Source organism: Haemaphysalis longicornis, unplaced genomic scaffold (assembly GCF_048455015.1).
Source record: "Haemaphysalis longicornis isolate Haplotype H1 unplaced genomic scaffold, Haemaphysalis longicornis Haplotype H1 scaffold_4, whole genome shotgun sequence".
NCBI classification, from domain to species: domain Eukaryota; kingdom Metazoa; phylum Arthropoda; class Arachnida; order Ixodida; family Ixodidae; genus Haemaphysalis; species Haemaphysalis longicornis.
Window position 1 is genome coordinate 130,819,638 of NW_027526361.1, and position 288,358 is coordinate 131,107,995.

Here is a 288,358-nt window from a genome sequence, read left to right on the forward strand (position 1 = left end):
AAACAGCATAGGTGGGGGTCGACCTAGCTTGTTTCCTTTTTGGATCCGCTGTCTGTGGGGCGGACACACTGGAACAGCGTTGTAAAATCCGGTTAAACTTGGCCTCACCCCTGAAAGCTTATCAAAGCTTAGCAAGAACATCTCAAAGCCTAAAAAACGTAGCCAAACTTAGCGACACCGGAAGAAACTAGGTGGACCCGCAGCTGCGCTGTTCTTTTTTTCGAAACTGAACATTTTTTTCAACACCCTACAGAAGGCTAAGCGTGTTGCCGTCGTTCAACACCCTTTCTGCCACACAACTATAGTTTTTTTTAATGTTCAAATTGACATTTCGCGTGCCAAAGCTGAACTTGGGGCATGGGACACACCGTATATGGAAACGAGCGATCTTTGCAGACGAACAGTCTTTTTTTTTGCTTTTGAATATTTCTCACTAGTAGAGGAGGGTATGAGGGGATGTCTTTTTCTTTACAGTGCAATAATACATGTATGAGTGGCCTGATTCAATGAACAGCTGAACACCTTTTCCACACCCTTTCAACACCCTGAGAAAAACCAAGAGTGTTTATTATGATCAACACCCTTTTTTCACTCAAAAAGGGTGTAGATCAAAGAAAAGAGTGTACCCGATTGGAAACGGATCAATTTTACTCTTTTTCTGGTAAAGCTGGTTTCTTTTGTGTCTTTGAACAACCTAGATATAGTAATAGGTGGTGACTGCAATATTGATCTGTTGCAGAGATATGCTCTTGCTACTAGATTGTTTCTCGTGCAAGAATGTGATAGCACAGCCCCCGCGTGTCACCTGCCACTCTGAAAGCATTTTGGACTTGTTTGTGACTAATAACATGTATGATAGCATAGTATCTGGGACTATTATGCCGGAATTGAACGATCATTTTCCCATCCACATATGTTTCATAAGCGCAACGAAACACTCGGAAAAGTAAAATCTGATCTTCAATCACACAGTGTGCAAGACACCAGCATCAAAAATCTATAAAAGTGCCAAAAGGAAATATAAAGAATAAATTGGAACCAAGTATTCCAGTTAAACAGTGCCGACGAGGTTTATGACACGTTTATGCATAGTCTTAAGAAAGTTTACATTAACTGCTTTAATTTAAAGACAGTGAGAATATCTAAAAAATGAGGAAAGCGTGGTTAACAAATGACTGCCTCGAAATTATTAGAAAAAAAGCTCCCTTTTTTCGAAGTTCATCAAAATAAGCCGGATGATTTCAAGACTTTTAAAAAGTATCGCAATTTTGTGTCGAAGTTTTTGTGTAAGGCGAATTAAACTTACTTCGAGAATATTTTTTCTAGCTCCCGTAATGACATCATATGGCGGGAATTAAAAAGCTCTTAAACCGTGGGTCAAGGCAGACTGAGGAACTTATATTAATCGGTGATCGAACGATACAGGGTGTCGAGCTGGCGAACAGTTTCAATACATATTTTGCAACCTTAGTGCCAAGCCTTAATAACAACAGTTCGAAACAGTTTTTGGGTGCACCAAACAGTTACTCGGCCTTTTTCGAGCAAACTACTCCCTCTGAGACTTATTCAGTCTTCACGTCCCTAAAGAATAGCACAGCGCGCGATACTGATTACCTTAAAATAAAACCGCCAAAATTTGTACTTGACCTGTTGGTGCCCGTGCTTTGCCATATTTTAACCTATCTTCATCCATGGGTGCTTCTCCGAAGAATATGCAGCACGCCTCAGTTACGGTCTTGTTTAAATCTGGAAACAAGAATGAATTTTCTAATTATCGACCTATTTCTTTATCGCCTGTAATGTCGAAAGGATTAGAAAAAAATTATTTGTAACCTCATTGTGTCCTTCTGTGAGAAACATTGCATATATGACCGAATCAGTTTGGCTTCCGAAGAGGTATGTTTACAGAACTCGCCTTGCTAACTCAAAAAGAACACATACTTACCGCATTCGAAAACAAAAAAAAATTATTTTGGGCATTTTTATCGATTTGTCGAAAGCATTGACAGGATAAACTATGGCATTCTGTTAACCAAGCTAGAACACAACGGTTTTCACGGCGTTACTCTAGAACTTCTAAAGTCTTTTTGTACGTTCAGGAAACAATATGTCAGGATCAAACAAACTAGTTCTTCGCTAAGAAACGTAACAGCGGGAGTTCCGCAAGGTAGCATTCTGGGGCCTGTTTTTTTAATGTTTTTACAAATGATATATTCAATATTAGTGAATATGCCCATTATGTTGTCTACGCTGACGATACCAGCCTCTTTTTTCAGTCTGATGACATGAATGAACTTTCGAACTCAGCCAATACGACCCTTAAAAATTTGCTGAAGTGGTGTGAGGTAAACGCCCAAGAAATAAACATAATAAAAACGAAAGCTGTAGTATTTCTGACTGCATAAAAAAAAACATTTCTCCGGATTTGAACCTATACCTTGGCTCCGAGAACGTAGAGGTTGTAAAAGAAGTCAAAACCCTGGGAGTAACCTTCAACGAACATTTATTTTGGGATACACACGTTCAACGCGTAGGAGGAAGCTTGGCTATAAGGCTTGCGGTATTCTTTCCAGACTGCGACATGCTATCCCCACCAAAACAAAACTGCTTCTATATAGCGCAATTTTTACCTCCCACCTAAATTACTGCCATCTTGTATGGGGCACCACACCTCAAGCAAACATAACTAAATTATTTTTACTGCAAAAGAAAGCGCTTCGCCATATTGCAAACGTTTCATACGACGCCCACACTGCAAAAACTTTTTTCAGAATTTAAGGTGCTGCTTCTGTCGAACTTATATAATTACAGTCTTGGGATGAAATACAAACAGGCTGTCTGTTAAAACAACAAATGTTTCCTTACTTTATCCAACCTTAAACCACCTTTGGAAGTTCTGTATATCATCAGACATAAAAATCCTTGGATGATTCCTTTCTCACGTACAAACCATGTATTTCGCAGGCTACAGTACTTATGCCAAGTCTCTTAAATAATTTAGCAAGCAAAAATATTGATATATTATCTCCACCAGAAAATGGAAAGAGCACTTCATAGAAATGGGCATTTGCTTATAACACTAATAAATTTCTGACGGGAATGCACACCGCAACTGTATTTTCTTAATGGATTTCTCCCCGAAACATTTCCTATAATGCCATTTGTTTTTTTTTTCTTTTTTCATTCACCAAAAACGTTTTCTTTTATTTTGTTACATGACCCTATTATTTCTCTGGCGGTATTTTTTACTACACAGGCTGGTTATACTTCCACCTGGTATTTTTCCTCCTTTTATGGATGTGCATTAGTACCTACCACTGCACCGGGTATACAGTGCTCAGGCAAATTAAACAAATATGCGTAATATTTTAATTGGGTGTATGTATATGTAATGTGTGTGTGTATCTACTTTCTTTTTATATATGTATATCCGAGTGTACATATGATTTGTTATGTGCATTTTTATTTGCATTCAGATGCATGCGCGTGTACATTATTCTTTTGTGTATGCTCTCTTTATTATCCAGTTTCTGTGAAAAAAACAACCATTTGTATTCATTTTTCTGCCCTTCTTTTCACTGTCAGAATACGGGGCAGAAACCCTATCAAGTTGCTTCTTAGCAGCTTTTTGTTTCTGCCCTTATTATTTCAACTTTGTACGAGATTACAATGCTGAATAAATGAACTTTGATGTTTGTCAGGGCCTGAAAAGAGGTGCAACCGTCGCGGAATGTGAAGCAGGTGTCGTACGCTTGAACGTGGATGTGTTTTATGTCTGGCTGCAATCATTTGCAAAACGAACCCACCTAATGTCCTTATTTTTTATACATCAGTATTCCAGGCACTGCACCTTGTTTCAAACTAAAGAAAAGTAAAGGGTCTTTTTTTGCAACAGCCCCATCATTTGCATGCGGTGTCCAGTTTAAACGTTTTTTGTAAACAGCACATGATTGTGCAAAACAGGTATACATTTTTTTTTCTTCTTGCAAGGCCTAAAGTCCAGCGGAATAATGGACAGCACGAAAAACTCTGCTAAATGCCGCAGAAAATTCTCCTCCTTAGCGGAGTTATGGAGAGCATAAAATACTCCGCTAAATGCCTAAAATGCTCTCTATTTTAGGAGAGTATTTAAGATACTTCATTTTAGCGGAGTAAATAATACCCCTGTCAAACGTGCCTATTTAAGTGCACTTCCGCCGAGTGCACTCGGGCTTCCCAAGTGACACTTAGGCTGCGCGCTGCTAAACAACGAAATAAAGTGCCCTTGGCCGTGATGTCAGTGACGATAGCCGGCGTAAATATTACGCAAAATTACTTGAAATTCCCGCTCTTTATCCCGTGAGAAACAATGTAAACATTTCGTTGTGTTTGCATTGTTTAAAATCGCAATCGGCGCCTCGCACAAGACCACAAAAACAGAGTCGGGATGGCGACTGAACACCGGCGCTGATATCTTCACTGTTATTCACTGCGCAGTGAATGACAGCAGCATTATTGTTTGGGGGAAACTATCTGAAAGCGCTGAATACAAGGGGAACAGGCTGAAGCAGGAACACAATCACAAGGCCACAAGAAACCATCTACGAGAACGCCGCAGAGAACGGCTGCCATGGAGCAAAACACCCACCAGGCCGCGCTGGCACGTTGTTGATAGAGAGGTTATTTTCTTATTTATCGTCGCTGCTTCAATTTTTGTAAAAGTAATAAGCAATATATCTATAATTAACTTTTAACGTTACTGATTATCATCTAAACGCTCGCGGTTTTAGGTTAATTTTTCCGATTTTCGGACTTCTCTTCGAGATTACTCACTCGGCGAGCTGGCCCCGGTAAAGTGTGTTTGGGGACCACACTCAGCTTAAAGTGCGTTCCTCGTAAAGTGTCATTCGCGTTTGCCGTTTAGCTGCTCCGGAATGACATTTTAGCCGAGTGCACTCCGTGTAAGTGCACTTAAATAGGCACAGGGGTATAAAGCTTCGCATACGGAGTGCGCTAGAGGACAAGCCACTTACTCTCCATCCGGACTATTTCCGTTTATATATGGGGTACTTTAGAGAGGAAATGTGATATGACACTTGAGAAAGAACGCTGCTCATCCTTCATTCACGTAGGGATGAACCCCACGGATTCAAATGGTCATTATCTTGTTTACTGTGCATCAGCTGCAAAGAGCAGGTCATCCCCGGCAATTGAGAAGTCTGTCGAAGGCTACGTACTCAGCAATATTTCTTGGTATGGCCAGGTGCATACCATGTCTTAAAATAAAACTCTCCTTCCCAGTAACTTATAGACCAGCAACGTAAAGTCAAAGCAATCGCCGTCGAGCGCACGGGAAAATGAACAAAATAAAACACATTTCTCGTTAATGCAAGTTTAAGTCACATCTTTTTTTCCCCTGAGAAGACGGTGTTTCTCGAGAAGATGGGCTCGATAAGCTGGTCTACCACCATGAACAAAAGTTATGAGTACAACACCGGATTTCCATCCATAAACACTGCATTGCGTTCCCTAACAAAAACCACCGAGCGTATATGCATCGTTGTTTTACATCGCAAAAAACTATAGGTGTCATTATTAACGCATTTTACAGTACATGGATAGCTTCCTTCTAAAACAAATCATTCGCGCTAAGCAGTGCTAACATGCGGATTAAAGTCGCATGAAAATGCCGATTCAAATCGGCTGCTTGCAGTAAAGCTTCCAGCAATCTTCAGACGGTCACCGTGCGAGTTCCTGCGCGAACAAAACATAAAACAGGCTAGCAAGTAAAAATCCTGCGCATCCTCGGAAGCTCTCGAAGCCACACGGTTGCGCGCTGTGTGCAGTGCCTTCAGTGTTATATCCAGGGCGAGAGAAAGATCGTCTTCAACCGCGACTAGTTTTTCTAAAAACTCTTTTGGCCATGGGCCTTCGGAAGATATCGTTCCCGCCACCGATAGATGTCGCAAGAAAGCGAGCAGTTGCTTCGCGGCAGGTACACCGAACACTGCGTAGTGGAACTGGGGCGCCACGTCCACCGTGTATATCAAATGGGTGGCGTGTAACAAGTCCCGTGGCAGTTGGTTTCGCCGCACCGCGTTCACTAGCACGTCCCAGTTGAAGTTCAGTCTCTCGATGCCATCGCGGTAGACGGAGTCATTGAGGAGGGATAGCCTGTTCCCCAGAAAACTTCCAGACATGTCCGGAGCCGCCATGTAAGCCATTTCAACAAGCTGCTCTCTCTCTTCGGGGTACAGCTCGTCCGCTAGCGTCCCCTGCGTAAGTGCTCGCACCACTCCGGAGGAATTTCCTAGCATTTCTGACAGGGCGTGCCGCACCTCCTTCACTACACGTTTGGCCTCCGAGTGGAACATCGGGATTTCTTCGCGCCAACGACGGCTCGCTTCGAACAATACTGGCTCTCCAAAAAGCTTCATGGTTGTTTGGAAGCAGGTTGACGTGGCACTGAAGAGGAGAAAACCTTCGCCGCTACCAGTGAATCGAGCGATGTAGCTATCAGCAGCCGCCGCCATCTTCTGTACCGCGAGCCACTCGACGTAGTAGTGGAGGTCCGCCTCACTTACATATTCGACTAACTGACACACAAAACGCAGCGCTTCTAGTTGTTCCAACTCCACTGTTGCGATGTGTTCGCGACCGGAGTCGAACACTACTTGGAGCAACGTGTTCCAGCGATGGCCAGGAAGCGCTCTGCAGACGCGGGCCAGTGCTTCGAAAGTGTGGCGGGTGCTTCCCGGAGATGTTTTCCATAACGAATCGGCAGGTGTAAGAACTTCGAACACCTGTTCCTCGGTGTGCCTCAAAGATTCTCCTTCAGACATCAGCGGCTGGCCTCCGCCGAAGCGTTTCCACAGCGTCGTAAAATATTCTTCGAAGCTCTGTTGATCGTCGACTGCGTACCGCAGTCTCTTGGCACTGTCCAACCACCCAGCGGGCAGAGCTCCAACGCTGAGGGTGGCGGCATCCGGCATCCTCAAATCCATCACGCCGTCTATGCCCAGTCGAAGACGCAGCCTCGCGGTGGTCACCAGAAGGTCCGGGTGTGCAGGCCGATGCGGCCATGCAACTCCAGCGCCCTTCAGCGCCGGGATAACCTGATCCAGTTCGCTAGCCCCCTCCAGCAAGACGTCGAGGCAGCTCTGGTAAAGACGTGCCGCCTTCTGGAAGCTCGTCTGATCCCGGTCGGGAGTTTGCTCTTTCATCAAAATCTGCTGCATGAGCCGAATTCTTTTGTCGAGTGAGTCTTCGAACGGACTCCCTACATTGGATGCATCCCAATCGGCGCAGACGTGCGCGTAGACGTCGCTGCATACGGAAACGCGTGAAAAGACGGCCTTCGCGAGCCCTTGCGTGTCACGGCGCTCACAGAATTCCTCCGCAGTGCATGCGAGGTGAGCCTGGGCTGCCCCTGAGGAGCGTCGGTTGAGGAGCCCGGCCGAACAAATCAGGACGAAGAGGAACACCATGCAGCCGATCATCAGCACGGGGCCGCAGCACATCTCGGCCGAATGGCGGCCGCTGGCGTTGGGCTCCACACCCGCGGCCGCTGCTTCCTCTGTAGAACGAAAAGGTGTTGGCCTGCACCCCTGCGCGCGAAAAGAAAAGGGTCGTGTACAGAGAGACCTTATGTATAGCTGTGCAGGAAACCTGCATTCAGGCGCAAATCGGATACGAACGATTCACGAAAATTTAAAGACAATAGTCTTTCTTGGGCTACTAAAACGCAGAAATTTTGGTCCGTCTGTCTGTCTGTGACTCGATTCAGCCACCCGGTAAAAGTGATACACCAACTGCGCAAGTATTCACAGCCAAATTAAACGTCGAAGTCCGGTGTCAGTGTTCATACTTGTCAACATTGGTGAACAAGAACAAGACATTATGCAAGTATAAGGCAGAAAATCCATATATAAGTGATATTTGTAGCGTTCCTTTATTTAAAAAAAATAGAGACGCTTGGTTTTTGCGATAGCAAATGCAATGCTACATCAACGGCGGGAAACCGTCGCCTGCTGTTGCCAGCGCAACCTCCTGGCGGCATTTAGGAGAAGCGGAAATAGCAACGAAAGGTTCCACTAGATGGGATTCACGTTCTGCTTGGAATGCTCGTGCAGTAAGGCATCGTGGTTCTATAAATGTCGTAGTAGGGTGCCTCAATTCACGCGCGTCTCCGCCGTACAGCAGCGCTGGCATCGAGACACCCGACTTGGAGCAGTAGAACGCGGTAAATTTAAATTGACTTTGAATTGAAAAAGCAAACCTCTGGCGTGTTATCTTGGGAGGACCGAGACGGGAAATGAACAGCATGAGCGGGAAAGAGAAGGGAGGCCTTTACTTTGCAGGGGCGCCAGTCGACTATCGTCTTTCGGCGACATTTGCAACGAAAGGAGCAGATACGCGTCCATTTTTTTGTCTGCTATAACTCTCCTGCTATAAATATCACGCGCGGTTATCAAGAGAAACTTGTCACGTAGGTTGTGTGCAAGAGTTATCTCGTATAGCCACTGACGAAAAAAATACACATTCCTGTTAGCAAGACATGAAGTATCAGTGAAGCTGCGCGATGCACGAGGAATTAAACGCGACGTCATAACCGGAGGCGTCAGCCCTTCCGGCCATGATATTACTGATGCCATCGCTCCATGCCCAACGAGACGTTCGTCCAGGTCCAGCCTTTGCGCAAGCCTGCTGTTCGCGCGTCACGCAGGCGGCCTTGCAGAAACCGGTCCCTAGGCCCACCGAGAGGTGGCGCAGTGGTCTAGGAGGGGCGGGTTCCCCTCCCTCGCGCTACCCCTCGCCCGCCTCCCGCCTTTGAAGATTACCGGCCGATTTCGGTCGCTCGTTCATTACAGAGTTATAGCAAAGCGGGGAACCGGTTCCGGTACGGTGCCCGGTACGTGACCGGCACTACTGCGCGTGCGCAGTGTCGGAAAAACTGGCTGTGCGCATGCGCAGATGTACCGGGTATCGTACCGGGACCGGTTCTTCGCTCTGTTATAACTCTCTAGTGTCTCTGGTGAGCTCGCCCACCAACGATCGAGTCGACAGAGAACAACAGCTCCCCTGTTTCAGCAGATATCACACTGTGGTACTTCGTTGATTGTTGGTACGTTGGTACTTCGCTGTGGTGGTACTTCGTTGATTTTTAAAGCGAAGCTTTCTACCTCAACCAGCCAACGGTTTCGTCACGTGCGCCAACAAGAAACTCCCAACCAGGCTAAATAAAACTGCTGGTACCGCCAGGGATCGAACCTGGGCCCGAAGAGAAGCGGAGTGAAAGCCCGTCGTCTTAACGACTAAGCTACGCCCACACGCGGAGACGGGGGACACAGACGCTGGATTTGATTCAGTGGCTGAAGAGGGGAAGGGCGCTTTGGAGGCGACACATGAAACAAGAGTGACGGGCGGGCAGTGAGAGATATGAAGCAGTAGCCGCGCGTGCCGCTCGCTCTCTTCCCACCCTTCGATATACGCTGCTATCAGTTGCCGACGCACGGCCGGGCTACAGCGGCGGCGTCCGCCGCTCTAGCCCGGCTGTGGCCGACGCTGCTACGTTCGGGACGCCGCCCCCGCGAATCCCAAGTAACGGCTAAAGCGGAGCCCCTCTAGCGGGGACTCAAGTTTATTGAAGGCTGCCAAGGGGGGACCACGCAAAGTGAGAACTGCAGAAGAATTAAGAGCAGAAATACAAAGCTCGACGAAAAGAACAATAGCGTCTCTCTCGAGAGCGACGTAAGCAGGATCCGACACATGCTGCTAGAGCCACGTGTGTGAATTCAAGTGACGTCGCATGGCCAATTGTTGCGAGTTTTGTTTACAGCTTTGCTTTCCAATCACCTCACAGCGTGGATATGAGCCATTTTTTTCTTGCCCGGTGACCTTGTAACAAGTATAATCGTACATCTGATGCGCAATTCAGTACACGTTTTGTTTCAGTGTGCCAGAAACGGCATCTAAATACTACCGCGTTCATTTGCACTGGCTGCGCCAGCCTACGTCTAAACATGTAGAGCTATAAACAATAAAATTCCCCGGAATTCATCGTTTGTTATCCACTCAAGAAGATGAATGATAAATGTCGACGTCCTTCGCCCACCCAAGCAGCGCGGGCTGAACGACTCAAAAGCACGAAATTAAAGTTTGGTGCACTAATTGTGCCCCGGTGCAATATCGGATCACTGGGGGTTCCCTATATTACGTGTTCTGAATTACCTGAACTAATTAAACTTCGACGGCCGGTTCACATGACCACCAAAAGATATCGCATAGTCGGAAGGGTCAGGCTGCCATCGAAAGTACCTAATCTACCAACAGAAACCAGCGCCTGTATACGAACACACACACACACACACACACACACACACACACACACATATATATATATATATATATATATTTATATAGTCTGGAAAGATAAAAACTCACACAGAGCGCGAAAAAATAAGGTTAAGTCCTCTTCCTGAAACGTCAGTAAACTTATTTTTATCTTCTACGTCTTGCTCGTGTGTCTCTGTCTCTACTAACCTTATATATATATATATATATATATATATATATATATATATATATATATATATATATATATATATATATATATATATATATATATATATATATATATATATATATATATACCCCGACCCCGACTAACGTTTCGACCCCGGTCGAAACGTTAGTTCGATCATCGTTTTCATACGTGTGTCTACCCTCTCGTGTATTTTTGGAACCGAATCCCGGAACTTATTCATCGCTATATATATATATATATAGTAAAGTATCCCACATGCAGGTTAACTTCCACTTTATATCGTGCATTCACGCTTTAGTGCTTCCATAGAAGGGACCCTGAAACACTTTTTAAAACTTTTCTCAGACGTGAAACACTCTTAGAACGCAGTCAACAAGGACATCCTGTACTTGAAGTAGGGGTTCCCAAAGTCATCAGATAACCCAAAAACTTGCCCAATAGATGTTTCTTTCTTTCCAGATTTTGGCGGTGTTTCCCACTCCAGTGACGTTGCGGCAACTGGCCAGCTCGCTGTAATAAACGCATTTGATAGCCAATTTAGAGGGTCGTTACGAGGGTAAAGTGGAAGGCTTGTCTGCTGCGGCGAGCAAATCACGCAGTGGCCGCTTCCAAGCACGAAGGAAACGGTGAAGGCGTTTATCGCAAGTGTTTGAGATTCCCTTGAAAAAAAAATTTAACGGCGGGAAGCATTACTCACTGCCATTAGCGATCGCTCTCACTCGGACATGGTTCTTGTCAGCAGCGTTCCAAAAGCAGCTTCTTCTTCTTCTTCTTCTGTACTTTCTTATTCTTCTTCGCCTCCTACTTGTCCCAACTCTGTGCATGGCTGGTGTAAATGCAGTTAATGGGTTTTCTCGTCTCAGTCATACCACATGCAAAAAAAAAAGGGGGGGGGGGGAGAGAACTCGGGAAGGGAAACAATTCCGTTGTCTCGTTATTGGTATCACACCTTCAGTTATCTTCGTGATGTTCTTTTCCCCGGGCTTCTCCTCCATGCCGCAGCAGCGCTGAGGATTTGACCCCGGGTATCCTCAACCGACAAACTCAGCCTCCGATACAGAAACTACATTTATTTACAGCCCAGCGGGCGGCTAAGAAACAGTGCTCGGGCGGAGCCCGAAGACGACGGGCCGAGCTCTCCGGCACTCCGCAGTGAAATCTTGAATTTTGCTGTTTTAAAGTATTCGACGAGTCGCAGAACATCATCCGCTGCGAATTGACACCGGATTCAACGCGGAGGAAGCCGGATTTTGGGAATTATTGGACTTTCTGTGCACCGAACGCCACGCTTACGCCCAGCTAGGTCTGACCGCCTCGGGCGGCGCCGGCCCCAGCGGGCAGCCTCCGCCGGTGCGCTATGGATCTAACAACGGAAATGGACGTGAGTACGGCCACAACAGCAAGGGGACTGCAACTCGGCAGCCATGAAGGGAGGACAAGCGTTGAAGTACCCGGCGAAGACTTCGTGCCCGGCGACACGGCGGGGTGGACGGCCCACGGCAGGCGCGCCAAGCGTGTCGGCACCGATCCGAAAGCCGGTGAGTCCGTTTCTACAGAACATCAATCCCGACCCCGGGAAAGAGCAAGCTATGCGAAGCGAGGGACAGCGGCAATAACGCGGGCAGCACGCATGCCAGCAAGGCCCAGGGAAGAAGCGAAGATTATTGTACGGCCACGTGGCGGCCTTAACATCGCTCGCACTGGAGCCGCGACCGTCATGATGGCCGTAATAACGGCAGCGGGAGTGACCAAGGAAGAAGCGCGAGCAAATACGATCTGTTCTAACGCGACTCAGAACATAATCGTCGTGAGTACCCCGCACGAGCGACGAGCGGGACTATACAACAGAATGAAGAACCTGGTCGTCGGGGGTATAACACACGAAGTGTGGACATACCGGGCCGCTACTGAAGGAACAGTGAAAGGTGTAATTAATGGGGTGGACGTCGCTGACACTTCCGAGGACATCAACGAGAACATTGTGAATCCGACCAACCCCACTGCGCTGCAGGTGCACCGCATTGGCACGTCAACAGCGGTCATCGTGCTATTCGACGGTGCCAAAGTACCAAACTACATCAAGTACGGGCCAATGCTGATGCGATGCGTCCTGTACCGCAAGCACTTCGATGTGTGCAAGCAGTGCGGGAAGGTCGGTCACAGGACAGACGTCTGCCCCTACCCGGATACGAGGGTCTGCGTCGCCTGCGGGGAGCCGAATCCCGGCGAAGATCACCAAGAACGCTGCAAACCGAAGTGTAAGCTGTGCGGCAGACAGCACGCCACCGGAAACCGAGAGTGCGGTAACAAGTTCAAGGTCCCATACGTCGTTAAGAGGCGCCAGTGGGATAGAAAGCAGAGACTACAGCAACAACCGCAAGACGACAACGAGGAGTTCCCACCGCTGCCACGAGAGCGAAGCGTCAGCCGAGGACCGCAATCCAGGGGGCAGAGCGGCGCAGGCGGTCGTCAAGGGCGCTCCTGGTCAAGGCCGGCGGCGACGGCGGGGAACCGGCGCTGAGATGCAGCTGGACGAGCGGCGTTGACTGCGCGGAGCGGTTCAAGGCGTCGAGGCGGTGCGGAGAACGTGGCGGAGCGGGAACGTACGAGATCGAGGGGCGGACCCGGAGACCAGCGACGGAACGCCGACAAAAAGGTGGGCTGGCCCAATGGGTCTCCCAAAGCTCGAACCCCTGAATTCCCCTCTCCCCCTGAATTCCCCACCCCCACCCCCATTCAAATCCCCTACCCCTTTCCAAGCTACACTGAGCGAAAACGCAACAATCTTAGAGTTAAGGAACGTTATCGAAAGACAGAACGTGCTAATTCGGGAGCTTATGAGTAGGCTAGAGAAAATTGAGAATAAATCGCACCAGAAAATCAAACAAACATGAGGAGATTATAGCGAGTGACAAAAGAGAAGGGCCACGCAAAATGCCGAGGAAAAGGTCGCCTCTCCAGGTCGCTGCGGCCCTGTGGGCAGCCGCCACCGCCCCATAAGGGGGAGCTCTTTAAATAAATGTTATTTCTCTCTCTCTCCCCCCGCTGTTCCCATCCAACACCGCCTACACAGAACGTAGGACCGCAGAAACAAGAGGAGATGGACGCCAAGGAAGTCCCACAGTGTACCAACAAGCAGACAAACACGACGCCGAGGGCAGAAGAACAGATCCAAGTGACACCTGGAGAGACCGCCTAGAAGACCGCATGACCACACTTAATTGAGGCGAAACACGATCGCCTAGCAGCCAGGGTGAACGCCATGGAGGTCCGCAACCGATACGCAACCCTCAAGAAGGAAAGGGCAGAAAGACTCAAGAAGACCATCGCGAAGAGGCGAGGTCGCTTAGGCGATAACACAAAGAATGACGCCTAACCCCAACAATAGGCGGGCGCAGAAGCGGGTGGGTGGCAGGGAAGTATCGGTAAGGAACTCATCTTGCACATGGGAGGACAAGATCGACAACGGCAACCGGTCATCATAGCGTTGCAAGAGACGAGAGGGAAGCCGCGCCTACCAGGATACATAACATACACAGACCCATCGGAAATAAGCACAGCAATCCTCGTACGCAACACCGTGACGGCAACCCAGCACATCACGGCGCAACACGGATGCGAACATACGCTTATAGAGATACACGCACGCGACATCGGAAGCGCAAGGAACATGTTCATATTGAATGTGTACTGTAGACCCGGAGCAAAGCACTACTGCAATTTTGACGTGATAGTGAGGGAAGCAAAACAGCTCGCGAAAGACAGACCACTCCTTGTATTAGGTGCCTTCAACGCACCACACCCGATGCGGGGCTACAAGATGGTGTCCAAGAGAGGCAAGGAACTCATACAAGCGATGGAAAAGCACGACCTCACACTCCTTAACGAACCGGGCGTCCCCACCAGAAGCGGAAACAGTGTTACTAACGACACCACACCCGATCTAACATGGATGGCAGGGACACTTGAAGCAGAGTGAAGGTGCGACGACGTTGATCTGGGATCCGACCACAAAATCATAAGCATCGAAGTCCACGGTCCCCAATACCGGGCCGAGCTGGGCAAGGCATGGATTACAGACTGGGACAAGATGCGGAAGTACACTCGAGAAGGCAATGACGCGGCCGAGGAGACAGGAGCAGAGGTCGAGCATAGCTTACAACAGTACGAGGAGTGGACAAAGAAACAAAAAACACTCCGGAAGTTCACCCAAAAGATCACGACAACGACGGGCACACCGTTCGTCGACGCCAGGCTATCCAACATGTGGGCAGCTAGACATTCGCTGACTCGCAGATGGAAACGCCAGCGAAGAAACAGGAAGCTAGCACGACGCATTGCTCTCCTGAACAAGCAGATTGCAGAATACGCAGCGAAGCTCTGTAGAGAGAACTGGCACAAGATGTGCGAAGGACTACAGGGACAGCTATCGGCGGGAAAGACATGGAAGCTACTACGCCACCTTATAGACCCGGCACAGAGCAAGACGGCAACCAACCGAAACCTTACCAAGGTACTCAACACGTACGACGGTAACGAAAGCGAACTCTTCAGGGCACTCAAGCAGAGATACCTGCAGACTGAAAAAGGAGTTCACCCAAAACCCGAAGAGTATGAAGGACCAGAAAACGGCTAGCTAAACAGACCCTTCACCATGGCGGAGCTCTGGTCGGCAATAGATGAAAGTAACACGAAGAGCGCACCAGGGACGGACACCATAACATACAAGCATCTTTCCAACATGTGCGGCAAGACAGCGAGCGAACTCTTTAAGTATATCAACAATGCCTGGGAGACCTCAAAGCTACCACACAAATGGAAAGAGGCGGAAATAAGATTCATACCGAAGCCAGGGAAGCCCCCGTCAGTAGACAACCTGCGCCCGATATCGCTGACCTCCTGCGTCGGAAAGGTTATGGAGCGAATGGTGCTACGGTGGTTAAAGGGATACCTGGAAGATATAGGACAAATTCCAGCTACAATGTTTGACTTGCGAAAACACCTTGGAACGCAGGACGTCATGGTGCAGCTCCACGAGTTGGTAGTCAAGCAAGCCACGAAGAACGGACCAAGAGCCATCCTAGCCTTAGACCTCAAAGGAGCGTTCGACAATGTGACGCACGCCAGCGTGTTGCGAAACCTCAACAAGACGGGGTGCGGGCGCAGAACATTCAAGTACATTCAAGACCCTCACGGACAGGACAGCGACAATAGCCATCGGCGGGACGAAATCAGACCCCATGGATAACACTCGGGGAAAGAGGCACTCCTAAAGGGTCTGTGATTTCACCCTTGCTTTTCAATCTGGCCCTCTTACCCCTGCCAGGGCTAATTAGAACAAATCGAAGGAATAGACCACGCCTTCTACCGCAAGTGGAAAGAGGCACGGACAGTACTCATCCCCAAGCCCGGCAAACCACCAAGCATCGAGAACCTTCGCCCGATTTCACTAACATCGTGTATCGGCAAGGCCCTCGAGCACGTGCTGCTCAACCGGTGGCAAGACTACCTGGAAGAGAACAACCTCTACCCGGATACCATGCTGGGATTCCGGGCAGGGCTGAGCACACAGGACGCCATGCTCCTCATCAAGCACGAGATCATTGACAAACCGTCGACGACCACAAGCCCCATGGACAACCGGGCCATACTCGGTCTCGATTTGAAGAGTGCCTTCGACACCATCCACCACTCGGCGATTCTACAGCAAGTCTCCCACCTCAACATGGGAGAACGCACATTCAACTACATCAAGGACTTCCTCACAGCCCGTACCACCACCATCGTGGCAGGGGATCTGGAGCTACCGACCAAGACGTTGGGGAGCATAGGCACACCGCAGGGAGCCGTGATCTCGCCGACGCTGTTCAACCTAGTAATGATTGGAGTGGCCGAACGCCTCCGCGCCCTCCCGAAAGTTAAACACACGATCTATGCCGATGATATCACCCTCTGGGTGACGGGTGGCAGTGACGGCGAGATCGAGGCGTCCTTGCAGCAAGCCATCGACGTCGTTGAAGACCAACTGCAAGGCACGGGCCTCCAGTGCTCCCCAGCCAAGTCAGAACTGCTCCTACTACTGCCACGCCGCAAGTTCAGATCCGACAGCGCACCTGACATACAGCTCCATGCGGGTGACGGTACTACCATCCCAAGAGTCAGCACCTTGCGTGTCCTGGGCCTCCACATCGAAGAGCTACGCTACAACGGCCACACCGTTAAGCTACTGGATTCCAAGGTCTCCAGAGCCATAAGCTTAATTAAGAAGATTTCAACCAAATACGCTGGCATGAGAGAGCACAACCTGCTCAAACTCGTACAGTCTTTCGCCATCAGCCACCTGGCCTATGTCGCGGCCTTTCATGACTGGACCGACCTCGAGCGTAGAAAACTGGAGGCGCTCATACGCAAGGCACACAAAGCTGCACTTGGTCTTTACAACCACACTAATAATGAACGGCTCCTTGAGCTAGGTGTGCATAATACACTAGGCGAGATAGTCGAGGCGCAGCAAACCGCGCAGCTTACACGTCTCGCGCAGACCCGAACGGGCAGGGCAATACTACAAAGGATAGGATATCAACCGAGGCTGCAGGAAGGTAGGGACTGGCTGCCGCTTCCGCGGGACCTACTGCGCAAGCTGCAGGTCGCCCCACTTCCCCGCCACATGAGTCCAGGGGAGAACAACGAAAGACGGCTCGCTCGAGCGCGGGCACTTACAACCACTCACTCCAACGACACCGGGGCCTTCTACGTGGACGTGGCCAGGTACCCGGACCGCAAGAACACGTACGCCGCCGCCGTCGTCGCAGCCACCACCGGTGAGCTCTACACGGCCGGCAGCATCGTGGCATCATCCACTGAACAAGCGGAAGAGCTGGCCATCGCGCTGGCTCTCTCCAACCCTAACTGCACCACCGTCCTCAGCGACTCCCGGACGGCCGTCCTGCGTTTCGCCGAGAACAAGGGGCACCCGAGTGTTGTGAGGGTGTGCGGGGCCCTACGGTCATCACAGACAACGGTGTGCATCAAGTGGTTCCCAGCCCACATGGGCACAGTGGGACCCAAAACGAACCGCAACGAGGACGCGGACCGGATGGCGAGTGCGCTCACTAGACGCAACGCCGGCTCGGTCTCCCCTGCTCCAGTGGACGATCACGACAACGAAGGTGAAGACTTCAACCCGATTACTACGTACGGGGAGGTACTGAAGTGCTTCCGGGACTCCCGGAGACGATACCCTGGGCCTCACTCGAACCTCTCTAGGCAAGAGGCAGTACTGTTCAGACAATTACAAGTGCGTGCGACGTGGACCCCTGTATGGGCGAAACACGTCCACCCCGAACTACAGCCGAGTGACGTGTGTGTGCTGTGCAGTGCTAGTCGCGCTACTATGGCGCACATGCTATGGACATGTGCTGTGACTCCGGACCCAACAGACGCGCTTCCACCCCATCTTGCTCGTGCGGTGGGCAAGGAAGACTTAGACTCTCAACGGGGAGCCGTCCAGTTCGCGATGGAGGCCCTTCAACGCCAGCAGTCATAGATGCTGCCTCCCCTACAGGAGGCTGGTATCTGCGACTAATTTAGCCGGCCAATAAAGATGTTCTCTCTCTCTCTACGCAGATTACATTACGGTATGGACGACAAGAGCCGGATCTGAAGGGTGGATGGAGGAAACACTACAACAAACAGCCATGACGGTACACGAATATGCCAAATCGTGTGGCCTGAGCTGAGCTCTTGCTCGTCCCACCGGGTGTCCAGTGGCGTAAATCATGGGGGGGGTCAGGGGGGTCCTGACCTCCCCTGTGTTGGGGCTGGGGGGGACACCCTTGCAAGTGTCTCCCCTTGAGATTCATCTTTCATTTACCTTTGAAAGCTAAAACAACTGTTGTTTTTGTCACTAACTGTTGTTTTTATCACCAGCGAGGCACGAAAACGGGAGTGCCAGTGACGCCCCAGTTGAAGCAAGGGCCTACTTTCGACGAACTAGTATTTTTTAAGTGCGAATGCACTTTATAAGCGACCCTGAATTCCGGCGACCGCCGTCCGTCCACATAGCAACAGCTGCGGGTGCGCACGCTCCTCGTCTTCCTTGGCAACGGGGGGAGATGGGCGCGCGCTGCCTGGCCGCTGACATGGCACGTACCCACGTGGGGGATTGGCCAGGCATCTCCTCGTCTTCCTTGGCAACGGGGGGAGATGGGCGCGCGCTGCCTGGCCGCTGACATGGCACATACCCACGTGGGGGATTGGCCAGGAATCGGGCGTGAGAAGGGCTAATGCACCCGCTTAAAGGAGTACTGACACGAAATTTCAAAGCTGAGATCCGCTCTAGCAATCAAGTACAACGACAACACAAATAGGTGTCTGTGCATGGCACATACCCACGTGGGGGATTGGCCAGGAATCGGGCGTGAGAAGGGCTAATGCACCCGCTTAAAGGAGTACTGACACGAAATTTCAAAGCTGAGATCCGCTCTAGCAATCAAGTACAACGACAACACAAATAGATGTCTGTGAATAAATGCATCTTTCTTTCTTTGTAGTTGTGTGTGTGTGTGTGATCTCTCTTTCGCGAACATTACCGAACCGCGCAAATTCAACTCGTGCATTCGCACTTTCACATTCTTCCCCTCGGGGAAATGCGGGGAAATTTTTTCAATAATTGATGCAGCTGTAGCGGGCATTGAGAAGAGGTTTAATCCAGATTCTGAGGGAATCGTGACGTACAGGGCACTGGAACTTGTCCTTCTGAACCGGTCATCAGAAGCAGATTTGGACGTGATCCGACGATACAAGAGCATCGATATCGGTAAAGTCGTGTCTCGCGTGCGCTTGTTGCACGAATAACACTGCAACCTCAAGTCCGTCGACGACGTGGCAGCAGTACTCCGGAACATGCACACGTCCACCCGCCAGTATTTCAAGGAAGTGGAGAGTGTTCTCAGGATTATCTTAGTGATGCCGGTCTCTTCCTGTGAAGCAGAGAGATCGTTCAGTGCCTTGAGAAGACTGAAAACATGGCTGCGTAGTACGATGGGGGAGGAACGCCTCAACTGTATGGCTTTGGCACACGTTCATCAAGACATTATAGACCTCATAACGTTGCCAGGGTTGTTGAAAAACTTTGTCAGTGCGTGCAAAAACCGCGCTCTCGTTTTTGGACCCTCTAGAAGTGTCGAAAGCTAGGAAACATGTCATAGGTGATCAGTACTCATATTGTACAGAGTATTTCTTATTGATCTTTTTTTAACGTCTGCAATAGCACAGTGCAATTACGTGAGGTATGAAAGCATGCTCGTTTTTCTTATTTTAATTCAAATCACGATAGTAATTTGTATATAAGTAAAAATAAAGCACAAAACAAAATGGCCGCCTTGGCAAGATGTGTGTCCCCCCTTGTGATCTTTCTGGATTTACGCCACTGCGGGTGTCAACAACAAGACAAGATGCAGTATCCCTGTCCAAATCGATGGAGTTGAAGTCAAGCCAACCCAACAGTGTCGTATACTGGGATTGATGCTACGGAACGACGGGAAAGCAGACGCAGCGATCGCTAAGGTCCGAACAACGACCGAGCAAGTGCTGGGTATGTTCCAGCGAGTAGCAAACCGCAACCGTGGCATCAAGGAAGACGACGCCATCCGTCTAGTACGGGCCTTCGTCATCTCGCGGATTACGTATTCAGCACCGTACCTGCAGATGACGAGGACACAGTGAGAGGTACTAAACGTACTAATACGAAAGGCAATGAAACAGGCTCTGGGACTCCCCATATACTCATCAACAAAGCGCTCGTATCAGATGGGGGTCCACAACACCGTCGACGAACTTGTGGAGGCCCACCTTTCTAGTCAGAGAGTACGGCTTAGTCAGACCGAGCACGGAAGACAGGTACTCCAGAAGTTGGGATGGACAGTCGAACCCACACTAACGACAAGTAAACTACGAAAAATGGCGGGAAGCGCTCACATCGAAGCCTCTTCCAAGAAACATGGCACCGGGAGTAGACGATGACAGACGAAAAGCCAGGACAACAGCTCTAGCGCGAAGATTGGGGGGAAACTCCCGCGTCCTCTACGCAGACGCTTCCCTCAAGAAAGGCAGCGACCGGGCGGCAGCGGTTGTGACAACGAGAGACCGACTAGTCGTCTCGGCTTCGACGAGGACCAGGGAATCCACGACTGCGGAAGAAGTGGCCATAGTCTTGGCGCTCGTTCAACCCGGCGTCGAGGTTGTGGGGACGGATAGCAAGAAGGCATATAGCAGCTACCGAAGGGGCTCCATCTCCTCCTCGGGACTAGCGATCCTAAAGAAGAAAGAGCCACCGGGACAAGCCGTCGAGCTCGTGTGGACCCCGGCTCACTCCTCACTAGTTGGCAACACCATCGCTGACTACCACGCCCGAGAGATGACACGCCGGGCATACGAGGAGTCAAGCGGAGGGGAGGACGACCCGATCCCGGTCACGAGCTACACAGACATCACACAGATGTACAGAGAGGATCGGTGTACACTACCAGAGCCTCACCGTTCACTAACACGAAAAGAGCAAACAATACTACGAAGAATACAGGCAGGGTCATTAGTACATCCAACAATGCTACATAAAATGTTTCCAAATCGATATGATGACACATGCCCATTCTGCAAACAAGAAAGAGGCACTCTGCGTCACGTCATTGCAGAGTGCACGTCCCTCAAGACCCCCATCCCACAGATTCCACTCCCATCACCCCCCACCTCCCTCACCTCACCAACCCTTCACCCAAAGAGCGATGGGAGATCTTGCGGTCCAGCCCTACCGTGCCGACCCACATAGCCCTCGTGGCTCGAGGCCTGGAGGTGCTGGAAGCATACGGGCCCCGAGAATAGGCGACCGCCCCATCGGCCGCCTTGATGGTGACCCCTCTATGGGCTCAAATTAAGTTCAACCAACCAACCTTACCGCGTCTCTCTGTCTTCATTTTCCCCTTCCTCTTGCCGCTGAGGACCAGGGGAAGAGGGGGAAGCGAGTCGTCTTCGTCGGGGTCCATCCCTATGTGGTGGCCTTTAGGACATCCGGTGCGAGCAGGCGCGGCCTTTCTCGGAATACGCGGCGTTCGAACGCGCCGCGCAACACGTTCTTTCCATTTCCGCGCTGCTCTTCCCAGGGCCCGCGCCAGTTAGTGCATCGAAGCGCCCGACAACTTCCATTGACCGTACATCACTGTTACACGACACCGCCTGCGACATTGTAAGCGGCGCAGGTGACAGTTATTAATGCAATACGCCATCGCATTAACTCCTTTCTCGTACGTGCTGCCTTGTTTGGGACTTGAGTCCCATTTCGTGCAGCGGTAACATGCTCGAGCAATCTGCGCAGGCCTTCGCCGCTGCGCGGCGATCGTGCGGCTCGTTCAGTGCGCGTTTCGTGTCCATTGTAATAAAAAGCAATTAAAATAGAGTGAATCGCGACCAGCTGTCCGATGAGCCAACGAAATCCCGGTGCCTCCGCCGCCAACGACCGGATCGTTCGTTGCTCGTGAGCGAACGTTCCGACATCCGATCGGAGCGCCGGCGAGAAACGCCGGCAGTCCGGAAGCGGCCAAAAAAAAAAAAAAAACTCGCGTCGTGTTTGAATGTTGCTTATTTACTTCACATCCAGGTAATGTCGATTGCGCGATGTCCTCCGCTGGCTGCTCGGTTGCGTTTCGCACGCTTTAAAATTGATTTTAAATATGTTCTAGGCTGCATTTGCCGCTGATATTTTGCAGATGATGTATGTGTGTTCACACCACTCTGCCTCTGCTGTCTCGCCTTCATAATTTTGTGTCAGTACCCCTTTAAAGCTGGCGACAACAACCTTTCGCTTGTTGTTTCTTGGTGCTTTCTAAGCGCATGCCGTGGCAGTGCTCTCGTGGCCACCCGCGGCGTTTCGTTACCGCTCCTTATGTCTCCTTTTCCGTGTTTCTTTGCATCGACAGTCAGGGCAATAAGATTCATTTGAGAGTCGGCGCCTGCGAGTCTTGTCCTCACACTCGTCTTTGTTCTCTGCGCTGTAAGTCGAGAATGTGAAAACCAATTCGTCCAACGGCCGACGTTCACACGGCGCGTCAACAATAGGGAGACTGGCTTTCTCATCCGGGTGAATACCGCTCGTTGAATTTTTAGGAAGAGCACGAGAGCGCGCGGCATTCGCTGTTACTTAAAGCGGAAGCTCTGACGTGCAGGCATGGCGTTTCGCTCGGCGGCATCATTGTCCGATCCATCTTGCTCCGTGGTCCGATCTACCGAAAAGGTGGGCTAGTGAAGGTAGTAAGTCTTGTGAAGTAGGTAAAGCGAATATAGCAAAGCTAGTGAACACCACCAGCTTTGCTGTTTCCTCAGTCTTCGCATCTGAATTGCGACGGTGGCCGATTTTTTTTTTTTTTTGTTGTTGTTGTTGATATTGTCACGTAGCCAAGGACGAAGCAGTTGTTTGGAAAAGAAACAAGTTTATTGGAGCGAACTTGTGCTCCCCTAACAACTGAAAAGAATACAGAGGCGGCGAAGCAGTGGTCAACAAAGTGACGTACGTGCGTCGGCGAGCGTCGCAGAATCGAATGCCCCGGCGTCCGCACTGCAGGCTTTTTATCTTTCGGCGCGCGTGGTTCTCGAAACGTCGATTCACATCGAGAACATAGTAGATCCAAGAAGATTATTCTGGGCTGTTCACGTTAGATCGGAATGCTCTCCCTATCACAACAGATAACACATGAGGAACAGAAAGAAAGAAAGAAAGAAAGAATGGAACATGCGCTTCCCTTGGCGCAGAGATAACACAGACCGGCGCAGCCGGGCAGTAAAAGCAAAACACAAATCAACAAACCCAATGTATGGTTCGCGGCATTACCCCCCCCTCTAAGAGTGCATCGACCCGATGCTAACATAAGCGACAGTCCGAACAAATGAAAATAAAAGTTCGTCATCGTCCGTAGAAAGGTTTTAAGCGAACCACGTGGACGACTTCGGGTCGCGTGCGTCGTCGTGATGTGCCGGAATCACCACTGGGGATCACTTCGTAGGTTAATTGCCCAACACGTCTTAGAATCTGGTAGGGTCCGAAGTACCGTCGCAGGAGCTTTTCACTGAGTCCGCGTCGTCGAATGGGAGTCCAAACCCACACACGATCCCCTGGTTGGTACGCGGCGTCTCGGCGTCGGAGGTTGTAGCGGCCCGCATCCACCAGCTGCTGGTCCGTTATACGAACTCGAGCGAGCTGGCGGGCCTCCTCCGCACGTTGAAGATATCCGTGGACGTCGGCGTTGAGGTCGTCGTCATCTACGTGCGGAAGCATGGCGTCGAGCATCGTAGTCGGCCTTCTACCGTAGACAAGCTCGAACGGCGTCAGCTGCGTCGTCTCCTGGATAGCCGTGTTGTACGCAAACGTGACATACGGGAGCACTTCGTCCCAAGTCTTATGTTCAACGTCAACGTACATTGACAGCATATCTGCGATTGTCTTGTTCAGACGTTCTGTTAGTCCGTTCGTTTGGGGGTGGTACGCCGTCGTTCTTCGGTGATCCGTGTTGCTGTAGCGTAATACTCCTTGCATCAGCTCCGCAGTAAATGCCGTTCCGCGGTCTGTGATTAGGACTTCCGGGGCTCCATGTCGCAGCACAACTTGACTTATAAAGAACTTCGCCACTTCTTGTGCAGTCCCCCTCGGAAGAGCGGCGGTCTCTGCGTAGCGCGTCATGTAGTCTGTCGCTACGACAATCCACTTGTTCTGTGCTCGTGACGTAGGGAACGGGCCTAAAAGGTCCATTCCAATCTGTTGAAATGGTCTCGATGGGACGGCGATCGGTTGCAGAAGTCCGGAGGGTCTTGTCGGCGGAGTTTTTCGTCGCTGGCAGTCACGGCAGCTCCGGACGTAGTGGGTGACGTCAGAGGTAAGGCCGGGCCAGTAGTACCTCGCCTTGATTTTTCCAATAGTGCGGGCTGTGCCCAGATGTCCGGAAGACGGGTCGTCGTGGCACGCTTCCAAAATTTCGTCACGAAGGTCCGCGGGGATGACGAGAAGGTAATTCGCTCTTGTTCCGGGGCTGAAATTCTTCTTCACAAGGACGGAGTTTCTCAGGCTGAATGCTGGTAAGCTGCGTTTGAAGGTCCTAGGAACGGCAACGTTGCATCCCTCGAGGTACTTGATTATGACGCGTAAGTCGGGGTCGGCACGCTGCTGGGCGGCTAGGTCGCTCTCCGTCACGATCCCGAAGAACGCGCTGTCTTCATCAGAGTTTTGTGGTGGTGGGTCGACGGGGGCGCGGGACAGGCAGTCGGCGTCGGAGTGTTTCCTGCCGGATTTATAAACGACTGTAACGTCGAACTCCTGCAGGCGCAAGCTCCACCGCCCAAGACGGCCAGAGGGGTCCTTCAAATTGGCGAGCCAACACAGCGCATGGTGGTCTGTTACAACCTTGAATGGCCTTCCATACACGTATGGGCGAAATTTTGAAATCGCCCATATAATAGCCAGGCACTCTTTCTCAGAGGCAGAATAGTTTTTCTCCTCCTTCGACAGACCACGGCTGGCATAGGCGATTACCCTTTCGCAGCCGCTTTGCTTTTGGACAAGGACGGCACCCAAGCCTATATCACTGGCGTCCGTGTGCATTTCCGTTTCGGCATTTTCGTCGAAATGAGCGAGCACGGGCGGCCTTTGCAGGCGTTTTTGCAGCTCGCAGAATGCTTTTTCTTGGTCGTTTTCCCAGCTGAAAGGGGTGCTATCTTTCGTCAAGCGCGTGAGTGGCTCCGCAATGCGTGCGAAGTTTGCGACGAAGCGCCGGTAGTATGCGCACAGCCCGAGAAATCTTCGCACGCCCTTCTTGTCTTTCGGCCTTGGGAAGTTCGCAATGGCTGAAGTTTTTGCCGGGTCAGGTAGGACTCCCGCGGCGTTGACGACGTGGCCCAAGAACTTGAGTTCCCCGTATGCGAAACGGCACTTTTCAGGCTTCAGCGTCAACCCCGACGTACGAATGGCCTCGAGTACAGACTCCAACCTTGCAAGGTGTTCGTCGAAAGTCCCGGCGAATACCACTACGTCGTCGAGGTATACGAGGCAGGTGTGCCACTTAAGGCCAGCTAGCACAGTGTCCATGACTTTGAAACGTCGCTGGTGCTGTGCACAGCCCAAACGGCATCACCTTGAACTCGTATAGGCCGTCTGGGGTTATAAATGCAGTCTTCTCTCGGTCCCTCTCGTCCACTTCAATTTGCCAGTAGCCGGTCTTCAGGTCCATCGATGAGAAGTACTTCGCGTGGCAGAGGTGGTCGAGGGCGTCGTCGATTCGGGGGAGGGGGTACACGTCCTTTTTCGTGATTTTGTTCAGTCGCCGGTAGTCAACGCAAAACCTTAATGTGCCGTCTTTTTTCTTTACGAGTACGACGGGTGCAGCCCAGGGGCTTTTCGAGGGCTGTATAATGTCGTCGCTGAGCATGTCGTCGACTTGAGTCCGGATGGCTTCCCGTTCGTGTGAAGAGACGCGGTACGGTGACTGTCGGGTAGGTCGGGCTCCATCTTCGATTATTATTCGGTGCTTCGCTAGAGGGGTCTGTCGTAGTTTTGCGCTCGACGAAAAACATTCGCTATAGCGACGCAGCAAAGCCAATAATTTGTTCCGTTGTTCTTGCTGTAGCGCCGGATTTACGTCGAAGGGCTGCGGAAGCTTGAAGGTGTCATCGGGTGTGCGTTCAAAGTCGGCGACCGCGATCACGTCACTTGCTTCTTGCGTATTTTCGAGGAACGCAATTGCAGTTCCCTTGTTTAAATGCTGGTACTCTTCGGTGAAATTAGTGACCAAAACGTGAGATTGGCGTTGCTTAAAGTGCGCAATCCCTCTTGCGACGGAGACACCGCGGTCGAGAAGCAACCTTCGATCACTCTCTACGATAGCGTCGATGTCAGAAGCAGCATCCTCACAGTAGACGGCGATAATCAAGCTTGCGCGGGGTGGCAGGGTGATGTGATCGTCGGCGATCCTGACAGCAGCACGGTGACCGGGGTTCGGCTGCGGCGTCGTGGAGTAATCGGAGGAAAAAGTTATCGACTTGGTCTGCAGATCAATTATTGCGCCGTTGTCCGTCAAAAAGTCCATTCCGAGAATTACGTCGCGGGAGCAGTTAGGCAAAATAACGAACTCAGCAGGGTACGTGGTGCCGCCTATGGTGACGCGTGATGTGCACGTTCCACTTGGCGTTACGAGATGGCCTCCTGCTGTGCGTATATGCGGACCGTCCCATGTTGTCGTAACTTTCTTCAGCTTCGACGCGAATGAGCCGCTCATTACCGAGTAGTCGGCTCCCGTGTCGATGAGGGCGACTACGTCAAATCCGTCGATGGACAGCTGGACGTCGGACGCCGCTTTCCTGGAGTTTCTGGTGCGTCGGGGCGTTTTATCTCGGCTTGTGCGTGTTGACGGGCGGGCACCATGCGTCGTCATTCTGGTCATCTTCTCAGCGGCAGGCTCTGTCGTTTCGGGTAAGCGTCGCGTCGTGTCGTTGTCGGGTTCGGGAGTCACGTCCGGGTTAGATCGAGTCGTTGGGCTGCAGGTACGGTGTTCGGTGCGGCCATGCGTCGTTGGAGGGTTTTCGTTTTTTCGCCGTTCTGCAACTTCACCTCCAGAAGTTGCTGCTTTTAGTTTCCCCCGCGTGGGCTGGGGGACCTTCCACGGGCGAAGTCAGCATTGCTACGACGGTTCGGCGATTGGTACGGGTAGGGCGATGGCGAGCGGTTGAAACGGGATGGGCCACGGCTGGTTTCAGATAGATACTCGTCGATCTCACGTGGTCGTTGGCCAGGGAGAGGGCGAGGTGCGTCGACGGAGAAACCACGCAGTCCGAGTCTCTTGTATGGGCAGCGACGGTAGATGTGGTCGGCCTCTCCGCAGTGGTAGCACAGAGGACGATTATCGGGAGTTCGCCATACGTCCGTCTTCCTCGACGTCTGGTTTTGGGCTACCGGGGGTCGGGCGGGTGACAGTGGGCGGCGGTACGGCGGGGCCTCTTGACGGCGTGTTGGGGCAGGGCGGGGTCGACGAACAGCCGCAGAGTAGGTCATAGCTTGTGGCTCTCGGGGTACCTCGGATGGCGTAGAAGTTCCCAACGCTTGTTGCACTTCTTCTCTAATCACGTCGGCGAGGGAAGCGACTTGGGGCTGCGGCGGCGTTGGGAGAAGTTTCCGCAGCTCCTCTCTCACTATTGCGCGGATAGTCTCGCGTAGGCTGTCGGCCGGGATCCGCGTGCTGCCAAAGTCGTTTGCATTGGCCGCGCCAACAAAGTTGCGGTCATACTGCTTAGCACGCATTTCGAGGGCTTTCTCAATGGTGCTGGCTTCGGTCACGAATTCGGCGACGGTTTTGGGCGGATTTCGGACAAGTCCAGCAAACAGTTCCTCCTTCACTCCGCGCATTAAGAAGCGCAACTTCTTTTCTTCCGTCATTTCGGGGTCCGCGCGGCGAAATAGCTGCTTCATCTCCTCAACGAAGATCACGACACCTTCGTTGGGGTGTTGCGTGCGCGTTTCCAACAAAAGGGCGGCTCTTTCTTTCCGCACGACGGTAGTGAAGGTCTTAGTGAACTCGCTTTTGAACTGAGCCCAGTTTGTCAAGGAGCTCTCGTGGTTCTCGAACCAAGTGCGAGCCGAATCTTCTAAGTAAAAGAAAACGTGCCGGAACGTTTCTGCGTCGTCCCACCTGTTGAATTTCCGGACGCGCTCCAGTTTCTCCAACCATTCTTCTGGGTCTTCTGCGGGGGCTCCTCGGAATGATGGCGGTTCCCGTGGCTGCTGCAGAACGACAGGAGGATTGGCTTGGTTGAGCATGGTGCTGGTTGCGACGTTTTTCTTCTTCGTCTTCTCCGGTAGTAGACCGAACTCGGGTGGTAAATCTTGCACGCGGAGGCTGGCTCTTGTTGGGCTGGCTTGGCGGCTTCCAGAGGTTGTAGTGGGCATGAAGGGTGCGTACCCAGCACCTCCACCAGATGTCACGTAGCCAAGGACGAAGCAGTTGTTTGGAAAAGAAACAAGTTTATTGGAGCGAACTTGTGCTCCCCTAACAACTGAAAAGAATACAGAGGCGGCGAAGCAGTGGTCAACAAAGTGACGTACGTGCGTCGGCGAGCGTCGCAGAATCGAATATGCCCCGGCGTCCGCACTGCAGGCTTTTTATCTTTCGGCGCGCGTGGTTCTCGAAACGTCGATTCACATCGAGAACATAGTAGATCCAAGAAGATTATTCTGGGCTGTTCACGTTAGATCGGAATGCTCTCCCTATCACAACAGATAACACATGAGGAACAGAAAGAAAGAAAGAAAGAATGGAACATGCGCTACCCTTGGCGCAGAGATAACACAGACCGGCGCAGCCGGGCAGTAAAAGCAAAACACAAATCAACAAACCCAATGTATGGTTCGCGGCAATATTCCGTCCGCGTCCGTGCGCATAGAATTTACAATCGCAGAAAATCACACAGGCACGGGCAGCATTCGAGCCTGTGTCTGGTAGACCAGACAGAGTTAGCGGCAGTCGTCTTACATTGGCTACGACCGTGAGTATACTACCCGAGAGTCAAACGGCTTACTCCCTCGCCTGTAACGGTGCCTCGCCTGTAACCTTAGGACCTCCCAGTGCCCGTCCGCGTCCATCCGTGCGCACACCACCATCAAGCGAAAATAAAGCGAATTTCGATTTGAGCATGAGTTGCAGTTTCATTTAGGGAATAATCAAGGTGCAACTCACGGCTCAAATCGAATGACGGTCGTGGCGCAAATCGGATGTCACTCGGGGCGCAACTTGGATGTCGTTTCGAGTCCCCGTACTCCGCACACTAGCCATCATCCACGGAGTGGAGATGCTGCCATTTTTTTCTGTGTGTCATTCAGTTTTGGTTATCGGGGTTTGTTACACTTTATATTTCTGTTTCTTATTGAAATCTCATTGGCTGGAAGAGCGGCATTTTCTATTCTGCGTCGTCGCCGCCTTTCTTCGCGCCTTTTCCCATTATGTTTACAGCAGTGACGAGCCGTTTTCGGTCGGCCATTCGCGGTGCTCAGACTTCGACGATTCGGTCACGTCTGACATGCACCGGGCCCGATGGGCTTCTCGTATGTCCCTTGCGTAGACGAAGGGACGCCACCCACACAGCATCATACGAACGCTGTCTGAAAGTTGGACGATACACACTAACGCGATTACATTAGCGCATGTGGGAACTGCTATCCCTATCTATAGGTGAATAGCTCTGGGTTCGTTAGCATACCCGTAGGTCCAAATTTCTTACTTTTGCTGGCTGGACAGCCAAACGGAAATGTAATGAGTGACGTATGTCCCCGGAGCTCCCCGCAACGCACACCATCAGTAGTCCGGACCATAGACCCAGCACACATCCTACGTCCCCTCGACGAGGCCCGCACAAAGTACCCCATCAGCTCCAAGTTCCAGCACGAAGTCCCACTCACGAAACAGTTCAGTACCGGTCAAGTACTAGCTGTTTCTGTGCCTGTCATCGTCTGTGTGTCCTTCGCTTTCCAAATGTTGCGCGTATTTTGCTTCGTTACTATTTGTCTTTTTTTTCTTTCTTTGTCCACTATCCTGCTGCTGTACGGATTCTTAGTTTTTTTTTTGTTTATTTTCCGACCGCAAAATTTTGTCTTCCCTTTATGGAAAATAAAGACATTTAATTTCAAATAAAATAACAGTGGGCAATATCTCTTCGACGTAGATAAACATGAATTCACGGGAAACGGCGAGCGTCGGGGCTCATTTGACCACATTGCCGCAACGTGGCAGAACGTCGTTTAATTTGCTTTTATATGTGTTTAAATAATTCTTTTTATTTAGTTACCTGATCGACAACGAGAAAGCTTTTTGAATTAGTATTTAATGGCTGGCGTGCGTTATACCAGCAAAAAAGCCAGTGACAAAGCAAAAAAATTTCCCCGCATTTCCCCGAGGGGAAGAATGTGAAAGTGCGAATGCATGAGTTGAATTTGCGCGGTTCGGTAATGTTCGCGAAAGAGAGATCACACACACACACAACTACAAAGAAAGAAAGATGCATTTATTCACAGACACCTATTTGTGTTGTCGTTGTACTTGATTGCTAGAGCGGATCTCAGCTTTGAAATTTCGTGTCAGTACTCCTTTAAGCGGGTGCATTAGCCCTTCTCACGCCCGATTCCTGGCCAATCCCCCACATGGGTATGTGCCATGCACAGACACCTATTTGTGTTGTCGTTGTACATGATTGCTAGAGCGGATCTCAGCTTTGAAATTTCGTGTCAGTACTCCTTTAAGCGGGTGCATTAGCCCTTCTCACGCCCGATTCCTGGCCAATCCCACACGTGGGTACGTGCCATGTCAGCGGCCAGGCAGCGCGCGCCCATCTCCCCCCGTTGCCAAAGAAGACGAGGAGATTCCTGGCCAATCCCCCACGTGGGTATGTGCCATCCCCCCCCGTTGCCGATGAAGACGAGGAGCGCGCGCACCCGCAGCTGTTGCTATGTGGACGGACGGCGGTCAACGGAATTCAGGGTCGCTTATAAAGTGCATTCGCACTTAAAACAGTTCGTGACGAGAGAGTAGCATAGCGGCTAGCGCACGCTGCCGCTACGGTTGCGCGTTACCGGGAGGCGACTGCGCATTCGCGCGCGGGGGTGGTGAGGGGGTCGCCCCTCACCGGAACGAATGCGCGGGCTAGGCGAGGCATGGGCGCCCGTCCTCACCGAACTAATGCGCGCCTGCCCAATCGGGTCCCTACACCCACCGCCTTAGTGTTAGCGTACGGCAGCCGTTATGCTAAAGCTATCTATTAAAACAGACGGCTAAATTGTGTCACTATAAGAGACGAAACTTTAGCTTGTGTGACATTGTACAGTGCAACACATGGTCGCCTTTGGGCCAACTTTACTAGATTGCTTCGTCCTACTAACGTTAATTTAGAACTAAAACGTGTGCTTTTTCGTTTGCGCTAAATTACCGAATTGTTTCTATAAAATACGTATAATAAATACAAAGATACTCTATAAGTACTTATTAAGGGCTTTTATATATTTTACTGACAAGATCTGACATAGCTTCGTGGAAGTGACGCACCTATATACGGTGAGGGGGTTGTAACCCCCCCCCCTTCCCCCCAGAGGTCGGTCGACCCCCCACTCCATTAACCCGGCAAGTGAAGTTGACCGAGTGTAGTTTGTAGCTTCGAAAGCTTCCATGGGGAAATTTTTAGTTCAATGTTGGAAAAGAATATTGTTTTACTGCTATTAAAAATAAAATAAGAAAACACGAGCACGGGCTTTTAAGATTATGTGAATTAACTTGCGGATAACTGGAAGTAGTTTCAAATAAAAAAAAAAGAACGAGAAAATGTCTTAGTGACAGAAAAAGTGTCCGTAGGTAGGAAATTTTTCAGTGTGTAAGAATGCCTGGGGGGTTTAAATTAATCCGTAGTCACCCCCCCCCCCCCCCCCCGATGCACAGCATAGCCTACGTTAAACCGCAATTACAATTTTTGTAGGGCGACATTATACCACTTTCTGAACTTTTGGGCGCAACTGCAGTCACGAGATTTGAATCATACGTCGACTTTTAAAAAAAGGGACGCTGAAAGAGGTTGCGACTCGATCAATATTGTCGAGCTTAATTTTCGTTCTGACCTCTAATAAAATCTAATAAGATCAAATGGCATTTCTAAACTTTTGTTTGAAAGGTAAAACAACTGTATTTTTTTTTCATACTAAGCACTGTACGATCTGAAATAACCCTCCCTCTCCCGTTACATAAAGAAGGTTCTGTTTTCCTTCCCTTTTGTTCTCTTGCAGGTAAATCGAATTTGAGCAAACTTTTAATTGCGTCCACACGTATTTCAAGTAATTTCGGCTCTATATTCGCTAGAACTGGCTTCGCCGCGCAAACTGTATTTTACAATTAGTGAAAAGCCCCCCCTTTTTTTCTGGTACAGCAGGAAAATAATGGTTAACTGTACTGCAAAGTTTTTCTCGTTTCTGCGTTTTTTGGGAAAATAAGAGTCCCGAGGAGACTGCATGAGCTTTGCGGGTCGTTTGACTTCATCAGAAAAGAACGCATTCATGAGTGCCTTTGTTGTATTTTCTGCCTATTTCCTTTCCATAGTTGAAAGTGGTTATCGCCGACCAAAGGCTCAGTTAAAAAGGTTAAAAAGACGTTTCGGCTTCCATACGGAAGCCTTATTCACTGCGCGGAAAGGCGCGAAGCTCGAAGCTTTTCGAAGCTCGAAACTATGCATCTTTCACCCGACCAGACGAGTTTTCGTCAAACCTTAGATTTTATTTCCTTTCCACCCTGATCTCCCGTGCATCATTATAATGATGCATGGGAGAATATCCCTTCCTTTCCATTCTACTTCCCCACTCGGGTCCGTAGCTCCAGGCAATGTCAGAAAGTCTTCCCTTATCTTTTTTTGTGTGTTATGGAAAGGTATGTACATTATTATTACATTCCTCCTGCAATGGAATTTTATATGTAATGGCAGCTACTTTGAAGCTTAATTTTTTCGTGTCAGAAATAAGAAAACCTCGACAACTAGTCTTTTATATCCTTTATATATTTTTATTCTTCAGATTTGTTTTTTGTACTTATTTATATCATTTATTTACATTTATGCCTGTTTTTTATATTTTTATCTATATATTATTATTTCATTTTTGTTGCCGAAATTTTGACCCCCGCCCCCCATCTTGGGTGCGTTAGTGCTTCGTGGTGATTTTTGCAAGCTAGGCGTCAAGTTACGCTGCTTTTTGTAAACCCTTGCGTGCATTTGATGCCGATCCCTTACGTAGAACAACGTAGCGACTTCACGGAAAAGTCGCGAACAAACCCAGTAACGAACTACGTATGCCGCAGAAGCGAAACCGAAAGTGTTGATAATGGGGCAAAACCCCACCCTTCCTTGCCCCTTGCGAAAAACATAAGGTTTTTAGAAGGGAAAAGGTTTGGGCGTGTTGGTTCATTGTCACACGGAAAACAAGCGCTAAACAAAAACACGGGACGAGGAGTAGACGGGACAAGCGCTTGTCCCGTCTACTCCTCGTCCCGTGTTTTTGTTTAGCGCTTGTTTTCCGTGTGATAAGGTTTTTAGTTTTTAATATTGTTATTAAAAATTTAGTTTGATTTTGTACTCATTGTTAGCAAACAAGATACAGAGAATTCTAGAGATTTCTTTTTCTAACCCAAAAGGTCGGTTTGTTCAATCCATTCCAATCCGAAGGCAGTGCCATGCAAAAATGGCAGCTGCTGCGGCATCCGTAGAACCCGCAGTAGATTTTAGTGACTGCGATTATTCCAACAAGGACCTTTTCTCTGTGATAGCACCTCCGGGCGAAGGTATGTGTGGGTGGTTTCACGATTATGTGAATCAGTATGATGGTAGCGACGTATCATTGTTGAATAAGCTCGGGAGCGTAACTGTCACTTGTGGTTTGGTACGTGGCTCTGGGTTTCGCTCCATTCTTGCGTAGCCCAAATAAAAGTAAAGAGAAGTATTTAAATAATAAATAATACTTGCTAAATGTGTGTATCACCGGGCATTTCTCATACCTGATCTGTTGGCAAGGTTTTCGGCCTGCAGTTAAGCTAGATCCAAGAACATGCACCAACGAAAAGAATACATGCATATCCTCGTCCGCGTTTCGTTTTTACGCTCTGTGCCTCTTTAGTTCGCGAACTCTTCAGTAAAGCAAGTCTTGTGTTTGTCATGCGCCCTGTTTGAGCTCTCAGTGTCGTGTACGTAGTTGATTGATTGGTAGTGGGGTTTAACGCGCCGACGCAACGCAGGCGATGAGGCGCGCCGTAGTGGAGGGCTCCGGATTAATTTTTACCACCTGGGGATCTATAACGTGCGCCGAAATCTCGTACACACGGCCGTTTTTGCTTTTCGCCTCCATCAGAAAAGCGGCCGCCGCGGCCGGGAATCGAACCCGCGACCTCGTCCTCATGTACGTAGTTGCCCAACTGTCAACGTCGGGGTAAAAGTGCCTTGTTCGGAAAATAATTTCTAAAACTGTGTCTAGCGTTGCGCATTCCGCCATGTCTTGCACCACCAGTACGCCTCCTTCGTGCTGTCGAGTATGTCTTACGGCACGGGTGTCGTTTATGGTGAACCGAAACTAATGGAGTACCTCGTTGGTCATTCCTCCCCGTCTGTTGTTTTCCGTTGTATCCAGCGGAAGCATGGAGGGAAAATGCGGACATCACTGCCTACGTGCAAGAACTGAGCTCCTACGACGTCCAGAGACTGAGTAAGAAAACTTGATTACATATAAACGCTCAGTCGTATAGTTGTATCTTATGGCCTTCTTTATTCTGGGCTGTGTGCGTAAGATAACGAAAAAAAAAAAAAGTAATCAAGGAAGTTTGTTGAAATGTAAGTGCTCAAGTACGTGTTACCGGCCATTTAAAATTGCCTAGTTGTATCTAGAACTGCACAACCTCTTACGTAGCCTCCAATTTTGGTTGGAATAGCTGTTACTGGTATTGAGAAGAACGTTAGAGCCGATCAGCTGTACACTGTCTTGGATTGGGTGTGGCATCCATCTGCTGACAGTCAAATATGGCATTTTATCGAACTGATTAGTTGCCCGATTCCCTGCAGCATTATTGATACTGTTGTAAAATCCTGAGCCGTGAAACTCTGCCTTTCTGTCATAAATAATTGGTAAAAAGAAGTAGGGTGGGTGATTTTTGGGCCAGTCCCGTCTACCTAGGAAATATACAAAAGCATGCACAAAATTGATCTTGGAACGAGTCTATTTCCTCATCGTCCCTAGTGTTACATACCATCACAAGACAACGGTTAACTGTACACCCACTGAGCAAAACATCAGTGCCTCCATCAAAAATTATTTTAGTTGCCTTGTCAGTGAAGAAGCTGTTGTCATGCTTTGAGGCCTTGACATTTCCATTGTCAGTTGATGCCATGCGGTTGTTTACTATAGTCAATCATCTTTGCGCCTGATAGCTCAAATGCAGCCTGTTAATTGCAAACCCTAATTTTAAAGACACATTTATCTTCAGGGAATGGACAGTGGTGTTGATTCCACATCACTTAAAACAATGCTGCGTGGTGCCCTTGAAGACCGTGTAATGTGCATTTCTCCGTAAGGGTGTCTACTCATGAAGAGCACAGTGCCATGACATCTGCTGGAATGAGGTTCCAGAGGGATGATGACGGGTTGTCCACACCTCCACAACAAAAAATAGAGCTGGAAATGCGAATATTAATAAGGCAATTACTAAAACTTTTATTTTGACCAGAGATATCACTTTGGCATATTTTCCTAAACCTTACAAATACATGGACGTACAAACAGAAAATGAGATTCGTAGTGCACGTATTTATAGATTTACAAACTTGGGAATAAAACTCGGACCGCCATTTTTTTCACCCTCAATTTCGTAATTTCGTCTTCGCCAGAGCTTCTTCTTTGTAGCGTCCAGCTCCAGTAAAATGAAACAGCAGTGATATCTATCGCAGTAGGCATCATTAAAGAACAATTTTGCGGAAAACCAGCACTTTTGGTTTCGTTCTCTATCTGCTAGAGGAACTTTTAGGTGATGGCGTCAATTGACACCACCAGGGCCGAAAGGGTTAGGAGGAGTGCATGTGTATGTGGGTTTGCATGCATATGAGTAGTTCTGTTACCTATGAGTACTGCTGTGACCTATTGCCATGCTGTGTCTGTTTAAAGAGGAATCAACCCTTGATTTATTCGTGTATGAAACTTGTGAACTTTTTGCTTTAGTGCTGGGCCGTTTCAAAGTCGGTGGCTGACAGTCTGAGCTATAGCTGCATGAGTGCAGAGGTGATGCTATCTATCTGAAGTGTGATCAACTTGTCAAGTTTTACACGAGAAAAAGTTGAGTAAGTGGTGAACTGCTGGCTTGTGCAGCGGCTTAAAATCCTTGAATTTTTGCGCAACTCATGAAGGCGGAAAATTTGGCAAGTTTTAGGGGAGCGGGGAACTTCGTAAAAGAAGTCCCGTTTATTACACCCTCTCTCCAGCAGTGAATTCGATCTTTGCGGCTTGTTGTGCAGGTTACTTCAAAGCGAGTTTTCACATAGCAAATAAATTGAAGTCCAACTATCTACATTACCTTTCTTTATCAGGAAGGGTGCTCTGGGTAACCTCGGGCTCTTCGCAGAGTACAGGCTCGCTGATGATACCTTCATCAAGCTCTCTTATTTTCTGTCTTCTTCTTTTTTATATATTCAATCTTTTATCTTTTTCTATCTTCTATATCTATAACCTTCTATCTTTCTCAGTGCATGGTGATGTTGTCAGCACTTTCTAGTAGGGCGCCATGTTGGGCTAGTTGATGACAAGCTACACAAGTGTGAACAGCGCACATTTCTGGCAAAGGACAAAGAGACACATGCAACGCAGCACTTGTGTTTTTTGCACCCCTTCATACTATGCCAAAGATGTGCACTGTCCACGCTTCTGCGTCATCACCCTGCAATTCTAATTTTCCCCTTCCTATGTTTGACTGCATTTCATTCCCAGAAATCCTGCTCACATGGCCTAACGGTTTTTTCAAGTTCAAAATTATGATGTCTGGAACTCTCAAAATGCAGTAGCCATAAAAAGAAATGCGCTTAACTTTGCTTAACTTTCACTTTGTTAGGTGTTGAAAATTAAAGAGACCTTATACTAACACTTCTAGTGCACCTGCCAAGGTAGTACTGTAGACTCTCGATGAATGGAACTTCAAGGGACCGAAAAAATTAATTCCGTTTAACAGGAGTTTCATTTACTGAGATAGATGTGTGGAAGTGCAAATTTATGTGCGTACACACTCTTAATGCCATTTTATGGAACCCTAAGCACCAGACGGTGAATGTAGGTGATATTTTTTCAGAAAGCAAAGAAAACTACAAGAGGTTTAGGCACAGCATTCACAAAGTTGATTTGGCAACAATAAGTCGCTGTGCACTGCAAAATGCATCAATTACTTTTGTTTGAGTCCTTGCAACTGCATTTTCACAGAGGCTAAAGGCCACAACTTCGCGAGTGCTTACGAGCCACCGGATTTAGAAGACAGAAACGCAGTAATGAAACACGAATAGCACCACGATGGCATGAGCGAGGCGGCAGGAGCTGAGCCCTGTAACCCGCGGGGTCTTGAATTGAAACCGAATGACTGGAACAAGAACTGCGATGTTGCACTCGTCACGTTAACACGGCTAACCGCTAACGGGGCAAGGCGTACGAGGCGAACGAGGCTTAAAAAAAACACGGAGGAAGAAAAAAAAAAAAACGAAACAGCCGCAACTGTAAGAAGCTGATTATCATGCCAATGGGATTCTGCCAATGTGATTCAAGTTCAATTTCTGGTTCCGTTTACACGGTTACGCGGAAATTTTAGTTCTGATTACCGAGAGTTTTTTTTACGTTGTCTGAATGCAAAACCAACCAACTTACAGGCTACTGTTCCGTTTAAGCGGCAGTCTCGTTAAGTGATCTCCGTTTATCGAGATTCTACTGTAGTTGGTTCACTGGTGGAGTGACATGCGACCATCTCTTGCCGCGGGCAGCCCAGGAGCCCGAGAGGCTCGCAGAGGAGAAAGCGCTTGTGTTGGAGCAGACGCAGAAGCTGGCCTTTGAGAACTACAAGACCTTCATCAAGACGGCGCAATGCTCCAAGGACATCTTCAAGGAGGTGGGTGCTTAATTGGAGTGCGGGGTGAGGGATATTGCAGCACTGAACGCATTTTGTTTGAAACTGATGAAGACATGCACTTTGTGATGATTGAAACATAAACCTTTTGTAGCAACCCTACAGGCTTACTCCTTTTATTGTACTTTTTTGCCCTCTTCTTTTAATTCCTCCTTTCTTTTCTCTCCTCTGCATTACTTCCTTGAGAGCCGCAACAACTTGTTTTGCAGACCTTTCCGCTTTCCTATAATCTCTCTCTCTCTCTCTCTCTCTCTCTCTCTCTCTCTCTCTCTCTCTCTCTCTCTCTCTCTCTCTCTCTCTCTCTCTCTCTCTCTCTCTCTGTGCGTGCGTGCGTGTGTGTGTGTGTGTAGATGCTTGGTATAGTATTTTCTTGGTGTTGAGTCAACGTGTTCCTGATTGATGGTCTTTCTGGCCGCGTACTTGTATTGTGCGGTGAATTAGGCAAAAAAAAAGGCCTGTGTAGTATGCAAAGACGAGGTTTATTTGTCATATTTGAATACTCCAACAGGCAGTAGGCTACTGTGGACACTGAAAATTAAATTGAAGAGCAAACACTCAGTTTTTAACCCCTCAACAGCTCCTTCACAACGGTTGCCTTTTAGGACAAATGCCTCTCAGTGGAAATGAGCGAGGCTATCTTTGATTCTTCATAAGCCAAGGAATTAGTGTGGCGTTGTTGCTCAGTTATTTTTTGTTTTTTGATGCAGCGCATGCATTGGGTATTGATTTGCGTCTCTCCCGCGCTGTTCCAGTTTGGTGTGGTCGAAGGGAAGCTGGATGCGCTTCAGGTGAAGCTGCCAGAGTTCGCCAAGAAATGCCAGCAATTTGGCCAGCAGTCGCAGCAGATCACCACAAGGTGAGGAAGCTGTTGTTATTCACACGTGGCTAAAGAAACCTGCTTAGCTGAAACGGCTCTAGACTGGTTTGGCACAACGAGGGTGTAATTCTCCTCACAAATAGTTTGTCTGCTTGCCGAGCAAAGCATGAACCCACGTTGCGTGCAGTCGGAGGTGGACCAGCAAGTAGGACCCAGTTCTGTTTGGCCGATCTTATCGTTTTGCGTGGCTTGTTTGACATTTCTAAGCGAGTATTTGCATGCGCAGTGCAACCTCGTTTTAACAGATCTGATTACAACAGATATTAGGATATAAAAACATACTTATTTATGGTGTTTAGTCCATATTCCTATCTGTGCCATTGATTACTTTTCTTTTACTGTGGATTCTAGTATTACAACATACATTTGGATATACTAGCAGGCTGGTTTCAAAAGTTTTGAAGTCCGTTGTTGCACCTTTACAGTGGACTTTTCATGCACTTGCAGTGTCTGGGCTTTGATTTGCAGTGGTGATCAGGTGAAAACAATGTGAACAATGAACAATAATTGTTAATTAGTAGAAGTGAAACAGTTTGCTTGCCAAAAACTAGCATGGTGAAGTGCATACAGTCATAAACTTGTAGTATGTGTGTGTGATTTTTAACGGGTGAGAAGTCCAAACTCTTATTTAACAGACTTAATCCTTGATTCCATCAAAGTCCGTAGCAATAGTATCTAGATAGTTCATACTTTTACAGCAGATTGAAGTCACGGTCACTATCATGGTCTGTTGTAATGAGGTTATGCTGTATTCGCTGATATATGGCCTGTCAATGTTACACACACAATTTGTTTAATTGTCAAAAGCAAGAAAAAAAACAATGTCTGACTGTTCGGTCTTGGACCCACGCCATGCTATCCTTATAGCGAGCATGCTCGCTGTTCCAAGTTGAGATGCCATCGTTAGGCACCAAACAGGATGAGATATCCGCCGCTGCCCCTGCCACAAGCGAGAGGGGAGCTTCTGATAATCTAGCACCTGTCTGCAAGTAATCAGCTCTGTACACGCACCTTCCCATAGAGCAGTGTGGTCTTCTGGCTGCATTTGCACCCCTCCCCCCCCTCCCTCCCAGTGATGTGCCTGCAACAAAAAGAAAGAAGCTTTCGATGTGCTGGTACGTTTGTCATCCGAATAAACACCCGTTAGTTACACAGTACACTTTTTTTACGAAGATTGAAAGTTGCATTGCGCGGTAAGTGCAGGGATATTTTTTCTTTGATTTTTAAATTTTTTTTCTCCAGGTGCTACATGGTGGTGCAGGTTATATGTGCAGAAATTCGGTATTGGTCGTGTCGTGTTTTTTGGGGCACCCCTGTGATGTGATTTCATCAATCTCCTCGTGCGTGCGTTGCTGTTCCCCTCTCCCGGTGCCAAACGCAGGTGGCGGCAGATGTCGCAGATGCTGTCCAAGCACCCGCAGCTGCTGGAGGTGCTGGAGCTGTCGCAGTTGATGGAGACGTGCGTGCGCAATGGCTGCTACGACGAGGCCCTCGAGCTGGCCGCCTATGTGCGCCGCCTTGAGCGCAAGCACGGCCGCGACATTCCCCTCGTCGCGGTAGGGCTTCCTCACTCCCGATGCCTCCTCCTTTGCTGCCTTGCGTTAGCTGAACAGTAGATGTCTCGGATATAGTATTTGTGGATTGGTACAAGTTAATGGGTGACCCCACTCCACTGGTGGTTGATTGGGGGGTTTCATGCACCTTTATCTGAAAAAAGGCCACCGTGAGCGGGATCGAACCCATGTGCTTGGGCTCAGCGGCACAACGCCTTAGCCACTGATCCACCAGGGTGGGTCACTCTGTGGATGGGAGGGAAGTGTGTGGCAAGGAATGCCAACAGAGACAGAACATGTTGCAAGAGCAAGTCGTTGAAGTTCCCGGAAGTAGCCGATACAATCGCATTCTGCTTGAAGACCCAAAATTATTGCCACTGCTAATGGCGCTACTAATCGTAATGGGGTGTGTTGCATCAGAAGTATGGGCGAATTGCTGGCACAGCTAGCCTTTCGCAGCAACAGTAGCAGGAGGAACCACGAGGGTCTTGTGTATCCCAGAATTGTTCCTGTGGATTTTCATTTGTGGATTGGTGAGAGTCAGTTGTGTTGTACTGAAATCCAGATGCAGCTCTGGGATGACAAAACAAAAAGTGAGAAGGTTTTTTTTTTTTTTTTTTTAGCGCAAACATTTTAGCGGCTGCCACTGCGGTTTTGCGGTAATGTTGTAACCTGGTGAACAATGGGACGAAAAAACACTGAAAGAAAACGGTGGAGGAGAGTGTCACGAATTTGTGAGGGGGATGGCTGTTTGCTGCGGTGGCGCAAGGTGCTCCTCCAATAGTGTGTGGGGGAGGGCAGTTGCTGAGCCAGCACCGTCACGTGTGCGAAAACTGCCCTCGGCATGTAGTGGCACCCAAGAAAGGAAACGCAAAACCAGGCATCCATGAAAGCTAGTGGCTTTTTCTTTAAAGGGGCCAGGCAGACAAAACACACAAGTTTGGTTCATTCACAAGGTTGCCTCAATAGAATCATACTGACAAACTTTTTAATGCACACTTCGCTCAAATAAGCTATATAATTCGGAAAAAAATGAATGGCCAAGCAACCCGCTAGCTCATTTCCTGCGACAGAACCCATGATGTCATATGCCCAGCGATGCGATTGGCTGAGACTGCCAAAAGCAAACGCAATTTAAGCAGGGCTTATTTGCTTGCCGAACGAGCTATTTGTGCTTAAATGTAATACATATTCATTTTACAGCAGTAAGAATGGTGCTGTAAACAATGAAAGTTTTGAAAATACACGTAAACATAGAAGTACCAATGCGCACTGCTGTTGGTACTGGGTGCACTATGCTTGTTTCAGCTCCACAGCAGTTGGGCGCTTTGGAGTTGTCGTACATGACACTGGCTGATTGGCGTAAGCGCTGTTGTCTTACGTGACCTTGTTTGTCGAGCACACCTCATGTTTTAAGAAACGTTTACTTTCTACCGTAACAATAACAAGCCAGGTGCAAATACGGTCAAACACAAAGCAATGGCGGACAACGGTGCGCGGCTGAGTATGGTAGCGCCATCTAGGTTGACTGATGGTAAGCAAGGCTGCAGAGCCTAATGACGCACTGGAAGTTCGTGTAAATACTTGCCCTCATGACTGACTTCATGGCAGATGTCACGAAAACACCTCATTTGGTGGGAGAATCAAAATTTTAACCGAAATTGATTAATTTCTGAGTGAATAGGGCATTGTTTGCTGCCAGACAAGCACTGGGGGCGTTATAAAACACGAAATTTTTCGAATAAAACAAATTTATATTTTGCCTGCATGATGGCCCCTTTAAAGTACTGTGTGCTGCACGTTCATCAGTCCTTTGGGTCCTTCGTCGTTGTCCTCGTGTGGTCATCTGAACCACGTGACATTTGCGCGGGAGGTGGAAACACGATTTACAAAATACCGACGTGCTGCGAGGTAACAACAGAATAGTGCACCCCACTGTGCGTTCGCTGATCAGTCAATCCTTTCCTGACCCACAGCCACAATGCGCCTTGACTGAGAAGACTGCATTTCGTGCTGCGCACAAATTTCGCATTTGGGGGTATTACAAACCAGGGACTACTGCTGTATCACTAATGAGGCAGTTGCTCCATCTACTTAGCAAACCAGTGGGGCAGTCGAAGCAATATTGAAGTGAATTAGCTCATCACTCGAAGTTAAGAGCGGGTCGTTATTTAAATACCTTTGGTGAAGTCATTAACGTGGCATAGGTTACTGAAATGGGGTTACTGGTATCCATGCACATGCACCCAACGCACGGTGGGAAGTTACAAACAGCAACAGCCGTGCAGCCGTTCGTTTTTATAAATCGGCCGACCAAGGGTTGAATAGCGAGCGCGTCGAAAGAAAAACGTTAGCCGGTGCGTTTTCTAAAACAGATTTTCCAGATAGATGCGCAGGATCGTCTGCTTTGTTATAAGCCTGGTTTTTGTTTCTGTAATCATTTATAGATGCAGTAGACTGCGTAAAATGGATTAATTTGCTCATTTGCTAAAACTTGTAATGATCATCAGTGACTGTACAGTCAGCACCTAATGCTTCTAAGGGGTTCATTTGACGCGATCAACTTGCATTGTTTTGTACAGTGTCCAGCACAAGGCCATGAACAAAAGAGGGCAGACAGCACATTTGTAGCTTGTTCGTAATTTCGGTTGTGATCATGACATAAGCACACAGCATTTATGCGCCCATTTTTGCCACTGCTTGTTTTATAGTTCTGTGCTCGTTTGCAACTGAGTGAGATTCGTGGTGCACTGCATGCAAGTGGTAGTTGTGGGAAGCGGTCGTGTCGAAGAGAAGAGGCCGCCTGAGTTGTGGAAGGAAGAATAACCATGCAAAGTTCATATTACCCAGAATAAATAGCAATGTTCGCACTTTAAAGCAAAACCAAAATAACACAGGCGAGAAACAACCAAAAAGAAGTCGGTAAGACGCCTTTTTTCTGCTTGGTTTGAATGTGGTTTTCATGATGCAACCTCCTCTACAGATTTTATTTTAATGGATGTGTAGAAATTGGCAACGATGTAAGAGTTGTCAACAAGTTGTCCCCTCTCCTATGCCTTATCACCTTGAGGGTAATGTAAATAAATAAAAAAAAGTGCGGCAGAGAATAATCGAGTATTGAAGAAGTCCTGTGAATTTAATGACTCAGTTTTATGTGGAAGTAAGTCCCAGCTTTGAGTTGTTCCATCACAGATTAACATAAACAGGCAGAGTGTTGTATGCATGACTTAGAACCATATCTAAATGCAAGACTTCCAATTTGGCCTGTCTAAAGGCGCCAGCATGGAGACTGATTACCCTTTTAACAGGATGGTCACCAAGGGACGGTAAACGAAACAGGGGAAGGACCAAAGATTCGACGGAGGGATGAGTTAAGAAAATTACACGGGAAAAAAATGGACTCGGCAAACTCGTGATAGGAGTGGCTGGACATCTTTGGGAGAGGCTTCTGTCCTGCAGTGAATACAGAAAAGATGATGGCAATGATGAGGATGATGATCAGTGACGCCTTGTTTTACAAAAAGCGCCATTTGTCATTAGTCTAGCCACCGGACATGATAAGGGACAGTGATTGTCCTGCAGTGTACAAAAGAAGGCTGGTGGTCATGATTTGATGATGATGACGATGAATGATGCCTAGCGCTACAAAAGGTGCCAGTCGTAGCTGGTCTAGCCGCGGGGCATGAATGATGATGAGGGACAATCAGCGTGGCCTGCCCGTCTGTCGTCGCTGTGCAGAGCCTGGGGGCGGAGGTGCGCGAGTGGCAGCAGCTGATGCTGAGCCAGCTGGTGGGGCAGCTGCGCTCCAACCTGCAGCTGCCGGCCTGCCTGCGGGTCATTGGATACCTGCGGCGCATGGACGTCTTCTCCGAGCCTCAGCTGCGCGTGCGCTTCCTGCAGGTACCCCATCACCTAGCCATTATCGCTCATGACAAGTTGCTCTTTAGGTAGAAACAAAGGCTCTCACTTCTGGGAGTTCTTTGCCCCTATGAAGTGCCTGGACTGAATGCTGCAGAGTCGTGTATTGTACACCTTTCAAATAGCCTTCAAAGCTTTGAGAGATGTTTCTTCAAAGAGTATACAATAGGAGGGCAAGGCCTCAGCTTGTTCTGTTCTCTTGCTTTTCCTCGTCCACTCAGGCGAGGGGCTCCTGGTTTGACAGTGTCCTCAACAACATCCCCAAGAAGGACGGTAAGTACTTTCATGCCGTGTCATTCTTACTCTAAGCACACGCCCTTGGGCATGACCCTCACTCCAGGTGGGCCTCACATTTGGTGTTGACACTGCATACACCCTCACCTTTTAAGTGCGAATGCACTTTATAAGCGACCCTGAATTCCGGCGACCGCCGTCCGTCCACATAGCAACAGCTGCGGGTGCGCGCGCTCCTCGTCTTCCTTGGCAACGGGGGGAGATGGGCGCGCGCTGCCTGGCCGCTGACATGGCACATACCCACGTGGGGGATTGGCCAGGAATCGGGCGTGAGAAGGGCTAGAGGACTGACACGAGATTTCAAAGCTGAGATCCGCTCTAGCAATCAAGTACAACGACAACACAAATAGGTGTCTGTGCATGGCACATACCCACGTGGGGGATTGGCCAGGAATCGGGCGTGAGAAGGGCTAATGCACCCGCTTAAAGGAGTACTGACACGAAATTTCAAAGCTGAGATCCGCTCTAGCAATCAAGTACAACGACAACACAAATAGGTGTCTGTGAATAAATGCATCTTTCTTTCTTTGTAGTTGTGTGTGTGTGTGTGATCTCTCTTTCGCGAACATTACCGAACCGCGCAAATTCAACTCGTGCATTCGCACTTTCACATTCTTCCCCTCGGGGAAATGCGGGGAAATTTTTAAGTGCAGAGCGCTTTAGAGGCTCGCCTTGTTGTCGTAGCTTGCTTGCTGGACCCAAGTAGAGCCACACGTAGTTCTGTCGTAGCGGCCGTCGTCACGGTGTAACCCTGAGGCTTCGAAAGCCAAGCGGTTTATATAGTCATAAGCGTTCAAAACTCGCGAACCGCTGGCGCTTGTCATACATCTCCACGTTGTTTAGAGCAAAGGAAACTGTAGGTACATTTGAGGCAAAATATACGTAATTAACCGGCAGCGCCCACGTTCATGTGGTTAGGATTGCTCATGGGGTTGGTTTTTACTAAGCGAAAAAAAGTGGCAGTGCAACGCCGGCACGTGCCGGGAGGAAAAGCAAGCACAAAAAGAACATAACTCCTGCTGGCGCAGTTGCAGGCAGGTGGCACGCGAGCACTGCAGAAGCGGGAAATTTAAAATGAGTTGGGGGGGTAGCAGTGAGCGGATAACGGCACTACAGCCCATTATGGCGAGTCACTGCTCTTCACTTCTGGTAGCTTTCATGTGGAGTGAAGCGGCTTTTTTTTTTTTCAAAGGAGCTGCCATAACATGTTTTGGACTAAGCTTTACAATCTTGGTCCAGCTGTTTAGAGCAGAAATTTTGAGTTTGTTTGAGCAAAGCTTGGTAACAGTGATGTCAAATAATGTCTCTTTCTGGGCTAGGAATGAAAAATGGGGTTTCTTCTATCTCGTTTCTGTAAATGCTGAAAACTATGAAATGAAGGTTGAATCCCTTCCTTGTCAGACATGATGGTAAGCTTCTCTTCGTGGAAAAACAAAATGATAATAAGATGAAAGGCACGTTGCACTATTTGTACAGCATTATATTAAAATTGCAGTGGCACTAGCTGGAAACTTTACTGAATACCTAATAGTGAGAAATGGTTTAGTAGCATCTTTATGTGTAGAATACTCTCCATGGGAGGTTTTGTTAGAGTAAAGGAATCTCCACTGTGTTTCTGTTTGGGTAGCCTTTCAGTGCGTTAATAGATTGAAAAAGGGTTTTGAACACTTAAGGGAAGGCGCACTGCACATGACTTCTTAATCCCCACATGATGTGTAGTGCGCAGCGTCTGGGACATGCGTGTGCCAACATTGAGCCTTGGGATAATACAGGAGCCACGTTCCCCCCCCCCCCCCCCCCCTTTCCAAATTCTCCACAGCTGAAGAACACAAGCCTGTTCCAACGCTGTATCACCACTGCCTGTTGATTCCCTAAGCAGCTAACCACTTCTGCCCTGCGTCATACGAATCTGTTCACTTGCGCCCCTCCGTCATGAATTCCCATCTTGGTACTCCGCAATGCATCTCGTAGCAGCTGTTTGGTTACTCAGGTAGTCTGCCCGCTGCTTGCGGTCACCCGCGTCATGTGTCTGGGCCCCAAAGAGCGTCTTCTAAGCGGGTTTGTTTCCTTATCTGTAGCAGTCATTCCCCATCCTCAAGTGTTGCATCCCTTTGAAGTGAAGTGTTGCACCCCTCTCAAATGGAGGCAAAAAGCGAAAACGGCCGTGTATCGACATGTTGGGCGCACATTAAAGATCCCCAGGTGGTCAGAATTTGGAGCACTGCACTACGGTGCGTGTCGTAGACCAGGCGTAGCTTTGATGCATGAAGCACCTCAATCAATCAGCACCCCTTGACAGCCTGCAACGATGGTGGGGGTCATGCATAGAGTTTCATAGTAATATATACTAGAGGGAAATCTGTTGCTGCAGTCGCAGGCCACCATGGGCGGTGCCATTGCCACTAGCGACGTTCCTCGCCTGCTTGGCTTAGATAGCTATATGGCTTCTTTTTTGTCTCGAAGTCAAATTCAACAAAAACGGGTAACATTTTTTTCTTGTTCATCGTGCATGAAGCTTCTACACAATCACTGACAAATTAATATTTCTGGAGGTTCAGTTTTATAATAACAAAGCAAATTTAATGAACCTTCTACAGTAATATTGTTAGCCAGAGCCAACTTTTCAGCCTGTTCATGAGCCATGTCAAGGACAAGTGGAACGTGCCTGCCCGGCACATGACGGCACGCTCGCTGAAGCGTGGCTCCCCTAGACAGTGGCGCCAGATTTCCCTCTAGTGTATACTAGTATGAAACTCTATGGTGTCATGATCTCCAGCTGATGATGATTGCTAGTGGTATCCCCTTTGTAGCGGGGTAATGACGAGTCATCTTACCAAAGATATACTGAACTTTCTTTTGAACTGTAGATATATTGAACGGTCATCTTACCAAAATGCACTGGCTTTCCTTCCCCTTTCCCTCTAGCATACACACACCTGACACGAGTGGTGGAGGCGTGCCGGGTCCACCTGTTCGACATAGTGACCCAGTACCGGGCCATCTTCTCCGACGACGACCCCCTGGCCGGACTGGGCGGCGGAAAGGACTCCGACCAGCCGGGGGCCACCATCTTCTACAGCTGGATCACCAGCCAGGCAAGGGAGCGGGCATTCTCTCCTAGGGAAGAGAGGCATTGTTTACACTGCCCTGGGAGGTGTTGATGTCTTACCTGAGGGCATTTTAAGTCGGTGGTGTTGACCGGCCCAAATAGCAGAATTTCAGCTTGAACCACTTTTGAATTGGATGGTGGATGAAAATTTGAATATCAGGTTGGGTATCAGCACCCACGCATTCAGCCCATTCCACATGGTGCGACTTTCCTCTGTGTGCAGCTGCAGCACCGCTCGTGCAATGAAACAATCTATTCTCATTGCTCTGGCAAATTGCCAAATGTTTGGAACAGTCGAACTTCTCTTGTGAATGCTGCTTGGCATTTGGCAATTTGCCGTAGCAATGAAAACAATAAAATAGATTTTTTTGCCATACGAGCGGCACTGCAGCTGCGGATTCGCAGGAAAAATTTCTGCGAGAGAGTCATTTGCAAGAGAGTCATTATCGGGGTTGCCAGTTCGGCTTATTAGGTATAAGCGGATTTGGGCTTCTTTTTTCACTGAGTTGCTCATAGATTTTTCCAGCTGCCCGTCACTTTTTTGGGGCTTATTGGCATTTTTGGTGAAAATATTGTTTCTTTTTAAAAATTTTTAGTGCTTGCCACATTTACGTGGGCATTTCTTGTCAAAAACTCTGAAAACATGCCTAGTAGAAGTGGTGAGGGCTCCATGGATATACCACGGATAGAAGCGGTGAGAGATCCGTCATTGTTGGTTGTGCCCACCAGCAAGTTGGCATGAAGCGCATGTTCTCACACATGAACGTTGTGAACTCACGCTGTAGAAATGGAATGAAGAATTCCACGTTGAGCAGTGTCCAACAAATACATACCGTATTTATTCGAATATAAGGCGAGGTTTCTTTCCAAGATCTGTAGTCTCAAAGTCATACCCCGCCTTATACTTGAAGCTCAGTAATATACATGGCGATTTTTTTTACTCTCCAAACTGCACCCTTGCGTTATAATCGTGACCGCCTTACAATCGAATAAATATGGTAATGGCCTAAAGTTTCAAGGTGTCTGCTGCCGAGACTTTCAAGCGGCCGCAAAACTCTTGCAGCTTTTTAACTCGAAAGCTCAGTGGAAGCTGAGGATTTTCCAGTTCAGTTGCACACAGGAAACGATAATTGTGTGTATGTAGTTGGTGTGAAACGAAACTTGTGTTGCAGAGCATTAACATAAACTGACAGATGTGCATTGAATAGGGCGGAGACTACACTGGACACTGTGGTAAAAGTTGCACCTGTGCTTTCGATCACAGTTCTGGATATTTTCGCTGTACAAACTTTTCAATGTTCCTTGTTCACTCCCTGGTCGCGTTCGAGTGAGTTTTTTTTTTTTTTCACTTCTTTCAAGAGCGTGAGCAGTCGTGATATACCCACTTGTTTTGGGCTTTTTCACAACAGTGGGGCAGTGTTGTTTTGTCTTCTTTGGGGACAAATATTTGCTTGTAAGCTCAGCGAAATCTGGCCGCATGGTCGTCCTGGCCTCTGTGCGGCACAATGGTCATGTGCTGATCAAAGGCCCCGAAACACTTTGAGCTTGCATGGAAGCTCAAAGTGGCAGCTGCTGCTTGAGTGGCAGCAGAGGCAAGTGGGAGCGCAGCACTGGTTTGCTTTCTTGCTGCTCAGCTGAAAACATGGTGGCACCTTTGCGGGCAGTTATGGCTACCAATATTTAATGCTTCAAATTATTGTGAATTTGGATACTGGGAAATTTCAAGTTGGGCTATTGGTGCAAAATTTGATTTGACTTTGAAACCTGAATGTTCAGACTGCTCTAGCTTTCACCCGTGCTGGTGTGGGAGAGGAGTGGGAGGGGTTACCCCACAAGTAAAGTAAATTTTGATGTTCCCAAGCAGCAATATCCTCACCCACACAAGAGTGATCGCTAGCTTGCATGCTAAAGTTGCACGTGTTCCATGCAAGTTGATATCTCCCGTACAGGTCAGGTGGTGCGGAAAAAAGCCAACTGAACCATCTGCGTTGTGCAGAAAAGAGAGCTTAACTGTACACGTTGTGCAGATAAGTCAACTTAACCGTACGCGGCATGCAGATAAGCCAGACAGCTGCACGTGCTTTGTGGCAAAGCCAGCTTTGGGCATTGCTGCCAGGTCCTGAGAAGTAAATGGCTGTCGAGCCTGTGTTAAACATCGAAAGCTTTGGAGGCGCTATAATAATTCCTTTGAGGGATGTGCTACCTCCCTTTGGGAATGGCTGTTTTAAGCCACTGTGGGCTGGCAATGCAGGAAGAGCTCACGCAAACTCAATCACTATCCTTTTCTTATTCACGTATACTCACTCAGACTCAAAACACTTGTGTGCATTCAAAACCTTTTGTACTCACTTATCACATACAGTATGGCCCACTTATAGCGAACCCGGTTTTAGCAAAATCTCGGCTATAAAGAACAAATCTTCCTTTCCCGGTAGCATTCGTATACATGTATTTTATGTACAGATGTAACGAAAAACGGATATAACAAAGTGATTTTCGTTTCTCGATGTGTTTGTTATAAGCGGGCTGGGCTTTACTCATTTTTAATGGCACTCACCTGTACTCAAACCTGTATGTACTACCAATACTTGTACTGAATCTTTACTCGAGAGTACTCATTTAAAGTGTACTTACTTGCACTCAACTAATCTATCTTTACTTGTACTCGTGCTCAAACAGTACTGTCTTGTACTGAAACCATCTGGGCTTGTACTTGCGCTCAATTCGTAGTCACTTGTGCTCGCCGTACTCACTTTGCTTTCATACTCAACCTGTATTCCGTATGCACTCACCATCAGTTTGTGCTCAAAAGGATCGATTTTTGGGCAAGTTGGTACTGCTTGGGTATCTTGAATGGCAGCGTAGTAGACACAGACACGAGGGAAAGACAACGACAAAACGACGCTGCACATGCAACTATTTCTATTGCAACCGCAACACAAGCATAAGTGCTATGGCCGAGCCCACATGTCCTCACATCATGACGCACATCTTGATTATCACAAACTGACCATTAACGGGTGGGAAACCAGTGAAAAAAAGATGCAACACAGAAGGAGAGATGGGACAAAACAACGCTGGACTAGCAACTGAAATTTAATAGGAGAAACCGATACACCCTGTGAACAACAAAGCCAACACATGCACCAACACGTACGTGTTGCAAAGGGACGATTCTTGGGAAAGCAAGGACTAAAAATGAGACAGAAATACTTGAAGCGTTCATCAGACAACAGCAGGAAGGCAACTGCATTAGCGCACCATCTGTTTACTTCAGCGATAAAGAAACCGGGTTTGTACAAAATTGAATGGTGATTGTGCGAAAACACAAGAAGTTAAGTGAACACTAGCATTTTCATTCGTTCACGCGTTCGTGTTGGCGCATGCGTTGGCTTGGTTGTTCACAGGGTGTATCGGTTTCTTGTATAAAATTTCGGTTGCTAGTCCAGCATTGTGTTTGTCTCGTCTCTCCTTCTGTGTTGCGTCCTTGTTTTGCTGATTTCCCATCCGTCAGTATGTACCCACTGGCCCAGCAAGCTGCACTTGGTCATTAACACACGGACCGATCCAAGAACGAAAATTCCCTTCTCGTCACCCTTTGCAGGTGAGCCGCTTCCTGGCCACGGTGGAGCAGGACCTCTCGCAGGAGCTGACGGGGCGGCTGGATGCGGTGCTGTCGCAGTGCATGTACTTTGGCCTCTCCCTGAGCCGCGTGGGCGCCGACTTCCGGCCCCTGCTGGCACGCAAGTTCCAGGAGGCCGCCTCCGCACGCTTCCGCACGGCCCTCGCTCAGGCCACCGACAGGTGGGCGGGTGGGCAGGCGTTGCCACCAATTGGGGGGGGGGGGGGGGGCGTGCATCATGGGGGCTCAATGCTGTTTTGAGCGTGCAGAACAGAGCAGTACGAGTACATTGAGGCAGTTCTGGATGAAGAAAAAAAGAAAAAGGACGTGTGTCACTCGCTTACTTATTCTTTACTTAACTACCAATCATTAATGTCAGTGGACTCTGTCACGCTACTGGTCATCTTTTTTACTTTTTCGTTAAGTAAGAAAAGAAAATTGCGGGTGCGTGTTTTTGTTTTACATTACTGAGGTAGGGGTTACAACGTTGATGTTATAACATCGACTCCACGCAGCGCTGACAGTTTGTGTTGAGCTGTACCACATCTGGCGGCAGCGACAAGCGGTCACATTGGAAAGTAAACATGCGGTAATTCTGGGCTGACGGTTTGCCAGCATGTTTATTGTCGTTCATGGGCTTGACGGCCCGCTTAATTTCCTGTAAGTCACCTTCCACCACTTGGCCATCTATATTTTTATCAACAAGCAAGAGTTGCTCCACATGCTCTAAGCATTACATCAGTGTGGCCAGAGCAAGTAGACCAAGGTTGTCTGACTACATTCCTTTACCTGAAGCTTAGGTGAATGATGCGTTAGTCGTTATAGATTGTCAAGTGCTTGTGTGCCGTCCTCTGTCTTCCCTCGTGCCAGGTTTGGGGAGATGATGCAGTCCTTCACGCTGACCACGCTTCCGTCCATGGCCCCTGCAGCCATGCTCATGTCCACACTGACGGCACAGGTCAGTGATTGCCAGGCATGCATTTACTGTATTTTCGCGCAAATAACCCACACCCAAAACGCAAAAATTTCAGTGGCAGTGTTGGGGTGCGGATAATACGTGGGGTTTTTCGTTTAGTGCAGCTTCACGGCAATGCGCGTTGTGCCAAGAAGCTACACTGCGCGTTCTGCTGGGAAGATGACCTTGTGTACAACAGTAAGAATTACGGCTCAAGTGATAGCTCTAGCGAGAGCAGTGACACTGAGGGAATTGTGAGTTTTGCCTTGCACTAAGTGTATTCCACTTGCTAAATATATGTTTTTTCTTTTGTCTATATAGTATGTGCTGTGTTGTTTGAGCAGTAGCTTTGGTGCAGCCTTTCCTGCAATACGCGATAATACGGGCAATACGCGGTAATACGAGCAATGGTGCAGCCTTTCCAGTAATATGGGCAATATGCGAGGATTTTTTTTTTCTTTTCCAGCGGGCTGAAAGTGAGGGTGCAGATTATGGGCGGGTTATATACGCAAGAATATGGTACTGTTGTCTCTTTGCTGCCCCTGAAGTACGCAGTGTTGTGGGTGGATGGGATAAAATAGGTGAACAATAGGATAAACATTAGCACATGGCCTTACACAACTAGAGGATTGTTATTACGAGTTCAGAAATACAACGTCCAGTGCAATGTATAAAGCATTGGTGAGGGTAAAAGGGACAGAACAAAGGACCACAAACGTAAAATTTTTCTCTCTTGCATCATTTTTGTTTGGAGCCACGTGTAAGGTGGGCAAAGTTTTGCGTGGAGTGTAAAATGCTTAACAGGTGTAAATTTTATTATGTAGTTCCCACTTGGTGGCACTTTTGCTATTGATCGGGGGCCGGCAGTGACGCAGTGTAAACTTCACAACTTCACTCCTTCCAAACAATTGAAAACTCAGCTGCAACAGCTCCGTGATCAGCTGCAGCTGATCATGGCAGGCATCACAAAAGGGTCATTTGCTGTTGTGATGCACATTGATTAAGCATTACCATATTTTCGCACATATAACCCACCCCTGCATATAATCTGCACCCCGACTTTCAGCCCACCAGAAAAGAAAAAAATATCCTTGCGTACTGCCCACACATTTGATACAAGAAAGGCTGCACCAAAGCTATGTAGACAGAAAAAACATATATTTAGCCAGTAGAACACACTGACTGCAAGGCAAAAGTCACAATTCACTAATAAAATTCTGCTGTTAGAGTGCGCTCGTCCTTGGTTTTTTCTATCTTGCCCTTGTATGCTTTGCGCAATCGCTGCCATGGAAGGATTATTCAGTGTTACTGTGTAGGAGCTTCTTGGCACGATGTGCATTGCCATGAAGCTGCGCTAAAGGAAAAACCTTGTGTATTATCTGCACCCCTACTTTGCCACTGAAATTTTCCCATTTTTGGCACGGGTTATACGTGCAAAAATATGGTACCTCTCTAGATGTGGCACTTGTTTTGTTGGAAACAAACAAGGGTAATCAGTATGGGGGCTTGCATTTTTTAACGAGCTGTCCCTGTTTTTCTTTCACTCCTGCCTCACTTACCGCAGATGAACACTTGTCCCCACCTCTCTGCCTCTCCTCCTCGTATGTCCCTGTTTTTCTATCACTGCTGCCTCACTTACCTCTCCGCCTCTCCTCCTCGTGTTGGCGCAGGAGAGCGTGCAGCCTCCCTTCTCCCTGCTGGAGTTTGAGCCGCTGTCGCAGTACTGCAACGCGGTGCTGGGGGCCTTCAACGAGCTCCGGCTCTGCGCCTGCCTTTCGCTGGCACGGGAGGCAACGCAGGCCCTGGACGCCTCCCTCCGAGCAGTGGTGGCCACCATTGTCGAGTACCACGTGTGAGTGCCGCGCTGCAGCTACTCCGTAACTCGTGCAACCTCTCAGTGTTGCACTCTGGTTGTTGAACGAAGCAGTGCACGAAGGGACACCTGGTCTGTCTGCGTCCTCTGTTGTGCTGTAAGACGCAGCCATGTAGTTGGATGACAAGCAGTCAAGAGACGACTGACAGTGCCTCACTTTGCCTGGCTGTAGTCTTATTGCGGCCATTGGTAGCATAAACGCACATTGCATATAAAAAGTCTTGCTAAAGGTTTACGTGGTAATTCTTGCAGCTGTAGAAAAGCCCTTCCCAGTCTGTCATGGACAGTGTTCTTTTGAGAGTCTGATCTCTCTCTCTCTTCTTCCTTATGCCTCCCTCCCAGATGTTATAAAAGTGTAGATGTGTGTGTGTGTGCATGTGTAATGTGTGTGAAAACTGGGCAGTACTAGATGTGAGCAGCGTAGCATTCCAGTAAACTTTTGTAATACTTTAATTTTAAGTGGCTAGCTGTGTGTGGTTGGCACCCTGTTGCCAATTACAAGGTGAATTCTTTGATTGAAAAAGATCGCCGTATTTTTGCGCATATAACCGGCCCCTGCATATAATCCGCACCCCCACTTTCAGCCTGCCGGGAAAGAGAAAAGAAAGCCTGGTGAATTGCCTGCACATTTGATACAGGAAAGGCTGCGCTAAAGTTACTGCCCAAGCAACACCTCACATACTGTGTAGACAGAAAAAGCGTATAGTATTTAGCAAGTATAAATACACTGACTGCGAGGCGAAAGTCACAATTCACTCAGTGTCACTGCTCTCACTATAGAGCTATCACTTGAGCCGTAGTCCTCACTGTTGTACATAAGGTCATCTTCACGGCACAATGCGCATTGCCTTGAAGCTTCAATAAAAGAAAAACCCTGTGTATTATCCGCACCCATGTTTTGCCACGGAAATTTTTGCATTTTTGGTGTGGGTTATACACGTGAAAATACAGTATCTCCCAATCCATGTTTTCTTTTCTTTTTTTAACGTGTGTGGGTCCTGGTGGAACGCAGGTCGGAGGAGCCCACACTGACCGAGAAGGAGGCGGAGACCCTGTCCCGCTTCTGTGCGTGCTTTGCCAACGAGCTGGTGCCTTTCCTCAACACTTGCCTCTCGCTCATCTTCCCGGCTGCCGAGATTGGCAAGCTCTTGGGCGTGCCCCCTTCTTACGTTGCCAAGCTGGTCAGTCACTCTGCATCTGCGTCGAGACGAAATGTGCGAGGTTCCTTGCTTTTTAGTGCAAATTGCACCTTGCAAAAAGCAAAAAAAGCTCTAGATCGGCCTGCACTACTTGTGACTCCACTGACTGAAGTACACTCATTTGTAAATGGTTAAAAACTGTCAGCGTGTATAGCAGAGCGACAAAGATTGAGCTTGTTAGAGGAGCCATGAAGACAAAGTACAAGTTTGTTTTATTCGAAAGGTTTGGTGTTTTATATTGCCCCCAGCACTTGTCCGCAGCAAACGATCATTTATTCACTAAGAAATTAATCAATTTATGTTAAAATTTTGATTCTCCTGCCAAATCCTGTGTTTCGTGAGGTCGTCTGCGATGACGTCAGAAAAGCAGGCCTTGAAGTGAACGTGAACGCGGCACTAGGTATCCAGCGAACTACAGAGCCTTGTTTCGCATGAGTCCTCCCAGATGGTGCTACCATACCGTGGCTAACATTTGCCCGCCTTTGCTTTGTTTTTGATTGTATTTGCGCGTGGCTTGTTTTTATTACGGTAGGAAGTACTCGTGTTGTGAAACATGGGGTATACTCGACAAACAGGGTCATGTATAATGTCACTTATGCTTATCTTCCTGTGCCGTGTCAGACAACCTGAAAGCGCCATACTGCTGTGAAGCTATGACAAGCCAAGTGTGCGCATGTACCAACAACAGCACGCTCTGGTACTTCAATGTTTACGTGTACTTTCGTAGCTTCCATGCTTTCCCCACCATTCTTACTTCTATAAAATGAATATATGCTTTACATTTAAGCGAAAATATCTTGTGAAGGAAGGTTATAAGCCCTGCATAACTTGCATTTGCTTTTGCCGGCCTCCGCTAATCTGTCTGGTATGACATCATAGGTTCTGTTGTGGGAAATGGGCTAGTGAGTCGCATGGCCATTGCCATTTTTCCTAATTATATAGCTTATTTGAGCGAAGTTTACGTTAAAAGTGGTGTCAGTATGATTTTAACGAGGCAATCTTTCGAATGCACCAAAGTTGTGTTTTGTCTTCGTGGCTCCTTCAAGCATGCGTTGGTGCAACGCATGTACGAACCGTAGCTTTGAAGCCAGAGTCTTTCTCTTGAAGTGCCTGTGTGTTCCCGCTCTTTTTAGCATTCAGACTTGAGTCCAGAATGCATCTCCTAGTATAGCAGCAGCTCAGATTGAGTCCAGAACGCATCTCCTAGTATAGCAGCAGCTCAGACTTGAGTCCAGAACGTATCTCCTAGTATAGCGGCAGCTGCAAACGGACGCGGCTAAAATTTCGCCCCCTTCCCACAGGAACACATGGGACACCTGCAGTGCGACGACATTGTGCAGCCCATGAGGCACCTGGTGTCGGACTTCGAGGAGGACTTCTCCGTGCCTGTGAGCACAGACCTCGATGACTTGGACGACAGCACAACGGGAGAGGCGACAGAGGCAGACGTTGCCGTCAATGCGGCAGAACCGTCACTGTCCGAGACAGCTTCCGCAGGCGAAGCAGCACCCGCAGCTGGGAAAGAGGAAGACCTGCCTGAGAGTGCTGCCAACAACATTGTGGAGGAAGCAGACGCTTTGCCTGTGGAACAGCCCGTCGTTGCGGAATCTCCCGCTGTTGATTCCTCTATGGTAGAGTCTCCCGCTGTCGACAAACCTCCCGTCGTTGCTGAACCGGCGGTTGCGGAATCATCTGTGGCTGATTCCTCAGCAGAAAGTTGAAATGCGAATGTACTTAGCGTCCTTGTTGTTTGTGTTGTACATTTTTTAAGGCTGATGTCTGAAAGATGCTTGGGTCAGATATGGTCTGTAAATAAAGTGTGTCCCCCTTTGATAAGTACCAAAACGATTCCTGTTTTGCAAAGTAAGCGGGTCAGCTTGAAATCTGGGTGTTTATTATTCCACGAGATGAGACGTTGAATATAAAGATAGACAACGGGTGTTGTGCCTTGAAGGCGGGAAAATTAGCATTTCGGGCAGCAGCACGTACATAGCTGCAAAGCATGACATGTGATAAGCCTTTGAGTTTTTCTGGCTGGAGGTGACAGCTCTAGTTGACTTCAATTCTGAATCTAGTGTCTGCACAAGTCTCTTCGAGGTCGTCTGTACAATCATAAAAATTGTGCTTCGTAATTGGCTTGGTTCAGAATTTTGTTGTGGCTGTAATACTTCGAAAGCATCGCTGATGAAGAGGGGTATGTTTGTGTTGTGAAGGAATAAAATATGCGCTGCCAAAATAGAAAAGATAAATGATCTTTTGTGTCTTTTTTGTTGGTTTTTTTTGTTTTGTTTTTTGGAAAACTAAAAATACGTGTAACTTTCTCGTATTCAGGTCTGCTGGTCAAAGAGCTGCAACTGAACTTTTAACTTTTGGGACCACAAAACTGATATCTTCTTTGCCATTTTGCCTTTGTTTTAAAAGAGTAAATTATGAGAATAGTCCATAAATGTTGCTTACATATGTGCAACAAGGCATCCGCATTTGTGGTCGGCAAGGCAAAATTCTTAAAACAGATGGCTTGTTCAAGCATAATCGTACATAAAAAATGTTTACGTAATACACAAGGAATGGAGAGGGGAGGGGAGTATAGTATGTGCCTTACGTTGTTTTCATATTTTTACAGCGTGCCTTTCTTTCTAAATGATTTAAACATCTTTTCCTGTGTTTTGGCTTCTCCTGAGGTATTTTTCCATCCACTAAAATGTTCTTATCCTAGCTGGTGATCAAGCAAATGCATATATTTACTCTTCCTATAAATCCCATGCTGGCATGTGGTTGTAGTACAAGTTTCCTCTCCTATGGCATCAAAGGCGACGTGCGGAGCTTACGGCGCTACGAAAACTCATTGCTGAAGCTTCACTGGTTTGGCACTGCCTATAACGATAATATAGGTGCCTTTTAATTTGCACCTTGTTGTAGCCAGAATGAGAACTCCGGAATTCCGAGCTGGAGTTTTTCACTGCATCAGATACCGACAGTTTAGACAAAGGAAGTGTTCAGTGCACAAACCTTTCACTGGCTATTTTCAATAATCTCGTTCCTTTATTTTAAATAACTTTTGCCCACACTAGAAATATATGAAGACATATAGATTGCACTGAGGAACTCTGGACATTGTTGCAAATATCTTCCGGTGAAAAATAGAGCACTTAATTTCCAACTCAAGGTTTCAGTCACTTCACAGCTGAGTTCTTATAAATCGGAACCTTAATATTAATCCAAAGAACTACATCGCTACGTCTGCCAGTTTTGCAGGTAATTAGCGAAGCGTGTTTCGTGAAGCCTCAATCGTGAACCCTCCCGTATTGTTCAGTTTATAACTTGCCTGTGCTAAGGTTTATGTTTAGCTGAGGGAAGGGGCCACACGGGCATGGGACAGTAGCAGGTTAGGCCTAATGTCATCAACCATGCTTGGCACGTGTGAGGTTCAACTTGAAGGTTACTGAACGTTAGGCCTGAATGTAGGACATTATATTCCAAAGGTCATGAGAACGCTACCAAGCGGTGCCCACCGCTTTATAGTTGGGCACCCATCGGAAAAGGTACTCGGTGCCAAGCTGCAGGCACCGGTTGACTTGGTAACACATCACAGCGAAACAGGCCTAGCTAGCATAGTCGCAAAAGTGGTAATACCCGTAGCAGATACGTACAGACGCTTTATGAGAGAGAGAGAGAAGGAACTTTATTTGAGCCCAAACTGGTAGAAGGAAGGGGGTGACAGGGAGGAAGTCACCTAGCCTTCCCCGTTAGATGGCGGCCATGAGCCCGTGGGCCCTAGCGGCATCTTCCGCCAGCTGGACGAGTAGTTGTTGTACGTCGGGGTGAGAGCTGAGCAAGGCGGCCTCCCATTGCTCCTGAGTCCTGATGTTTAATGCTCTATTAGGGGAACGAGGTTTCTGTGGGCATGCCCATATGATGTGTTGTAGGGTGGCTTTGTCTGCACACCACTTGCATCTGTCGGAATACGTGTCTGGGTAATATCGGTTGTAGAGAACAGGGTTGGGGAAGGTGTTCGACTGTATTCGTCTCCACGCAACCGACTGCCATCTGTTGAGGGAAGAGTGTGGTGCAGGGTACTTGAGGCGACTCAACCTGTAGTGGTGCGTAATCTCCCTGTACGTGGCCAGCCTGTCTCTGCTCCCCGTGAACGTAGGCCCGATGTCTCCGTCGAGGTCAGCCTGGTTGCCGAAATCTCGGGCTGCCTCGTGAGCCAGTTCATTCCCCGGCAGGGACGAGTGCGCTGGTGTCCATACAAGGCGAACATGCCTGCATCTGTCGCCAATAAACGTAGAAAGAATTTTGGCCGCTGGCCGGGATATTCGTCCCGCCAGGAAGTTTCTTATTGCTGTCTTGGAATCAGACACAATAATTTTGGCTTCCGTGCTAGCTATTGCGAGCGCAATAGCCGCTTCTTCTGCCACCTCAGGGTGCGTCGTCATGATTGTGCCCGAGGTCACTGAGTTTCCTTGCTGGTCTACTACGGCTACGGCCGCAGCCGGTCGGTCGTGATAATCCGCAGCATCCACATAGAGGACATGTGGGTTCCCGCACAGCTGCCGGTGAAGTGCAGTAGCTCTGGCGGTTCTTCTGTCTTGATGATGATCCGGGTGCATATTTCGTGGTATGGGAGAACAATGGATGTATGATCGAGTGCTGTCATCCAGAGAGCATTTGATACCGTGTTGAGAAGCGAAGGGGATGCGCAGGGACCTTAGAATTGCGCGGCCAGTCTCGCTGCACGAGAGCCTGTGCAGCTGTGCCATCCTTTGTGCTTCTACTAGCTCTTCCAGGGTATTGTGCACCCCCATTGCTTGGAAGCGCTCCGTGGATGCCATGACGGGTATTCCTACAGCTTGCTTGTAGGCTTTCCGGATGATGCACTGGAGCTTCTCTATTTCTGCTCTTTTGAAGTTCAGAAAAGGAGCCACGTATATGATGCGACTTATAATAAAAGCATGAACCAGGCGCAGTAAATTTGCCTCCTTGAGGCCGTCGTGTTTGTTAGCTATGCGGGCTATAAGTCGGCTGATTTGCTCCGCACTAGATTTCAACGTCGATACAGTAGCTGTGTTGGCTCCATTTGCTTGAACACGAAGGCCGAGTACGCGAATGCACTCGACGCGTGGAATCAGGCTGCCCTGTATATACACTTGAATGTTCGGGACGTCTTTCTTTCTTCTTCCCTGTTTGGGAGGTTGGTAGAAAAGGATCTCCGATTTTTGAGGTGAGCAAGCAAGACCTCTCGGGGTGATGTAGGCGTGGACTGCATCGGCAGCTTGCTGCAGCCTTTCCTCCAGGTCCCCATCACTGCCTCCAGTCGCCCAGATTGTAATATCATCTGCGTAGAGGCTATGTTGGATTCCCGGAATAGCCTCTAGGAGTGGAGGCAGCTTGATCATGGCGACGTTGAAGATGAAGGGCGACAGTACGGATCCCTGTGGTGTGCCCTGACTCCCCATTTGAATGAGCTCCGATTCAAGTCCTCCCAGGGTGAGACGTGCCGTGCGATGAGACAGAAAGTCCTTGATGTATGCATAGGCACGGCGCCCGACTCCAAGCTCGGCCAGATTGTATAGAATGGCATCGTGTCTGACGTTGTCAAATGCCTTGGTGAGGTCCAGTCCAAGTATAACTCTAGTGTCAAGGTCCGAACCTTGAATGTCCAAGATCTGGTGTTTTAGTTGCAGCATGACGTCTTGCGTGGAAAGCTTGGGCCTGAAACCCACCATCGTGTGAGGAAACAAGTGGTTTGTCTCCATGTGCTTGTACAACCTATTCAGCACCACATGCTCCAGAAGCTTGCCCAGGCAAGACGTAAGAGAAATAGGCCGTAAGTTCTCCAACTTGAGTTCCTTGCCCGGTTTCGGTATCATGGAGATCTTAGCTGTTTTCCAGGCGGGCGGGATTTGCCCTCGTTCCCAGCACTGGTTCATGTACCGTGTGAGGGCGGCTATGGAAGGATCGTCCAAGTTAGTCAGCAGTTTATTCGTGACTCCATCCGGGCCAGGCGCCGATTTGGTCCGGAGATTCGTTAGTGCAGCTCGAATTTCAGCCTCCGTTAGAGGCCTGTCGAGTTCGGAGTTTTCAGGACCAGTGTATTCTGGCAACGGCTCTGGGTCTCCCTCTTTAATGTAGAGGTCCTTAATAGTTTTCAAAAGTTGCTGCTCATCACCGCCATATGTATGTAGGAGAGCTAGCAGGTTATTTCGCTGTACCGTTTTACCTCCGTTGGGGTCCAGGAGGCTTCTTAACGTATTCCACGTGCTGATTTTCCCCATTTGGCAATCCATGCGGTCGCATACAGTATGCCATTGCTGATTCGTGAGATAGTTAGCGTGTGCTTCAATTTCCCGATTCAGTCTTGCTAATCTCCTGCGAAGGGGGCGATTCAGTTTCTGCTTGTGGAGCCGCGCCTGGATGCTGGCTTTAGCCTCCCACATGTGTAGAAGTCTGGAGTCAGCCTGCCATAAGTCTGCCTCTTCGGGTATAATGTGTGTGGCCAGGTCAACATGGCTTTGTAGCTCCGAAATCCACTCATCCAAGTCTTCGATCGCTGCCCCATCTGGTTCTACATTTGCTTCTCGTAATTTCCGGAATGTGTCCCACTTGGTAATCATATGTCGTCTGCCCATTGATTTAGCTGGTCCGGTCTGGATAATTGTTTCGACTATGTAATGATCACTTCCGAGGTTTCTACGCGTGTTGTTCCAGATGGCCTCCTTGATATTTTTTGTGAAAGTGAGGTCCGGGGTGGTGTCCCTTGTGACGCTGTTACCCACCCTTGTGGGGTATGTAGGGTCAGTGAGCAGGGTCAATCTTAATGACTGCGCATCTTCCCATAATATTCTTCCTTTCTTGACCTCTCTGGGGTATCCCCACGCCGGGTGTGGGGAATTAAAGTCACCAAGGACAACCACAGGTTGACGTCTGGCTATGTCCATAGTTTTTCTGAGAAGCTTGGAGAAGGAGTGCGTCTTACTAGGGCTACTATACACATTTAAAACAAAGAGACTACCTCCGCCTTGTTTCCGCCCAGAAATAATTTCAGTTAACACATTTTCTGGTTCCTCGATCTCCGTTGAATGCTGGATGACTGGGATGTTTCTTCGAATGAGGGTTGTAACTCCCATACGTTTTTTCCTGTGTGCCAACGAGGGGGAGGAACTGAATGGGCTAAAGCCCGTAAGCTTCGCCTGGCCATTGGTTTCTTGAAGGGCTATAACATCAGGATTGTCAGGTGTGAGCATATTGATGTATTGTTGCAAATTTCCTCGTTTGTTTTTGAAACCTCGGCAGTTCCATTGCCAAATTCGATATGTTTTATTGCGGTTCTGCTCCATGACGGTCGCCAGTAGACTCAGATTTCTTGGGTCCTTCCGCTACAACATTAAGGGGACGCATGTACATTTTTGTTGTCCTTTGTGGGCCGGCGTTGGATGTAGTCTGTTGCATACGTGTGATGGTGTCTTCTATGGCGACAAATTTGGCGCTCCAGGCTTCTTGCTGCTTAGTGAAGGTGTCGGCTAAGGCCGTAACCATGCTGCCAATTTTGTTGATTTGGCCTACAAGATTATTTTCCAGATTCAAGAGGTCTTGCTGTTGGGCGGTGCCCTGAGGAATATCCGCGGCTTTCCTTTTAATCGGAGGAGAGGTGTTTTCGGAGGCGCACACGATGTTGGCAGTTGGTGGAGAGGGAGTGAGGGAAGTTACGTTAGCTGCAGTTGTCTGGTTACGCTTCAGCATAGCAATTTCAGCTTTGAGCTGCCTGTTTTCCTTTAGAACCAATTCGAGGGTTTGTCGAATGCGAGTGATTTCCTCGCCTGCAAGGGGTGGGGTATCATTTTTCTTCGTACTTGTTACTTTGTGTGCGGTGTTACCCTGAGAGGCCGCCGTTGCCCAGCGTGGAATGCATTACGACACTAATTATTAAAGTGCAGGCAGTATGAAGGTTAACACTAGAAATTTGTGCCATACTCTGAAGCTAGCTACCCACAGCATAGCATACGGCGTTGTCCCAACCGTGCAATGGACGGGCCCCGCCTTCTGATTTGATTAACTTAAACGGAGGCAGCGTCACAACCAGCGTGAGCACCAGTCCTACAACGTAGGGAAAGTGTGGGAAAAATATGCTTATTTTGGAATTGATTAGGGATGGGGCCGGCGCGAACGCCAAACCCCACTACCAAAAATTGCATGCTCCATCTGCCCCAGTTTGGGGTAGTGGCAAGCTTCAGCCAACCGCAGTGCAATGGTTAGCCTCCACTTGGAGCCCCGGCCATCATGACCACCGGAAAGCCCAGCACTAGGTAAGTATACAGAGAAACGGCGCCGGAGGCGTGCCCTCTGCCCACGCACATCCACGTGAGGTCGGTGGTGCGTGCATGTTAGGCAAAAATACTGAAGTTTCAAAAACATAACTCAAACAAAAAACCGCGAAATACACGTTCACATAGTAGGGTGCAAGTATATTTTAGTCAGTCGTGGCAAAACAGAGTTGTGCTGCATCATGACTGAATAAAAGGAAGCTTATTGTGAGTACAGACTACCGAGTGGTCTACGTAGTCTAATTGGTCTAAACAGCACATGTGACGTCACGCACTTGTTTTTTTTTTTTTTTTTTTGCTGCGAGTTGCGTTATATTTTTGCAGTGCCGCAAAATAAAGTCATTTCCAGTCCAGTCCAGGATAATGTTCAGCTTTATTCTGTGAAACAGGCCGCAAGATAATGCTCAGCTTTATTTTGTGGACCATTTGAGGCTGGTTTAGCAGCCAATGGTTTAGCGTGTCGCGGCCAGTTTCTTGTCTGCTGTCAAGTGCCCGCTTTGTGTCGCGCTACTTTCGCTGTCCGGTGCACATGTTTTATTTTTTATTTTTGCTCCTGATGCAATGGACCGTCGTTCCCGGTCGGCCAGTGCCACCCTCAACATGGTGTCTGTTCGACGGTTCGACCGTTGGACGCTCGTCCGTAGTTCAACCCCGTACGCCTGACAACCGCCGCCGCTAAGGTCCCTGAAAGAACTTAGCCGCCGCCGCACCGCAGCTCACTCAGCTACGCCCACCGCCACCGTCCGACTTCGACAACCCCGGCTCTTGGACTGTGGCTGCTCCGGTGTAAGGATCACTCTACACAGCGACGACCTAGGTTCCGGGGCCTAGCATACTCTACTGTATGGGTCCGCCAGCACGCGTCGATCGTTGCCGCCGTCAAAAAAGCGTTTATCCGCCTAAAGAGCTGTACGAAACGGCCCGCTTTCACCGCCGTGCCCAACAGCCGGGCGTAACTGACCATACCTTCACACGGCTCTCCGGTCAATGATGAAGCCTTTCTCTATGGTGAAGCGCTGTAACCATAGAGTTATTGTATGAAACTCTATGGCTGTGACTAATCATCGCCGGAAGGTCGAGAAAAGGCTCGTCCGCGGCCGCTTTGTCGTCGGTTTGCTCAACCGTAATCTCACAGATAAACCGTGCCCAAGTGCGAAGGTCGCCGAGCAAGAGGCACTTGCGCAAGTCCGTCACCACGAAGACTCGGAAAACTAGCCCGAGGAACGCGGCTCTTGCAGGTTTTCCCGCTTACTTTAATCCATTCTCCATCTAATTTAATCCAGGCGCCAGCCAATTTAAGCCAGGTGCCAGCGAATTTAATCCAAGTGCCAACCAAATTAAATTTATCCGGCTGTCAGAAGCTTAATTTGCTCAGGGGTGTTTTGTTCAAAATTAGGCGCAGCTTTGCGGATTTTGTTGCGTGTGGTGTGGTGAAAACGTGGTGTTTCTTGATCCAATATGTGCAAAATATCTTATGCACACAGCAATTACTAACACGCACAGACCAGGAAAGCGGTCTTGTTTGATCCGCTGGTGCTGCTTGCTGTGAGCTGATCGTCTGCGAGAGCGCCGTCGATAGCTCACGTCAGAAGCATCGTCTGCCCCTCGCTTCACAATGCCTTTTGAAGTTCCTTTGATAAAACCGCGTTACTTAAATGCCCTTCCTTTGCATTCTGATTTTCAATCAATGAATGCTTTTCTGTCGTGTTAAGTATTATTTCCAAATTATAAAATCATCTGCTCGCGTCAGAAATATCGTCTGCTCGGGTCAGAAGTATCGTCTGCTCGCATAACGATACGCTGGCAAGTCTGCTGGCGTAACAATACGCAAGCAGTTGACACTTCTGACGATCAGCACACGGCACCAACGGATCAAACAAGACCGCTCTCCTGGTCTGCACGTGTTAGTAAATGTTCATTAAGCTGTGTGCATAAGATATTTTGCACATAATGGATCAAGAAACACCACGTTTTCACCACACCACGCGCAACAAAATCCGCAAAACTGTGCCTAATTTCGCACAAAACACCCCTGAACAGCCTTCCGACAGCTGGAATAATTTGGTTGGCACCCGGATTAAATTGGTTTGCACTTGGATTAAACTGAGCTACAAAACCTGTAGTCTGCATGCGCTGGCCGTCGCGCCGCCTGCGTTCGTAAGGAAAAGACCGGTTCACCGGGCAGACTCAACCATAGAAGGTGTTTTTTCTGCGGATGTTCGTCGCACGAGCATGCAAACTGTGCATCTCAGCAGGCCACCTGCTGTTTCTGCCGCAAAAAGGGTCATTTTGAAACTGTCTGCATGAAGAAAACAAAAGATGCAACTCCAAGCGCATAGGGTCTTCAGCAAGCTCCGTTGAACTTTATGCCGTGCAGAGAACTGCCCGAATGCCAAGTTTATCGAAGTACTTGTGAATGGCTCCCCACTGTCGTTCAAGGTGGAGTCAGGCGCCGAAGTTTCTGCCGTACCAAGCTCATTTTCTAGCATTCCGCCCGAACTTCAGGTTCCAGAAGTCAAGCTCAAAGGTCCTGGTAACCATACTTTGCCTGTCCTGGGTGCAACCAAGCCACGCTAACGTGGAAGGGGTAGTCTGTGGAGCAGAAACTGTACGTTATGACATCCAAAACAGCTCCCTTGCTAGGCTTTCCTGCAATTCAGGCCCTGGCGGTATGCAAGTTCCTTGACCATGTCTTGGGCTCGCAAGAACCGTCTAGAGCTTTGCTCTGAGACCTGGCCTCTTCAAGGGACTGAGAACTTTGCCTTAAGCCTACACAATTCGTTTGAAGCCCGGGGCGATGCCCTTCCCACAAAGTGCACCCAGAAATCTTCCTTTACCTCTTCATGAGCCCATCAAGAAAAAAACTAGACAAAATGAAATCAGAGGGAGTGGTTCTCTGCGTTGATGCTGCGACAGCGTGTTGGGCTAGACTGGTAGCTGTGACAAAAGGCGATTGAGATTACAGGACCTGTGTAGATCTTTTTCATCTTAAAGCCGTTCTTCGTGACCGCCACATGCTACCGATGGTGGAACAATGCCTCGGTTTGCTCGGAGATGCCAAGTTTTTTTCTAAGCTGGATGCTAAGTCAAGTGTTCATCCAGTCATGCTGTCTCCACAGTCACAGCTGTGCACAACCTTCATTACCCCGTTTGGTCGCTGTTACTTTCTGCGGCTGCCATTTGGCATTACATCGGCATCCGAGTATTGCCAGAAACATATGTCCTGGATATTAGAAGGCCAGGCTGGCGTAGTGAACGTGATTAACGATGTCCTTGTCCTTGGCAAGACTCGTAGAGAGCATGACCATTGTCTCCAGCAGTAGCATTGTCTCCAAAGGAATGCCACAAGGCTGCGTAATTTCGCCGTTTTTGTTCAACTTCCTGCCATGCTCTCTTCCATCCCCGTCTCCAACATGCCTTCTATGCTGACGACCTCACATTCTGGTTTAATACCAGTTCACCTGGCCAGCAGCAAGATTGACTACAGCAAGTTGTTGAGTGCACTACCTCCAGTAACGACTGCTTCACCTTTCACCTGCGACCCCCAAAGTCTGCACTTCTCGACCTCCACGCCTGCACCTGCGGCAGACCCCCGTATACCCAACCCCTGATCGGAATGTCACGTTAGCCCCGATCCCCGTCCCACAAGTGACCACGCTCCGCATACTTGGCATCCCCTTGCATGCAGACGGATCGGGGCTGCCCTTCTCCCCCAACTACATGTTACGGTCACCCAGATCACGCATCTTATTCGGAGACTTCGCAATCAAAGACACGGCCCTGCACACATTAAATGCTGACTGTTACAAGCCCCCCTTCTCAACCGAATCACCTATGGCACTCCTATGTCAACCTCAAGCCAAAAGAACACTCAAACCTAGATGACCTCATCGGGAGGTCGTATAAAACCGCCCTTGACCTGCCAGTTTTTACACCTACGGACCACATACTCCGGCTAACCCTCAAAACACCCTCACTGAGTTAATCGAAGCACAGCAACTTAACTGACTCAGCTGCCTCGCTCTTACCCAACTAAACTTGGCCGTTCTGCCCCGACCACCAGCAAAGCCCCCATCCGCCTTCCATCAGACATTCGTAACAAAATACTTGTCTCGCCTTTCCCGAAGCACATGCACTCCACCTACGACTAAGGAAGAGGACAAGCCTGGGTCTGCCTACTGAAGTCAAAATGTTGTAACAAGCCTGACGCTCACCACAAGGATGTCGCCCAATACCCTAATGGATTGGCACATCACTGGCAGTAACCGATGGAAACAGCGGCGTCAAAATGTCCCTTACCCTTCTCGAGACATTGCCCTTGCAACCACCGCAGACTTCATGACCATTCTTACAGGCTCTCAGTATGCATGCCGCAGCTTTCAAATGTCCCATCTCACCCCCAGCTCTCAAACTTCTCAAGGAAAACAAGAATCTCCCCTACTTAAAGCTGATATGGCCCCCCAACCACTCCTCCCTTGAATGGAATGAGTCTGCTCATGCTACTGTGTTCAGGGCTATCCTGTGGCAGATGAGCGCCAGTTACATATTTTTTTAATGTTTAGCCAGGGAGCATGCTTAGCACTCAATGGTGGCTGGATTGTAGGGCCTTGTTGCATTTTCAGCAAGTGATACGATGCTGTGTTAATAAACATACTCCAATATTCATGGTTATTTTGCTGTTTTCTTGGCTTCAGTTTCACATACTAATGTGTGTCCATCAAGATGCATACATTTACAAGTGCTAGACATTGTTATTTTTATTTACAAATAAATTTTACGATGTTTTTATGATGTTCGCTAAGCAGTACGTCTTAAAAGCAAACTTATAAAACAAACTAACACAAAATATTCAATGAGTTAATACATTTTTAAGAAACAAACTACAAAAACAATACAGTGAACAAAAACAAGAGTACAAACAAGTAGCACTGCCTGTTTGTGCTCGCTCTTCTTTCATTGTTTTTCACTTTTATTTCAAAAATAAAACAGAAGAATGCATTCAAAGTAAGCTAACTTTCACAGAGAGGCCTTGCCTTGTACATACAACAGTGGATTTCTTGGGTGAACTGCTTCCATGGTGGATACAAATTGCAACATTAGGCAAGCGCTAGATTCATAAAGGAAACAAAATTGATTTGCCTCAATTCTGATTTGTAGCTGCATTGTGCAGTTTCCCCCGTGCTTTAGATTTAATAAGATTTAATTTAATTAGATGCTTTATTTCGATTTCCAAGGCACAAAGAAGTTGTCATGTTAGTCAGGTTTCTGCCAACTCTCTTTTTGTTGGACTATTTGGGGACAGTGTCACGTAGAATATTTTATGAAGATGTCTGCGACAGTCTGTTCCCGGTATCGCAATACTGAGAACTCTACAGTGGAGGCCCAGGGCAGGATGTGCTGAAAATAGTTCAGCGTATGCCTGTAGAACTTGGGGATGAGGTCCTTGTTCTTCAAACTTCATTCGGTCACACTTACTACGCAAACTGGGTTAGATACTCTGTGGGGTAGAGATAGCGCATTTTGCACGCAACAGAGAACATACAGCATGTTTTCATACACTGTTGGATGGAAATTCACCTTGGGATGTTATGCAGCAAACTCTACACAAAGACTTCCCACTTAGCCCACATGGTGTACGGTATCTACACAAAGAGAATAACGAAGGGGTCCTCTACGATTTAATAACGCCCCTGGGCCTTCACAGCATATGGCGGCCGCGCATGGTGAGGCTTCATGACTGTGGATGCCCAACTGGCCCGGCAGTTTCTTCGGGAGAGTGTCACGCAGTTCGTTGAGGGGCAGAGGGTCCAGCAGCCAATCCCAGGTTGGTCGGATATTGTAGAGTCGTTAACTACACTAAAGCGACGATGACAAAGCCAGGCTGGAGGGGCGGCCAGGTTTATGTCGGTATGTGTCGTACCTCATGCAGTATGTGGTTATTTTTATGTTGTTTTCATGTTGTACATGCGTGTTGAAGACTGGCAATACATAAATATAGAAAAAGGGACTAAAGCATTGGTTTACGTGGTACCTGCCTTGGTGGCTTGGAGTCCAGCTGGCCTGAGGATATGGGCCTGACTCCGCCGTCACTGGCCACTTTTCTGATGCAGAAAAGGTAAAAGAAAAGCCTGTGCACCAAGATTTAAGCGCACATCTATAAGTTGCCTGAATCCACCCATAGCCCTCTACGACAGTACGCCTCGTGGCTAGCCCTAGTTTAGTTTTGCCATGTGAAACCTAAAAATTCTAATTTTGACGTTTCTAAGCCTAGTGCAGTTTACTTTTGTGACGTCTTTCGACTTAATTAAGTTATTCCGTGTTTCCTTCCTAAGTCTTATCGTTTTTTGTTCAAGCTGAAATTTCAAGTCGATATGGAAAACCAACTCGCCCAAACCCAAGCAATTCTAATTTATTCAGGTTTTGTTTATTACACCGACGCTAAAGGTTGCATTCAGTTTCCAATTGCATCAGTTGACCTATTTAGGTTGAGAGCACAAAATAATGCTCTCTAGCATAAATGGCTGTCTTCACATGGCATCAGGTAACACAGAATAGTAGAAGTGTAAAATATGTTTGACGAGTTGGCCAGGCTGTAATTTCTAAGAGCACCACTGTTTCCATACAACCTATGAAACTGGCACTTATGGTGCACTAAGATTCTGAGCCGAGACAATTTCCGTCTACTTTTGATTGTACCTGCACAATAGCTACCATGTAGTCTAGCTGTACACATCATATATGTGTACAATGACAATCCTACATTACAACGATTTAATGAAAAATTTTACCCATGAGATCAAACCGCGAATACTGTGGAGGCTGTTGACGCCAAAGTTGAGGTTTGCATTTTTATTTGCCTTCAACTCCATCTGGCTTTCTCAGCTCTGCATTCCATGCGTGTTGTGTGAAACAGTGAAACGGCCATGAGCTTCCGACTGCAGCTGCCATCGTTCTGGCCAATTCACCTGAGTGGATAATGTTGTGGCGGTGTGTCGGTTTAATGGGGGGACACATGTGGAGCCCAATGAATTGCCAAGAAATGTCAAACTCGCACATGTCAAGTCGCTTGGATTAAGTCAAACATCACGACACATTCCCTGGGTCCGCCTTCAGTGACATCAAAGATGAGGTGCTTGACTTGCATTCTAGAGCCACTACGTTCGATTCCCACATGGTCGCAGTGTTTCCCGGGGTCCTTTCCAACTAAATTACTGCACTTTTGTTCTCCTTGCACTGCCAGCCAATTCAGGAGCCGTTTTTCTGCTACAGACACCAAATGGGGGCCTTCCCACTGCCACTTTTGCTCTTCCAATGCTAGTTGCTGCGTTTACGGTGCTGAAATCCATGTGCCAAATGCAGGCCTGTTATTAATGGGTACAGGTGTTGTACTAGAATCACAAAATTGCACGTACTGTCAAGGCATGCCTTAAATATGGCGCTAGCGGTATTATCACTCACAAACCTGCGTTTACATAATTTCCCCTGCAGCATAAAAAAAGAAGTTGAGGATCGTTAGGCAATGGCGTAAAACAGGCTCACTTGTAGCTTTGCAGCTCCCAAGTAGTGCGTTACATGGGACCAGCACTGCGCCTCTTCATATGGTGCTTCGAACCTCTCCCACAGCAATGTGCTCCACACAACAGGATCAGTGTTTGGTGCAGTTGCTACATCTGTTCTCTGGAACGAATGGAAAGCTCTTGGTGAAAAATGTGATCGACGTGACACTTTCAAACAGGGCGAGACTACCTTGTCTCGGTAGCTTTACCCAGCGAGACTGTGGCTCTCAGCGTCGAAGAGAATTGCACCAGAAAACACAGCCAGGCCTCATGGCTCGAGAAGGGTGTTCCTCACAGTAGAAAGAATGGGTCAAAGTTTCAACTGCTTGCCATCATGCGGTTTCGATTGTTCAGGCATCTTCACTGGCACTGTGGTGACATTGAAGGCAGGTGACAGCAGCAAGTCCGCAGAATGTTGCATGTCAGGGATACTATTCCAGTTTACACTGCAGGACACAGACCAAAATTACTGCTTACTGAATTAGTTTTGTACACAACAAAGTGATCACTTCCTTTCTTGCTTTCTCATATATTTGTTGATAACATGTAATTAAATAATGAATTCAAGAAAACAATAATGAAAACAAGAATGCATCATAGATGAGTTTGGGTACCTCAAGTTATTTGATATATTGAATGGTTCCTCTTTCTACCATCTACCTCACTCATAATGTAAGAAACATACAATTATCTGATTCAGCATATTCATCATTTCAAACATCAATGTTGTGTGGCAATTAAAAAACAGTGGCTACTTTAGATGCTACTATTTACCGAGATAGAAAACAGATGGACGAGCACAATTCAGTGCATGGGATAGCTCTTCACTGTTTCGGTGCAAATTGAAAGACTTGTTAAGGCGTCAGACTTCCAAGGATTCGTAGATCGCTTTGGCTTTCTTTTAACGTCGGTTTTAAATATACAATTTAATTTCCATGCGCACACTGTTGACTTTGTGGCTGGCAACTTGCTTAATACTTTAAACGCTTGCTTTGAATGTACACACAGCGAGAACGCAGTGGTGGACAGGTACGTCCAGGCATGGGCGAAACCCATTAGGTTGCAACAACGGGCATGCACACATCAGTCCCCACTAGAGAAGCAGAACAAGTGATGACTGCAGGCAGTCCAGCAGCACCGCGAATGAAGTCAGGTGATGCTGCAAAAGGAAGAAATGAACATGAATAATCAAACAACGTTCACGCAGCAGTAAATAAAAAGTGAATGCCTGATGAAGTAAAGAGAAGACTACACAAGCAGTGCCTCCTGCTATGTTGATGGTTAAGTCGTTCCCACTCTGATTTCCATCAGTTATGGAACATCGATTAGCTCCACTGTTACGTATGAATATACAGCACACATTCTTAAACAGGTACACTTGGTAAGCAATTTTACTGGATACAGTAAGGGGGTGCACCAAGCTCATTGCGGCGTGTTCCAACGTCTTCACCAATCACACGCTCACAAAGAAAGGCCTTGAAAAGAGCGTTTTTTGACGCTCTAACTGCGCGCATATATAGATCGCACAGGAAACCATGTAGCCAGAAAAATTGTAGAGGATGCCAAGTGGTGTTATTAGCGCCACATTGAAAAATAAACGAAGAACTGCCACGGGCGAGAGAGATTTGCGTGCCAACGTGGGAAGTCTCGTCAGAATGCTCCGTGCAACACACATTAGTCTCTCCCCTAGCAAAAATTCTGATACAAATTCTAATACACGTATATGCTTATTGCCACTAATAGGCCTATCAGTCTGTATTAGTCTATTAGGTCTATCAGTTTGTATCAGCCTATTAGTCCTATCAGTCTGTATTAGTCTATTAGGTCTATCAGTGTGTATTAGTCTGGTAGGTCTATCAGACTGTATTAGTCTGATAGGTCTACCAGAGTGTACTAGTTGTATCAGAACCAGTGCAAGTTCGAACAAAGCAATGAAACATGGCAACACATTTTATTATCAGGGTACACAGGCAAATTCCTCTGGCTGACAGAAATCTGGCTGAATAATTTAATGTTACATCAGTTCGTAACCTGATTAAGAACGAATGAATAAATTGCAATGCGAATCCACAAAATAGCTGCAGCATGCAATCAGAAAAGCTCGTCAAACCTGTACGGTCCAGCCGTAGGTACATATCGAGCGCATTAATGGCCGATTGAACACCATTCCCATTTCGATGCAACTTCAAAACGGCATTCACCTCCCGCAAAACGCGATTCGAATGGAGTCTCTTCTTCGTGAGGCATTGCGTTGAGAATGAACAAAGGAGTCCGAAGCGGCGAGGTGACGGGTCAAAGATGGGTCGGGCGGCAGCCCGGATCACATTTGTCAATGTTCGGCGGGCGCTAGACACATCGCCAACACTTCTGGATGACGTGATGCACACGCTTTCTTCGATGTCAGGCGTTCGATGTCAGCATAGCAGACAGAGCAAAGATGTCCGGAGCCGCGAGGTGACGGGTCCATGAGGGATCGCGCTGCGGCCTGGTTCATACTTGCCAAAGTTAAACGGGCGTTAGACACATCTCCAACACTTCTAGATGACGCGATGCACACGCGTCTGATGTGAAATAACGCTAGAAGCCGCTTCCTTCTAACCGTCTTCTTCCCGAACGTACACACACGCCAGCCGCACTTTGATACCGTCGCCATCTTGGCTACCCAACGAAGACCATTGGCATGGCTTGGCTTGACTTCGTTGCAGTTTTTTCGGCTTAGTTAGATTTCTTGCTGCTCTTCTTGCAGCCTCGCAGGTACGGTCAGGTTAAAGTACCATCGATCAAGGGCCTTTAGGTCAGGTTAGCGTCACTAAATAAAGGCGTAGCTTATTTAGTTACGCTAGGTCAGGTAAGGTGGCTTATCGCTGGCGCAGCACTCCCAGCTCCCATCATTAAGTAGCGCATTTTTTAGGAGCGAAAATGAAAAAAAAAAGTTGACCTATTTTGCATAAGAATTTGGTTGGAGATTTACGGAGATTTGTTAGTGAACAAAACGCTTCATAATAACATACCAAATAAACATTATTGCTCAAGGGCGATCATTTCAACCTTTTTTGGCTTGTGATTTTCCAGAAAAAATAAAAATTCAGGAAATCGCACTTTGCGGGTCTATTTGTATTAGTTTTTATTAAAACCAATACGTCTCTATTAGTTCGTATTAGACTCAGGTCTATCAGATCTATTAGTATTTGTAAACTAATACAAACTAATAGGTGTATTTGTATTAGACTAATACAACTTGTATATGAAACTTATAAAACTGATACAAGTTTGTATAAGACTAATACATGTCTTATACACCTAATACAAAAATGTATAAGACTAATACAAGTTTCTATCAGAATTTTTGCTAGGGTCGTTCCACAGGTCCTGCAGCCCGTCTACACTACGAGGAGAGGCTCGTCGTTGCAAAGTGGCGACAATTGGCCTACCGCCGGGACATTGGCCGTGTTCGCCTCCTGTGCCGCGTCTTTGATGGCTCCCTGTCTGGAACTTTCCTGTCTTCGCAGGTGCGCGTGAGCAACCGCACTGGCCAACCCCAACTGATGCGTGCACGAACTGCTAGGCATAGCACGTCCCTCGTTCCTGCTGCTTTACGAGGGTTCCTCTCACTGCCGGCAAGCCAGCGCAAGCCTCTGCCCCGTGGCAGAGAGGAATCCTTAGAGTTGTGTCGCTCGTATGCACGCCTCCTTCTGACAAGTGCCCCCTAGTCTCCTTCACGCCCCGCCATCCTTGCGTGTTCTCTTCCTGCGTTTCATGTATGTTCCTACAATTTCTCTGCTGTCATTTTTTGTCTCTGTTGTCGTCTTTTCGTTTGTTTGTTTTCTTTCCAATCCCTGTCTATTAATTTTATTCAACGCGTTTTACGCTCCCTCTACCCACTCAGTGGCGGGCTAGCAGGCGCACCTGCGTAAGGGTCTCTACCTTTCTGCCTAGCCGTGCACGCCCCTGGGTGGGCACACTGACTTTGCAAATAAAATTATTATTATTATTATTATTATTAATACTGCTGAATGCATGGAGGCTGAATGCGTACGGTGGGCAGCATTCGACCGATTGGACCACACTGCCGCAGCATTATCAGATCGCGAACGAGCAAGCGTGTTTTTTTTGTGTGATTGAGCATTACACGCTGAAAATGAACCTGTCATACGTACTTTGAAAAAGTAGCGCATAAAAAAGTACGCACTAGTTTTGTCACACATTTAAAACACGCGCCGGATTTGCGCCCACATCGCTGACGTAGCCGGCACTACCTGTGCTTACATAATAACGTCTGGCCATTCTATAGGCCATCTTTCCTTTTACGTCGCTCAATTCTTAAGGAAAATTTTTAAAATAATAGTTAGTTGTGAGTTAAAAATATAATTATTGTTTTTATCTTTTTGCCGGATGTTACAGCACTGTCGACGTCACTCGCGCGACGTACTTCCGGTGAGCGCGCAGATCGCCCGGAGAATTTCGAATTTCGTGCACGAGCTGTTCCCTGCTCGAACCGTACCGAGGTGACGTCGAGCTGGCGTAAGTCCTCCCGAGTGCCTGTGCTGGGCCGTGCTCGTTCGGAATGGGTGAGCACAACAGCTTTCTTAACGACACAAACTTGTCTCAGCTGGCGCAAACTCTCCCGCAGGCCACTTCAACGGTGCTGCACACGCAGCCGCGGTAAGGGCGCATTTTTGTTCTAATGTCGCTTGTCAGTTCGCCCTGTCAGGTGAAAAAGTATTTTTGTGTCATCGGAAGGGCTGCCCAGTAATCCCAACTGGCCGGTGCCCCGGCTGGTAGCATGCCCTGTGATGTGCCGAAGCTGTTTTCATAATTCCTCCCTCCGATTGTCGAAGTCGGTTGTGCGTACCTAGGTCGCGCGCAACTTGTCTGAACTTTCTGTGTACTCTGTTTTAGAACTAGGTCGTATCCAGAACACGCCAAGGACGTAGTCAGAACGTTGTTCGACGACAAAGAGCGGGACTGCACTTCGCGGTCGTCCCTGGGACTTCTGAGTAGCGGCTACTTTGGTGAGTGCATGCACTTCTGTTGCTAGCTCACGGAGACAGGGTTTCATAAGATGACACGACCGAACACGCCTTTAATCGTACCGTACGCTTTGTCTGGAATGTCTAAACTCCTGGCCAGAATGCCATGTGAGTGGCCATTTAATAATCTGACACGATCACGCGGCTCTGTTCTGTTGGATGGAATGCTTGCACAGCGACACGCGCATGACGTCAGGTGCGAGGCGCGTGGCACGAGCGCTTTATTCTCTGCACTACGCTACACGCGCGGGTGCAGCATATTGTCCCACGACCTCGCCTTTCAAGGAAAGTTACGGTTCAAACCGCGACGGCGGAATTATGCACCGGCCACTCTTGCTGTGAGAATGGTCACTGATTGGGCACAGTGGGTTCCGCGGGACTGCCTCCTGTTGCTGCGGCCAGTTGACAGGCTGGGGCATCGCGACCAGATCAGTTTTGTTGCAGCAAACAGATCCATAATCCGTGTCGACCCAGTAGGACTTTGTCTCCACGGCATGCCTTTGGAATGAGCCGAATTTTCCAAGGTCCACGATCCATACGTCAGTATCGGAGTCCAAGTCCGGAAGGCCCAGTACCCTGTGCTGAATGTCGAAGTGGCACTGTTGCTTTTTCCTGCTTTCAGTCTCGTATGTCTGCAGCGTGTCTCTGTCTGGGAGGCAGGGGACTAGGCTGTCCGCAGAAACTGGCAAAGTAGTGCGGAGTCTCCTACTTATTAGGAGTTCAGTGGGAGAGTAGCCATTCTTGAGTTGGCTTATCCTGTATGCCAGCAGTGTAGGCATCGCCCGTCTTCTCGATGGAGCCCTTGATAACTTTTACGGCTGCTTCTGCGAGCTCGTTGCTTTGAGGGTACCTAGGACTCGATGTCACTCGTTTAAAGCCGCATTCTTTGGCAAAGGCTGCAAACGGTGAGTCTGGTCCCTTTGAAAATTGTCGGCTGTTGTCAGTGACTACTACTTCAGGGATAGCATGCCTTGCGAAAATTGATTTGCAGTGATTTACTACTGCCTACTCAGTCAGGCTCGCAACTGGGGTACCTCGACTAGTAGTCAGCAACGATTAGCCACCATGCTCCTATATTGAAGAAGAGGTCCATGCCGACTCGCTGCCAAGGCCGTTCGGGAAATTGTCGGCTGCAGCGGCATCTTCTGGTTCGGCTTGTGCTGGAGGCAGGTCCGGCAGGACTTTACGAGATTCTGTCAGTGTCAGTTGTAGGCCACTGGGCAGCAGTTCTTGCTCTAGCATGGCGCATGTCAATGCTGAAGTGACCTTTGGGCAGTACGATATAATTAGCAACTACAGCCTTACCTACCCACTGCAGTTAAGTGGCTAAGGCGTTATAGTAGTGAGCATGAAGTTACGAGTTCAATTCATAAATGGCAGCCATTTTTGTGGCAGAGGCAAGAGTATAATTACTGGATTATTGATATTGTTACGTGGCGGCAGGACACCGAAATGAACCATGGAAGGTGCGAGCGATGTATTTACACTATATACGCAATGTTGGCCATGAGAGAGCCGCACGTGTTAAAGATCCGCCCCCCATTGTCTAAATTAATTCATAGCCTTGCAGTGTGGTGCAATCATAAATCTGTAATTGGATTTGGATATTGGGCCTCTTTTTGGCATCACTTCCCAACACAGAAGCTGTGTGTTTGGAAGTGTTGAAGTGCAATTGATGAAGTGATGCATTCGTTAACTCCACGTAAATGTCACGATTTAGTCCCGCGTTCGTGAACCTGGGAGGGTAGGGGTACCCTCCAGCCGAGAGACGACATGCAGCGTGCTGGTGGTGACGGTGACTGACCTTCGAGCAGCCGTGCTCGGAGGTGTTTATTGCCCGGCCACACACAAGGTTGCCCACCGAGCCTGGTGGGGCCACTGAACTTAGCGGCCAACGAATATCAGGGATGGGGGGCGCCACACACTTGTCACACCCCTCACCCCCAAGTTTGCTTGTCCTACACAAACACAAAACAACACCTGTCCCCCCGGCAAGTACCAGTCCGGAGGTCTCCGCAGTCTCTCACTCCGCCGGAGCACAGGTGTCGAGGCCGTTGTGGCAGCATTAGGTGCTGCCTGTGTCACACTCGCACCAGCTGTCAGCCTTCCAGGTGTCGAAGGACTTGAGCGTGGTGCCGCAGTGGCGCGAGTAGCACCAGCCCCTGGTGCTGTGCTGGCAGCGGTCGGTGAAGCTGGCTCCCCTTGAAGGAGTCCGGGCTGAGGCAGTGCAGCGGGCCCGTGGCCAGGTAGCCCGGCTGCGCCAGCACCTGCTCGGGCGCGTACGGGCCCCCGCACAGCATGCACAGCATCAGCCGCATGTCCAGCCGGGGCCCCGCGACCGCGGGCAGCGCCTGGTAGATGTGCAGCCGCTCGATGCTCTCCACCAGCGCGCACAGCGCCTGCTCCAGCCGCACGGGGTCCAGGCCGCCGCCGTCGTCCACGAAGGGGCACTGCAGGCTCTTGGCCCGGTTGATGCCCTCCTCGCGCAGGCAGTCCCCCTGGCCCGCAAACGCCATGACCAGGGGCAGGCCGTGGAAGGGCAGCCGGTCCTCCTGCTCCAGGTTGGCTAGCAGGGTCTTCTCGAGGCTCTCGCGGATGTACTCCAGCCCCGGCTGGCTGGTGTACACGCACAGGCAGCTGTGGGGCAGGGGCTCCGTGTGGAACGAGTTGTGCGGCAGGCCCACGTCGCCGTCGATCTTGAAATCCAGCGCGTACTGGGCCTTGACGTCGAGCCGGAAACCCTGCGGGTGCACCTGCCGCATAGCCTGCGCCACCTTCTGGGCACTGACCCTGGCACCCAGAACCACCAGGTGCAGCAGGCGGCCGTTGGTGCCCAGCACCCCGACGCCGTTGGTGCCGGCCTCTCGCCGGTGCAGCAGCTGCTCGATGACGCCGTCCATGCAGTCGGGCTGGACGGGGCAGTGCTCCCTCTGGCACCTCAACGCTTGCCGCCGGGCCGGTGAATGTCCCCACCTCGGGCTGGAACAGGGCCTCGAACTTGGTCAGGAGGCTCGGGCCGTCTGCCACTGCATGCACTGCTTCCTGGTACTCCGGCAGCCTCACGCCCAACGCCAGGATCCAGTTCCGGCCCAGCAGCGTCGGTGACGGCCCCTTGGTCAGGTACAGGGGAAGGGTGGTCTCCCTGTCGCCAAGGCGGACGCTGACCTGGGCTTTACCCTCGACTTGGGCGAGCTGTCCGGAGTAGCTGCGCAGCATGACGCCCGACGCCTCGACGGCCACGCCAGGGAAGGTGCGTCTGAATACTTTCCCGGCCATGACAGACACACTGGCCCCTGTGTCCAGCTCCATGGAGATGGGGCGCCCGCAGACTTCGACGGTCAGCCAGTATGGTGGCACCGGCGGCTGCACTGTGGCCGCGTGCCACATGTCGAACATCTGCGGGTCTTCGGCCACGACGTGAAGCCTAGCCGCTGCACCCGAAACTGCTGCCGCACGCCCCTGCCGCCTACCCTTGCGCCGACTCCCTCGGCCGTGGGCTGGCGCGGAACCTGTGCTCGGCGCCGGCTGCTGCTTCCGTCCGTCCGCCGTCGTCCCCCCTTGGCACGCCCGAGCAATGTGCCCAGTTCTTCCGCACGCAAAGCACTCCGCTTGCGCGAACTGGCACTGGGAGGGGGGGTGGTCACCACCGCAGCGAACGCACCTGCCATGCCGTGCCGCCATCTTGTTCACCGCCGCCTCCGCCGACGGTGCGCCGGCCGCACGCGCTATCTCGCCCGCGTCCTTGGCCGCAGCTTCCATCGCCAGCGCTGCCTTCACGGCGTCGTCCAGCGAGGGGTCGGGAAGCTCCAGGAGTCGCGTCTGCATGGCGGGGTCGTTGATGCCGCAGACGAAACGGTCCCGGAGCAGCGAGTCGAGCTGCTCCCCGAAGGCGCAGCCGCTCGCCAACCCTCGCAGCGCTGCGACGAACTGCCCGAGCGTCTCTCCGTCTCGGCGGCTCCGGTTATTGAAGCGAAAACGCTCCATTAACGTCGACGGAGCCGGGCTGTAGTGCGAGCGTAGCGTCGCGAGCAGCTCACCCAGCGACTTGTCGTGCGGCGTGGCCGGCTTGAGCAGGTCGAGCAGGAGAGCGAAGACGCGGGTCCCGCAGCTGGCCAGGAAGATGTCGCGCTGTTTTGCCTCGGGTGTGTCGTTCGCCCGGAAAAACACGCCGACTTGCTCCTCGTAGACCGGCCAGGCGGACCCTTCACCCTCGAACGGCGCGAGCCTCCCGTACAGCGGCATGGCGTAATGGCGGCTGGCTTGAGGGGGCGGTGTCTCGGCGTTCTCGGTGGCGGCGTTCATGGTGGCTTCGGCCGCTCCGCGGGCTTCTTCCCTCGTCGCCAGTGTCACGATTTAGTCCCGCGTTCGTGAACCTGGGAGGGTAGGGGTACCCTCCAGCCGAGAGACGACATGCAGCGTGCTGGTGGTGACGGTGACTGACCTTCGAGCAGCCGTGCTCGGAGGTGTTTATTGCCCGGCCACACACAAGGTTGCCCACCGAGCCTGGTGGGGCCACTGAACTTAGCGGCCAACGAATATCAGGGATGGGGGGCGCCACACACTTGTCACAGTAAATTTCAGCTTGAATGTTTCCTACCTCACTCTTCTCTCTATAATGCACGGCACATGCATACTGTCCTTACGTCGTCTTTTTTTTTTTTTAATTTGAGCAAGTTTTTGTTGCAATAATGGTATACAGTTAACCTGGATGTAACAAATGTGTTACGCCGACGAATTATTGTTTTTTGCAATTTTTTTTTTTGAAAAAATCGGCCGGAGAAATGTGCTAATTTAGCTAATTTTTTCTCCCACCGCAAACTACCGTGCATTGCCACATGTGAGTGCGGTGTCGGTTATGTGCTAGGTTGGCCTGTTGGCGTGTGGTCGCGAGTCTCCACTGAAATCTGCGGTGTCATTTCGTCGGTGATGAGTTTCTGCTACCAGAAAATGAAAAGTTTTGTCTTTTTAAAGACAACCTCACAATTTTAAAAGCTGTCTCTGCCAGCAATAAAGTAGAACGTTGCCACGTGGTACTGTATCCCGGCTAGCACCTTCTCACCGATTTTGAGCGCGGAAGAGAGCATCAAGTTCATCAAATTATTGAAAAGGCACCCTTTCAGCATGTTCGTCCACCCGGTGCGGTGGCTCAGTGGCTAAGGCATTGCGATGCTGAGCACGAGGTCGCGGGTTCCATTCTGGCCGCGGCGGCCGCTTTTCCGATGGAGGCGAAAAGCAAAAATGCCCGTGTGTACGAGATTTCGGTGCACGTTAAAGGTCCTCAGGTGGTCAAAATTAATCCGGAGCCCTCCACTACAGCGCGCCTCATCGCCTGCGTTGCGTTGGCGCGTTAAACCCCACAATCAATCAGTCAGCATGTTCACCCCCTTTAAACGCATTAAGGCACTGAAAAGTCGGAAAATTTAGAGCAAAAGTGGTACTTCAGTTAGTTTGTGAACACGGGGGTAAGTGAACTTGGTTCTTTGGAGTGCCATGTAGCTATTAAGCTTGTGGGAAAGCAGCTGGGGCAAATCATGCACTTTTCACTGTGAAATAAATCCTTGGAGGCTGAGTTCCCCGTCACTGCAGTGCAGCATGTTGGTTTCGTTTCTGCTCCACTCACGCGAGTCTTAACTCAAAACCTGTGTGTAATGAAAAATTGCGAATTTTTGTCAACTTAGTTATATCCAGGTTTGACTGTAATCGCAAATTTTTTCCAAGATAACTTCAAGACACATTTCAGCTTGCATAACTGAATTGAAGTACTGGCTATGAAACCTGAGATGACCTGGCTGTGCATCTTTTTTTCGCCTGACCTGTTTTAGATCGGAGCATTCTGAGCGGAGTTAGTATGCCTACAGGATCACCACCCAATGAGGCTGGGGAAGCTACCGACATGAAGGTAAGGGTTTCACTAGTGGGATGGTATTGTGGAAGTCGTCCATACAACGCTGATACTCTCGCTGCAAGCTTGGTGAAAGATGGGTACACAGCGCAGCTTATCAAAGCCACTGCATAGAATCCTCAGATCAGGTTATTGCCCTTGGGATGTCTCTGTGTGGTACAACCTTATTTTGATTGAGGTTTGTGCATCCTTAGACGTCGCAAGCATCGGAGGAAACAGTGGAAGTATTTGAAGAACGTATGGCTTAAGTCGAAAGACACAGTGCAAAAAAGGAGCTGCAGCGTGTGCCTTCAAACGTGAGCCAAGTTTAGCCTAGCTTGGAAGGTAAGAAAAAAATCCCAGGCCATGTCCACTAACGGGAAACCTGCGGAGGGGCAAAGCATGCAATGTACAAGGGTATCCTTGGTGCCTAGGGGTTTTTGCCAACGGAGATGAACCCGTTGGGGGTATACAGCTTTGCTGTAGTAGTCTCTTGTCTTTGAAGCACGGAGCTCTCTAGCGCAAGGCGTAAACAAGTGTCCCAGTGTTTTTTTGAGTATGCGTTACGAAGCGCTCCAGCGCGAGGCGTAAATGGGTTTCCCAGTGTTTAATACCATGGCTACATGAGATGACAGTTACGACGACAGGAGACACCAACAGCCCCAACCCCTAAGAAGCTTTGTCCCTAAAATGAGGGTATTGTGCGACACCCCCTCACCCAAAAGGCAGTAGTCTTTCTTGGGCTACCTGAGTGCGAAAGTTTTGGTCCGTCTTTCTGCTTGTCACTCTATTCAACCTAAAAACAGTTGAAGTCTACAATAAGGCAAGACAATTCCCAACTAGTAAAACTGCTGGTGTGGCTAATACACGTCCATAATATCCAGCAGAAAAACACACTTCGGTCATATTTAAGGGAAAAAGTAAGTACGTAACTGAGAGTACCAGTGCTCTTCTAGTTACTACGGGTTGGATTGGTTTTTACAATAACAGATTGAAAGAACGATGATTAAAATGGTAGGGGAAAAGAGGTGAGATAAAAGCAAACAGTGAAGCAAGAGATATTGGCTCGACCTTTTTTGAGCGCAGCAAAAACAAGAGGTCCGAACCGATGGCATGTGAGCAGTGCTAGTGCAGGAATATTGAATTCAGCTAGCCTCAACTGTATTTAATACTGGTTGGAGGGACTGGGTATTACGTGACAGTGGCGTCTTTTGCTTTCTTCCGCTCTCCTTCGTCTGCTTGCGCTGCACCGCTTCAACGTGAACACCCACCAACACGGCCAACGATCCGTTTTTGTTTTAAATGCAGAGCATTTCAGTAACTCACGATGTCACCCGCATTGACGTCCGTAGTCGTAGTCCGCACCCCTCCCCCTACACTATATAAAAAAAAATACTATCCGGCGCCTGGTTTCGATCCCTCGACCCTGCGGGGGGAACGCAATGTACATGGTGCTCTACCCACTGCGCCACAAAGCCGACACAGAAGGGGAGGCTACGGACGCGCCTTATATCCTTGACTAATTCGAACTACGTCAAGAAGCTGCTGATACAACGCATTCACTACCACCAACTCCCCAAACACTAAACGTTAACGCAATACACCCACCCGCTATGCGACGCATTTACTCGAGTCCCCCTCGCAGGGAGATGGGCCCAATTTTTTGGAATTGGCTACCAGTTGGCCGAGAGGTGCATGCATAAAAAAACAAAAAAAACAAAAAAACCAGGGAAGTTGTGTTCAAAGTGGTACCTGCCTCGGTGCGGAGTTGTCTAAGTGGGAAGGCGAGTTCGTGAGCAGTTGCAGGTGCCATGACTCACTGCAGTTGGGCCCAGCAGATAAAATACACCATGGGCTGTGGAAACTTGGCAAGACTTGGATAGATTTCATTACTGTAAAAAATTCACTCCTCTAACATTACCACTTGTCATTCTTTCTACTCGCTTGTGTAATGATGATTATTTTCACGTCCTAATAAGGGCATAAATTGTTTATGTGGCTTTTTCATTCTTGTTAATGGGGGGAAAGGGGCGGAACTCTTGAGTTTTGTCCATTTCAAAGTGTTCCTTTGGAGTGGGTCCTGATTGGCTAAAGACAGACAACGGAACGTGACTTTGGTTGGCAATAGTGGCAAGGAACCATTTTGAATGCCCATTTCAAGCCCCAACATTTAATGAGCTGTAAAATTAGTTCCAAGTGTTGCATCCAAAAAAAAACGCTTCCTATAGTGCATTAATTTCACCAGGGTTCGTAGCTTTGGAAAATGTGAAGATTACAGTATTATGACTAGTGCTGTCTTGTCTATTGTTCCTCCAAGAATGGCTAATTAATAATCTCTTATTATCTTGGGAACTAAACGACTGGCTCAAGAAATAATGTCATACAGTAAAACCTCGAGCTTTTACTGTATATGAAATCAGTGGGGAAGAAGCAGCACGAAGTTTCGCAGATTTTACTTCATAAATTAGAAGTTCTTTTAAGAGCCGTTTCCCCCCTTAAATTGATTAATTTCACGGTGAATAAAGCATCACTTGCTGCCAGAAAAGTGCTGGGGCACTGTAAAACACCCAGCCTTTCGAATAAAACAAACTTGTATTTTGTCTGCATGATCCCTTTAAATTCCTCTTTCCAATGCCACTGGTGATTTCTTTTTAAAGGGGTCCTGAAATACCTTCCGCTGATGCATGGATGTACATGCACCCAAATAAAGCAATGTATTTGCAACCTCCTCCCGCAAGAATTTTGTTAAAGCGATGAGTATTAGCTGAGAAATCGTAAATCAAAAACCGCGCATTATCGTCGCTCCGAGTTTCCTCCTCCTTTCGACTTACTCTCCGCTGTTGACGGCGCGAGAGCCTTGCCTCCCATGATGCTGCGCTCCGCAGCGGTGACGTACTTCCGCTATTGCGCTGCTCAGACTGTCGTCTGCTACGGGCAAGCTTTGTTGACACCATGAATCCTGCACGCACTCCGCTCAAGGCTGGAAAAGCGAACGAAAAATCTGGCCGCATGTATGCGGCGGCCTGGCCTTGCCCTTTCGCGGTGTACGTTGCTGGCGGCACGACTTTTTATCGGCAGCGAACTCGCAGCCGCACGGGGAGGGTCGTGCGCTCGTTCCCTTGATGCACCGCGCACTGTTTATCAAAAAAGGCCCGTATCAGATGTGGCCCCGCTGGTGCCGGGTCTTATTTTGCGGCGGTGGTAATTCCTGCCGGCGGCATGTGAAAAAGACATTTTGAACCGATACAGAACACGTGCACAAAACGCTTCAATCATGTGACCAGTTCAGCTTGGGGCGACGCGTGGTGGAGAGCGGCAACGTTGGCAAAACATTCTCCGCCGCGGCTCTGAGCTTTCTAGCGCTGGAGCGAGCGCCATTTCTTTGACAATCTCAAACATCGGTTGCCTTGGCAACAAGGCACAAACCGCTCCAGAAGTCAGTTACGCTTCCGTGATCCCGGTTCAGCTTGGGGCCCCACCTCGCGACATGTGGGCACTGCAGGCGTACCACCCACTCCTATTGGGAAGTGCGAGATGCGTTTGGCATTACAGGAGGCGATGGTGTGTGTGTTGTGGACGCCTTTGTTTCGCGATGAAATGCGACGTTGTGCTTCTGCGGGTGGATAGTTCTTCCCATGGTCTGGATAATCTTTCTCGAGCGACGTACGACTCAACCTCGCATGGGGTATGTGCAGTGTGCGTGGCTAAAAGCCATCGGCTTGTGCGCCAGAGTTAAGTGACTTGCTGTTCGTCCCCGCAAAGCGCGCGCGAGGTGAGTACCGAATTTACGACGGGAAGGAGGCAACCCATCCTCTGTCAATCGTGGTTCAGACTTTCAACGCATGTTGTGACGTTGTATTCGTTAGAAACGCATCTCTGGATTGTTTTGAAGCTGAATAAAATGTATGCGTCAAACCCGGGCATTCGGCTCAGGGCGTTCTCTGCGATTGCACGAAAGAAGTGCCACGGGGCTTGAACGCTTTCTTTATGGAACGTACTCAGGTAAGAGAATATCCATGTCGTGTTATGGCCGTGTTGCATTCAATACAAACGGTTAAGCGTTTGTTTTACACTTGTTTCGTTTGTCGTAAAATGCCCAAGCACTCCGGCACTCCGCTGGCAGATCAGCCGGCGAGCCGACGCTGAGCAGACGACTCATCTCTTTGCCGGAAGTGCGTGAAAAAGCCGCCAAATAGCAGGATGTCTAGCTCATGACGAACATCTGGGAATCGATGATGTAGACATGTGAAGATGGCGGCGTCCAAAAACACGAAGGAAAGGGTGAGAAAAAAACGACAAACTTTGCAACAAAAGTGTGAGCTTTCCGCTGCGCGTAAAAGAGTAATACTTGGCACAGAGGACGTTGACGACCCAATCTAACGGTTGCGCTAGTTCATTTAGTGTGCTCAAAATGCCTTTCAGGGCCCCTTTAAGCTCGACCTTCTCCGATCTGTCACGGTATAAAATGATGCATGTGTTAGCGACTTTGCCGAATACTGCCTGACTGGCTGAGTCTAATTCCCAATCCCTTCGTGCTTGTGCCAGCAGGGGAACAAGAGGCCATCTCAAAAATCAGTGCACACTGATCTGATGGACATGATTGGGGCAAGCAAGGAGAGCCTCCTGAGTGCAGTCTTCAAAGACCGCAAGACTGCGCCACGCTCGGAAGGCAGCTCCAGGACAGGTAGGCGGAAAATCTATGCTTTTTCCTGCCTTGGTGTCCATCCCCCGCAATTGCCTGTTGTGTTGGCTCGGCTGAGACTTCGTGCAACTCCGCACGAAGTCATCAGTTCAATTCTCTGCTGTTGCGCCCGTTTTTCTCATAGGGAAGGGGAGGACAACTCTTGATGTCTTCGAAAACAAACTCGTGATATGTCTGAGATTTCAGCACGTTTTAAACATGTCCAGCTGCTCTAAATTATTTAGTAGCTGTTCAATACGGCAGGCGTCACAGCCAAGGCATTGCTTCAGCATGTAAAACCTCAATTCGAATACTCTCCTCCATAATTTTGCGACTGGGGAACAAGGTGAGCATCTTTGTGCCGGAATTGTTGAGCAGTGGAAAGACTTCTCTTGGCAGGGAGCCTTAGGGGTAGACACATAAGGGGTCTCGGGTAATTCTTAAATTTGTCACAAATGATGCAAGTAGTCCAGAGTTTGTTCCCTTTTATTGAACCAAATAAAAGGTTAATTTCTAGGCGTTGGCTTTGGGGAGTGGCCACTAATCACACAAGCAAGCTGCTGCTTGTGCCTGTACCCGCCGCGGTGGCTCAGTGGCTAAGGCGTTGCGCTGCTGAGCACTAGGTCGCGGGTTCGATTCCCGACCGCGGCGGCCGCTTTTCTGATGGAGGCGAAAAGCAAAAACGCCCGTGTGTACGAGATTTCGGCGCACGATAAAGATCCCCAGGTGGTCAAAACTAATCCGGAGCCCTCCACTACGGCGCGCCTCATCGCCTGCGTTGCATCCCACGGGCCTGTCTTAAGCTCATGAGTGGGTTCCCTGTTCTCCACTCAGCATCACGCAGGCACCTCGCGGGGAGTGAGGTTCGGGAGCAGAAGATGGTGGCCAGAGATCAACAGAGGCAAGTGTGATTCCTCCGGTTTTTGGGGACAACGGCGTTAAAGGAATAGTGCCATGCTCAACCCATCAGGAGTGTGGAAATGCCGCATACAGGATTTGATACAGGAGTCTGCGCCTCATGTCTTGCTGCTGCAGTATCATATTATTGCACTTTATAATCTCCAAAGAAAACATTTTCTTGATGGCTGAGTGGGTGAGAGGCCAATGTTAGTTGTAGCCACAGTGCAGCTTCACTGATGGGTTCAAGGCCCTTTAGGGATAGTGCAAAAATGTAGAGGATGGATGATCAAAGGGACTGACCCTTCGGAACCGTGTGGGTGTTAAGGTGAAAACATTGGAGGGACAGACAACCACTTTTTGTCCAGTATATTTTCTTTATTCCAAATGAAAGGGCATCACTTAACACGTTCACTGCGGCATGATTTTTTTTGGTCTGGTTTAAGGTGTGGAGTGAGCCACCAGTGGGCCATTGGGTATATCCCCCAGGTGCATTGTGACCCACCGGTGGGACGCACGACTATGCCTCTTTTTTTTTCTTTTTTTTTTTTGCACCAACGAGATGGCGCTGCTACCACTCGGTGCTGCACTTTCTTTTGTGCCCGTAAAAGTCACAAGGCTCCATTAGGTGCGCTGGAAAGTTTTGGAGCAGCAGGGAAGACTCAGACACTTAGTCCAACGGTGCGTATTTCACAAACTGCAGGAAAAGTTTGCAAGCAGGACAATGGAGGAACGTGCCGCTACTCGGCTCCTTAGAAACAATGGCGCTACCTCACGTCCAATGCAACAGACAATATATTAGTTGCAATTTCGAACTTCAGGCGGCAGCACAAGATGAAGAGCTCTTGCGCCTGGGTCACTGGTGGGTCACCTGTGGGTCATAGCCTTTAACATCAGACAAGTATTCTGGGCGTGTGTATTCTCATGCAACAAAAATCATACCTCTGTATTCAGGTGTCATAAAGTTATCACAGCCGCAAGCAGATAAATGCACGTAACTTCCGCAGCCGCATAGGTGGAGCACAGGCCGTGACCCACCGGTGACCCACAACGCAGTGAATGTGTTAAAACACCGTAAGGGGGACTTGCGTAATAACATTCCTATAGGACTTACTAATTTATGACCCACAGGGTTAAAAAGCATCGTGTACCGATAAGAAAAATTTTACCGATACATTAAAATTTTCCTAACATAGTTTGTGGCTTTCAGAAATATATCAATTCTTTGCTGGAATGAAAAGTAAACAAGAAACACGTTTGGGTTTATTTACTTGCTAGCTGTCCAGCAAGCGAGAGTTTTTTTTTTTTTAGCACAGAAGTGAGATATTTCCAAAATAAGTAAACTATGCCATTTGGAGCCTTTTCATGGATCTGCAGAACTATTTTCATTGGTGCCCGATGGTTTTTAGTAGTAAGTTCCATAGGAACCTTAGCATCTGGGTCCCCCTTAACCTGAAATGGTTTTGCTGACGGCACCCCAGAATTTCTCAAATCACAATTTCTAGAAAAAGGAATTCTGGCAACCGTGACAGCGGGCCGTGCCGCAGCATACTATTAACTGTACGTGAGATTAAAAGAGGTGTTTAAAACTTGTCCCCGGCTAAAACAATAATGGGCAACCTTTCATATTGCTTCTTGCGGTTTTTGAATCGCGTGTTGAAATCGACAAAATTGTTTGGATACCGTATTTTCGCGCGTATAACCCGCCCCTGCTCATAATCTGCACCCCCACTTTCGGCCCGTCGGAAAAGAAAAAAAAATCCTCTATTGCCCGCACATTTGATACAGGAAGGGTTGCACCAGAGGTACTGCTCAAGCAACACGTCACATACCACGTAGACAGAAAAGGCACAAAATTCATTTGTTAGAATGCGCTCGTCCTTGTATGTTTTGCGCCATCGCTGCCGTGGAAGGCTTATTGTTACTGCATGGGAGCTTCACGGCACAACGCGCATTGCCGTGAAGCTGCACTAAAAGATTAAAAAACCCGCGTATTATCAGCACCCCTACTTTGCCACTGAAATTTTCGCATTTTGGTGTGGGTTATACGCGCGAAAATACGGTACGTAAGGTAGTGTCTCATTTAGACACTGTGTCGCCGCCTTTCAGATTAAAAAAAAAATTTAGTAGAAAATCAAAATTATTTCTGCCTGTTTATTTAAAAATTCCTTGAGCTTATTAAAGTATATAGAATGGTGGTTTTCATAAGAGCTTGAGTACATGCACTTCACAACAATCGATTGTCTGTCCCTTGAAGTAGCTCCTTGAGCAAAAAAGTGGACATGACAAATGTAGCGCGAAAATTTCTGCTCTTAAATTATCATTGGCTACTGTGTGTTATGTAGCGTGTGCAGATGTCCTCCGAGTTTTTCACTCATTTATTTACACATGCTGTGGGCCCACCCAAACCCAAGCATGAATGAATGCATCGGAGCGGGGAAGGAATAATTCCCACTGTGACGAGAACTTGGAAACGTAGTGCACGGAAGTTTTAACGATCGGCCAGTCAGCCACCAAAACAACAAAATAGAAAATTTATTGGTGCGTGCGTCATGAACGTCGCTTTATTTTTCTATCGTGCAGCCGCCATCAAGAAACGCTGAAGGACCAAAACGGACATCTGTCAGAGGTACGTCATCTTCTCGTGGGACTAAGGGGCCCAAAGTTTACGTGACACACCAACACATACCTGCCAACTCTCCCGAATTGTCCGGGAGACTCCCAAATTTTGACATCTCCTGATTGTACAAATGCTATCTCAAATCTCCCGAAATGTGGCCACCCCAGCAGAGAGGTCGTTTTTCTAGTCAGGCGCGTACGTTGGTTATTTCTGCTGCGACAGTTGCAGAGCTGCGGAAGAGCACTCACCACCATACCTCTAGTTCATTGTATCTGGGCCGTAGAGCACCATTAAGCATGTTCTAGGTGCCATAGTGAGATGTGCGGGACGAAGCCCAACAAGTGAAGTTTCATAGAATGCAGAGGCGATGCTGCAGCTACTTGCCATTCCACGCAGCAATGCTGAATGTGGAAGTACTATATGTTTAGCGCAACAACGAGAACCGAATTTCGGTCCTCGCTTTCCAAGAAGAGTGTTTGCGACTTCCTTACGGTAAAGTGTCACCAAACCGGACATTCTTTTGAGCAGATTTATCCTGGCAAGTTTTTGAAGCTTGCGAAGTCTGCAACTGCCAGGTGTCTTCACAAGTATAGAAGTTTGGCGCTCTTCACTTCAAGAACCAGGAGTAGCATGCAAGAAGTTAAACGCACACCCTGAAACCTCCCCTCCCCTCAACCCCACCACGCAGTCTCCCGAATTTTCACATTGCTAGGTAGGCACGTCTGCCATGTTCCCAGGGCTGTAGAACCAACGGTGGCCAGGGGAGAGTCAGCTGAATTTCCTATTCCACCCCTGTGTGCTTGGCCATCTCCTCTCCCCTGCATCTTTCCACTTGCTATTTCCACCTTTCTTCCCACCTGAACATTTTAGTACATTGTTTCAGCTTGTTCCCCCTACTGCTTAATTTCTCAATCCATCCCATATCTCTCCCCTCCTTTGAGTGGATTGCTTTTGTATTTGTGCGATGTTGGACACCTGAGAAGTGCCTAGGATCAAGCACTTATTCATCCTAACAGGAAGGGAAAGCTGCTGATGAAAAAGGCAGCACAATTTTACCGTATTTACACGATTGTATGTCGACCTTTTTTTTTTTTTTCAAATTTTACAATCCAATGTTGGGGGGTCGACTTAGAATCGAAATCGAACTGTGTACCACTAGTAACGGCAAGCGAAACAAGAAGCCAGGGGTGCTATGAGGTGGGGGCAGCTTTGCACCCTTGTTTCCATGGTTATGGTCAAATCGTAGCGTATTAATTTACCATCGCATGCATTCTGGCGTCAATAATGGTGATGCTGACTTTGAAAGTTGGCGCGTTCCCGATCTGTGCCCTTTGTCCACTGTACTCAGAGACTGACTTCCCACCATTGTGTTCGGAAGTGAACTGAACAATGTGATGCGATGGTGGCTACGTTAGCGCCGTTTATTGAATCAAGGGATTGGGTAATACTCATTTTGTTTATTAGAGACAAACAAAACGCTTCTTGAATGCGAGTAACGTACTCACGAATAAAAGGAACTCGCGAGCGGCCACTTCTGTCAGCCGCCATGTTTGTTTTGGTATCGCACGGCAGTGGTGGCCACTGCCAGTTGCTTCGATGGTTGTCATCTCGCAGCGAATGTGTTATAATTGCGAATAAAGTTTTTCGCTTATACAATAAAGTGCTTATACAAAAGCTTTTTTTTTTTTAACATCCACTGCGCACACCATGATCGCACGGCTCTTGTGGGAGCATCGATCATTGATGGAAGAGTTTCCGAATGGGGGGTATTGGTAGTTGACAGAAGAGCTTCTCTTTGCGATATGATTTTTAGGCGGCGCTCACATTTCTTCTTCTTTTTTTTTTTTTTTTTTTGAGAGAGATGCAGTTTTGGGGGGTCCACCTACATTTGAGTCAACTTACAATCGTGCAAATACAGTATATTACATGCACATTTTGATGGAGAAGAGGAAAAGCAGTGGCTTTTAGCTTACTTGCAACATGGTGCCTCCCCCTACCATTGCTCTCTCGATTGCTAACGCCTCCTGTGCTGCGTTTTGTTACTGCTGCGATGTCTCGAATCAAGCAGAGGGAACAAAGGTGAGAAAGGAAGCGCCTTAAAAATTATTTCAAGTTGCATCTGATCTTGAAGTCAGTCTCTGTCTTTCATGCTTACTCTTTCCTACAGGCTTCGCTCCTCTCTGAATCGGCATCGGTGGCTTCTGGTCGACCTAGCAAGCACCCGTTTGATGATGCCAGCCAGCTGTCCTACAGCGAGTTCTACCGTGTGGGAGACCCCAAGGTGCACTCGAGTTTCTTAAAACTGGACGGTGGTGGTGTACACTGTTGAGGATTCGTTTAGGACTATGCGCTGCTGGATAGTGTGCATTGGAGGAAAAACTGGCTTTCATGGTCAAAAGGGTGTCAGAGTCGGTTAGAAGATAAGGGTGCAGTTTTTGGAGTGGTTGATGCGAGTGCCTGAGGAAAGTAGGAGGCATGTTTGGATGTTCTGCGACCACGTTTTGCAGCATGCATATGTGCACGTTGCTATTTCACGTAGCGGGGATGGCATCACTGGCAGGAGTTTGGGGAGGTTTTCTGTAGCGGTTTTACCATCTACTGATTCATAAATAACTAATCTCCAAAAGTTGGCAAGCATCAGTGCTTCTTGATGCGACAGTGCTGTATGTGCACAGTATTATATTTTTTTTTTCTCGTTTTTGTAACGCATGCGTTCAGTTAAATGCACTGGAATTTACGGAGGGGATACCTTGAAGCCCTTTTGTGATGCTAGAGTCTGTGCTGGGAGTCAAGTGACCACAGTGCAGTTGAGCATGCGCTGATATGCGGTTTATAAATTCATCATCATCACCAAAAATAGTGTGGTCGATTTGGAGCATCAGACCCTACCACGTTATCACATAGCTATCTTGCATGATGCTCGCGCTTCATGTAGGTTCGCGACTTCCTTCCTTGCTGGCTTATGCTTCTACATTAATTCCACCAGTGTAAAGGGCTTTGAAGGGTGCTAATGCATTGCAAATGTCATTGTTGCAACATTTCAGCCTGCTAGACCAGGCTTTGTAGTAATAGGTCACTTGCCCGCAGGATTCTTGCATTCAGGCGCAGCGTGAAGATTTGAATCTCTGTGGTCACCAGGTGGTGTTTGAAAATTGGTGTCCTTTTTTTTTATGTTTATGCTACCACCCTTGTAGGATTCGTCAGATGCAGCACTGGATGAAAAGAGCCGCTCAGCGTTCCTCAAGAAGCACTTTGATGTCTCTGAATTGGGTGAGTGACGGTGGGAAGCCAACTCCCCGGGAGCCTACAGCACCCATTACGTAGCGCATTTTTGATGCAAAAGCATTGAAGGACTTGTTAAGCTAAAAATCCGGCGTCTGGCATCTGTAGCCACCCCTAAACCTTTCATTGGCTGCGATGTTGTACTGTTCTGACACTTTTCCTTGGTGTTCCTGACATTTGACCCAACATTACACCTTGAGGTCTAAGAATGCTGACAGGTCCATGCAGCTCAATGTACAAGTTTGACATTGCTTGGTACGTTTGTTAAAGGAACACTAAAAATAGTGGAAACAAAGTTGGCTCGTTTCGATAGATTAAGGTGCCGGGAATCCAAATTCACCATTCTCGCAACTCGCAGTTGTTTAATAAAGCAGAAAAGGGGTGTCGACACCCCGCATGCTTTTCGGGTACTGCGGTTTGTGACGTCACAATAATTGTGCACGGCGAGAGCTCGTTGGAGGAGCATCTATAAATGTTTTTTTTTTTAAATAAACAGCTCCGAAGTGGTTGAACACGGGAAATAAATGTAAATCACAGGTTTCCGTGAGGTGACGTAATTTCAAGAATGCAGACAACAGATTATATACGCTATGAGACAGGCTGCTTCACTCACCCTCGTCGGCCATCGTGCTTTCAGTTTTGTTTTAAACAAGCATTGGTGCACATTTAGCGAAGTCAGTAACCTACCACGGTGAACGCCCGAGCTTCTGCTTCGGCAGGAAGCGGCAAAAGGACGAGATGCATTGCAGGTGTTTAAACGACCTGACCCACCTGAGATTCTAACTCGTTCTCTGCACACGAATGTTGCTATCGGTAAGGCGTGCCCACGCCTGTGCACATGCCATTACCTGTGAAAGGTTAGGGTACTTACTGCAGGGGGTTATCCGACCAATCCGACCTTATGTACTGTCACTCACTGCGAGCTGTTGCTGATAAATAATCCGTACATTGTGCGCGCATAGCTCTACCCTTATGTTTGGGCCGAGCGGAGCCACTCCGAAGTTCGCCCATTCGGCGATGAAGATATACTCGAGACCAGTCTTGGGCAGTAACTAGTTACTAGTAACGCGTTACCGGTAACTAGTTACTTTTTTCAGTAACTTGTAACTGTAACTAGTTACTTTTAAGTTAGAGGAACTTGTAACTGTAACACTGTTACTTTTTTGTGGAGTAACTGTAACGATAAATATCGTTACAGTTACTTTATTTCTATAAAAAAATTATCCAACAGCAACACTAATTAACGAACGTTGTACAGTTTGCGCGTTTCACTTTTTAGGCCTTTTCTCCACAGAACCTTAGTCTACTTCATCTATGCCAGCTCACTCCCTTTGCATGGGTGAAAAAGATCTGGACTTGAAATGTTTAGGCGTGCACGTGTGCGTGGTGTCTCACGCGGTCTACTAAGGGCTCGAAGTTTCTAAGCTGCAGTATTTTCCTCAGCAGCGCGACATCCACGTGCGCCTAAGCGCACGTGGATGCATGTTGACGCGCCAGAACCTATAGTCCGATGCGCGGCTGCACCATTTTCGTCACATCTGGAGTGCAGTGAACAGGAAAACAAAGGGGAACAGGAATACAAAGGCGAGCAGGAAAACAAACACCCACAAACGCCGCACAACGCCCTGAAACCTCGGCACTGTCGCGGAAGCCTCGAAAACTCCGGTCAGGGCGTCTCTTTCTCATTAGCGACGTGCAGCCCCGTTTGCAGGGTCATAAAACGCCGCGGAGAGTCTCTCGGCGGCGTCGCGCTCGTCCAGCCTTAAGCGCACTCTAGAGTGTTCGATTCACAAGTCGCAGTTGCTTGCGACCATTGTGTGCGAGACCCTTGGCCGTATTTGGGACCACGCGTTTGGGACCCCTGGTCTAGAGGCTTCATAGAACTGTCAACAGTGCTCGAACGAGGTCGAGGAAGTAATAAATTTCATGCCCCTCCATACATACGACGACCCCAACAATGGTGGCCCCCTGCTGCCCTCACACTTGCCAGCATCTTGGCCGGCAGACGTCTGACCACACTGCCACTGCACGAAGAAATGTTCTTGGAAAGCCTCGCGACTTCGTTTAGAGGGCTGTGGCCGAAACGAAAACAGTAGCTACATCTGCTCCTGAAGGTTGGGTGCAAGGAATACTTGGGCGAGCTACGTTCGGCCTACGCCTCAAAGCAAACGAAGGGAGGGGTTCCTGGGATCGGCGACGTGATTGCTGTGGAAGGCTGGGATTGTGAAAGCAGTGTTTTCCGGTCGAGACGGCAAAATCTGCCTTTGTGAGGATGGGGGGAGGTGGAGGAGAGGGAAAACAGTAAAGCGTTCATTTCAGCTTCCTTTGAAAATATCTTGTCTCATTCCGGGGATGGGGGTGGCTGGGGGTTGGGGCGGGAGAACAACTCCGAGGGCCCACGGACAAACGTCGCATCGGCAATGGCTCAAATTGGTCCCCGTCTCCAATTTTAATATACACCGTGTATGTTACGGTGTATATTAACATACAACATAACATGGGGTTACTTGCGCCTTAGAAAGCGCTTCAGCCGCGGGCGTGTCGTTGGGCCACTTGTCGCTACTCCTCAATACTGGCTTGCTGAAATATTTGCGTCACAGTGAGGGCAAAGTTAGGCGACTTCTGGGAAATCGGTACTCGCACGTTAGGCCATGCGTGCTTGGAAGAGGCTCGAGGAGAACTAGATATATCCAGCCTGCCAGCCTGCGCGAGTTCTGTGGACTAGTTCGTGGAACAATGAACGTTGCGGCCCAAAAATACCTAGCGCCTCAGAGCACTCGGCCACGGAACGGGCTCTTCTGACCTTGGTAATATAAGGTATATATTGTACAACAAGTTTACACTTTTATTTAGTTTTGGCATTTCAAGCAGCTTAGGTGACTATTTGTTGTATTGCGCTCGTGCAGTAAGCGTCCCCCGAGTTTCCACAATAGCTCAGGTCTAGCAATTGCATTTTGTAGACGGAAAAGCGTTCGCAGATGCGTAGTCTTGCTGCTGACCGCTGTGCTTGTTCGCCCAGCGCAAAAAAGTGCTTCCCGCACCCTAGTTTTATGCTGTACGGTAAAAATATCAGTTGATTTTATTTCCTTAGTACCTATATTGACTTCGCTGACTCTTCTCCTGCCTTCAAGAGGCCTTATATTTTCCTACTGGCGTACCAGTCAGCGAAGCGTCGCATGTGCGCTTGTGCAGCGCTTGTGTGAAGCGACCTTGACTTGGAGCTAGATACAGTGTACAAACTAACCAAGTAAAGAAAGGCCCATTCTTCCATTCACAAACGTGTCCTGGCTTCGTTTCAACTGAGCGAACGAATTGCGACGGCCCGTCGGCGGACGAAACGCTGGGCCGACTGACTCTGTCTGAAGGCCGGGGAGCCGTGCAGTAGCGCAGCCAATTGCGAGCTTGGCTCCTCTCGACGTCACACGAAAACGCCGCAGAAAATGGGTGAGCGTAAAGAGAGGAGGACAGCCTTTTCGAATTAATTTTTCTACTAAATAAAATCGCGTAAACGCGTCCAGAGTGGTAGTAACATGGCCTGGGGACTCCGGACTACAATTTGCGCAAGTAATCCCGCAATGTTTACATATCTTTTCAGTGTCCCTTTAATATGAGAGAAAGCAGTGCTTATTAAATGAGGACCAACAAAGGAGTACACAGAAACACGAGCACTTGTGTATGTGTATTCCTTTCTTGGTCTTCATTTGAGCGTTATTTTTTCTCATTTGTCATGCATGTACCGTAAAGGCATGAAGTATGAGGTATCTACATTGTTAGTGGCCGCAACCTCTGTTGCAGAAAAAAGGGGCCGTCCACGCCAATACACCAATTATAGCATCCTACAGCAAAACCCAAAAACGACACTTTCAATGCAACACTATTCGGATGTTAATGCTTTCTCATTTGATTTAACTGATATAGTTCACCTGCCTACCTACCTGCCTACCCACCTACCTACCCACCTACCTGCACTACCAAATGCTTAGCATCCATGTGTGCACCGCTTATTTTAAGATGTCAGCATATATGCTTCCGCTTCGAAAGCTCGTGTCTGGGTGTATAAAGCTTGTCAATCAAGGCACGTGCCATCGGAAAATGAATGCGCTGTGTTTCAAGCACTAATAGCAGGGGTGAGACAGCTGCGCATATTGCGCCTTTCTGATACAGTTCCATTTTCCTGCGCCAAGCTGCTCCAAAAGCACGAAAATGGCGAAAATTGCGCCAAACTGCTCCAGAAGAGCCTCAATGGCACGGATTTTGATGCTCATGTCAGTTTCGGCGGGGACAAAAGCCTCCCGCATCCCGGTCACCGCTTTTATCGTCGGTCAATCGCAAACACAGAAATGACACAAATAGAAAGACTGAAATGAAGCAAGCGATAGCTTCTAAAACTCGATTCGCTTTCCCTCCGGGTTCGCTGAAACGGCCTTCTCGATTAGGCATCGCTGCGGCAACAAACAAGGCCGCCACCTGATCTGGCTGCTACCAACGCGCTCAGTGCGTATCGCCGATATTTTCCCTGGTCTATTTTACGCTATCAGCTGAGTTCCAGTCTATTCATTCTATCTGTTGTGGCTCTGAACAGTGACGTTAACGCGGGGTTATGGTTTGAGATTGGTGCCAGATTACGGGAAGTTGGGTGGCTCGAAAAAAAGTTCATTGAAATGTGGGGCCTACGACTTCGGCATGGTTTGTCCTTCAGTGCGAAACGCGGTGCGCGCGTCTATAATCGGGTTCATGAAGTGAATTTTTTGGCTTGTTGTGCTGTTGTAAATGCTGAGATGTTGCTGTGCTTCGAAGCGCGATCGCGAGCCTCGGGGATGGAACGGTCGACACGAAAGTTGCGAGCTGTGCTGCGGCGCCGCGACCTGTTCAGGCAGCGCCCAATAGCTGCAGGACTACACGGTTGCCATAGAACGCGACTATAACACTTGATGTATGCAAAGTGAAACTTAATGCCAAAATTTAGGTGGGTAAACATTAACGCTACTCAAATGACCATAGGGTGAACCTGCGCCCCGGGGACTGAAACGAGTAGGCTGGTTGGGCTATGCGACCGTTAGCTCGAAGCTGCTCAACTGTTGCCGTGACTACAGTCGTTCGTACAACGAAGCCTGGGATTACAAAAATAATAATGTTAGCATTAAAACAGCAAAAAAACGCCACAATTGCGGAGCCCTTAAATTTGATAAGAGTTTTAGCATTCCGTCTGTTCCGTCGTGTACGTAGTTACCGTGCTCACCGGGACTCGTCTGAGCACTTGGGCAGTCGTAGCCGTAGGGGGATTAGTTCCGCGAACCGTAGCATTTTATTGTTCGTAACATTTTATTGTTCGTAACATTTTATTGTTGCGGAATAAATTTCAATTTCAACCTGCCTTGTCCGCGCCTCCTCGCCCTTCCGCGCGCGCAGGCGCAGACCGGTCCGGCAAACCGGTAACAAAGTAATCAACAGAACAGACGGACTGCTAAAACTCTCTAATGTTAACGGCAGTTTTGTTGTCAGTGTTGCGTGCAGGCGCAACACAATATCACGAGTTAGGAAAAAGGTAGTGCAGTTAGTACTTTGCGTTACTCTTAAAAACTCTTTCAGGTAAGGCTGTTTGAGTGTTGTGTGCATTCAAAACTGATTGAAATGTGCACTTGACCCTGCAAATTGCTGAAATAATGATTTTTTAAGCTCACAAGGCGATTTAATTAATGTCCCTAACTGCTCCAAATCAAGATTCTTCTGCTCCAAAATCGAAATTTTGCTGCTCCGAAAACTGCTCCCAAATCTGTTTGGGCTGTCTCACCCCTGTAATAGCCAAAAAGCGTTGAATGCGCTGTTTCAAGTACTAATAGCCAAAAAGCGTTACTCGATTTCTTAAATTACATGTAATCTCCTGCTCCTAGCTGATTTTAGTGGTTAATGTTACGTGCAACGTCATAGTGTCATAGCAGTGCATTGCCTTCCTGCTTTACGGTGCATTCTGCTATGCGCAGCTTGTTTATTGTTGGTGTATATATTTCATATTTCCTTCAATAAAAAGTAGTAGTGAGTCAGGGCTCATCCTGTCACCTTTTTTTTTTTCCTTTCTATTGCCTTTGCGTGCTATCAGTAAGCTATGAATCATTACCAACTTTCAGTTGTCCATTCTTTAAAAAAAAAAACATTGTTGTACCTGTGTACATTATAATTGGGTTTGGTTTTATAGCACTAGTTGCTTTCCCTAAAATAGCTGTAAATTTCGGAGAGGAATAAGAATGCGTGCGTAATAAATGTTTTCTTATTATCTAAAGTAGTTCTAAAAGTGACATCATCCCCTGGAATGGTGTGTGTACAATGGCTGTTCTACAAAGCTTCCTACAGATTGTTTTCCACAAAGTTCCTGTAACCAAGAGTTAGCGCGAAGTGAAGAACCTGAAGTTTTTCTTGCTGTGGGAGAAAATTTGGCACTGCTACCAGACTTGGCCTCTGTGCTTACAGACTCTTTGCTTTCATTTCAGATTTCAGTATCCAGGAGGTCTTCGGAGTCAACAACGAACAGTTTGTGAGTGCAGGTGAGTAGTGTGCTCATGGTTGGAGTGACATAGCTTTGCTGGTTTAGATTTTTGAGACATGCCAGATTGATTTTTTTGTTTGTTTCTGGTGGTTCACATCGTTTTACACAGAAGATACGCCACTCAAAAGCCTCTGCGTTATGCTGAACGAAAGTGGGTCACATCTAGTGAGATAATAAATACGTCCCATTTTGGTAACATCGTAACATCGTATATGTTCTCACTGTGGAACACTTCGGGATAGCCGCATGGCACTACGCTGTTTAAGGTTTTTGGGCTTGCACGCGTGAACAGGTGTCCCAAATTACCTTTTTTGTTTTTCTTATAAAGTGCAAGAAGCATAAAAATTTGGTTCAGTGATACTAGGTATTTGCATAGGTTAAACAAAGCTGCCCTGTCTCTGTCTTGCTTGTGAGTTTTACGAGGGAAGTTGTCGGGCGTCTGCGTTGTCAGTAAGCTCAAAATCTACGTTGTGTGCTGTTTACGTCATCTTTGACAGTGTTTAAACGCGTGACAGATTTACGAAGTTTTGTGTATAGAACCATCTTTGTTGTCGCCGTCAATGGTCCAAAAAAGCCACAAATTCGGGGCTAACACTTTTTTTTTATAAAAGCATTTCCTGTACACACAGCGCTTACTTGCACGTATCATAAAACCAGGAAGGGGAGATGCCTGGAGGAAAGTGACAAGAGTGTGTGCTGGATTTGGGATACATGTCAGTCATAACCTACGTGATTGCAGAATCCTGGCCAGTTATGGAGTGTGCTAACTGTGTATGTACGGGAGTGTGTACAGAACATGTATGGGATGCGTACGGAGTTTGTACGGGAGTGTGTATGGGACGTGTACAGAATGCATACGGAGTTTGTATGGGAGTGTGTGAGAGCATAGTATGGCTGCCAACAGCAGAGCGTTGGTAAGTCAGATGTTGGCTCGCTGTTCTTAAAGGGACACTAAAGGGTGGAAGGAAGTTGGCCTGTATTGATGGATTACTCTGCTGAGAATCTAAATACACCATTCTCGCAATAAGGCAGAAAACGCCAGAAACATGAAAGCAGGGTACGACACATCACACGCATTTGGGTACTGCGGTTTGCGACATCACAAAATTGGTGAATGGTGAGAGCTCATTGGAGGAGCTTCTGTAGATCTTTTCCTGAAAAAAAAAAAAGTTTACATGGTTGAGCACGAGATATAAATGCAAATAAATGCTTTCCATGACCTCATAGTACCGGAAAAACACACTACAGGTTTTATACACTGCGAGGCAGGCTGCTTTCCTCACTATTCAGTCAGCCATCGTGCTTTCAATTTTGTTTTTGAAAAACATTGTTGCGCAATTAGCAAAGTCAATAACCTACGACGGTGAGCACCCGAGCTTCTACAAGCGATATACCTGGCACGAAGCAGCTAAAGTCCCTTCATTAGAAGTAGCAAAGGGAGCAACCGGTCTCCACCCTGGCTGCCCTCCTTACCTACAGCGCTGGGTGCATGGACCGTTTCACTGAGAACTCCTGAACTTAGACACGAAAGTAACTTGTTTGTGTTTCTGTAAATGAATCCATCTATTATGCCGCAGGGCAAACTTTCGAATTAAAAAAAAAACAAAACAGGATGCACCGCAGGTGGTTAAGCGAGCCGCCCGAGCTTCCAAACTCACGTTCTCCGCTTGCGGAGGATTAGGAGGAGGCGTAACACTTTAATTGTTGGTATCGGTAAAGTGTTCCCTGTTCTAATATAATCGCCCAGAAAATAAACTTACTGTGAGTGGTTAGCTGACCAATCTGCCCGTTCGCCTCGAGCCGCTGTTGATAATTCGTAAAAGCGTGCGTCACTCTGCGCAGGCAATGATGGCTGCCATGATTTGTGAAGAGGGTTTATTTCACGCTAGCTTCGCATTGTGCGAGAGAAGATAACGAGATGGTCGCGATCGCCGGAAAAGGTTTTGTAAAGGCACCTGCCAGGAGCCCAGAACGCTGCGCTTGATATTCAAAATAGCACTTGTTGCTTCAAAAGCCCTCCATGCTTGCAGCCGGCTTGATGGTGTCTGGGATGCCGGAGTGTACGGGCAGACCGGCAGCTCGAGCATCCAAATGCGTTTCTCATTCCGTCGGTGAAAAAAATCTAAAGTCCAAGCCAGCCTCCTTCGCCAGAGAAACGTTGCTGTAGGAGACGTGTGCGCCGCCGCGCTGCGCTGCCACTGCAAGCTGTTTTGCTCACGCCACTCTGCGCCACTGTCCATGTCCCCAGAGTGAACACACCCCCGGGGATCCGCTCCTATTTTGTGACGCAATGCCTAAGTCACACACACACACACACAAAAAAAAAAAAAAAAAAAAAAAAGAAAGGGAAGCGCGTGAGAAAAATGCCAGCTTTATTTACTTATTTCTGAGCAATTAACTCGCCGTTGCTCGTCGAACAAAAGCTGAGGTAGCTACGAAATGTGTAATCTTTCAGCTAAACCAAAATTTTATTCAGCCTTTGGCATCCCTTTAACTTCACCGTGAAAGTCCTCAGTGCCGTTTTGGTGTCCTTTTTCTTTCTCGGGTCTCGAAATAAGTTTTTAAAGCAGCAGGTGTCGAGTACCTGAGAAAAAAAGGTATTTAACTCTTTCGCTACCGCAGAAAATTGACCAATTTTTAGGGGTCCAAGAAAACATTTTTTTCCTGCTAAAAAATTGGTTAGGCACTAATTGCAGGAGCACAAAATGCAGATTATTTAACGGCCTTTCCAATAACACCAGTTTTTTAAAGGTTTTCATATATCATAGTTGTGAAAAAAAATATCAAAATCAAAATTTTTGTCAAGTAGTCGAAAAAAATGATGAAAAAGGAGTTGTGTATATCAAACCACCGGTAGTAGAAAAAAATTAGAATATACATTTCGTAGGGAAACATTTCAAAAACACACCCTAAAAAAAATGTCGACTTGCGCGGAACAGTTTTTCAGATAAAAAAAAAAAAATGTTAGCACGCACGGTGCTCGGGTCATGCGGTGAAGCCCAACCTCTTATTCAAAATGTGCAATTTCGGGTGGTTCCCTAGAATAAATCTGGCGGTTTGACGTTATCAGAGGCACCAATTTGCCCCCACATAACGTAAAAGCATCTTGTCAATGGCTGACTTTGCATTTACAGCGAGCACAATATTTGGGACAAGCACGCGATGCGGAAAAAAACATGCATGACGTTGAAAACGGAACGCCGTGGTTGATGCTTGTTGTCGTTCACGGTCAATTATCTCTCAAAACATAAAGCTGAGCTTTATTATCATCTTCTTACTCGCAATTGTAGCTTTGCTCGCAAAAATGAGGTACGATGAGCCAGAATCGTGCCCTGCGATCTTTGGCCGAGTAGCAGGTGCGCGCTGAAAAAGATCAGCACGACGAGCCTCCTCTTTTGCAGCGCCACCTAACATTTTTCAAATGAAACAGTACAAAAACTTATCAGAGACTCCGTCCGAATAGACAGTTACACTAAGCAGCAACATTAGACACCCGGATATACCCTCGCATGGAAATGAAACTGGAAGGCGAACAGCTGGCAGTGTAAGGCCGGTTTGAAGTGGTGTACTCGGCGGAACAGATATCTGGCGACTGGGTGTGACCTTTTGACTTGCATCTGAAGTTATCGCAGAAATCGGGTTAGGGTGGGGGGAAATCAGGAGCGCCGTGCTTTGTTCGACGATCAGTCGCGGACGCTTCAGGCGCCATGGCAGGTAGCCTTGAAGTTGGGTAACTGCGTAGTAGCGCTAAATGTGAATCTCGCGATAAAGAAACGAAACCGAAACTGTTGTAAACTGTTTACGAATGGTCCTGGGATAAGTAGAACTACCACAGTACTTAGAACAACTTGCGCAAAGGCAATAAAACTGCCTAAAATCATAAAGTAGCTTTGCAACCAGGCACTGCTTGACATTTTCAGCCGATTTCTGGGATTATTACTGTCAGAGCGCGAACCTGACGATTGAAAATCGTTTGCTAGTTCCCCATTCACGCCCTGATAGCAAAAAACAAGCGCTGGTGCAGAGTAATTACGAGTTGCACGCATTGTTCGTTGGTAGCCGTGACGCGCGATGACCACGCCCCTTTTCCACACCCAGGTGATTCAAAAGCGTGTCAAAAATCACGTTTCCGTTGCAAAAATGAAAACAAAACTGATTTTTAAAGGCCATTTTCTGATCTAACTCCGAACAGCTTTACTTGTTCGAGAAACGCCTGGAACGCTATGAAAAGGCGCTCCCAAAAGTATCGATCAAATTGATCGATTTTGATAGGCGCGGTAGCGAAAGACTTAAATAGCCATTGTTTTAAATAATTGTTTAATTGAAATTCGGTGTTATTTCTTTTGTCAACGGATTGTTCGGGCCCTTGCTTGTCCAGCTGATGCAGAAAGCCAACTCGCTGAAGCTGAACGGGAGTTTGAAGAGGAGCACAGGTTTGAAGTGAGTGTGTTTTTGCAGTCGTGTTAGGCTTGGAATCTTTTACCCTAATATTTAACATTCCATCTCCATTGCGGTGTCATTCTCAGGGAAAACAGTTGCTGCATTGAAACTTTTTCAATGTGAAACTAGCTCTGACATTCAAAACCTTGTTAAGAAAGACTTCTACATATTCAAAACTGTGTGGAAGCCAAACTAGCTCATGTGCCACTTCTTTTTTTTTTTTAGCTCTAACAAACTTCTTAGCTCTGTTGTTTTGCCTGACTGTTTTAATCAACAGTAATAGAATTGCAGAGAAGTTTGTGCTTTATTGTCGTTGACAGTAATATACAATTGAGCTGTACTGAGCGATCTCGCATTGGTCATTCGTTTAAGCTTTATTTGACAAAGCAAATGATTTCCAGCATCTTGAAAGCCGTCAGTATTGCTTCACACTGTAACGTGTGGGTAACATGTTTCTGAGAAAAAAATCTAGTCAGATGTAGCACTGACGGCTGGAGCGGTGAAAGTGCTTTGCTGTTTACAAATGCAACACCTGACATCTTGTGGTCGTGTGCAGTCCTCACTGCCAATAATTTCATTCAACCTCAGCTGATGCTAAAATATGCAGAACCATTTTGTTGCTTTTTCGTTTTTTTTTGTAATGGGCATGCTGGGGTTAAAACAGGTGTACGCAACTATGCAGTGCTGTCAACACTGTTTCCAGAAGGTGTGACAGCCTGGGCAATTCTCAAGTTCAAACAGCAAAGTTGCGCACGTGTATTCCCGTTTCCTTGGGTTGTGTGAGGGCCTGGCCAAAAAAAGAAAAGAAAAGGGAGGCTCCATAATGGCTGCATGTAAGGCATATTATTTTGCAGTACTGTTATGTGCACTAAAGCCTTTTTCGTCGTATTCTAACAATAGGGGAAACTTGAGTAACTTTCGTGGGGCTGCGAAATGAAACACACTTAGGTTAAATGGCTTTAAAAAAGTAGAGTCGACAGTTGGGCTAGTTAGTGTTGATACATCGTGAAGTAGCGCTTAAAACAGGACGAAATCGGAGAAGACACACCGTTGCAGCGGCGCCGATTTATAGTACCTTTAGCACTTGTGCTGCCTGCAGCAAACAATGCTTTTTTCACTGAGAAATCAAATAATTCAAGTCAAGATTTCAATTGTCCCACCGCGTCGTGGTTTCGTGATATCAGCGATGAGATATTCAGCATAGGTACCTAAAACAAAAGCAGTGTGCTGAACCGAAAAAAATACCAGTTTGGTTTGGGGGAATTTATTTTGTTTTGGTTCAGTTCCGGTTTGGCTAAATCACAATCCGAACTGGTTTGCGAACGTTCGGAGAGCAGTTTGTGAACCGGTTCCCTAATAAATTATTAGCGAAGTGCTAAAAAGTGTAGCCTGATAGTTTAATGCTACCATAAAAACTAAATACAGTTCTGGCACATTGAAAACGCTGCTTTTTTCTGTAAAAGTTATGGAATTTAGTAAGCAATTAGGCCAGGTTATTAGGGAAGGAGATGGAGTAGTCACGATTTACAAGCTGGTTTCCCGCCCAGCCGCAATGTTGTCCTTCCTTGGAACTACTTAAAGGAACCACCAAGGGTCACCACTGTCTGTGGGATATACTTTCTCCCGCTTCCTTTGTTTTGTTGTTGAAATCTCAGTGCTCTCTCTGCCTATTACTCCGAACATAAAACCCCCGGAGTTAGGCCTGCGTTAGGCCTAGTCATAGTGAGTCGTGCTTGCTGGGGCCGAAGGTAGATAACTCTGCGTGTTGTAAACCTCCAGATATAGTACAAGAACTGCGTTCCCTGGTCGGAGTAGGTTCTAGTGCATGGTAGAACACCTGAATAGTAGATAGATAAAGCATAACTCGGATGGGGCTGGCACAGCGGCCAGCAAGGAGGTTAGCGAGGCGCCATAATGCTGCGAAATGGTGTAACATCTGCTCCAAATTGCATTTCCCGCTGCTCCAAACCTGCTCCAAAAGGCCTTTCTGTCTGCTCCAAGCCGGCTACAAAGAGCACTTTTGCCTGCTCCCACACCCACGTACCCTATTACAGAAATAAGATTTAGCACAGTACAAGACACGGACGGTGAAAAGGACGGGACGGGCGCTACCCGTCCTTTTCACCCGTCCCGTCCTCCTTTTCACCGTCCGTGTCTTTTGCTGCAATATGAACCAACTCGCCCAGCAACACGTCTTACCATGTACCCTGTTCTACTTGTGCAGCCATGTAAATGCTACCTATGAATTCGGTTGTTTGGCCACATGGGATACTTTTTTAGCAGTCACCTTGGGGAGAATGTGAGCCAGAACTTTGTAGAAAGTGAGCTTTAGTAACGCTCAGTCACTGTTTACTGCTGTGATCACTGGTATGCATTTTCAGATAGCTATTATCGATGTGTGTGTCAACATGAATATGTCTCCGTTCAGGCTAACCATCGCCCCCTTTCTGTTTGCGATGTTGTGGAATCGTGTAAGAGGTTATACGGTTACAAACTGAAAGGGTGATTGGACGTGTGAAGCACGAGATGGAACGCTTTTGGGAAGACGCTTGTTAATTTTTCGGTATCACTACTTCCCCTCCAGAAGCAGCTGCAGCAGAGCAGCGAGTTATACCAGTAAGGGAGTGAATCTCCGAAAACAAAGTGGCCCTGAATGAGACACAACAGCAGAACAAGCGCAAAGTATGAACGCTGGGCGAATATCGTAGTGCATGGCCAAATGTGATAGTGCAGGACTGGCTTGCTTTATGCTTGTGTCATCTTAGTGCCGTTTTTTTTATCCAAGACATAACATGTAGCCCCTGCAAGGTTGGGGGATACTATTTCTAGCAAAAGGAGAGATTGCATGTCATACGCTAACAGTTTTCTTTGCTTTATTCTATTATCATTATTTGAATATGCCAAAAAACGCCAAGTTCTGCTCTACGCGTCCTAAAAAATTGGCCCCGTATCTGCTCCTTTGCTGCAGATTTCATCCAAAGATGATAGTCTCCTGCCTCTCCTGCTGCGTAACTGCCTCCCCTCTCTCTCCCGCCTCCTTTGCACACTGTTCTCTTCGTGTCTCGGTCGCTCCGTAATAAACACAGTGATGGTTTGCTGAACTCGATTCAAATTTCTCATGTTCGCACTACCGTCAGGCCATTTTTTGGGACATCTTGTTACTGTTGCGAGCGGCGAGTGCTTTTTGTATTTTGTAGTTAAAATATGTTTTTTTTTTTTATATTAAAGGAACACTGCAGGTATCAGTTATGTATTATTGTATTGCCTCAAATATCCCTAATGTTTCCTTTTTGCTGCACAGTGTTTGCAAGTATGAGTTATTGTTCCAGCTTTAATAGTTTGAAAATTTCTTTGCCTCGTTCAAGAGTCCTAACTTTAGCCGGACGGCTGAATCAAGGAACGCTTAGACATATACAGTTAAACCTCGATGTAACGAACTTCAATGTAACGAAACCCTCGATTTAACGAACCACGGAATTTTTCGTCACTTCAAGTGTATGCACACCATGTATTTTCACCCTCTGTGTAACGAAGTCCCGTTCGCCGGAATTTCAATGTAACGAAGTTTCATGGAGAACTAGGCACGAAATTTAAGTTGTAGAGGTATATTTTGGGAGACGCAAGCGCCGAAATGGGGTCTCAATAAAACTCGGAACAGCAACACGGGCCGCCCAATGCCGCGGATGCAGCGAGCCCCTTGACTACACCACGTGGTTGGTCTTTTCTGTTGTGTTTTCCTGTGGAAACACACTTCTGCGCAATAGTCTCATATACCCACAGCCAAATCTAAATGTCCAAGTCCGGTGTTAATGTTCATACTTGTCAACATTGTTTAACAAGAACAAAACATTAGGCAAATATGAGGCAGAAAATCAATACATAAGGGGTATTTGCAGTGTTCCTTTATTAAAAAATTCACGGGTGCTTGGTTTTTGTGATAGCAAATGAAATGATGTAGTACTGCAGGAAACTGTCGCCAGCTGTTACTCGTGCTGCTATAGCTCCTGGCGGCATTTAAAAAATCAAACGACTGGCAACAGCAACGGAAGGTTCCACTAGATAGGCTCCACGTTCCACTTGGAACGCTCGTGGAGCAGGGCAACAGGGCTCTATAAACGTTGTAGTGGGGTGCCTCGATTCACGCGAGTCTCTGCCGTATGGCAGCACTGGCATCGAGGCACCCGACCTGGAGTGGTGGAACGCGGTAAATTTCGATTGACTTGAGCAAACATCTAGCGTGTTCATCTTGGGAGGAGCGAGACGGGAGAGGAACAGCATGGGAGGTGAGTGGGAAAGAGAAGGGAGGCGCCAGTCAACTATTGTCTTTTGGTGACATTTGCAACGAAAGGAGCAGATACGCGGCAATTTTTATGTTTTCATTATACAGCCTACCTGAGCGAAGTTTATGTTAAAGGTGGTGTCAGTGTTATTCTGATGAGTAATTCTTTCGAATGAACCAAACTTGCATTTTGCCTTAATGGCCCCTTTAAACATGGCATTGTGCTGTCAATGTGTGTGGTCTGGAAGCTATCTGGAAGGTTTTTTCGTACTAGTGGCGGCAAATTTTTGTTTCTTACAGTTTGAAATTGGTCTTTGATGACTGATTGTAGGCGTGCTGTAGTGGAGGGCTCCGGATTAATTTTAACCACCTTGGGATCTCTAACGTGCGCCGAAATCTCGTACACACTGGCGTTTTTGCTTTTCACATCCATTAGAAAAGCGGCCGCCGCGGCCGGGAATCGAACCTGTGTCCACATGCTCAGTAGCACAACGCCTTAGCCACTGGGTCACCACGGCGGGTTGGAGCACTTTGAGGCTGGAACATCTTTTAGGCTCTGTCGCTAAGGGATAGAGTGTGACTTTCGGTATCAAACCTTGTGTGCAGATTCCGGAGGTTCCACCAGCAACTGGCCCATTGGGGGAGGTGGAAATAGATGAGAACGATGTCTCCTACCCGTCTTTTGTGTCTGTCGATGGAAATGAGCGGATCACCATCAGTGCCTACCTGAAGAGTCGTTCTGCGCCCATTGACCGCATCCTTGTGAGTGGTTGAAAAAGAATGCATATTTTCTGTGTGCGTTTGTCGGGTGCCTGCATGCGTTTTCACTGGATTTATGTATTCTTTGTAAGGTTTTGTGAAAATTTGAAAATTTCAAATATCAAAGGAAATAATGCAGTACAGTTGAGTCCCGCTTCAATGAAATTGACGGGATGCGCGAAAAATGTCGAAGCGAAAATTCGTTGCGGCGAAATCTGCCCCAGCACACCACGGAAGGGCAAGAAAAATAGCCCCGGATATTTCCGAATCATTGGCAGCATAATACAATGCTTAGAAAAACGAGTGACGTGCAATGTCGTGTTTATTCGGATAACAAACATACCAATGGTTATCTGTTTTTTACCTGCATGCAAAAAGCGTGTTACGGAGGGGGGGTCGAAGCAATGCAGGCGCAAAACGTATTGCTGTACAATAAAACATATCCATGGAACTGATTACTTGCAAATGGCTGGTGGCGGGGGTGATTTATTAACAAAGGAGGGAAGAGAAAAGAAGTGGGGATATTTTTGAACTCAACGGGGAGTTCACTCTGCTAGGCCATCGGAAGCCCTCCTCTCGCTTGTGGCAGGAGCGGTGCCGTTATATTGTCCTCTGACTGGGCAGGGCAGCAACTGGCCTTGGCAGGCAAGCTGCGCGCGCTTGCATTTAACGTGACCGCGCGCTTGCAAGTAAAACAGGATGACGCGGATTCAAGACTAAACACGAAAACATTATTTTTGCTTTTGACTCTGAAGAATTGCCGAAGGAAAACTGCAAGGACAGCTGCTCACAACACACACATCATGGTGCCGGTGCGCCCCATCAGCAGAGCACATTCACGCGATTTCAACTGGACGCATATTGGCTGGAACGCTGGCTTGGCGAAGTGGGCCTACGCCTCATGTAAAGACAGCTAGCCACATTGTTATTGCCAGCAAAGAAGGGTGTCCACCCACGAATTTTTTTGTTTTGGGTGGCGGTGTGGGCGCACTGTGCACATTTTCTGTGAAACTAAACGACCTGAATGTATAAAAAGTTAGATAGCTGTCGTTATGCTTATTTTATTGTAAAACAAATGTTCAAGCCCAGCCCCAATCAGTGAAAATTTCGTTGAAGCGAAAGCAAGCCAGACAAATGGTTCGCTGTGGCGAGGACTTTGTTGCATTGACTTCTATGGCTAAGTTATAGGGAATTGGAAATATTTTGTTGAAGTGGAGTTCGTTGTAGTGGGCTTTGACTGTATTCTATTTGGCTTCGAATTGGATTGCAGTATAGTGGAACCCTGATAATACGACTTTCAAGGGACCGTGCAAAAGCGTCGTATGACCGGGGGTGTTCATGATGCGGGTAAATGCCGCCCAAGTAGACGGTCTCGCACAACAGGTGGGCTAAGAACCTATTTAAACTACTATATTTAGTACGTTCTCGCAAAATTTGCAAACATTTAGCTAGAATCCCAAATTAAAAAAAAAAAAAAAAAAAAACATTTGTGCACCGTCTTTTACAGAGCGTCTGCACTAGCCCGCCAGCCCTGCGCCTTGCGCAGGGCTGGTTTGAGAGGGGAAAAGGCGAGAGTGTGAAACTGCCAAGGCCGAGCGAAAAGAGTGATAGTACGACGCGGTGATGGATCGATGAGAGGCGGCAATGCGGCTTTGAAAGGCAGTCAGAGAGCAGAGATAAGGGGGGGGAGAGAGCGTCGTGAAAGGAAGAAACTTGGATTGAGCAGGCAAGGAAAGGAGGGGTTCGGTGACCGGCACGGGGTCGCGTCGGATGCATTTTCACGTTAGTCGGCTCAGTGGGAGCCTCAAAGTCACCGTCTATGTCGGCCACCTGGACTTCGACTTCTCTTGGTTGGCGCGTTGGCATTCTGCTACTGCGTGGGGTGTCGAAGGTTAACTCCCACCTGCCAGTACCTGCCTGCTTGCTTGCGTCTGTTCAGCAGGTAGTCTGGCCCGCCTGTGGACCTTTGCACATCAGGCAGCGTCAAATGGGGGGTTAAGAATAAAGAAAGGATGGGACAAGGCGGGGAAGTGGTGTAAAAGATTGGGAAAAAATGCACTGACGATTACTATACTCCCTAATGCGAAATTTGTGCGTAGCGCAAACTGCAGTTTTCTTGGTCCCGGTGCATATCTGCTGTGTCTCAGGAAGTGATCGCATTATCAGTGAACGCACGGCAGTGCATGCTACTCTGTTATTATCTCGCAGCGCGTCACCGCCGCCGGCCAGCGTGTTGTTGCAAATCGTGTTTGAACCACCTGCGCAAATGTCACGTGGTTCGGATTAGTGGCGAATGGAACAGCTTCTGGGAAAAGTGTCAGGGGGAGGGCGCTCCTTGGTGGCGACGCATGGAGAAAGTGTGAGGGGGATGCAGTGAGAGGTGGCTTAAAGGGGCATATGACAACGTAAACAGAGAGCGGCTGTGGAGAACGCTGAAACTCCAGGGATTAGATGACGAGTTAGTACAGTTCCTTGTAGCGATCTATAAAGACAATAGAGTGCACCTTACTTGGGAAGGACAGAAATGCGCCCAGCAGGTTTGCGAATGCTGTACTCTGCTTAAAATCAGACGTTCTATCAGGCCTTGAAGTAAACCAGAGAACGGTAGGACGTTTGGCCTTAGGCGTGCATGGAAAAACAACTTACGAAGCAGTTCAGGGAGATATGGGCTGGGCGTCGTTTGAAGTTAGAGAAGCTCAGAGTAAAATATGCTTTGAGATGAGGTTGAGGGCAATGGATCAACGAAGGTGGGCAGCTAAGGTTTTTAGGTACCTATACTTGAAAAGCGGGGACACGCAGTGGTTATGAAAGACTAGAAGGTTAACGATGAAATACGGAAAGAACAGTGGAGGATCCAAAACAGCAAAGGTAACCAAAAAAGAGGCAAGGCAGATTGAAACGAATAAATGGAGGGAAAAAATGGAAGCTAAAACGTCGTTAGAGGTACAGGGCTGATAAATTGAACATCAGAAAGGAAAATTTCTACGATAATTCCCAGGAGGTTGCCTGCGAACTAGGAGTTTTGTGGGGAAGTATTCACAAAATGATGGGGTATGCGTGGTCTGCGGAAAAGAAACAGAAACTATGCAGCACATAGTGTTAGAATGTGAGGGTATCCATCCAAATCTACATGAAGGGAATATGGGGCTTCCAGAATTCCCAGGATTTAAGGGTATCACAGAGGAAGTTAACTATAAGGCTGTGGAGGGGACGAAAAGAAGATTAGAATGCCGGTGGATGAAAAGCAGAGAGGGGAATATTGCCTAGGACAATTACCACCTGTAACAGGGGAAAAAAAGTATTTCGGGCCTAATAAGCTTTAGTGCCTCCCCTAAGCAGCGCTAGTATTAAACCAAGAGTGTAAAACATGGTTATATAGTCCTTTTTGGTAAGATGACATGTCATCACCCCGCTTCAAAGGGGAGACCAATAGCAATCATCATAATCATCATCATCATCGGCTCCATAGCTGCGCATGCCGCCCTCATCCTCGCCCTTCGCCAAATTCTCCTCTCCGTTTTCTTTCTGCCTTGGCGGCTTCGTTCGCTCACTCCGTTACGTGGTAGACGCCGCCACTGAGAAACCCAGGTACCGGCTGCCAAAGGGCTGTGCCCTAGAACACCCAATTTATCCCCGCCAGGGTCTATTGTATGAAGCGGACAGCGTGCGCCCGAGCGTGCATCGCGGTTTTAAGGGAGCCATGAGGACAAAATACAAGTTGGGTTTATTAGAAAGACTGCTTAATCCCGATAACAATGATACCAATATCATCGCAATCTTCGAACAAATAACGGAGATATGGAAGAAAACGTGTGAAGCAGTCGCGACTCCCTAGCCAATTTCCCGCAACTTTTCTATGACGTCACGGAAGCTTGTTTGTGTGATTGGCGGCCGCCTAACTGACCTGTCGCGACGACACATGACTGGACGTCTGTAATGGGGCCTCTAGTTCCATTTGACTGCATCACTCGAATGCTAACGTGCAGTTAACGCACTGAAAATTATGCTTTATTGTTGTATGACGTCATTCTTGCTCATAACACGTCACTGTGGCGCAAAATTTGAAAGTTTTTGAATACTTAATGCTTTTTTTTTTTTTTCTTAAAAAAAACGTCATTTGTGGCTGTAATGGAGCTGAGGGAGATACTGAATCCTAGTTCTTTCAAATTACACGAAGTTGTATTTTCTCTTCATGGCTCCTTTAACACATTGTTTCTAGAGGAGTTTGCCGGGACCGCGGTGATTTGTCGTAAGAAGTGGGTCGTAAGACTGGAGGACGTTACTTCAGGGTTTCACTGTAATTGGAAATGTGAAATGGGTGGAAATCTTTTGAGGTTAGAAAATGCAAAGGGACGGCTGTTTCAGTGAGCTTGGATAAATAAAACTTTTCTTTTTGAAAATAATGATCTCCGTGCTTGAAACAAACACATGCGGAATATATTCTTGCAGTGAGTTAGCATTAGTTGAGCGCTGGAATTTTATTGCACTTTGAGCACCTGTGATCGACCATCGCAAACCTGCACTGCTTCGTACAGTGGCAGTGACATGCTTACCCTCAGTGCACCGGTGACTCGTGGCTAAGGGGTAAGAAGAACGGGCCTGTGGAGCGCCTCTTATCTCTGTGGCATTTGGTCCACTCCACACACGTGCTTCCGTTTTCTTATTGTGGTAAAATGGTCATGCTCATTGTGCCGGGGTCAACGTTCTTTAGATAAGCCTAGCTGTGTACTGTCATTATCCTCAATTCCCATATAGCCTGCAGAAAACCACCTGCCGGCATTGGTCAGAAGACTGGGATGTGAAACATATAATTAATCAGTGGCATAGAGACACCTGCCATGAGAGGTTTAAAATGTCGTTTGATAAAAGAAATCTGTACGGTATAACTCATACTTTCATGCACATCACATCGCTTTAAAGCATCCTTGGCGCAAGCGAATGAGGATCCATATGCAAGTAGGAAATTGTGAGGGTGGTCAATGGAATTGCTGCTGCAGTAATGAGTTCCGTTCCTTTTGCATGGTCTCCTTTTGAGCGGAATGATGAAAGTAGATGCTGATCGGAGGTTTGAAACAGATTCTTGGGCTAGGACATTTCCTCGTCTGTTTTGGCTGCCTGCGTTCGTCGCGTAGCCTTGGCATTTTCCTGCCCATGCTCTTGTTCAAGAACATTTGTGCCGCACATAGGAGGCCTTGGCGGCCGCTTTTCTGATGGAGGCAAAAAGCGAGAATGCCCGTGTGTTCAAGATTTGGGTGCACGTTAATTAAAGGGACGGGCAACCGATTTTTGTCGAGTATATGTTCTCTATCCCAAATGAAAGGGCATCACTTTAAGGCACCGTAACGAGAAACGGTTTTGCTGATAACGCCGCAGAACTTTTTTAAAATCGAGATTTTTAGATCTACGAGCCGTATGCGTCCTCCCTAAAATAATGCTGGCAACCATGACATACAGTAGGGCGGAAACATACTTTTGTCTGCAAAATGAAAAGTGATATTCAAAAACTTGTCCCCAGCTAAGAAAAGTGTGAATCGCAGGCTTTCTTGTTCCTTTGTGTGTGTTTTTTTTAATCTGGCTTCACGTTGTGGAGGTCGGAAGTTCGATTCTCCCCAAGCACGTCCCTATTTTGTTTTAAGCTGCCGTTGGCACATTTGGAAACTGAAATCGAATATTTTGGCAGAACAAATGACCCTGACTCAGGCAGAATCGTCAAAGCTCCTTCAGTGGGTCTGTATACTGAACGCTGCCGTTGATTCTGGGCATGGAGGCTCAGTTAGCCACACTGAGAGCAACCCAGCGGTGGCGGGCGGTGTGTCTTAAAAATTTTCAATATAATATTTAAAAATACATATACAATTTAAACTTATACAAATACTTCTGTTAAAAGGTTTTCAGTGAGTGAATAAACATTTCAGCAGTTCCAGTAGCTGCTAGGTTTGCAGGTCACGTGACTGGGACACATATTGTAGTGTCAAGTTTTGACACTACACACCGCCACCCTACCGATTTCACAAAGTTTGCTGCCAAATTAAAATTATTTCCACCAATTTGTTTAGAAATTGCTTGTGGTTACCTAGCTATATAAAACGCTGGCTTTCGTATGAGCTAGAGAACATATACGCGACAAAAATCGGTTGTCCGTCCCTTTAAAGATGCCCAGGTGGTCAAAATTAATCCAGAGCCCTCCACTACGGCGTGCCTCATTGCGTGTGTAGCGTTGGCATGTTAAACCCCCATAATCAATCAAGCACACATAGGAGGCACAGAATTGGTCATTATTTTCAGCTGTGCAGCACACAGAAAGCAAATGCAGCCAGTAAGGTGACCAGTGGAACTCGCGAGCTCAATCCTACAGTGCTAGCCAGGATCTTTATCTTTGGTTTTAATGTGCGAGTCTCACTTGTGCATTACTTGGTTCATTTGGCGAAAAAGGTGCCCCCTTGCAGATCCCGGTAGCCGGGTTCTGTCAGCGAAATTCCCAGTAGCTGCATGTAGCCAAAAACTGCTTATCTGAATTCCCCTTGGATGCAGTGACCTCAAACGTACTTAGCCGTCAGGTGGATTGGCCAGTGACGAAGGCAGCAGCCCTCACAAGCTAGTAGCCGATGCCACACTACCCAAGTGTCATGAAGGAGGAGTCTTGATACGAGCAGACAAGTCGACGGTGGTTGGTCTTAGTTGTTGTCAGCTCTATTGTTTACTTCATCTTGTGCATCACTTGTCTCCAAGCCCCATATATACTTAGTACTCAAGTGAATTGGCCAGTGGCCTGGCAGCTGTCGTCAGGAGCTCACACCTGCCCGATTCACCAATTTCTATTTGGCTGTGTTGTCAACGTGCGTACTGACTCAGTATTGCCACCAGGAGTTGCAGCATTGGTGTTAAAGGGAATAATCGAGCGAAGCTTAGGTCACACTCGGCACTGCATATGGTGCTTATTTTTATGTGTGTTAACTATGCTTGTGGCTGCTGTACCATCTGGTTGCACAAGGGTAGAGGTAGAACAACGTTGCATGATAGCAGGTGTGCAGACGTACCGATAAAGGTAGCAAAAGTATGCGCAGGAAAACGTTGGAAAATTTGCGGCATGCCGGTCGAGGTAATGAACTCCATGCATGCATCCATTTCCATGCTGATCATTGTCTTGGCTGTGACTTTGAATACCAACGTATTTAGGCAGCAAGGTGCCAAGCACAGTAATCTCCATCAGCAAGTGGTGTAGCGGATGGTGGTTTATTCCATATAGCATTTTTCTTTTTCCTGGGGTCTTCCCATGTACTGTTGCCATTGATCTAATTTGGTTGTCAGGGCCCTGCTATTACACGTGTTGGGTGATTTGCATTTTTTAATGCAAAAGCTTTGAGTTACCATTGTGTGAAAATGCAGTACAGAAAATGACCTGAAGGAACTTTTTAAAAAATGTGGGAATTTGTGCATTTGTGGATTCATTTTGAAGAAATCTACTAGTTTGGAAAGAAAGTTGGCTGCATCTGAGTTTGTACGGGAATTGAACCAGGGTCTCTTGAGTAGTGGCTCAGTGTGTTAGCACTGTGCCAGATCAGCATGTGGCTAGTGATAGAACAAAAGTTAGCTTGGTGAATGTTAGCCATGAAGAACTAACCAAGGAGGCCCGCTGAATGCGCATTCACCTCCACACATAAGATAAGAGCATAATGTTTTGGGAAGCTAGGCATTTTGCTGCTCTTAGCAAGGATGCCTCCTCTAAACTATGGGTCTCAAACTCACATCAGTGAGTGGGTCGCAGTCACGTAATTTACTCCGGGAAGGGCCGGGATCGTGATGAAGGTTAAGGGGAGGAGGGAGACAGAATGTCAGCAAATGCTGCCATTTAAAAGAACAAGTCCTTTCCCACATCGTTTAAATATTCTGGGTCATTTCTGAATGGAAAGGGGTGTCAGGGTTCAAGAAACATACCGATACCGATCTCCAGGATGACAAAATCTGGACGCCAATTCTGGAACAAAGTATGCGTTCAACGGTGATGCTTCAACACGTGGTGACCACATTGGGTGCCTCACGAAAAAATGTTTGAGGTCGGTCACTTCTGTGTAAACTAGCTGTTAGGACAAAGTGTTATCAATCAAAATACACAAGAAAATAATGCGAGTACCATTTAGGAAAGTCACAAGGTTATTTCTTGAGAAGCGCAATATAACTGCTATTGTTCTAAACGTGCTGGCTCGATGCCTGCCAATGCTTGGCTACGCCAGTAAGACACGCACTCACGCATTTGCTCTAAAAAACAAAAATGCACGAAGACACTCACGAGCGGGCAGCACCGCAAACCAAAAGCATGCGGCCCGCGGGCCGCGTGTTTGAGACCCCTGCTCTAAAGCTATGCGCAGTGACACTGTTTTATATCTTGAGGCACGAGTTGGTGCCGCTAAGACCTTTGGTGCGTGTGACGTTGTTTCAGGGTCACCCTCCGACCTGTGACTTCTCAGCAATGGGGGAGGACGGCAAAGGCAGCACGGGCTCGCCCGCCCAGTCCATCCAAGAGCTCGTCGAGAAGGAGCTGGGCCTCGGTGATTCGTCACTCGGTGAGTCAAGCACCCACTGAGCCTGAAATTTACTCTGAAAAATACCTTGGTTGCTGCGCGAAGATTGTGCCTCTGCATGCTAATGCACATAACTTAACATTCGGACAGCCTGAAAATATGCTCGCATTAGGCTTATGTTTCACCGTAATGTAGCACTAGGCGAATTCACATCTAGCAAATTCACACCAAGCAAGTGCCTTACCCAGAGTGTGAGGAAGGGGTTATGAGAAACGAGACTGCGAGGGAAAGATAGTTGCTTGTTGTCTGCATCTTGTTAGCGCAGTTAGTCCGGGTATGGTTTTGCTAAGTGTTCATAAAATACCATAACAGTTAGTAGAGGGCGTAGAAGTCGGCTTGTTTGAAGAAGCTGCCACAAATGAAGCGATGTTTGAGCAAAGACTCATGTGTCGAAATGTAAAAAATAAATGCGACAGTGTGTGAGGCTTCAGAGAAGTGAAAGCCTAAGCTGTACCACAGCATAGACACAAACTCTTCTCTTAAAAGTGAAGCCTTTGAGCTCACACTTCCTGCGAAGTTGTTTGGTTGTTTTCGCCAAGAGAACACTGCAACTCTCCAGGTGTAATTTTGTGTGCCTATTATCAGAGACGTGCATGGTACTGGCAGTTGTGATAAAAATCTGGGTTTCACCCCCACCCTTCTCTTTAAACCTTTGAGAACTAAGACAGAATAGTTGTTGGGTGTTGCCTTTATGTGCTCTTGATATAACCCGCACACGTCTCTCTTTAATTTGAAGCAATTACTGTCTCTGGCAGGGTGTACATGTGGCTTTTTCAATAAAGTGGAAATGCAGTGTTGCGATGCCAAACATTCCTTTTTCTTAATGCTCACTGTTTCACAACTCACATTGTAAGGCGACAACGTCCAGCGTTCTCACTGTTCCCCCTTGCCATGCGTTCATTCCCGCAGCAGACAGGTCGCAAGACGTCTCCCTTGGTTCTTCGAAAGAGAGCAGCCATTCTTCAGCCTCCCGTGCCAAGGAGCACAGCTTCAAGCGCCCCCTGGCCACTGCTCCGCGAGCCAGGAGCTCACAGATTCCCGTCACTCACTCGGCTCTTACACGTGGCTTGAGCACCAACTCAGCCGACAAGTCTACCCAGAGTTTGAAAGAGTCGTCTCAACTCGCTTCCCCCTCAGACGCAAAGCTGGCGGTTTCCAGTGGTACCCAGAGCACCCCGCGGTCTCCGCGCTCTTCGAAACAAGCTACACACATCAAGCAGCGTGAAGAAAAGTCTTCCGTCGGAAAAAAAACCACGCCGAAGCAGCTCCGGGAGATCTCGCCCTCGCAGCTCGCGGAGAAGGACTCCGGGAGCCGCTCCCGTGCGGAGAAGGCGAAGGCACCTTCTTCCGAACACCGAACGTCGGGGACTTTGTCGCGGAGTAGCAGCCTTGACCTGAAGAAGGGAATGGACGACCTGAGCGTCAGTGTGGGCCAGTCCTTGTGCAAGAGCGACGGAAACTTTGCAACCCCCGGGAAGGAGGGCGCTGATGCGGCGTTCCAGCGTTCGGCTTCGTTGGAAGGGCTGTTTGTGTCTCCCGCCGGAACCCCGATGGTGCTGCTGCCCAGCCAGTTCGCGAATCTGTCGGACAGCGGCAAGACGTCTTACTGGACGGCACGCTCCTCCTGCCAGTCTTGGGCCGTTCCACGAGGTGGGGGGTTCCGCCTTTCTTTGTGTGCTTGTGAGTTGGGGGAGAGCTAGAAAAAAACGATATGTTGGCTCTTGTACTGGGCTTAGAAGCTGACTGGTTTTGTTTCCACCTGTATAGCTTTCTCTGCTGATAGTTGACCTTGTTAAGCATTGCAAGAAAAGAAAAATGTGAAGGAAAGGACACAGATTTTATATCTGCAACCAGAATGACAAGCTACATAAGTCCCCCAATTTTTATCATCACAGTATGCTAAGAGCGGATGTAATTGATGCAATGTTTGTGTCTGCACCCTCCGATGCGCCAGGCCTGCTGCTACCACTGGAAGCTGTCCAGGGTGCGTGTAAGTTGGACCTGGGCCTGGTGTGTGCCGGGGTGGTGCACGACGTTGCTGTGGCCCTGCTGAACCCGACGTCGAAAGACCTGCGCTACGAGATTCGGCAGTGGGGCGTACACATTGGCGGTCGTGAGCAGCCCGAAACTGTCCGTTTGCACTTCCCAGGCCCTCATACTGTTTCGGCCGGCTGCGTCTACGAAGCCAAGGTGAGCGCCTTTTCTTTGCCGAAAGCCCTGCGAGATGGCTGTGCTGTACCAAAACTAGTTTTCTCGGAAGTGCCCTTTCCCATTTACTGCGCCGTTCAGTGCTGTGCTTTGACCCGCTTAACACTTTCGTGACCGCGGAAAAATCAGTTTGTTTTTGGGTGTTCCAGGAAATATTCTTTTCTTGCCACAGAAAATGACTCGTGCTGGAGTGTGAGATACAAAATGATAGAGGAAGAACAGGGCTAACAGTAATACTTTGAGACAACAAATTCATTACACGTTTTGTAAAAAAGTTATCAACGAGAAAAAGTAAAAGAAAAAAAATGACAAAAACGTAAATTCCACTTTGCACAGGGTACACATAAAAAAAATTTGAAATATGCAAATTGAACACAAGGTCATTATAAATACTGCAAAAGTGAGCACTGTAAGTACAAGAGTTATCTACATACAATTGTATAAACACTAGCGCCTACCAGGTTTGGGTAGTCCAAGAAATATTTTTTTCTTCTCACAGAAAATGATGAATGCTGTAGTCTAAGTTGTGAAGCGATAGAGTAAGAATGGGGCTTTCTAACAGAATAATTATAAACAACAAATGCATTAGGCATTTTATTAAAAAGTTCTGAAGAAAAATGTAGCAAAAACAAAAAAAAAATAACCTCAATGCTACTTTGCACACAGTACACATAAAAACAATTTGAAATATACACTTTGAACATGAAACGCTTATAGTGATGCTGCAAATATGAGCGGTGTAAGAACAAAAGTTATTTACATACAAAAATATAAACACGCACAGCCGTGCGCTGCTCCGGAGCGCTGCGCCAAGGTCAACTCCGGGCCGTCTTCGTGGGGCAAACTCGACTGTCAGTCCCTTTCGGCCGTCTCGCCTTTATGCCCACAAATTTGAACTGGTCCTTTGCTGGGTCCGTGGTCGCTGTGGTATAGCCGGGAACGAAGCTGCGGATCAGATGGCCGGAGCTGCTACACTCTTGAATAGAGTAGACATATACTCGGTGACAACTTAAAGGGACACTGAAGTGAATTTGTCAAGCTCCCGTTTTTGCTTGCACTGCGTATACTGGCTCAAATTAGCACACTTTTCATCGTTTATCCGGTTGACAAATCGGTAATTATTTTACAAAGCGCGAAAGAAGAAAAACTACCATGCGCGGTTTGCGGCGGCCGCACAAACTAAGCTGTGACGTTAGGAGGAGGGGGCACCGTGATTGGACGATGCCCAAGGTTAGCAATCAAACAAGTTTCGGTTTCGGTTTCGGTTCTGTAAAACAACATGTTTGACATCTGATGGCGTCGTTAGATAGGCATTCTCAATATCCCAGTAATCGTAGTACCGCGCTTCTGCCATTTTGTCGGCTGTAAAATGCATAAGATAAGCCTCCCAGGACGGCTTGGAATCGTAGCATTCACTAGCTGAGGCCTACGCAGTGCATGAACGCCCTCCGCGTCCCCGCAGACGCTCAAATACATGCGCTTTTCCCACATATTTGGAGCTTTCCTCACTCATGCCTGTATCGTAAAAAGCGTGTTCGCACCAGGCCAAGGGTCTGTTGATTCTGGCCTGTGCCCGCTGCCCGCAAGCAGTCGGTGCTTATGGCAACAGCACGCCAACGAGAACTCGCTAGCGCGCCAGTGCCAGCCTGCGCAAGTTCTGTGGACTAGTTCGTGGAGCAATGAACGTTGCGGCCCAAAAAAAGATGAACGCAGTATAGAAAACATCGGCGAAAAACGAAAAAGTTAACTTATAAAAAAAAAAAAGCATGTACCCGCGAGGATTCGAACTTGCGACTGGCAAAACACTTGCGGTGACATACCTAGCGCTCCAAACCACTTGGCCACGCACGGGGTCTGCCTGACATTTGAAATATAAGGTATATAATGTATAACCAGTTTACACTTTTATTTAGTTTTAGTATTTCAAGCAGCTTAGGTGGCTATTTGTTGTATGCGCTCGTGCAGTAAGCGTCCCCCGAGTTTCCACAATACAGTTAAACCTCGATATAACGAAGTCGTACTTGGGGCCGCAGATTTCGTTAAATCGAGAATTTCGTAAAATCGAGGTTTCGATTTTACAGTTCATTTAACCAGTTATTGGGGTTTTAACACTTTGGCCCTCGCCAGGCAACAACTGCTATGTAGTTACCTCTCCAATTAAAGCGAAATTTGTACTAAAACTGGCCGCGAAAATTGTGTGAATTAAGAGTTTCAACACTTGGGCAATGGAATTCGGATAGCCGACGGTAGTTCATGTGTCATCGTAAAACCGGTGCTTTTTCCGCAACGCCTCATTAAATATGATAGCAGACCAGGTTTCCACTTTTTCTTTTTTCATTTCGGTCACTACTAAATGCCGCTGTTAGTCAATTGAACCCGCGTCCATGTCCCGTGAACTTCACCCCGCCGAGGTGCTCGTTCGAAGTTACGCCTCTTTTCGTCCATTCAGTGGTAGGCTTAGGCGCGGCGGGCCAATAGCGGAAGGCTGCTATGAAACTTTCGAAAGACTTTTTTCATGTACAAGGGCTCCGCAGTATGGGCGCGTGATTCAACCACAACACTCGAGATAAAACCATGATTGCGAGTTGAGCGGAGTACACGCGGACCGCTTCACTGTGTGGAGCAGCGCTTACGTGATCCGGAAAGCGGAAAGCTTACATTAAAAATCTTCCAGCCAAATTCGATTAAGCAATTACTTTTATGCCCACTGAGCCCTTACGAAACTGATTTCTCCGCACCGCAGCTGTCTAATGAACGCTGGTGAAACGAAGATGACCACGTTCAAAGAGAGCAATTTATTGCCACCAGCACTCGATGTTCAAGCCGTAGTGAAGAAGTCCGTAAGCAGTGCTTGGCGTTTCTTGACCAGGGCGGGCTTTACGTGACGCTCGTATGCTGACAGCGCTAACAAGGTCTTAAACATTCGTGTGCACCTGCGTGCCTCCGCAGAACATCGATGGCATCCATCACACTTCGGTGGCTGCCAGTTTCACCGAGCTTCCTCAGGCTCTTGTTCGGAACACTTTTCTTTCTCTTGGAGTGCTCATGCTGTTTACAAGACTCACCTAACGATGCACGAACAAAATATTAATTTGGTTATCAGCGAGCACAACCTAGTGCAGCAGCACCGTGAGCAATGACGCGTAGATAAAAAAAAGCTTGAAGTAGGCTTCGGTAGCCTAAGCATAGAGGGCGCTGGCGTAGGCAACGATGGAGACGTCAAAATAGTGGGTGCACTATTAAACCGTCTATGACCGCTAGCGCTTTGTGCAGCTTCGTTCTTCGCTTTTAATTGTTGTTAACCGTAGATTTCACCGCTTTTCTTTCATTTTAGCCTTCAAGAGTCAATTTGAGTACTGAATTTTTTCAATGTAGGGCCTGAGAGGCAAAATAAAACATGCCTCGACCGGAATTTCGTTCTTCCTTTCTTGCCGTGACTTCGTTAAATCGAAAGCGCCGCACAAAATTACTTCGTAAAATCGAGACAAAAATACATGCATTTAGCAAAATTTTGTTAGAAAACTTGAAAAAATTCGTTATATCGCGAATTTCGTTAAATCGAGGTTCGTTATATCGAGGTTCAACTGTAGCTCACATCTAGGAATTGCATTTCGTAGACGGAAAAGCGTTCGCAGAAGTGTAGTCGTGCTGCTGACCGCTGTGCTTGTATGCCCAGCGCAAAAAAGTGCTTCCCGCACCCTAGGTTTACGCTGTACGGTAAAAATATCAGTTGATTTTATTTCCTTAGTACCTATATTGACTTCGCTGACTCTTCTTCCCTTTCAAGAGGCCTTATATTTTCCTACTGGCGTACCAGTCAGCGAAGCGTCGCATGTGCGCTTGTGCAGCGCTTGTGTGAAGCGACCTTGACTTGGAGCTAGATACAGTGTACAAACTAACGAAGTAAAGAAAGGCACATTCTTCCATTCCCAAACGTGTTGTGGCTTAGTTTCAACTGATCGAGCGAATTGCGACGACCCGTCAACGGCCGGCGGACTAAACGTTGGGCCGACTGACTCGGTCGCGGAAGGTCGGCGAGCTGTGCAGTAGCGCAGCCAATTGCCAGCTCCTCTCCTGCTGACGTCACACGAAAACGCCACAGAAAATGGGCGAGAGTGCAGAGAGGTGGACAGCATTTTCGAATTGATTTTTCTACTAAATAAATTCGCGTAAACGTGCTCAGAGTGGTCGAAACAGGGCCTAGGGACTCCGGACTACAATTTGCGCTCGTAATCCCGCATTGTTTACAAATCACTTCAGTGTCGCTTTAAGAACGGCACCGGAAGTTGCCGCTGTGCCTTATCACCGTAGCCGGATGTTTCTCCGCGCGGCGCAAGTAGGGCATTACTGGAAATATTTTGAACATGGGGTGAGCCGTTCCCGTGATTTTTTGGGCTTAATATGCCTATAAACGACTCCAGTGACGACAAACAAACTGCGTGAGAAAAGGCAGACGATATCACGCATTCATAGCAAACCCCTTTCAAAACGCGCGTGCACTGACGTCACGGGTCCGGCGCTTTGGCGGAGTGATACACTACATGAGGTGGTGCCGTTCTTGAGTTGTAACCGAGTATAGCAGCATTGCCCTACACCGACATGAAGCCACACATCATACAACAACTTCGCGAAACATGGCAAACACACTGGAGTGAACAGACAGGCAACAAGTTACACGTAATAAAGCCACACTTGGGACAATACACCACTGACACACACAATAGATAACTGAAGGCACCTGGGCTAGATTACGGATTGGGCACACACTTGCAACACACTCCCACCTGCTCACATCTTCAAGACCTCGGTGTAGCAGGTGTGGAGACGGCCTATCTGTGATCCACACCCTCATATGGTGCAAGGCACTAGAAAAAACACGACACAAACACTTCGCACAACTATACAGACAATGGATTCCACTACACCCATTGTACTTTTTAGGGGACGACCCCATAATTACCCACAAGCTTGTCAAGTTCTTACACCTCATTACTTACCGTGCATGTTGACACCCTGGCCCTTTACACCAGTCATCTTCATTGTCTTTTATGTCATTTCACGTATATTTTTAGTTAAATGCTGTATATTCAGCATCATTTCGTCCTCCTAAAACAGCTTTTCCTTGGTGCTCTTTGCCCTTAGTCGGCCTTGCGCCATAAAAACCCAATCATTATCATTGACTCTGTGCAGCCGGTGCCATTCGGTCTCACCCAAACGTAGTCGACACGCCGCAGATAAGAGCTGTAGCCTTTAGGACATGGCCGGATCTGTTTACAACAACGCGCGCCCATGATAGAGCGACCAGGGAAGAAAGCGAAACTCCCCGGCGCACACCTGGTGATGGTCGGAGGCGACTTGATACCCTTTCGCTGTCCATACTAAGGTCTGGTGAATTGAAGTCGTCTTCTGTGTCTCTGCTGTTACCATCATGCACAGATTCAAGCTCAGACACATCAGAATCCTTCGAAATTTGCTGTTTGCGCAAAACATCGGCGAGCGGCGCCGATGCCGTAACTGAAACCATGTGAGCTCGTCTCCCCGCCGGCGAAAAACATTTAACCCCCCTCCCACACGGTGGAAAAACGAAACTCGAAATGGAAACTGATACCGTACTATTTGGATGGCTTTAGCGGTCCAAAAGCACAAGGAGAGTACCAAAATTTTAATTTGCATTCATCGATAACATACTATCAGTGGGAATAGGCGTGGTCACAAAAGTGTTAAAGGGGTCCTGAAACACCCTCCACCGATACATGGATGTACTATTATGAGCAATATGAAAGGGAACACAGGAACACGTAGAAAACACCCTCAGACCCAGCTATCAGTGATACGCAGCGGGCGTCGTCAGAAACAAAGTGGAAAGGGGGACGCTGTTCTAACAACTGTTCCCATTCCCGCCGTGCGTCTTATCGGCTGTCGGACGATACCGTATTATCGGCGAAATGACTTAACCTGCTGCTTTGTAGAAATGTCAGCGTGGTGGGAGTGCCAACAGTTAGTGGAAGAGCGGCCTCCTTTCCTTCTCTGTTTTTCACAGCGCCATCCGCGTATCGCTCAGAGTCTGTTTCGAGGCTGTTTGCCACGCGTTCCGCTGTTCCCTTTCATATTACTCATAATAGTACATATAACCAAAGAAAGCAATGTATTAGCAGTCATCTCCTGCAAGAGTTTTGTTCAAGCGATGAATATTGGCTGAGAAATTGTAAATGAAAAACTGCCCATTGTCGCTGTGTTGTGCTTCCTCCTCTTCTCACCATTCTCCTCACTACTGACGGCACGCGAGCATTCCTTCCCATGATGCTTCTCTGGTTTTGTGCTCCACTAACTGCACATTGCGACGGACAACGTTACTAGAATGAGCTCGGTTTCGGAGCTCCCCATCCCAGCCAGCGGAGGAGAGTGGTGGATGCTATTCAGCTCTCACTCGCGAGTGCTGCAGTGTGCTGAGGCAGCACTCACTCTGGGGTTCTCTCGGCGGCAGCGATGGTAAGCCTCTGCATCGGCAGCGTGTACTGCGTCTCGGGAAGGGACGGTGAGCTGCACCTCGGGAAGTGAACGCACATCATCATAGAGTGCGCAGTGGCTTGGCGCCATATTTCAGCACATCGCCACCACCCAGCATGTCTCTCTGCCACCTCCTCACACTTTCGCCAGGCTTTCCTCCACCATTTTCTTTCTGTCTTCGCTCACTCGCTTACGACACCGGCGCCGATGTCAAACCACAGTAGTGGTCGCCAAAGTGCTGCACACTAAAAAGGATAAATAGGCGTGATAGGAGTGACTCGAGGATAGGAAACGAGCATTCCGTATCAGAGAACAAACTCGGGCGCACAAATCAAAAGGAAAAAGCTTAGGCTGAGCATGTGGTTTGGAAAACTGACAACCGGCGGACCGCCAGGCTCAGAGTGGCTGCCAAGAGATGCTGCTAGAAGTAGGAGCAGACAGACCATTAAAGGGACCCCGCAACACGCTGTGACCAGCGCAAATACACTGCGCGACATTTAGATTACACTTCCAGGAATACCTTCACCAAATATGACACGTGCGCGTGAAGCGGTGAGCTCACAAATCCCTGTGAGAGACGTGGAAAAACCAACCGCGCTCTCATAAATTTTCCTCATTATGCACTGCTGTAATTAAGTTATTACAGCGATGGCTGTCCTATTGGCTGTTGCTGGTTAACTTCATGGCTTATTCCTTGCATTTCCTGTGCCGGTCCGCCGCCGTCAGTGCTGTGCACCAACCTCTTTTACGCCTGAACCTGTACGAACAATTTTGGCGTTTCTTTTGTATTGTCAGTGCGCGTGGAGTTTGAGCGACGAACTCAATACTTTCCTTTCAACCAGACCACTTGACAACAAACATTTATTGCTTCATAAAGGCCCTACCAGCCTGAGCACGCACTTGCGAGCAGGCATCGATGCTTGCTTTTCTGTTGCACCAGACCGGAAATAGACCCCTCCACATTGCTGGAAAAAAGAGGAAACTCCCCAGCCTGTGATACTATATCGAAGGCCGCCAAAAAGAAGGAGCCGTCCCCCTCTTTGGGAGAAAGTGCGCAGCTTTTGTCACATTGTCTGTGTTTGAGTTGAGAGAGAGTAAACATGTTTATAGCGTAAAGCAAGCGATGAGGAGTCGTCAGTCCAAGGCCCCTTGAGCTTTTCAGTCTCAATAGCAGGCACTGATCATTAAAGTCAGAGAGAAAACAATTATGCACGATTTTTTATCCCGCGTAGCTTCGGTGATAGTGAACGGGTTTTTATATAGTTCTTGCGGGAGGAGATTGCTGGGACAGTAGACGTCACCCCAAAATACATTCTGAGTAGTCTGTGGTAAGTGCTGCAGGGCCCCTTTAACTTAACTGGGGAGGTGAAGTCGGTGAATTCAGAGGCAAAAAGTGGACTAGGGCATCTCAAGACAGGGACGGGACGACTGGGGCAACATGGGAGAGGTGTTGCCTTGCAGTGGACACGAAGGGGCTGATGATGATGATGATGATGGCGCTGCTGCACTCGCTGACTGTCCCTCTGCGTTCCCCAGGGCACATTCCTGTCCCTCAGCCCTGGCACGGTGGAGGTGGAGGCAGGTGCGGTGCTCCCTGACGAGGCAGGCGACACCAGTGTGCACCGGATGACGCTAGGCGCGCACGTGGTGTGGCCCCACGTGAGCGTGGAGCCTGGCGATGGACGCCTCAGCTTTCAAGGCCTCCATTTTGGTGAGCAGCGGCAGAGCCACAGCCAGGAGCTGCTGGTGGCCAACAGGAGTGCCTGCCCGGTGCCCATCATCTTGGCCATTGTAGGGGTGAGTTCAAAACACAATGTACTGACCTGATTGATTGATTGATTGATTGATTGTGGGGTTTAACGCGTCAAAGGCACGCCCGGGGTTTAAGTTGCGCCGTAGTGGAGGCCTCTAGATTAATTTCAACCACCTGCAAGAGATTTTTAAGGGGTGCCAAAATATTGACATGCGAGTGCTTCCCTTTTTTTTTCACCTCCATATGTATTGAGCTCGCCGTGCGTCTCGCATTGTGTTGTGTGCGTTTACCATTGTAGTTGTTTTTTTTTGTGTATTCAGGGTTTGCCCACCCAAACCTACACCTTAATGATGGCCTGAAAGTTGATCAATATTCAGAGCAGTGCTTCTCATCGTGTTTGCCCAAGCTTGGCTCACCTCACTGGAGAACCCTGACGCATCTGTTGCTGAAGACTAGGATGTGCGAATATTCGAGTTCTGGAATTATAGAGCCAAATAATAACTTGGTGGGTGGCTTGATTGGAATTTGCAAATTTAGACTACCAATACTGTTATTTGTCTGAGCCCTTGCCATGGGCCTCCCCTTCAAGCCTAAAATTCTTGAGTGCAACATGCTTGTGAGCCATTTGGTTTGTCGCTGAAAAGCAGCAACTTGGTGGCCACTGACAACATCAGTGGACTTGAGAGTCGTCGTTCTGAAACCTTTGTGGGCTCAGGTTCTTTCTTTTTAATTCACTACATCTAAATCCGATTGATTTCCATACTTGCTTCTATGTAGGCTACAAGTATGCCTTTAATTGCATCCCGTGTGTGGTGCCACAGGACATACAGCTACACCGAAGTCAGGTTTCTTCTAACTGCACATAACAAAGTGGCTCTTATCACCCATACCTTGTTTATCTATTATAGAGGCTCCAGCCTATTTGGTTTCATTGTAATTGCTGGGCAAACAGTGAATTTTTGGTAACCCTACAGAAGAAAGTGCAAACATAGAGACATCTTTAGTACCCGCTGCAGTGGCTCAGTGGCTAAGGCGTTGCGCTGCTGACCACGAGGATGCGGGTTTGATGCCTGGCCGCGGCGGGCGCTTTTCTGATGGAGGTGAAAAGCAAAAACAAGATTTCGGTGCACAAGATTTCGGTGCACGTTACAGATCCCCAGGTGGTCGAAATTAATACGGAGCCCTCCACTACGGCGCACCTTATCGCCTACATTGCATCGGCGCATTAAACACAATCAATCAAGACATCTTTGGTCTCGCTTTTTTCTGTAAGGTTCTCGTTATTTGGCACACATTGCTGTTCAGAAGAAAATGTGTGAACAACAGGGACAAACAAAAAGAAAAGGCACACTAAACAGCGCAAAAACCGTGGGGTGCTGTGTGGTGTGCTTTTTCGTTACTGTTCTGTGCCTTTCACCGTTTCTGGGAAGTGCAACTTTGTGCAAGAATGCATGCCAGCTTGTGAGGAGTCTTACTGCATCACCCGACGATGTTGTTTTTTTTTTGGTACACGGGGTTCTCTGGTGTGGCCTGCTTGCATCGTGTGGCTTTCCTCAGCCTCCCCGATCCTCGTCCTTTGTTATCCTGCCCAGGGGGAAGGCATGTTCACTGTGCGGCTCAGGAGGGAGAGTGGTGGGGCCAAGCAGCGGCCGGCACTTTCCGTGAGCACCGTGCTGCCAAGCAAGGGAGAGGGTCCTGCTGCCGCCATTTCCTTCATCGTGGAGTGCTCCGGACTGGTCGCAAAGGGTGAGTGCAGGTCTCAAGCGGCAAGCGGGGATTGTGGGGCGAATTGTTGGCTTTGGTCCGTTTGCCATGTGGAATAACAGTGGGATGAGATGAGGGCGTGCACAGGACGGGAGGGAAAAGGTCCGGGCATGTTGGTGGTACATGCTGAACACAGTCAGTTCAAGGGCTGACAGGATGAAGGGCTTTCAACAGAACGGTTTATTGGGAATCTGCGCATATACACAAAAAAGGAGAGGAGGAAAGGGAAAGACAGAAAAGGAGCAGCAAAACTTGCCAAATGCTGCCCACCCCAAGAAATCAAGCTCGGTTTATATAACTATGAACCGTTCTTCAACAGTGTTTTATGCAAGGGAACCCCAATGATACTTCCCGCAGCTTTGCAAAATGACCTGCTTCTTACAACAGATCACTGTGGTCCCGGCCAACTCCCCATAGAAACAATGCATTAAAAAAACCCCGGTGATACAATGTTCGGGTGCACTCGGTCGGCTTCATACAACAGATGCCAGCGGGAATAAACCGGTGTTTTTTCCACCTCTTACACTGCTTCGTCCCGACCTTTATTTCTTAACCTTTGTTTGACACTGCTTGATGTACAAAGGAAAACAGCCCGTGGCGGGCCGGACCACTTGCTTAACAGACTCAAGCAGGCGGATGCTGGCGGGCAGGAGCCTTCGACGGTCCACGGCCCCACATGGCAAGCTGAGTGCCAACGCACCAACCGTGGGAAGTCGAAGTCCAGGTAGCCGGTAGGCTGCAGTTCGAGGCTTTCATCGAGCCGGCGAATGCGAAAACGCTTAACTCTTTCGGGACCGCCGGAAAAAGTGATGAAAAAGGGAGGTCTCGGTAAAAAATTTTTATTACATGAAGCAAAGATACCATCCTGCTTTAGCATATACCAAAATGCAGCTAATTATATGTTCTTTGACATACAATACCGTGTTTTACTTCAACACTGACGATAGCACCATGAAAAAATCAGAAAGTAAGAACTTCGCAAAAAAACTACTGAAGAAGATAGAAAAAAGCGTAAATCTAAGAATAATTAAAAAGAATAAAATTATTTCAGGATATACAAAATCTAACACAATGCTTTGTTTATTCATCACGAAAGTTTGATGCGGCTAGGTGTAACTGGTGTTTTGTTTTGTGTGTGATTTCTTTGGCACTAGGGCCATGGCTACGTCGTCGCCCAGGTACACGCCGGGCTCTCGGCTCGGCGAAAACTTTATCCGTTTCTGCGCTGGTGGCAGGCGATCACCACAATAGGTAGTTAACACCCTAGCGAACAGATATAAACTAGCCAGAACATATTTCGAGCGCGCATACCTACTCCAGAGCCAATTGAAACCGAAACCAACACCCACCTTTGAGCGCGATTCATGTTCCAGGCTGATCGACACCCGAATCCTCACTTGAGCTGAAATGCGATCTCTAAAGTCGCATTTCGACTCTTCACTGCCACTCTCATCGTCAAAATCCACAGTAGAAGGCGAAGATATGCGAGACGAGACGACGCGGATCTCTTATCGCGCTCGCGCGTGAGTAGGTTTACATTCGGAACCACCACCCGTCAGAATAAAATATCTGATGCATTGCCGCCTGGCGATAAAAAAAGAAACTTCACAAAAGAGAAAACTATAGTTTTCAAACTATCTCCTAGATGTCGCTAGGTGTTCCATCGAGCGAAAATTTTTATTCTGCAGGCTCGCGAAACCATCGATCATATGTGACCGATGGCCTATAGGAGCGGTCCCGAAAGAGTTAAGCCATTCCCCATGGCAATGACTGAACTCCCTCTTTTCTTGCCGCTTGCCCTTCCCCATATGACTTGCCTGCGGCCTTGGCCACACTCATTTTCCCCTCTCGTATCGGTCGCCAGTGTCGCCTATCTTGTGCGTGCGATGCCCAGGGCTGGCAAGCTATTGTAGACACCGCGGGCACGAAATAGGCTTTTTTGTTTTTGAAATTTCGAATTTAAGCTAGGAGTCTGCAAATTATGTGAGAACGCGCTATATGTAGTATTAAATAAGTTCTTAGCCCACCTGTCGCGTAAGACCGTCTACTAGGGTGGCATTTACCCATAGCCCGATCATACGACTTTTTCACATGGTCCCTTGAAAGTCATATTATGGGGGTTCCACTGTAACTTCACCATGAACCATTTTGTTGGAAGTTAGCGCTCGTGCTGTCTCTGCCTTGTCCATTGTCCTGTCAGCGCTAGAATTTATTTTGTTCACCTAAAGAGGGTGTTAATGTTTTTGTCATCATCACCATCATCAGTTTGTTTGGGTCCAATGAAGGACGAGGGCTCTTTCTTTGTTCCTCCAATGCCCTAGTCCGTTCTTTGCTTCAGAATTACCTGATTTCACCCATCCATGGAGTAAACAGCCTTCCCCTGCTTTCAGTAGTCCCACCTCTCGTTAGCCACTGTAACCCTGGTGGTCTAGCAATTATTCTGTTGTGTACTAGTCCTCTATTGGACCTACTGCTGAGCACAAGGACACTGGTTTGATACTTGGCCACAGCGGGCGCTTATAAGATGGAGATGAAAAGCAAAAATGCTCGTGTCGAGCTACAGTGAGGGAGGTGTTGGTTTTTTTGAATACGGGGTTTAGAAATTCAGGAATGTTTTTGCCATGTGGTGTCGTTCTCCTTGTTGGGCCGTACAAGTATAATATCTTGTCCCCACTGAAAGGGCTTTTGCTGCTACAGTATTCGCACAATTGTGAAAATTAGGTCGTATGGGTGCAAACAAAGAGGGGCCAATCATAAATCCCATTGTGTGCGCGGCAGTTCCTGTTTTTATGCGAGAAGAGTGCATTGTGCAGTTTGACTAGCTTCTGAGATTTTGGCGAAAGGGGCGATGAAGACAAATTGCATCTGTGTTTAATGTGAGCGAACTCGACTCTGTTCCAGCCCCAAAAAAGGTTCTTTCAATAAAGAAAAATCTACAGAAATTCAGAGAATCGTCCACTAATGCGTGGCATTCTTATGCTGCTTGTCTTGAGTGCGAGTTCTTTACAGCCAAATGTTTTTGGTTTTTCAAAATTCTGTTTGACCAATTATCTCCATTTATGGTATTACCTATAACGATTAAAGGAGTTGCCTCCGCCTAACATGTATTCTTGTAAAAATTCAAGGCGTTACATGGTTCACCATTTTTGCTATTAGTTTTATATTTTCTTCTGGGTTTTTCAAAATTCTGTTCAACCAGGTATCTCTATTTATGTTATCATAACAATTAAATGGGCAACTTTCGTGAAATTTGCATTATTGAGGAAATGCAGGGTTTACATGGTCCTGGCTGTGGGGGTACTCTAAAGAATTCTATTTATTTATTTATTTATTTATTTATTTATTTATTTATTTGTTTATTTCTAATACTTTGAGCCCTTCTTCGGGCTGTTACAGGGGTGGGGAAAAAATAATTTTCCACAAACACGTAATGCCAGTTCCGCGATAGACAAACAGTGCATTGAGAAAACACATAATGACAGCTTACGCTCAAATGATTTAGTTGTGTGTGCGTCAGTAAATATATCTGCGTCAAGGCTGTTCCTCTTGACTATAGTTTTTACAAGAAAAGAAAATTTGAAGACTTCAGCGTGCGGAACATACGGCATCGCTGAATGTGAGTGACCTGTTTCGGGGTGACACTTGCCCTGGGGTTGCAAGTATAGTCCAAAATCCAAGTTGAATTTATTGCTATACAGTTGATGGAAGAATTTGAGCCTAGCTATTTTTCTACGCGTCGCGAGTTCGGGCAAACTGGCACGAGATAATAGTGGGGATACAGACTTGCGTTCTTTGGTAAGCATCGAAGAGGAACCGTGCGGCTAGACTTCGAATTGGCTTCAATTTATTTATCAAACCCACTTGGTGTGGATCTTAAACTATACCGGCGTTTGCAAGTTTTTCAATATTTCCTACGTTTTAATGCATTAAAATGTAGGAAATATTGAAAATCTTTCAAACTTTCTGCTGCACAATGTTCAGTGTTGATGTAATCCCTTCTAGGGAAGAGCTATAAAAAGTAGTAACCCTTTTTGGGGTACAGCGGGGAAAAAATTGAGTGTGTACGTGTGGAGGGGCACGTGTTGTGATGGCCTGCCCATCTTCCTATCAAAGTGATTAGATGCCAGAGCCAGCAATATGAATCCACAAATGCCCAAAGCGCCGAACATGCATTTGGATCAAGGGGGGGAGAAGGGGGCAGGCGTGGAGGGGTGTGAAAGGCACTGGACATTCTTCTCCGCCTGGATTCATTTTTGAGATTAGTGGGCTGCTTAGTGGATGTGCTTTCGTGGCTGGAATAGTATGATTGTATGTGCAGTTCCCTTTAAAGGGACACTGAAGTGATATGTAAACATTGCGGGATTACTAGCGCAAATTGTAGCCCGGAGTCCCCAGGCCATGTTTCGACCACTCTGGGCGCGTTTACGCGATTTTATTTAGTAGAAAAATTAATTCGAAAATGCTGTCCTCCTCTCTTTACGCTCGCCCGTTTTCTGTGGCGTTTTCGTGTGACGTCAGGAGGTGCCGAGCTCGCAATTGGCTGCACTAGTGCACGGCTCCCCGGCCTTCAGACAGAGTCAGTCGGCCCAGCGTTTCGTCCGCCGGCCGCCGACGAGTCGTCGCAATTCGTTCGCTCAGTTGAAACGAAGCCAGGACACGTTTGTGAATGGAAGAATGTGCCTTTCTTTACTTGGTTAGTTTGTACACTGTATCTAGCTCCAAGTCAAGGTCGCTTCACACAAGCGCACATGCGACGCTTCGCTGACTGGTACGCCAGTAGGAAAATATAAGGCCTCTTGAAGGCGGCAGAAGAGTCAGCGAAGTCAATATAGGTACTAGGGAAATAAAATCAACTGATATTTTTACCGTACAGCGTAAAACTAGGGTGCGGGAAGCACTTATTTGCGCTGGGCGAACAACCACAGCGGTCAGCAGCACGACTACGCATCTGCGAACGCTTTTCCGTCTACGAAATGCAATTGCTAGACGTGAGCTATTGTGGAAACTCGGGGTACGCTTACTGCACGAGCGCAATACAACAAATAGTCACCGAAGCTGCTTGAAATGCCAAAACTAAATAAAAGTGTAAACGTGTTGTACAATATATACCTTATATTACCATCGTCGGCTGAGCCGGTCTTGTGGCCTAGTTGTCTGGGTTGCTGGGTGTGTTGTCGCAAGTGTTTTGCAAGTCACGAGTTCTAGTCCCCGAGGGTACGTGCTTTTTTTTTGTAAGTTAACTTTTTTGTTTTCTGCCGATGTTTTCTACATTGAGTTCACCTTTTTTTTGGGCCGCAACGTTCATGGCTCCACGAACTAGTTCACAGAACGCGCGCAGGCTGGCACTGGCACGCTAGCGAGTTCTCGTTGGCGTGCTGTTGCCATAAGCACCGACTGCTTGCGGGCAGTGGGCACAGGCCAGAATGAACAGACCCTTGGCCTGGTGCGAACACGCTTTTTACGGTACAGGCATGAGTGAGGCAAGCTCCAAATATGGGGAAAAAGCGCATGACATTTGGGCGTCTGCGGGTACGCGGAGGGCGTCCATGCACTGCGTAGGCCTCGGCTAGTGAATGCTACGATTCCAAGCCGTCCTGGGAGGCTTATCTTTATGCATTTTCACAGCTGACAACATGGCAGAAGCGCGGTACGATGATTACTGAGTTATTGAGAATGCCCATCCAACACCGCCACCAGTTGTGTTTTACAGAACCGAAACCGAAACTTGTTTGGTTGCTCACCTTGGACATCGTCCAATCACGGTGCCCGCTCCTCCTAACGTCACAGCTTTAGTTGGTGCGGCCGCCGCAAACCGCGCATGGTAGTTTTTCTTCTTTCGCGCTTTGTAAAATAATTACCGATTTGTCAACCGGATAAACGATGAAAAGTGTGCTAATTTGAGCCAGTCTACGCAGTCCAAGCAAAAACAGGAGCTTGACAAATTCACTTCAGTGTCCCTTTAAAGGGGCCCTGAAAGGCGTTTTGAGCACACTAAATGAACTAGCGCAACCGTTAGATTGGGTCGTCAACGTCCTCTGTGCCAAGTATTACTCTTTTACGCGCAGCGGAAAGCTCACACTTTTGTTGCAAAGTTTGTCGCTTTTTTCTCACCCTTTCCTTCGTGTTTTTGGACGCCGCCATCTTCACATGTCTACATCATCGATTCCCAGATGTTCGTCATGAGCTAGACATCCTGCTATTGGGCGGCTTTTTCATGCACTTCCGGCAAAGAGATGAGTCGTCTGCTCAGCGTCGGCTCGCCGGCTGATCTGCCAGCGGAGTGTCAGAGTGCTTGGACATTTTACGACAAACGAAACAATTGTAAACAAACGCTTAACCGTTCGTATTGAATGCAACACGGCCATAACACGACATGGATATTCTCTTACCTGAGTACGTTCCGTAAAGAAACCGTTGAAGCCCCGTGGCACTTCTTTCGTGCAATCGCAGAGAACGCCCTGTGCCGAATGCCCGGGTTTGACGGATACATTTTATTCCACTTCAAAACAATCCAGAGATGCGTTTCGAACGAACACAGCGTCACAACACGCGTTGCAAGTCTGAACCGCGATTGACAGACGATAGGTTGCCTGCTCCTGCCCGTCGTAAATTCGGCACTCACCTCGCGCGCGGTTTGCGGGGACGAACAGCAAGTCACTTAACTCTGGCGCACAAGCCGAGATGGCTTTTAGCCACGCACACTGCACATACCCCATGCGAGGTTGAATCGTACGTCGCTCGAGAAAGATAATCCAGACCATGGGAAGCACTATCCACCCGCAGAAGCACAACGTTGCATTTCATCGCGAAACAAAGGCGTCCACAACACACACACCATCGCCTCCTGTAATGCCAAACGCATCTCGCACTTCCCAATGGGAGTGAGTGGTACGCCTGCAGTGCCCACATGTCGCGAGGTGGGGCCCCGAGCTGAACCGGGATCACGCAACCGTAACTGACTTCTGGGGAGGTTTGTGCCTTGTTGCCAAGGCAACCGATGTTTGAGTTTGTCAAAGAAATGGCGCTCGCTCCAGCACTAGAAAGCTCAGAGCCGCGCCGGAACATGTTTTGCCAACGTTGCCGCTCTCCACCACGCGTCGCCCCAAGCTTAACTGGTCACATTATTGAAGCGTTTTGTGCACGGGTTCTGTATCGGTTTAAAATGTCTTTTTCACATGCCGCCGGCAGGAATTACCACCACCGCAAAATAAGACCCGGCACCAGCGGGGCCACATCTGATACGGCACTTTTTGGATAAACAGTGCGCGGTGCATGAAAGGGACCGAGCGCACGATCCACCCCGAGCGGCTGCGAGTTCGCCGCCGATTAAAAGTCACGTGCTGCACTGCAGCAACCATGCCATGGCAGCAACGCACACCGCGAAAGGGCAAGGCCAGGCCACCGCACACATGCGGCCAGATTTTTCGTTCGCTTATCCATCCTTGAGCGGAGTGCGGAATTCACGGTGTCAACAAAACTTGCCCGTAGCAGACAGCAGTCGGAGGAGTGTAATGCGGAAGTACGTCACCGCTGACTAGCGCAGCATCATGGGAGGGAGTGCTTGCGCGCCGTCAACAGTTGAAAAGAGGAGGAAACGCGGCGCGACGATAATGCGCGGTTTTTGATTTACGATTTCTCAGCTAATACTCATCGCTTTAACAAAATTCTTGCGGGAGGAGATTGCTAATACATTGTCTTATTTGGTTACATGTACATCCATGCATCGGCGGAAGGTATTTCAGGACCCCTTTAATAAGGCTTTTTTTTTTAAATTCTTGGCATTCTTAAATGTTTGGAAAAAGCCTTGCGAGGCCCCTTTCAAGGTGGTGTTTGACTCGCTCTTCGGCAGACGTGCAGCAGTAGTCGGCCTCATTTGTGGACTCTCCTGTTTCTCCGCAGGTTTGAATGTGCCTGCCAAAGTTGAGGTGCTCCTGGACGGCTCCCTACCTGCCCGAGAAGTGTTGGGAATGGTAGAGCTGTCTGCATCCTTCATGCCTCCAGAACTCTCCCTGGAGGGCATTGCAACTGACGAGGTACGTCTCTCTCTGCCCGATTTACCAGTTAAGAAAAACGTTGTTTGTGCATGACAACAAAAGGTGGCTTAAAAGGAAAAACGACTGCTACAAACGAGGACAGAAAAATGAAGAACGATGAGACAGAAGCGCATCTGTCTCGTCGTTCTTCGTTTTTCTGTCCTCATTTGTAGCGCTCGTTTTTCCTTAAGCAATGAACCAACTAGCCCAACAGCATATTTTACAAAAGGTGGCTTTGCGGTGTGGCTGGTTCAGAGGTGAGGGTGGTGTGTGATGCTTTTCACTGTCTCTTCATCACAGTGAGCATGTTTTGCACACAGCCTCGAATGGTACTCTTGGTTTCCTCGAAACCTTTCAGTGTCTTGCTCTTTAAAGATAAGTACAGTCTACGCTCGTTACAGCGAATCCGGCAACAACAGACTTGGTTACGACAGACCAGTTCGGTTGGTTTGTCTGGTCCCCATGCATTTTAAAGGGAGTCCACTCCACTCATAACGAACCCGGCTAGAGCAGACTATCGGCTACAACAGACGAAATTTTAGGCGAAAATTGTTTCGACTGAATGTTTATAGCGGACCTCCTAGGGGCCAGCACCCGATATGCTTTTTCTTTGTTCAGTTTGGCAAGAAAGCTGTTACGTCTGGCATCATTGTTGGCAGCCGAGTCATCGGTGCAGCCAAGCCAAGCCAGTGCCAATAGCCTTGTTTTTTTGTGTGTGGCCAGTGGCATGAGCTGGCAGGGTGGATGATTTCACTGTTGGGATAAATTAAGCATAATTCATGCTGTCGAACATAGGGAAAAACAGGCCGACATCGCCAGAAGTACAGGCCTATTCAAGCAGACAGTCCGCTCGACCGTCAAGAACAAGGCAGCTGCCAGTAAATGTGACTGCGGTGAGATTCAACAACAGCGCTATCAAATACGCTAAGTGGTCCACCTGGAGTCGAGTCTGCCCACTTCACAGTTTTTTTTATGTAATAAAGAACTCAGTTTCAGTGAAGTTCAGTCTTTATTTTTCCCATGCATGCATCGTTCTTGTTCCGTTCGGTGAAAAAGGCAAGAAATGCCTCAAGTGGGGGGCATTGTGTGCAATTTGCCGGTGGCCGTGCGCAGTTCAGCTGGTCTAAAAAGTTGTCCTTCATCAGATTATTTCGTATCAGCTGTTTCAATGACCAGACTAAAATCATCATAAATGCTAAAATGCCTTGTGGGGGAATGTCAGGCAGAAATTCGATTTGCTTGACGAACGGTTTCGGGTAAACCTGCCTCATCATGAAGGCTTCTGGTGGCCACGACTGATTTTTATAGCTGGTTAATACCGTATTTACTCGCATAATCCTCGCACTTTTTTTTCGGAAAAGTCAATGCAAAGTTAGGGGTGCGAGAATTATGCGGGGAAAAAAAATCCGGTGCACAGTGTTGCCAATTCGCCTTATGCCGATCCCGCTAAATGTAGCGGTCGTTTTTTGTATAGGTAAGCTCAGTGTTGCCAACAGCAGCTATTTCTTTTTATTTTATTATTTACAACGTAAACAGTTTCCCGTCGATCAGCGATCATGAAATTGCCGCCTTTGCTTTCTGGCGCGCGCCTTATCTCGTCGTCGTATGTGCGTGCCCTACTCCAGTAACGCACGTTGAAGTCGGTGACGCCGAAGCGCCTGCCTGCGGCACGGTTGCCGTGTTCGATCGCGAACTCTTTCGGCAGTGTAGCTGGCGTTCCTCCCCATGGCGAAGCGGCACCAAGCACAAAAACAATTAGATCAAAAAGTTCTCAAAACGGCAGCGAGCTATCCACCACTGACGCGCGTGACTCACTGACTGCTGCCGCTCAACGGCGGGGCCACGACGGCGACACGACGACACGACAGCGGGCTGTGCGAACACCGTCTAGTCGTCTAGTTTCGCGCACGCGAAACATGCGGGAAACTGGCTCAAGGACAGTGTGAGTAACGTGTTAGGGCGCCTGTTAGGGAGTAGCCATGCAGGTTGTTAGGGCGCCTGGATGGCCTTGGATACACAGCGCTCTCCGCCGAACGGAGAGGCGGCGGGGGAGGGTGCGCGTTGGAGAGCGTGTGCACCATGCGGGTTTCGCGAGCAGGCAACTTTCGCCGCTGCAAAGTTGGGGGTGCGAGGATTATGCGAGGAACCAAAAAATTCAAGTTTTGGTGGCTCACATTAGGGGTGCGAGGATTACGCGAGTGCGAGGATTACGCGAGTAAATACGGTAGTTGCTTCTAGTTATATTCTTGCCTTATTTTCTCAATTAATCAGGTGTCTTTACACACCTAACCGCATGCGCTAGGCCTTTTCCAAGGGCACGTGCTAAGCTTTGGAAACGGTCTTTGGGCGATTCTTTGCCCTCGCGAAAACACTGTGCAGAGGGGCTGCAGGTGTGTAGAAAGAACAAAGTGCCTGCACTATGTATGTGCAGTATTGGTCAAAGTACCCACTTTTGCACTCATATCCCCCCCCCCCCCCCCTTCGCCGGATACTGCATACTTTGGCTACAGCGGGCATTTTTTTCCAAATTACAACGGTTCATTGTAACGGGCGTAGACTGCATACAGGGGTGAGACAGCTGCGCATATTGCGCAGATTTGATACAAATTTGTTTTCCTGCGCCAGGCTGCTCCAAAAGCTTGAAAATCGCAAAAATTGCGCCAAACTGCTCCAAAACAGTCAGAGAGCCAAGGATTTTAACGCACCCGTCAGTTCCAGTGCGGAAAAATGCTTACTGACGGCATAATTTTCCAGCACCCCCATGGTGATGCTGTTTGTAAAGGTTTAATTGATCATTCCATTAAAAACCTGCTTAAAATTGTCCCCGAGGTAGTTTTTTTTTCAAAAGTCACAATGTCGGGTTGCACATGTTATATTCTGTGCGTTTTTAAAATTTTCCCATTGAAAACCATTGCGAAGTCCTGTAGAAAAAATGCTTAGGTGTACTGAGGCGTCAAACCGCTTGTGCAAGTTGATGAAAAAACGGCAATTTTTGGAGCGCCGTATCTCCGGAACGGCATCACTGGGCACCGCCACCTTCGTGTGATGAAGATATGAAAACATGGCCGCCGGGCGAAGCAGTTCCTTGTGGTTCAGGCAGAGCGCTCTTTGCCAATTTCTACCTGGGTTTTAGTTATGGGGGTGGCTGGGTTTACATTTAGTCGTTTGATCGGTTGCTGGAAGGGGCGCGACTCAAAAGACGGGAGCTCATCAAAAACAACATGGCGCCCGCGAATTCGCCGTGTTTCGGCCTTGAGTGTGAGGCCGGTCCGTGCTTGAAGTGAAATTTCGGACTCATTGCGCTGTTATAAAACACTGAGTTATTGATGCCTTTCCCAGCGGACTTGCGAGCGACGGGAATGGGACGATCGACGCTGCAGAAGTGGCGGCGCAGGCTACATCGCCGCGAAATGTTCAAGCAGTCTTCGATAGCGGGACGGGCTATTATTGAACGCTAGTAATAATTGTTCATTTATCTGAAGTGAAATTTATTGCTAAAAGAAGGGAGGTAGATAAACATACCTCCGTTACTGAGATTACGATCGTAGTGAACATGCACCTTGGGGATTGAAATGGGAGGGCTGGTGGGGTGCGACGACTGTGACCTCGCTTTGGCCGTGGCTCTACACTTGTGCGTAAAGACGAGTCTGCATGGGATTACAAAAATAACAATTTTGGCATTCACATGATAATAAAAATGCCTTACGATCGCTTTGTTTTTCAATTCGATATTATCAATGGAACTCCACGCTATCTATGCATAGAGCCTAAGAATTAAAAAATGGCTAGTGTTACGAATCGGCCAGCGCCGCCGTACTTTCCCGCATCACTCCTCGGCTGTGCGGCGAAGCCACTGCATGCGCCTTTCAGCCGTCAGGCGCCACCATGTCGGTGATTCATTATTCAGATTTCAACAAGCCGGCTCAGTCGCTTCGCTATCGACGCATTTCAAACTTCAACGGTTGCCGGCCCGGCGAGGCGTGTCGCAACCCGTTCAAGGACACAGAGGCCCCGTGAACCATAGAGCCGTGAACTCAGCGGAGTCCTCCTCTCTTCCCCTCTCTCAGACTCAACGTGCGCCGAGGCTACCGACGACTCACGAACTCTGGAAAGAGCGTTGTGTGTGTCTGTGACGTTCGTGGCGTGTTGCCGCTTGTTGGCGTTTTGACCGTTACCGCTTTTGGGTATACATAGAGCTGCCCAAGCGCTGTAATCATTCCTGTTTGATCAGCGAATCCATGCTGTCACTCTGCTCGAGTCCTGTATTGTAACTTCGCCCGTCGGGGCATTGTTTTTTCTGGCTTCGGCTCACCTCTCGCTATGAAGTAAACAGTTACGTTAGCCTTCGGCTTCTGGACTTCTTCACGGCTGCAACAGCGGCTGGCCGCTCGCTTCACCCCGAGTGGTAACTCGTGGTAACTCGAGTGGTAACTCGTATGTCGGAGGCCACAAAACTCGGATCGGGAACCCCCACCCGGTCGCAACACTAGTAAAAAGGTAGTGCAGTTCGTACCTTGTGATATTCTGGTAGAAAACTTTATTGAAAGGCTGTTTCAGTGTTATGTACGTTCAAAACCAATTAAAAAGTGTTCTTTTCACCCATGAGTTGCCAAAAATTTGATTTTTTGGCTCCTAAGGGGATATAATAAATGTCGTTATTCTGCTCCAAATCAAGGTTCTTCTGCTCCAAAATCGATATTTCGCTGCTCCGAAAACTGCTCCCAAATCTGATTCAGCTGTCTCACCCCTGTGCATACCCTATTTTCCAGGTAACCGTGTGCAAGGTGGTGTCAAATACTCAAAGCACAACTAGGCTTTTCGAGTGCCCATGGCTGAGAAGCGCACAACCACACTTGTAGATGAATACTATAGCGTGTGGCTTAATAACCAGTGTTTATTGCTTGTCAGGAGTTGGTTTTCGGATTCGGCAGCTCATGCCAAGCTTGGCGAGTGGGTTACACTGATTTTTTAAAAGGCTGAGGAGTGCATCATTTTTATACAGAGGAGTGCATCATTCTTTTTGTTGCCCACATCAATGTGTAGAGAATTAATGGTACCATAGTTTCTACTAATTTTTTGTCAGAGGAATTTGCCTCTTCAGTTTTAAACGTGTGTGTGGTTCCAGGTGAGGGTAATACCAGAGTGGGAATAAGTGCAAATTGTAGTTTGCGGGTGTTGGTTGTAAAGAATGTTAGTGTGATCGAAGCCAGCCATGGTATCATCTATTGTTGATGTCACCAGTTTACAATGAAAATCCAAAGGAAGGCGACAGACAGGGCCGTATTGGGGAACCTATTAAGGAACATGAAGAAGCTAGCTTTACATAATAGGCCGTACCAAAATCCTTTAGACTGTCTTTTAACTGCGCTCACCATGAAAGAGTGCTTTAACAGTGTGCATTGATCTTTCATTGGACTTTGTGCATTTGTGTTGTACAATATGTTCATGAAAGGAATTTCATTTAATTAGAAGGATGAAGTGAGTTATAAATGCTGTCTGCTTACCTTACTGGATTAAAGTCCAGACTTTTTTTAGATGCGATGCTGAGAGCATCTCTTGTCTCGGCGGCCCTGTCCTTCCTGCGTGTGTCCACCGTCGTCGGCATCCGCACTCTCCTCGGCTCACCCCCTCTCCTCTCCGATAGCAAACACTCTCGCGAGGGTCATTGGATTGGATTGGATTGGATTAAAGTAGATTGTGTTGGATTGTGTTGCGTCATAGCCGCGGCAGACGCACTGGCGCCGGCGCGTGCCCAGGTGAGAGCGAACACTCTCTCTCAACATCTGCGGGTGTGCGGCCCAGCGCGCTCTCACTCCGCCGGTGGGCGGCCTCACTCCGCTGGTGGGCGGCGCTGCGCACGGTGCTGCGCATGTGCAGTACTCTCTCTCTCCACGGTCTCCTCTCCTTCGGGCGCGCTGCGCATATAACCGGTGTGCCGCTATCCGGCGGCCTCTCGGTCGACGGTTGCTCTCCGCTTGCGCTTGAACCCCCCGCAGCGTCGCATCACACCAGGGTTCCCGCGAGGGGAGGTGGGCATAATTTTTTTGTGAGGAAAACACGTTCCAAATTTTCGTTTTGCCACGGAATAATAAATTATTTTGGATGCTCCTGAAGCGCCAAAAGATGTGAAAAAAGTACAGTAGAATCTTGATAATACGAATCTTGCGGGACTGCGAAAAATATTCGTATCATCCGAACTTCATATGAACCAACACAGACCAAGAAATTGAGCACTAAAAAAGTTTTTGTTTATTTCTTCTCTTTCTTTTTCTGATTTCACGTGAAGAATTATGACTTTTTCTCAGTCCTTTCTGGTCTTTAGTCTCCTCACTCGTGGTGCCCAGGCTCACTACACACCACAACAGTCACGGCGTGAACCGCATGGCATGTTTTTTTTGCACATGATTTGTGTGCATCGGCGTTGTGCGTGCGATTTTTTTACACCCACGTCGGCGATTCCGTGCCCGCCTGTGCCTTGGTCAGAAAATGACGCGCGACGCGCGGCAGTGGGAGGGGAAGACTTGCGTCTAATGACAGCAATTTCGAAGCACTCAAGACAGCCGGCTGGTCCCACCGGAGATGTTTAGGCTTAGCACCCGGCAGATATTTCGTAGGTGCTTTCACTAGTGGCACGGATGATGTTTTATAGCACCGGTTTTGCCCACATTATTAGCTCATTCACCGCACAAGCAACTTCGTGTCTGTTTTGAGCGGTCATTTTAAAGAGCGGTTAGAAGCTGTCGCTCCAGCGCCCCGCATCACTTCGCGACCGAAGCCACTGCCATGTTGCTGCGGCTGGCCGCGCCTCGCACAGCGGGTGGTTTCGCATCGGCGTCGGCGTGCCTGTGGAGTGCGCGCCATGTTTTCTCAATAAGCGCCGTTCCTGGAGAAAGAGGGACAAAGAGGGGAGAGAGTGCCCATATGTCGCCGTCGCTCGCTCGGCTGTCGGGCGCCTCGCCGGCTTGTTCGTATCATCCACTGGGCCGCACAGGTCTGTTCGTAAGAGCCGAAATTTTTCCCATTGCAAACAGTGCAATTTCGCCGGATCAGAAATTCGTATCGCCCAGAATCGTATCATTGAGATTCCACTGTAGTGTGAAGTCAATGCACTAGTTGAGATACGGCAGCTGCAATGGTTCCCAGCATTCTTCTTTCATTGTTATGGATGCACTAAGGCCGTGGGCTTCCATTAAATAGGGAAATACAGTCTACGCTCGTTACAGCGGATCCGGCAACAATGGACTTTCGGTTACAACAGACCATTTCTGTTGGTTTGTCTGGTCCCCATGCATTTTAAATGGAGTCCGCTCTGCTCACAACGGACCCGGCTAGAACAGACTATCGGCTATAACAGACTAAATTTTAGGCGAAAATTGTTTCGACTGAAAGTTTATAGTGGACTTCCGCGATGCCGGCACCCGATGTGCTTTTTCTTTATTTATTTTTGCAAGAAAACTGTTATGTGTTGCAACATTGCTGGCAGCTGGGTCATTGGCGCAGCCAAGCCAAGCCAGTGCCAGTGGCTTTTTTTTTTTTGTGCGACTAGCGGCATGAGCGGCAGGGTAGCTGATTTCACTGTCGGATAAATTAAGCGTAATTAACGCTGTTGAACATGGGGAAAAGCAGGCCAACATCGCCAGAATTACAGGCCTGTCTAAGCAGACAGTCCGCTCTACCGTCAAGAACAAGGCCGCTGCCGATAAATGAGACTCTGGTGAGATTGAAAACAGGGCTATCGAATACTCGAAGTGGTGAACTCGGAGGAGAGCCTGCCCTCGTCAGTTTTTTTATGTAATAAAAAACTCGGGTTCAGTGAAGTTCAGCTTTTATTATTCCCGCGCATGCATCGTTCCCATTCCGTTCGGTGAAAAAGGTAAGAAATGCCTCAAGTGGGGGGTTGTGTGTGCAATTTGCCGGTAACCATGCGCAGTCCAACTGGTCTAACTTTCGATTTTACAGGTCACCGTCATCAGATTATTTCATTACAGCTGTTTCAATGACCAGACTAAAATCGCTAAAAATGTGGAAGCTGCCTTGAGGGAACGTCAGGCAGCAATCCAATTTGTTTGATGAACGGTTTCGGGAAAACCTGCTTCGTCGTGAGGGGATTTAAAAGAGCCTAGCTAATGTCGATGGCCACGACTGATGTTTTATAGCTGGTTAGTAATTGCGCCTAGTTATATTCTTGCTTTATTTGCTCAGCTTATCATGTGTCTTTACACTCTTGACCGCATGTGCTAGGCCTTCTCCAAGTGCCGGGGCTAAGCTTTGGAAGTGGTGTTTACGCGATTCTTTGCCCTCGCGCGAACACTGTGCAGAGGTGCTGCAGGCGTTTAGAAAGACCAAAGTGTATGTACTATGCATATGCAATGTCGATCAAAGCACCCACTTTAGGGCTCATACCCCCCCGCCCCCTCGTCGGATACTGCATCCTTCGGCTACAGTGGACGTTTTTTTCCGGATTCAGAGGGTCTGTTGTAACGGGCGTAGACTGTAAAGGGTTCCATGACCACGAAGTACAGAGTGCCGTCGCAGACGAGAGATTGACTTGAGTATTCAACGCTCCGTTGCAGCCCGTGTACGTGGGTGGTGACGGCAAGAGCAGCACCAAGGTGGGGCTGCGGAATGCGGGCGCCTACCCTCTGGACGTGAAGCTCGTGGCCGGCCCACACTTCCACGTCAGCCCAGAGAAGGCCACGGTGGAGGCCCAGGGGTGCGTCCAGGTCTCCCTGCGCACTGCCCGAACCTTCGATGGCACCCAGGCCCAAGTCACCGGTCCAAGGTGAGGGACAACCTGAAGGCGGGCTGTTGTTGAAAGCACGGAAGGCTGAAATTGTGTACCACCCTTAAATCAAGGCAGTCGACTGCTCCCTCTTGCCCAACCGGGCTCAGAAAAGACAAACTATCCCAACTTTCATCAAACGTGATTTGCAAGGCTGTCATGTGTTACGAGACTGCACGATGGAAAGAAATCTTGGAGAAAAGTAGGTAGGGGAATTCTGGCGGATCTCCCTTGCTGAATGTTTGCAAATTTCTAGTTGTGAATGCAAATGTCAAGCCTGCTTGTATATAAGCTGGTAAGTTGTACATCCTTTGCTCGTACTTAGTGCAGTTCTGTTGCTGTAACTTGCTGTGATGGTCAGGTTGGCCTTCTTTCCTAAAAGCATGCATTCGTGGCAATTCCAGTTTTGAAGGCTGAGGAATGTAATGGTGAGTTTGGGTCTAAGTGTTTAGGGCATATACAGTTAAACCTCGATATAACGAAGTCGTACTTGGGGCCGCAAATTTCGTTAAATCGAGAATTTCGTAAAATCGAGGTTTCGATTTTACAGTTCATTTAACCAGTTATTGGGGTTTTAACACTTTGGCCCTCGCCAGGCAACAACTGCTATGTAGTTCCCTCTCCAATTAAAGCGAAATTTGTACTAAAACTGGCCGCGAAAATTGTGTGAATTAAGGGGGGACGTGGCTTTCAAAATCAACTTTTTTATTTCTTTGTGGATTTTGATGAAAATTGGCACAGCAACTGGAAATGCTTCTGTGATAACACCATAAAAATCTGAAGTTAATATTTTGATAACTTTTTTATGTATGAAATTTTCTTTCTGTTCCGCTTGTACCGAGCTTGAGCGGCTTATAAAACACGATAGAAAACTTGTTCGAAGTGCTTTTCATTCCCAAATGAATGGACGAGGTCGTGACAGTTTTAGAATTTTTTTTTACAACACAATGTTTTTTAGTTTTCATTTTTTAGAGGTTAATGTGCAACAGGCATTTCAACTGTGAACGATTATTTGAATAAAAAAATCACAAAAAACAAATCTGGAAAACTAAAAGTGTCACGACCTGAACAGTTCATCAAGGAATGTAATGCAAGAAACGGAATCAAAATAGACCCAGCGGTCACGAAGAAATCCCTGGGACAAGCGACACAGGTGGCAAAAAAAACTGTTTTGAGAAAACGGCTTCCGAAGTTGCAACATAGGTTTCACATATCAAAAGTCGTCACGGTTGTAGCCTTTCATGCCCTTTTGAACATGGGGCTTCTGGAAGGCCTTGCCTTGAAATTGGAGTGCCTTTTCAGCCTTTCTCTTTCCAGAAAACATCATTTTCAGCTCCTCCGTGAAGAGTACATACCCCCCTTTGCAAACCAAACGGAGGGGAGATGGGTTTCAATGGGCTTTCAATGCAAAGTAGGTTAGTTGGTTGGCTGTATCGCACTGGACAACCTCCTTTTGCAGTGTTGTCACCATGGCAACAAGTTAAGCATTTTTTTAACTTAAATTTGAACATTTTTGGCTTTTTTTTTCATGTTTTATCTTGCCTGGCACAGCAACTTAGTACTCATAGTGCAGGTGTTCATTGCCAAAAGTTTGCATACCACAAGGTTGAAAATGAGCTACTTTGAAGCTTGGTAGAGTATTCTGCATAACTCCCAACTTCAATGCAAGAGCATATTTTTTTTTTTTTTACTACTTTTGACATTCAAGGCATCCAATATTTCTCGCAGCACAGCTAGTATGCCCTGAGCAATGGTATCAATAATTTCCCTAAAAAAATCACTGTTAAATGCTGCCACAGTAACGTACATTTTTAACGCAGAGAGCATATTTTTATTCCTATATTACTAACTCAAACCTGTTTGCATGAAAATTACAAGTGCACGGGAAACGTTGCGCAAGAAAGGCGATATGGCTCGCGCGCATCGCAGCGCACGCTTACCGCGACATATCGAGCTTTGATTATACCTGATATGGCTGGTCAGGTCGCTTTTAAGATTAAAACTAACGTCGCAGGCATTAATTACAACTACTGGCGTTCAATCGTAACCGGTTGCCCAGTCATGTGATGCTCCAATGCGCGTTGGCTATGCCGTGCGCGCCGCAGCGTTTAACGCGTCGACCGTTTCTTTCTCAAGGCTAGCGAGCCCACAGTCAAAACACAGCAATAACTAAGCGTGTAAACATCGCAAATCCGACTAAAAGTTCACTTCACGAACCGCTATCGCAAGCGCGCACACCGCGTCACCCTCCGGGGTCTGGCGACGGTAGAGTCACGCGCACCACGAAGCGTTCGATGACCTCCGCCTTTCGAGCCACACAACTTCCCGTAATCTGGCTTGTTATCTCTGGCATTCCCATCGCGATAACGTCCGTGTTGAATACCACAGATTGAACAGAAACTCGGCTGAGCGAAGCGGCGAAAATGAACTCAATCCGCTCGCTACGCAGCTCAGGCGGCCGCCATCTTGCGTTGCGCCCGCGACATCCAATCAGGAGGGTCGGTGTTCTGCGCCCCGACCGGAGGACCAATAGCGCTTCAGCATCTATATCTAGCTTCGTTTGTGCGTCGTTTCTTTTCTGCCGTTTGTGCGTTTGTGAATGAACGTAGATAAAAGAGACGAGCGGAACGGGAAAGACGATCGCTCGGCCGATCTAACCATATCAAAATGGCCGCGCCCGGTGGCACCGTTGCGGAGATAGAGCGCTCCGAAAATTGCCGTTTTTTCGCCCTTTTGCGCTGATAGTTTGTCACCGCGCCTGACAAAAGTATTTTTTTATGCCACTTTGCGACGCTTTTCAGCGTAAAAACTTTGCAGACGCACAGAATAGGAAACATAGAAGCCGAATATGTGGGTTTCAATGTGGGTTTGATCATTTTTCCGAAGTTGAAAGCCGCGTCCCCCCTTAAGAGTTTCAACACTTGGGCAATGGAATTCGGATAGCCGACGGTAGTTCATGTGTCATCGTAAAACCGGTGCTTTTTCCGCAACGCCTCATTAAATATGATAGCAGACTAGGTTTCCACTTTTTCTTTTTTCATTTCGGTCACTACTAAATGCCGCTGTTAGTCAATTGAACCCGCGTCCATGTCCCGTGAACTTCACCCCGCCGAGGTGCTCGTTCGAAGTTACGCCTCTTTTCGTCCATTCAGTGGTAGGCTTAGGCGCGGCGGGCCAATAGCGAAAGGCTGCTATGAAACTTTCGAAAGACTTTTTTCATGTACAAGGGCTCCGCAGTATGGGCGCGTGATTCAACCACAACACTCGAGATAAAACCATGATTGCGAGTTGAGCGGAGTACACGCGGACCGCTTCACTGTGTGGAGCAGCGCTTACGTGATCCGGAAAGCGGAAAGCTTACATTAAAAATCTTCCGGCCAAATTCGATTAAGCAATTACTTTTATGCCCACTGAGCCCTTACGAAACTGATTTCTCCGCACCGCAGCTGTCTAATGAACGCTGGTGAAACGAAGATGACCACGTTCAAAGAGAGCAATTTATTGCCACCAGCACTCGATGTTCAAGCCGTAGTGAAGAAGTCCGTAAGCAGTGCTTGGCGTTTCTTGACCAGGGCGGGCTTTACGTGACGCTCGTATGCTGACAGCGCTAACAAGGTCTTAAACATTCGTGTGCACCTGCGTGCCTCCGCAGAACATCGATGGCATCTATCACACTTTGGTGGCTGTCAGTTTCACCGAGCTTCCTCAGGCTCTTGTTCGGAACACTTTTCTTTCTCTTGGAGTGCTCATGCTGCTTACAAGACTCACCTAACGATGCACGAACAAAATATTAATTTGGTTATCAGCGAGCACAACCTAGCGCAGCAGCACCGTGAGCAATGACGCGTAGAAAAAAAAAAGCTTGAAGTAGGCTTCGGTAGCCTAAGCATAGAGGGCGCTGGCGTAGGCAACGATGGAGACGTCAAAATAGTGGGTGCACTATTAAACCGTCCATGACCGCTAGCGGTTTGTGCAGCTTCGTTCTTCGCTTTTAATTGTTGTTAACCGTAGATTTCACCGCTTTTCTTTCATTTTAGCCTTCAAGAGTCAATTTGAGTACTGAATTTTTTCAATGTAGGGCCTGAGAGGCAAAATAAAACGTGCCTCGACCGGAATTTCGTTCTTCCTTTCTTGCCGTGACTTCGTTAAATCGAAAGCGCCGCACAAAATTACTTCGTAAAATCGAGACAAAAATACATGCATTTAGCAAAATTTTGTTAGAAAACTTGAAAAAATTCGTTAGATCGCGAATTTCGTTAAATCGAGGTTCGTTATATCGAGGTTCAACTGTATCCCCGTATAGCCCCCATATAGTTAAGTAATAATGAAATGTCTGGTTTAGTTGATAAAATGTAATTTCCCTCTACATGTTGCATGTAATTAATTTGTGTTCAGCTTAAAAAAATGAATTTCAAAATGCCTACGCAATAGGGCCAGTGAAAATATTTTTTTAGGGGTGTGCGATATTGAATTTTTTGAATACGAATTAAATACAAATAGGGCGAAAAATTGTCTTCGAATATTGAACATTTATGCTTTATGAAAAAGGTACAAAACGAGAGGCAACAATACTTTTATCATCCTTGTAAACGAAATCCTTGGACTTGCACTTTAGCCAATGTCGCGCATGGCTCTGGTGGTTTTGGCTTCGGTATAAAAAGAATAAGTGTCCCTGAAATAAAGCGCAACCAACCAAAGTTCATATTTAGTTTGCTATAGCTGATAATTCGACTGAAATGCGGTCTATGGCAAACCACGCAGAGTCTGTCACGAAATGGCAATCCATTTACCTGTAGAAAGAAGTGCACTGCACGGTACTACCTTAGCTGTATTTATCGCCTTTGTCTAGGCGAAGCAGGGGCCCTGCTGTCTGCAAGCCTTCTTTATATCACGTAACAGCACAAGAAGCTCTGGCAAGGCCTGGGGGAGCCCCCACAAAGGACCTTCGCAGATAACGCGCCTACATCAACCAGAAAGATCTTTGTTGCACTTTTTTTTTTTTTTTTTTTTCCTCAGTGGCTAAGGCGTTGCGCTACTGAGCACGAGGTCGCGGGTTCAATTCCCGGCCGCGGCGGCCGCTTTTCTGATGGAGGCGAAAAGCAAAAACGCCCGTGTGTACGAGATTTCGGCGCACGTTAAAGATCCCCAGGTGGTCAAAATTAATCCGGAGCCCTCCACTACGGCGCGCCTCATCGCCTGCGTTGCGTCGGCACGTTAAAACCCTACAATCAATCAATCAATCAATCTTTTTTTTTGTTGGTGCGTGCATACATGGGTGGGTGCGCGCACCTCGACAGTGCTGTGGTGTTATAGCTTGGACGCGTTATATAGGGGCCTTCGTTTGGCATGAAAAGGTCATATTGGCGGCAATTTTCGCCGGTTTGGAGGTACCGCAGGCTGCATGTTCTCCGATGCATGCATGTTTCGGCTAGTCCTTGGTTCCAACGGACATGCTATGTTTGGGGTGTAACTTCCGGGAAAAGTAAAAACAAGTGCGATAGAAGGAATTACGTGTATGCTTAGAAGAATGCACGTCACGCATATAAAGAATACTTGCACGACATTTCTAGAATAGTTAGCTGAATGTGGCCAAATATTCGGTAATTTTTGCATATGCATTTTTTTAAATCGAATATGCTTCGAATAAGGAACATTGATTTGTATTTCAAATCTCAAGTATTCGCATATGGATACTGTTACGTTCTATGTTCCCTTTAGCTTTGACGTCAGGCATTCAAAAACGTATAACATTTAACAGTTCTTCTCTGAGGACGCCTAAGCACTTCTTATACAAGTTGTAAATGCAAATGCATTGAGGTCTAATTGAGTGCCACTAAGTGCTCCTTTGAGTTTTGTGCTGCGGGTAATTTTGTCGAGTTTCGCTTCGGGCAGTATTCCCGTGTTTTGCGATTAAATTGGTGTGGGTTGCTTCTGATAGTTTCTACATTACCATGTTGGCTGTAGACTGGAATCATTTGGACGACATTGCTGACATGCCCTGTGCTGGTCAAAGTGGCCTCTCTCGCTGGTGACTGTTGCACCTGTGGGTGAGGCCAGTGCAACGCATGCTTGATGGGCTCTGCTTCCCACGTGGTTCTGCGCATGACCGGGCAGGGCCTAGTAGTGCAGTGTTGTTTTCTTAGAGCAATGCACATTCAGTAGGCGTAAACGATGCTAGCACGTTTTTTACAACCCCACAGAAGAAGCGAGTTTAGTTTCTGCTAACTAGTCTTATTTGACGTTGCACTGCTGGAGTGAGTACATCATCCCACAGCTGAATTAGCACAGACCCCTCCTTAGTAAAGGTGATCAAATAGGCGAAAGATTTTGCCCTAGCCTGTCAACACAGCTTTTAGACTAAATGATAACATCTAAACGTCACACGCATCTTCCAGTTTCCTGTGCCAGTTTTGGGGGATAGAAAAGGCCATTGTGTTTTCCGTCGGTTGCCCGAGGCTGTGTCGAGCCCTGTGGTAGTGAGAAGTGGTTGTTTCTCCCTTGATAACCCCATGAGAACAGTGATAATCACGTCATAGCTCACATGAAGAGTGCTTTCTGTAATCAGGGTACGAGGCGTCTAATCCGGCCCAACTCTCTGATGGAGGTGCCCGCGTTTTTAGTCCCTAACGTGGCTTGTGGCTCCCCCCTCCCCCTTCGCCTTGCAGTGTGGTGGAGGCTGTCCTGTTGCCCCAGGGCTTCAGGATGACCCTGGCCGAGGTGGTAGCCATCCCGAGCCAGCAGCAGCCGGCGTTGGCCAGTCCAGAAGTGGTCGGGCCGTCTCGGCATCGCCAGGCTGCTGCTGCTGCTGCTGCTGCTGTTGCGGGTGGTGATGGCCATTTCCGTGCCCTCGAGAGCACTCGCAGGGTCCTGCTGTGGGCCAGGACACACGATGCGCCCAATGCGTAAGCGACCCCTCTGTGCATGGGGAACCGTGCGTTCCAAGGGTTTTTTTACAGCGGAGCTGTAAGCGATTTGGATCGAAATCGCAGAACCACATGTGCTTGTTCCCAAGGTAGTGTACAATGCTCTGCAGCTCTCAGCCAAATGGGGCTAAGAAATGCATACTGAAATTGGCCCCTAAGACAACTCTGTTCATTGAGTCCACAGTGAAGTTGCAAACATTACAGAATTTCCGTCTGCTGTCAATACGCGCCCATCTGAGGAAGGGGAATTTTTTGTGTATTTTTTTCCTATTGAAACTGCCCCGAAACAAATTATATGAGAAGTAATTTAGGATGATTGCTAACGAAGTTGTGTGTATGTGTCTTTATTTGCTCGGTCAGTATGGCAACCCTCGTACATATAATAACTCAGCATAGTTATCCACCAATATAGGTTCACTGGTCTCCCATCTTCGCAGTAGGGGAAGAGCTCTAAATTTTTTCCTTTTTTTTTCTTTGTAAGTGCCCCATTGTGCGAAAAAGCAGTGGGGTCGTTGTTGTATGCTAAAGAGTAAACAGTAAACCGGCATGGCAAAGAGTGAATAGAAAGCATGTTTTCGTTTGTGGGGGTGTTGAACCAGAGTTTCCAGAGTAAGAGCCTAGTGTGTTACTACCGTGGTGCTTGTTGCCAGGGGCGGAACGAGAGGTTAGGCCTAGTGCGTGCAGCGCTGATGTGTAACTGCGTGACAGGTGAATGTGATGGCACGTGAGCACAGCAGGTGCATACCACCCATGGAGAACAGTCATTCTGAAAAAGCTGTGACCAGTGCTCGTGCTGAAGTTCGTGGTGGCCGTTTTTGGTTGCGGGAACATTTTTGGGTGTGTAGTTAGTAAATACCATTTATGGGTCACTATTAGCAGATGTGCAGATATTGGCACAAACTAAATCCTTCGACTTCTTTTGTTTGTTTCTTTACCAGCATGCGAGTTCACGTGGTTCTCTACTAAATTAGCCTGTGTTTTAAGTGTAGCCCCCGCTCGTTTTTTCTGTTGTATGCCACACTGGGCATTCTTGTCTCGCAAAAAAAGTGTGGCGCTTTGTCAAGAACGGGGAAGTTAGTGGACGTGACTGTTCTTGTTCGATCGACAATGTTCTCAACAATGGATGGTTTGACAAAGGAGAAGCATTCGATTCGCCGATGCTTGACAGTGCAGTTACTTTATTCACTCCTTCTTTGATTCCTACGTTTTTCCTCTAGTTACTGCGGGGTGAAAGTTCACTGCAATGAACATTTACTTAATAAACTTCAAAGTCGCACGCTGTCCCCAAGCTGGTAATGGAGATTTGGGATGTTGTCATTAGGATGTGCCAGTGCCACATAATGCAGTGAAACAGCTCGAGCAAAAAAATTGCACAAGTTTCTGTCGCAGAAACTGTGAAAGGGAAGGCACAGTGAGTGGAGAAGCAATGATAGCTTTGGTATTGTAGTGCACTCCTCCTATGGCTCAATTGCGGTGTTGATTGATTACCGAAGAGTGTAGCAGTGAATTGGGGGCTAGAAATGCAAAGCACAAGTGCTACTGACGGGAGTAATCCTTAATGCAACATTTAAGGACTCTAGTGTCCACGTTTGGTTAAATCTTTCATGTCGGATAGTTGGCTGCATTTGAAATAGGCTTGCATACTTAATGCATTTTAAACACTTTGAAAGAACGTCATAAGTGTCTGTGTAAATTTTTTTTTAATGACTTGGTTGAAAGCTCACACAAGCGCATCCTTCCTTTCAAAATTTGCCAAGTTTGCTTCTCTAGTGTTCATTCAGAAACCTCACCTTTGAACAAGCTGTGCTGGTTTATGCCTTAAAACTGAGCTTATCGACTTTTGTTAAATTTGTTGCTGTGTGTAGTACTTTTATTTTCACTGCAAGAATTTGGCCACAGTGTGGCATCTTTAGGGGCGTGATCAAATTGCAGGCAAGAGAGAGAAAGCAATTTTCAAAGTAGAGGCAGTAACAAAACCGCACGTGTTTGTCCAAACTGAAAGTGCAGCACTGCAAACCCCATAGCTCCAGGTTTCAAACGTTGGCATTCGCGAGAGCTTTGTACGGCAATGCTACAGCTGCTTTTGTGAAACCTGAAAGGCGGCGGTGTGTTCGAGATCTGAAAATACTTTTCTTTTTGTTCCATCAACACCCAAGAGCTGCAGTTGTTGATATCTGCCACTTGGCTGTGCAGGACCAAGAAGTTTGAACTACGGAATCCCAACCCAGGCTCGGTCATTGTGGAGCTCACACTTTCAGGGCAAGGCAAATCTTTCTTTCTGGTAAGTCGGTGTATGGGGACTGGTGGGACCAAGCACTCAGTTTCAGCTTGGTTTGGGTTCCCTGGCAAAGTCGAGCAACTCCAAATGTTGCTCCGTGGGGGTTTTTTTTGGGGGGAAGCTAGTATAAAGCTAATGGTAGAGGGGTGCAGGGAAAGTGTAAGAAATAAGTGAGAATAAAGTTCTGAATAGTCAGAGTAGACGTCTGTTGATGTGCTTAGTGGGTACTACTTTGTATTGCTTTCAGAGGGCAAGTTTTTAATTTATACTCAGGTGGAATGAGAGAGGTATATGGCTTTGAAAGGTCTGTTGATGCTGGGTAAGGAGAACCATGCAGTATCTAAACAGCTTAGGCTGCCATTTTTTTCACACATGTGAAAAAAATGGCAGCATATTTTTAGTAACCAGGTGAGTAATTTCCAAAAGTTCTATTAAAGCTGGCAGACTAATGCACTTTGTTGTACAGAAGCTTACCAAATTAATGGCATTCAGCAGTAAATGACAGCTAGGTTCAGACCAACCCAGAGAATGCTTGATATTGGGGGGGAGCAACAACAAACCGTTCATAGCATTGAGTTAATGGAATGTACGGAATTAATGGTTATGGAAGAGCATTGAGCTTGATCTGCTGCAGTGATGGCAAGCATTGCAAAAGCCAAAGTCAGAGGAAATCGTGTGGGGCTCCCATACAAAAACCGTCGAGGTTTTTATGGGTTTTTGTGTGGAGCAGTGGCAGTCTTTGTGCTTGTTGGGTCATAGTGTAGACCATTTATAACGTAACCGCTTATAGTGCGGAACCGGATATAACGCGGGTTTTTGTGACCACTGGTTCACCTCCCATAGAACTCAATGCATAAGCATACCGCTTAAAATGCGGTTGTCCAAAGCACAATACCGTTTATAGTGCGGTTTTTTGGCTGTTCTGAAGATTGACTGGGTCTGCTGGGCATCAGGGTAGCAAAAGAAAAAAAGAAAGGATGAAATCGGCCATCTGACGCGGCGCGTACCCCTTGCTCTCCTCTAACTTCGACACACAAGAAAAGAATACACCCTTTAGTTCATGCGTATGTGTTAACCACAACTGTCCTTGCGTGACGCACCTCGGAAGGTAGTGACCCCCCTCCCCGTCTGCATGTGGCAAGTGAACTGCATGGCCCGTTCTTGCTCACGATTCGTGCACGTCGGCATTGGGCGGGGGTTTTTTTTCACAAGCAGTTCTGCGCTCGCAGCGGCTTCTTCGTGTGGCAGTAGGAGGAACCTGAGGACTTGCACTGATGGGGAGACTCGCACCTAATGGCGGCAGATTTGAAGCACTCCGGCTGGCCGAGCCAGAGATGTCTAGAAATATCTTACCACAGCGATATTTTTTTATGGGCGCTTTCACAAGCAATGCGGATGGCAGTTTATATTCCACTTTTCACCAAGATTATCAGTTCTTTTCTTGACTGAGCACCTTCGCTTGTGCCTCGTGTGGCATTTCAGCGAGCGGTTAGAAGCAGTTGCTGGAGCTGCCTGCAACACTTCTTGGCCAGTGGCGACGTCATGTTGCTGCCTCTTACCGCGCTGCACACGCCACGCCAGTTGTATCCGCGCAGCGTCGCTGCGCCTGCGGCGTGCACTGCGCGTTTTTGCGAGACGAAATCTACCATGCGGTTCACGCTTTAAGGGGTGACGCGGCCTTTGAAAACCGAAAAATCGCGAAATAAGCGATTTTTGGAAAACCATGTATTTGGGTTGTATATGTCATAAAGTAGCTTTTATGAAATTATCAGCTCCTAATTCATCCTAAAATTGTCAAAAAACGAATACAGTTAAACCTCGGTGTAACAAAGTCGGTAAAATTCGTAATTTACTTCGTTACATTGAAATTTCGCTACATTGAAATTCGCGGTTCTAATGAAGTGTTCATCCCGTGAAGCGTTTCCTGCAAAAGGAAACATGGCGCGCATACACGGCCAGCACACTGTTTCTGTTTCTATCAGAGCATAATCGTCTATGTGGGCATCAGCGTGAACCGCATGCAGCGTTTTCTCCCCACAAAAACGCGCCCTGCAAGCCACAGACGCACTCACGCAGCCGCAGAGACCACCCGCGCGATGCGGGTAGCTCCAGCGACCGCTTCTAACCGCTCACTGAAAACGCAACTCGAGGGCAAACGAAAGGGGCATGCGACAAAAAAAGCGGATAACGTGAGCGAAATTTTCACTATTAAATGTCATATGCGCCACTTGCGAAAGTGCCCATCAAATATCCTCCGCGGCGGTAAGCCTAATCGTCTGGCCAGCCAGCATCCCCGAGCGCTTCAAAGCTCCCGCCATAGGATGCGTGCCTCCCCATTGGCGAAACCGGTCAGGCTCCTCCCACTGCCGCGCGCAGTGCGAGTCACTTTGGCTGAGGCAGAAGCCGCCGCCGGCGCGCAATCGCGGACGCCGGTGTGAAAAAAAACGCGCGTGCAAAGCTCATAAAAGATTCCAAATGCTTGCTGGAACGATGAAACCGAACAAGCATGAGTGAACTCGAACGAAGGGCAAAGCGGTGGCATGCGGCGGCGGCGGCGGCGGCAATGCCAGAGGCGATTAGGCTTGCCATCACAGATGATATTTGATGGGCGCTGCCTGCGCTATCCGCCTGCGCTATCCGCTTTTTTTCTCGCTTGCCCCTCTAGTTTGGCCCTCAAGTTGCGTTTCAGCAAGTGGTTAGAAGCGGTCACTGAAGCTACCCTCGGCGCGTGTGGTTTCCGCAGCTGCGTCAGCGCGCCTGTGGCTTGCGGGGTGCGTCTTGCATTTTTGCGGGGAGAAAACGCTCCATGCGGTTCACTCTGATGCCCGCGTAGACGATTAAGCTCCGATAGAAACAGAAAGAGTGCGCCAGCCGTGTATGCACGATACGCAGTTTGTAGGCAAGGGGTTCGCTCACAGACTCCGTGGCTAGCTGCATCCGCGGCGTTGGGTGGCCCATGTTGCCGTTCGCGTTTTATTGAGACCCCATATTGACCCGCCGCGGTGGCTCAGTGGCTAAGGCGTTGCGCTGCTGAGCACGAGGTCGCGGGTTCGATTCCCGGCCGCGGCGGCCGCTTTTCTGATGGAGGCGAAAAGCAAAAACGCCCGTGTGTACGAGATTTCGGCGCACGTTAAAGATCCCCAGGTGGTCAAAATTAATCCGGAGCCCTCCACTACGGCGCGCCTCATCGCCTGCGTTGCGTCGGCGCGTTAAACCCCTACAATCAATCAATCAGACCCCATATTGGTGCTTGCGTCTCCCAAAATATACCTCTACAACTTAAATTTCGTGCCTAGTTCTCCATGAAACTGCGTTACATTGAAATTCCGGCGAACGGAACTTCGTTACACAGAGGGTGAAAATACATGGTGTGTATACTTCTGAAGTTACAAAAAATTCCGTGGTTCGTTACATCGAGGGTTCCGTATTGAAGTTCGTTACATCGAGGTTTAACTGTATATAGCCAGCCACGGCATTTCCCGAGGAGCGAGCAAACGTGAAACGGACCCAAATTTCGCGCGAACGCAGCTGCCATGGTGCTTTCCGTAGAGCCGCCATTTTTATCTTGTTTGGTTTGTGGATTCATGCGCTTTTTTATTTATTTTTTCCGCCATTACTGCTGGCGGCCGAGGCATGGCCGAGGCGTTATACGCTTGTGATTGGGGGACTTGCAGTGCTTTCGAGTTTCCTGCGTCCCGTGTGCGAAGCTACAATTGGACCGTGCTCGTGCTGCCCGGGCAAGCGAGCTGACGCGCGAATGCTATTGGCTGCTGCGCGTGATGATGTGCGCTTCCCAGCCGGCGGCCTGCGCCGCTCGCATTCACCAGACTCCCCGCGCCATCGTCTGCTTTTCGCTGCTCCTTTGTTGTTCTGCCTCACTGTTTACCACCTTTTCGTTCGCTTGTCAGCTCATTCTACTTGGTTTTTTGTCGTGCTCACAATTACTGGCGTAAAGACAGGATGACTTGAGAAGTTCGTTGCGATGTGGTTGGATTCGTGCATGTTTTGGTTATACAGTTAAACCTCGATGTAACGAACTTCAATATAACGAAACCCTCGATTTAACGAACCACGGAATTTTTCGTAACTTCAAGTGTATGCACACCATGTATTTTCACCCTCGATTTAACGAACCACGGAATTTTTCGTAACTATACACACCATGTATTTTCACCCTCTGTGTAACGAAGCGGAATTTCAATGTAACGAAGTTTCGTCGAGAACTAGGCACGAAATTTAAGTTGTAGAGGTAGATTTTTGGAGACGCAAGCACCGAAATCGGGTCTCAATAAAACGCGAAGGGCGACACGGGCCGCCCAATGCCGCGGATGCAGTGAGCCCCTTGCCTGCAAACTGCGTGGCGTGCATACATGGCTGGCGCACTGTTTCTGTTTCTGTTAGAGCTTAATCGTCTACGTGGGCATCAGCGTAAACCGCATGGAGCGTTTTCTCCCCGCAAAAACACAAAACGCACCCCGCAAGCTATTGGCGCACTGATGCAGCCGTGGAGACCACCCACGCAATGTGGGTATACCTCCAGCGACCGCTTCTAACCGCTAGCTAAAACGCAACTTGAGGGTCAAACGAGAGGGGCACACGACAAAAAAAGCACATAACGTCGGCGAAATTTTCACTGTAAAACGTCGTACGCGCCGCTTACGAAAGCGCCCATCAACTATCCTCCACGATGGTAAGTCTAATCGCCCCTGGCGGGGCCGCCACCGCCGCATGCCGCCACTTTGCCCTTCGTTCGAGTTCGCTCTTGCTTGTTGGGTTTCGTCGTTTCAGCAAGCATTTGTGAATCTTTACGGGCCTTGCGCACGTGTTTTTTCACACCACGTCTGCGATTCCGCGCTGGCAGCGGCTTCTATCGTCAGCCAGGAAGTGACTCGCGCTGTGCGCGGCAGTGGGAGGAGCCTGACCAGTTTCGCCAATGGGGAGGTGCGCACCCTATGGCGGGAGCTTTGAAGCACTCGGGGATGCCGGCTGGCCCCGCCAGAGACGATTAGGCTTACCGCCGCAGGGGATATTTGATAAGTGCTTTCGTAAGCGGCGCATATTACTTTTTACAGTGAAAATTTCACCCACATAATCCGCTCTTTTTTTTTTTTTTTTTTTTTTTTTTTTTTTTTTTTTTTTTTTCGCGTGCCCCTCTCGTTTGCCCCTTGAGTTGCGTTTCAGTGAGTGGTTAGAAGCGGTCGCTGCAGCTACCTGCATCGCACGGGTGGTCTCCGCGGCTGCATCAGCGCGCCTGTGGCTTGCGGGACATGTTTTTGCAGGGAGAAAATGCGCCATGCGATTCACGCTGATGCCCGCGTAGACGATTAAGCTCCGATAGAAACAAACAGTGTGCCAGCCATGTATTCGCGCCACGTTTTCTTTTGCAGGAAACGCTTCACGGGATGAACACTTCATTATAACTGCGAATTTCAATGTAGCGAAATTTCAATGTAACGAAGTAAATGACGAATTTTACCGACTTCGTTACATCGAGGTTTAACTGTAGTGCAGTACCGCTTATAGTGCGAATTTTTGCGACTCCCATGACATACGTTATAAGCGGTCTACACTGTATTACCGAAACAAAAACAGCACCCAGGATGGGATGAAGAAAGAGGCGACCCACATTGTGCTAACCACAAACAAAAGTGTTTATTTACCACATGGAAATATAGACAAAAAGGCTGTTTTCATTCTTCTAATGTGCGTCTTTTCACTTTCTGCCCGTATTGTGGAGCAGCCTCTTCTTTTGTATTGCCTTGTGGCAAGTGAACAGTCCTGTTGGTGGTCGGCGCTGTGTGTGTGTAGCCTCTTTATTTGTCCCATCTTGAGCACTGTTTTTGTTTTGCTTATATATGGAACTGTACGGGCTTTTGTAAAGAAAAGTCTACGCAGTAGAACCTGTAAGTGTGTGCAGTGAATGGTGTTGATGTTTGATCCCTCCCCCTGGTGTACTACTACCCAGGTGAAGATGCTGAATGCCGGGGGACGGGTGAGCACCCTGAACGGCAAGACGGCCGGCACGCGCCTGGCGGCCAAGGAGACCATGGGGGTGCAGGTGACCCACGACCCCAGCGGGGCCTCCGACGGCGAGGGTGTGGACACGCCCCCCCGGTGGGCCCACGCCCGGCTGCACATCAGGAGCCGCTGCACCACGGCTGTGGACACCAAGAGCGTGAGCTGTTCCTCTGTGTCAATCGATTGCCACATTGGTTTGAGCGGGCTGTGCCTAGAGAATACGGGGAAAAAAAAAACAAACAAAAAACAGTCGCATCGTTTAGAGATTAAAAAGTGGTTCTAGGGGTGGCAATGGGCATGGGGTAGTGTTAATGCGTATGGTGGAGGAAAGGAGGGGGGATTCATGTGGGAGGCATCTTTCATGTGTGTCAAGGAGCGGTTGCTGGATGACCTTTCCGTGTTGAGTGCCAGATCAGGTGGAGTGTGCTGCGCGTATAATTTGGAAAAAGGCAGCCAGAATGTTCTGAAGTTAAAAAAAAAATAGTATCAAATGTGGCAGAATTCACAGCCATGATGTAGTACTGGTACATATTGTGGAGGAAGAGGGGTGGGTGTGTAATCTTGTGGGAAACACCTTTCATGGGTTGGGAGTAGAGGTGTGCGGATATTCAAAATAGCCCGCCGCATTGGTAAGGCACCAAGCTGCTGAGCACGAGGTCGTGGGCTTGATTTCGGCCACGGCGGCCGCTTTTCTGATGGAGGCAAAAAGCAAAAACGCCCATGTGTACGAGATTTCGGCACACGTTAAAGATGCCCAGGTGGTCAAAATTAGTGCATAGCCTCCACTATGGCGTGCCTCAGCACCTGTGAAGCACTAAACCTTATAATCATAATCAATCAACCCCACCCTTGTGCGGTGTCTGTGCCAGCCTGCCAGCCCTGCACCTTGTGTGAGGTAAGCTGGCAAGGCCAGTGTAGCCACTAGGTTAGCTTATTTAGTGACTCTAGACTAACGCAGCCAAGCAAATTGAGGAGTAAAGGCAAGTGTGCCAAACTGCCAAGGCTGCAACCTGGGGGCGATGGAAGGGGAAGCGAAACAAGAGATAGTACGAGGCGGCGATGCAAGAAAAGGCGGGAAGGATACGAACAAAGTCAAACTAGTCTTTGAAATAAACTGTCAAGCAGAGATGAGGGGGTAAGAGCAATAAAGGCCGGAAAGAAAACGGTGGGGTGATGCGAGCTTTAAATTGGTAGTCTGCCAGCCACCTGGACTTTGACTTCATGGTTGGCACTCTGCTGCCGCGTGGGGTTGTCGAAGGTTAAGCTCCCGCCCTCCAGTGGCCACCTGCTTGCTTGAGTCAGTTCAGCAATTGGTCGGGTCTGCCGCAGACTGTTTACCTTGGCACTTCAAACGGTGTTAAACGGGTGTTAACAAATAAAGATAGGGATGAGGTGGCGAAGGGGCGTAAAAAGTGGGGAAAATGCAACAAATAAAGGTCAGGATAAAGCAACGTAAAAGTTGGGAAAAACCATGGTTTATCTCCACCAGCGTCCTTGGTCGTATGAAGCAAGCTGCGTGCAACCAAGCGTTGTACCATCGTGGTTTGTAATGCATTGTTTCTATGGGGAGCTCGGTGGGACTGCGTTCATCCGTTCTAAGAAGCAGGTCGTCTTAAAAACGGGGGACATTATTACCAGGGTTCCACTGTATTATTATGGGTGGCGGCGGAAAGTCATGACATACATACATTCGTCACGACCCGTAGCCATTGTCAGCATGATCCACAGCGTTCCGTTTCAATTCTGCTGCTTATGACAATGATCGCAATAGGTCACGTGTGTGCACCTGGTGACAAAGGTTTCCATGACGTGATCTGAACAATAAATGTTAACTTCTCTGCTGTCTGGTGAAGTTCCCGCTACTCGTATGGTGATGTTGTTCCAAAGCATGGTGCTTCATTTGGTATTACAAGTCAACTGTTGAGCCACCAGAGAGATGAGAAACTAGCGCTGAAAGCCGAAATCGCGTCTGAAATTTTTATCTGCTGGTGTACAGACAAATGTGTGTTTGGTACAAGGTGTGCATCATAGTTTGTGCCGATCATACGCCTCTGCAGTCCAGTGGACTGGCGTGAGGAAAGGTGCTTGCCTTTCATGGGAGATGTGGGCTTCACCGTTGTTGCCCTCTGCTGTGCCACCCCCACCCCCAGGTGGGTCTGTACGCACTGGGTGGCCGTCTGCGGGTGGACCTGCACGGGGTGGTGTCCTACAGGGAGCGCTGCCACCTGGTGGACATCGGCCCCCCACTGGCCGCGGGGGGCACGGCCAGGCAGAAGATCACCGTCTTCAACAGCGGCGACTGGAACGCCTGCGTCTACATCGGTGAGGGGGGCTAACCAGCATCAGCAGTCATTTCCAAAGGAGAAAAGAGCGCTCATTTTGGTGTCACTACAGCAGCAATCAAAACCACTGCGGTAGTTTAGGGTATCAGATGTCCCTTTGTTGCCTGATGGGTTGCATTCTGCCATAACACGGATATAAATCCTACTCGTGCCGGAAAACTACTGGTGCGGTCGATATGCATGCGGTCTCGTGTGATTTTTCGTCACGTTTTCGGACATGCAGCCAATCGGACAAGACTGCACGAGATATTGACCACACCGGAAGTTTTCTGGCACCCAGAAGGATTTGCCCCTTAAAGCTCTGAATGCTAAAATTCTCAAGGTTTCTGTTTTGTATCCTGTGGTTGCAGTGGAAAATCACTTTAGAAATATGGTTTTCAGCTGACCTCAAGAAGCACAGTTTTAAATGTAGATACAGCCTACGCTCGTTACAGCGGATCCGGCAACAACAGACTTCCGGTTACAACAGACCATTTCTGTTGGTTTGTTTGGTCCCCATGCATTTTAAGGGGAATACACTCCGCTCATAACGGACGCGGCTATAGCAGACTATCGACTACCGTAAAATTCCGAGCAAGCGCCCCCCCCCCTCAGCAAGGCGGAATTACCGGCAAAGTGAAGGGGGGGCGCTATCCCGGAACGGCACCAAAATTCGAGAGGGCGGCGACAATTGTTTTTACTGAAAAAAAACGCAGTGCGCGTGTTTTTAAACTTTCATTAGGAAGATTAACTTTATTACGCAAAAGATGTTACTGTTAGTTACTTTGGAAACCATTGGAAAACTTAGCAGGAAAAAAAAAAAGTTCCCTGCACTCTGCTGCCTCAGTCTTCGAGTGCCACGGCTTGATCTTACTGCTGTTCGTCACTTTCGAAACCATCGAAAGGCTCCTCAGAGTCTGTAGCCAAAAACAGTTCAGCGCACTCGTCTTTCAGTCCGCCCCAGTCTTCTGGCACCACGGCTCCGACATCTGCCAGCCCGCCATGCAGGTCGCCGTCCTCGGAGCCATCGATTGCGTTTGCAATGCCGCACCCCTTGATGCAGCGCGCCACAAGGACATGCTGCCATGACGGCTTCTTAAAGTTGCCTTTTGACGTCATTTCGCCATCGCAGGAAGCTCGCGGAAGTCCGGAAGGCGCTTAATGCCTCCGCAGATTCCTCGGGCGTCCTCTGGCTCTCGTACATGGTGTGGCACATTGCAACGCCGAACCGCTGCTTCCAAACCGGCTTATGTAGTGGCTGGAAGCTACAAAGTTACCTAACTGCATGCTGTTTGCTATTTTCACAGCCTCTTCAGACAGCAGCCGGTTGCTAACGGCGCGTCCCGCGCTTCTTTCGCGCTCTAAGAACTCGAACAGCGTATCGTCCACGTACTCGCTGAACACTGGGGCACTGTTGCTTAGCTTCCGTCGAAGTTTTGCTTTTCCGAAGTTTTACTGCAGGAGATTGTCGAAATTCACCTATTCACGTATGCGTTTTCGGTCGAGCTTGAACTGTCGAGAGGTCTGGTGCACATTTTTCCCGTGCTCTCGGTGCCATCGGATCACCTCAATTTTCTTTGCAACTGTGTAGGAATGCATGACCTACCACCGCCAAAACAAAGAAACAAATGGCGTGTAGCATTCAGTTGAAGCAGATTGGATTGGATTCTTAGACTGGCTTCAGCAAGCCAGTGTTGCCTGCACGTGGTGCGTGATAACTGCGTGGAGGGAGGGGGGGGCGCTTTCCCGGAATGGTGCGGAAATTTGAAATTAGCACTGAAGTAGTGGGGGGGCGCTTGCACGGGTTGGGGTGCTTGCTCGGAATTTTACGGTACAACAGACTAAATTGCATGTGGAAATTGTTTTGAGTGAATGTTAATAGCGGATTTTCGCGTTGCCGGCACTTGATACGCTTTTTCTTTTAATTTGGTTAGGAAACTTCTATGTCTGGCAACATTGTCGGCGTAGAGTGAGTCGTTGGCGTCGCCAAGTCAAGCGAGTGCTGGTGCCTTCTTTTGTGTGTACGTGCCTGCGTGCGTGTGGGACCAGCGGCAAGATAACTGATTTCATTGTCGGGTAAACTTAGCATAGTTAACGCTATAGATAATAGCAAAAAACAGGCTGACATCACCAGAAGTATGGGCCTGTCTAAGCAGACAGTCCGCTCGACCGCCAAGAAAAAGCACACTGTCCAAAAATTCCACTTTGGGGATTTTGTAGAAGAGCGCTTTCGAATACGCTAAGTGGCGCACCCGGAGTTCGCGTCTGCCCTAGTTCAGTGAAGTTCAGCATTTATTATTCCCACGCATACATCGTTCTCGTTTGTTCGAAAAAAAAAGTAAGAAATGCCTCAAGCAGGGGCATGGTTCCCATCCATAGTGTTTGATCTGCCACTGGCCGTGTGGAGTCCTGCTGGTCTATCTTTCGATTTCATCGTTGTCCTTCATATTTTACTGACCAGACTAAGATCATTAAAAATGCAGGAACTGCCTTGGGGAAACGTCGGGCAGCGATCCAAATTGTTTCACGAACAGTTTCGGGTAAACCTGCCTCGTCACGAAGGGTTTGAAAAGAGCCTGGCTAATTCTGCTGGCCAATGACTGATTTTTATAGCTCGTTAGTGATTGCTTCTAGTTATATTCTTGCTTTATTCGCTCAGCTTAGCGTGTGTTTCTACGCACTCGACCGCATGTGCTGGTGCAAAGCTTCAAAAACAGCTTAAGGCGATTCTTTTCCCCTGCGTGAGCACTGTATATAAAACAAATTGTCTGTGGCATGTACACGCAATATAGTAGGTGAAAATTCCCACTTTATGCTCAAATGCCCCCTTCTTCCACCCCCCCCCCCTTCCCTCTGTTTAAATACTGCATACTTCATGTACAGCGGACATTTAAAATTTTTTTCCAGATTAAGAGGGTCCATTGTAACAGGCGTAGACTGCAGTAGGTAGGCAAGAAATGGAGATGGCATGCAACTCTTTGTGAAATAAAGGCTTAATTTGTGCAGGGTTCGCACAGGTCCTTGAAAACCTTGAAAACCCTTGAATTTAGAAGTCCCTATTTCAAGGCCTTGAAAGTCCTGGAATTTTTAAATGGTCCTTGAAAACCCTTGATTTTCCTGGAGAGAATCAATGGCCCTGTCTTTTCACGAGAATTTAAAGAGCTTGTCGTGGATTTTAGGCGCCAACAAATGTAAGGAAACATTGTAACAATCAACTTTCAGTGTATCGGGTGAAATTGCAACAAGTTTGGTGAATTTTCACTATGAGGCAACATTGCGAGCAGGCACTTCTCAATCCAATCCATGTCAGGATACAATCCAATGAAAGCCGGCTTCTGTTCTCTATCTTGCATCTTCCATCTAGTCTGTGGATGCTCGCTCATTGCATGTTTGCTGTGCCTCATATGCTCCATCTGCGTTTGCTTTTTACGTGCCAATGGCAGACGTGTACATTGTTCGTCCTGCCTTGCAGCAACACTCGCCGATTTAATTTCATCTGATACCCTTTCTGACAAAGCAAGAGATGCAGGCAGGATTAACTAAGTTTTGAAATCAGACAGCCTGAGCAAAACATCAAGAAAAAAGAAAAACACCAGCCATGAAATAAAAAAAGGTGGGGGAGCATTCATGAACCCGTTAGCACCTATCTAAACGTGCACTAATGTGCTTAGGTATTGTGCAAGAAACAAACTTTTGCACTGTGTTGAAAAAGTTATAAATAATCGCAGATAAAACATTAGATGGGGACTTTTGAGATGTATTTTCTGGTCCTTGAAAACCCTTGAATTTTTGCTTTTGAAGCCTGTACGAACCCTGTTTGTGGGTCTGTTCAGTAATTACGAACTCAGCTAACATGGACATTTTGTCTGGTCTTTTGAGGTCCGAATTAAGCTTCTAGTGTTTGAACAGAGTCCTTTTAAGACACTTGATACCAGCTTGACGTCACTGCTGCGAGCTGTTAGAATGTGTGGTGGGCCATGTTTTATAAGTTTGCAAGCAGGAAGGAGAACTTTTGAAGGGGTAAATTGGATTGAATTGAGGTTGTAATGAACTTCACAAGTAGGCTGACTGACTGAATGATATTTCCTAGGGGTCCTTTGATCTTGGTTGGCTTAGTGAGCTTAGTTTTTGAAGTTTCATGAAGAAAAGATTGTGTATCACCTATTTCTAGACGAACAAGGCGCTTTTGAGTTTGTGGTCGGCCAAGTGCCACGACAGCTACAAGAATTATGATCTTCCTGTACCAACAAAGTTGTTCAGTTTTTAGTGTCCCTTGAACAACCACTGCATCCACTTGGAGTTCGCATGTTGTCAGGTTGCTGGCATGGTGTGTTTGGCGATCGCTGGGGTTATTGCTCTTTTGTGCAGAAACTGGACCAGATGCCACCGGCCGCGGAGTGCTCTCAGTCTCCCCTTGCTGCTTTGTGTTGGGCTGCCAGGAATCCAAGGTTTGGGACTTTTCTCCACGCTATGAGTCTTACTGATAATTAAAATGGTGTTTTTCATGTGGACTACGCGTTCAAGTGAACAAGATCTCAGCCACAGATTTCTTGCATCTGAAATTTTATGCAATTTTTCATGAAATTTTATACGTTTTTTTAGGTTTGTATGTTGTTGAGCTGTGTGTGCAAAATAAGCACTGTGAATGGGATAACAGTGGCTTAGTCGCTATTACTGCTGCAGGGGCATCACGGCCCAATGCGCATTGCGATGAAGCTGCACCAAAGGAAATAGCTCGCATATAATCCGCACCTCTACTTCACCCCTGAAATTTTCCAATTTTTGGTGCGGGTTATACGTGCGAAAATATGGTAATCGGCTCAGTGGACGTGCCTTGTTGTACAGCAAGATTTTTTAGGGGCGAAGCTCCTTAGGGCGTGGGTCTGTCCATCCTCGACGTATGTATGTAGCCACCTCTAGTTTAGTTCTTGGATTGTTTACTAGATGGCGTGGCTACCTCTAGTTTAGTTCTTGGATTGTTTACTAGATGGCGTGGCTACCTCTAGTTTAGTTCTTGGATTGTTTACTAGATGGCGGGGAGCGTTGTAATAAAATCCGTTCGCTATTGGCGCGCGCTCGGAGTCGCCCGATGGATAAGGCTGCAGATGTGCGAGCCCGCGAGGCAGAAGCGCTCCGTGAAGCTGCGCGACGCCGCCGCCAAGATCCTGCCGTACGAGAGCGGGAGGCCGAAGCGTGTCGTCTGGCTGCGCGATGACGCCGCCAAGATCGCAGCGTTCGAGAACGAGAGGCCCAAGCGTCACGGCAACGGCGCGAGGACCCTGCCGTACGCGAAGCGGCACGGCTGCGGCGCGAAGAGGATCTCCAAAACGTCAGAGAACGGGAAGCGGCGAGAAAGCGCGCGTATCGGCAGGCAGACCCCGATGCAGTCAGAGCTCGTGAGGAGTCTGCAAAACGCATCAGGCGAGCTCAGCCCCAAGGTGCCGACACGCGGTTTAAGCGAGACTTTCTAGACGTTACGTTCGGACACAGATGTAGTGGGCGAACTTTCACTGAAGAGTCACGGTTTTACCGATGATTTCCCCTCAGGAGCTTCGCCCACTCATCATCATTCACCCCGTGGATATGCTGTGAATTTTTTCAACTGCATTTCTTCCCCTGGTAACGCTCTGTTCACACGCGGGTGGAAAACAGTTTGGTAACTACTTGTACGTCTTTCATCCAAATAAACGTGACATAATTGCACGTCACTCCTTTTACCAATGTCTGCATTATGCAGTCAATAATTCGAATAATATACAGGGGTATAGTGTGTTGGAGCAGATCTCGTCGCAACAACTGTCAGCTTCAATGAAATTTTTGGCACGTCCTGTCAGTTGTGTCGTAGGGGGATTTGACTGCAGCACCTTTTCAGCCACTCGCCACCATGCTCTGCTTACTGTGCAACTGTGTTTTATCCAAAGCCATTTCGTGTCCGTTACTGTCTCCATGACTGTCTGTGCCTCTTTGGCATGCATTTTGTGTGATGAGCTCCTTTTCTGCGGATTTGTGTGTGTCAGTCTGAGATGTTGGTTACTAGCCATCTACAAGTACTGAAATCTTTGGATCGAGCCTGAGCATTTTGTGAAGACTCATTTTGTATATTACATCAAATAGTACTATATTTCGCGGCTTTTAAAAAATCAGCAGCAATGGATAAGGGATCAGTAAGGTTGAAGCAAGTAAGCAGAGCACCATTGCTGCCCAGTCCTTGCAGTTGACTGTCTATAGAAGGTTTGGTTTCAGATGGCTTTCCAAAAAGTTTTGGGCATGCTTATGTACAGGGAAGCCCCAGTAGTGGCTGCCAAAGTGCTTGCGCACTAAAATCGTTTAGTACAGTATTGTCATTTATATAACTTTCCAAACACATACGGTATGTCCATGTGTACATGCTGTGACAGTAGAATTTCATTGGGAAGGAACTTTTTCTTTTTTTTTTTTCCGGTGAAGGTTCTGAAAATTGTACCGTCTCGTACTCAGTTTGATGTTTCTTTTCTCCTATCCGAAACTGTGATTAGAGCTGAAATTCATACACCTGAGCAGTAATATGCACAAAACACATGTTCTCCACGTTAAACCCGGTCAGTATTCGTGTTGCATGGTCTCATACTCCTTGTGCCAGTACACTGAAATGAGTTCTTCTCTCCACTAAAGATGAATCGACTTCGCAAACAGCCCTGCCAAAAAAATACCACAACTAAGGCCATTACGGCCAATACAATGAATATAAGGGGAAGACACTTGTTTTGCAGCCAAGTTGTAATGGTACTTTATTAACAGATTCTATTGCCCTGCTCTTATCCTTCATCATGCTACAAGGGGACTTACTAATTCATGACCCACCAGCTTAACTCTTGTTACCGCGAAAAATGGCCGATGCTGAGTGCTTCCACAAAACATTTTTTTTTCCGCTTAAGCTACTGTACTCATTTAGCATTGCTATGTACGAAATTGTAGCGTATAGGTTGCCCTTTCAAACGCATAACAGCAGTTTTGTGAAAGGTGCAAATATTTACAGTTTCTTGGTCAAATAAACAAAGAAATGCACAAAAGAAGTTACAATACATACAGGCATTGTGCTGAGCCTAAAAATTATTTTAGGAATTTTAAGACATACAGGTTGCTTCTACATTCCTAAGCTATGATTCAATATATACATCAAAGCTGTACAGCAAGTTTTGCATTTTTGCGGGCCCACCAACCTAGCGGCCCTGATGGCTGTGCCACTCCACGAAGCCACTCGAGAGTAAGTTAGCCTCTCTGAAATATGCATCCATTACATACTTGTTTGTGTTCTCACACAAAATCCTTATCACTTCAGTGATAAAAGACAAGAGAAAAAAAATCCAGCGCTCTTGAGGAGCGGCGCTCATTGCTCTGCAGTGTTAATCCGAGATGAGCGCCAGGCTATCTTGAAGGTGATAACGCGATACGGCGTGGTGCGTTTGGCAAAGTATCCCCACTGCACAAAGTCCAGACCTTACACATGAACGTAAAACCGCAGTCATCAAATAGGAAGCACGTTTTGTTTATAAATAGAGTGCACGCACCTTACCCCCAGCGCACCTTACCCCCAGCGCTTGTAGAAGTTTTAGGCCGTTGAATGGGAGTGTCTGCATCAGAACTAAAATCTGACGAACCCACGTCGTTGCTGGAGTCATCACTACTGCTGGGGTAAGAAGAACCAGCACCTGCAGCTGCTGAAGGCCCTGCCACAGCTGTCTGCTTTTTTGGAGCACGCTGTGAATTGGGTGCCATTTTCGCGCAACTCGCCGCTATCGCGGGTTAACATTTCACTTTCAACACTATCTCGGCACGCGAAATGTAAACAAACGATAATGAAATCGAAGAAGGAGTTGTTAATAAATACGCCAGATGGCGTTAGTTATCCACAAGGTGCCGTTTTTTTTTTTTTTTTTTTTTTTAATCATTGGAACTCAATGTCCGATGGCCTATGGCCCGGTAAGGAAAGAGTTAAAAACCATTTTGCTCCAATACGAAAAGTTTGTTTCGTGAAAACATTCCTAATGCACTACTTCGTTTATTTTAAAAACGTATTGTTTCTGTACTCAAATAAAAAGTAACACTCACTTGCCAGACAACAAGTGCCACCTAGTGCAAACTAGCTGAACTAAAATGTGTTTTATTTATTTTTATTTCATTATAGAAGTGATATACCTCTAAAATAAGCAAACTATGTTGCTAGGGATGTTTTCACGGATCTGTGAACTTTTTGAATTGGTGCACGATCGTAGCAAGTCCTATAAGGATGTGTGATCGGGTGAGCCCCTTCTAAAGCAAGGTAATCTGGCAGTGTCAGAACTGGTTTTCAACTTGGTGCTCTCTCTTGTCCACAGCTGGTGTCGCTGACGTACATGTTTGAGGACACGGGCTCCCAGGGCAAGGGGAAAGAGCCCATTCTCCCGCTGCATTCCATTCGGGTCCTCTACGGATACGAGGTGCTCCGCCATCGGGCCAAGAGGCAAGTCCCTGTCCCTCTGTGTTCAAACGTTGTCCTTCGGCGTGTAATGAACGTTTAGAGGTTATTTTGGAGGCTTTCCTTCTCGTCATAGCTTGCTCACTGGACCCAAGTAGAGCCACACGCCGTTCTGTCATTGCGGTGTCCCACAGAGGCTTCGAAAGCCAAGCGGTTTATATAATCATAAGCGTTCGAAACTCGTGAACTGCTGGAGCCTGTCATACATCTCCCTTTTGTTTAGCGCAAAGAAAACTGCAGGTACATTTGAGGCAAAATGTACGTAATTAACCGGCAGCACCCGCGTTCATTTAGTTAGGAACGCTCGTTGGGTTGGTTTTTGCGATAGTAAGTGAAAAAAAAGTGGCGGTGCAACGGCGGCACGTGCGGGTGAAAAAGAAAGCACAAAAAGAACAGAACTCCCGCTGGTGCACTACGAAGGCGGAAAATTTGAAATGCGTTAAACAAACCTCCGTTGAATTCATCAGGAGCGGAGGAGTGAGACAGGGCGGCGAAGAATGTGGTGGGTGGTAAGAGTGAGCGGATAACGGCGCCACAGCCCATTATGGTGGATCACTGCTCTGCACTTCTGACCGCTTTTCATGTTTAGTGGAACGGCTTTAATTTTTTATTTTGTGCACTTATGTACTTATAAGACACTTGTGTTAGAGGGGCCATGCAGACACTTCGCTCAAATAAGCTACTATATAATCAGGAGAAAAGGGAATGGCCATGCGAACCACTAGCTCATTTCCCACACTAGAACATATGACGATTTATGGGCAGCTGTGTGATTGGCTGAGGCTGGCAAAAGCAAAGGGAAGTTAGTCAGGGCTTATAAGCTTGCTGAATGAGCTGTTTGTGATCAAATTTAGGGCACATTCTTTTTATAGTGTAGAATGGTAGGGTAAACAATGAGTTACGAACGCACACGTAAACATGCAGTATGCTTGTTATGGCTGGACAGCAGTTGGGCACTTTGGGGTTGTCTCGCATGACACCGGCCAGCTGGCATGGGCAACATTGCCTTACGGGACCTTTGTTTCAAGAAATGATCACTGTCAGCTGTGGCAAAAATAGGCCAGTTGCAACCTTGGTTAAAAACAAAGCGAGTGTGTACAGTAGTAGTCTTTAACTCTTTCTTTACGGCGGAAAAATGGCCGATTTTAAGGGCTTCCACAAAACGTTTTTTTTCTCTTGAGCTACTGGACACCAGTGTTGCGGAGTTACCAATCCGGAATTGGAATCATTCCGGATTCATTCCACCTTTTTTAGGTGCCGGAATGGAATGGGAATGGAATGAGGACAATGGCTGGAGGAATGGAATGGGAATGGAATTAAGCGCATTTTTCCCGGAATGGAATGGGAATGGAATAGTGATTTTTAGACGACGACGTCAACATCCCTGGCGCTGTCCTGATACTAATTAATCAGTGGCGACGACAGCGCCGGTATATGAAAACGAGAACGAAGACCCGGCATCTCGAGTAACCTAATCCCCGCAGCCTGTGGCAGCGCTGGTGCAACTGAACTTCGAGCAGCGCAAGCGCGTTTGGCCGCCAGGCCGGTGGCGATGTTAGGTCCGCTCTTAGTGCTGTGGCAAGCTTTTTGAGGCAGAGCTTTCTCTGTACAACTAACTGTCTGTGGCGCCGATGGCAGACCGGTGTGTCAGTTGCAGGCGCCTTGTGCCCAGGCCAGCCAGCGGGGAATACCATCGAGAAGCAGGAGGGAAGAAATACGAACGGCGCGCATTCAAAGCCGCGGTGTTTCTCACAGCAAGGAGATGCTGCGAAACGTTGGAACTACCAATATAAAGCATTCATGCATGAAACATGAAACAAGGAGTCTGCTTGGCATTCTCCTCCCACCCTCCGTGCCCGGCGCGCAATGAATAGCGTTGTAGCTTGTAAGCCCACCTGGTAGGCATCTCTCGGGAATGCGGCGCCAACCTGTGGACCTTTTGTCCGTCTGTTGCAGCGGGGCCCCGGGGCTCCAGCAAATCAAAACCAAGGCAGTAAAAATTATATTGTGGGTGTGGGCCCTGTGTGCCCGGCACCCGCCATAGGCATAAGAAGCGAGCTTCGGATGTGTTACTGAGATTTCTACCTCCACACTGTGGTACGGTAGTGGGAAGCTGTGATATATGCTTGCATAAGATATTAAATACGACAATGCGGAAGACACAGCTGCCAAAGGACGTTTGTTTCTAACAGTTCCGGCTCCAGCAGCGCCCTTGTTTGCGAGTGCTTTGACAGCTCTCTGCAGTGAGACACCGTGCTTTGCTTCGATCCGAAAGTACGGCCTTCTCCTCCAGTGGTTCCAAACTGGTTCGTGGTTTGATTGCTGTGTTTCTGTGCATGGGGCCTTTGCGCCCGGAGTACAAACGTACCTGATTACTGAAGCCTTAGTCGTCGGCGTGAAAGTTGGAGCACCGCCACTATTCAGGTATACGGAGGCCTCATTTCAAAATTTTGATCAGGTCCTCGTGCCTAGTGGTGGCGCGTTCACGGAAACAAACTGCCTGATCATACTCCTTTATTTTGCCAGGGCTCTCGTCACAATATGGTTCTGTCACTTTAAATTAAGGGCTCATAAATAATGCCCTGTATTGAAGGGAATGGGCTGAGGTAGTGCCAGGGCAATAACCAAGCGAAATGGAGGTCAACGTGGAAGCGGTGGTGACTTTCCTACTGTGAATGCAAAACTGTTAACGGTGTTCTTTGACGCTGCCTTCCAGTCTCTCGCGTTGGCACAGTAGCATTATTGCTCCATGCTCTAAATTCACCTGAAATCATTCAAGTAAGCATTTAGAATGCGTGTACATGTGAGAAAGCTCCGCGCGACATTCCTGTGAGTTATCCACAGTATACTAATTACGCTGGTATGATGGTACGCAAAGCAGATATAGCACGACAGAACGCGACAGACTGTGCAACGAAACTGTCATCAACGTAATAGCTGCTTCACCTCGCGTCGCGCAGAAACAAACCGTTAAAACAAGCTAACATGCAAACACCAAAATGAGTAGCGGGATCCACCTACTTATTATGTAAAAACTGGCAGTGTGACACTGCCCCCTTTTAGAGCGGAAGCTTTCTTAGTGAGACCAATGGCATTCTGTCAAAAAAAATTTACATTTCCACATATACTGGTTGCTGTACCGAAAAGCTCTGCTGACATCTCTGGACGCACGGTGCGTGCGTGAAACCGGGGACCGCAAAAAAAAAGTCTCCCCATCTCTCTCTCTAAAACCGGGCTTTCATTGTGTCAGAAAGGTTACATAAAAAGAACAGTTCTAAATAAGACTTCACACGCGTCGACCGTGAAGACAAAGTGCAATACGTAGTATATCGTTATCTCATAAAACACGTAACCGTGTACATTTCGATCGTTCGTAGATGCGTTACTTGTGCATGAGAAATCGTCGCATGGGTTCGTTGTTGGCTTGCGATTTGGGAGTTTGAATGTTTGGCGATTGGTTGGATACACTTTCAGCGAAATTTGAACAAACTTGTAGCTTTCGCACTTTTCTCTACTTTCGTTAGGAAGGGATGGTAAATGTTCGCATTAGAATTGTAGTTGTTCTGCACGAGATATGCAAGCAAGCTGCTACCATCTCCCAAATCGGTGACAAGTGGCACATTTTGCATACTTTTGCAGTTTTCAACGCATAGGATAACGTCAGATTCATGTTGCATTCCTCGATAGCTCGATAGAGCGCCTAAGGCAGTTTTTACATTGAGGAATTAAAGGAATGGAATTGACCTGACCGCCCATTCCAGGAATGGGAATCGGCTAAATTCTGTAATTCCGAGGAATTGAAATGAATGGAATCACGACAAGTTCTAATTCCTCGGAATGGAATTGGAATGGAATTGGGATGCCCATTCCGCAACACTGCTGGACACACGTAGCCTTGCTATGCATGAAATTGTAGCTTATAGATTGCTATTCCAAACACAAAGCAGCAGTTTTGATAAAGGTACAATTACTTACAGTTTATTCGTTAAGTAATCAGAAAAAAGCCCCCAGAAAAGTATACGAAAAACACAAATCAGCACTTTTACCGAGACAAAAAATTATTTCAGGTATTTTAAAATATACAAATTGTTCCTACGTTCCTTGGCTATGATTAAATTTATAAATCAACAGTGTACACCAAGTTTTGGATTTTTGAGGGCCCGTCACCCTAGCGCAACTGACGGCTGTGCCACGCCGCGAGGGCACTCAAGGGTGAGTGAGTCTCTGTAAAATGTGCATCCAAGTACCATACTTACCCGATTCTAACGTGCACTTTTTTTCCGGAAAAATAGGTCGAAAAATTCCATGCGCGTTAGATGCGGATACGAAACCGAAACAGCAAAAATTTCGTCTCACCCAACGCCATCGCCAAGTCAAGACGGCGCTAAAGCTTTTAGCAACGATTTTTCGCACGCAGAAAGCATAGGCGCCTAGGCTTTTCTATCGGCGTTTTCACAAATTGTCAAATCGTTCCACTTGCGCGCTTGATAACAGCAATGGCAGCAGTGGCTCTCGCGCGTTCAAAACGAGCGGTCTGCTGAAGCGTTCGCCTATGGAGAAGCTCGCGGGATGGGCGTGTGAGGCGTGGGCCACGATCCCATCGACCATGGTTGAACGTTGGTTCAGAACTGTGGCATCGCGAACATGCTTGACGGCACCGAGGACGAGATGTTGTGGTCAGCGGAGAGCGATGAGGAGTGAGATGAGTGAGATTACTTCGGGAAATAAATCACCCGTTTCTCTCGCATTCGTTTTTCTTGCTCACACAGTTCCGTGCACGTTACAATCGGAGGTGCAAGTTTTTTCGGTTTTTTGTCAGGAAAATCGGGTGCGTGTTAGAATCGGGTTATTACAATATACTCTTTTGTGTCCTCGCACAAAATCTTGATCAGTTCGGTGGTAAAAAACAAGAAAAAAAAATCGAGCGCTCTCTACAAGCGTCGCACCTGAACCCTGCAGCGCTAATCTGACATGAGCGCAAGGTTATCTTGAAGGTGATAGCGTGATACGGCGCGGTGCATTTGGCAAAATATCCCGGCCGTACGTTCTCGAGACCCTAAACACAAAATCAAAACCGCAGTCGTCAGATAAGAAGCACGTTTTGTTTATAAATACAGCGCGGGGTCACAACGAAATTACCTGCCAGCGCTTGTTGAAGTGTGAGGCACCTGAACCGGAGCTTCGTCGTCCTAACTGAAATCTGAAGATCCCACATCATTGCTTGACCCCTCACTGCTGCTGGAATCAGAAAAATCGACAGCAGGAGCTGCCGAAGGGCTTGCTACAGCAGTCCAACTGTGCGGAGCGCGGTGCGAACCCGACGCCATTTTTCCTCCTCCTCCACTCCCCCTTCGGTTCAAATTTCTCTTGCTACGCCGCCACCACACGAGACACATAAACAAACGAAACCGAAATTGAAAGAGAAGTTGCCAGTGAACACACCAGATGGCGATAGTTGTCTGTAGAGCGCGGGTTTCAGATTTTGCGGGAGATTTAAAATCATCGGACGCCGGCTTCCGATTGCCTATGGCACCGTCGTGAAAGAGTTAAGCTGTATCCTTGCACCATCTAGAGGTGCAACGGTGAACAAGGCAACAAAGGGCGTTTCGCCGTTTGTAGCAGCTTAAGGGGGGACGCGGCTTTCAACTTCAGAAAAATGACCAAAACATCGTTTTTTTGAAACCCGCATATTCGTCTTCTATGTTTCCTATTCTATGCGTCTGCAAAGTTTTTACGCTGAAAAGCGTCGCAAAGTGGCATAAAAAAATACTTTTGTCAGGCGCGGTGACAAACTATCAGCGCAAAAGGGCGAAAAAACTGCAATTTTCGGAGCGCTCTATCTCCGCAACGGTGCCACCGGGCGCGGCCATTTTGATATGGTTAGATCGGCCGAGCGATCGTTTTTCCGGTTCCGCTCGTCTCTTGTATCTTCGTTCATTCACAAACGCACAAACGGCAGAAAAGAAACGACGCACAAACGAAGCTAGAAATAGATGCTGAAGCGATATTGGTCCTCCGGTCGGGGCGCAGAACAACGACCCTCCTGATTGGATGTCGCGGGCGCAACGCAAGATGGCGGCCGCCTGAGCTGCGTAGCGAGCGGATTGAGTTCATTTTCGCCGCTTCGCTCGGCCGAGTTTCTGTTCAATCTGTGGTATTCAACACGCACGTTATCGCGATGGGAATGCCAGAGATAATGATAATGAGCCAGATTACGGGAAGTTGTGTGGCTCGAAAGGCGGAGGTCATCGAACACTTCGTGGTGCGCGTGATTCTACCGTCGCCAGACCTTGGAGGGTGACGCGGTGTGCGCGCTTGCGATAGTGGTTCGTGAAGTGAACTTTTAGTCGGATTTGCGATGTTTACACGCTTAGTTATTGCTGTGTTTTGACTGTGGGCTCGCTAGCCTTGAGAAAGAAACGGTCGACGCGTCAAACGCTGCGGCGCGCACGGCATAGCCGACGCGCATTGGAGCATCACATGACTGGGCAACCGGTTACGATTGAACGCCAGTAATTGTAATTAATGCCTGCGACGTTAAATTTAATCTTAAAAGCGACCTGACCAGCCATATCAGGTATAATCAAAGTTCGATATGTCCCGGTAAGCGTGCGCTGCGATGCGCGCGAGCCATATCGCCTTTCTTGCACAACGTTTCCCGTGCACTTGTAATTTTCATGCAAACAGGTTTGAGTTAGTAATATAGGAATAAAAATATGTTCTCTGCATTAAAAATGTACGTTACTGTCGCAGCATTTAACAGTGATTTTTTAGGGAAATTATTGATACCATTACTTAGGGCATACTGGCTTTGCTGCTAGAAATATTGGATGCCTTGAATGTCAAAAGTAGTAAAAAAATATGCTCTTGCGTTGAAGTTCGGAGTTATGCAGAATACTCTACCAAGCTTCAAAGTAGCTCATTTTAATCCTTGTGGTATGCAAACTTTTGGCAATGAACACCTGCACGTATGAGTACTAAGTTGCTGTGCCAGGCAAGATGATAAAACAAAAAAAGCCAAAAATGTTCAAATTTAAGTAAAAAAAAATGCTCAACTTGTTGCCATGGTGACAACACTGCAAAAGGAGGCTGTTCAGTGCGATACAGCCAACCAGCTAACCTACTTTGCATTGAAAGCCCATTGAAACACATCTCCCCCTTCGTTTGGTCTGCAAAGTGGGGTATGTACTCTTCACGGAGGAGCTGAAAATGATGTTTTCTGGAAAGAAAAAGGCTGTAAAAGGCACTCCAATTTCAAGGCAAGGCATTCCAGAAGCCCCATGTTCAAAAGGACATGAAAGGCTTCAACCATGACGACTTTTGATAAGTGAAACCTATGTTGCAACTTCGGAAGCCGTTTTCTCAAAACCGTTTTTTTTGCCACCTCCGTCGCTTGTACCAGGGATTTTTTTGTGACCGCTGGGTCTATTTTGATTTCGTTTCTTGCATTACATTCCTTGATGAACAGTTCAGGTCGTGACACTCTTGGTTTTCCAGATTTGTTTTTTTGTGATTTTTTTATTCAAATAATCGTTCACAGTCAACATGCCTGTTGCACATTAACCTTTAAAAAAATGAAAACTAAAAAACATTGTGTTGTAAAAAAAAATTCTAAAACTGTCACGACCTCGTCCATTCATTTGGGAATGCAAAGCACTTCGAACAAGTTTTCTATTGTGTTTTATAAGCCGCTCAAGCTCGGTACAAGCGGAACAGAAAGAAAATTTAATATATAAAAAAGTTTTCAAAATATTAGTTTGAAATTTTTATGGTGTTATCACGGAAGCATTTCCAGTTGCTGTGCCAATTTTCATCAAAATCCACAAAGAAATAAAAAAGTTGAAACATATTACCGTATTTACTCGAATCTAGGCTGATACTTTTTTTTTATAAAGTCATTTACAAAAGTCGGGGATCGGTTCAGATTTGAGGATGCGGCTTTCCTGTCATTGCTAGCCACTCAACGCCATCTCACAGCCATAAGCTTGCAGCTTGCAGGTTTGCAGGCGCCATTTTGCTTGTTTGAACGTTGTGAAACTCTGCTCTGAGCGTTCCGTGCTTGCTTACGTTCGTCGCTGCGTGACCTCGAGAAGCTCCCGTGTTCGTGGCACAATGGCGCCCACCAAGCGGTGCCACTACACCGCGGCTTTTAATCGGGACGTAGTCTTGGAGGCCGAGAGAACTTCAAAACTCCAAGCACAGCGCGAATTCGGCGTCGATGAGAAGAACGTGCGCTGATGGCGGAAGCAGCGGAACGAACTTTTCAGCTGTGCTGCCAAGCAAATGGCCTTCACAGGACCCAAGAAAGGTCGACACTACGAGGTGGAGAAGGAAGTCGCTGACTTTATCCGGCCGAAAAGAGAGGGTGGAATGCCTGTGATGATGGAGATGATGCAGGCGAAGGCGAGGGAGATCGCAAACGTACGAGGCGTCGCACGGACTCAGTTCAAGGCCAGCAGGGGCTGGGTCACCCGCTTTATGAATCGGTTCGGGTTCAGCCTGCGATGGTGGACGTCTATGTGCCAAATGTGCCCCCTGACTTCGTGGAGAAGCTGGTCGCATTCCAGCGCCTTGTCATCAAAAAACAGGTGGAAAAGGAGTACCGACTGGGCCAGATCAGTAACGCCGACCAGACCCCGGTGTATTTCGACATGCCTGTGGCCTACACCATGAATGGCAAGGGCGTGCAAGAAGTCAAGGTCAAAACTGCAGGCCATGATCGTAGAATCAGCGCGCCATTGTGATGTTGTGTTGCACGGCCGATGGGCAAAAGCTGCCGCCATGCATTATTTTTAAACAAAAAGACTCTTCCAGCCGGGGAAGTTTTCCCTAAGAAAGTTGTTGTGCGAGCCCACGAGAATGGGTGGGTGAGTGGTGCCCTCGTCGAAGATTGGGTCAAGACTGTTTGGCAGCAACGTGCTGGTTCTCTGCTGTTTAAGGAGTCACTCCTGGTTCTGTACTCCTACTGCGGCCACATGACAGATGCCATTACGTCCGTGCTTTTGGAGGGCGATACGGACATTGCGGTAATACCCGGCTACAACCGCTTCGTGTGGCCATCAACAAGCCATTCAAGGACAGGCTGCGGAAGCATTACAATAACTGGCTGACGCTGCAGGATCACCAACTGGCACCGACCAGGCGCATCAAGCGCGCTTCACTCAGCCAACTGGCGAACTGGGTCGCCGTGGCATGGGCCGAAATTCCGGTCGAGGTAATTGTGTGGGTACCTGCCGTGGTGGCTCAGTGGCTAAGGTGTTGTGCTGCTGAGCACGAGGATGCGGGTTTGACACCCAGCTGCAGCGGCCGCTTTTCTGATGGAGGCGAGAAGCAAAAACGGCTATGTGTTCGAGATTTCGGCGCACATTAAAGATCCCCAGGTGGTCAAAATTAATCCAAAGCCCTCCACAACGGCGCGCCTCATCGCCTGCGTTGCTTCGGCGCGTTAAACCCTACAATCAATCAATCAAATCAATAATTGTGCGGGCCTTCCATAAGTGCAGCATTTCAAACACGCTGGACATAAGTGAGGACAGTGCGCTGTGGGAAGAGGACAGTGACAAAGTGGACAGCCGCAATGAGAGCATTGATGTCGACGACGATGACGAGTGAGCATTGAACATTCTACGACAAACACCGCAAGCGTAATAAAGTGCTTGTTCTAGTCTTTTTTTTTTTAATTCGGCTTACATTCGAGGTAAGTTTTTTTTTTATTTTCTGACCTTCTGAATTTCGGGGGTCGGCCTAGATTCGAGAAAATACAGTAACTTTCATTTTAGCTACGTGCCCTGGATATGTCATCGCATATGTCATGAAACCCGCGAAGCAGTGGGAAAATTAAAATTCCAGCTTAAATTGTTTAATTTCTCAATGAATAAAGCGTTTGCTGCCAATTAAGTACGGGGGGCATTATTAAACGCAAGAATCTTTCGAATATAACAAATTGTGTTTTGCCTTCCTGATCCCTTTAAATATCAAACTTGTGCAAGGACCCCAGAAGCCTCAAAATTCACAAATGAATGATAAGGGTGCCTTAGCACAGATAGCAAAGTGGGGGCTGTAGTTGACTTCACACTTTATTGTACCGCAGATTGTTGATGTATGCCTGACTGAATGAACCAACCAATGTCCATATGTGCATCGTGAAACTGCTTTTTTACATCTCAGTCCCTCTCTTTTACTTGCCGCCATGGAATGTTGGTTAAGGCAGTGTGTGAGGGAGTTAACATTCACCCCTGAACGAAATTGCAAATCAAGTTCTGGTGGGTGGCAGTGGCTGAATACAAAGCGAGTAGCAAAGTCACCTATGTGCATAAAATTTTGACACTTATGTCAAGGTGCGGCTTAATCACCATGCAAGACCCCAGTCTGAACCTAGTTTCATTGACTATATACTCTAAACTTCCAACGCTGCACCCTGAACTCACGCGGGAGCAGCAAATAATGTATCGAAAGGTACAGTCAGGATCGTTGCCTCACCCTTGCCTACTGAATGCATGTTTCTCAGTCATTACGACAAGATCTGCCCATTATGCAAGCAGCTCGGTACTCTCTGCCACATGATATGAGTGCGACTTCAGCCCAAAACACTCCCCTCCAATTGGCTTTTCCTCCACTAAGAACCGAATCCTTACCACTAGCGAGCGATGGGAGGTCTTGCTGTCCGGCCCCGCCTTGGAGGATCAGCTATGGCTGGTTACCAGGAGCCAGGTGGTGAAGGCAGCAATGTAATCCTGTAAAGAGGGATCCACTCTCATCCAGCGCGTTTAGCGCTGACATGCTCTGCAAGAAAAGTTTTTCCTCCTCCTGAACCTATTGCACTGAAAGTATGATTTGCATGCAGCAAGAAATGAATAAATAGTCTTTTAAATGCAGAGCATTTCAGTAACTCACGATGTCACCCGCGTTGACGTCCGTAGGCGTAGTCCGCACCCCTCCCCCTACACTATATAAAAAAAACTACTGTCCGGCGCCTGGTTTCGATCCCTCGACCCTGCGGGCGGAACGCAATGTACATGGTGCTCTACCCACTGCGCCACAAAGCCCGACACAGAATGGGAGGCTACGAACGTGCCTTATATCCTTGACTCATTCAAATTACTGCTGACGAGCGCTCTCTCGTCAGCAGTTGCCACAAGTGCAACAGCATTAACGTAACGCAAACTACTTAACGTCGTGCGCCCCCGGAAATGCTCTGCATTTGATCGTGCCCCTCGCGAGGGGGATGTTTCACTGCGTCGCCATGCGAACAGTTTGCCATTATAGTTTCCGCCCTCTCCGGTCGGTGTCGCCACGGTTCAAACCACGGCAGGGGAGCTGCGCGGGCGTTCGTTGATCGGCGTGCGTTCCGGCGTGGTAGCTAGTGCTTTTGTTACTGCTGGTCCAGATGTGTGAAGGGAAAGGAATGAGGGGGGGGGGCTGCCCATATACCATTTTGATTTGCCACTCAAATATCAGATGGCCACCAGAGTTTTCTATAGGCGGCCGCATCTAAAAGAAAAGAGAACTATGCTTTGCCAACTCTTGCCAAGCAACCCTTAATGTGTCCTTTGTGTTCACCACGCTCCCCCCCCCCATTGCAGAGCCTTTGCCAGGCCCGACTGCAAGCGGCAGCCCTCCGAACTGATGCTGCCTTTCCTGGCGTCTTTCCAAGATGAGAACAGCGGAGATGGTAGGTCACCACTGAAACTCTCGCGTAAGTTTGGCTTGCCATTTGGTCACAGCATGCCCAAGCGTATGGCAAGCTCGGCTTTGTGAAGGTTAGCAGCCCTGTGATGAAGACAGGGGGTTGCTATCAGTGTTATGAAATATGTTTTGTGGGCTTCAGTGACCGAGTTTTGCTTCTGAAATACCTGTTGACTGATAGATTGATTTGATTGTTGGGTGAGGCTCTTTAAACTGTTCTTTGATTGGAGGAGTTCCCGGATTATTGCAGAGGGTGTGTTGCCGCTTCAGTGGAGCTGTGGGGGACTTTGACCTGGACTGTAGTGGACTGCCGAAAAAGAGGGCAACACCCTTTGTGTTTTGCCGCTTTGGCAAACACCACATATGGAGCTGGCACTGCCTGTACACAGTCCTGGGGAAACTCCCTTACAAACATTCAGCAATGCGAACATCGTTCCTTTTTGAAGCTCGGAAAAAAAAAAGGCACAAGGGCACGTATCTTGTAGCTGCTTGGTTCTAGTGTTACCCCACTGAAGGGGGCTGTGGAACATTCCACTCACAATTGCAATTTAAATGATACAGTGCAAAAAAAAAGTCGTCACATCAGAACCTGTCGCCAAGCTTTTCTTGCCTCAAGTGTATGATCTAAGCTGTTCCATCTAATGCTTTTTTGTTCCATCTTATGCTTTTTGTTGCGTGTGTTGCGTGTTGCAACAATCTGCAGGTTTTTTTTGTGTGTGCGTGTGCGTGTGGGCACATGCGTGTATGTGCGTGCATGTGTGTGTGTGTGTGTGTACACCTCATCGTTTCGGGTCCTGTTTCTTTAATGCATTTAACGACAGACTGATCTTAGACCTGTGTTTCATTTTTACACCATTAAGAAAACAGTGGTCTTACTGAGTTTGCTGTGCTTATTTCAAATGTGCAGTTTTTTGGTTGCTCAGTCAATTAGTGCATAGCCCCTCGCAGCAGTATGTCATTGTTTAAGGCCTTGATGCAAAAAAGTTGACTTGAATGAAGTGATTTTGAATGAAGAAACATTTAGTCCAGCAAATGAATGCAATGTTGTTAGAGGAATTTTTTTAACTCTTACTGTATTTCTGATTTCACTGTGTGTCTAATTTTACTTTGAAAGTATGGTCATCAAACATTAATGAACTTATCAATATAATTCATTTTTGAAGGCTGAATAAACAAATCTGTATGGTAAGTTGCATTCTGTTGGTTGCACTCTGTTAGCTCTCAGGTTTTTGTTGCCAAAAGATTTGCATTTGCATCTGTCAAAGAGGCAATCATATCGAGGCCCCAAATAACCATCATTCGGAAATTTGGTCTTGAAAAACTGAGAAAAAAAACCAGCACAGCACCGTACTCCTATTATAGAATCTAAAATTACTGTTTATTTACTCACTTGTGGTGCACGAAACTTCGTACATTAGGAAATTGATGGCTGCAAATACAAAGAAGTCCATTTTCAAAGATGCTATTTTATTTTTGGCCCAAAGACCAGCCTGCCCTCTTAGGATTTTTTTTATGAGAGATCCGACATTCCCGTGGTGTTTCCGTCCCTCCGCCAGACTCATTTGGGCGCGCCGTCCTCTGCCTTGCATTGCAGCCCAAGTGGCAGTGTCGGATCACCTTGCGGAGGAGGTGTTCCTCCGCTCCGTCACCCAGATGACGGTGGCCGTCCTGAGCTCGGATGCCACGGCCTCCTTCCTCCACACGTCCGACGCCGCATCCTTTGCCGCCCTCGAAGACACGTGAGTGGGAGTGGAGCTTCGCTTCAGTGGGTTGACACTCGCAAGCCTGCTGAACTTGGATGCTGGAATGCTTGTCCCGCCAGAGCCTGTCGTCTTTGGGTGTGCTACGTCACGAGATTCCTGATGTGACGGGCATGGCAGAATTGCGCCACACCGTAGCCACTTTGTAAAAAGGCTCAGAACCTTGTTTGCACTGGCTTTCACTAGCAGCCATCTTGGCAGCTATGTCCTGTTGCTTGTGCCGGGAAGAGATGGGTGACTTGTTGAAATTACACCCATGATTACACTCCGATCACGGGGTTGGTAAGACCTTTTGAGTGTAAGTCTGGTGGGTGTATTAGAAGGAACCAATTTTGGGGGGTTAAATGCTAAAGCCCCACTCCCTGTTGGAGGGATCAGGGAGGAGATTTCTGCTCCAAGATTAACCCACTTTTGGTTTGAAGTTGCTATTCGTTTTCAAGTTGGTCAGTCGGTACTAGACATTTTGGCCCTAGTTGGGCTCCATTTTTCGGCATGTTGCTTGCGGCAGAGACGAGTTTTTAATACTTAAAAAATAACGAGACGTGTTTACCTCTTGAGGAATTTGGGGTTTCTTGTGGCCTGCCACGAACCCTCGCTATTTCCCTCTGTAGCAGGCAGAAAGGCAAAACCACGGCCTAATTGAGGGTTCATGCTGTTTATATAACAAAAATTCGTAGATTTTCAGAGGCTTTTCAAGGCTATGTCTGCGGATTTTTAAGGATCATGTTGTTTGTTAGAAGTCTGTATAAGAAGGATGTTTAGGGGAGGATGGAGGCTTGAAATGATGAGAAATCGTCTGAACATGAGAACATTAGTGGAGTCGAAACAGTGGCTCCAGCAATAGTCCCTTCTTCGACAATTGCTCATACTTGGATTAGCAGTGTCAGTGTGTTACAGAATGCCAACTTTTATTCGCCCAGAAGGTCAACCAAACAAACTCACTCAGTCCATACGTAGCCTCATGTTGCCTTTATGCTTAGTAAAACAAATTCAGGAAATTCCAGAATTTTCAAGTGTGTGCAAGAACCTTAGGAGGTTTCAAGGGCTTGAAAACAGGTTTTTTAGATTCAAGGGTTTTCAAGGTTTTCAATAACCCACATATACCCTGTTAGTCAGAATCATTTTTGTCGCCCCGTGATAAGCACTCTAGTCAATCATTTTTGTCGCCCCGTGATAAGCACTCGCTGCAAAAGTCATGATGCAGGTAGGGTTGCCACCTGCCCAATTTTTGACCGGCCCGACTGGTTTTTCACAGTGGGCTGGTTGCCGGTCCGTCCTTAAAACCGGTCGTCATTGGCGGGTTTTTTGGCCATCGGGCCGAGATTTTGTGTTTGTGTGTGTGTGTGTGCATTATAATCATCAGTTTAGCATATACAATAGGGGGGTGAGAATACCAAATAGTAACTCTTGAATAGAATTTTATATCGAGTTCGGAAAAAAAAGCTGAATATCGATCGAATATCAATTTTTTTTAGAGGTGGAGATTTTTCGAGGGTTTTTGTACCAAAACAGAAGCTACTTCACATGTTCGGGATCCGTGACGTTCTTCTTCAACCCAAAAAGCACGTTTCAACTTTCATTCGCAGCAGTCCAGCTGCAGAACCACTGTGAGGCGATACTTCAGGAATCTGGAGCGGGCACAATAAAGGGTTTGGGAAAAAAAAAAAAAAAAAAAAAAAAAAAAAAGCTTGCACTAGAGTTGCTGTACTGCAGTAATAGGCAACGACTAGACAGCGCCTCATAACTGTGAAGTGAGCACTTTGCAGGCAGGAAAAAGTATTACATGAAAACACGACCCAACCACAATCATGGACCACAACGAGGCACTAGTTCGGAAGCTAGCACATCAAGAGCGTGAAGCGTGATTCGTGAACGACACATTGCGGAAGGAAAGCTCGCACTATAGTTGCTACAGTCGCCACACATGAGCCTGCGCTTTCCCGTGTGGTCTAAAAGAGCAAAAAAAAAAAATGCAGCAGACATACACCAACTTCATTTTCAAAAAGCCCGAAAACGGAGGCGCCGTCGAAAATAACAAAAGCGGCGGCGATGGCTTCACTGGAAGCTGCCTAACACATGTAAACATCTGGTAGCAGTATTCAAAATGGTGGCCAGAGTCGATGGCGGCAGCACAAAGTAAAAATCTTATCGCCGCAATCGCAATTTATTTCGTGCACAGGGATGAAATTTACGGCCTCGGCAAGGCACACTCGTCGAAAGCGCGATTTAGAGGAAACTTGCCGAGCCGACGGTGCTCCAGCAGTGCGTTTGCGTGGGCCAATATCTCTTGCCTTTGCAGAGCCGGACACATTAGGAAAATCCACTCGACTGCAGTGAAGTCTCGTTGATACGTTTTTCACGGGAACCGGAAAATAAAACGTATTATGCGAAATCCAAACAGGCTAAAAACTGGAGGAAAAAATGCATACTCTCCGTCACCCACTCAGTTTTATTGAGCAACGTTGAGGTTTCTGGTCAATTTGAGCAGCACATTCTTCTTTTCAACGTTCAGGACTACATTGTTCTGCACCGTAAAAAGGAACATAGCGGTATTTATAGCTTCGCCGGGCGCTGTTTGGTAGGACAATTCGTGCCGTGCCTTGTATCGGTGAATCCAGCCCCGGATGCTAGGAAGTCTTCAGTATGCACGAAGAGCGCAAATATGTAAACTTTTTTGCGTAGAACTGACCCTTCAACATTGACTCCTGCCACTCTAACTTCCTCAAAGCATGTAAGCAGGACGTCTTCCGGTGCGATTAGGATACGTTTCGCAAGATGGCGCAGTGTATCGCCTGGCGTATCATCATCATTGGGCGGAGCGGCCAGGCCTGGTAGCGATGTTTTCGCCGCAAAACCAGCACTGCCACGGCCTCAGCGGCTCCTCCTCGTACAGATTGTGCCTTGTTTGAAAGCGGTTTGAACTAGTATAGCGAAGAGTAAATGTAAGATTTCTGGAAATGTCGGTCAAGATCCACCTTCGCAATCGTATGGTCCAATTTTCGGCAAAAATGTGATCGTACTAAACGCACAAAGATGTATTATTTCTAAGGGACGTTGGCCAGGAATAAAAAGAAAAACGTATTATGCCGAATTGTATCAACAAGATTCCACTGTATTCGAAAAATCAAATAGTAGATATTCGATTCGCGAATCGAATTATTCGTGGAGGCACTATTTGATTCGTATTTGGATATTCAAGTATTCTCCAAACCCTAATATACAACAATAAACATGTGTCGACAGCTGCACAAAAAGATGCGAGCAGAAAAAATGTGCGGGCGAGCACTCTTGGGGACCAAGGGAAGGACAGGGGTTTTAATGGACAAGGCATGTTCGGGTACTTTTCAGTGCAGCATGTTCAGAGCAACAACCACAATCCACATGTGATGTTGATTTCTGCCTAGGAAAACGCTACAATAATTAGAATTGGATGTTTTGTCAACAAAAATTCAACCTTGTATAAACCACGCCCCCCACCCCAAAGGGAAAGGCGGCAACCCTAGATGCGGCAAAGAGTCCCAGGGTTGTGGACTGGATTTCATGTGCTGTTAATGTGGAAAAGTGTGTGTGTGCTTGTGCATGTAATGCACGTGTTGTGTAGATGTGCGAATGCATGGGTGTGCATGTGTATTGTAAATGCATGTGCGTGCATTGTAAATAAAAAGAGATGTGCGAAAATGCGGCGAGCGGCAGTTCTCTTCCCAAATCATTCCATGGAAACCATTCCAAGGAGCTTGCAAAGTATTCAGGAGAGAAGGGCTCGGGTCTCTGCATCGATCGAGTGTGCTGGAGCCCACTAGGAACTCGTGGTTTCAGCCCATGTGCCGTTCTGTTCTGCAGGACTTTCTCCACAAGGCTCAGCCTGCCCGAGTTAGAGTGAGCAGCCCTGTCCTGGGAAGAGACCGGCCTCCCGTTCATCCTTTCCAACTTGTGCATGCCAGGGCAATTGATGTGGAAGACAAGGCGGTGTCTGTGCGCCCTACCGGTGGTGTGTCCCATTAACAAGTGTTGTCTGGTAGTGTTTACACCTGCATTACATTTCTGTGCGTGTGTGTGTCCGCCGTACCTCGTCTCTTGTCTTTTTTTACTACATGACGCGGTTCATTTGAGCCTTCGAACAATTCGGAGAAGAGGCCAGTTTTGTGCCTCTGTTTCTACTCCACGATGAGCCACATTGCCTTTTATATACGCACATAGTACGCTATATTTTATATTGTCACCTACATGTGAGAACATACTCTCACAGTAGTAACGGCCTGTTGGCTAGTTGGTGTGCAGGCACCTTAAAAACAATACCAAAAACAGAGAACAAGGGAAGCGCTCATCCTGTGCACCTCCCCTGTTGTGGTCGGCTTTTTGGGATTTGTTTTCTAGAGGCAACATATTGTTAACCCACTTTCTTGCTCTTGGTAATGGTGGACTATGTGATAGGACTTCCTACCTTGCCTGTTTTGGAGCTCTCTCTCTCACACACACACCCAAATGAGGAATTGGTTTTGTGTGGCTTCGGTGCATGCTCTTTGCTAAGTGCCACTGGCAGCGAGATCCACTGCCTGTGCTGCTGCTGTTTCCTGCGAAGCGCATCATTGTAAAGGTGATCCATAGCTGGGCAGGCACTCTGGTGCCAATCGAGGAAATGGGTTGGTTTCTAAATACCAACCTGCACATCGTAGCCACATGCAGGACAGTATCTGCACCTGATGTTGTTGCAGGAGCTAGTTGCCTACAGCTGAGGCAGCCTGGCTTGCCAATGCTTTCCTTCCCACCCTCTTCTGGTGAATTCAGAGAGCAGCCAGTTATTGCTTTTTGTTTTGCTTTGACATACTACCGTGAAACTGTAAGAGTTGTTGCAAAACATGAATTCCCAGAAAATCAAAATTGCTTCAATGATCACAAACTTTCTCTCTGGAAAAAAAAAATCCTGAAATGGGGCTGTGTTGAGCCACCAATCCAAGATTTAGTGTGTGTGAGGGGGTGTGGCTTAAAACCCTTTCCACACTATATTTACGTACATCTGTGTGTGTGTGTGTGTGTGTGTGTGTGTGTGTGTGTGTGTGTAAATACATGTATAGATATAATATCTGTGGGTGTGTGTATGTGTACCATAAGAGCTCCTTTTGTCCCGTATTTCTGAGTATTTTCCGAGTAATGTATTTCCAATGTATTTCCAAGTAATGTTGTGTGATGTTCGAAGGGCTAAGTACTGTAATCACATACACTAGCTACACATGTGCTAGTGATTGCCGATGTGGCGGAAATGTGGCGCACGTTGCGTGTTTCCCAGGGCTGGTGCAGTCAGCACTGGGATCGTAACACACTTGAATTCCCACAAGTCTTGTCAGCAATTTTTTTTCTCTGCATAGATGAGACACAGAAGTGTGACTGTTTATGCGGAAAATAAAATACAAACTCACAATCCACAGCTGGACGAAGCTTGGAACTGCCATTTCATCTGCATTTCGTCGCCAGCATTTCAGGACACTGGTCTTGACGACTGAAAATTTGCTGAAAATTCAATCTTTTGTATTAATTTCATTAGCAGTCTGCAGGCCCCAGAGAAAATACCTGCAAAATTTTATGGCTAAGCCATAAGTATTTACAGAGCTGTCGCCCTTTGAAGTTGCCTAAATGATCATTTTCGCCTGTTTCCAAACTCTGTGCCTTGTTTTGTCAGGACCAATTTTTTTTCCCACAAGGTCAACCGTTGCGTACAATATCTCGGGATGTACTGGTCAGATTTGTACCATTTTTACTGCGTTTGAAAGCTTATGAAGTGAATAGTGCAATGAAACCCCAGAAATTTAGAATACCTTTTTGCTAGCACAATTTTATATGCAGTTTGTTTTAAGATAACATTGGTAATTGATGATCTGCCACTTAATAAGTTTACAGCAATTGCAGGAATAATACAAAAATTACTGCTGTGGCCCTAGCCCTTCTAAAGCACAAAGGGTTATGAAATACCCGGGTATCTCATAGGTACATATTGAAATAATTACCCGAAACAGAATGGCATAACATGTTGCAGAGGTCTGAGCTTACACCACATAGACGAAAACTGACTGCATATTTGTGCTCAGGATGTTGAAATACACTTCATTTGTAAATCTCAAGGACATGAGTTAACGAATAACAAAAATGTCCTCAAGACCAGTGTCCCCCCTTAAACAGTTTGCTGTCATGCTTGCTTGTGTTCTATTTTAAACAATGGAGGCAGCTTCAGCCTGCAAGCTATGGTACAGCAGCGGGCAAGCATTGAAATGCTTTCGTCACAAATGCCAATCGTATGAGCCGTCTATACTTTTTAATAAAAATGTACGGTGCCATGGTGTAAATATTGTTTTATAATGCCTTGTGTAAGAACACCACTTCAAGTACTTCCATGTTCGATACAGCTTTTAAACTGCATTTTATACAAGTTTTGAACTGAATTTTATGCAACTGAGTGTGCCGGTGTGCATGGGCTAAGTTATTTTATACAGTGTACTGTGTACATAGTGGCCATTTCAGCGCTTTCATGTTGTGGAAATAAACTACTTTTATATGCACTTCCAAGAACTAGTGCTTGTCATTGTGTTCAACTGCTCAGGCTAGTACTTTTCAACTCTGCTTTCCACAATGTAATCTTTCACATTTTCCCAATTTCTCCAGCTGAACTGCATGGGCTTTGGCTTGTGTGGCTGCAAGCATCTCGACTAATTTCCAGCCATCAAAATTGATGCGCCATTTTTTTAAGGCACTGTAATCAGACTCGCTGGAACAAGCTAAAAGCCGTATGGTCAACCGTGTGCTGCGATGTATGCAATATCAAGAAGCTGCAATATCTAGAGTGCTGTCCAATGGCACTATAAGCTCTCTTCCAGCGACGCCGGCCGACGTTTTGCTGAAAAAACAAAAAAACGCCATATCTGGCACTACGTCACCCTCCATTAACATAGCGTAGCATAACAAAAAAAAAAATCATTTAAAACTAAAAACGAGCTTCAGCCATGAAGGTTAATAAAACGAGGCAAGAGCTCTACTCGAACTACCGCCCTTACCAACAGGGGGCCAAGACGGAACCACATTATCACACCAGCACATGCTCTGGCCTGTGTCGGCCCAGCATTAAAAGTTCGAATGTCGTTGAACGGCACTCTAGCCAAGTGCGGTGTCATCGAATGGCACTCTGTCCACTGCGTATCATGAAAGACAGGCTACCAAAGAGAGATGCTACAGTCCAGATATTTGCTATTGGTGGGTAGAGACAGTTGCATCTCTAGTGCACCGCAGTGGTGGCCGCCAAAGAGCGCGCAGCATTGCGCAATATCAGGGGGGGTAGGCGAAGATGTCGCGCATGGCAAGGGAATACACAACTCGGGGGAGAGGCGGCGCTGTGGAGGGGAGTAACCATTCTCCCTCTGTAAATGGCCGTGCTTCACTGCACAACACGTAATGTGGGAAAGCCAGCTTGCACAGACCAGGCTAGCGTACCGATCCCTTCACATCTATGCACAACTGGTGGAGTGAGGAAGCGCAAGTGTTTTACCGTGAAACGGTCCAATGCTAGCTATTCGACTTTCATTAGCCATCAATGATCTTTAAACGTGCACAGGCTGAAATACGCTGGGCGCGCGCTCTGCATTTTAAGTGAGTTTGCTGCCGGAGGTAGGAAGGAAGAGGAGGAAAGCCCTAATCGCAAAGCACACGACGTAACACTGCGGGAGGAGCACGCCACTCCGGATACGTAGCATATGGGCAGGGCCTGACTTATGCCATAGGGAGCATGACCGGCTTTTCGGAGACTCGAGGGACGTGCCTATGGCGGTGGTTTCAAAGCATTCAAAGTGGCCGCCTGGAGAAGCTGAGGCTTACGGCCTCGGCGGATATTTGATAGACGCTTCTATCGCTGTGGGTGAAGATTCGTCGCACAATTTTCGCACACTTTGTAACATGCCCCTGCATGTGCCTTTGCCAAGAGTTTCATTCTGGCCAGCGGTAATGAGCTGAAGTTCCGCTTCACGGCTGCCTCCAGCGTCATATGTGGCTCCTGGCTGCGCCGCACACCGGCAGCGTGCCGGAATGACATCTGCGGCGCCGGCGCCCCCGACCAATACAGTGATGTAGCGAGGCCGCTCCAGTGCTGGTTTCGTTGAAACCTAAGCTGCCACGAATAGCATGTGGTGTACGTAATTATGTACACTGCGATCACCTGGCTATTGCGCCATCCTGCGATTATTGAGTACGTATACATGTGAGAGAAGAAAAAACCGTACAAATATTTCGAGTGGGTACTTGCTGCAATATTATTTAGTGCACGTGCGTTGCATTCTCTGGCACGTGACCAACGCAGCTGGTGTCGTTATTGCTGTCTCTAACTTCCAGACGGAACCAGGTGATGCTAGGTTTCCAATTTCTTTTACTTGAACCAGGTGCTGTCACAAGAAAAAAAATGGCAGGGCCACTAGGAAGGGGGAATATACGATCTACTATAGTGGATAGTTTTTGCACACTCGCAATATTAGGACGTACGTTGAGTTGCGATTTTACGACCGAGGTTGAATTTGAAACTGCGCCCGCCACACCTCTTGATTGGGCGTCTTCCTTGGATCGCCCGATTTCGTTAGGGCAAAGAGAAACTCGCGGGGAAGTTTCAGCGGGGGGTCACGTGAGCAAACACGTGCCACCGCTGCAGCAAGCACGCCTCCCATTGAAAAGAGCGGACGAGGGCTGTAACGTACGTAACGCAGCCGCCGAGCTTGAAGGTTATAATGCAACCAAACACCTCTTTCAACATCCGGTGTATGGCAGCGTATATACGTGCTGTTGTCTTACGGCGAAAGCCTTGGGTGCCCCATTTTGCGAAAAACCCGCCGCTGTTGTTGTACGGTACAGGAGATAGTTGCCGCTGTAAGAAATTTGAAAAAGAAAACACGATTGACAAATAGATTGTAGATGTTATTCGCGGAAAAATAAGGAACGAAAGCTAAGAAAGACATAAATACAAATCAGCAGTTCAGAAATGTTTGACAAGTATTGCCAGGCATTCCGATAGTTTTTTTCCACTTTTCACGCCGCAGTATTTTGCATTAGCTACAGGCTTTGCTTCGCCGTTGCCAGTTCTGTTTGTATAGTTGTCGCCCTACGCCCACGCACGGGGCCTTGAGTAATCTTGCATGGGGACGGTATTGGTGACACCGAGGACCCCGAGCCCGGCCATACTCGCGCTGTAATCTACCGTGGCTAGGAGTTTCAAAGTGAAGGGCAGAAACTACAATTAAACGGTGGCCGTCGGAGCCCAGGTCAAGCTGCGGCGGATGGGCCCCTGTCCGTTTACCAGGAAGGGAGCTCCGAGACCTCTACAGCTACCAGGGTAAGGCTGACGAAGGAAGTACCCCCGTTTCCTGCTTTTATACTATGCTGTATGGTATTGTCTAAACACCCCCCCCCCCCCCCCCCCCAAACATGATCGGCCCCTTAAAAGGGACTGTACCGAAGTTTTATTTCCACCTCTTTCAACAACTGTCTTTTCGACAACCGTGAACAAGTATTCTCGCTTTCGAGTCAGCTGACCCAGCAAGACCTGTCGCTTCGCTGTCTGTATTCCTGGTATCGAAATTTCTGCAAAGCACAATAGGTGGAAAGTATCAAGCTAAAAAGCTCGGGACGATAGAAATTCTAGTAGAACTCAATACCGAAACACAAGCCGCACCCTTCTCGCCCAAACTTGCATCTTGATCTGGACATCAGGGTCACACCCCACCGGAGCCTGAACAGCTCCCAGGGTGTGATTTCTGAAACAGATCTTACCGAAACATGCCGACCTCCTCGAAGTTTTAAAGGATCAGGGCGTCACAGACTTGCGACGCATCACGATGTGCAGGGATGACAAGATAATCCCCACCAAACACATTATCCTGCACCTTTGACCGCTCGGCACTTAGACAATATATAAATGCAGGCTTCATCCGATGTCCCATTCGCCCGTACATTCCGAACCTGCGCGGCTGCTTCAAGTGTCAGTGGTTCGGGCGCAGTGCAACCTCTTGCCGCTGCAAAACAACCTGTGCGAAATGCGTCGCGCAGGACCACCCTACCGACAACTGTGACTCTACATGTGCAAACTGCAGGGGCCCACATGCGGCCTACTCCAGGAAATGCGAGAAGTTTCAGCAAGAGAAGAAAATAATGAATGTGAAAGTCACTGAAAACATCTTTTCAGAGGCGCGAAAGAGGTTCGTCTCTTTCCCTCTGGGGAAGTATGCCGACGCAGCTCGCCGGCCGGGGGATGGCCCCCCCCCCCCCTTCCCCCTTCCCCACTGGGGTGCCTCAGGCAGCTCACCCTGTCACCACACCGCTTGCTGAGGCAGCAGCGCGGCTGTGGTGGCAACGGTCTCCGTCAGGATCGATGCCCCTCCCGCGCCTGGCTCCCGTTGTCGCGCCGTTCCTGCTTGGAACGCAGCGCAAGGAGCGGCCTCCGACGTCCAAGCCAACAGAAGGGCCCAAAAAACCCAATCCCAGAATAACAGCTCCGAAAGACAACACGTGAACACACTCACTCACTCACTCACTCACTCACTCACTCACTCACTCACTCACTCACTCACTCACTCAGTCGCGCGCGCATGCACGCACGCACGCACGCACGCACTCTTAAATGTAAATAATGGGAACAGAAAACATCATAAAATGGAACTGTGGGGGCCTTATCAACAACCTAGATGATGTGTACGAGATACTTCATTCACATCAGTGTTATGTGTCTTCAGAAAACGTACTTAAATAGTAAACATACTAACTTCTGTAATAGCTACATGGTATTTCGAAAAGACAGGCACAGTTGCAATTTTTTATCCAGGTGGTGTGGCCATAGTGGTCTGAATATCCTTAGCATGCCACACCATCCCCCTAAACACCATGCTGGAAGCTGTCGCGATTCGAATAATTTATAATAGGTTAATAACGGTATGCTCCCTCTACATCCTTCCTGATTACCAACTATCGAGCACTGATTTTGAAGCCCTGATAGATCAATAACCTGAACTGTACATAGTCTTAGGCGACCTAAATGCACATAATTCACTCTGGGGCTCTTCCCGCACAGATGCCCGAGGTCGCCTAATTGAGAAATTTCTAACATCATCGGGAGCATGCCTTTTTAACAAAAACCAAGGTACTTATTATAACATAGGACAAAACAGTTATTCACATCTTGACTTGGCTCTTGGCTCTGCAGTTCTTTTCCCATTTCTTGAGTGGCATGTGGACACAAACCTGTTTAGTAGTGACCACTTCCCCACCAAATTGACATACATAGGCAAAGGTACAAACACGTCCCCCTCTCATAAAAGGTTCAATGAGGGAAGAGCAAACTGGAGTACATTCACAGAAACATCTAAACTACACTACACATCCATAGAACACCTACACGTAGAAGACGCGACCCGACTGCTCACGGCGCACATCCTGGACGCCGCCGACAAGTCCTCCGGCCTCCACAGACCCCCGGTGCCCCTTGCAACCCTTGCAACCCTGGTGGAATGAGGACTGCAGGCGAGTACGAGAGGCCCAGAACAAGTCGCGGGGTGTCCTTTGCCGGTACACCACGTCCAACAACCTTGTATCTTTCAAATGGCCAAAAGCGCTCGGGAAACATGTGCGCCGTGAGGCAAAAAGGGACATTTGGCGCACCTTCCTCACGTCCATTAACTCATACACAGATACTCACAAAGTGTGGACACGTACACGAAAACTCAAAGGACAACGAACACACAGCTTACCCCTGGTTAGTACAACAGGTGACACTAGAAGACCGCGGCTAACACTTGCACAACACTCCCAACAGAAGCGCCAACTACGGGGGGGCAGTGGGGCTCGTGCCCCCCCCGGACGGCTTTACGGGGGGGCAGAGCCCCCTCCGGCCCCGGCTGAGGGTTTTTTTTTTTTTAAGGGCTTGGCTCGGCTCTGCGCCCGTCGACATCGGACTGTTGGGCGTCCTGTCTGCCAACTATTGTTTACAATAGGGGTTGGGATCTTGAAAGACAGTTCCGTCCTCCCGATGGGCAGGGGGAAACGCAGGGCCGTGTCGCTTTTCTTCACGGTGAGTTAGACGTGCTCAGTGTGTGGATTGTTGACCACAATGTAGCGCTGCGCTTGGCTATGGTGGCTAGAAGGGTGGCCCTTCGAGCCACCATAGCTTGGCTTCAGCAGCACGCCAGCAAAGCGACAGTTTGTCGGGAGCAAAGGTCGGCGCACTCACTCGTGAGTACACTCATTTGTACTCATTTGTACTCAAACTCACGAGTGAGCACGATGATGAGTGAGTACACACCCAGATTAAAAAAGTGAGTATGATGACGATTGAGTACGGGGGTAAGTCCACAAGTGAGTACAGAACTCATGCTTGCACTCGTGAGTACATGCACTCGTGAGTACAGCAGTGCAAACAAGTTCTATCACAAACCCAAGTCTGGACGCACGTGTACGAGTTTCAGACATTTAGCGGTGGCGCTGTGCTGCTTAACTCTCAAGGATTGTAAAATCAGGCAACCGGTCGCTCGCCAAGGGGTCGCGGTGAAAAGAGAAAAACGAGGGGGTTAGGTCCCGGTGAGAAGCGCGGCCACAGTTGCTCTGTTTCTACGGCACCTGTTGATTGGAGCAGTTATTTTTATTTACAAATGCGCGGCCTGGGAACGCGTAGCTGCTTCGTTCCGCTTGCTTCATTCAAATTGTTTTAGGGGCATTCCGGTGGGGGCTGCTCACAATGCATGCACTACGCGCACCGAAGTCGCTCTTTTCCGGTCTTAAAGCAGTTTCCATAGATGCATGTCATGCTCTGGAGTCATTTCGTGAGCGGAACCGCTCATTTAAATAGCCGCAGTTAGTTTACGTGATTCGCGTCAAATTGACTGCATGGTTTACGTCAACCACATGGTTTTATTAGGCTCCCGTTTTGAAACTTTTAAGTGCGAATGCACTTCTTAAGCGAGCCTGAATCGTCCGCCGCCGTAGTCCGCATAGCAACAGCTGCGGGTGCGCGCGCTCCTCGTCTTCCTTAGCAACGAGGGGAGATGGGCGCGCGCTGCCTGGCCGCTGACATGGCACATACCCACGTGGGGGATTGGCCAGGAATCGGGCGTGAGAAGGGCTAATGCACCCGCTTAAAGGAGTACTGACACGAAATTTCAAAGATGGGCGCGCGCTGCCTGGCCGCTGACAAGGCACATACCCACGTGGGGGATTGGCCAGGAATCGGGCGTGAGAAGGGCTAATGCACCCGCCTAAAGGAGTACTGACAAAAATTTCAAAGCTGAGATCCGCTCTAGCAATCAAGTACAACGACAACACAAATAGGTGTCTGTGAATAAATGCATCTTTCTTTCTTTGTAGTTGTGTGTGTGTGTGTGATCTCTCTTTCGCGAACATTACCGAACCGCGCAAATTCAACTCGTGCATTCGCACTTTCACATTCTTTCCCTCGGGGAAATGCGGGGAATTTTTTGCTCAGGTTTGGTAGGACTATGTCCTCGTGCTGTCCATTTACAAGTGCGCATATAGCCCCACCGTGCAGGTTGTGGGTTGTTAATCGGACATCATAATGTCCAGTCGAACGCGTGTGACGCCTTGTATCGCCTTGCATATTTTGTCGAACAGCGCTGGCATCTTGCTGCTGGAGGAGCGTTTTGCTCTCGAATGGCAACCCGATGCGCCGCTTCTCATTTATGCCACGGTGTAATGATGAGGCTGACGACGACGGTGAATTTCGGTGGTTGTTCTTCCCCTACTTTCATCTGCTGTTTACTGGCGGGGCGACCACTCCTCGCTAGCAACTTGTGCCGAGTTTAAGCTCGCACTGTTGAAGGCCTCATGAAAGGGCCGTTTTATATGATGAACGCCAACGCCAGACGTTGGGTTTTTACCTTTAGCTCGCGTCTTGGAACGTCTCGTAAAACATGTTGCTTGCCCATAACGACGCCGCCGCATTTTTTTATCGATAGCTCTCAGCTTCATCAGCGCTTCTCGAACCAAGAGCTGTAGATTTCCACTGTGCAACCAACGCACCAACACGGGAATACAGTGACGTCAGTGCAAGCTATCACGCCTCCGAAAAGCCTGTCTGCAAACTTTGTTTTCGAGGTCACAAAGCACGCCAGAGCAGTTGGGCAGTGCTGTAACGGCTGCCAAGCACCGGCAGCAACTGGGTGCACTGCGGCCGTCGACTGTGAGCGATACCCGCTCCAAGCCTCCAAAACACATACACTGTTGGGACTGGGCCATCCCACCTCAGTCACTACTGTTGCGACGTTGCCCTGCCCAGTCCGCTATCGACGCGGCGCAGCCCATAGCGACGAAGTAGCCGAACTGACGGTTATTTGAAGCAGCATTTATATACTATATATGCAAAGGTAGCAAGAACGTTACATGGCTAAGACAAGCGCGATAGCACTTCTCAACTCAGGGCCTTTGATGAGATGCCGCCGCACGACCGCTGCTTCCGGGCTGGTTTTATACCCCCAGTATGGTCCCTCCCAGGGTTCCGTTGCAGCCGCGTGCAGTTCCAATGCCTCCAGTCGGAGCTATCACTGGCCGCATTATGAATCTGGCGAATGGAGGCGAAGCGATTGCGTCAGCCGAGCCGCCAGGACCGGGAAAGGGAAGGCGACTCTGCGGCGACGTCTCCAGGCGCTACTTGCTGCGTGTCTGCGGGGATTAGTTCATCCCAGACATGATTTGGTCCAGCCGTCGCGATGGGAAAGGGAGAGCAGACTCGACGGCGCTTTCCCTCTAAGTCGCGGCACGTCTGACGCGAGCGGTTTGACCTAGGCGCGAATCAACCCCGCCATCGGCACGTCGCCAGGTGCAGCGAATTTGTGTCGGGCGCTTTGGCACAACACACACACGGACACAAAAATGAGTGGTCAAAGTCAGACCCGTTTGGGGGCTCTTAAAGGAAAGGAACAGCAGCGCGTAGCCCCCCTGTCGTGTCCCTTTCTCGTGTCCCTTTCTTTTTACCCTCGAACTGCCCATTAAAAGAAAAACAAATCGACTCGTTTTTTTGTGCTGATGGTTCAGTCATGCAATATTTTTGAATAAATGTGACCAGTAAAACACGTATTCAAAGAAATTTCTACTGGATGCGTCAAACCGCTGAAGTTCACGGTTCATAGATTTGCGGGGCGTCTTATTTGGGGACACCTCGTAGTTAGCCGACACAATGTAAAAGGCCCTCACTGCTGCAGGTGCCCCTTATGATGATGATGATGATGATTAGTGGTAGCCTCTTTGTAGCGGGGGGATGATGTGTCATCTCATAGGGACCCCCCACCACTTCCTCCCCCCCCCCCTTCCTTTGCCACTGCGAGGCGCACTCCAGGTCTGCCCCCCCCGGAAAAATAAGAAGTCTACGCCACTGACTCCCAACATGTGTCCAGTTCAGCCTATTACACCAACAGTTTCATAAAACACAAAACATCCTGTGAGAATAAGTCCTTGCGAGATAATAAATCGAGTTCCTCTTATAACTTCCTCGAGTTCCTCTTCTCACTTCATGAGCTGAAGCTCGCACCTTGTAAAACTTCAGCTCTAGGTGCAGACATTACATACACTATGATACAACACTTACACGCAGACACACTTGAAACACTCCTTCACCTCTACAACAAAATATTTATTTCAGTGCGCCTTCCAGGGTCTTGGAGGGAGGCCATCGTAGTGGCCTTTCTGCTGAAAGAGGGGAAGGACCCTTCCTCACCCGCAAGTTATCGTCCCATCGCCCTGACAAGCTGCCTGTGTAAGCTGCTCGAAAAGATGATCAATAGGAGACTCGTGTACTTCTTATACAATGGTCTTCTCGAGAGCTGCCAGGCTGGCTTTAGGGCGGCGAGATCCACCAACGATCAACTGGTTGTGTTGGAATAGTATGTAAAAGATGCCTTCATCCATAACCCATTTTGCATAACAGTCTTCTTCGATATGGAAAAGGCCTGTGGCATGGCCTGGCGGTACGGCATCTTGAGTGACTTCAAGTCATTTGGTGTTTCCGGCAACATGCTGAACACCCTCGCTAGCTACATGTCGGAAATAACCTTTCGAGTGAGGGTTGGCAGTGCACTTTCCAATGTATATGTGCAGGAAAATGGCGTCCCTCAACGTGGTGTCTTGAGCTGTACACTATTCATTGTTAAGATGAACTCTCTCCGGAAGGCATTGCCACCAACCATTTCCTGTTCTATGTATAGCAATCCCTCATTATAACGAAATCGCTTTACTTGAAATGTCGCTTTATTCAAAATTTCTTGTGGTCCGAACCCATACGCATGCATTTTAGGCCGCTTTACTCGAAGCGGACGAAGAGTTTGAGCCGCTTAGAGCGAAATAGCGAGCGTGGGTGTCGCTGAGCGCCGGCGACCCAGCGACGAACCACCGGGCGCCTGAGCATGCACTTCCACATTCAAGTGAACGTAGGGCGCAACCAGGACCTCAAGAACCAGTTGACACCAGGGATCTGCTACGGACAGCCCGTCAAAACAGACAAAAGTACCCAACACCACACAAAACACTCACTCGTCGGGAATCCGCTGTACTAAGGCAAATTCAGACTAACACGCTACCTACTGTACACCTAACACACCGATTCCAACGATTACCGGGTACCCCCAAGTGTCCTAACTGCGGGGACTACCCTAGCATCTATCACACTCTCTGGACATGCACACAGAACCCTAACCTTTCCCCCATACCCAATCCTACCCCCACTTCATGGGAAAGAAGGCTGGCCGACTCTAGCGCGGAAGTGCAAAGAACACTCATTGAACGCGCAGAGAAGGCCCTGTCGGCTATCCCGGGAGCTGCGGACTAGGGGATCCTTGCAAAAATAAAGTTTTTTTCTTCTTCTTCCCGGCGAATTTTTCGAGCCGGTCATGCTCAATTGGCGCCATCCGACTTAAGAAGACAAACAGTCGAGGTGTGTGGTAGGGTCGCTGAATTTTGTTCCTAGACGCTGGTCAATGGCGTTGACCTGACGATGCGCGAACACCTACACTGTAACCGCAGTATTAGCAGTGTCATCGACAAGGGGGCGCCGAAAAAACACTTGTTTTTTAAACTTCACGGCTGCACACATCGGGAAAAAATTGCCCAGTGATCAAGCAAGTTCCCTTGTGCAAAACCGAACTGTTTTTAGTATTGCGCTGTGTACCGACAACCATCTTATGGATAGACGGTTCGACGCAAAGAATAGGCAAGTGGTTTTCATAACTGACAACTGTCCGAGCCACGGGAAGATTGACAACCTCACGGCGATCGCTGTGGAATTTTCCCCTGTAAACAGAACCGCAATATACTGCAACCGATGGATCAGGGCACCATTGAAACCACCGAGGAGCTGTACCGCAAGGCTCTTTTGAGGCGCATGCTCACAGCGTATGACGCCAGCAAGGGATACAACATTGATTTACTTGGTGCGCTACATTTGCTAAACATTTTATGGAAAGAACTTGCACCTTCGAAGGTAGCCAACTGCTTTGCGCACGCCGGCATTTCCCGCACCCTTGTCAGCGACCCTGACAATGACCAGCTTAATGGGGACTGCACTTGCGGCGATCTGCACGAGGCTGTTCATAAAATTGCTGGCCAAGAGGCAGAAAATGACTTCGAGACGTTTGCGTTGCCTGAATCGAGACGTTGGCTGAATCGAGCAGGAATCGAGACGTTTGCGTTGGCTGCGGCTCCCGTGGTCGCCCAAACGTCGGATGTGGAGATAATTGACACTTGTTGGTGGCCCCGACGAGAACGAAGAGCCGGTGGACGAATAGCCACGTGAAGTGCGAACTATGGTGCAGACGCGGGAGTACTTACACCTGCTGCGAAATAAGGTTCAATGCATGGGCGGCGATCACAGCCTCATGCTGATTGATTGATTGATTGTAGGGTTTAACGCGCCGACGCAACGCAGGCGATGAGGCGCGCCGTAGTGGAGGGCTCCGGATTAATTTTGACCACCTGGGGATCTTTATCGTGCGCCGAAATCTCGTACACACGGGCGTTTTTGCTTTTCGCCTCCATCAGAAAAGCGGCCGCCGCGGCCGGGAATCGAACCCGCGACCTCGTGCTCAGCAGCGCAACGCCTTAGCCACTGAGCCACCGCGGCGGGTCACAGCCTCATGCAATTCATGGTCAAAGGGGAGCAGGGGTTGCTTCCGGCAAGAACTTGAAACAGCCAAAGCTCACAGCCTATATAGCACTTGAATAAAGTTTTGCTTCACTGACTACATTGTGTTTTGATTCCTCGTAGTTGTGGCGCAATTAAAGCTCAACTGACTTCGATTTTCTCGTGTGGTTGCTTATATGAAAATACCGCTTATAACGAAAATTTTCGCCGTCCCACTGACTTCGTTATAACGAGGGATTGCTGTATGTAGGTGACATTCAAATATCTTTTAAGTCTTGTAACTTCTCAATTTGTGAACGGCAAGTCCAGCTTAGGGTGAACAAACTTGCTGGCTGGGCGGGCACAAACGGTTTTTAACTAAACCCTGAAAGTACTTGTGTTGTGTTCTCCCGGAAGCGCGGGATTCATGCGGAATCTGATATATGTATTAATGGTGTAGTAATTCCTGTCAGAGGGGAACAGAAGTTTTTTGGCTTAATATTCGATAGTAAACTCACATTTATCCCTCTCTTGAAACAGCTCAAACAGAAATGCTTAAAAACAATGAACATTCTCAAAGTACTCTCACACCAATCCTCCGGCGCTGACAAAGAACTCATTCAACGTCTGTATAATGCTCTGATAGGATCCCGGCTGGACTATGGCAGTGTTGTCTATAAGTCAGCGACTAAAACATCCCTGAAAATGCTGGACTCAGTGCTGCACCTCGGGCTTCGCCTTGCATGTGGGGCTTTCCGTACTAGCCCAGTTGAAAGCCTCTACGTAGAATGTAACAAGTGGAGCCTAGAACGTCAGCGAAACTACATTGACCTTCTTTATGCTTTGAAAATCTCAGCAATGCCTAACCATCCTTTTAAGTCAGTCTTTTATGACACATCCATATCCCATCTTCTTTTAAACCGCCGATCTATTTCCTCTCCCTTCTCATACAGAGCTAGAGAGGAAGCATCAGAACCCTCAGTATCCTTTTTAGATACCATGAAAATGACTGTTACTAATTTGATAGCCCCAAGGCATCTTCGTCCTATATCATGTGACTTATCGTTTACACTATCGACGAAAACCGAGCGCCAAGAAGTGCGATCCTGCAACACTTCTCTCTTCAGCACAAATACAAGTGTGCAGGATTCTATACCGACGCCTCAAAAACTGCCACCACTGTGTCCTGTGCTGCGCACGGACCCAGCTTGAATAATTAGTAAAACCATGATTGTGTATACTAGTATCTTCACTGCCGAGGCTTACGGTATACTTCTTGTCGTGAACCATATCCTCCAAACTAAAATTCCACAGTCCATATTATGTCTTTATATACGTTAGGCCTCAAAGTGACCGTGTGCTGGGTGCCAGTTCACTGTGGGATAGCAGGGAACGAGACCACAGACCAAATGGCCGCTGCTGCTGCACTTAGTACAACAGTTGACATAACAACTGTACCCTACACCGACATGAAGCCACACATCAGAAAACAACTTCGAAAAACCTGGCAAACCCACTAGAGTGAACAGACAGACAAGAAATTATACGTAATAAAACCACACTTGGGACCATACACCACTGACACACACAACAGACACAATGAAGTTACCCTGGCTCGATTACGGATAGGTCACACCCATGCAAAACACTCCTACCTGCTCACGGGATCTCCAAGACCCTTGCGTGCCAGGTGCGGAGAGGCTCTATGTAGTTCACATACTCATTCAATGCAAAGCACTTCACAAAACATGACGGAAACACTCCCCGCAACTGCATACCGACTACTACACACCCCATTACGCACAGCTCTTTTCCTTTCTGACGATCCCATGTTTTCTGTCCAGCGTGTTTTCAAATATTTAGCACATGTAAATTTTTGGATCTAATTTCATCCCACGCACAATCACAACCTGGCCTTCTACACCAGCCGTCCTCATTGTCTTTTACTGATTTTACTTTCGTTCTTGTTGTGTGATTTTAGTGTTTAGATCTTCGTCTTGCATACATAACCACTGTTTTGACGCTCATTGCCGTAGTTGGCCTTGCGCCATAAACATCCAATCATCATCATGACACGCCAGACGCCCGTTCCGATATGCGCATAATTACCGACGACAGAACCTAACCTACCCGGCGGTTACCAGGTCTAGCAAGCGGGCTCAACGAAGACATGAACCGGCATTTTCCTGGCATGCAATGCACGCCATTACCCGCTGGGGTGTCTCAGTGGCTAAGGCGTTGCGCTGCTGAGCCCAAGGGTGCGGGTTCGATTCCCGGCCGCGGCGGCCGCTTTTTTGTTGGAGGCGAAAAGTAGAAACGCCCGCGTGTACGAGATTGGGATGCTCGTTAAAGATCCCCGGGCGGTCAAAATTAATCCGGAGCCCTCCACTACGGCGTGCCTCATCGCCTGTGAAGCGTCAGCGCATTAAACCCCCATAATTATTCAATCAATGCCCGCCATTGAAAAAGGTGGCACATTAAATCCCCCTGCAACACTGCCTGTAAACAATTTCGTTCTTTTCTTCGCGCCTAGAAGAGCTTTGATATAGTTATCGCCAACACAAAGCGGCCGTGCGTGACTTGCTGAGTGCAGCGGACATTTTGCAGTATCTGTTTTGCTTTGCTAACACGCTCGCCAACAGCCGCGATGTGGCTTGAGTGACGCCCTCTAGACGGCAAAGAACGGCCAGACCGATCGAAGGGCGAAACACTTTCAAGCGACTTTCTAAGTCATCTGATGGTTGTGGGCGTAGGACAAAATAGTCCCGGACAATATAGCCCCAAAAGGAAACCAGACAAAACGGTTGTCAATCCTTTGGGTCCGTAAGAAGTGGTGGTGGTGATGATGACATTTATTTACGGCCGGACCTATATATAGCCTCGCGGGGGTATGCAGGCAGTTGCTCCCCCGATCAGCACTTTTTACCGCTACGCACGGGAAATCATCAAGAGTCACTGAAGCTTGTGTCCCTCCAAAACCAGGGGTTCAGGCGCAAAATGTTTCTCCTTATGATCCAATGGATGACATCGTCCAAAGAGACATGCGGAGCGGCTCTCCTTCGAAGTCCTTTAAACGAAGCTGACCGCTGCCTCGCGTGCTCTCGGCAGTCCATAAGAAAATGTCTGATGTCACCTTTTACACAACACGTTGCTCACAGAGGTCAGGACATAAGGTTCGGCTTATGTGGCGACACCGGTGTCCGCGCAGAGTAGGAACGGATGCGGAACAGTAGTAATGCCTTTGTCTTCTTAATTCCTTTGTTAACACAAGGTTGGTGTTGTGGTCGCCAAAGAGATCGAAAATGTTTATAACGATGGTTCTTAAAATACGCTATTGTCTGGAGCCTCTTTCAGGATATCGCTTCATGGGCCAACTTGTCCGTGGCTTTGTTACCAAGAGCTCCTACGTACGTAGGAAGCAATCCAGAAGCGAACGCGAAGGCCGTTTTCATTTAACTTTTGATGGAGACCTAGTGAGCGTTGGCAAGTTCAGTTTGCGGGAATTCCAAGCTGCAAAAGTTGTAGGGCTGCCCTTCAATCTGTTTTAATTACCGCACACCGCACCCGAAGCGATTTGATACATAACAACGAAGCTGTTCAGCAAACTGTTTTTTTCGTGTCCCCAGTTAAGAATTAGTAGTGGCTTAGCTCGGCTATGCCAGGATATACGTAGCGTGAGCTAAGGTTCAGCTGGTTATTCTTAGGTTTCCTGGTTGTCTAGGATTAGCTGGTTATTATGCTTACTGCTGCTAAAACAATTTCCAATCCAATCCAATCGCGACGGCGGCGGTGGCTCCGGCGCGCCAGCTGTGCGCCGTGAGACGTCACTGCTCCTCGCGCATGCGCAGCACGGTTCTCCAGGAGCCACGCGAAACTGCTCAACCTCGGCCAGTGTGTAGCTCATGCTACAAAATACCAAATTTCCGAGCGCGCGCATGTGAGCACGAACCTCGCGGCTACCGCCCGGCAGTTAAAAAAAAAAAAACAAGAAAATGCTGAGCGCTCTTGTGTGCGTGCCTCGCGACGACCGCCCAGCGTCCCCAGCGCAGGTTTGTCAAGCCAAGCATACCCACTTAGCGAGATTGGCCAAGATTGCGGCAATCTCCCGGCAGTTAACAAATCCCAGGAAATGCCTAGCGCTCAGGTGCGCGTGCCTCGCGATGACCGCCCAGCGTCCCTTGCGCACGTTCAAGCCAAGAATACCCACTTAGGGCGATTAGCCAAGATTTGCAAAAAAAAAAAAAAAACTACAGCGTTCGCCGTAATTGTGGATACACTTTCTCTGAACGAGAAAAACTCCAGCGTTCGCCGTAAACGGGGCAATTTTTGCTCGGAACGAGAAAGACACGGCATAGCGTACGCCCCTGAAAGGTGATTTACAATGATTATCGCTTCCAAAAAAAATATAAAAAGCTCACACTTACATAGCAACAATGATGGAGTAAAGGTCGTTGCGGCAGCGAAGAAGAAGCGAATCGGCTGCAATCATGGACTTAACCTTTCGCGATGGTCGTGCAGGTTGCGTACAGCTTCGCCACCTTCAAGTCTTATGCCTTAGTGTGAGCTTCCTTCATTTTTTTTTCAGGGTAGCCGCAATCGCTATACACTCCGCCGTTGTGGATGACGTCAAATGGTCAATGCGAGACGCCCGTAAGGCTGGAATCTTGCATACAGGCAGCACTCAACCTTCTTAGCGTGCTTTACTCGCAATGGCGGAATAATCAATCAACATAAGTTGGAACCACCATGGTCTTTTAAGAGTTCGGAGTGTCAGCTCGCCATCCCGCGCGTTCGCTGGAAGTGATTTACACCAGTGGCTGTAGCGAGGATGTTAGCACTTAGAAGGTTCTGTTCACGTGTTTACGGACGGCTCTGTCGACAGAGATTTAAATACCAGCGCAGCGGGCTTTGTGATTTTCGCAAAAAGTCGTCAATACCTGTAGCGATTACTTTTTAGGTTAGTGATGAAAATAGCGCAATATTGCGAATGTTCTAGCATTTTTGATGTTTCGAGGCGCTTAATCAAGCCGAAACAAGATGGCAAGGTATTCATCACGCACATATAGCATGTTTTCATGCGGGTATAGGCCCGTTCGTCACATGACATTTTGCCGTCTTCCAGTTTGCAATAGGTCATTTGGTCACGTATATAGGGTCATTCGTTATAGGGCAGTTCGTTACATAGAAAACTTCGTCATATGGGTGCAAAAACAAATTTCATTTTTTTATTTTCTTTGTTTTTGTTTTAAATGCGGAGCATTTCTTAGGCTCGCGATGCTACTCGTCGATGTTGTCGGCGCCGTCCACACGCTCACTGCGCATGCGCGTCGCGTCCAGGCGCAGGTGCGCGTCTCTCCCCCGTACCGTCCTCGCTCTCAACAACAGGTGCGGCGGTGCGGGAGGAGCGCGTGTACCCCGTGCGCTCCGTCGCTCTCAACAACAGCTGCGGCGGTGCGGGGGAGCGCGTCTGTGCGCGCATGCGTCGTAGCTACCCGTGCGCTGCGTCGCGCTCAACTGTAACGGTGGCAGGGCGTGTACACGTGATAACGGCGTGGTGGGTGCGTGGAAAGTTCGCGCGCTTGTGTACGGAAGTGTGCGCATGCGCGTCTCTCCCCCGTACTCATCTCCCTCGAACGCGGGCGGTGTGTATATAAGCGGCGGAGCGCGCGTTCGGAATTCAGTCAAGGGCGTCTTTGCTTGGCTTTCGCTTGACTTGACGCTTTGCTTGACGGCATCAAGCAATAAAGACAGACTTTAACTTTACACTCCTTGCCTTCGATTCTCCTTCATTCAATAAATAAGAATAATAAAGACGAAATAACAATTAAGCATTCCCAAACCATACCCAATTACGCAACATTCACGCGATACCCCCACCATTCTGCGACGCATTTACTCGAGTTCCCCCCGTGGGAAGATGCGGGCGGGGTTTTTTTTTTTCAGAAGACAGGATATATTCTTCATTAAGATACAATGAGCACCGATCCGGCATCACTCATATTCGAATACACTGTGCTGGAATTTACTATTGCTGCGAAAGATATTTTGTATTAATAACTGCTGTTGTCCGTGACGATGACATTAAGAAAAAAAACACAAACATGTGCACTTTTGATAAGATAAACAACTTACTTAATCTAAGGAACGCAACGTTATACAAATGGTGCTTCTTCGTTGGGGCTTGGATGGCGACTGCTTGCCCGCCTCTCCCGCTGTTTCGCCGCTCACGCGGCCGGGCAAAGTTCCGTTTCAAGAGTCCGCCGCGTAGCGAGCATCGATTCCCAGAGGCCGCATCCGGTGAAACGTAAACACACCACACGCTTGAGAGCCGGGGGCCGTATATGTGGTTTCGTTCTGTGGGCGCTGTGCGCGACAACTGCTACTGTCGTCGTGTTAATTATCAGCACCTTTCATAAATGAACGCGGAATGGCTACGAACCACATGACGCTCTATGTTCATGCTGATTGACATTCATTGTTTAAAAGCCCCGGATCTACAGCCAAAAGGGGAAAAAAAGAGAAATGATTTACGCTTGAATCACTTGACCCTCACTGGATTTTTTGGTTAGCATAAAGTCTGCAAAAGCCTCAATTATATTTTTTTCCGTTCTCGTCTGTGGCTCAAGGGTAGCCAAGCCGACCGGAAACAGGGGGCAGGGTGTGCCGTATAGTATAAGGGACACTGCAGTGATTTGTAAGCATTGCAGGATTACTAGCACCAGTTGTAGTCTGGAGTCTGTGTTTCGACTACTGTCGCTGCGTTTACGCGACTTTATTCAGTAGAAAAATAAAATCGAAAATGCTGTCCTCCTCTCTGCATCCTCCTTGCCGATTTCCTGTGACGTTTCGTATGACGTTACTGCACGGCTCGCCGACCCTCCGACAGAATCAGTCGGCCCAGAGTATATGGTCGGCCGGCCGCAGGTGGGTCATCGCAGTTCGTTCGCTCAGCTGAAACTAAGCCACGAGACGTTTGTGCCTGGAAGAATGTTCCTTTAGTTTGTTAGTTTGTAGACTATCAGTCCAAGTCGCTCCACACAAGCGCACATGTGACGCTTCGCTGACTGGTACGCTGGTAGAAAAATCGACGGCCAATTGAGGGCGGTAGAAGAGTCAGCGAAGTTGATATAGGCACTACGGAATTAAAATAAACAAACATTTATCGTACAGCGTAAAACCAGGGTGCGGGAAGCACTTTTTGCGCTGGGTGAACTAGCACAGCGGTCAGCAGCACGACCACACATCTGCGAACGCTTTTCCGTCTAAGTCTAAGGAATACAGGTGAGATATCTGTGGGAATTTGGGGGAAGTTTATTGCACGAGTGCTGTAGAAGAAAAAGTCATCCAAGCTGCTTGAAATGCTAAAACTAAACAAGAATGTAAACTGACTATACGTATACTTTATATTTCCGCTCCTGGCATCGAACAGACTACAAAATCCTAGCCCGAATCCTTTCCAAACGGCTCGAGATGGCCCTCAGCAGCGTGGTGGGCCCACATAAGTCTTGCGGATTTAGGGGTCGCTCCATCAACACCAACCAACACCGCGTGAAGGCTGTCTGCCAAGTGGCAGAGTCACGCATTTTCTTCCTTGCTGTTCTGCAACTCGATCTCAAAAAAGCTTTCGACCAAGTAGATCATGCCTCTCTGCTGATGCTCCTCCCTCGGTGTGGGATAGGTGACATAATGGTGGAGTGATAACAATCTGCTATACCGAAATCACCACGAGCATCAGCGTGAATGGGAAGGTGGGGAACTCCATCGGCGTTGGAAGGTCGGTGCGGCAAGGCTGCCCCACGTCCCCGATTCCTTTCGCATTATCAGAGTCCTTCAATGCTAGGACTCTGGCGTTATATATAGAGCCGCTTTGCAGGATGGCAACGGCATCGACGTCAATCAAAGGCTTAGTTCTCGGCGACGAAGAACTAAGGGTCTTGGTTTGCGCGGATGATGTCGCGGTTGTGTGCTCGTCATAAGAGTACGGTATGACTGCTATTTTGTCAGACCCCTTTCCTTCGTTTTCTGCATCTTGAGTCCTGCTTTCGGCTTTTCTTATTTCCCGCCTATTCTTCTCACAGGACAGGATAGCAGTCATACCGTACTTATACCCCTGTCAAACGTGCCTATTCAAGTGCACTTCCGCCGAGTGCACTCGGGCTTCCCAAGTGACACTTAGGCTGCGCGCTGCTAAACGACGAAATAAAGTGCCCTTGGCCGTGATGTCAGTGACGATAGCCGGCGTAAATATTACGCAAAATTACTTGAAATCCCCCCTATTTATCACGTGAGGAATATTGTAAACAATTCGTTGGGTTTGAATTGTTTAAAATCGCTATCGGCGCATCGCACAAGACCACAAAAACAGAGTCGGGACGGCGACTGAACACCGGCGCTTTTATCTTCAGTGTTATTCACTGCGCAGTGAATGACAGCTGCATTATTGTTCGGGGGAAATTATCTGAAAGCGTTGAATACAACGGAAATAGGCTGAAACACGAACACAATCACAGGGCCACAAGAAACCACCTACGAGAACGCCGCAGAGAACGGCTGCCATGGAGCAAAACACCCACCAGGCGGCGCTGGCACGTTGTTGAGAGAGAGGTTATTTTCTTATTTTTCGTCGCTGCTTCAATTTTTGTAAAAGTAAATAACCAATATATCTATAATTAACTTTTAACGTTACTTATTATCATCTAAACGCTCGCGGTTTTACGTTAATTTTTCCGATTTTTGGACTTCTGTTCACGAGAGTACTCACTCGGCGAGCTGGCCCCGGTAAAGTGTGTTTGGGGACCACACTCAGCTTAAAGTGCGTTCCTTGTAAAGTGTCATTCGCGTTTGCCGTTTAGCTGCTCCCGAATGACATTTTATCCAAGTGCACTCCGTGTAAGTGCACTTAAATAGGCACGTTTGACAGGGGTATTACATAACATTTCACATCGAATAAAAAACTGGCGTCACGATATGGAGTGTGCGTGGTGATTTCGGCAAAAAACAAATTGGCGAAAATTGCTTGGCAGCGCAAAGGGCGATAGAAAACGAAGACGCAAAGAAAGATGGCTGTGGCACTAAACATGGCACGAAGTTTTTTGAGTGCAGGAAAGATGTTGTCTACAGGGTCCCGTACACATGTGGTAAGGAGTATGTTGGCCAGACGGGTCGTTGCCTCAACTTTCGCCGTCGCGAACATCAAATTTCATTGAAAGGGTTACCGTACTCTCATCTAGCTATGCACCGCAAACAGTGCACAAAAAAGTTTAAACCAAAACTAGATGACACGGCCGTCATTGATAAGCAAGCAAAGTGATCCACAAGGGAGATCATGGAAACTTTTCTCATTAGAAAGGGAGGAACTTCTTGCGTCAGCCAGCCATCTGTACAGTCATCCGATATCGAGTTTGTGTTTTTGGAGGGGGTTTGATTGGGCTTTCTAGTTTTCACTACACGTGCCCCTGTGATCATTTGGTGAATACTTGCTGCTTTCTGATATACATATTTCTTTCGTTCATATGTATTTCCCAAATATATCGATGCTATCAACGTTTTGGTGATGACGCAGATTCATGTTCTCGTTCCTTGTATATATGTTCGTGTTTTTAAAAAATGACATTCAGTTACTAGTGCTCTTCGTTCTGTGTCTCTTCATTCATCTTCGTGTCTAAGTAACGCTTTTTCAATCATGACCGTTACGAACAAGCCCAACTGGCAGTTCTTCTAAGATGGGGGTTTATTGTGGTCGGTCAGCGGTTTCGCGTCTTGATTTTGGCAGATGGGATTTGTTTTCGTTCTAAGTGAGGTCAAGCTTCACGTGTAGAAAAGGGCTCGTTAATGTTTTAGCACCTTTTCCCGTAAACGCGGTGGAGCTGGGGCCTGTATGAGTAGGAACGTATCATTGTCCTCTTTGTAAAAGTTTTATACCGGGCGCCATTTCGACGCACGTCATCCGTATCTAACGGTATGTTACAGACGCGCGTAGAGCGGTCTATATGCAGCCGCTGTAAATTGACGACGTGAGCCGAGTTCGTGCAACTGATGGTTTAGCTCTTATGCCACTCGGCGACATAGCGCAAGAGACGTCTGCGGCGACGAATTACTATTGGGTCTTCCGGGCTTTCGTTTTGCTGTGCCATATTGCTGCTTTCACTGCGCCTAAATTTGCTTTGCTTTTGTGAAGAGGGATTTTTTTAACAAACAAATTGAAGGTGGAGCATCCGCACAACTGCGCGAATGCGTTTTGAAAATGAGCCAGTCCTACCGATGTGAAAAAAGACATGACCATGCGAAAAAAAAAACACAAAATACGTAAAAAAACACACGAGAAGCGATGTTCCGAGGAGTCGGATTTTTTCTTTCTTTCGAGTGCTATGCGGAATAGCTTTTGCTAACGTCCGCCATTTGGATCGATTCTCGTGGACTTAGGCTCTGTACCTTGGGCTACGCCAGGCAGTTTTCAACTAGTTTAGCCCATTTTATGAGCATTTTGTATTATAAGCCTGCAGATAAGTTGTTGCATAAACGTTCAGATAACCCGTACATTTAAGCCTATCATTGCTCCTCTTTGGACCATCAATTTGCGAGCCTTTCGACTCCATGACTCCGGCACTTGGCCGAACTAGATAGATGATCGTCTGCATCTAAGACCTCTGGCCTGATTTAAAGATGTGAGCGGTTGAAAAAAAAAATAACATCAGAACAAACTGGATTTCTTTTTTGTTTTTTCTTCAACCAGGGTAACATTAAAAAAAAACTGCTCCTCCGGGGAAATTTGCTGGGATGCGACCAATCTTCACTGAAGGAAACGTTTTCTGAAATTAAGGATTTGACGTGAAATCGTCCGCAGATTTTGAGAGCGGAAGTTCTGCTGGGACTTTTCTGATGCAGCATGAAACAATTATGTTCCTTTCAGTGTTATCGAAAAAATTCATCGGGCACTTCAGTCTCTTCAGTGATTTGAAGGCGAAAGCCAGCTATTATCGAAGTCTTCTTCACTGCGGCATCGTGTTTGCGCTGCTGTCACGTTCAACTGTTATGCTGCGGCATGCATCCGGATAGTTCTTGTTCCATGATCCATCCCGGCACGGTACAGGGTTAGTGCTGTTGTTAGCGCACTTGCCTTCGGCTTTTGGTGACCCGGGTTGAAATACCATTCGAACCCAAATAAGATCGTGTACATATTTTATTTAATTATTTTATTTTTAGAGCTGCCGTAATTTGGTTTTATTCGTGTAGACGCCTGCAACTACGGTCACATTTCGTTTTGATAAGACATCTAAGGCTTTCGCCTTACAAAGTATGTCGAATTTTTAATAGATCTATGCGGAATCGTTTTTTTACGCCCCTCAAAATTCTATGACAACTTACTTCTCTGGCCTGATTCTCTGCGGCCGTGCGATTCGAGAATATCACCTGAAAGGAGACGAACTAGCGTTACTGACCCTGTAGGAACCAAGTCAGTAAAGCTGGTTTTCTGAACATCAGCAAAGTATATTCCGAGGTTTGTGGCCATAGTACGTTGACTGGAAGAAGAAATGACTTAGACATTGAAGGTCGCTTTTCGAAGAGCTTTAGAGCGTGGTTGCTTATGGTGTTGCTGAGATGGCCAGTCAGGGATGTTGCTTTTGAGAACACAAGTTAGCCCAGTGTATACCTGCCCTGCCTGTGTAGAACACTGGTTGACCTCCACACGCAAGCTTGAAAGAGAACTTGTCCGTAATGCACCGGTCACGAGACGTAAGCGCATGTGGTACACATCACTATACTGCTTTGCGGTAGGCTAAGCATGAGGCGCCCATAATCGATGCGTGACGTCAAAAGGCTCATAAATACGTCTAGCCACTTCGTGTGATACGTGACTGGTGTGACAGGACTGAATTGTTAAAATATTCATTGCGTCCAAACATTTCATTCTAAGGAGCTAGAGGTATGGAATGAACGAGCATTTGTCAACAAACATAATACCCCAGAAGCATTTTGTTCTTTTTTTTAGGGCTACGGGTGTTTTATAAACTGTAATAAAGGGATCTGGCTGATTACCTAAATTTAACTCAGGACACAGGCGAAGACGACAGACGAAGCGCAAACGCTGACCTGAGTTAAAATTGGCTTTGTCTGTGTCCTGAGTTAAATTTAGACTGACCAGTATTTAAATCAATAATGATCCAACTAGCCCGATTCTGCCAATTCTAATACTCCACTGTCTCAAGAAAACTACAATCCATGCAGTTTAAAGCTTGCAGACATGAAAACCTACTCTGAACTTCTGCATGCACAGTCCCCGTGGATGCTCCTTCGACCTTTGCCCGCCGCGGTCCCGTCTGCAGTAGTCATTCTGGGAAAGATTCAGATCTTCCACCTCCCTCCCTACCATCCCATGTCACCATTGACATCTATCAGACTCTTAATATGCCCACTCCGGCTCGCTTCATCTCAATGGCGACCTTATTAAAGAAAGATCCCGATCTTACTTATTGTTCCCGCTGTCCGATTTTACAAAAGCACAATATTGAACTGGAGCAGTAAGAACTTTTTTTCTGTTGGGATATTCTTCGACTCAATCAATGTATAACCAGTGTTCCCCTTGTTCCGCATTATTAACCTTGCAGTAATTCTTTTTTCCTCTGTCGTCGTCGGCTTTCATGAGCCCCGTACACGTTCCACCGGAATTTGCATATATTTTCCGAGCGACATTTTACGCGACCCCCCAGAGCTATATCACAGCTGCTGCTGCTACGCGGGCGGGTCCGTTCACTGCCTTAATCACACTCGGCGTGGTACGGGGAAAATAGCCTTCATTGATCTTTTATCCGCTGTATCATCGTCCGTGAACCAATCATCTCTCTATTATCATTCGTGGCGGTTCCTTTCTGTAGAAAGAGAAAGAGAGAGAGAGAGAGAGAGAGAGAGCTCTTTATTAGATGAAAGCAGAGAGGTTTGCCGGCATGTTCCCGCCTGCATGCTACTCTGCGGGGATGGGGAGAAGGGAGTAAAGGCCCTAAAAGAAGTAGGGCAGAAGAAAGAGGGGAAAAGAAGAGATTAAAAGAAAAAGTGAACACGAAGCTTTGCGAGGTGACTTAAAAGTCCACACGATCTCACACGTAAAGTTCTAAATTGTCTCTGCGAAGCCGATTCCGTGTAAATAGTCAAATAAAGCAACCAACACTTTTCTCTGGGACGATGGAGAGGGTCAGGGTCCAAGGAGACCTTTCAAAGATATAGATGCGTTGTTGAGGCACTCAATCTTTTCTGCGAGGTGATTTCTTTCTTGGATGTATGCCGGACACTCTAGAAGGACGTATCGATCCATTATTTTTCATTTGCCGCTATTATTCCCTAATTTGTTTCTGTTCTCATTTTTTCTGTGATACAATCTTGCTCCTCAAAATATTTCCCAATGTATTTCGCTGAAAACAATATTTTTGAGAATTACTTCATGGCTTCTATAACATTTGCGAAGCATGGGGCAGGGTTGCTTGTAAAACATTTTTGTATCTGCCCTATAAACACGTCTCTGGTCTTGAGTTTTGCATTGGCCCTTATTGCTCCTTCTCATAATTTCGAGTGCGCTGCTCTCCTTTCTTATCGCTCAGTTCTATTGCCCGCAGAATCCAATTCGCTGTGTGAAATATACCAGAGTTCTCTAACTCTCGCCTGTATCCGCTCCACCCCAATCTGCAGCGACACCTACCAAGTTGCTTGAATGCCGTGTTTGGACGTTACTGTACTTTGGCATGCCTGTGGCTCGGAGTCGCCTTCACGAACGCTCACTTAATCACTGTGGGAATGGCTGACAGCCCTGCTTGAGACGTGTGCGCCACTGATCATAGAATCGCACACCTCTTGTGCCACCGTGCCCGGCTCACAACGCAGAGGCAGCACCTATTTCGCTTCTTGCCTTTTTTGGACTGTGGGAGCCTCTGTACACACCTTTCTATTTTTTTCGCATTCCCTCTTTTTGTCTGCCCTTTCCCTTCAGACTCCCTTTCCCCTTCCCCATGCACAGGGGAGCCAAACAAACACTTCCCCGGTCAAGCTCCCTGCCTGTCCTGCATTGTTTTTTCGTCCATTTCCACTTTTACCGAACGGATACCACTACAAAAATTACCTGTTCTACAACAAGTGAAGCAACTTCCAGAACTACGTCTTGTCTGGTCCCCTGGGTACGAATTTCCCGAAGGAAACGAATCGGCACACGCCGCTGCCCGCACGCATGCACACTAGTCCGTATCTCCATGAAGGAGCAGACCTAAAAGTTCAATACACCCTCGTCAACTTCTCTCAAAATATCTCAACATACTCCCCCAATCATATTCAGCCCTCCAGCGGCTCTTACGCAGAGCCGAAGCTACCATCATCAGACGACTGCAAACGATCTCCTACTCTAAGAATGAATAACCCTGCTCCATGCGTGTACAGTCGTTCGCAGACTTAGCTGGAGCAACGCTTTACTCACTTATCGTCTCCTCCTGCTTTGGTGTAAAGTAATTTAGTCTCACCTGCTGCGATTCCTTCATGTTTAAGGGGGCACTTATGCCCTCCACATTCTTTTGAACAGTTTTTCTATAGTCTTTTTGAGATATTCCACGCTAAAGTGAATACTGATGTTCCAGCTAAGCCTGTGGACGACTGTACTCTACCTTCTACCCCATCTTTTGTAAATACTGCCCCCCTTTTGGCACCCTATACACATCTAGTACGAAAGGGCCAACTAAGCTCATCCCTTACTCCTACTGAACCTTTTTCCAGTATTGCTCTGCGCATGAGCTACTCTCGCTCCCAGCGACCGATCCGCCATTTTTTAGGGGGGGGGGGGGGGCAAAATGCAAACAATATGACGCCATATTGGACTGAACAGTTGCGATCGCCGAGCCAGCTAAGTGCTGCTCCGTTTACTGAGCCCTGAAAGCGGCCGACAGGTAGGCGCTACGGCTGCTATCGAAAAACTTCTCTGCCACCAAAAACCATGCGTGGCGCACGGGACGGTTTCCTCAACTGCGCAGGGCAGGCGGGAAAAAGGGGGGCGTGTTCTTCTATAGTTCCCCTACGGCATCCGCGATCCCTCAAGTGTGGTTCGGGCGGCCGCCGCAAGAGGGCTACACTACTGGAAAAAGGTCCATTGCCTACCCACATACGAGTAGTGGGCGGCGCGGCGGAACAGCTCCGACCTCTTTTCCCAACGTAGCTTGGTGGAGAGGCCCGGGTCGCCACCGCATGCCAGGGTGTCCCGATTACACGAAATTCCCCGCCAGGCGGGTGTCCAGGCATCAACACCTCAGGCTCGCCTGAAGAAAGTTTACTCCCTTTCCTCCTAATCGTCCTTCTTACCTTTCCCTCGGCAATCTTTTTCCTTATACAGGATGACACTGACTAGATCTTCGGCCGCATTTGAAGATGTCAAAATTCAGCGCAGTAGTAATAGCGATCACAAAAATTTACTGCTGCAATCAATATAAGTGGCGTAGAGATCATTTTATTAATATTGCTACGTGGCGGCAGGACACAGGCGAGAGGAACCATGGCAGATGATGGATGATCGATTTACATCATGAACAAGCGGCGATGAAAGAGCGCGCGTAGGCTGCACACTAGCCAGTCCTTCGTCGTCGTCGTCGTCATAGTAATCGTTGTCGTGTATGGTGGGCCGTTACCCCATGGGGCATTGTCCGCCATGTCCCATGGCAAGAATGTTACGAGGCGACGCGGACACGTCGTGTGACGATCTAGATGTGTTTACAACATGGGAAACCGATGAGAGGTAGTGTCGTAGCAAGCGGCTGGCCGAACCGAGCACCGAGCGTCTTCGTCGTCGTCGTTCACGAGCGATCACCCTACGCGCTAGCTCTAATTTTCCTTGTCCTTGTCGTCTGCGATGCTTCCTTGAGAAGGATTTGGGGTTGCTTTCAGCACTGAGCCGACAATTTTCAGCTCAGATATAGGATAATAATAATTATATTTGATCTCTCGCATCCGTAGTACTACCCGGCGGTACGCTAGAAATATCCGCTGGACGATCAACGCGCGCCCTCAATGTTCCGCGAGGCGGTCTACGTTGAAATTTCGCGGTGCTTTGTTCTCCGAACGTAGCCTGGCAACGCAGTACGAATGCGCAGCCGCCTGTTGCTGCCGGCGCTCAGTGCGATCGATACCTGGCAATCGGGCGCTCAAATCAAGGAGAAAGAAGAATCGAGGGAGAAAGCGCGGGAAAAAGAGGCGCAGGCGCACCAGCAGCAGCCCGAAAGGCATTCCCCAGAACGCGCCGTGACGAAATGTCTGCGCGCCTTCTCGGGCAAGAGGTGACGAAACGAGTCGAGCAGCCCACGCGCATGAGCAGCGCTGTTGCGACATTTGCCCTCCCCGCTGTTTCCCCATCAAACCGCGCTTCGCGGAAATTCAGGGGCATTTCTCGCGGTCTCCCTAACGGGAAAAGAAGTCATTAGCTCCCGTGGGGAAAGGGAGCCCCTAGCAACAGCCGGCGGGATGAAAAGAAATGAGGGGTGACTGACGGGGCTCGAGTATACCGCTCGGTGCTGCCCTCTCGCGGCCGCCAACGGCAGTGTCGGCGGAGGAGGCGCGTAGGCTGACACGGCGGGAGCGCAGGGGAAAAACAAAAGAGGGGAAAAAGGAAGACGGGGAGGATAAACGGGAGTTGGGAAAGTGGAAAGAAGGAACGACTCGGCGCCCTTTTCTTGCTCGCCTCTCATAATTCGCGCGCAAACAAACTCGAGGCTCGAGAGAGTGCGCTTTTTGTTCGTCTGTTGAGCTCTACTGTGAGACCTGCCTTTCTCGCCTGCAAATGTCTCTTCGCTCTTTCGAGAGGACGGTGCGCTTTGGAGGGCAGAAAAAGAGGAGCTGTTCAACACGCGGAGGAGTGGGAGTCGGGATGCGACCGTTAAGACGGCTGAACGTAGAACAAGAAACAAAAAATGGAAGGCTTAATGTCGAGCCAAGAATTAAGTGCGAGGACTTTCGCTGGAGAGAAGTTGCTTGAGGATGCCAGAATCAATAAAAGAGGGTAAAATGGTCATGAAGTGCGTCGGCGCACCGACTTGGCTGGTGCTTGTAGTGCAGGGTGTAGGAGAGACGAGACGATGCAGTGGCGAGGAGGCGAATAATTGCGAGAACCAGCGGCAAAGCGGGAACAGCATCGATCGCGACGCGGCCATGCCGAAGCAACAGATTCGGCGGCGGCGAATGGCGGCGCATGCGCGGTGCGCGGTGAGCGGCGCTGCGAACAGTGGGTGACGACTGCCGCCTTTTCCGCATAGACGATGCCCAGGTCGCCTTTCGGTCCGTCGCCGGCCGCCATCTTTAAAGGTGCTCTTGCACTACGAATGGTGGCAGTGAGGCGAGCTAAGTGTGTTCGCTCGCGACGACAGGCGGTGAGCTGTGTCACGTGACGGGCTAGATGCTGACGCTGTGCGCTGTCGCGGCGTCGACGTTTCCGAGACTTAGTGTTCTTAGGCGCAACTGGTGGTCTCGTGCTTTTCTGTATCTCAATATCACCGCTTCCTTTTCAGACAGGCAGTTTCGTTATACACATCAAGCTCAACAATAGCTCCCCGAAACCCCGGGCTAGTCGCATCATTGCCCTCTCGCCATGAAGCGGCAAAGACCGCCTGCGCGCTTATGTTTACGCTCACGAAGCCGGGCTTTGACCGAAAGCTGGGACAGTGGGGATTCCTCACTGAATTAGTTCCTTCTCTTTTGGGGGCAGGCGACAGCCACATGCTGGACACTACCGCGTTTTTGCGCTGACCACCATGTGCTGAGAAAGTTTTCTGTAAAGCTTGCTTCACTGCAAGCGAATGGCTAATGTAGCAAAGCCAGCTTCACAAAATCAAATCATGAAACCAAAATCGCCATTGTTGTCCGCTACAGAAAATGGTCGCCCTTGCAAATACTACATAGAAAACTCTTTTGTGTTTTCGCGGGATTTTGAGGGACGGACGACCGATTTTAAGTGAAGCTTTAGTGTCCTCACTGATGCTTTAGTGTACGCCGATACGCCCTGCAGGAAAGCCAACTTTTTCTCACAATGATGATGAATGATCGGGAGTGAAGTGAAAGTAAAAAAAACAAAACGCATCCAGTAGGCGGAATCGAACCTTGGCCCTTCTCGGTATAAATACGGCGTCTATCCGACTGCTACATTGTAACATGGTCAAAGCGAACGTCAAGCAGCAGGTACCGATTCGCGTCGTACACCCCAACCCGAAACGTTAGGCCTACGGAATGCACACGCGAGAGTTGCTGTGGGTATTCTAGAAAAGCGACGCGTACCTGCAGACTAGCACATACTCGCAGTGTGGGATTGGCCAACCAAAGAATCCATCACGAGAAGGCTTCGCGTTCAACCATTGCCGTAGTTAGGTGGAGAGGTGCACGATTTTTGTGGAGTGCACGTCCTCTAGCTCATACGAAACGAGCGTTTGATATAGTGAGGTAACCGCAAAGATTTCCAAATGAACAGGCGGAAATAATTTTAATTTGTCACTTAACTTTTTAAAGTCTGAAAGGGGGCGCCATGTAGTGACAAAACGTGATACTACTACCGTAAGTGCCTAAACAACTCTGCCGGTAACAATGTGTGATTCCAAAACCGCATAAAGAAATAGGAAACACTGCACATTTTTGTTGTTTTAGCCGGCGATAAGGTTTTAAGTACCTCTTTTCATCTTGCGTGCAGTTAAAAGTGTGTTTCCGCACGCCTCACTTTCACAGTTGCCAGCATTCCTCTTGGCGGGTCGCATATGGCTGGTGCATTTGAATGAATGGCTTTATTTCTCGTAAAGTTTACAAAAACAGTACGACGGACGATTTGGGAAAAAGTTGCTCGCAGGCAACTTGACCAGCCCAAATGCCCGGTAGACTCACAGGGCAGCAAGACAGCAAGACGAGAGAAAAAAAAAAGAGAGAAGAAAAGAGAATTAAAAAAAAAACAGTACAATGTAATCAAAAGAAATTGACATCTTTGTCATCACAGAAATAAAATACAAACAAGAATCACCAGTATAATGTTGTTAAAAAAGTGCACTTTTGTCACCACATAGCGCCAGGAAAAACGCGGGAGAAATAGGATTACAAAAAATACCTAGGAAGAAATACAATCAAAGACGAAGGTAAAATCACTGCTGAAGGTAAAATTCCAATAGGTTTAATTGGGGTCCAGGATTTACGTTTTGATCAATAAGATAATTTAACAAGGTTGGTAATCTGTGGCGTAGCATTTGTACTCCATATTTAGTTCTTGATTGGGGTATTTTCCAGAAATCGGGAGATCGTGTGTTGTAGCAAGTATTATGACGCTCCAGAGAAGCTATATTACAAATATAGTTTAGATTATTTTTTCGTTCCCTGTTGTACAGTAATGCCAAACGATAAGAAAATAATTGTACAATTTTTAATACCCTGAGCTCACTGAAAAGTTGTTCTGTAGGAAAATCGTACGGCTTATTGCAAATTATTCGAATTGCTTTTTTCTGAAGTAGGAAGAGACAATTCAAGTTTGTTGCTGATGTTGTACCCCAAACAAGGTTGCAGTAACTTAGTGAACTGAAAAATAAGGCATTGTAAAACAGTAATTTTATTTTGCGATGGAGGAACCAAAGTCGAAAAAGTGTACCTACGATTTGGGAAAGTTTGCCAGCAAGACAGTGTACGTGATGACTCCAGGTCATATGTTCATCAAACCAAACGCCTAATGTTTTCATTGAGCTCACGATTTCAATTTTTTGAGGAGGCCAAAGTTACATCTGCTTCAATTGTGATGTTTTTGTTAATTGCATGGAATAGTACTGCTTTAGTTTTGCCTGTGTTTATTTTCAGGCCATTTTCAACACACCATTCATGGATGTGGAAAATTCCAATCCTAAAAGTTCTAGGGGGTTATCAGCAAAACCGTTTCGGGTTAAGGTGTTTTAAGTGACGCCATTTCATTTTGGATAGAGAAAATATACTCGACAAAAATCGGTTGCCTGTTCACTTAAACACGCGTCTTCAGTGTAGGTGTCGAGTGCGTAACCACTGCGCTGTCCCCGCAAGTTGGTATCGGTGGAACAAAGGTTGGACCAGCGCGTGCAACATGACTACCTGAACGTGACTGTACGGAGGTATAATAGGTGCCCCAAGCTGCTCAGAACTCTGATTCTGCAGAAGCTGTGGTGTGTGTCACTAGCCTGCCCGTTAAAAAATATTTCGGACCAAAACACAAAGAAACAGTAGCGAAGGAAAAAGACGCGAACATGGTGCAGCAGCTAGTAAAGAAGCATGTTGAAGCTTTCCGCGCCAAACAACGAAGAAACGAAAAAATGGCAGCATCTCCACTCCGTGGATGATGGCGAGGGTGCGGAGTACGGGGACTCGAAATGACATCCACGTTGCGCCCCGAGTGACGTCCGATTTGCGCCCGGACCGTCATTCGATTTGAGCCGTGAGCTGCACCTGATTATTCTCTAAATGAAACTGAAACTCACGGCTCAAATCGAATTTCGCTCGAATTTCGCTTGATGGTGGTGTGCGCACGGATGGACGCGGGCGGACATTGGGAGGTCCCAAGGTACTCCGCACCGTTACAGGCGAGGTAGTAAGCCGTTTGACTCTCGGGTACTGACTCACGGTGAGCGGGTTTTAAACCGAGTAATGTGGTTTAAACCAGCGTCGTAGTAATTGACGTGACTTTTTGTTCTATATACAATAAAGAAAAAAAAAACGGTCTCAGCCCAATGGGTAAGACGACTGACACTAACTCTGTCTGGTCTATCAGACACAGGCTCGAATCCTGCCGGTGCCTGTGTGATTTTTTTGCGTTGTAAATGCTATGCACACGCGCGCGGACGGACATTATGCGGTCCTAAGGTACTCCGCACCTAAAAGCGAAAAAAAAAAAGATGCGAAAATGATGCAACATAAAGAAGATATGTATGGCCCAGCTTTCCCCTTAAAAACTTGTAAGAAGACTTGGGTTCCCTCGGAAATTTCTTCTGTACAAGCACTTGGCGCAAAACAAAACTGCCGGCGACAAAATGACGGTATAGCGAAATCGACCACCATTTGATCGCAGATTCGCGATGGATGAGTTGGCTAATCATAGTGACGGTAGTTCAGCTTGAGCCACAAGCCCTTTCTCTCTAACGACAATACCGCATCAACCGCCCCTCATTAACTTGAGGAGGACGCGAATTGAGGAGGAGTGCACTCACTTTTTTGTTGTTGATGATGACGGGTGCGAAAGATCCCGGCGACAGGGACACCTCGCTTTAAAACCCCCCCGCCCGTGCTCGTGATTTGATCTACCCTACGACACATTCCCTTCCGCTGTCCGATAGGCCGAAAAACCGAATACAAACCGAAGCACGCAATATGGAAGCGCCTCAACCCAAAAAGCGTGTCTCAGTGACGAAATATTAGCCCTGAGACGTTGCGTGCGCCGGGCTGCTCGGCGAGAGAACTTCAGTGAAAATCGCGTGTTGAGCGCTGTTTGTCTAGCACTTTAAAGCTTGAAGCGTTAGCGAGGCATTCGCGAAATGGTTCGAGTGCACGGTCGCGACGTCCCGCTGCTTCTGGTGCCACTAACTTTTTGTGGACGGCGGGAATAAATGTCGCTGGCCCTGCCATAAAGACCGGGATACCATTTTTCATTTCGTCTGCCGTACAGAAGCGGCCCTTCCTGCACGACGCAAAGCATCCATTAAACACTGGGCATAAAGCAATCTAAATCATACCGAACCGCTGTTTTTAATCGAAGCTTTCTATGCTAAATTGGTGGCGTTGACGTCCGAGTAAAACACACTGCGGAAAAGCCAACTTTACATACAAGGCAGAAAAGCCAACTTTACATAACGGGTTTCACAAAGGGTACACCAATCATTCACCGCATAACGTAATAATGGGACATCTTTGCAAACCTAGCGGACCCCTCGTAATAGGCAAAATATTATAGTTTGGCAGTACGCATGGTTAGCAAGGGTGATGATGAGCAGGGTGGGACTTTGGCTTTCGACTTTGGTGGTGTGAGGTTGGACGTTGGCCTTGGACTTTAACTGAGTTGAAGTGGACTTTGACTTTGAACTTTGGCAATTTGGGCGTCGGACTTTGGGAGAGTGGATTTCCGATTTTGGCTTTGGCTTCGACTCAGGTATCATGGGAGAAAGCTTCATGTTTTAACCATCTTTCTCTTGAGAAACGGGCTTTGATTTTTACAAAAATATGATTACATGCATTGATATAGAACACGTTTACACGAAAACCACTTTAGAAAGAAGACGGTAGGATTGCGGGGTTCGAACCCAGGCTCTTGTAATAGGAACTAAAGACTCTACCTCAAACCTACAAAGTTTAAGTGGCGGATTTCTTTACCAGTTGGTGTAAATAACGTCGTTAATGTTAAAAGGGAACCAGCATATATAGCGCTGGAAGCTTTCACTTCTGTAGCCTATACGAAACGGAACGACATGCGATGGGGATCGTAATCCCAATCCTCACTGAAGTCCTCAGTGTGACAAATGGCATCATGAGTAGTGTGGTGATGCTCCTCCATGTTACGTCCGTCAGCTCGGCATCTTGCAGTGTTCGGCGTAGCGCGCGCCCGGTGCTATCTCTTGATAAGATCTGAGCGACTGTATACGCGACGGTGACGTAGTGTGCGCCGGCTTCATAAGCCGGCAGCCCTATCTGTGTGTGCTTCTTCTTGACTTGTACTTTTGTGCTGACGCCAGTCCATGCGTCGAATAAAGCAGAAAGCCACTGCTGCCGTGTCGTCGTGCTCCCGTCATTTCCAAACCCAACACTCCACATAGTGCTCCTCTCTGAAGTGCATGTAGTGCGGTTGGCATCTTCACGCAGAACGTCCTTCCTTTGTACTTCGTAGCCGTATAGCCCAGAACGATTCAAAGGCGCGCCAGCTTTTTAAAGTGAAATATTTCTTAGTAGGGCCGATGGTGTCCTGTCAAAAAACTAATGCCTTTCCCCATAGACCGGTCGGTCGACCGAAAAGCTCCGTTACGATCTCTGGACGCACGGCGCGTGCGTGGAACCGGGTTTGCGCTGTGTCAAGACGGTACGTTATTTGAAAATTCGCGAAAAAGGAACGGTTGTAGATATGACGATAGACCAAACGACCGTGCAGAAGGAGTACAATAGTATACTTTTGTCTCATAACCCACGTATCGGTATACCTTTAGATCGTTCGTAGATGGGTTCACTTAGTGCGCGAAAAATCGTCGCATGGGCTCGTTCTTCTTTTGTGATTTGGGTCCTTGAAGGTTTGAAGATCGATTAGAAAGCCCTTTAAGCGAAGGTTTGGCGCACTTTTAGTGAAGGTTCTGACGCACTTTTTATTTTTTATTTTTATTTTATGTTTTTATTGCTCAGCAATATTTTGCTAGTCACCTAGGGTTTCGATGGGTTCAGTCAAAAATTTTATCCGCACGTTATCGGGCTGCAAAACACGACGACGATCTGCCCCGGGCCCACCATTATAGCGAGCATGAAGAAGAAGTATAGATCGGGAAAAGCCTTTCGATACTACCACTGGTGGCCGGAGTAGTACATGTCAACCTTGCTTAGCGCACAGGTAGCGTAGGGCGCATTTCATTGAAAACAAAACGCAAGCACATAACCTAGTCTCGCCGTGTACTCACTTTACTGGGTGTTACAAAAAGAAACTACAAAGCGGCACCAGAAATGAACGATTTGCCTGAAAGCCAGCGCTGCCGTGTGAGGCGTGGCCCCGTATGTGGTCACGTGGTTCATTTTTTGCGGCTTTCGCGTATTGGTACACTGGAATAGCTTGTGAGTAGAGAGTATACTATTTACCTGGCTCATGTTCAGTTCAACTTCGGCGTTCAGTTTAAACGTTGCATTTCGCGTCGTTCGGCCGTTGATTTCAGTAGTGATACGTTACAGGATATACATTACTCTGAGTCACTCATATCGTCTACAAAAAATGCTGAGTACTCTATAAAAATTTCGAATAACAAGTTTAGGTTTCGGTGTTCGTTTTTCATTTTTGGCTGAAAACAGCAGGTTCATCCTCTACGGCAGGTTCATCGTCACTGGCCGATCCCGCTGAACGGGCATGTAAGAAGGCTACGTCACTGGCCAATTACCCTAAGAGGTTGTAAATGGTACGTTGAAGTCTCAGCCAAACGGGAATTATTGAACTGGCGGTGAGCTTCTGACGACAGCTGTAATCGTCATTGGCTGATCCGCTTGAGTAACTGTGTGAGAGTCATCTTAGGCCTAACGTAGCCTTAGCGTTAAGTAGCTTTCATTTACACTGGGCCTAACAAAGTGCCAAGGAATCATTGTATGACGAGCTGCGGGTTGACGATATTAGACCTCAAAGCGTGACGTTAAGACTAACCTCGGGTCGTCGCAACGAACGCCTGCAGATCCTTCCTGGCGTTGAAGTATCGATCACACGTGCACGAAGCTTGTCGTCTGTTGGCTGTACACCTTTGGCCGGCAGCCGATATCCAAGCAACTCTATCTGATGCACAGTGAAAGGTGTGGCTATTCCTCCAGGACCATTGCGACACGAGTGTGCGCTTCGATAGAACTACAGATGCCTTGCGACCAAGTAGGAAGAGCTCTAAAATCTTGCAAACGTATGGCGAGCATCCAGCTTGGGCTGTGCTGTTACAGAATACCGATTACGGTATTCACAGAATACCACACATTACGCTATTCCCTGCGTATACTTAACCCATGCAATTCCGGATAGGCGTTGTAGCAATGTATCTGGTCCACGTTGTAGAGTCGCGATGTAAGTAGCCACCTGTAACCCCCAGAAAGAACTGCCGTTGGGGTTTTGGTGCAGTGTGTGGCAGGATTGCAGTATTGATTCACCTTCACAGTGTTACGTTCCTGGCGTTGTGTTCCTGTTGCAGCGCCCCTCGATTGCCAATGGGCTGGTTTGCTCACCTTCGTCGTGGTACCCAAAATGCCCACTGTTAGTCTATGGTGGTTTGAACGCGCTCATGTGGCGTGGAGTTACACTTCATCTACTGCACCTGGCATTACATTGTTGGACACGTTCAGAAATGAGCAGTTTGGGCTGCATAATGGTCAGAACACATGAACCCTCTGCTAAGGTCACCTTTGTGGGCCCCCTGGCTTCTCATGGGGGCTGTGCACCAATGCTGTCTCACGGAGACGCCAGCCAGACTGTTGGGGCAGTGTTAACTATCCTCTGCGCCTTGTCCTGTCTCCGGTCTCCGAACTATTCGTATACGGCGTCATCGCCGAGTGACCGAATGGGACTTGTTTTTCTGAAGCCCCTCCCGACGCGGCGACTGTTTTATGTTCCGCTTCTATAAAGACGGTACGCGGCTCACTTGGGTGGATGTGTATAATCCCGTTCCCGACCTGCATCTTCTTCGATTATGGGCTAGCTCGCTGCAGTGCTGAACTTGCTGTCACTCGGGATCCGGAATCGCGGGGATTGGCAGCCACTTTAAATCGTTCCACAGCCGCAACCAGCCAGCACAAGAAATGCCTTTTAGACGGTGGGGACTGTTGGTCTAACGTGCGGCCACAGGACCGTCCTTCGCGACCTCATCAGTCTTTCGCCCATTCCTCAGCATGAAAGCTAGCGCGCTACCACCGGACCCTTATACAGAGCTTGCGTTGAATCCAGACAAACCACGGGGCAATCTGCACCGCAGCTCACCAAGACGTTTTTTCTGGCGTTCGTCTAAATTCCACCATTCATCAGCCAATCCCAAGCACGCTTTCCCCAATTAAGCCTGGCATTGATGCCATGCAAGAACCGTTTACAATGGCAGGATTTCTGGCCGCCAGGGATTAGAAAAAGTTGAGCGCAGTTCCTGGATCGGATGAATGATATCGCCCATGGAAAGTTCAAGGATGTTAATGGTTCTGCTCTTCAGTGGCTACTTGATTACTTAGCACCATCTGGACTTTCGGGGAACTTCCAGATTCCTGGAAATACGCCGAAGTAGTGCTCATACCAAGACCAAACAAAGCACTGGACACCGTGAGACCGATCGAATTGACATGCACTTTGGGCAACCTATTCTAACGTATACGCTCGCTACTCGCCTGTACACGAGGCTTGAGTGCTATCCGTGGTGCCTTATGGCTCAGATAGGTTTCCGCCCACACGTGAGAACAGAGGATGACCAGTAACACGCACGAATGTATGGGGCCGACGCCATCGTTCGCAGATGTTAACCCGTTTGACTTGAAATGGTCATGCTCGCGATGCGTGTCATCAATGCGAGTTCTGGAGTCTAATGCGTCTGGATTCGTGGCTGCACAGGTCCGTTCTGCATGACCAGAATGGATGAATAAATGAGCATTAATTGAAACACAGTACTTTTGGTGCCGCTGATGGGTGGGGTCCCTAAACACCACTGAGTTTGGCCTTCTCCCGGCCCAGGTTGACCAGATGAATCTGGTCTTCCAAGCTCGAGCATGCAAGGTCTGCCTCACATAGCTCAACGTTTTTCTCTGGTGTTGTGTCTGCACCACAGTTGCTGTTGCATTCCCAGGTGATGTGGTATAGTGTGGGAGTGCTGCTTCAGGTTGGACATTCTGGTCGGTATTTTCCTGGGTAAATGAGGCTATACCTGTGGAGGTATGGATAAGTGTTTGTATCTGTTTCCAGGAGGTGGCTTGCATTGCGTTTAGCTCTTTGTGAGAGACAGGTATAGTTTCCTGGCTACCCTGAGTGCTTCTAACCTGTCCCCATAGCCGTTCGGAAGTGTGGTGAAAAACGGCATGATGTCACCCGCCCAGTTCGTCTATTCACAGGAAGTGGTGTTAGCCGCTTCGCTCCTCTTTAGTCCCTCGTGACCGCGGGTCCACCTGTGCGTTCCATGGGGTTTTCCCTTGATCTTGTTCAGCATGTTTGCTTCCACTCGTGGTATTCTTCATTTAACGAAGTCGTAGCATGCTTGCTTGCAGTCCGTAATTATTTGCGGGCTCTTCTGCTGCCTCTCACCGTGGCCGAGAGTAAAGGCTACTGCTCCGGCCTCCGCTTCCCGGGGTTCGTTTTCTTGATGGTCCTCTACTAGGTTGTGGTTAGAATGAATGAGAGTTGTCACGGCATCGCGGTTGTTTTTGCACATTTCTGCGTTGGTGGACTCCTTCAAGTTTTCTTTCTAGATATGCTACTCTTGCTTTTCTTTTTCCTTGGAAGGCTGTCTTGTCCATGCGTCTTGGTAGCGTTGATATAGTTTTCTGCGTATGTCATTGCCAAGGTCGACTTTGCTTGTGATGTCGGTTTTATCGGCGGGCGTGCCGACTCTTTTGAGTATGGCTCGGCCTGTTCTAGTGGATTGTAGCCTTTGTTTTTGGACGATCAGGGTTGCTTCTTTGGTCTCCTCGAAGGTGTTCATTATGCCCAATTTTTGTAGCTTACTCGTGGCTGTGCATTGAGGCAGACCTATTTCGGTTTTCTAAGCTTCTCTTTATGTTGTTGTTATATGATTATTATCTCTGTTTAGCCGGCGATATGGTAGGCTGCACGCCACTCTGCTGATCACCAAGGCTTGAACCAGACGGAGAGTGTCCTCTTCTCTCAATCCTGTTCTGTTATTTGTTATTCTTCTGATAATTCGTGTTATTTGCTGTGTGGTCTTCTTGACAAAATCTGCATAGCGTAGTTCATGAAAGGAGCCATGAAGAGAAAAGACAAGTTTGATTCATTCAAAAGATTGCCTCGTTATAATCATACTGACACCACTTTTAACGTAAACTTCGCTCAAATAAGCTGCATAATTAAGAAAAAAGGGAATGGCCATGCGACCCACTAGCTCATTTCCCGCAACAGAACCTATGATGTCATAATGCCATACCAGACAGCTCTGCGATTGGCGGAGGGCGGCAAAAACAAACGCAAATTAGGCAGAGCTTATAAGCTTGCCGAACGAGCTATTCGCGCTTAAATTTAGGGCACATTCTTTTTAAAGCGTTAAGAATGGTGGGACAAACAGTGGAAGTTACGAAAGCACACGTAAACATAGAAGTACCGATGCGTATGCTGCTGTTGGTACTGCGCGCACTATGCTTGGTTTAGCGAGGACTGCGGAGCTTTGGGGTTGTTTCAGACGACACTGGCCGATTGACGCAAGCGACGATGTCTTACGTGACCGTATTTGTCGAGCGAGCACCATGTTTCACGAAACGATTGTCTCCATGAACAAAACAAGCCAGGTACAACTACGTTCACAAACAAACCAAAGACAGAAAACAGCTTGCCGAGGTGTGGTGGCGCCATCTAGGTTCACTAACGGTAAACAAGGCCCTGTGATGTCATTGCAGACACGAAAACGCACGATTTTGCGGGAAATTCAACATTTTAACTTAATTAATTTCTTACTGAATAAAGCATCGTTTGTATTTGGACAACCGCTGGGGGCACTATAAAACACGAAATCTTCTGAATAACACAAACTCGTGTTTTGTCTTCATGGCTCCTTTAAACAGGCTACAGAACTACATTGCAGATAACGACCACGTACCGCACACCATGGTAGGCTTCAGAGAAGGCCTATCAACGCAGGATGCCTTCTTGTCCCTGAAAGAAGAGGTGCTCACCAACATTCCTAAGTGAAGTGAACACATAATCATGGCCCTAGACTAAAGTGATCAGACGTCCCGATTTAGGCGGGACACGTCCCGGTTTTGCGGCTGTGGTCCCGTTGTCCCGCGGCCTGCTTGTGGGATGGTGTTTTGTGCCGCTTTCAGAAGGAAATCTGCAAAACGGGTATCAAGCCCAGTGTCACTAATGAAAAGCTGGAGGAATGAAAGGGTCAAAAGAAACCGCTTGAGGAACTTCAGCAAATGAGCGCACATGACGGGACTAAGCAAAAAACTGTTGCGTGTTTCTTGCTTAGTCCCGATGTGTGAGCTGTTTTCTTGAAGTTACAGTGTACCAACAAACAGTTCAGTACACCCTTCTGTATTTGACGAACGGTGCGTGGACGTGCTTCAGTACTTGTTTACTTATTCAGCAAATAACGCAGAAATGCTCATCGAACAAAGGCCGAAAGAACTACGACACGAATGATCTTTCAGTTAAAACGATTGTATTAAGCCTTAATGTCCCTTGAAGCTAGGTGCCACGTTCTTCCTTCAGCCTCCCCCCCCCCCTTCCCGCTTTGGGGTCCGAGGAATATGGTCACTTTACCCTAGACTTAAAAGGGGCGCCAATAACCGGTGTTAAATCTCGCGATAGGTATGCCTCAGTGAATCATCGTCATCGTGGGACCGGGATATTACATGGATCATCCCCGTTTTGGGCAGCCATGGCTTCGGTCTCGCGTTCGTCGTTCTTCCGTTACATTTTAGGGCCGTTAAGCCCGGGAGAATGAACGCTTGCTACGAAGGAGACCACCGACTTCCCTTACGGCTTGAGGCTCGCAGAACCACGTGATTTTGACCGCTGTTGATTGCCGTTGACTGTCTAGCCCCGCCCTCAGCCGGAGGTCGCCATGGCTGGCCCTCACCGCTCCCCTAAGATCGACCGGAACCTTCAACGGGACGTTGATACGCACCGTCACATCCAGGGTACCATGCTTGGGATCAACTGTACATCCCGCGAAAGCTGGTGACGACCTGGACGCCCTGCGATAGTTGGGGAAGGTTCTTCGCGCTGCTGTTACGAGGCTGCTAAAGGCAGCGACTGAGCTCCGGCAAGTTCACTCCGGAGCTCAGCTCCGGACCGTCTCACCGTACCGCCTTGTTCTTTCTGGAGGTGTGCTACATTTTATAGGATGACACGCCCCCTTTTTCCTTTCCTCGGACGCCCCTTTTGTGCTAGGAGAGTGGCCTCTCTGGTTTCTTCAAAAAGTATTTTGAGACAGAGTTTAGGGACCCTTGCGGTGGTTGTGAAAATCCGAAGGTTAAGGGCTGCCATCTATGCTGCCCTGACGATGGCGTTTATTTGTCCTTGTTCCGTGAGGCTAAATAGTGTCTGATACTGCATTCTGTGCGATATCCGGCTCATGATCAGTGCGTGCACAAGCTTTATCATTTTTTATGTCATTCCTGCACTTCTCCCTGCATGTACAGACGTCTTACAATGTGAGCTAAACGGTCACAGATTTCCTGTTTTTTCTATCAGACAGAACCGAACCATAGTGTTGGGTTTGAAGCAAACGAAGCCTCATCATTGCCTCATCATTGAACGCTGTCCGACCATGCGGCGGCGGCCACGAGACGGAGAGGTGACTCATCGCCGAGCCACGCTGACTGTTGCATCACATGCATTGTTTCCGGTCTGCAAGGGACTCGCTCGAGTGTGCTGTGGACATCCGATATTCCCAAGGGATTGTGCATCGCTGCGTAATCGACAAGGCCAGTGTACGGTTTGTGTGTTATGACACATTCGCGGGTGGCGCGATGATTGCACCGCGTTGGCAAAGCGCTCCCACATTGCAGCAGATTCATGCAACTCGGGGTGACCCTCCGAATTACGAATAATGACGCAAGGAACGCGCAAGGCCGCAAGCGACGAATTGCTCCGGACAATTGGCCGAAAGGAATACGGGGTGGACATTCGTCCCTAGGCCAATCGGAAATTCAAGAAAGGGAAATGCTGTTCTTTAATTGGGCTGCAGAGAATCATTTGTATTTAGAAGGTATATAACCTCTCGTAAATGCAGTGTAAATAGAGCAGGAGGCGCATTTAACATGCTCTTCTCTCAGATGTCGTAGTCGTCTCATCCCCAAGGTGCCAGAAGATAACGAGTTCGTCTTCATTCCCCATGTCGGCAGCATCTATCTGCTGCTCCACCAGCAAGGCGAACGAGAAAGAAGAGAAGGGGAGAATGTGACTCATAGGTATAGGGGAAGTCAGATCCAAAAGTCTTAAAATGCAAAACAAAGGCACACCCCAAGGATCTATAATATCGCCACTATTCTTCAATGTTGCAATGATAAATCCGGCAAAAAGAACTCCAGCAAATACCCAACATCCATCATACGCTATATGCGGATGATATAGCCATATGGGCTACCAAAGGCTCATTGGACCAAAAGAAAGAAGCTTTTCAAGAGGCGGCGAACTCCGTAGAAACCCTCGCCAGAGACAGCCGCCTCCGGTGTGCTCCAGAGAAGTTTATAAATAATTAGGATCCATAACAGTAGACACGAAAGACTGGGAGACCTAAATGCCATGCTGGAGGGACAAAAAATGAAAGAGGTCCCACTAATTAGAATGCTCGGACTGTGGATAAAAAGCAACCTAAAGGCCAACTACTCTATGCCCTGAAGCTGTCAGGATACTGCACCTCTTTCGACGCATTTCGCAGAGGTCTGGTGGTGGGTGTTCTCGCATGGCATGCAGCCTGCAGTTCGATCTTTCTTGCAACTTCGGCTAAATAACAAGCTGGGAGCGTGATTAAGGAATGTAGACTTTTAGAAGACATGGAAGGGTGCGCATTTAGTGTGAGACGAGTTTCCATTTGAAATGTATTTCTTGGGGGTTGTGGAAGAAAGAATGAGTCAGTAAAATGTTAACGAGAGTTCAGCTGCGCTTGCACACGGGTTTATATCGCCTACGAGCTGAGAATGGTGGTCCAGTTGGTTTGACATGTTTATAAGATACAAACAAATAAATCAAGTGGGTTAAGTGAGGCCCACAAACCGAATATTCGAGCTGTACCTGCGACTGAAGTATGCCTCAAAAAAGCCGCTCATATGCACAAAGAACGACGCGCGTGCAAAAGTTCCTCACCGCGAAAACGCCCGCCGAGGGGCACACAATCACGCACAACAGCAAAGAAAAAATGCCGATGTCGATGACGAGATTTAGGAAAGATCCAGCAATCTTGCAATATCAGCTAGCCTAAGTGAGTACTGACGCGAAATTTCAAAGCTGAGATATGTAAAAAGCTTCCTTTGTATGTGGTTATATCTCCCACGAAGTTTCAACCTTAAGCGTTCAGTATCTTATTTCCCATGTATGTTAATTTCAACATACATCAGAAAGCTCAGAAGGGATACCCTTCCAGAATTGGAATCAGCATGAAGTGATGAGCGCCTTGCCCCCAAACTTCCGACGTCAGGGCTTCCGTGACGTAGCCAACGTGCTGGCTCCTGCTGGCGCGCGCTGCTGTGCCTTGTGCATCCGGTCACAGTTTTAGGACAGAAGTCACACCAAACGGGCGAGTACGGCCCAAACCAGTCAGGACGTATGCGCGTGCACGTCCAGACCGACCGTGGCGCGACGAGAACAGCACGATGACACAATCGCGCTTCTGTCACGGCGGCCGCCTCGGTGGTGTCCGTTTGGTCGAAAAGCAAAACTGAAACGAATAAACGACGCGGTAAATTATTTACACTGCGATTGATAATCTAATGTGCCATTATATGATAACTGGGCTAGTAGGCACCCATGGCAGCGAAAAATACATATCACGAAAATTTCGGGTCAGCACTCCTTTGAGCTGCGTATCCGTTCTTTCCACACTTAGATAATTAATTGGACAGTCTGCGTGTGGCACCAACGTTTCCGATATGCACGTTCTAATAAGAAAGAGCGTACGAACACATTCTGTGGTGAAACGGTGGGCATAGACGTTTGAACTGTGATGGCTCAGCCATGGTGAGCATCATTGGGTTACGGAATTACAGTTCAGTGCCCAGATCATGCAAGATAATGCCGTGTCACCACCCCATCGCTACTGTGACGATAGGAATGAGGAGGATTACCGGCTGTTTTGCAGTCTACATGCATGACGGTGGCGAAAGGTTCAGGAAAAAAAAAAGAAACATTTAGAGAATTCTTAGATAATGCTTACCATTGCCACGTTGCCTGCCCGCTTGTCGTCATTGTGAGTATTTATACTCAGGGTAGGCTATGAGTAGCCAAAAGGGCGTCACACGGTTGGCCCGTTTTTGCGTCTGTTGATTCGTGTTCGTGTTTCCATCCCTGTTTTCTGGATTTTAGATTTCTGTGTTCGTTCTTTTTTTTTTTTTTGAGGGGCCGGTGTATATGATGTATATTTATGACTTTGTTACTCCCTTTTTACACTTTCATTTTTTATTTCTTTTTGTTTTCGAATATTCCGGCCGTTCGACCACTGACCTCTACTTACGCTATTACTACGATTAGATATGTTACTACTGCAAAGTATGCATGTCTGCGCGAATGCAGGGCGTTACATGGTTGGGTATGGGGGTTACTCGGCCAAAGGTGCTATGCATTATAATTCCGATGATCGTACTTCCCTAAAGCTCAGTCACGGTGGCATTCCTGTCGCAATTAAACGGGGCCGGCTAACACGGTTTGCCGCTGCGGACGTTGGAGGCGGGATTGTTTTCTACTTACCGCTATGGCTGCTCTTCGACGAGGGCGAAAAAAAAAAAAAAAAAACTGGCGAAGCTTGCACTAAGTCGCGCAAGGCTTGAACCATAGCGAAGATGCAGGATTTCTTTCCACGTGAGCACTGAAGGACACATCACCACGCATGTGTACAAGTGTAATACCCCTGCTACACTGGGGTCCAAATGCCATTTGAACCAAATGTCATTTGACTCAAATGGGTTGCTTCAAATACCATTCAGAATCCGCCGTGCTACACTACAATTTCGATGGCATTTGAAAGCTTTCACAACTGTTCGATGTGCTGTAGTGGCGCTGTTGTTGCCCCGTTCCGTTTTCGTACACTAATACAACAATCAAACTTAGGAGCAGTGCGAGGCAGTAAAATGATATCAAATTAGAAGAGACACCAGTTTTGACTCTAAATATGGCTGTCTTGCGTTGTTTTTGTTTGTTTTTTGCAACTGACCCACTGGTTTTGAGAGTATGAAAATTAAATATGTTGATTTCGTATTTTAAGTAAATAAACAGGGAACAAAGTTTCACAAACAACAATATTTTGTTCGTTTTACGTACGGAAGTATTATATTTTTTATTGCCGATCCAAGACGCTGCGTCCGAGAGTGCTGGAAATGGCATTTGAAATCTTAAATGTCTCTCTCGGTGCTCATTTGGCTCAAATGTCATTTGAGCCAAATGGCATTTAAAAACCTAGTGTAGCAGCACAACTTGGCATTTGAGCCAAATGACATGTGGTTCAAATGACATTTAGACCCCAGTGTAGCAGGGGTATAAAATTGTTTATTTACATGTTCCGTCGTTGCTTTGCACTGTGCTTGTAGTAGTCATGGTCGTATGCATCGATGTCGCCGTGTTCCTCATGCCAAGCATTACATGCGCGGTAGCGCTTGACGACAGCTAGAGCGCAGCGGCGGCGTTCCTGGGGTCGCGTCGAGGTTCCGTGGAACAGGTGTTGTGCCAGCTGTGGCGTTGTTGGTTGCTAGGCAACGCGGGGCGCTCCTCGAGGTTCTCGCCAGACTTTTCTTTTTTTTCCTTTTTTGCTAACGCCACTTTTTGTTTTGCTAAAGCACGTGCCGGGGACACTCGGCAGTCGCCGCGAGACATGCGCTCACGAGCGCTCGGCATTTTCTTGGTATTTTGAAGGCGTTACGCGCCACACACTGCGGCCGCCTACAACAGCTCCGCTGTTAAAATTCGAATCCCCTCCGTCTAATGACGACGATGGTTGAGACGCGAAGCTTTCTTGGGTGCCAAAATTAAATAGCGAAGTGCCAAGGTCAAAGCCGGTGCAGTCAAAGTCACAATGGTGCAATCTGGTGCAATCGGTGCAATCGGTGCAGAACGGTGCAGACTGCTGCAGTCGTATAGACATCGGCTTCATAACGCAAGCGACCCAGGTTCGATTCCGATCGCAGGGCACGTTTTTTTTTCTTGTGTCATCATCGTCATCATCATCATCATCGTCGTCGTCGTCGCCCTCGCCGTCGTGTGCTATTTCATTGTGTAAAGTTGGCTTTCCTGAAGTGCGTTTTCGGTACGACACCGCCATCAGTGAGAATAAGAAAGCTTCGCTTTAAAGCGAAAGCGTCCGAATGTTTCGGAGTTCGGAGTTTCTTTATTTGACCACAAAGCAGCGCGTGCTCATACAAAGGAAATTACAAAACAGAAATGTCAACAGCGCAATGTGGTGTGGAAAATGAGGAGAAAGCTGCGCACATGCAGCTTGACAAAGCCCCACCTTCCAGAAAAAACAACAACAACAACAACAAAAAACAAGAAATCTCTTGTAGGAGATTTTAAGCGCATGTTAAATACTCCCGTATCAGTACAAACTAATCCGGACGCCTGCGCTATGACGCTTGGCCCAGGCGTGTCATTAACGCGTTAAACCCCACATTCGAATTTCTTAATATGGGTGAACCGTGACGTCACAGCATCAGAGTCCAATCAGAGAGATACAGAAACGCGGCTCATGTGTGGTAGGTAACGTGGCATCTTTGCGTAGCGAATCTAGAACGGAGGGGCAATTCTAAATTGCTGAGTCATAACGACCTCGCATAATTGTAACGCAAAGTGGGGTCAGGGGCATCTCGAGCTGGAAGGGGGCCTTTATTGTTGCTATCATTTCTTACCCTGGTATTCTGAGTTCCTGCTCCACTCGAGCCTCCGGTCGAGGAGATCCTTGAAATCGATTTCCCCATGCATAAGCATTGCGGAATCCTCCCCTCACCCGAGTGAAGGGAGTCAATTGAGTGGAGGAGGGACTCAGAATACGGCCCTTAGTCTAGCAACAGTGACTCGTCAAAGGTCCCGATGGCCACAACTCTTGGCCGACATGACACCTCATTAAAACTTCACCGCGGAGTAAATCGGCAGCCGACGAGAGCGAATAAGCATCCACCGTTACTCAACGAGCTCCCAGTTTCGTAAGACTCTATTGCGCAAGACAAAGCGGTCTGTGGTTGTGTAACTTTCGACGCTTGCAAAACACGGCCGATTCGGGGCAGCACATACTGCAGCGACCCAGACGGGCAGTCCTCGCCTTGCGCAAGAGACTCCCCTGCGCTCTGAGTTTCTATCCAGCCTGCGGCTTGCGCCACACGTAAAACTCCCGAAAACCTAGTTTCGCCATATAGACGCAGCGTCGGGGAGAGCCGTTTTCGTCAAGCAACAAATATTTGTATTCGTGTCGATTATTCGGTTGAAATTGTGGAGCAACCGCGGATGAGTTTTGTGGCGTAATTGCACGTGCATTGCTGCGTAAAGGAGGCACGAAATTTCGAAAGAATCCGCGACAGTGTGAAACAATATAGACTTTGGAACACTAAATTACTGGCCCAGACTCCCATGTATGCATAGAGCATTTAGTTTTCGAGGAAAAAGAGAGCGCTTCTTGCTCAAGCACACAGTTTTGAAGGTGTTGTGGTAAATTACAGCTCGAATGTCATTATTTGCTTTCCTGCTACACTGTTGCCCCTTACAAGGTGTGCGTAAGACCTCCTAAAGTGATTGGATAGTAAAGTAAGTTTTGTCCCTGCATCCTATTCGGCCGAGCAAGACGCGTGTTAAACCTGCAACTTTTTTTTTCTTGTTTCAGTTGGCTGGCTCAATTATTATGCTATTTATGTGCTCAGTTAATGGGATATGCTCTCTGCTATTTATTGGTCCGTTTGTGAAATTTATTGACGGGCTGATTGACTCACTATTTGGTTGATTGAATAATTGATTTACTGATTGACGACTGATTCATTTGTTGTTTGACTGACTAATTAATTGAGTACCTTATTGAGCGATTCAGACTGAGTGATTGAGCGATCCACGGATTAACTAACTTAAAGACTGATTCACTGACGGTTTGTTTAAGTGATTCATTCACCTACTGAGGGCGATTGATTGACTGGTTGATCGACTGGTTGACTGGTTGATTGAAGGCTTACTGACTGATCGAATGGCAAGAATTGGTTTTTAGGCTGGACGGACTAGCTATTGATTACTTGATTAATGGGTTGTTTGATGACTGATTGAATGAGCAATATTTAATAAATGCTCGAGGAAATTATTTATTGATTTACTGACCGGATGACTGATTGAGTCATGAATTGATTAATTGATTCAAAATTGTATCATATATGACTGGGTTACACATATTTTCATTTATTGTAATTTAAAACCAGCAATTGATTACCTGATTGACTGATTGATTGATTGATTGATTGATTGATTGATTTTTTGGGTATAGGATTCATTCATTGCCTTCATTAGCAGTTTTACAGAATGCTGCTTTAATTACTGACTGGAACTGCTTTGCGGAGTTACCGGCTAATTACTTAAGGGTCAGTAGGCAATTTTATTTAATTATGTATTTACTCCTTGATTGATGGATTCCCTCGTTGATTGCGATATTAAAAGGGGGCTTTGCTTGCTTGTTCATTTTGTAGCGTGAGCTACACTGGCCGAGGTTGAGCAGTTTCGCGTGGCTCCTGGAGAACCATGCTGCACATGCAAGAGGAGCAGTGACGTCTCACGGCGCACAGCTGGCGCGCCGGAGCCACCACCGCCGCTACTGGACTGGACTGGACTGGACTGGACTGGATTGGATTGGATTGGATTGGATTGGACTGGACTGGACTGGACTGGACTGGACTGGACTGGACTGGACTGGAGTGGATTGGATTGAATTGGAAATTGTTTTAGCAGCAATAAGAATGATATTCAGCTAATCCTAGACCACCAGGAAACTTAAGAATAACGCTGAGAACTACCTAAGAATGCTTTAACTGGACTGGACTGGATTGGATTGGATTGGATTGGATTGGACTGGACTGGACTGGACTGGATTGGATTGGATTGGATTGAATTGGATTGGAAATTGTTTTAGCAGCAATAAGAATGATATTCAGCTAATCCTAGACGACCAGGAAACTTAAGAATAACGCTAAGAACTACCTAAGAATGCTTTAACTCGAAAGGTTTTTCAAAGAGTTGCGTCTCTCGTGGTTCCAGTCCTTGTGTGACTCGTTTATTTCCTTCCGCTCTCCCTGTGTGGAGGGTACGTCGAAACTTCACTCTTGTCTAGTGTCGTCCGGCGCCTCGGGCGGCGGTAGTACACGCGAATATATATGAAAGCGTAAACACAAGGCGACAACTGTGTGCGTGTAGCCTCTGTCACTATGACCACCGATCCCGATATTTAAATGAGTGCGCACCCTTGTTGAAAATTCTGTGCGGCATCAAATTTGCTGTTCACCCGGCTCCACAAAGTTAATGATTCGTGCTTTTTTAACAGCGTAGCTGTTTAAGGTTGAGCTAAGTCCGGTAGCGTTAGCAAAAAAAATACAAAGAAAAAAATTCACAGCATATCCACGGGGTGAATGATGATGAGTGGGCGAAGCTCCTGAGGGGAAATCATCGGTAAAACCGCGACTCTTCAGTGAAAGTTCGCCCACTACATCTGTGTCCGAACGTAACGTCTAGAAAGTCTCGCTTAAACCGCGCGTCGGCACCTTGGGGCTGAGCTCGCCTGATGCGTTTTGCAGACGCCTCACGAGCTCTCACTGCATCGGGGTCTGCCTGCCGATACGCGCGCTTTCTCGCCGCTTCCCGTTCTCTGACGTTTTGGAGATCCTCTTCGCGCCGCAGCCGTACCGCTTCGCGTACGGCAGGGTCCTCGCGCCGTTGCCGTGACGCTTGGGCCTCTCGTTCTCGAACGCTGGGATCTTGGCGGCGTCGTCGCGCAGCCAGACGACACGCTTCGGCCTCCCGCTCTCGTACGGCAGGATCTTGGCGGCGGCGTCGCGCAGCTTCACGGAGCGCTTCTACCTCGCGGGCTCGCACATCTGCAGCCTTATCCATCGGGCGACTCCGAGCGCGCGCCAACAGCGAACGGATTTTATTACAACGCTCCCCGCCATCTAGTAAACAATCCAAGAACTAAACTAGAGGTAGCCACGACATCTAGTAAACAATCCAAGGGCATCTTTTCATCATATACAAGTACCGCCATCTAGTAAACAATCCAAGAACTAAACTAGAGGTGGCTACATACATACGTCGAGGATGGACAGACCCACGCCCTAAGGAGCTTCGCCCCTAAAAAAACTCATTCGGCACGAGGTGTCCGGCACTACCTTCGCGCAGCTGCGTAGGCGGAGCCAGGTCTCGCCTAGCTACGACGTCATTGCCGCTACGTCGGCGGCACACACAATGCCCCATGACTCCGCGCCGAGCACATCGTTTACACTCCCGCAAAAGATTGGCCAGCCGAAGATTTTTAGAACTCCCGAGGAAGAAGAAGCACAGCGCGAACGCCGTCGTGTCGGCGCTCAAGAACAAGTGAGACGCCTACGATGCAACCTCGAGTATCGCGCCGAAGCCGCCGCGCCTAAACGGCAGCGAAGAGCGGAAGATCCCGGGTACTGCGGTTGTGGTCTGGAGCGGAATCGCCGGCGAAACGACCTCGGACTTCGAGAACTTCCAACGTCAAGCCAGCAAATTTATGGGTGGCGCAAACGGCCGGTTCGCCTCTGCCGTCAACACTAGCCTAGCATACCAAGAACATCGCGAAATCTAACAAGCAAGTTTTAGCAAAACCGGAAGAAGCTAGGTCCATTCCCAGCTCCGCTGTTCTCCAGCCTTGCACCGCCATGGTGCAAGCTGCGCCAGGGATAGAGAGGGATGGATGGATGGATGGGAAACTTTATTTGGTCCTGCAAGCAGTGATAATTAACCACTAAGCGGGCCACTCCCAAGTCGGGACCGAAAGGCCAGGCCTCACAGCCACGTCGTGAGCCTGCTGGACAGCCCAGAATTGATCGTCCAGGTCCGGACTGCGAAGCGCAGCCTCCCACCTGGACGCGTCCACGATAGCCGGGTCTTCAATTCACTCGCAGGACCAGAACACGTGTTCCAGTGTGGCTAAATCACCACAGTCCATGCAATAAGGCTCCGTATACGTCTCAGGATAAAACATGATGAGCCTCCGCGGGCAAGGATAGGTGCCAGCCTGCAGTAAGCGTAATGTTTGGGCCCCGCCCCGTGGAAAGCATCCCTAGTCCGGGATTCCTTGGCTTCGACTGGCTGTCCTTTCCCGGGTCACCAGGGTGAGCTGTTCATCCGAATATAAGCTGCTCTAATTTTTTTTAATGTTTAGTTCTAGTTCTGAGGAGCATCCACTTTGACCTTGAGCGGCACGTGTCGCCGTTTCCGCCTCTGGTTGCTATTGCGGTTGGGTCGTTCTCACATGGGGTCCCGCGGATTCCAGGCGGTCCGCGAGGCCGTTTCAGGGGCCCGCAAAGCCCTCCTGAACTCTCCCGCTCTCCTTTTTTTCTCCTTTTCGCCAAACCTTGCTGGCTGTGCATGAAGGTCGCTTTTCCGCATGACTTGTGCGTTTAACTTCTCCGCGTAGCACATATTTCTAACGTTAGCTTTTCGCACAACACGCCAGCTACGCGAAAAAACCAGACACACGAAGGCTGCATAGAGGTGTTGGGGTGACTTCTAACTGCAAGAGCAAGTTAAAGCAAAGCTTGCGCATCGCCACGGATGCGCAAGTTCACCTTTTGACCGCAGACACCCCCCCCGCGACACATTCCTCGAAGCACATCGCGTGATTATCCGCGCTCGCTTTCGGCGCTGCGCACAAGGCCCCGTTTTCAGTCCTTCTGCTCAACCATAAGCGGCAGCGGCCACGGTGGTTGTCGCCAGTCAGCTGATCGGCAGCCGACCACCCCGCAGCGTCCCACGCATGCGCCGCTTGGCCGTCTCGGGCTACGTGACTCGTCTTGCACCGCGTTCGCCGTGAAATAGGAACGCTGCGTTCGCCGTGAAATAGGAACGCTGCGTTCGCCGTGAGAAAAACCAAGGCCGGGCCTCCATCTGTGAGCGTTTGCACGGGACCTAACTGTTTTGAGCCGTGGTCGGCAGCACAGCTACATCAAAGGTTAATCAAGCGAAACCAACACTCAACCAGACTAGGCCAAGCTTTTTCTTTGCATATCCAAGCATAGCTGGGCTAAGCCATGGCCATTTTTGTTTGACAATTTGACAAGTATCAACACAGTTTATCGTGGGATCCGCCATCCATTTTGAAAGCCCATAAGGGGTCGTTGGCGCACATATGGTTGCGAACCGCTGCGGTAGAGGTTCGTGCAGCTTGCTGTGATGGCGGCAGTTCCACGAACGTATGGGAAACGCGCAGGAATCACAGAAATTAGCCTAGTAACGCATTCACGGTTAAAAAAACGCTCCATTCAACCGTTCCGAACGCACTTTCGCGCAGACGGGTGCACCTTCGGATACATACGCCTCCCGCTTAGGCGTGTCGTGCCCATTATAAAATGGGGAACATCGCACACGCCTACGAACCTGGCTTTTCCTCTTTAAGAAAGTTAGTGAGAGGAAGCCCACTCCACGAAAGGTGGCTAGCTGGACGGAGCTGGTTACGTGAAGGCTAAATCTGGCGCTGAAATTTGAAAACAATACTACGGTACGTCTGGGTTCACGATGGTAATTCATGAAGTATTTTAAACAAAGATGGGCAGCATTACTTTTATACCGTGACAGCAATCAAGTCAGTCGCATTGTGGGAAAACAAGGGTTTGTGAGCGTACTGAGAACCGACCAGACAGACAGTAGTTGTAGCAGTACCAATATTTGATTTGATTGTTGGGTTTAACGCGCCGACGCAACCCAGGCGATGAGGCGCGCCGTAGTGGAGGGCTCCGGATTAATTTTGACCACCTGGGGATCTTTAACGTGCGTCGAAATCGCGTACACACTGGCATTTTTGCTTTTCGCCTCCATTAGAACAGCGGCCGCCGCCGCCGGGAATCGCACCTGTGTCCTCGTGCTCAGCAGCACAATTGTAGTAGTAGTAATAGTAGTAGTAGTTGTAGTAGTAGTAGTAGTAGTAGTAGTAATTGTAATAGTACTAGTAGTTGTAGTTGTAGTAGTAGTAGTAGTAGTAGTAGTAGTAGTAGTAGTAGTGGTAGTGGTAGTGGTAGTAGTTGTAGTAGTAGTAGTTGTTGTTGTAGTAGTAGGAGTACTAATGAACACTTATTGACGTAAGTTTGAGGGTACGGGTGTGAGTTCAGTCTCCTTAGTCCAGGAGGCCGCGAGCCCGCGCTGCTTCCAGGGCTCTAGCCACGAGAACTTGGCGTTGTTCCGGCGATCATTTAGCGAGCGCGGTCTCCCATTGCCCAAGGGTGAGGCTTCGTGTGGAGGAGGCGGGGGGGGGGGGTAGGCAGTGCTGGCATAATAGGTTGTAGAGGGAGGAGAAATGTGTGTGAGAATAGGGTGGTTGTAATATATGCCGGTTGGGAGCCTGCGCCAGGTGCATGCCCTCTACATGGATAGGGAAGGGGGAGCGTATCGCCTACTATGATTCATGCACTAAAAACGATTTAATAACCTTTTGTTCGCACCCACAGATATCGAGTACGAAACCGCAAAGAAGACTTACACCGCAAGACAAAGTTTGGGCTGCTTTACTGGGAATTTCAGTTATCGAGCTCGGCTCAAAAACCTGCGTGATTATGGCATATAGCTTCGGCCTTGTAGGACCTCATAGCTCGCCTGTTGTGACAGGGTAGACGCAGAGGGTTGTAGGCAAGGTTTAAATGCTTGAAAAAAATTGTAATATCATTATATTAATTGAGATTTTACTTAATATATTGTGTGTCCTAAGGCTGGCGTGAAGAGTGTTGCCCACGTCATAACCGCGCCTCGGAAAACGTGTCTTAATCAGTGTAATGGGACGCAAGGAATTACTCAACGCGAATAGTATAAAGAGGCTAGTGAGGGGGAGAAACGGACGTCTCTAATAAATTCTGAATGGGTCAGTCCTTATAAATGGCAGGGCCGAGTTGAAACGGAAGAAAATTTCAGGTTATGTTATCGCTAGGACGACTTGAAGGCTGAATCCAGAGGGGCGGTGCATTGAAGACACACAGACGATTAATTCCGTTTCACCTCCTTTTTTGCCGAATCCTTCGTCTACCACCGACGTACCTTTGTTCAATTAGCCATTCATTTATTCGTCTAAATTAGGTTGATCAGTTGGTACATCCCCCATATTTCACTTATCAATCCCCTCTTGAAGCACTCAGTCATCCGCTAGAATCGTTAGTCACCCACCTTAAACCATTGTAATTCACTTTGATTCCCACTAATTCACTCTGCTCGCTTCGCTCCATTCTGCCGCTCTCTTTCTCCATCTGCTGTGTACCGTCGTTGGCTGTCATTTTTGGCTACTGCCGAGTTGAAGCGCATGCTATGGAATGCTTTGTGCCATGGAACGCCTCGCGCAAGGCGTTTTTATGGATTGGCGACCGGTTTTCGCTCAACCTCGTTGAACCTCGACAGGTCGATGAGACATATAAGGCTAGCTGTCGCCTTAATGAACACCGGTGACGATGTTTCGATTGCATGAGATCTACAGACCATAGATTTAATCTCTTATTTTCACGCAAAGAAGCTCGCAAAGCTGGCAAAGAAGCCGGACACCGTGCAGGCTCTCATCATAGTGGTAGACTTTATTGCGCATCGAGTGTACCCAACCTGCAACCCTAAAGGCCGAGACCCCTCGTATTAGGCACAAATACATCACCTCCGGAAGATGATGGGTGTAACATTGAGGGACAAGAAGAGAGCGGAGTGGGTCAGGGAACAAACGAGTGTTAAGGACATATTAGTAGAAATTACGAAGAGGAAATGCACGTGGGCACGGCATGTAATGCGAAGGCACATAACCGTTGGTCATGAGGGGTAACAGAGTGAATATTTAGAAAAGGCAAGCGTAGCAGGGGGCGGCAGAAAGTTAGGTGGGCAGGCGAGATCAAGAAGTTTGCGGGGATGACTTGGTCGCAGTTTGCACAGGACTGGGATAATTGGAGATTAATGGGAGATGCCTTTGTGCTGCAGTGGGCGTAGATTGGCTGATGATGATGATGAGGATGATGACGATGATGACGATGACATCACCTCACGCTGGAAACAGAAATTAACACTTCAACGAGAATTGATTGATTGATTGTAGGATTTTAACGCGCCGACGCAGCGCAGGCGATGAGGCGCGCCGTAGTGGAGGGCTCCGGATTAATTTTGACCACCTGGGGATCTTTAACGTGCGCCGAAATTTCGTACACACGGGCGTTTTTCCTTTTCGCCTCCATCAGAAAAGCGGCCGCCGCGGCCGGGAATCGAACCCGCGACCTCGTGCTCAGCAGCGCAACGATAGCCACTGAGCCACCGCGGCGGGTACTTCAACGAGAATTAGCGAGAGTGCACAGCCAGATTCCACCCCTGACCTCACATTCACGCTACACATAGGGAGAACCACTTGGAATGCACCAGACACATCTATAGGTAGCGGTTACTATATAATACAGACTGTACTGACCCCGACAAACAAAATCACACACAATCGCAGAAAACCCTTACACACAGGCAGGACTTCTGAGACATCTGAGCATTGAGAATATTGCAGGCATAAATCTATGGGTCGAATAGCTCTTGAAAGATGTAAAAGACGCCACAAAAAATCAGTATCCGGAAATACCCTCCGAAGCTGTTGACTCACATTGTAACCACCTGCAGTGAGCCTATAGCATACAAAGATTATGGCGAAAAAACAAAATCAGCCGCAAACTCAGAATTAAACTATCAAAACTGGTTAGGGACATAGAAAGGCATCAACACGCTTATCTCAAGATCAATGGGACCAAATCTGCGATGAAATTAAAGGAAACGCGTGCATAGGGAAAACATGCCAGCTCATCAGACGTCTGCTTGACTCAGATTCAGACCACACCCAACCTGACGGAAGAACACGGACTGACTAAAATAATTCAACCTTCCAGGCGCTGACGGAGACTTGATATAACAAGTCAGCAAATCCCACCTCTCCCCTGGAACTTCAAATCCCCTTCCCCAGTACAGAAGGCAAAGAAATCCGCTAATGGACAGGGAAATAAACGAGGCCAAGGTACGCGGGAAAACAACTTCGCTCAGGGTCGGCCTCTGGCCCCAACCCAATAACCAACAACATGTTGAAGAATCCGATTACTAACATCACGAGTTTTTTCAACAAGTGTTGAAGAAAAGGCATCATCCCTCATGCATGGAAACACGCAAAAGTGGCGTTTATTCTGAAACAGGGCAAATCTTTAAATCTGGAACATCTACGACCAATCTATTTAACCTCATGCTTGCGAAAGCTAATGAAACATATCTTAGAAAGATTGAGAAAGCACATCCAAGACACACAGCAGCCCCCATCAACAATGATAGGCTTCAGAGCAGGACTGTCTACGCAAAATATTTTGCTCCGGCTATCTCATGACAATATGACCCCTTCAGGTATACTCAGACGCGGCGGAAATCACCAGATCTAGCTAAGGTTTCGATAATGTAACCAACGCTGCCATTATCGAAGGGCTAGAGTCAGCCAACCCCCGAAGCCGCAAATACAACTGCACCAGGAACTTCCTTACAAATAGGACTGCAGTATTCAACATACATATGAAGCGTCACCTCTATCACTATTTCATTTTGAGACAAAGGCACACCGCAAGGAGCAGGGCTCTCCTCGCTGCTATTTAACCTGGCAATACTGAACATCCTCAAAAGCTAAACCTGATCCCTTACCTGAAATTCAGTTTGTATGCAGTGTCAGCCGGGGTTGAGGCCACCTGGAGGAGGGAGCCCAGCACCTGGGGCTCCGACCACTACCCGCTGCACATCGCACCACCCGACAGGACAGCCAAGCGAGCCGCACTGCACCACGTCACCCACTGGGACCGGTTCCGGCGCTGCTTCGCCGAGCAGGACCTGGGGGAAGGAGCCGAGCTGTTCCGGGGCCTGGTTTGCTGCGCCAGGCAAGCCACCCAGAGCTGCACAGTAGCTGAGGGGGCCACCACGCCGGACCTGAAGCTGCTGTAGTTGCGGGCGGTGCGCAACCACGCGGAGAGGAAGGCCCAGCGCTCGGGGGAGCGGGCGGACTGGACGGCGTACCGGCGAGTGGATGCGGCTTGCCGCCGTCACGCCAACCGCCTGAGCCGGCAGCGCTGGGCTGAGCTATGCGTTAGCTCGGAGGCCGACCCACGCTGCCGCCGCCTCTGGGGCATCTTCAACTCCATCCTGAAGCGCCAGAGAAACCGCAACCCCCTGGCTGCCATGGCCATCCGCAAGTAGGCCAGCTTTGCGGAGTTGGCCGAACTCTTCGCTGCACACTTCCTACCACCACACCAGGTGGAATCAGGGCCCGCTGGTGCTGTTGCTGGGACGGGGGAGGTGCACCACCCCCTCAACAATGCCCCCATCAGAGAGACTGAGCTCCGCAGTGCCCTTCGCAGCTGCAAGCGTAAGTCGGCGCCAGGGGCAGACGGCCTTACCTACCAGATGATGCGCAATCTGGATGAAGTGGGGTTCGGCAAGCTCCTGGTGGCCTACAACCGCATCTGGAAGACGGGGCAGCTGCCACCCGAGTGGCTGCTCACCATCCTGAGGCCCATCCTCAAGCCGGGGCCGGGGAGGGGCCTCGACGTGGTCACGGCATATCGCCCAGTGGCTCTCACCTCCTGCGGGTGCAAGCTGCTGGAGCGGGTGGCGCTGCGCAGGATGGAGGCCATCGTGGTGGAGGAGGAGGTGATCCCGGAGCAGCTCACGGGGTTTCGGAAGCACGGAGCGGCGACCGACTCCATCACTGACGTGGTGGCGGCCCTGGAGCACGCCCGTGCCACCAGGCAGGTGGCTGCCCTGGTGCTGCTCGACGTGAAGGGCGCTTTCGACAACCTGCAGTGCCCCGCCATCTCCTATGCCATGGAGGAGGCTGACATTGCGGGGAAGGTGCGGGGCTTCGTCGAGGCGTTCCTGACTGGCCGAACGGCACAGGTGCAGGTGGGGGACGTCTTGTGTGCACCTCGGCCAGTGGATGTCGGCACCCCACAGGGCTCCGTTATCAGCCCCTTCCTCTTCAACCTGGTGATGGCAGCCCTGCCAGGCTGCCTACCCAGAGGAGGGGTGCACAAGGTACACATGTCGGTGTACGCTGACGACATTGCCCTGTGGGTGCTGGGACCGAAAGGAGACGGCAAGGCAGTCGTGCAAAAGCTGCAGGCAGCCATGGATGCGGTGCGGTACAAGCTCGAAGGTGTTGGCCTGCAGCTGTCAGCTGCAAGGACAGAGGCCATGCTGGTACACCCGAGTGCAGCCGCCCGCAGACGGACGAGGAAACTCCAAATAGATGGCGTGGAGCTCGAGTGGAAGACCAGGGTGCGCTACCTGGGGCTCACCCTGGACCACAGGGTGGACTTCCGCCAGGCCGCCAATGAGCTCCGTGCCAGGGCACAGCTCGCCACCTCGGCCGTGCGGAAGATGGTCGCCCGAGACAAAGGCTGCTCCCAGCAGGCAGCCCTGCGGCTGTACAGCGCCTCGGCAGTGGGACTACCGATGTACGCGCTGCCGCTGGTCACCCTGCGGAGACCCAACTGGCGGCAGCTGGAGGGCGACCATCGGAAGGGCGTTCGCGCCTGCCTGGGCCTGCCCCGAAACTCGCAGTGCGACAGGACGCTGGCTGAGACGGGGGTGTGGACGCTGGAGATGACGGCCGATCAGCGGGCCCTGGGCCACATCGACCGGCTGCGCCCAGCCGAAGGGGGAGGACCCCTGCTGCAGCGGCTGCGCACCCACCGGCACTCGCGCATGGGGCGCATGCTGGTCCGGTACGAGCGGGTGGTAGGCACCATAGACATGGGGCCCTCCAGCCACCCTACGGACCTGGCGGCCGAGTTGCACCTGGAGATTCCGGGCCTGCGCAGCAAGCGGCGCACGCCCCAATGCGGGCTGCTGCAGCTGGCCCGGGCCGTCGTCTGGAAAGACCTGGAGGGCCACACCCTGGCCTATTCGGATGGCTCTGTGCGGCAGCGGCAGGGCTCGGCTACAGCGGCCGCCGTGCTGGGAGAGGCCACCCGGCAGGCCCGGCTGCACTACGCCGCATCCTCGGCCACGGCAGAGCTTGTGGGGGTCCAGCTGGGCCTGGACCTGCTGCTGGAGCTGGAGCCCGCGCCCGAGCGCTGCGCCCTGCTGTGCGACTCCCGGGTGGCTCTGCTGCGCATCCGGGAGGGCGACCCACACTCCCCTCTGGTTCGGGGCGTGCGCGAGATGGCGGAGCGGAACGGCTGGCAGACAGGGGTGCCCGGCTGCGGCTGCAGTGGGTGCCCGGCCACATCGGGCTCGAGGGCAACGAGCGGGCGGACGAGCTAGCCGCCGAGGCCCACGAGCTGACCCCCTCGGTCACGGATGCCCAGGCAGCGGCGGACAACGCCCGCCTGCTTATACAGCGGCACGTGCGGGCACAGCACCCGGGCCCACGGCTGGCCGGTGGAGAGGCCCCACCACCAGTGCGGGCTGCCCGGCGGCCCCGACAGCAGCGTTCGGCCGTCCTGCGCCTCCGCGTGGGGGCTGTCTCGACGGCTGAACGGAAACACCGCCTGGGGCTGGCCGACAGCCCTGCCTGCCAGCACTGCCGCGCACCTGTTCAGTCCCTGCCGCACCTGCTCTTCGAGTGCCCTGGGTATGCGGCAGGAAGGCCGGAACTGGTGGCCGCCCTGGGGGGAAGGGCTCGGCCGCTAGACGAGCTACTATGGCCGCCGGGCAACACCGGGGAGAGGGACAGCGTCCATGGGGCGCTGGGCGGGTACCTGGACGCCTCTGGGCTCCGCCTGGCGCTACACTCCCTGTGACTGTGGACCCAGTGACTGTGTGTACAGACTTTTTATTATTATTATTTATTTATTTTTTCCCTCTTGTGGACCAGACGTTGAGTGTGCATGTGTGAGTGTGCGTTAACATGTAAATATGCACCTCTGTCCACTGTATTCTGTAAATATGTCACCTCTATCATCTGTCTCTCCTCTCTATGAATCTGTCATCCTCTGCCCCAACTTGCACACCAGCAGGCGTTCCGGTGTCCACCCCTACGTGTTACAATTTACGCCTGCTGGTGGTCTTTCCTTTCCTTTTCCTTGTCAATAAATTCATTCATTCATTCATTCATTCATTCATTCATTCATTCATTCATTCATTCATTCATTCAGATGATATCACTCTGTGGGCGAGAGGTGGTAGCGACGCATAGATATAGAAAACATTGCAAAATGTTTTACAGGTGGTAATAAAAAAAGCAGAGAAGGTAGGGTTATCATGTTCACCAGATATGTTCGAACAGTTTCGAATTTCCCTTAAACGAAGAAAACAGCAACTCCCCGACATTAAATTACACATCATCAACAATCCCATTCCAGAGGCCTCATCACTGAAAATCAAAGGCGGCCAAATTCAGAACAAGACAAACCCTAAATTTCTCTAGACAATCCAACGCCATATCTAGCAAACAATCGCTCAGATTCACCGAGTTTCAAACAGACGCAGTAGTGTAACAGAGGAAAGTATCAGGCTGGCATAAGTGTTTGACATCAGCAGAATAAACTATTCTCTACCCTATCTAAACCCAAGCACCACAGAACTAAACAAAGTGAACCAGTTAATCAGGAAAGTGTATAAATCCACACTGGCCCTGTCCCTGTGAACCTCAACAGCCAGACTCGAGGGACAAGGAGTTTACAATAAAGCTGAAAAACTTATCGAAGCCCACTTGTAAAGTCAATACGGCCGATTATCCAACACCCCTACAGGAGTACACATCCAGCATAACTTATGAATCAAACATCCTCTCAACAAACTGGCAAACTCCCAATACCACATGACACGCACGCAAACATAAGCCGATCATACGAAACATGCATCCCATACACAACACAGAGAGAAAAGAAAAAAAGACCTCGAGCTCTCCAGTCAAAATTTGGAAGCAAACCCAACTTCGTGTATGTTGATGCAGCTGAGTATAGATACCACGATGCCTAAGCGATCGCCGCAGTAAACGCCGGAGGGTCCCCTCTAGATGCCGCAACTGTCAAGACCCTCAGTCCTGAGACAGCGGAAGAGGCGCCAATAGCCATAGCACTTTCACTGCACACCACCCCGACCACAATAATCTCAGATTCTAAAACCGCAATACGAAATTTTGCTGCCGGCTTAATCTCCAAAGCAGCACTAAACATTTTGAGCCGAAATCATCCATTGTCCCCCTAAGAGCTGGTCTGGACACCGGCTCACTCTGGCTTCGATGGAAACGAGGCAGCTCACGAAATGGCCCGAGGGTTCACCATCCGGGCGGGAGCTAGCCTGTATCCAAACCACGGAGCCAGATCTGCACGGGACAGACTAGTGTGGTACAATGAGATCACACAACATTAACGCCTCTCTCTCCAGGTCTACCCTCCGGTGGACAAAAACTTAACTAACGAGCAAGAACGCGTTTGGCGCCTCCTACACACAAACGCCTTCCCAATTCCCGCACACATTAACCCGTCAGTATACCCCTCCCCTGACATCCCCCTATGCGGCACCCCAGCCAATCTACCATGGGCCTTCCCTCAAAATAACTAACCCTATAGTCATAACCGAGCTGTAGTGGGATGAGGCCCTGCGTAGCCCGGACCCAAGCGTGCAAACCACCCTGGTCATCCGAACTACCGACGTCGCCGGCCGAGTCGTGCTCGCTTCTACGAGTATCCTCTGACCCAAATTAATGCTCAGTAAAACGTGTTTTCTCTCATCCAGCGCGACCCCTGAAACGACTTGCTCCCGCATCGCTTTGTCGAAAAGGTTTGTAGTCTAGTCACTGGAGGCGCTTTGCTTTGCGATCCGCTATAATAAAGCTTCTGGTGTTGCTCCGCTGACTGCCGCTTGTAGTGGGAGAGTTGATAGCAAGTTTTGCTGCTTGTCTGTTCGCGCTGCGTTCTTTGAGAGAAGTAGTTGTAGCACACAGCTTCCTATATAAAAGATTTGACAGTCTGCCTAAAAATGTTGTGAACTTGAAAGCACTAGCTAAGTTATTGGAATGTCCCACCCTAAGGTGAACAACTCGAAACGCGCCAAGGTCCCCCAAAATTTGTGGAAGCGTTTGAGTGGTAACTGTCTGATTGATTGTGTAGTTCTTTTCAGGGGCTCATCTCCACACGCGCGCGCACACGCACGTACACGCACACGCACGTACACGCACACGCACGTACACGCACGCGCACACGCACACGCACACGCACGCACACACACGCACACACACACGCACGCACACACACACGCGCGCGTACACGCACACGCACACGCACGCACACACACACACACACACACACACACACACACACACACACACACACACACACACACACACACTTCTACGTATGTTTGCCTATGAAGACCCAGTCCCTAGGGATTAGAGAATTTTAGTACAAAGCATTTTATAAATACACCATGGATCGTGCATGGAGAAGCGTGTCGCGTCACGCGTTGCGTACGACGGACGGTTTAATTTTTAGGCGCAGTCACTTAAACATGTTCACGCATTAAAACACTGGTGAGAGACGCAGTGCACGCACAAGCTTGAAATAGTCAAAATCTGTGCAACGTGAAGGAAATAAACAGGAAATCACGTGAAGGAAATCACGAACCTCTTAAAAGTGTTAGGCTAGTACAGTCGTCCACAGGCTTATAACTGGAGCATCACATTTTCTAATAAAAACTGTTTAAATGAATGTGACTCTAAATGAATGGGACTCAAGAGCCCCCTTAAACTTTAAAGAAATGTAGCAGTTGTGACTAGATTACCCCACACCAAAGCAGGAGGAAACGATAAGTGGGTACAGCATTGCTCCGCGGACGACTGTACGACATTACAGCCACGTTTGAGAATTTCACTGCGTAGAGTAATGGCGACAGGAAAGCACGTGCCTGTGATGGATTACCGGGAAGCAAAGAGGAAACAGGAAGGTCTGCGCTCGTCTGTGTTCTTCCTTGTTCGCGTTACTTCGCGGTGTGAAAATTTTCAAATATGGCTATGTTGCAACTAGTCGGCAATGCTATACAGCCTCTACTTTCATTAATCGAGCTATCATTGCGCTTTATTCGCTTTTTTTGTACATAGTCTTTGTCTCTGGTCTGCCGAAGCACTGAACACTTGTTGGCTTCCCACGATGCAGTTGGTGGAAACATTCGGAAAAGCGAATAGACACACTCGCAAATTTTAACATGGCATCAAATTCTCGCTTAGAAATCACATAGCCTAATTATGCTCGGCAATAAAGCATAAAAAACAAAAACATTCTTGTAGGCAGTACAAATATATACGATTCTACAACAATATATATGTTACCTGAGACACAATAGTCTCCAAGTTTCTTAAACGTTTTTCTTTGCGTTTTCATATCATGTAGTAAATCGTTTCGGAGAGCATTTAAAAATTCCGGCACGTAAAGTTTCCTAATTTTTTTCCCAGTAGTTTATGTACACTCGCGGCTGCATGAATGTTTCTGTTTTCATTAGCGTTCTATTTTTCTTAACAAGAACTTTGAACTGGTTGCAGAAATAATATCACGTTAGTACCTCGTATCGAAACAGCTGCAGTCACGCCCGAAGTATATATGCCTAAATAAATGCTTATCCTATATTTTTTCATCTAACTTTTGTTTCATACGCAATAAAATATACTATTTTCTTAATTACTTCATTTATATATTGTTGTTAATGGTCCGAGCATCAACCATACAAGGTTATTACGTAGCCCTAAATGCCTTCCGCCAGTGCTTTATAAAATATGGTTTGTCTTAATTTCAATGGTGCCTTCCCTCTCAAATAGTGAATTATAGCTGCTACCCTTAACTTGCGTAAAAACAGGAAATGCCTAGAGAAAAGGACAGAAGAGGCCTAAATATTTTACTTCGGGCTCTAATGCAGGAGGCCTGCATTTAGAAAAGCTACATTGAGATGCAAATATATACAGTGGAATCTCGTTGATACGATTCGGCATATTACGTTTTTCGGCCTTATACGTTTTTCTTTTCGTTCCCGGCACGTCCCTTAGAAATAATGTTTTCTCGTGCATTTATTACGATCACATTTTTGCCGAAAATTGGATAATACGATCGCGAAAGCGGATCTCGACCGACTTTTTTAATAATCTTACGTTTATTCTTTGGTATACTCGCTCAAACCGCATTCTACCAGCCGCGACCTGCACGTTGCAGAGACACCGAGGGAGCGGAAGCGCCGGATCTGCGGCAAAAAACATTACTGCAATGCGTGGCCGTTCCGTGCAAGGCTGACGATAAGTCAGGCAATGCACCCCGCCATGTCGTAAATCGTATCATAATCAAGGAAGAAAGCGGGCAATGCTCGCGGCAGGCGCAACTCCCCTTCCTGTCTTCTCCCATGCTTCCCGCGCAGTGATTTGCTCTTTTTTTGCCTTGTTGCAATGCGCGGCCCTGTTTCCGGGCATGTGACAACGTCAAAGAAATGCATGCGCTAGGGGAACTTGTAGGCAAATTCGAAGAGAACCCGAATAGGAAGTGCGTGGAATTGGCAAGCGAGCTCGCTTTGCCAGTGTCAACGCTCAACACTATATTGTCGGTCAGCAAGAGTAACTTCTAAAGGAGCTGCAAGTTTTTAGACCTGTTGTAAAACAAGCGTGCGAAGTGTAAAACTTCGTGTAAAACAAACGTGTAAAACAAACAAATGTTCGAAGCATGAGTAAAAGGTAAACATCCTGCGTACATGGTTCAAAGAAGCGCGAAAGGAATGAACTTCGACGGGTCAGTCCTATGTGAAACAGTAGACAACGTCACCTTCTCCTTGGGTATGCAGAACTTTCAAGCATCCGGAGGCATGCCTTCACCGATTTACGGCACGACCCGGATTGTCGTACAGGACAGTGTCTGTCAAAGCAACAAATAAGGGCAGCTTCTTTTTTGATGTTTTAGAAGAGTTTTCTCCTGGACAAAAGAAGAAAGGACTGCACAAATTGCGCAGTTACTTCAATGTTGCACGATAAAAGTGATATTCTGACGGAGCATGCATATTTTCCTTCTTTTGTAACCTATTTGGATAATACGATTTTCGGGTAATACGTTTTTTTTTTTCGGTTCCCGTGAAAAACGTATTAACGAGATTTCAGTGTATGGTCATTCAGACAAGAAACTTTGTTTGGGTACTTAAGCATACCAATTATGTTTTCTATGGATTTACGAAAATTGAATTTTGTTCGACTAATCCGTGACTTTGTGAATGTTATTTTCAAAAGTGTTTGTTCCGCAGAAGGAGTCCGTAATTTTAAGAGCTAGAGTTGTGTCATCTGCATACTAGAACACGTTCAAGTTCAGCGGGAGTAAACTAAGATCGGTAACGCGTATATTGAAAAGCATGGGGCCCAGTGTGCTGCCTTGAGTCACTCCACACTGTATTTCTTGAATGCTGGTATACTCTCCTTGGAGTTTTACGCATTCAGGTCGCTGTGAAAAATAAATCGTAAAAAATTAAAAATCTGCTCAGGAAACCCCAATTTTCGTCACATCAATATATGGTTTGCTGTGTAGAACGCTTTTTATGTGTCTAAATAAAACACAACAAGAGCCTCATTACTTTCAATACAGGCGCTAACAGGTACTAAAATTCTTCTACAAGCGAAATAGTGTTTCTATTTTCTTTTTGTGACTCCAAACTATGCATGGTTATTTAGGTTGTGTTTCTCGCAAAGGGATTGTATTACAGACGCTATAATCTTCCCCATTATATGAGATAACGCTGATAATATTGCAATCGGCTTGTAATTACCGAGGTCGCCTTTCTTACCGTGTTTGTAAATCGGTCTTACCATGGAAACTTTCATTTCTTTCGGTATGTTTCCCGTTTTCAGTATTCCATACAGAATTCTTATAAACACATGTTTTAACCTCTTGAAGTGGCACAACAAGTTCCTCAACAGAATTCCTCAACAGAATGTTTTCAAATCCGGGCGGTTCAAACGGGTTCATTCCAAGCTCTGCTGCAGTAATCAACGGCAGATATATGCTGGGTTGGCGCACGCGCGCTGTGCGTACTCTTCCATTTGCGTTCTATCTTCGCCCCCGTTTCCCTAAATGCCTGGACGGCCTGTATAAACGTGTCGTTAAATTTATTGCACAACTCATTCATGTTTTCTTTCGGAAAGTTATTTCTTATTGTGTAATCTACGCCCGCTTTTTAACTCTTCCCATTAATTCATAACCCATCTTCCACGTTTTTTTTTTTTACTGTTACTCTTATTCTCCGAAAATTGAGACAAGTGGCGTCTACTTTTAGCCAGATTACGGTATGGTATCGGTACATAAACAAGTGTACAACGATGTCCTTAAATATGTTATTTTTACGCCACAAAAGACATAACGTGTTAGATAACAACAATCTGGACAAACGATAGAACGGTGACGAAGAACAAGAAACGCAAGCACCTCCCATAAGACATGCGATGCTGCCTTCGTCAGCGGTAGCACAGACGATCTGATTATGTACTGTATCATTAGTGCAAGGAGTCGGAGTCCCACGCTCGATCTACATTATTTCGATTTAAACTTCTTCGCTTTTTGTGCTTAACAATGGCCCAAGCCTGTCCTTAGAAACACAAAACAGCGATAAAATTCGGAATGCAAGAATGCAGACGGAATGTTCGACACCAGTGTCTTCATGCCGTACTTTTGTTTTAACGACATGCAGTGGGGGTCCCAAGGGGGGGGGGGGGGGTGAAGGGGGCGCTCGCACCCGCCCCCCCCCCCTCCCCCAAAGAGATCCTCAGCTTATTATTCTTTTGTTTTTTTTTAAGCATTCCAGTTGCGCGAGGTTAAATCCCACTCGTGCGAGGCTGCAAGCGTGTTGTGAACGTCAGAAATGCGGGCTTGAGCCAGCCGTTGCCCCACCTAAGGGGCGCCAAAAACCATTGCATAGCTAACACAAATCACGGTGATTTGTGCGCAAGCGGGTTACACCACATTACGCGCACACGCCTGCATGGTTATCACCTCCTCCGCAGAATTGGCGTAAGGAGAGGAGCGGTTTTTTATTCGTCCACCCCCCCCCCCCCCCCTCAAAAAAAAAAAAAAAAATTCGCCCCACCCAAAACCAGTCCCTGGGACCGCTACTGACGACATGTTGATATAACTCGGGTGATCTCCGCGTGTCTGACCGTGTAACGTTAATCATGGTGTTAAAACTGATAAATAAACGTAGTTTAAAAGCAGAAGAGTCAGTTTCAAAATTTCCGCTAAGGTCTCAAACTTCTAATTGGGTCTTTGCGCAGCGAACTGTATATACACAGCTATGGCATAAGGGTAGTCATAACAGAGGGCTAATGATTAAATAAGCCACCTCGTTAGTTTCAACGTGCGCTGAAATTTTGATATACAAGTATTTTTATTCTTTTTTTTTCTCTGTTTTTGTAGCCGCCATGGAATAGGCAGCCGCTGCTGGGAATCGAAGCTTGTACGCGGCTCTTTGGCCGTCGCGGGCGGTAAAGTTTCACTTATTTCAGACCGTGAAAAACGCGGCGTGGTTAGCAGCAGACGGCCCTAAAATTCCACGTGCATGGCTGAAACCAACGAAAACAAAATAATAAAAAAAAAAAAACCGGGCCAGGAACGGTATTTTAACTCAGCGAGGCGCGGTGTAAGGCGAATATCTTAACTGCAACTCTTCGCCTACAGCGTATACGATTTTTTTTCCACATGGTATTTATTCCACTACATCTCAGTGTAGGAAAGGATATTTATAACACAAATTTACAATTATGTACGCATAAAAATAAGTTGATGACATCGCGAAAAACAAAACTAAACACAAGGAACAATTATGTACACTTGGTTTAAAACGGGGGCAACCGTGAACAACTAATTGGGGGACGGGGGGTACCAGTCAGGGCGAGAATCATTTTGGCCATAGACGTCTTTAAGATTAATGATCATTTGGTAGAAGTGTGATTTGGAAGAAACCGTAGGCTCAGCGTGCCTATCTAGCATTTGCGTTTTCCACAAACTATGCAGAGCGATTAGAAAAAAAAAAACAATCATATGGCACATCACCGTTGGCGGGTGATACGAGATAGCGTACACCGTGTGCCGTCAATTCAAAGTCCTTCTTAAGAGTTCTTCGGAGGACATCCCAAAGTAGTATGGCATCCTTACAATTTAGGAAGCACTGCTCAATAGTTAGCGCTACATCGCGCAGGCGACAGTTCACAGAAGACACAAAAATGTTCCGGTTGTGCTGCCACGTGTTAACACGCAAAGTTTCGCTGTGTGGTTTGAAGAAGAACGTTTTTGTTGAGGCTGAAAGCGGCATTTTATGGACACGTAAGATCACATCTTGTCCAGCCAAGTTATAATAAACAGTTCTATACAGTTGTGCTGGGAAAAGCATGGAAATTAGGTCCTTGTAGAGACTAACACGAGACACAGTGAACATATAGTCTGGGGAAAAACGAACCAACAAAAACCGTATTCAAGTGTACACTTCATACATAAACCCCCACAAACAAGGTCTGGTCGACAACACTGATGAGACAACAAGATAAGGCAAACAGGTTTCGAGTTACACGGTGGTCTGCTTTTGAACCTGAAAGCTTTAAGGCTCCACTGGCGATACTTTACTACTATAAAGCGCGTGTGCCGGGCGGGTTTAATGAAGCTACCATGCTACAAATTCATAGGGGCTCCTTTCGGAGGTCTGGATGGTCTTCGGTACCTACTGAAGGGATATCGGCCAATGGAAAGTTGCAGCTAGAAGTCCACAGTCGATCCACCTATTCGCATTCGACTGTGACGTCAGCACATCGTCCCCATTTCCCCCCATTACCGTTTAGGAGTATTGTCCAGTGAAGATTACAGCTGCGGTCAGAGGCTCACGACCTAAGCGTCAATTTCCATTGACCGGAACGCTTTCGCACACAGAACACGTATTAAAGAGACCATGCAGACAAAATGCAGGTTCGGTTTATTAAAAAGGCTGTTTTGACCAGATAACAGTTAACGGTACCAATTTTGCCGCCAAGTTTAAACAAATAATAGCGACGCTAAAGAAAACATATCCAACGATGCCGGCTGCCCAGCCACTTTCGGCAATGTTTTTACGACGACACGGAATATTGTTTGTGCGATTGGCGGCTGCTGCATGAAGCCACCACCAAAAAACATGACCGGGCGATTGTAGTGGCGCCCCTAGTTCCGTTTGATGGTGTCACTGGAATGCCAACGCGCAGTTCACAATTTTATTTATTCTGAGTACCCCTAAAGGCCCCCTGGACGAGGGTATTACATAGCGGGAGGGGGGGGGGGGGGCAAGTTAGCATAATACGAAAATAAGGACAGAAATGAAGAAGATGCAGTATAACCAGTAATAAACTGCAACAAAAGAAAAAATCATAAATCCAAGCTACACCAATACGGAGTTGTATAATCATTAGGTAATAAGATAAAAGACAAGATAAATTGTGAACATAGCACGCAAGCGCTCTAAGAATTTGAATCCTTTTCGACGATAAAATGGACTGGTAAAAACAACATGGCGTAAAAACAAAAAAACAACAAGTGGTAGTATTTCCAGAAATAGCCTGCAACAAAAACAAGGACTATGAATGCAAGCTAAAACTATAGGGTGTTATACAACTGTTAATAATAAAGGGAAAGGAATAATTAAAAATAATTTAGTTAGTGACAGTAGTGCGCAAGAGCTGCAAGAGTGTATTGGGATCTTTTTCGGAGGAAACATGGGCTGGCGGGTCATTTCACTCAACAGTGGTGTGCGGGATGAATGACTGCGTGAAACAAAGTGAATGACATTGTGGACGTTTAACTTTGTTGAGGTGATCACGTTGTGGAAAGAGAGCAGAGGGGCATTAAAAAAACTTTTATACGGTGATGGGTGGTTGTACAGCTCGTGAAAAAGAGATAAACGCGCATATTTCCGGCGAAGGGCCAAATCCACTATCTTTACACAGTTTTTCGAGTTGGTGACGCTGGAAAAGGAAGAGTAACCAGAGTAACTAAAACGAGCAGCACCTTTTTGCAAGGAATCACTATTTGATATGTTGTAGGCTTGATGAGAATCCCAAATGGCGCTGTCATACTCTAATTTAAGGCGAATTAAAGTGGTGAAAGCAATCTTTTTAGACTGTGATGGAGCCTGTTTTAAATTACGTTTTAGCAACCCAAGCGAATGGTTAGTGCTTGCAAGAGTAAGTTCGACGTGATGCTGTCATGTTAGATCCTGCTGAAAGTGAAGGCCAAGGTACTTGTAAGAAGATGTGAACTCAAGTGGCGCATTATTCAAGGAGTAATAAGTGGGAATACGGTTAGTAGCGTTAGTAAAGGACATAAACTTAGTTTTAGAAACGTTTAGCGACGTAAGCCAGGTTGAACACCAAGGGTTCATTTTGTCAAGATAAGATTGCAAGGTTGAACGGTCGGAATCAGAGGAAATGGTAGATATATTACGCAATTATCTGCAAACAGCCTAACTTGAGAAGATACAGAGTTTGGTAGATCATTAACATAGACAAGGAAAAGTAGAGGACCAAGGACGCTTCCCTGGGGTACGCCAGAAGTTAACAGAACAGAGGAAGAATTTACATTCATAGCGAAGGTGAATCGGGACGTGGAGGATAGGAAAGCGTTAATCCATCTAAGAACGTCCGGGTGAAGGTTAAGTTGTGCTAGTTTTAGTAATAATCTGTGGTAAGGAACGCGGTCGAAAGCTTTAGCGAAATACAAAAAAACCGCGTCGATCTGGTATCCGGCATCCATGGATTTGTCAAGATCGTGAACAAAACCGGCAAGTTTTGGGTCGCAGGAATATCCCTTACGAAAACAGTGCTGACAATTAGAAATGATGCTATGTTTTTCCAAATAGTTTATGACTTGACTGTGTATGACATGCTCCATCCGTTTACAAGCGGTACTAGTTAGGGAAGTGGGCCTGTAATTCAGAGGGGAAGAGCGGTCACCAGATTTGAAGAGGGGGAAAACTTTAGCTGTTAGCGAGGTACAGTTCCGGTAGACAACGACTGGGAAAACCAAGCGCTGATGCTCAATGATATGGATTGCAGTATTTTAATAATAAAGCCAATATTGTCACGGGCCTTGGCAGATTGGCATTCCAAGTGTTAAGCTATGGACAACCTCTCCTTCAGGGATATGCGCCACTGCCAAGCTGGTACACAGCCTTGGGAGACGACGACGACGCTGCTTGCCTTGCGGACGTGCGCGCTGTTTCGGGGACATTCGATCTGCTTTGCCCACCGGCTTGTATTTGACTGGGATACATTTTATTACGAGCAGTGCATTCATTGCCACGTCACATCTTGTGGTGGAGGTGCAACTTCCCTACCTGTGTCCCGCCAGTCTTGGCACAACACGGAGCTTCGGTCAGGACGTCACACCCATCGCAGGACGATGCCACCAACCCGTGAGCCTGCATCCCCCAATCCGATAGTCATTGTCTCCCCACCTCGCGACCCTGGCTTTTTCTCTGGCGATGACGATGAGGACATTGACCAATGGCTCAGCATGTACGAGCGCGTCAGTACCCACAACCGGTGGGATGACACTTTCATGTTGGAAAATTTACCCTTAAATCTGAAAAAACCCGCTCTGGTGTGGTTCCAAACCAACGAATCCAGGCTGACCAGTTGGGATCAGTGCAAGCAGGAACTGCGCGATTTGTTCGGTAACTCCGTGGCGCGCCAGCTTGCCGCAAAGAAAGACCTCTCCTCTCGCGTCCAGTCATCCACCGAGTCGTACATGGCTTACATTCTGGACGTTTTGGCGCTCTGCTCAAAAGTAGACCCCAGCATGCCTGAGTCTGACAAGGTTGGGCACATCCTTAAGGGCATTGCGGACGATGCTTTTAATTTGCTGATTTGCAAAGAGTGCTCCTCCGTTGAGTCCGTCTTGAAGGAATGCCGCCGGTTTGAAGAAGCTAAGTGTCGTCGCGTAGCGCACTCGTTTACCCGCCTCCCCCACACCGCGGCAACATCGTCGTGTACGGATGCGGCCACGCCACCCCGCCCACCGCCGACCGATGACCTGCCGACTCATACCGACTCTCTGACGACGATAGTGCGCCGCGAAATAGAGGCCATGGTTCCGGCTATCACACCTCAATACGGCCATGCCCGAAATGCCCCGACTGTTGCACTCATCCAGGCAGTCGTGCGTGAAGAAGTTGCCAACCTGGGAATTCCCCCTGTGTGTTCTCTGACGTGCTCACATGCTCCTGCAAGCTCCTCCACTCCCTTCGCACGGAGCGGGATGCCCATGGCCGTTACGACGCTGCACCCCGTTACCGCCGTCGCAGCCCTACCGAATGGCGTACCGCTGACAACCGGCCAATTTGCTTCAATTGTTCGCGCGTCGGGCATGTGTCTCGCTACTGCCGTTATCGCTGGTCGTCGCCGCCGCAGCCAAGGTTTCCTGATACAAGCTATTCCAGCGACAGGACCCACCAATTCATGCCTGGTTACCAGCAGCGTGACGTTTCCGGCGGTTCCCTGACCACCCGTTTTGGCCGTTCCCCGTCCCCACAACGCCGCCAGTCTCGTTCGCCTCAACCCCGCCGCCCCTCCCCGCCTGCTTCTTACGCCGCTACCTCCCCGGGAAACTAGCTCATGCAGCTCCCGGAGGTGATGCTGCATTTCCGACCTGGCCCGAAAATCCTCTCTTCACTAATACGACGAAACACAACCTCTTGGAAATTGATATTGATGGTATTCGTGTGGACGCCCTGATAGACACCGGTGCGAACATTTCAGTTATGAGCTCGCCCCTTCGCCGCCGCCTGCGCAAAGTTATGACGCCTGCTCCCTCCAACATTGTACGAGTCGCCGACGGCCGGACACCCACCGTAGCAGGTCTCTGCACAGCCCGAGTTGGCATCGCAGGACACAAAATCCCAGTTCAATTCACCGTCTTGGACGCGTGCCCTCATGACATTATTCTGGGCCTCGACTTTCTTACTGACCACGCCGCCCTCATAGACTGCGCCTCTGGCATCCTCCGTCTTGACCTGCCGATTGGTCCTGTTGCCGACACTGAACCTTATCACCGTCTATGCTCTGCCGAACACCTACGATTAGCTCCAAAAGCCATAACCTACGTTCCTTTGTCCCCGTGCCCACCTGTCCCGGACGGCGAGTACATGGTTTCCCCTCTTACTGGCGTTCTCCTACAGCACAACGTGGCGCTTCCTCATACAGTCGTCACGGTCGCACAAAATCAAATCAGTTTGCCGTTCTTGAATATTGGTCGTTCCTACCAAGTTCTTCCACAGGGAATGTCACTGGCCACTGTTTGTCCGCTCGATGGATGCCAGCTCTCTTCTGTGTTCCCTGATGTCCCTCCAAGTGCTCCCGACGGTCCGAAATATCATCCACCGACCTCCGATGACTTAACAAAGATGATGTCGTCGGACCTTTCCGCCTCACAAGCTCGCCAACTGCACGAGCTACTGGCATCCTACCGGGACATCTTTGATTTGGACGACCGTCCGTTAGGCCGGACTTCGGAGGTAACGCATCGCATCAACACCGGCGATGCGGCCCCTATACACCGGCGACCATATCGGGTGTCTCAAACGGAACGGGCAGTTATCCAAACCGAGGTAGAGAAAATGCTGAACAAGGACGTCATTGAACCTTCTTCAAGTCCGTGGGCATCACCAGTCGTCTTAGTGAAAAAGAAAGATGGTTCGTGCGCTTCTGCGTTGACTACCGGCATTTGAATAAAATCACTAAGAAGGACGTTTACCCGCTCCCTCGAATAGATGATGCCCTCGATTGCCTTCACGGTGCGTCCTATTTCTCGTCGATCGACCTACGATCTGGCTATTGGCAGATTGCTGTTGACGCCATGGATCGCGAAAAGACCGCTTTCGTTACACCGGACGGCTTGTACCAATTCAAGGTCATGCCGTTCGGTCTTTGGAATGCACCTGCGACCTTCGAAAGGATGATCGACTCACTTTTGCGCGGTTTCAAGTGGTCGACGTGCATCTGCTACTTGGATGACGTCATCGTGTTTGCCCCAACATTCGAGACACATCTTCAACGTCTGTCGGACATCCTTGCGGTCTTCCGCCGTGCCGGGCTCCAGCTCAACGCGTCCAAATGCCATTTCGGCGGCCAACAACTTAAGATCCTGGGACATGTAGTGGATGCTGCTGGTGTGCGACCTGACCCTGACAAGGTGCGCGCCGTCAAAGAGTTTCCTGTCCCTCGATCTGCGAAGGACGTTCGCAGCTTTGTTGCCTATGCTCTTACCTCCGCCGCTTCATCGAGAACTTCGCTGACATAGCCCGCCCGCTCACGGATCTTCTGAAGACCGATACCTCGTTCTCGTGGGGCTCCGCACAAGCCACGGCTTTTTCCTCGCTCATTAACCGTCTGACCCGTTGTCCGATTTTGGCCCATTTCGATGATACGGCTCCGACAGAAGTTCGTACTGATGCAAGTGGGCATGGCATAGGCGCTGTCTTGATCCAGCAACAGGCAGGTGGCACCAGAGTGATAGCGTATGCCAGTCGTCTTTTGAACCCCGCCGAACGCAACTATTCTATCACTGAGCGTGAATGCCTCGCACTTGTATGGGCTGTCAGCAAGTTCCGTCCGTACTTGTACGGCAAACCATTCACTGTAGTTACGGATCACCATGCGTTATGCTGGCTTTCCACTCTGAAGGACCCCACCGGACGACTTGGTCGTTGGGCATTACGGCTACAGGAATACGACTATTCGGTCGTCTACAAGTCTGGTCGCATGCACAGGGACGCGGACTGCCTGTCTCGTCACCCTGTTGACCCCCTGACCCTCGAGACAATGACGACGACCCCGGCGTATTCGCTCTGTCGGACTTGCTCAACATTGCAGACCACCAGCGCCGTGATCCGTCGCTTTACAAGATCATCCAACGCCTTAGCTCCAAGCCGGCCGACCCTTCTACGCGTGAATTTATGCTCCGTGATGGCATCTTGTTCCGCCGAAACTTTCGCGAGGACGGGCCTGACGAGCTACTTGCACTGCCTCAGCATCTCCGCTCTGACGTCCTCCGCGAGCTTCACGACGCGCCCACAGCTGGTCACCTTGGCGTGGCTCGGACTTACGACCGCGTGCGTCGGCGCTTTTACTGGCCGGGCCTATACCGGTCCGTGAGGCGATACGTCACGGCTTGTGATCTATGCCAACGCCGAAAAACACCTCGTTTGCTTCCAGCCGGCACCCTCCAACCAATTGACGTTCCCACTGAACCATTCTTCCGTGTAGGAGTGGACCTTCTCGGCCCTTTCCCCTTGTCCCGGTCGGGCAACAAGTGGATTGCTGTAGCCACGGATTATGCTACGCGTTACGCTATCACGCGTGCCCTCCCCACCAGCTGTGCCACAGACGTAGCCGACTTCCTCTTACGTGATGTAATCTTGCACCACGGGGCCCCTCGTCAACTGCTTACGGATCGTGGGCGGTATTTCTTGTCCCAAGTTATTGATGACCTCCTCCGTTCCTGTCGTACGAAGCACAATCTTACAACCGCCTATCATCCGCAAACAAACGGACTTACTGAACGCTTCAACAAGACGCTCACGGATATGCTGGCCATGTACGTGTCCGCCGACCACCGCGACTGGGACGTACCACTACCCTACGTTACGTTTGCTTATAATTCTTCTCGCCTCGACGCTGCCGGCTACTCCCCTTTCTTTCTTCTCTTTGGGCGAGAGCCTGCCTTACCATTGGACACCGTGTTGCCTAACTCGGGGACATTCACAACCGAATACGCACGAGACGCGGTAGCACACGCTGATTTGGCCCGACAGGTTGCCCGCGCCAGGATATCGACTGCACAAACAGCCCAGAAAGACCGCTATGACCAGCACCATCGCGATGTGTACTTCGCCCCTGGCACTTTGGTACTCCTGTGGACCCCATCGCGCCACGTCGGCCTGTCTGAAAAACTGCTTTGTTGTTTCACGGGCCCTTACCGCATCCTACGCATGGTAACTCCCGTGACCTACGAAATTGGACCCCTCACGTCTTCGCCGTCATCTCATTCAACGTCGCAACTTGTGCACGTCTCCCGTCTGAAGCCGTACCAGTCCCGCGATCCAGGCTGCCTCTAACCTTGTGCCGTTGTTTGCACCGGGTCGGTGCTCTCGCCGCCGGAGGTTATGTCACGGGCCTTGGCAGATTGGCATTCCAAGTGTTAAGCTATGGCCAACCTCTCCTTCAGGGATATGCGCCACTGCCAAGCTGGTACACAGCCTTGGGAGACGACGACGACGCTGCTTGCCTTGCGGACGTGCGCGCTGTTTCGGGGACATTCGATCTGCTTTGCCCACCGGCTTGTATTTGACTGGGATACATTTTATTACGAGCAGTGCATTCATTGCCACGTCACATCGGCGGTTGCAGAAAAATTCAGTTTCTGCAAAAGTCACAAAATACCCGCCTCGCTGATAATAATCTCCGACGTAGCTGTAGCGTACGAACTGTTGAAAATGGGAGCAGATGAAACATCTACTCCTGTAAAAACATAGGAGAAGGCCTGATTTCGAAGCTCTGCGCATTCATATTCGGGGACTGAAACGCCGTTGTTATCGTTTAGGACTATGTCTGGATTACTTTTAGGGTTTACACGCGCCAGAACCTGCGTGGGTTATTTGAGAGGATAGATGATAAATCATGGCTAAATAAATGACGCCGTTGGCCAAATGATTGCTAGAAAAAAAAATGGCTGCTCGTTAGCATTCAAGGCCGTTCGTTTTTCGGTTAAAAAAACGTTTTTCGTGGCTGGAATGGTGCTCGGTGAACTACCAAAGTCAAGTTTTTGACTTTTGTCTTCATCGCTCCTTTGAATGCCCCTATGGTTCTCCCTCGGAAGACTTCGCGCAGTTGATAGAGCTAACTTCAGGACAGGAATGGCGCCTTTCTTTTTTCGGAGAGTTTTCAACTGGTAATGCATTTGTGTTGTCAGCGAAATTAAGGCATTAAAAGGACCCTGGAATAGTCCTGGTTTGGTGCCTTCAGCGATTACGCAAAAAAAGACCATTGAATACATTTCTGCACTCTTTCGCGCTTCGGATCACACATCTGTGATTGTGGGGTTCGTATGTCGCATGCAATGAATAGTCGTTGTTATTGCCATGAATTTTCACAACAAATGAGAAAAAAAAAAAAAAAACTGCGGGGTTACCTAACCTTTCATTTATGATTTTAGAACCCCCGAGCACAAGTTTTCGCCGGGTAACACCACATTTAGTGTTGCTCAAATCATGTCGGGAATGGGCTATGCAATGTTTGTCAAGGTAAGCATAACTGTGCAAAACGGCCCCAACTCGTCGTTTTGCACAGTTATACTGACCTTTACAAACTTTGCAAAAACCACCCCCGAAATTATTTGAGCGCCACTAAACTCTGGGGCGTTACTTGTTCAAATACAGTCGAACAAGTACAAAACGTTCCGAAGTAAAATATATTAATGAAATAACGCTCGTGCGTTACATAATAATAATGACAACGTCAACAATACTACTGGTAGTAATAATAATAATAAACACGAGACAGAAATGCGCGGGATGCGTAATTAGAAGCAGTGTTGTACACGTTCCTCTAAAATAGGAACGAAAGCTCGTTCCTCGTTCCTTCTCAATTTTGAAACGAGTTCCCGTGAAAAGTTCCTTTATTGCGAAAGGAACGCGTTCCAGTTCCACTTCGAAGATTGGAACGTGTCGTTACATTAACGTTACAATTAGGTTTTAAATTAAAATATAGTTTCGGATAATCCTGGGGCGAAATTAAGTGAGAAATTTAAAACTCACATTGAACTACGTATATTATACGGATATTAACACCGCCGGCAGCAGATTATCTGGAGATCAAAAATAATCAAAAGAAAATCTCCTAGGCGAGTTTTTTCAGGGAGCACTGGACAAACTCCAGACGGCGCTAGGACATTTCGGTGCAGGATGTTTCGGTGCGGAAATTTCGGTGTACGGACATTCCGGTGTACGGAAATTTCGGTTTGCAAACTTTTCGGCGACCAAATTATCCGGTGCTTGCCTGTTTGCGAGAACCGTTATATTTTTATTTCCGTGTAACGTGGGTTATGGACAACAATCTGGAGCAGTGAATTTATTTATTGATTGATGCCATGTTTGATCTTTGCCTGGTATTTTTAGAAATTCTACATTTATATATTTTTGTTTAATACCTATTCCCGGGGACACCTGTTATGCAGCCGATTGAATTCTTTGGCACACGTTTTTTTTTTTCATTTACGATTGGTTGTTCATTTATATTCGCTCTTTTTTAGCTAAGACCAGTGGTTACGATGGTCCGACGCCTTTTTTGTATTTTTTTTAAAATATACACCCCCCAAATTACATAAATTACATGCACACTCTCAATATCCAAAACGTAAACATTAGCTAGCCCCCCAGAATGCAGAAAACCTTATAAGGGTATTACGTAGGCTGTGCTGCCTTGCTCAAATGAATTTGCGAACACTGGTCTAGGATATTGTCGTGGAGGTAGAACGGGCCTTTTTGAAAACATCCGCAGCTTCTAATGTCCTAAATGTTGATTAAGGGCGTACGGGTTGTGCATACAAACTCCACCCATCCTGTTCGGTAAAACCAACCGTCATTTTATGTTTACATGCCTACATTCACCACATTTTTATTCTATGTCCTAGCCCCCCCCCCCCCCCCCCTTCCCGCCTGCACGCTCGAATCTCGACCAGATTTTTTTTTTTCAGTCATATTATTTTCAGTTTCCCCTGAAAATCCTACAGGCGTGGCGGAGTTCACGGTCTCCGTAGTCTCCCCGCAGTGATACAGGAAAAAGCTTTACATTCACCAGGAGCTCACGAAACCTCTATAATGTGCAACAAAAAGCCACCCAAAAAGCCGCTGAGAACAAAATAGCCACTATAGTTTGCTGGCTACGCCCATCCGCGCGTTGCGGTCATACCGATGGCGCCCCCACTCCAGGAATCGCTCTGTCTTCGCAATCAGTCTCCCGATTGAGAATCAACTCTTCAAGTCACGCATATCATGGACACCCCAGGCATACATTGCTTTCTCCCGTTATAAGGAGCAAAAAAACTGAATAAGGTAGTGCGATGAGAGCGGCAACAGTCGTGTTCAAGTTTTCGAAGTCCAGTTGACGCAATGGTGAACCACAAGTGACACCCCTCCCTCTCTACCAAGGGGGCTTGTAGCCGCGGGGCTCACCCTTCCCCTCTCCAAAGTAACGCCACCGTAAGTGCGAGCGTTGGTTGGTTAGTTTTAAGTAGAACCGACACCGAATGCAACGAATATGACATTGATGGAGAAAATAATTAAAACGGAATGCACACGCGCTTACTACCTCGTTTTTCTGTTGCTTTTTTTTTCGCATATGCTTTGCTGCGTGTGTGGGGGGGGGGGGGGGGGGGGGGGGAGGGAGGGGGGGACTAAAAGCAGCAGCGTCTTGCACCGTCGGGTGAAGTGAAAGCAAAGCGCTTTGGTAACACTTAAAGTAGTAGGGTTGTTCACATGAATGTTAAAATAAAAAAAAAAGGTTGAACGCATACAAATTAACAACGTTAATTTTTACCATCTACTACAGAAATTGGGTTTTACGTGGCAATGCTCCGCGAGGGTTTAGCGTTAGTTTCCACGCACGGCGGCGAAAGCACTAGTCTCGAACGTAAAATCATATCAAGTCACGTAATTACAATAATAAAGCTAAAATGTTCACAGAATGTCTGGGACATCTGTGACTCAAAATGTCTGGGCCAAGCCTTCGTGCACCAAGATGTCCGTGCATAGAAATGTTCGCACCGAAACGTCCTACACCTAAAGGTCCGACACCAAAATCTCCGGATCACGTATTAGACAATCTCTCCCCGCCAGGGACCAATTCTGTCGGCCAGACGCGCGTCCTGGCCTCCCCAGGCAAACGATGAAAGGTGAAAAGCATTCTCGCGGCTACGCTATTCACCCGTCGAACGCCGCGTAAGTTCAACCAGCATGAAAGCAAGCACAAGCTGCGGCCTGCTGCGTGGTTATTCTTCTGCCTTTGACCTTCGAGGAAGCACTTACGGCTGAAGGGCGGGCAAATTGACTGGCTTCTACGAAGAGAAACGTAGTAGCGACATGTGGATTTTTGTACTCGAGCCTTGGCATCAAAAACAGCCAAATCCTAGCGATGTAACGGCAGGAACGCCGTTCCTGCCGTTCCCTCAAAAACCCAACGAGTTACCGTTACAGTTCCACCGACCCAAACGGCGGCGTTCCTCCGTTCCTCCAAAAAGGAACTAGTTCCAGGAACGCCGTTTCTTGTAACGCCGTTCCGTACAACACTGATTAGAAGGAACCCAGGGACATCGAGGCGATAGGGTCCCGGAACTCTGCTGTCAGTAGCTTCTGAGGTCTTCAATTGAGGCCTTGTTTTGTTTACTGTCCGCTTTTCTTGGGAGCGGCAGACAACTCTGCAGCAATCTATTCAGTATTATTTGTAGACAATAAACAACAGCATCGGGGCTCAGGCACGAGAAAATGATGCTGTCTAAAGTGACACATGCACACAGAACTGCAAGAAGAAATATCTCGGAAGAGGTTCTCAGGGATCTGTGCTAACATCGAATTTTCCAAAATATCAATGACGGCGAAATAAAAAAACAGGAGACAAAGGCAACAAAGAGGACGTTCCTCGTTATTAGAAGAATATTTTCGCCAGCTTACGTGCGCCCCAAAACTTATTGCTGCCAACGGAAATAGCTCCCGAAGTGAAAGGTGTTCTTTCGGAAGCTCAAAACAGCGGGTGACTTCGCAAATGCTGACTGGGCGATACAAAGTTACTGGGCTTGTAGCTATGACAAGGAACATAACTGGACTGTCCAGTTATTTACAAAATAGTTCAGACTTCTCCCTTATGCGCGTTTTGTGGTGCGGAGTAGATAGGCAGCACTGGTACACTTACTAAATCGAACCGTCCTTTAAACGAAAGTGCGAGTTTAATGTAACGAAAACAATAAAATACGCGGCGAAGAGTCTAGCGCCACGTACTATTAGTTTCAACACGTTAAGGCAAAATTTGCACTTGAGTAGAATGATATCAGAAAGAATCAAAGTTGTGGGCTTCGACCACATGTATAGAGAGAGAGAGAGAGAGAGAGAGAGAGAGAGAGAGAGAGAGAGAGAGAGAGAGAGAGAGAGAGAGAGGCAACATTTATCTGCCCAACATCGTTTTGAAGCAAAGGAGGCGGAGCCTCTTCACAGACAGCGTCCAGAGGTACTTGGGCTTCGGCGGCGTCTTCGGCCATTTGGACAACCGGGATCTGTACGTGCGGGGGTCGGAGCTGCGCAGGACGGTCTCCCATTGCTCCTTGGTCTTAGTTAATAACGAAGAACCTAACAGATTCTTCTTCTGGGGACATTCCCAAGTAATATGGCGTAGGTCTGGCCTGCCTGTACATTGTTTACATTCGCTCGTGTAGAGCACCGGGCAACAGTGACTATACATATGACCGGATTGGGGAATGCATTTGTCTGTAAGAGGCCCCATGCTGCAGACTGTCATTACTTGAGAGCACAGTGAGCGGGGGGGATAATTGAGCCGTTCCCATCTGTAATTGCTAATTATGTCTCTGTACGAGACCATGCATGCCACCCCTTCCCATAGGCTGCAGCCCGCGAGAAGTGTTCATATCTGATCAGCTTGGTTAGCCAGACCTCGAGCCGCGTCGTGAGCGACCTCGTTACCGGCAAGAGAAGAGTGTTCTCGTAAAGTTACCACCCGAAAACAACGCACGTAAAAAAATATCCAGGATGTCAAAAACGCTTACTGCATATTTCGCGTCCGCTGCAGTTACTACGATAGCAATTTTTTGCGTACTCATTGAGGTGGCATTCGGTGGTTGCTTAGATCTCGACGCAAAAACATTGTCCGTCGAGCCGGATTCGAACCAGCGACCTATGGATGTCCGTAAGCCTCTACAGTCCACCGCTCTACCAACTGAGCTATCGACGGCACACACACAACGGCTCCTTGCGTTTAATTTACCGTACGAAGCGGGCGCCGTCAGAAACTGGAGCAACCCACTTTCGCCGCGACCGGTTTCGTTGGCCGCTCTCCGTCCTCCGAGCGGTCAGTGTCAGCGTCCGTACCACGTGCATCGACTTATGTATGAAGACGCTAGCCTCATCTAGTGACTGACTCGCACATTAACGCCATGGCGGAACCACTAGCAAGCTGAGCCTAAAAACATGGAAACCTAAGTGTTTAGCCCTCAGTGTCAAAGGTGTTTTCTTAAAGTATTCCGCATCTGAGCATAAAAGGAGCCTACATGCGTACGTTTTTTCAACAAATCTCTCCTTTCGTGACGGCGTATCGAGCGTTTCCCGACTAAAAATTTTACGCAGATGCTTCCAAATATATCCGACGACTTATCAAAATTGGAGCGTTGAGAGGCCTGTTAAAGCGAGGCTTGTAGCCTCTCATTGATGTCGTCTGTAGTCCATCCGAAACGCACTGCAGAAAAGCCACCTTCCTCTGACGATGATCATGATCATTGGTGAAGTGAAGATAAATTACTAAACCGGATTCTATTGGCTAATGCCTATTCGGTTCCTTGCACTCCTATTGCTCCATTAACACATATAAGCGCGAAGTTGAGGTTAAGAAGTGATTCTATGGTTTTATATTTTATGTTTGCTATAAATGCCTATTTTCTATATCGGCTGCTATATGAACACAATTTATCCGCAAGGCTTAAGGTTAGGTGACGTTAACGTTGAGCCCAACGACGTGTGCCAAAAGACGGGAAACTCACTGCGCATCAAGCTGTGTGCACCGCTTGACGACGTTATACCTGAAAGCGTCCCGTTATGCCTGTAGCGTCAGGTAGTCGCATACCCACCCACGTCCTCCCATCCCTTCCCTGCGCCATTCGGAACATACCCGCGTTCGTAGCCGACGTGGACGTCAGGTTGGAGCGTACCTACCCGCGTTCACAAGCAATGAGCACGTCAGACCGCTCGGCGCACGTCTCCGTTCGCAGGCACATTTTGCGTTTCAGCCAATAGGGACGCTAGTCAAGCACGTACACGCGTTCGCAGCCAATTAAGACCTCATGACGGGTTCTTAGATTTACTGATTGCGCTAAGTAAGTAATACGTACGAATTAAAATGCGACGTTTACACGTCTAGATTTGAATCTGAATGAGTGAATTTTTGTATGCAAGTATGCCGGCCATAGCACAGTGCTTGGATTTGGGGTGTTGGAGGTTCAAGTTTAATTGTGTTGATGGAACTTTTAGCTTGACCATTACTGTGCGTGCTGAAACTGCACCATATGGGCTCGATTTTCTGTTGCTTATTATACAGGACGTCTGTACTAAAAACTAATCGGCTTTTCGGTTTAAACGGGCTTTTATACCACCCCCGCCCACCTCTCACGCCTTTCTCTCGTGTCTGAGTCCTCCCATAATGGACGCAATAGATATTTGTAAGAGATATTTGTATTTTGCGGTTATTATATTGTTTTACGGGTTCTTTTTGTTTGCTGTCGCAAAAAATATGCCCTAATCTGTTTTCATTTAATTAAAAGGGAACTGCTAGTATATGTTATGTATTTACGCTTTATCTCAATTATGCCTGCTGTTTTCTTTTTTTTAGCAACGCTGAATAGTAAGAAGAATGACACCAGATTAAGTAGTTTGTAAATGTTGTCTATATAAACGTCTCGTTCAAGAATTCTCTTAATTTCTGGCCGAGGCAGACAGACAGACAGACAGACAGACGTACAAAGTTTTCGCGTTTGAGTATAGCCCAAGAAAGTCTGTCGTCTATAAAAGGACGGACAACTGATTTTTTCGGAGTGCCTGTCCTCTAGCTCACATGAAAGCCATCGTTTTATACCGTGGGGTAACTACAAGAAATTTCTAGATAAATTGTTAATAATAATTTCAAGTAGACACTAAACTTTCTAAAGTTTGGAAGGTGGCCCGTGACACTACCGTATACGTACACAAACGGCTCCGTTGGTTTGAGTGCGTGATTCAAAAACCACACCAAAGAATACTAAGGACTACATTTTCGTATTGTTTTAGCTGTGGGCTGTGTTTAAATGCCTTTTTTTTATCTCACGTGCAAATACAAGTATGGTGCTGAGCGGCTCACTGTCATTGTCACCAGCATTCTTTTTTCCAGCATACTACTTATGGCTGTAGATTTAAGGATTCCGATTTCAAATGTTCTTGGCCCCTATCAGGAAACCGTTTCGGCTCAAACTGTTTCGAGTGATGCCCTTTTATTTGGGATAGAGAGCTTACACTCCACAAAAATCGACCATGTGGCCCTTTAACAGGTATACGGAAGCATCGAAACAGTGCAGCGACAGCGGCAGGAGAAAGCGAGACGGTAATTTGACGGGGGGGAAATGATAATTACGGCGTATGGCACACACACCGATGGTTTCTACGAAAAGTACAGGGCCCAAAAGGGAAACGATGATTTTTTAAAGGAAAATCTAGCGCTACAAACGAGGACAGAAAAAGCGAAGAACGACGAGACAGCCCAACAGCATATTTTACAGAAGCGCATCTGTCTCGTCGTTCTTCGCTTTTTCTGTCCTCGTTTGTAGCGCTCGTTTTCCCTTACGCAATGAACCAACTAGCCCAACAGCATATTTTACTGAAACGATGATGCAGGGGCAAGTCAGGGCAAATAATGGATCAAGCTAAAGCGGATGGCAGGTGCAGTAAAGAGATAGCTATGAAGGGCTCTTTGTTCAGTAGTGGACAAGAGACCTTTGATAAGGACGAGAATAATGGTGCGCATTTTGCGTGATGATTGGGTCTGGAAGCCCGTAAGTGAGGCATTGTTGCAAGTTGAGTGACTCATTTCAGGGCCACATTTCATTCCTGCTCCCTGTAAACAGGCCGATTTCGCTCACCAACTGCGAACGGTACGCGTTTGACCGTGGCTGCCCTCACTGCAGCAGGGAAAAGACATTGAGATGGGGTGCTTTATGCTAGTTCATCACAAGTCAACGGCGGCATATGATCTTCGCAAAGTACCCTGTTGTGGGGACATGTCCCAGGCTCCATTTTGATCTCGGTTATTAAGAACGTCCCGCGTTTCTTTCTTTGTCGCTCTTCATGCACCACTTATCGATCACAAGCGCAATTCGTTTGTCGGAAAGGGCACTGATGGCGACTGCGACATACGAACCCCTGACTTCTCTCTTGCCCAAAATTTGGTCCTGCCGGCCATTAGATGATGGGACGGTTGTTCCGGGGCGGTGTTTATTATGCATGACGTGTAAGGCTAAGAAGGCCCCACCCCTATGTCTCTCTCTCGACGCTCCTCCTTGCCCGCTTCCGTATGCATCAACCTTTTGTATTCCCTCGCGCTGCCAACGGTTCTTCTGTGGTCGCCCGAACCGCTATAGGGCCAAGCCTGTAAGCACCAAAACGAAAAGACGTGGCAGGAAGAGGCGGAAGCCCCTTCGTTGAAGAGGGGGCTTCCAAAAACGCTTCTCGTCCAATGGTGGTTCGACCGCTGAGGGCGGTGCTTGTCGCAAGGGGCGTGTTCTACATCTGCCGGCAACTTCGGCCGGACTATCCACGGGCTATCTGCGATTAAGCTGCAAACACGCAAAAGGACCCCCATCCCGAACTACTTCGCTCGGCACCACCCTTTCCCCTCTCTCTCCCTCTTTTCATCCACGCTTTCTGTGGCGCAGAGGGCCGCCTGGTCATGTTCGGCGGAACCGGTCGGGGAATCCCCTTTCAGCTCCGATGACGGTGCCGGCGGGAGGCACCACGCCCGTCGCTGTTGGAGTTTTTACGACCGCGTTTACTTTTTCGGACCTTTCGCTTGCCGACGCAGTGCCTCTCACCAGCAACCTCCCACTCCTCTCTCCACTTTCACCATCCCGTAACAGGGACTCCACTGGCCCCTCCTGTCTTCCCATCGCAGGCTTCGCTGCGTCCTGTTGTGTGCGTTCGTTCGGGCGAGCGCGAAAGGAGCCCGAAGTGGGCAACTGGGCTTTGTCGAGTCAGCCGGCTGGGCATGTCCGGGATTTCCGGTGCCGGCGCCGCCGCCGCCGCCAAATTAAGGGTGCGGGGCAGTCGGCCGCTCTCTGCCATGCTCCCCGACTCGCTTCGTGCCGCGCAAACGGCTAGACGACGTTGTTCGCGGAGAGGAGAAAGTCGAGACGCAGAGGGCGGAAGGTGATAGGACCTTACTACGGCTAGACCAGAACAGCTGCCCAGAGGCAGCCAGCAAAAAATACACACTTCCGCGCATATTTGCGTACGCGCATCCACAAGGACAGTACATGAACTGCATTGCAGTTCATTGACCAGCGTCTGTGTCGTGACTTCACGGCGGGGCTTGAGTCGTCCGCCGTCGCGACGCCAGATGCAGCGTTCGTGTGTTGGAACCATGCTTGGAGAGTAAGAGGCGAGCGAGAGAGAGATTGAAAGCGATTTGAGTACGCAGAACGCGAAACCCCGTGAATCAGGGCTTGCTCTGCGACGTGGCTGACGCACCTTCTATTTTGTCGTCTGCTTCCGTAACGTCTGGCTTGTAGAGCAGACAGTTTCGCTCTCTCGCCCGTTTCCCAGTCGCAAGCCCATTTGGCCGTCTATACACTACTTTCTTTCTTCCCAATTTCTCTTCCGGGGCAATCTGAGATCTTCGTATTTACCGCCGCCTGCAATACAAGTCAAGTGTTCCGGTTTGGTTCCACTGATTCTTAATTGAGCCCCCCCCCCCCCCCCCCCCCTCCTCTCCTCGCTTAATATAGCCACAACAGCATCACAGGTCCTCCTCCAGCTTGGAGAAGGCCATAAGAAAAGTCATCAGTGGTTTTGCTCTTTTGCATCATCTGAATGTGTTACACCTCGGTACTGATTTAGATTACCTTTTACAACATCATGTTTTGTACACGGTGTTTTAGTTTGGATCATAATCGTGTTTCTCTAAATTGCGGTGTATACACCGTGCGTACTAATGCCTGCTTCTATCTTCTACCTTTTCGCTCCTTCATCTCACTTCATTCAACCCTCTCTGAAGTAGCCATGCGTGTCTTTAGTTGCACTGAAATCTTGATTTTTTATGGAAGCTCTCTCTCTTCCTCTTTTATGAACACAACGCTGCCATAAATCTTTTGGGGTTTTATTCCCGTTGCAAATTGGCGGGGGCCTCGTTGGGGGGGACACGAATACAAGTCAGCTGTTATTTCGCTCTAGCTGCAGCAGTCCCATTCAATGCACATCTGCCACGCGGAGCCATGGTAATCAGTTGGGGTCCTCGTTCGCAACTTCTTTTAACCCCGTATTCTGAACCCCGCCTCCACTCGAGCCTCCAGCAGAGGAGATCCTTGAAAGCGATCTTCACTTGCAAAGGCGTTGCGGTATCCTCCACTGAGCCGAGTCGGCGAAACACACGGAGTGGAGGACGTACTCAGAATACTACCATTAGTCTTTCAGTGTTGCCACTAGAGATACGCGCACATTCTTATCCAGTCCTTGACTTATACTGGTGCGTGGGGGCAGCCACAGTCAGTGCACGGCATTCCGTTTCTAGTTACCGAAACCACAGAGTGCAGTTGAAGAACTCGTACCGGATGTCGACAGTGACGACTGCGTTTTGTACAACGTCCTCGCAAATGTTGCCGACACGTTTTGCTAGAATGCGTTGCCGCTTTCACTTGCAATAGGACGTCTGTAGGTATACCCCCTTCGTCGGCGGGCACACGAAACGCCCAATGAAACAAAAGTAAAAGGCATTACTTATGCGAGCAAGAACGCAGATGAAAGCGGGGTGAACGGTCCGCTGTTGATTTTCCGCGAAAATTACGGGGGAAATTCGCAGGAGCGCCGCGTAAAGCGAAAACGCTCGTGTTTGCACCGAGGAGGAAAGATAGACACACGACGGCTTCCCGAGGAGCGTTGCTTTAGAGGTCGTGACACCCCTCTCACTCGATCCAGGAACCGTTGTTGCACACTGGTTGCGTGTTAGAGCATTGGACCATGGAGCTTTCAAGGAGCTTGAGGGGTGGGACCGGGACACCCGCATGCGTGGAACTAGAAGGGATTAGTTTGACCCCGCGGATGACCTATAGTGTTGACCTGATGTACACCTCGACATGACCTCAGCCTAAAATAATTTTTTTGGCAACTGCAAGCTCTACCCCAGCGGGGAACGGATACTTTCTAAACCTAAGAGCTACAGATTGTTTCGGAGGATACTTTGAACAGCTACATCGTACAGATTGTCTCGTTGTTGTGCGGTGTATCTGAGCTCAAAGTCTAATTCAACGTCAACTTCAGCTCGTACTCACCAGAGCCCGTAATTTGAGCATGAGCGGTAATATTAGATTCGTGCATTTTACAAAGGCTTTTTGTGGCAGTTACAACGCGGGTTGTAGGTGGTGTGAGTCCGAAGGGAACGCACATGACAAAATAAAAGCAACAAAGCTACGGAAAATGCTAAGAACTTCCTGCAAATCTCATTTTTATTGGGAGGTTTCTTCGGCCCCTTCATCGCAAGGATACTTAATCAAAGTAATTAGCGAACATGAGTAGAAGTATGCCAGCGATGGATAAAAATTTCAAAAATTCAAATTACTATTTGATTTGATTTCATTTCATTTATTCCCCCGTAAAGGCCCCGATGCATTACATAAGTTCGGGGGGTGGGTGCGTACAAGGTGTGATCTACAACTATGAATGAGGTTTAGAGCGTCGTAGTAGAGGGCTCCGGATTAATTTTGACCACCTGGTAATTTTTAACATGCCAAGAAATCCCCACAGGCGGGGGTGTTCACTTGTCGCCTCAATCTGAAAAGCCTTTTGGGGATGAAAACGGTGAGGAAATGAAATTGGGAACGGTGCTGCCCTACGCGGAACGAATGCAAGTGAAGTGACTAAGCGACTCAAGGCCGCAAATACGAATTCGAAATGGAGGACGGACGTGGAAGAGGGGGGAGGGAAAGAATATAAAAACAAACCCGATAGTCACCTCGACAGCCGAATCAAGAGAACAAACCAGTCAAGAGGTCCAGAGTCGGCGAAGAAGTAGGTGTATTCTAAAGATACAACCAGTCTAAAAGTACGATTTTGGTAAAGGTGTCCGAACAGCCGACATTTCCGGGCTCAGTGGTTCAGGCTATAGTCAGTCAGTCACTAGGTGAGGCAAGAGCCTTTGTACATATGGGGTACGCACGCATTAAGGAAACTGACCGCTCAGAGGACGAAGAGCGGCCGGCAAAACCGGTCGAAGAAAGTTGGTTGCTCCAGTTTCGGACGGCACCCGCTTTGTGCGGTAAATTAAACGGAAGGAGCCGTTCTGTGTGTGCCGTCGATAGCTCAGTTGGTAGAGCGGTGGACTGTAGAGGCTCATGGACATCCATAGGTCGCTGGTTCGAATCCGGCTCGACGGATAATGTTTTTTGCTTTTTTCTTGCCCCATTATGTGCAACAATGAATGATTGCCATAATAAATAAATGAATGATTAGATTAACAAATTACTCAGTCAATCAATGAAGTAAAAGTTAACAATGCAGAGATCAAAAATTAAGTATTTCAATCGACAATTACAATTATTTCAATCGTGTTTTTTTACATTCCTGCTTTCTCCGCGTTCAAGTCACAAGTTTGATTTTTCCTGATGTCGTTGACACATTCCAGTTCAGTAATTGCACGAACTTCTCTAACATAATCAAATAAGTATCAAATCAAATCAATCAAATCGCCACGCTATGCCGCCTATTCTTGTTATCTACATTACTATCATAGTGTCATTCAAAGAATTCTGTGCTTTGAGGGGCGAAGCCCCTGAGGGGCTCGGGCTGTCGGCGTCTCCTGGTGTCGTCGTCTCATGTCGTCGTAGGTAGTCCCGGCGCTAAAACACCGGGACACTCGCTTTCCAACGCATCGCGCTAGAACGCTTCAGGCTAAAGACACGAGACTTACAGCGAAGGTGTATACCTCTACCCCCAGTGGTTTCATCTCCGTGGGCAAAAACGCCAAGACGTCAAAAATACACTTATACACTGAATGCTTCACCCCCCCCCCCCTCCCTCCCCCAGGTTTTACGTTGGTGGAGATGGCCTGTGATTTTTTTTTCTAACCATGCCAGTGCTGCCTAGTACTCCACACCTTAATGCGCACAGAACGGAGACACCTGAGCTGCCCTTTGTATTGTGAATTATAGGCCGGTTCAATTATTTTGCTTGTCAGAGATAAAAGGATACTAAGTCTGTAGCGGCTTGTCAGTAAGTTACGAAGTAAGTCATGCGCCGTATCGGGCTTCCTAAGGAACGTGTTTTTTTTTTCGGTGTTCTTTTCTTGGTACAAATGCGTTTTGGGGCTTACCTTAGCTGGCGGAAATGTTGTCATACGAAGGTTGTGAAGGATACATTTTCCTCCTGCTGTCATTTCGACGTCGTTTGTACCTCCGCCGAAATTCGATGTAATCACACAACGAGTCGCACCCCTCCGAGATACTTCTTCTTACTGTATGCATACTTTGTACGCGTCCCTTCAGGTCTCTTCAGGCGGTTCCCAGGCAGTCTATCGAACGCCGTTTTATCGAAGGCCATTTTATCGAACAAGCTCCGCCCATTTTATCGAAAGTACGTTTTTTTCTGCTTTCACTGCACTTTTCAGTGTTTATCTCGTTTAACTGGACTTCGCACTAACCCAACCTGCAGCTAGTTTCATAATTCGACATTGTCTCGAGCGTGCATTATGTGCAGCGATTTGCATATACATGTTGACGCGTCTTTCCCTCCCTTTCGTTGTTTTCGGGCACGTTTATTTTACGACTTGATTTTTTGCATGTTCACTGATAGCTCTCAAGCATACATATTCCAGTTTTTTTTTGTATTACAATATTTGCCACTATATCACAAACCCTAACCCCGTGCACAATATTCCCTAGTTGTGTTCTGTGCATTTAGATTGGAAATGCCAAATATACACCTTTCGTCGACAATTATTATCATGTGATCTGGCTGCCAGGGTATCTGGCTTCACTTTGTGTGGAGCAACATGTGTGAATTCAAGTGACTTCACATGGTTAATCATTGTGGGTGTCGTTTACAGCTTCGCAGTCCAACCACCTACGTAGCGTGGATTGGAACCAATTTTTTTTTCTCGGTAGTTTTAATCGAGGAAATCGTTGAGAACAGTCGGACAAGGCTTGGTAACACTAAAAATAAACACCGTGCAGATAAAGAGCTAGAAATACAGAAGTGGGAGGAAGCTTTTACTAGCTGTTCAGTTTAAAGTTTCGACATTGGAAGCACAAGCTCTGATCTGATTGATTTTGTGGTTTAACGCGTCGAAGAATGACCTCGGCAATGAGGCGCGCCGTGGTTGAGGGCTCCGGAATAATTTTCACCACTTAGAAATCTTAGACGCGCACCAAAATCTTGACACACGGGGTTTCGCTTTTTGCCTTCATCAGAAAAGCGCCCACCGCGTCCGGGATTGAACCCTCGACCTTGGGCTCAGCAGCACAGCGTAGAGCCACTAACACCGCCTTAGCCCTTGAGCCACCGCGACGGGGTCGAGTGAGCGCACATGAGCGCGGGCCTGGCGCCGGCCGCCCGGAAGTTGACAAAACCAAGAAAATGCCTAGCGCTCTTGTGTGCGTGCCTCGCGACGACCGCCCAGCGTGCTCTGCGCACGTTTGTCAAGCCGAGCATGCCCACTAGGGAGGTTGGCCAAGATTACGGCGACCTCCCGGCAGTTAAAAATACCAGAAAGATGCAGAGCACTCGTGTGTGCGTGCCTCGCAGAGGCTACACAGCGTCCCCAGCGCATGTTTGTCAAGCCAAGCATACCCACTGGGGAAATTGGCCAAGATTGGCAAAAAACAAATTTAGCGTTCGCCGTAATCGTGGCAATGCTTGCTCGGAACGAGAAAGACTCTGTCCCTGCCCCTTACCACGCTAGAGAATGGGAGGGAGGCTACGCTTCTCAGCTCCGACCCACAAGTTCAAGAGTGTGCGATCCAGCTGGCCGAACTCGCCGCTAGGGCCTACGGGCTCCTGGCCGTCGATTAGGGGACTGTAGTGTGCCGGTTGGGCAACCAACCGGCACACCAACCGGCACACAACTGTAGGGGCAACCCAAGGTAACTTTTCTATGCAAATTATGGGAGAGGGCAAGGGTACCAGTCGTTACTAGTACAAACCCGATGAACACCCAGCGTTTACCGTAAAGGCGAGTACAACGTTGGCCGCTTAAATCTGCAAAGAGAAATGAAATTAAGTGTATCCGCTTTTGTGATAGAGGCGAGCTAGAAGCCAAAACTCTCGTGCGTTCGAGATTTCGGCGCAAGTTAAAGATCCCTACGCGAAGTTAGGAAAATTGGAAAAAGAACAGCAGTAATTAAATTATTTACAGGCATAAATGCGCGCACCGCACAGTAACTATACATTCCCTCTGCTAATGTTAAGGCATATTTCCAGACCATCCTATGCGTTATACGCAATCGAAGTCGGCCGAAACAGAAGTGCATGTAGGCCCTCGAGAGTTCAGATCTTCGTGGCAAACCTCTTGCGCTTCCATATTTTTCTCTGAACAAAAACTGTGACTACTAGTTATGAAGGAAGGAAACAAAATGCTAGGTAAATCGGAGATGCCATACGCCTTAATTATACCGGATGTTATTACCCGAAAACACACTCAGGGCTCTACGTCGAACGGCCTGCAGCCATTCAAAGCACCAACGATTCAGACCTCGGAAATTGCAGTATCGAGACCCACTGGACTGCAGTATATTAAGATAAAAAACGGTGGCAAGCGTCAGCGCGTCAGCGCTTACCTATGGAAGCTTTGTAAAGAAGCTTGTTATTTCCAGTGATGCGCCTTGTCGCTTCCTCGGCGTCCAGCGTGGCTTGCCCTGCTGTGTTTCCCATAGCAACGGCTCAGGATGCAAGGCGGAAGTGAGCTTCTCCTCTGTCCTCTCGTTCGGCCCGTTGGTGAAGTAAACTCGTTGCTATCTGCAGAATCCTTGACGATTCTCCGACATCGCAAGACTACGCTATGTTTAATGCGCCTCTTATTTACATCCTATGTACTCGGGGTTTTATAACCTCTCTAATACAAAAAAAAAAAAACAAAAACAAGGGTAAGGCTCGTGCCCCGCGCGGGGCACGCGACAGAGCCCCCTCGCGGTGGCTCCCGCCCCGAAGAAGTGACGTCAAGCTAAACTAGTCACGTGACTTCCTGTAACGTTACTAAACATGTTTTTTTTTCTTTATCGCACAAACGGGGGCGTTGATCGACGGCGTGTGTGTGCCATCTGGGATTCCGGCCATGGGTCCAACCGCAAGCCTACACATCGTTGCGTCCTTATCGCCTTGCACAGCGGCTGCCTCAGGGCGCTTTTTTCTTGTTTGGAGGATTGTTTGTAGTGATTTAGATTGAGTATTTTTCGTGATCTTGCTGCTGCAGCCCTTGGTAAGCCTAACGCATCCTTTTTTGGCAAGCTGCTTCGCCCCGCTTTTCCCGTTCTCCTTTTGCTGCCGTAAAATATGTTGCTAGCTTCATACTGTGTTACAGTTCGCGTGCCATCGGCTTTGCGCTCCTGCATTCGTTGTCTACTTGTTCCGATCGCTACTTGCACTCCAAGCATTGTGTTTTGATTCTGGCGTGAAACGTGCGGATCAGTGTTTTCCAGCGCTTTCCGCCGTGGCTAACGAGGCAGTTGACTTTGATGACGTGATAACGCGAGCGACGCAGTGTCAGCGGCGTCAGTGTGTGCACGAATAAAGTATCGTAAGGTAGCGCAGGGCATCGTCGAACGCAATCCGTCCTCGCATGTAGCTCGTTCTGCAATTTTTCTCGCGGGACAGTGCAAGAAACCTACCACCGCGCGGAAACGATCCGTGCACTCTGCGTGCAGGGAGCGCAGCTCCACTTTCGTGGGTGGCCTGGTGAATGGGAGAGCCCAGCAGCTTCCCGTCCATGGACAGCATAGGTACTCAAGCTATCGCTGAAACTGGCCGCTCACTGGCTGGCTTCCTGTGAAAGGAGGCTCAAGTTCTAAATATGCAAGTTTGGGAGTAGTCAAGCCGATACGATCGCCGTTTGTGCCCAGCTTCTGTTAAATAGTGCTTTCAAGTTTGTTGTGCACAAGGTAAACAAGTGACACTTATCGTTCAGCTATGATTTTCAAATTTTGTTGCTTCGAATAATACTATTGTGCTTTCATGATAGGCAAGACTTCAAATGAGCTGCGAATTCTAAGCAATCTGTAGGCAGCCATTTTTGAATGCACAGGAAACAACGTTTTGTCTTCCTTGAAATTTTCTACATAGGGTACGCGGAACTGCCAGCTAGCAAGTTTAATGAAAGGTTGTTATTTGCTCAAATATAGTAAAGAGG

At 48.2% G+C, this 288,358-nt stretch overlaps 2 protein-coding genes and 3 non-coding genes across 8 annotated transcripts; 3 read left to right on the forward strand and 2 right to left on the reverse strand.

The window, feature by feature from the left end:
- Positions 1-33,781: 33,781 nt before the first annotated feature.
- Cog8 (conserved oligomeric Golgi complex subunit 8) lies at positions 33,782-57,892 on the forward strand. The gene is made up of 13 exons (XM_077707708.1): positions 33,782-33,909; positions 34,749-34,823; positions 38,120-38,244; positions 39,015-39,118; positions 40,521-40,695; positions 44,431-44,592; positions 44,832-44,883; positions 47,830-47,999; positions 51,618-51,817; positions 52,506-52,593; positions 54,261-54,442; positions 55,476-55,644; positions 56,964-57,892. The coding sequence occupies exons 1-13, from the start codon at positions 33,810-33,812 to the stop codon at positions 57,381-57,383; spliced, it is 2,022 nt and encodes a 673-aa protein (XP_077563834.1). The 5' UTR covers positions 33,782-33,809; the 3' UTR covers positions 57,384-57,892.
- A 5,921-nt stretch (positions 57,893-63,813) lies between these two features.
- LOC144180780 (U1 spliceosomal RNA) lies at positions 63,814-63,976 on the reverse strand. The gene has a single exon (XR_013324561.1). It is a non-coding gene; the product is annotated as a U1 spliceosomal RNA (small nuclear RNA).
- An 11,982-nt stretch (positions 63,977-75,958) lies between these two features.
- LOC144179376 (uncharacterized) lies at positions 75,959-193,607 on the forward strand. 4 transcript variants are annotated; one of them, XM_077707712.1, is made up of 28 exons: positions 75,971-76,063; positions 76,173-76,204; positions 76,442-76,554; positions 82,395-82,471; positions 86,999-87,137; positions 87,969-88,035; positions 90,615-90,660; positions 92,819-92,932; positions 93,846-93,921; positions 100,419-100,472; positions 104,853-104,914; positions 109,800-109,955; positions 118,390-118,513; positions 119,441-120,181; positions 120,486-120,721; positions 128,783-129,043; positions 130,592-130,745; positions 138,663-138,796; positions 147,370-147,578; positions 154,244-154,480; positions 156,695-156,782; positions 162,745-162,954; positions 164,948-165,119; positions 169,487-169,566; positions 173,473-173,597; positions 185,195-185,283; positions 186,892-187,036; positions 190,898-193,607. In XM_077707712.1, exons 4-28 carry the CDS (start codon positions 82,421-82,423, stop codon positions 190,935-190,937), a joined length of 3,810 nt encoding a protein of 1,269 aa, XP_077563838.1. In that variant the 5' UTR covers positions 75,971-76,063; positions 76,173-76,204; positions 76,442-76,554; positions 82,395-82,420; the 3' UTR covers positions 190,938-193,607. The 4 variants fall into 4 exon arrangements, with proteins under 4 accessions (XP_077563837.1, XP_077563835.1, XP_077563836.1 ...); XM_077707711.1 differs by having other exon boundaries at positions 75,959-76,204; positions 119,444-120,181; XM_077707709.1 differs by having other exon boundaries at positions 75,960-76,204.
- An 82,279-nt stretch (positions 193,608-275,886) lies between these two features.
- On the reverse strand, positions 275,887-275,971 carry Trnay-gua (transfer RNA tyrosine (anticodon GUA)). Its single transcript is given in 2 exon segments — positions 275,887-275,922; positions 275,935-275,971. It is a non-coding gene; the product is annotated as a tRNA-Tyr (tRNA).
- Positions 275,972-283,312: 7,341 nt separating this feature from the next.
- Positions 283,313-283,397, forward strand: Trnay-gua (transfer RNA tyrosine (anticodon GUA)). The gene is given in 2 exon segments: positions 283,313-283,349; positions 283,362-283,397. It is a non-coding gene; the product is annotated as a tRNA-Tyr (tRNA).
- The last annotated feature ends 4,961 nt before the right edge of the window (positions 283,398-288,358 follow it).

Coding starts and splice junctions, on each gene's coding strand:
- LOC144179376 (XM_077707709.1), top strand. CDS start 76,107: ATGGGTGAGCACAACAGCTTTCTTAACGACACAAACTTGTCTCAGCTG. Junction 90,661..92,818: donor AAAACGGACATCTGTCAGAG/GTACGTCATCTT, acceptor TCTTTCCTACAG/GCTTCGCTCCTCTCTGAATC. Junction 100,473..104,852: donor CGAACAGTTTGTGAGTGCAG/GTGAGTAGTGTG, acceptor TTGCTTGTCCAG/CTGATGCAGAAAGCCAACTC.
- Cog8 (XM_077707708.1), top strand. CDS start 33,810: ATGGCAGCTGCTGCGGCATCCGTAGAACCCGCAGTAGATTTTAGTGAC. Junction 33,910..34,748: donor GATAGCACCTCCGGGCGAAG/GTATGTGTGGGT, acceptor CGTTGTATCCAG/CGGAAGCATGGAGGGAAAAT. Junction 55,645..56,963: donor CTTCTTACGTTGCCAAGCTG/GTCAGTCACTCT, acceptor CCCTTCCCACAG/GAACACATGGGACACCTGCA.